The 243,793-nt window shown below is 47.0% G+C and overlaps 4 protein-coding genes and 2 long non-coding RNA genes across 13 annotated transcripts in view; 4 read left to right on the forward strand and 2 right to left on the reverse strand.

Moving 5' to 3' along the window:
- RAC1 (Rac family small GTPase 1) overlaps positions 1–20,700 on the reverse strand; it is a 37,578-nt gene extending 16,878 nt beyond the window's left edge. The window contains exons 1-2 of one of the 3 annotated variants that reach the window (XM_082712678.1): positions 20,413–20,700; positions 5,678–5,908 (exon numbers count right to left, since the gene is read on the reverse strand). In XM_082712678.1, the coding sequence (XP_082568804.1) occupies positions 5,678–5,712 (35 nt within the window). In that variant the 5' untranslated portion in view covers positions 5,713–5,908; positions 20,413–20,700. Of the gene's footprint in view, positions 1–5,677; positions 6,197–20,412 lie in introns of all 3 variants that reach the window. The other 2 variants (XM_082712677.1, XM_082712676.1) reach the window with 2 other exon arrangements.
- Positions 20,701–31,699: 10,999 nt separating this feature from the next.
- Positions 31,700–49,766, forward strand: LOC309854042 (small integral membrane protein 10-like protein 3). 2 transcript variants are annotated; one of them, XM_082712675.1, is made up of 2 exons: positions 31,700–32,133; positions 47,987–49,766. In XM_082712675.1, exons 1-2 carry the CDS (start codon positions 31,948–31,950, stop codon positions 48,005–48,007), a joined length of 207 nt encoding a protein of 68 aa, XP_082568801.1. In that variant the 5' UTR covers positions 31,700–31,947; the 3' UTR covers positions 48,008–49,766. The 2 variants fall into 2 exon arrangements, with proteins under 2 accessions (XP_082568801.1, XP_082568800.1); XM_082712674.1 differs by having other exon boundaries at positions 31,996–32,133.
- A 49,009-nt stretch (positions 49,767–98,775) lies between these two features.
- On the forward strand, positions 98,776–100,424 carry LOC309854047. The gene is made up of 2 exons (XR_014306082.1): positions 98,776–98,982; positions 100,051–100,424. It is a non-coding gene; the product is annotated as an uncharacterized lncRNA (long non-coding RNA).
- Positions 100,425–101,188: 764 nt separating this feature from the next.
- On the forward strand, positions 101,189–191,166 carry CYTH3 (cytohesin 3). Of its 4 annotated transcripts, none has more exons than XM_082712672.1 (14): positions 101,198–101,404; positions 165,123–165,205; positions 166,796–166,860; positions 167,385–167,451; positions 175,814–175,932; positions 181,606–181,686; positions 182,070–182,182; positions 182,264–182,412; positions 182,533–182,644; positions 187,542–187,618; positions 187,741–187,812; positions 187,892–188,046; positions 188,311–188,403; positions 189,336–191,166. In XM_082712672.1, exons 1-13 carry the CDS (start codon positions 101,362–101,364, stop codon positions 188,381–188,383), a joined length of 1,209 nt encoding a protein of 402 aa, XP_082568798.1. In that variant the 5' UTR covers positions 101,198–101,361; the 3' UTR covers positions 188,384–188,403; positions 189,336–191,166. The 4 variants fall into 4 exon arrangements, with proteins under 4 accessions (XP_082568797.1, XP_082568798.1, XP_082568795.1 ...); XM_082712669.1 differs by having other exon boundaries at positions 101,271–101,289; positions 101,329–101,404; positions 188,311–191,166; XM_082712671.1 differs by having other exon boundaries at positions 101,189–101,404; positions 188,311–191,166.
- Positions 191,167–191,385: 219 nt separating this feature from the next.
- Positions 191,386–242,885, reverse strand: USP42 (ubiquitin specific peptidase 42). Of its 2 annotated transcripts, none has more exons than XR_014306078.1 (18): positions 242,735–242,885; positions 238,118–238,367; positions 235,272–235,472; positions 211,976–212,086; positions 209,413–209,515; positions 208,483–208,550; positions 207,735–207,805; positions 206,780–206,862; positions 205,583–205,694; positions 204,660–204,800; positions 204,382–204,482; positions 203,163–203,316; positions 200,673–201,389; positions 200,434–200,528; positions 197,137–198,633; positions 195,868–196,169; positions 193,368–193,641; positions 191,386–193,325 (listed from the first exon to the last, which is right to left on the reverse strand). XR_014306078.1 is itself a non-coding variant. In XM_082712663.1 (18 exons), exons 2-17 carry the CDS (start codon positions 238,356–238,358, stop codon positions 193,634–193,636), a joined length of 4,005 nt encoding a protein of 1,334 aa, XP_082568789.1. In that variant the 5' UTR covers positions 238,359–238,367; positions 242,735–242,885; the 3' UTR covers positions 191,386–192,396; positions 193,598–193,633. The 2 variants fall into 2 exon arrangements, 1 of the variants encoding a protein (XP_082568789.1); XM_082712663.1 differs by having other exon boundaries at positions 191,386–192,396; positions 193,598–193,641.
- LOC309854045 lies at positions 201,260–204,383 on the forward strand. The gene is made up of 3 exons (XR_014306080.1): positions 201,260–201,575; positions 203,059–203,450; positions 203,893–204,383. It is a non-coding gene; the product is annotated as an uncharacterized lncRNA (long non-coding RNA).
- Positions 242,886–243,793: the final 908 nt, after the last annotated feature.

Consider the following 243,793-nt stretch of genomic DNA (forward strand, 5'->3'; position numbering starts at 1 on the left):
CTTTAAAAGTTGGGGTTAGACCTCAGTATTACCAAAATCTATAAACCAAATCTTAAGAAGCACAATCAATAACTTTGGAAACATGGTTAATCTTCTCATGTTAGAAAAGTAAGGGAGGGGCACCTGGGTGATCTGACTCTTGATCTCAGGGGTGTCAGTCTGAGCCTAAGCTGGGTACAGATTACTTAAAAATAAAATCTTTTACCCCCCCCCCCAAAAAGGGAAGGGATACAGTATAGGAAGTTCAAAAATAAGAACTTTCTGCACTGCCTCATTTAAAAAAGATACACGGAGGGGGGATGAGGGGGTGCCTGGGTGTCTCAGTCAGTTAAGGGCCTAACCCCTGGTTTCAGCTCAGGTCCATCTCAGGGTCATAAATCGAAGCCCACGTCAGGCTCTGCACTAAGAGCAGGAATCCACTTGAGACCCTCTCCCTCACGCTTGCTCTCTCCCTAAAATAAAATAAAATAATTTTTAAGGATTTACTTACTTGACAGAGATAGCACAAGTAAGGAGAGCGGCAGGCAGAGGGAGAGAGAAAAGCAGGCTCTGCTGAGCAGAGAGCCAGGTGCAGGGTTCTATCCCAGGACCCTGGATTCATGACCTGAGCTGAAGGCAGCGCTTAACCAATTGAGCTACCCAGGCGCACCAAGTAAAATCTTTTTTAAAAATAAAATAAAATTTAAAAAGATACACTGATTTTATTAACAGGACTGAAAGACCAGATTTCTCCAATCAGGAAATAAGAAACCCATATTACTGTCTAAAGTACCTAGATCTTGGGTCATCTGGGTGGCTCAGATGGTTCAGCATCCAACTCTTGGTTTCACTCAGGTCACGATCTCAGACTCTGGGCTCAGGGCTAGCCTGCTGGAGATTCTGTCTCTCCCTCTTCCCCTCCTCCCACTCCTGCCCTTGCTCTCACTCTCTGCCTCTCACCCTGAAATAAATAAAACTTTTTCAGAAAGTACCGAGATCTTAAAGATCTATTAACAGAATGTAGTGAAATGTGAATTCTATGTATTAAATACATATTCATTACTGCATAAATGAAAGACCCTAAATCAAAGTCCTCAATTTACCCTGTGAAATGGGGTTTGGGAACCCTCCAACTGCAGGCCTTCAATAAATGCATAATCACGTAGAGAATAAATTCAGAAAATGCATGAACAGAGTAGTTTAGTGTTACAAAACCACAAACTCTAATCTGAAATTCTGATACTCTGTCACTAACATGGGACACCACAATCAACTTATAGAAAACCATTATCACCATCGCAGGCTTCAATAAAAATTAAAAACCTATATAGTTTCAAAAACCCCCAAGGCTGAAGATGCTAGCTCTAAAAGTTCAATTCTGAAGTAGCCTTTAGTCTTTAGCCCGCTGCCTTCTATAACCACCAAGCCTAATCCTGGAGTACTTGCTATTTGGATCTGCAGAATATAGAGTTCAAAAACAAGAATTTTTATCTAACTACGTATCACCCCCATTCTCCTTCAAAATCAAATCCTCTTAAAATAAGCCCCCTAGGTGGCTCAGTCATTTATGGGTCTGCCTTTGGCTCAGGTCATGATCCCCTGGTCCTGGGAACCAGTTCCACACTGGGCTTCTGCCTCAGCGGGGAGCCTGCTTCTCCCTCTCCCTGCCATTCCCGTATGTGTTCTCTCCCTCTGTTAAATGAATAAAACCTTAAAAAAAAAAAAAAAGCTCTGATAATGGGGAAGATATGGGATAAGGAAATAGAGCAAAATATACAAAATCTAAGTGGCAGGTGTTCACTGCGTACTTCTTTCAACTTTTCTGTATGTGGGAAACTTTTCATATTAAGATGTGGGAGGAAAAATATTCCTCTGATGACATGTGGTAACTGCCTTGGTAGCAGGATTCCTGGTAAAACATCTCCTTTTTAGTAAGACTAAAATCACAAGAACTACCTGGTGGGTGATGCTGAGGTAAAAAAGTAGTTAACTACTAATACATTCCATGATTAATGCAAAAGATTATAAAAAGTGGCTTTAAGATTTCTAAAAATTACTGTTACTCCTCTACTGAACCCAACCTCAAACTTTTACTAGGATTATCATTTTAAGGTTAAAAAAAAAAACAAAAACAAAAACAAAAAACGGAGGGGGGGGAGCGCCTGGGTAGCTCAGTGGGTTGAGCCTCTGCCTTCAGCTCAAGTCATGATCCCAGGGTCCTGGGATGGGGAGCCTGCTTCCCTCTCTCTCTGCCTGCCTCTCTGCTTACTTGTGATCTCTGTCAAATAAGTAAATAAAATGTTAAAAAAAAAAAAGACATTAAGTATAATTTTAACCATCAAGATCAGAGTCAAATAACAAACCAAATTTAGAAGCCTGTGTAGAATTCAAACACCTTTACAACAGGTCAAAAATATGGAACCCCATCCCTCGAGACAAAAATACAAAGATAATTCATGAAGCAGTTAATTCATGGTTCATACCTTCACTGATTATTCAATCGAAGTGAGTGGGGAGTAAGTAAGTGGTGTACATTCCTAAAAAGATGACATCATCGTGGAAGGTATTTCTCACACTCAACTAAAAAAATTCCTGGAGAGCAATGTCTAAATTAGACACTGGGCTGGAGACCACTAGCCCAATCAGGGGTGAACACAGGGGGGCTTCAAGTCACTCACTCCCAGTCAACGAAAGTCAAACACTACTAAAAATGGTTTAGAAATATCTGAATGTGAGATGCTGTCTTAACTAAGTAAAGCTGGGAGAAAATCTTGGGGATAGAGATCCCCCAAATAAAAAAGTGATAGACCCTGTGTTCAGGAAGGGCTAGCAGAATTAGGACCAACAGAAGGATCTGCAGAATTAAAAAGTATCAAAATTTCATTTCATATTTTATACTCAATGCCAACTTAACTGCTACATAGAAAAAAATCTATAGAGAATATAAGCTAATTGATCCTACTTATAATACAGCTATAACATAGCTTTTAACTGTACTTTCCAAGAATGTATTTTAGGTAAGCAAGCTTGCAATTTATTCAACTTCAATCAATTTGCCTTTATTGTTTAAACTGCCCTTAACAGTCTCAAATTCCATAGCACTGAATTCTGTGCCCCACAAAATTTAGACCCACATTTACAGCTATCACAATTTTTCATTAAAAGAACATTCCAGCTATATCAACAAGCATGCTTTGTTTGGATAAAAGTAGAGTAATATTTTTGGTACGGAATATTATGTAATATTATGTATTTAAATTTCTGACTGAAGTCATGTTTGCTATATGCAATCCCTTATTTAAATAGAGGGGGCGCAGGTTGCCTCAGTCCATTAAGCATCCGACTCTTGGATTTCAGCTCAGGTCCTGATCTCAGGGTCATGAATTCAAGCCCCACGCTAGGCGTAAAGCCACTTAAGTAAATAAAATTAAAATTAAAAAAAGAAAGTATTAGAGGGGGTACCTGGCTAGCTCAGTGGTGGAGCTTGTGCCTCGTGATCTCGGGGTCACGAGTTTGACCCCCACACTGGATGCAGAGATTACTTAAATGAGTAAATCTTTAAAAAAATAAATAGAACTTAAATTGTTTATTCCACTTCTAACAGGGCTTAGCCCCAGTCTACATCGATGTCAAACACAGTACGAAAAAAGCTGAAAACTTAGAGAATTGTGTTTTATGCCTTGCGCTCCCCAGAGAGCCCAGCAGTGCCTCAGAGGAAGAGAAACAGCAACAGTATGAGGCTGGCTGTGGGCACGCACATAGCTGGGACCAAGCACGTCCGAGGCAGTTAGTATCCAGCATCTTGTTTAATCCTCCCAACTTCAACTTCAGGCCCCTGTCCTGGCGGATGAGTGATATGCCCAGGGTTTCCTGATTTGAAGGAGGGATCCAGATCCCACAGCAGACATTCAACAAGTATGTGACTAAGATAAAGAAGCTAATACGAATAGCAGAAGTCCCTAATCTGTAAGCATTAAATATATCTGCTACGCTTATGTTTTAGTTTCAGAAATTTTCAATTAACAATATTACATACTATGGTTAGATACTAAATTGGCAGCAAGCTGACTTTAAAAAAAAAAAGTATTATTTCATACTCTAAGCATACTGCTTCTGCATTTTTAATTTTTAAAGGAAATTCAGTGAGAGCATTCCTAAGACAATGTGACAGACGTTAATTCATTACACGAAAGAATCAAGCTTCATTTAAGCCAATTTACTGATTTCCCTATTAAACTAACTAGCTGAATATTTTTTGCCCCAACTGGAAGTAAAGCTTTCTTCTGAAGAGTTTAAAAGACAAAAAAAAAAAAAAAAAAAACCATACCTATTCCTAAATAGGCGAAAGTTGTTATTTTTAGCTATACACACAGAACTATTAAGTGTTAACGTTTCATACAATGATTCTGACAAATCATACAGATGGGCACCTTTTAAAAATCAGCTCAACTGTCCTTGAATCTGAATTAGCGGCAGAAACAATTTCGAATGTCTAATTTACGACCGTCTAAATAAGCTAATTCACAACATGGGAGGCAAAAAAAAAAAAGCCACATCAGCCCTAATGACAAGTTTGGGGAACATTAATGAAAAGGAAGAGCCATGCCAAAACTCTTCCTTCGACTTTACAAGACCTGAGAAATGTATCAGTTGCATCCTGAGTTCGATGAAACTGATAGTAATTCTTGGAGCTTCCTTGCTACCCCTCAACACTACTCGAGCCCTGCTGAGACACACGATTTTGCTCGCATTACACTGAGATTTTTGTTTCTGGGAGAGAAAAAAAAAAAAAAAAAAAACTGTATAAGCCAAGTCTTGTCTTCCTCTAGGGCCTGTAACCACCACAGACAGTAATGAAAAGAAATGCCTTGAGTCACAGGGCAGCTCCGCTCAGGGAGCCTGTTCTGCTACATCCCATACCTAATGCAAGAAGCGAAAGCCAATTTTTTTTTTTTTTAAATAATGACCACACCACTTGCAGAGAAAACAACAGTCTTCATCACACCCAGCTCCTCGCAGTTAGAATCTCAAAAGTTTCTCCACGGAAAGAGCAAAAATGATCACCCCCCCCCCCAAAAAATGTTTTTTTAAAGCAGCGAAATACAGCGGAAGATACCCCGTGGTAAATCAGTTTAGGGTCACCAAACCAGCCCAGGCATATATTCGTCAAGTCCTACGGACCTGACCGCCGGGACACACGGAAGCGCTTAACCGGGCTCGAGAGGGTGATGTAAAAAGCCCAGAAACGGTCCTTTTTTTTTTTTTCTTCCATTTTTTCCTTTTTTTTCTTTTTTTTTTTTTTACGAAAGGCAACTGCAAGCCCACCGATGGAGGGGCAGACGACCGAGGGTGGCTGGTGGGGTCCCCGCCCGGCGTGCAGCGGGCCCGAGAGAAGGCGGGAGGGTGGAGTTCACTTTTCCCTTCGGTGGCCGGTCGGTAACTCCCTCCCCCGGCAAAAATTTGAAAAAGAAAGAAAGGAAAAAAAAAGCCGGAACCAGGCCCGTGCCGTCTAGTCCCGCAGGGAAGTGAGTGGCGGCCCGCGCCCCGCGCCCCGCGCCCCACGCCCCACGCCCCGCGCCGCGGAGAAGCCAGCTCCCGGCCCGCGCCAGCGCGCCCGGCTCCGGCCCCGGCCCCCGCCCGGGCCCCCGGCCCCAGCCCCGACCCCAGCCCGGGCCCCAGCCTCGGGCCGCGCACTCACCCGTCTCCCACCACCACACACTTGATGGCCTGCATCTGGGCCGCTCGCTGGGCCGCGGCGGCGGCCGGACGCTGACGCGAGAAGCGGCGGACTCGGGGCGCAGCGGACGGGCAGGCGCGCGACTGCGGGCGGCAGGGCGCGGGGTGCCGGGGCCGCTGTCCACGCCGCCTCGCCCTCCGCCGACGGGAAGCCGGAGCCCAGCAGCGGCCACCACCCAAAGCTGGGGGAAAACTGCGGAGAAACAGGAAATGGCCGCTCCACTCACATCCGGTCTCCCCTCCCCCGCGCCGGCGCGCCGCTCCCAGGCTTTGGGGCGGGGCCGCTCCTGCCCGCGCGGCTCCCGGGCTTCCTGCTGGCTTCGGGGTCGCTCGGGAGCGCTCGGGAGCGCTCGGGAGGGCTCGGCTCGTGGGGCGGGGCGCGGGGGCGGGCCGGCCGCCATCTTTGTGCCACCTGGCGAAGGGCCGAAGATTAGCCTGCTTCTGTGATAGGAAGATGATTTTCTTCCAGAATATTCGAAACCTGAAACTCGAAAGAAGGAAATACCACATACTGTACCGTGTTTCAAAGATAACGGCTGTTCGTTAGGCCAAGAATGTGCTGAGATTTCTTCTCTTACGTATGCATTTTGTTTCCCCTGCGTTGAACATTTACTAGTCCTGCGCTTTGTACCAAGTTCTGGAGATGATGCTCTGTTAGTACACCATTAAGGTGCCAATATTTTGGTATATTTCCTGGTTTTTTTTTTGTTTGTTTGTTTAAGTTGGCTCCGTGCCCACCCTGGGGCTTGAACTCACAACCCTGAGATCAGGAGTCACATGCTCGGGGGTGGGAGCGAACCATATATAACCTTTTGGTTATATATGTATGTAACGACAAATTTAAAAAAGAAAAAAAAGAGAGAGAGAGAGAAATACATGCGTAGAACTTTTTTTTTTTTGCTTTTTTGTTTTTTTCCCTTAGGATTTCATTTATTTAACAGAGAGAGAGAGAGATCCCAAGTAGGCAGGGGTGGGGGGAAGCAGGCTCCCGGCTGAGCAGAGAGCCCCATCCCAGGACCCTGAGATCATGACCCCAGCCCAAGGTTTAACCCACTGAGCCACCCGGGCACGCTGCGTAGAACGTTTTTAATGGTCATTTACTATTCACTCCCATTATGCCGGTGGCCCTGAACCAATATTTGTGTTATTGTGTTATTGGAGTTGTTCCTGTTTGAGAAACAATGTTGGGCTGAGCATCTTTGTCCCAGAATCTTTACCGCTTGATTTCTTTAGACCACCCGCCCTAAAATGGAGTTAGGGAGGTCGCAGGGGTGAGCACTTTTTAAAGCTTTGGTACCTGTTCCGGCATTACCCTCCTCCAAGGTAATTACTGATTCACACGCCCATCAGCTCCTAGAGTAGACCCGCCAGGGGAGTTGATTTCCAATGACATTTTCATCCCATAAGGGTTCTGTTCCTGGAATTGGCTCTGCTGCTCAGTATGGTAACAGTGTTCCGAAATCAGACGTTCTCTACACAGATTTGGTTGTTCTTTTGTTTTTGTTTTTGTTTTGTTTTGTTTCTTTTTTTAAAATATTTTATTTATTTATTTGACAGAGATCCCAAGTAGGCAGAGGAGCGGTGGCGAGGAGGGGCAGGAGGGGAAGCAGGGTCTCTGCTAAGCAGAGAGCCGAATGTGGGGCTTGATTCCAGCACCCTGGGATCATAACCTGAGCCCAAGGCAGAGGCTTTAACCCACTGAGCCACCAGGTGTCCCTGATTTTGTTTTTAAAGCATCTTTGTCTTCCAGTTATTTTAAAATAAATATGTTCCCAGGGCAAAGGACATCTCCTTTTTGCTCTGTTCATAAAGATCTCCCTTGAAGAGGAATTGAATTTTCAAGGGTGTAGAGCAACAGTGTCATCTTTGCTGATAAAAATTTCCAGTGAATCGGGGCACCTGGGTGGTGAGGTGGGTTGAGTGTCAGTCTTTGGCTCAGGTCATAATCTCAAGGTTCTGGGATCTAGCCCCGCATTGGGCTCTCTGCTCAGCAGAGAGTCTCCTTCTCCCTCCGCCTCTCGCTCTGCCCTTCACCCCCACTCGTGCTCTCTCTCAAATAAATAATAAAATCTTCCCTAGAAATTACCAGTGAATCTATGACAAACATAAAAGACTCGGTATAATTACCTCCATGTTTCTAGACTGGGAGCAAATAAACAGGTGGGGCCTCAGGTCAATAATTCAATTGAACAAACATTTGAGTACTGCTGTTGCATAATGGACTGATAGCCAATGAACCAGATAGGGACATAGTTGCCAGGATACCACACCCACTGTTTTCAGTGCTGTAAGTGGGGTACAAATATACTGCTAATCAGGGAGCAAGAACTCTACTCACACTAATTTAAAAAGTCTTTTATCACGAAGATGAGAATGGAAACATGGCTTTGGGTAAGATATTTGGTGGGTCTTGATGGAATGAGAAGAAAAGAGTTTTCCACAGGGAGAACAAAGTCCTGGGAGTTAGAGGCTTGGGGCTACCCTGAGATGTGCCTTGGAGGGAGCTATGTCTTAGAGCTGCACCAGGTCTAGAATCCAGAGAGGTGATGACAGGCTGCCTTGGGTATGGACTTTGCTCTGATAGGACATGTGTTTTTGAGCCAACATACAACACAACCCACATTCAGATGATTGTTTCTCTAGATTGGTAAGGTGAAAGTCCACTGTCCAAGAGATTTGACAAGGACTATACAGCAACAAAACATACAACTCACATATGAAAATAAACTTTGAGGGCTCCTGTGTGGCTCAGTTGCTTGGGCAATTGCTTTCAGCTCAGATCATGATCCTGGGGTCCCAGAATTGAGGCCCACATCAGGCTCCCTGCTCAGTGAAGAGTCTGCTTCTCCCTTTGACCTCTCCCCTCTCATGTTCTCTCTCTCTCTCAAATGAATAAATAAAATACTAGAAAAGAAAAGAAACTTTGATTTGAAACTGAATTGGGGGTCCTGGCTGGCTCAGTTGGTATAGCAGGCAACTCTAGATCTCAGGGTCATGAGTTCAAATCCAATGTTGGGCAAGAAGCCTATTTGAAATAAATAAATAGGGGTGCCTGGGTGGCCGCTGCCTTTGGCTCAGGTCATGATCTCAGGGTGCTGGGATCGAGTCCCGCATCGGGCTCTCTGCTCAGCGGGGAGCCTGCTTCCCTCTCTCTCTCTCTGCCTGCCTCTCCAACTACTTGTGATTTCTCTCTGTCAAGTAAATAAATAAAATCTTAAAAAAAAAAAAAAAAAGAAAAGAAATAAATAATAAATACTGAGTAAAACCTGAGTTTGTTTAACACTCAGTTTAAAACTTCTCCAAGTTTTACCTTGAGTGTCTATTTATAATGTACTCCATGGCAACAAACAGGCCAGAAAAGCTAAAATTAAAACTAAATAAGCAGATATCACACCATGTGTGTTTGTGCATGGGCTACATGGTTATTTCTCAAATGGCCAATATATATGCATTTATGAAAATTAATAAGGGAAATTTGACTAAAGTGGCCTCGAGATGGTAGGGGGAGCCCTATCCCTCAATGTCAATAACAGGAAAAATTGTCCATTACAGACACCTAATGAAGAATTTGCAACAGAAAAGAATCAGTCATTAAGGGCCCCAACAGGGAAAGGTGTATATTGCATCTCCTACAAGAAATCAACCAGTGCTGCAACTCAGTCAATGGAAAGCCATCCACACCCTGAACCCTTGCTTCTCTCTAATGGACTTTTATTCAAAACAACCCCTTCCAAATTCCTCCTTCTTCTCGATAAAATAGTGTTCCTCTCCTTCATTTATTGGACTTACCTGTGGTTTTGCTGTAGCCTAGGTGTCCTCATTGGCAATTCACTTCCATTCCCAAATAAATCCATTTTTACTAGTAAAATAACTGGCAGTTTTATTGTGTGTGTGTGTGTGTTCTAAAGATTTCATTTTTAAGTGATCTTCACACCCAACACGGAGCTCGAACTCACAACCCAGAGCTCAAGAATCACATATTCTAACAACTGAGCCAGCCAGGTACCCCCTGGCCATTTCATTTTTAAGGTTAACAATCATATCTCCTCCTGAGGTCCTTTTTTCAAGGTCGATCAGTTATTCTGTTGTGAAATGAGCCAAACAGATCCTTGCCAGGAGGAAACCTACCTCCTGGTCGGGGAGATGCTTATAGAAGCAAATGAACATATCGTATTTGTTTCCAGATTAACAGGATAGATTAATTACAAGTACCTAATTTAATTTTGACCCACAACCCCACTAGAACTTCAGAAGAGAGATTTAAAAAAAAAAAAAAAAAGACATAATCCTAGAACAGACAGTATGGAAAAGAAAGGAGATGTGGGAGGTGGGGATGTGGGGACAGCCTGGTTGTAACAGATTTGACTGGTTGAAACTGGTTTAATCACTTAGACTAGCAGTGGGAAAATTGATGGACTCCAGATTAACACCAGAGGATCATCAAAGTGCTAGGAACTGGGGTGGAGGAAGAGTAGCATGGCCTGAAAGCTGAGAAGAAGCCGGGGACAGTCCCACTTTTCATCTTGCACTAGGCAAGATGGCCACCTCCGCTTCCCCTATAAAAGACTGGAGGCTCCTCTCCTCTGGGCAGAATCCTGAAACTCCCTGACCCCCTCCTCCATGACTGCTGCAGGCAGTTTACTTCAGAGTGTGGGTTGGGGTGGGGGGGGAGGGAGTGGGGTTCGGGGGGGGGGGTTGGTGGAGAGTGAAGGGCTCTTCTCTGGGCAACCTGTCCTGCCCAGGAGGATTAAAAGATATCTGAGGAGGAGCGCCTGGGTGACTCAGTCCCTTAAGTGTTTGCCTTCCGCTCCAGTTGTGATCCTGGGGTCCTAGGATGGAGCTGCTCTTTGGAGTTCCCTGCTCAGCGGGGAACTGCTGCCCACCCCCGCATGTGTGCTCTCCCTCTGTCAACTAAATAAATAAAATATATATTTAAAAAAAAGATATTTGAGGGGCATCTGCATGGCTCAGTGGGTTAAAGCCTCTGCCTTCGGCTCAGGTCCTGATCCCAGGGTCTTGGGATAGCGCCCCGAATTGGGCTCTCTGCTCGACGGGAAGCCTGCTTCCCCCGCCCCCTCTTGTGATCTCTGTCTGTCAAATAAAAAAAAAATCTTAAGAAAAGATATTTGAGGAAAACTTGCAGAGTGGAAGCTAGATATCAAAACAAACTAAATAAATGTGGGGAAAACAAAAACAGGACAGGAAAAAAGAAAAAAAAAATTTAAAGGCTATCAGTATCTTCAGATTAAAAAAAAAAAAAAAAGCCAATTCACCCATGAGTAAAAAGGAAGTGCTGTTTAAAAAAAAAAAGGAACATTCAGATGACTTAAAAAAAAAAAAAAGAAACCCTACCAAAAAAAAAAAAAAAAAAAAAAAATCAAACTAAAAACAAACAAGCAGAAAAAACTCAACAGAAAGTTTGGACCACCAAATTGAGAATACCTCTCAGAGGACCCTAAAGACATGGAGAGTTAGAAAGCAGGAAACCATGGGGATATTCGGGAGGTCCAATCATCCTAATAATACCCCGTCATAGAAAACAAAGAACAGGGGCACCTCGGTGGCTTAGAGGGTTAAAGCCTCTGCCTTCAGCTCAGGTCATGGTCTCAGGGTCCTGCATCAGGCTCTCTGCTCAGCAGGGAGCCTGCTCCCCCCTCCCCGCCTGCCTGCCTCTCTGCCTCTTGTGATCTCTGTCGGTCAAGTAAATAAATAAAATTCTTTTAAAAAAGAAAAAAAAAAAGGAAAACAAAGACAAAGCAAAGGAGAAAAATACCACGAAAAATTTCAGGGAAATTTCGCAGACCTGAAGGACTCGAGTTTAGAAACAGAAAGGGCCAGCCCAATGAATGAAAATAGATTCACCCTTGAGTTCATCACCATGAAAACTTGAGAACAATGGGAGCAGATAAGATTCTACAAGCTTCCAAAGAGAAAACACAAGTCTTGAGGAAACAGGAAATAGAATGGGTCAGATTTCCCAACAGTTGCAGTGGTGAGCCATATGCCTTCCAGATGCTCAAGGAAGATGATTTTCCACTCACAGCCAAACTATTGATCAAGTGGGTGGGTGAAATGAGAACATTTTCAGACAAGTCAGTGCTCAAAAAAAATTTTATCTCCCACACACCATATCCCAGGAAGCTTCTGGAACATGTATTCCTCCACTAGGAGGAAATAAAGCCAAAGTAACCGAAAGGCAGAAACCAGAGATGAGACACAGCAGAGGGGAGAAGGGTCCCCCACCCCCACCCTGGGGATGGTGACTGTTTTATGACCAGCCCACTTCAGAGCAGGGAAACTTTGCAGCCAATAAACCACACACTGTTTCCCTGCCCACTTCTCCCTACTTTCCTCCAGCGTGGAGAGCCAGAGACAGTGAAAGACAAACCAGCACTGCTTTTGAGCAGCTCAGCTCTGGTAACAGAGCAAGGACGTAATAAAAAGGAATCATTACACTCCTCCCCTATGCTTCTCTTTTTCTCTTTGCTTTCCTCCCACATTTTATGATAAAAATTTTGGCACAGAGAAGTTGAAAGGAATATGCCGTGAACATTCATATATCCATCTAAATGCTACAATTAGCATTTTCCTAGACGTGCTTCATCACGTATCTACTTATCCATTTAACCATCAAATTTCTGGCTGCCTTTCAAAAGAAGTTGCAGAAATCAGAACAGTTACCCCCCACCAAACACTTCAACATGCATAAAACGAATTATCCTTTTTTTCCCCCTTAGGTAAAACTGCAGACAATAACATCACGTATCTACTTATCCATTTAACCATCAAATTTCTGGCTGCCTTTCAAAAGAAGTTGCAGAAATCAGAACAGTTACCCCCCACCAAACACTTCAACATGCATAAAACGAATTATCCTTTTTTTCCCCCTTAGGTAAAACTGCAGACAATAACATGTACAAATCTTAAGTTTACCATTCCCTGAGATTTTTTTTTTTAAAGATTTTATGTATTTATTTGACAGAGAGAAATCACAAGTAGACGGAGAGGCAGGCAGAGAGAGAGAGAGGGAAGCAGGCTCCCCGCTGAGCAGAGAGCACGATGCGGGACTCAATCCCAGGACCCTGAGATCATGACCTGAGCCGAAGGCAGCGGCTTAACCCACTGAGCCACCCAGGCGCCCCACCATTCCCTGAGATTTGACAAATATATACAGTGATGCAAAATGCCATCAAGATATAAAATCTTACACTGAAAAGAAATTAAAAAAAAAATCAAAAAATAAAGGAAGGCCAAAAAAAAAAAATATATATATATATATATATATATATATATATATATATATAAAGTCTTATGTCCCCCAAAGGAATTCCTCGTGCTCCTTCTTGGTCTCCACCGTCACCCCCAAAGTCATCTCTGTTGTGATCTTTCTCACAAGTCCCTGTTGCCTCTTCTAGAACTTCATGCAAAAGGAATCATACAGTCTTGGGGCACCTGACTGGCTCAGTCAGTAGAGCATGGGACTCTCGACCTCAGGGTTGTGAGTTCAAGGCCCATGCTGGGCATGGAGCTTACTTAAAATAAATAGATAGATCGGGGCGCCTGGGTGGCTCAGTGGGTTGAGCCTCTGTCTTTGGCTCAGGTCATGATCTCGGGGTCCTGGAATGGAGTCCCGCATAGAGCCCTGCATCAGGCTCTCTGCTTAGCAGGGAGCAGCAGGAGCAGCAGATGGGTGCCTGAGTGGCCCAGTGGGTTAAAGCCTCTGCCTTCAGCTCAGGTCATGATCTCAGTGTCCTGGGATCGAGCCCTGCATTGGGCTCTCTGCTTAGCAGGGAGCCTGCTTCCCTCTCTCTCTGCCTGTGTCTCTGCCTACCTGTGATGTCTGTCTGTCAAATAAATAAATAAAATCTTTTAAAAAAATAGATAGATAGATAGATAGATAGAGCTAAGAACATTCTCATCCAGGGGCACATGGGTGGCTCAGTGGGTTAAAGACTCTGCCTTTGGCTCAGGTCATTATCTCAGAGTCCTGGGATTGAGCCCTGCATTGGGCTCTCTGCTCAGCAGGGAGCCTGCTTCCCCCCATCTCTCTCTGCCTGCCTCTCTGCCTACTTGTAATCTCTGTCTGTCAAATAAATAAATAAAATCTTTTTTTTTCAAAGATTTTATTTATTTATTTAACAGAGTTCACAAGTAGACAGCGAGGCAGGCAGAGAGAGATAGACAGAGGAGGAAGCAGGCTCCCCGCTGAGCAGAGAGCCTGACGTGGGGCTCGATCCCAGAACCCTGGGATCATGACCCAAGCTGAAGGCAGAGGCTTTAACCCACTGAGTCACCCAGGCACCCCAATAAATAAAATCGTTAAAAAACTTAAAAAAAAAGAACATTCTTATCCAGATCTTCTTTTTATTATTTATTTATTACTGTTTTAAGTAGCCTTCTCACTGTGGGGCCCAAACTCATGACCCTGAGATTGAGACCTCAGCTGAGATCAACAATTCGACCCTTAACTGATTTGGCAACCCAGATGCCCCCCCCATCTTCTCTTTAGACATGCATTTTCACTTACTTGAGGGTAAGTACCCAGAAGTAGAATTGCTGGGTCATAGAGAGCTGGGTTTCATTTTATTAGAAACTGAGACTTTTTTCCAAACTCACTGTCTCATTTCATGTTCCCATCACACTGTATCCCCGCGAATACTTGGCATTATCAGTTTTTATTTTTTTTTAAGATTTTATTTATTTATTTGACAGAGAGAGATCACAAGTAGGCAGAGAGGCATAGAGAGAGGGGGAAGCAGCCTCCCAGCTGAGCAGAGAGCCCAATGCGGGGCTCGATTCCAGGACCCTGAGATCATGACCTGAGCTGAAGGCAGAGGCTTAACCCACTGAGCTACCCAGGGACCCCTCAGTTTTTTTTTTTTTCCCTAAAGATTTTATTTATTTATTTGATAGAGATTACAAGCAGGCAGAAAGGCAGGCAGAGGGGGGGGGGGGAGCAGGCTCCCTGCTGAGCAAAGAGCCTGATGTGGGGCTCAATCCCAGGACCCCAGAATCATGATCTGAGCCGAAGGGAGAGGCTTTAACCCACTGAGCCACCCAGGCGCCCCGGACCCCTCAGTTTTTATTCTAATCAGTCTTTTTATGGTCCCTGAGGGGCTCAGTCAGTCAGGTGTGTGCCTTCAGCTCTCAGGTCACTGTCGCAGGGTCCCAGGATCAAGCCCTGCATTAGGCTCCCGGCTCAGCAGAGAGCCTGCTTCTTCCTTTCCTTCTGCTATTCCTCCTCCTTTTTTTTTTTTTTTTTTAAGACTTTATTTATTTATTTGACAGAGAGAGATCACAAGTAGACAGAGAGTCAGGCAGAGAGAGGAGGAAGCAGGCTCCCTGCTGAGCAGAGAGCCCAATGCAGGGCTCGATCCCAGGACACTGAGATCATGACCTGAGCTGAAGGCAGAGGCTTTAACCCACTGGGCCACTCAGGCACCCATCTGCTGCTCCTCCTTCTTGTGCTCTCGCTCTCTCTCTGTCAAAATCTTAAAAAAAATCAGGGGCATGTTTATCGAGGCATAAACTCTCTCTGCAAGGAGACACAAGCAGTTGGTAATGGTGCCGGCTTTGGAGAGGGCCCTGACTATGTGGGGAAAGGGATTTGAGAGAGACTTTTCCCTGCCCTGTAGGAAAGAAAAAATTCTCCCTCTACCCCTTGGGGTCTTCCAGCTGGAGTAAGAATTAAATTTACAGGAGATGGGTAAACAGGAGGGGGGAAAAAAACCCCACATTTTGTTATGCGTGCATGGAGGCCCAGTATTGAAATGGAGACCTACAGAAATGACCAGGGAAGGCAGTTTTTGTACATTTTAGACAGACAATAAATTGTCGAGGGAGTGACAGCATGATGAAAGTGGGTGTTTGGAGGCTTTAATTGGTAGGGAGTTTTTTGAAAAGATTTTATTTATTTATTTGAGAGAGAGAGAGAGAGACCGAGCTGGCCTGGGGGCTCCACCAAGATCAGGACCCCAAGATCACAACTCAAGTGGAAACCAAAAGTCAGTCGCCCAACTGACTGAGCTACCCAGGTGCCCATTAATAGGAAATTCTAAGCAGAATTCTAAGCTGAGGTAGTAGATTAGAAGAAAAGTAACAAGGTTTGTTTCTAGAGCTCCCTCTGCTTTGATGTTCCTCTCTCTGGTAATAGAGGATGTCTTCTTACTTCTTAGTATAGGGAAGCGATTTTTCATACAGGAGATTTGTTTCATGGTATCAGGGTGACAGAGAAAGATCTGAGTGTCTTTGTATCAGCTGTTTTTTTTTTTTTAATATTTTATTTATTTGAGAGAGAGAGAGAGCACGAGCAGTGGGGAGGGACACAGGGAGAGGGAGAAGCAGGCTCTGCATTGAACAAGGAGCCCGATATGGGACCCAGTCCCAGAACGCTGGGATCACGATCTGAGCCGAAGGCAGATGCCTAACAAACTGAGCCACCCAGGCATCCCCAGCTGTTTCTTTTTTTTTTCTTTCTTTCCTTATTTTTTTTGGTAAAGATTCTAATTATTTATTTGACAGAGAGAGACAGCAAGTGAGGAAACAGCAGCTTCCCACTGAGCCGGGAGCCTGACACAGGGCTCGATCCCAGGACCCTGGGACCACAACCCAAGCTGAAGGCAGAAGCTTCACGAATGAGCCACCCAGGGGCCCCACCACTGAAACTTTAAATCAAATACTGCCCCTCTCTTCTCTGGTCTACCTACTACCTCTGGATCCTCCTAGGTAAGATGAAGATAACTCCAGAGGTTCAGTGGGGCCGGTAGGGTCTGGGCCTGGGCAGTCGGAGAGTGATGGGGGCTTCCCATGGCCTGCCTGCGCCTCTGACCCAGGGGCAGATGTTGGCCAGGGGCTCGTACTTCATGTGGATTCACCCACTTTGTCCCTGAAGTCAGGACAGGTGAAGTCCTGAAAGTGACCATCCTGTCCAGACTTTGGACGGGAAAGATGTGAACATTATCTCACATCCCTTTAGAGTCCAAGCCAGCTGGGACTTGTTCCTTTGTCTGCTAAGTTTCCTGGGAGTGATGTGTCACACCAGTTGATTTGCCTAGAAATGACCAAGAGAAACCTAACGCAAACCACAAAAGAATGTTTTGGGGGGTGGGGAGGGGAGGGGAGGCACCCAGGTGGTTCTGTCGGTTGGGCATCTGTCTTCAGCTCAGGTCATGAAGGTGTTTATGAAGTCTATCCAGGCAAGACACTCACTTGTTTGTACAAAGCAAAGAACAGCACAGTGACTCCTGGTGGCCAGCCGAACAAAACCATGGCGTGGTTTGTGCCAAATTCCAAAGCAACCTTCCTGCTAAAGCCATTGGCCACAGAATTGGTGCAACGCTGTGCCCCTCAAGGATTTAAACTTACTGACAAGTAGGGGCGCCTGGGTGGCTCAGATGGTTGGGCGTCTGCCTTCGGCTCAGGTCATGATCCCAGGGTCCTGGGATAGAGCCCCACATCGGGCTCTCTGCTCGGTGGGAAATCTACTTTTCCCTCTCTCTCCCCTGTCTCCCCAGCTTGTGATCTCTTGCTCTTTCTGTCAAATAAATAAATAAAATCTTAAAAACACACACACACACACACACACACACACACCCCTTGCTGAAAAGTAAATAAATAAAGGTATAGATTTGTTCCCTTGTAAAAAAAAAAAAGCAAAAGGAAACAAATGCAACTATTTTTTAAAACCATTTTCTGGAGGTATGATTGACATATGAAAAGCTACATATGTAATGTGTATAACTTGAGGAGTTTGGAATAAGGCAATTAATTTTAATTGCATGCTTTATTTGACTCAGTAGTACTAAAAATTATTTCAGCATGTAATTAATAAAGATTATTATATTTTTATAATATAAAGAGGTATTTTCCATTCTTTTTTTGTACTCATCTTTGAAATCTGGTGCATTAATAAAGATTATTATATTTTTATAATATAAAGAGGTATTTTCCATTCTTTTTTTGTACTCATCCTTGAAATCTGGTGCATTTTACATTTATGTCACATTAAGATTCGGACGCTTAGAGTTCATCAGAAATATTTGGGGGTGCCTGGATGGCTCAGTTGGTTAAGCATTTGTCTTCAGCTCAGGTCATGATCCTGGGGTCCTGGGATCGAGGCCTACATCCGGCTCCCTGGCCCCCTGTCTGCTACTCCCCCTGCTTGTGCTCTCTCTCTCTCTCTCACTCTCTCTGTCTCTCTATGTGGCAAATGAATAAATAAAATATTTAAAAAAAAAATTTGATCTGTGTTTAGAATCTGTAAAATTTACTGTTCAAAAGGTAGATTCCCACACTCAGGTTGTTGAAAAGATACTTAAAAGTTTTTCCAGTAGCTGAATCAGTTTTTATTTTATTTTAATTTTTTTTTAAAGACTTTATTTAGGGGTGCCTGGGTGGCTCAGTGGGTTAAAGCCTCTGCCTTCGGCTCAGGTCATGATCCCAGAGTCCTGGGATCGAGCCCCACAGTGGGCTGTCTGCTCAGCGGGGAGCCTGCTTCCTCCTCTCTCTGCCTGCCTCTCTGCCTACTTGTAATCTCTGTCTGTCAAATAAATATACAAAATCTTTAAAAAAAATAAAGACTTTATTTATTTATTTGACAGAGATCACAGGCAGGCAGAGAGGCAGGCAGAGAAAGAGGAGGAAGCAGACTCCCCACTGAGCAGAGCGCCCGATGCGGGGCTTGATCCCAGGACCCTGGGATCATGACCTGAGCTGAAGGCAGAAGCTTTAACCCACTGAGCCACCCAGGTGTCCCTATTTTTATTATTTATTTATTTATTAAAGATTTTATTTATTTATTTGACAGAGAGAGATCACAAGTAGTCATAGAGACAGGCAGAGAGAGAGAGAGGAGGAAGCAGGCTCCCCGCTGAGCAGAGAGCCCGATGCGGGACTCGATCCCAGGACCCTGAGATCATGACCTGAGCCAAAGGCAGCGGCTTAACCCACTGAGCCACCCAGGCACCCCCTATTTTTATTTTTAATTAATTTATTTTATTACATATATGTGTGTACATATTATTTACTTATTTGAGAGAGCATAGGGGGAGAGGGAGAAGGAGAACCAAACTCCCCACTGAGCAGAGAGCCAGGCTGTGGGGCTTGTTCCTGGGATCCTGAGATCAGGACAGGAACCCAAGGCAGACAATTAACTGACTGAGTCCCCCAGGTGCCTCTCCCTCTCTTTTTTTAAGAACGAATAGTATCCCATTATATCCTATTAGACTCAACATCTGGATGTTCATTTGTATCCTTTATAGTAGATTTGTAACCATAAGTATAGTGGCTTCCTGAGTTCTGGGAGTCATTTTAGTGAATGATCCAACCTAAACAGGGATCTGGGAACCCCCAAATGTAGAGGCTGTCAGAATTACGAACGGTCCCCAGGGCTTGGGGCTGGCGTCCAAAGAAGGGGCCATGTTGTAGAACCGAGACCTTAAACCTGTGGCGTCTGAAGCTAACTCCAGGTAGTTTGTGTCAGAAATGAGTGGAGTTGTTTTACATCCAATTAGCATCAAGGAACGGCTATGTTGGAAAAAGCAAGAAACCTTTAAGATGACAGCCGGCAAGCGCATGAGAAACCCCAGATGAGAACTACTTAGTGGTGCCCACTCAATCCCTTTGACGACGAGAGATGATCACATAATGATTGTTGTTGTTTTAAGCAACTAAGTGTTGGGATGACTTGTTAGGGACAATGGTGACTACGGGGTATCAGAGTGGAGATACTGGCATGACCAGAGCTGGAAAAATGGGAAGACAAAAAAAATGTGGGGAGCTATGTTTCTTGGGTTGAAGGCGAGGGAAAGCTACTCTGAATTGAGAAAAACAAAACAAAACAAAACAAAACAACCCAAAGAGGTTCAGGGAGAACACTGACAAGGTCACAGAATCTAAGGAAAAGTTGATTTACTGGGGCTCAGAATGGACAGGATCCAGGGCCACTCCAGGGCCCCCAAGGATGTTCTTTCTGGGATGCTGACATCATAATAACAGACTCACCTGTCTGCAGGTGCCACTCACTGAGGCTTCCATTCCTGGTGGGGGCGTGTGGACTGTTGGGGAAAAGGGAGTCCACCCAGTGACTCACAGCCCATCACGACCACAAGGAATGGGGTAGAGGAAGTGCCCCTAAAAGAACGGGAAGTTGTGGCTGGTCAGGGAAAACGAAAAGATATGCGCTGTGTTCATTAGGATTTGTTTCAGGGCAAATGACAGAGACCTAAAGTGACAGCAGCTTAAAAGAGATCAAAGTTTATTTCACTGGTTGCAAAACTCCCGAGGTGAGTAATTCAGGCTGGTAAGTTCCCCATCTGTGAAGCCTGAGGGTCCAGCTCCTTCTTCTTATACCCAGATGGAGCCCTAGCCAGTAGTATATTACGCTCCAAGCACAGGATAGAGAAACAGGGAGGAAAGGGAGTGGAGGGCACACACAGGGTCTCTCCAGGATGATCCTTACTTCTTACACCTGATCCCAGAATTTAATCATATGACCACACCAAGCTGCCTTGCAGGCTGGCAGATACAGGTCCTGCTAAAAAGTCCTCTAGGAGTGGATCTTAGAGGACAATGATCAGGTCCTGCCACACGCACCACATGCCTTCTGACTGCCTGACACACGCAGACAGCTTTCCACATGCAAAATATTTTCAGATGCTCCCACCCACCGTCATGTAACCATCACAATCTTACACTCACCTGTCTCGGGGAGAAAACCAGAGAATCAGGTCCCGGTACTGCAAAGCCTCTGAGTCTAGGACCTCTGCAGTCCGCGGTTCAAACAGAATTAGAACCAGCACCAACTCATCTTCTGTGGAGTCATGAGGAACGGGAGGAAGAAAGATGGCAAAAATTTAGAATAACAATAACTCCGTACAGCAAGCAAGAACAGGCAGGTAGACCTCATCCTCAGCCCCCTGTTTCCACAGCCACAAGCCTGTAGCTGACATATATCACTTCCCCTTTCACTACCCTTTCTAACATCCCCCTTGCCTTTGGCCAACATCAAAATTAGAGTCTTTGCACAAAGCTTTGTTCCTGAAAAATCTGAACCCTTTTAATCCAGCCCATGAAGGGATTCTGGTATCCCATAATTCCATTATCAACCTTAAAAAATGACGATTTCAGGGCTCCTGGGTGGCTCAGTGGGTTAAGCCTCTGCCTTTGGCTCAGGTCATGATCTCAGGGTCCTGGGATCAAGCCCCACATCAGCTTCTCTGCTCAGCGGGGAGCCTCCTCCCCCCCCCGCACCCCCACCCGCCTGCCTCTCTGCCTACTTGTAATCTGTCTCTGTCAAATAAATAAATAAAAATAAAAATCTTTAAAAAAAACCCACGATTGGGGGCGCCTGGGTGGCTCAGTGGGTTAAGCCGCTGCCTTTGGCTCAGGTCGTGATCTCAGGGTCCTGGGATTGAGTCCCACATCGGGCTCTCTGTTCGACAGGGAGCCTGCTTCCCTCTCTCTCTCTCTCTGCCTGCCTCTCCATCTACTTCTGATCTCTCTCTGTCAAATAAATAAATAAAATCTTAAAAAAAAAATAAAAAAAAAAATAAAAAAAACCCACGATGATTCCTTGAGATTATCAGATTTTCCCAACATCCTCCTCCCCTACCCTTTTATTTACAGTTGCTTTTTGGAAATAAAGACTTTACATTAGACTTGGGAGATAAATCTCTCAAGTCTTCTGAGATTTGAAAGGTTCCCTTTAATTCTTTTTAAAATACCATTTTTAAAATGTCACAATCCTGATTTTGTTGCCTGCCTCACTGTAGACGTTTAATACATTCCTCGGGTAATTAGATCTTCAGGATTGATAGACTCAGATTCAATTTTCTTTTCCAATATATTTCCTTGGGAGTCAGATATTAGCTGGACCCATCTATAAAAAGAAACATACCTTTAACTACAGACCCTGAAGTACAGTTTATACAGGTGAAGTCAGATAAATGGATAAATGCTCCATTCTTTCCCTTTATTTATTAGTTCACCAAAATGAGTTTGTCTCCAAGCATTTTCCAAAGGTAACCAGCCAGATGGGTTTTCTGCTTTGTCTCGTTTTGTTATGAAGGACTGAGTTGGGTTGACTAGCATCCCCAAAGAATTCCTACCCACCGGGAACCTCAGAATGTGACCTTGTTTGGAAATAGGGTCTTTGTCTCTGTAGTTAGTTAAGATGAAGTAGGTTGGGGTAGAGTGTCCCCTGATCCAGTGACTGGTGTCCTTACATGCAGAGGGCTCACAGATTACACACACAGAAGGCAGCCATGTGCACAAAGGGGCAGATTGGAGCGATACAGCTATAAATCATGGAATGCCAAGCCTGGCTGGCAATCATTGGAAGCTGGAGAAGGCAAGGAAAAATTCTTCCCTAGCACCTTCAGAAGGGACATGGCCATGACAGCATCTTGATTTTGCCTTTTAATTATTATTATTATTATTATTATTATTATTATTTTATGTTTTAAGTGAACTCTTTGCCACACACAGGGCTCAAACTCACTACCCCAAGATCGAGAGTCACAAGCTCTACCCACTGAGCCAGTCAGATGCCCTGCCACCTTGACTTTGGACTTGTAGCCTCCAGAACTGTGAGAGAAGACGTCTGTTGTTTGAAACTGGTTTGTGTTGATTTCTGAGGGTAGCTCGAGGAACGAATGCGAGTACTGTGACGAACTCAGGGACTGTCCTACTTAGTACATTTCATAGCATTGTGGTTACTACCCTTGTTGGTACTCCGATTATTTCATTTTTGGCCAGGGGGAACCTCTTTAAGTTGGCTCCTCACTTTTTCTGACAGAACCCTAGTGGTCCGCCCCAGATTGGGTATCTGCCTTTCAATGGGAAAACACATTTGGAGTCTCCTACCTGGGGACCAGAGGTGCTCATTGCTGCAAGGTTGGTCACTCACCATTCCTTGGCTTTTTCAGCAAGCAGAGCTAGGAAACACACACGCACACACTCCTATTTTTAAAAAGATTTATTTTTTTCATTTTAGAGAAAGAGAGGTGGGGGAGGGGCAGAGGGACAGAGAGCCCATTGTGGGGCTCCATCTCAAGACCTGAGATCACAACCTGAGCTGAAACCAAGAGCAGGACACTCAAACGACTGTGCCACTGAGGCACCCCACACTCATATTTTTAAGATAAAGACATCTGAGTTCATGCCATGCCTCCAATTCAATTTTGGGGCTATAGTGTTTTTATTTAAACTCATCAAACTTATAGAGGCATCTCCTTTCTCCCATGCAAAAACTCCTCATTCTCAATTAACACCAACATAATTACTCATTACAATATAAACACGCAGCGGTTTCATATTGATTTTTTAAAAGATTTTATTTATTTATTTGACAGAGATCACAAGCAGGCAGAGAGGCAGCCGGGGGTGGGGTGGGTGTTCAGGAAGCAGACTCCCCGCTGAGCAGAGAGCCTGATGTAGGGCTCGATCCCAGGACCCTGAGATCGTGACCTGAGCCGAAGGCAGAGGCTTAACCTGCTGAGCCACCCAGGTGCCCCATTTTGATTTTTTTAAAAGGTACTATTTGGTAATTTATCAGTTGCATATAACACCCTGTACTCATTACATCTCCCTGATGCCCATCACCCAATTTTCCTTTCCCCCCACCTCCCCTCCAGCAATCCTGTTTGTTTCCTAGAGTTCAGTGTCTCTTATGGTCTGCCTCCCTCTCAATTTCATCTTATTTTTCCTTCCCTTCCCCTATGTTCATCTGTTTTGTTTCTTAAATTCCACATATCCATGAAATCATATGGTATTTTTCTTGCTCTGATTTATTTCATCAGCATAATACCCTCTAGTTCCATCCACATCACTGCAAATGGGAGATTTCATTCTTTTTTTTTTTTTAAGATTTTAATTACTTATTTGACAGACAGAGATCACAAGTAGGCAGAGAGGTAGGCAGAGAGAGAGGAGGAAGCAGGCTCCCTGCCAAGTAGAGAGCCCGATGCGGGGCTCGATCCTAGGACCCTAGGTTCATGACCTGAGCCGAAGGCAGAGGCTTTAACCCACTGAGCCACTCAGGCGCCCCAAGATTTCATTCTTTTTGATAGCCGAGTAATAGTCCATTGTATATACATGCCATGTCTTCTTTACCTATTCATCTGTTGATGGGCATCTGGGCTCTGTCCATATTTTGGCTATGGTGGACATTGCTGCTAAAGACATTGAGGTGCAGGGGGGCCTGGGTGGCTTAGAGGGGTAAGCCGCTGCCTTAGGCTCAGGTCATGATTTCAGGGTCCTGAGATCGAGTCCCGCATCGGGCTCTCTGCTCAGCAGGGAGCCTGCTTCCCCCTCTCTCTCTGCCTGCTTGTGATTTCTCTCTGTCAAATAAATAAAAATTAAACAAATTTTAAAAAATTTTTTAAAAAGTCACTGAGGTGCAGATGCCTCCTTTGAATCACTGTTTGTATCCTTTGGATAAATACTGAGTAGTGCAATTGCTGGGTCCTAGGGTAGCTCTATTTTTAACTTTTAAAAAAGTTTAAAAAAATTTTTAGGCACCCCTATTTTTAACTTTTTTTTTTTTTTTAAAGATTTTATTTATTTATCAGAGAGAGAGAGGGGAGAGAGAGTGAGCACAGGCACACAGAATGGCAGGCAGAGGCAGAGGGAGAAGCAGGCTCCCTGCTGAGCAAGGAGCCCGATGTGGGACTCGATCCCAGGACGCTGGGATCATGACCTGAGCCGAAGGCAGCTGCTTAACCAACTGAGCCACCCAGGCGTCCCTATTTTTAACTTTTTGAGGAACCTCCATACTATTTTCCAAAGCGGCTGCACCAGTTTGCATTCCCACCAACAGCAGAAGAGGAGTGGTTTTTCTTTCTCTGAATCCTCGCCAACGTCTGTTGTTTTCTGAGTTGTTAATTTTAGCCACTCTGGTAACACAAAGCAGTTTCATTTTTTTATAAAGATTTTGTTTATTTATGTATTTGACACAGGGAGAGAGCTCAAGCGGTGGGGAGCAGCGGGCAGAAGGAGAGGCAGAAGCAGGCTCTCCACTGAGCAGGGAACCCGATGAGGGACTCGAACCCAGGACCCGGGGATCATGATCAGAGCTGAAGGCAGCTGATTAATCTACTGAGCCACTCAAGTACCCTCACAAAGCAGTTTCCTAATAACAATATCAATGGCACCATCAACAATATGATAATTGAAAATGATTAAGAGTTTATAGCAGTTTTAAATTTTTTTTTTTGGTACAGCTTAATTGTAGCTGTAATGTTTCTTGGACTGATTCCTCTCTGTGTTATGCCACCAACTGGATATATGGTTTCATCCATTTCATTTTGCTTTCGAATTCTAGGGATTAAAAAAATTTTTTTAAAGATTTTATTTATTGAGAGAGAGAGACAGTATGAGCAGGGGGTAGGGTAGAGAGAGAGAGAGAGAGAATCTCAAGCAGACTCCGTGTTGAGCTCAATGTGGGGCTTGATCCCACAACCCTGAGAGCATGACCTGAGCCAAAATCAATAGTCGAACCCTCAACCGACTGAGCCACCCAGGAACCCAGATTTTTTAAAAGCACTTTAAAACAAATAGATGGGTCCCCTGGGTGGCTCAGTTATTAGGTGTATGCCTTCAGCTCAGGTCATGATCCCGGGGTCCTGGGATCCAGCCCCATGTTGGGCTCCTTGCTCCGTGGGAAGGCTGCTTCTCCCTCCGCCCCTCCCCCTGCTTGTGCTCCTGCTCTCATTGTATGTCTCTCTGTCAAATAAACAGAATCTTTATTTATTTTATTTTTTTTAAAAGATTTTATTTATTTATTTGTCAGAGAGAGAGGGAGAGAGAGTGAGTACAGGCGGACAGAATGGCAGGCAGAGGCAGAGGGAGAAGCAGGCTCCCTGCCGAGCAAGGAGCCCGATGCGGGAATCGATCCTAGGACGCTGGGATCATGACCTGAGCCGAAGGCAGCTGCCCAACCAACTGAGCCACCCAGGCGTCCCTAAACAAAATCTTTAAAAAAAAATAAAACAGGGGTGCCTGGGTGGCTCAGTGGGTTAAAGCCTCTGCCTTTGGCTCAGGTCTTAATCCCAGGGTCCTGGGATCAAACCCCGCATCAGGCTCTCTGCTCAGCAAGGAGCCTGCTTCCCCTTCTCTCTTTGCCTGCCCTTCTGCCTTCTTGTGATCTCAGTCTGTCAAATAAATAAATAAAATCTTAAAAAAAAAAACCCAAATATATGGTTTATTCATTTATTTAGGGAATAAACAAAAGACCCCCAACCCCTCCACATACATGTATATATATGTATAAACATGTATACAACCCATTTATATATGTGTATATGCATGCAAATATGCATGTGTGTGTTTATTTATATATATATATATATTCAAGCACACACACATATCTGTGCATACCTTTTTTTTTTTTAAGATTTTATTTATTTATTTGACAGAGAGAGAGATCACAAGTAGGCAGAGAGGCAGACAGAGAGAGACGGGGAAGCAGGCTCCCTGCTGAGCAGAGAGCCCGATGTGGGGCTCGATCCCAGGACCCTGAGACCATGACCCGAGCCAAAGGCAGAGGCTTAACCACTTGAGCCACCCAGGCGCCCTCTCCGTGCATACTTTTGTCCTTATCTTTTTCACATGACTCCGTACTAGCCAGCACTGTGTCATTGATTCACATTCGCCTTAACCTGTTGAAATAATGTGAGTGCCTGAAAAGGACCCTTCAGTGTGAGACGGGAAACTTGAATTTTCTTACAATGGCAACTAAGCTCTCATGGTTAAATCCTCCCCACCCTTCCAAGTTTCCATGGGAAGGAGCAAAGGAATATCAAAGATTTCTGACCAACACTTTGGATCATTTGTGTCTGTCCTCTCTTCCAGCAGCGTAATCAAGGTGCCTCACTCTTCAGGTCGCTTGTGATCCAGAGTGAAATATTATTAATTATAATGATTTTTTCTTGGTTACTATAGGTATATGTTTTTGGCAACCTCCTATTTTTTCATTTCTTTACTTTTTATTACGACGAGAGCCTCAAAATTGAAATCTCTCTTTTTTTTTTAAGGAAGCTCTACCCCAAAGATGGGCTTGAATGCAGGAACCCAAGGTCAAGAGTCACATGTTCTACCGATTGAAATAGCCAGGTGCCTCTAATTAAAATTATTTTTAAAAAAGATTTTATTGGGTGCCTGGGTGGCTCAGTGGGTTAAGCTGCTGCCTTGGCTCAGGTCGTGATCTCAGGGTCCTGGGATCGAGTCCCGCATCGGGCTCTCTGCTCAGCAGGGAGCCTGCTTCCTCCTCTCTCTCTCTGCCTGCCTCTCTGCCTACGTGTAATCTCTCTGTCAAATAAATAAATAAAATATTTTAAAAAAAAGATTTTATTTATTTATTTGACAGACAGCGATCACACGTAGGCAGAGACAGAGGAGGAAGCAGGCTCCCCGTGGAGCAGAGAGCCCGATGTGGGACTTGATCCCAGGACCCAAGGATCACGATCTGAGCCAAAGGCAAAGGCTTTCACCCACTGAGCCACCCAGGCATCCCTAAGATTATTGTTAATGGAGCCACCAAACTTGCATTCTAAGGACTCCGGGGCCCTGCGCATGGAAATAACTGATTTTCTGGGTGCCCTCCATCTGCCTAGGACAGCGCCTGAGGCTGGCCAGACTTGCTCTCATTTATTTTTCACAAATACCCTGTAGGATGGATGTCCTTATCCTCATTTTACAGAACCAGATCATGGAGCTAAAAGTAGATGCCAAATGTGGATCCTTGTATCCCTGTGCTTTTCTCACCAGGCGAAGCTGGAAAGAAAAAAGACAACATTTCTTTCACCTGAGTCATCGTTCTAACCGCGGGAAGGAAGATTGTAGGGAACTGACCTGGGTCCCCTTGATCAAGCCTTCAAAAAATCATTTTCTTTTTTCTTTTTTTTTTTTTAAGATTTTATTTATTTATTTGACAGACAGAGATCACGAGCAGGCAGAGAGGCAGGCAGAGAGAGAGAGAGAGAAGGAAGCAGGCTCCCCGCTGAGCAGAGAGCCCGATGCAGGACTCGATCCCAGGACCCTGAGATCACGACCTGAGCCGAAGGCAGTGGCTTAGCCCACTGAGCCACCCAGGCGCCCCAAAAAATCATTTTCCTATTTGCCGTGGCATCTATTCTCCTGCCTTCTCCTATAACCCTAATGGACCTCCACGAAAATACGTTCCACACTGACTTATAGTTTTAATTCTGCCTGGTTCTCAAATTATAATTAACAGGATGTCTTCCCAGAGATACCAGAAAATTGGGGTTGAGTTAAATGTTAATTTAGCAGCCTGCTCTAAGGCTCAGAACCAGTTAGCCACAATATATAGTAAAACTCAAATCTTGTTAGCATTCCTCCGTGTTCTCTTTGACCTTCCGTGTTGGCTAATAACAGAAGGCTTTTTACCTGCTCAGTGTAGTTTTGTGGTGATGTTTGCCATTATTTATGGCAACTGTATAGCTTATTAGAAATGCATCTTTGGGGGCGCCTGGGTGGCTCAGTGGGTTAAGCCTCTGCCTTCGGCTCGGGTCATGATCTCAGGGTCCTGGGACTGAACCCCACATCAGGCTCTCTGCTCAGCAGGGAGCCTGCTTCCCCTTCTCTCTCTGCCTGCCTCTCTGCCTACTTGTGATCTCTCTCTCTCTCTGTCAAATAAATAAAATCTTTTAAAAAATGCGTCTTTGGGGCGCCTGGGTGGCTCAGTGGGTTAAGCCTCTGCCTTTGGTTCAGGTCATGATCTCAGGGTCCTGGGATCAAGTCCTGCATCAGGCTCTCTGCTCAGCAGGGAGCCTGCTTCCCTTCCTCTCTCTCTGCCTGCCTTTCTGCCTACTTGTGATCTCTGTCAAATAAATGAATAAGATCTAAAAAAAAAAAAAAAGGAAATGCCTCTTTGTGGGGCGTTGGTGTGGCTCAGTCATTAGTGACTTCAGCAGGTCATGATCTCAGGGTCTTGGGATCAAGATCCGTGTCAGACTGCCTCCTCAGTGGGGAGTCTGCTTCTCCCTCTCTGCTTTTGCTCGTTTTCTCTCTCTCAAATAAATAAATACAATCTTTTAATAAAAAAGATTTAAAAAAATATTGTATTTATTTATTTGACAGAGAGAGACAGCAAGAGAGAGAACCCAAGCAGGGGGAACGGGAAAGGGAGAAGCAGGCTTCCCGCCGAGCTGGGAGCCTGATGCAGGGCTCGATCCCACGACTCTGGGACCATGACCCAAGCTGAAGGCAGGCGCCTAACGACTGAGCCACCCAGGTGCCCCAATAAATAAAATCTTAAAAAAAAATGCCCCATTGCCTCAATGGCATTTAGAGAAAAAGAAATGAGAAATCAGGAAGGATACACACGCACGCGTGCACACACACACACACACACATCTCACATCCTTGTGGGCCATCTGGTCTTTCAACACGCTTCTAATAAACAGCATTGCCAAATCTCCACCAGTGAAAATCTTTACAGCCTAAGAATAAACTCGGCTGATCTTGAAACCTGTTCACACATTGTGTCTTTGGCAAATTTTCCACTGAAGACTCCAGCCTTTAAAAATCTTTAGATTATTTTTCTAAATACTGTATGAAGAAGCGTTCATTTTGCTTTTTGGGAAGATAGCCTGAATGACGTTGCTAATTCAGGAACATGTGTTCTGTATCCTCAAAGATAGCATCCACTGAGCGTCGAGAGAAAAAAAATAACTTAGAAAAAAAAGGAAGTGAGCTTTTTACAGAGGCAATAAATGTGGCTATGTCTAATGCTGCAAAAATAAGGGGAACTAAAGATTAGCACACATACTTTGAAAAATATATTTTAATAACAACAAAATGAGCCAAAAGGTAAAAACCCTGAAATATTTAAAATGGTCTTGGCCGGAAAGACAACGGATAGTAAATACAGTATTATGAGCATTAAAAGGTACAATTCTTCCTTTTTTTTTTTTTTTTTAGGACTTAAAAATTTTTTTTAAGACTTTATTTATTTGAGAGAGGGAGAGAAAGCACAAGTAGGCAGAGAGGCAGACAGAGAGAGAAGGGAAAGCAGGCTCCCTGTTGAGCAGAGAGCCCGATGCAGGGCTCGATCCCAGGACCCTGAGATCATGACCTGAGCTGAAGGCAGAGGCTTAACCCACTGAGCCACCCAGGCACCCCTAAAAATTTTTTAAAGTAATCTCCATATCCAAGGTGGGCTTGAGCTCACAACCCTGAGATCAAGAGTCCCATATTCTACCAACTGAGCCAACCAATCGCCTCCTGACAAAAAGTACAATTCTTATGCAGTAGATATTCAAAGAAAAATGATAATGCTAAATAATAGTCATAATGACAATACTGATAGTGTCCGCTGTGATTTATAGTCTTTGGATTATAGGTGAGTAAAGTGAAAAAATATTTTTAATGATTTTGAATGTGAATTTCTTTCCTGGTAGAGAAATTTATTTTATTTATTTATTTATTTATTTATAATTTTTTAAATAAAGATTTTATTTTTTAATAAAGATATTCTCTATTTGTCAGAGAGAGAGAGCACAAGGAGGGGCCATAGCAGTCAAAGAGAGTAGCAGGCTCCCCCCTAAGCAAGGAGCACAAGGTGGGACTCCATACCAGCACCCCAGGACCATGACCTGAGCAGCAGAAGGCAGATGCTTAGCTGTCTGAGCCACCTAGGTTCCCCCCACCAAAGATTTTACTTATTATTTGACAGGATGAGAGAGATCACAAGTAGGCAGAGAGGCAGGTGCGTGGGGCGGGGGAGTGTAAGCAGGCTCCCTGCTGAGCAGAGAACCCGATGGGGGACTTGATCCCGGGACCCTGAGATCATGACCTGAGCTGAAGGTGGAGGCTTAACCCACTGAGCCACCCAGGTGCCCCAGATTTTTTTTTTTTTAAGATTTTATTTATTTGAGAGAGAGACAGGGAGAGAGAGCATGAGTGAGAAGGGCAGAGAGAGAAGCAGACTCCCCGTGGAGCTGGGAGCCCGATGCGGGACTCGATCTTAGGACTCCGGGATCATGACTTGAGCCGAAGGCAGTCGTCCAACCAACTGAGCCACCCAGGCATCCCTGCCCCAGATTTTTTTTTAAAGTTAAAGTTCTATTTATTTATTTTAGAAAGAGAGAAATCATGAGGGGGAGGGGAAGAGGGAGCGGTATTGAAACCTCAGCAGACTCAGCACTCCGGGCAGTGCGCAGGACTGGATCTCACAACCCAGAGACCACAACTGGATACCAGGACTGAGGGGAACCAAGAGTCAGATGCCCCTGGAAGCTCCCCTTAAATGACTTCTAAAAGTTGTTTAATTTAATAATGATTGTCATTGCAAACCCATTTTAGAGCAAAGAATTTTTACACTTAAATCAATTTTTCACACTGTTGCTTTCTTAAAAGACTTAAGATTTGCTTTTAATTTCATCAGTGAAACTCTTTTTTCCTCACCTGTACCAAATTCCCAGACTTTCAGTGACGGGCAAAATTATTAAAGATTAAATTTTACCTAAGTCAACACTGAACAACAATGGCAGGGGTCCTGAAACCATCTACATGGGGAGCATGTTTTGCCCCTCCGCCCCAGGAAGCCTCTCTTTGTTTGCTTTTTATAATTCTGGTTAGATATATATAACATCAAGCTTGCTATTTTAACTGTTTTTATTTTGATTTTTTTAGGTGCAAAAAGGTAGCTTGATTAAAGCACGGGAAAGGACCCGTGGGCAAAAAGAGCTGCCTATTTTAACAGTTTTTAAGTGTACCGTTCCCCGTTATTAAGGACATTGACATTGTACACTGTAATTCAAATTCACTGTTCACCTTCTCGTTTGACCATTAGGGGGCAGACCGAGACAACGCATCGGCGGCTCTGCCGGAGCATCCCGCCCCCGCATCGCCCACGCATGCGCGTCTCACCTGCGGAAGGTGACAGGGGGCGGGGTAGGGGGGCGGGACAGAGGTGCGCAGGCGCGGCGCGGGCATTGTGACGTCAGGCCCGGCGGCCAGGCTTGGACCAGGCGGCGTCTCGCGGAGGCGCTTCCCGGAGTGTGACGCGCGGACTACCCTCCCGCCGCCCGCCCGCCCCCGACCTCGCCACCGCCTCCCTCGCTCCCTCAGCGCGCCGAGCGCGGCCCAGTGGCCGGGGTGGAGGCCCGGGGGCGACGCGGCGCCGAGAGGGCGGGCGGGCTTCGGAGCTCCGGGCGGTCGGGGTCCGTGGCCGGTCGGTGCGCGGCGGGCGGGCGGCGGGCGCCGGTCTATATGGCGGCGGCTCTGTCGGGCCTGGCTGTCCGCCTTTCGCGCTCGGCCGCCGCCCGCTCCTATGGGGTCTTCTGCAAGGGGCTGACCCGCACCCTGCTCATCTTTTTCGACCTGGCCTGGCGGCTGCGCATCAACTTCCCCTACCTCTACATCGTGGCTTCCATGATGCTCAACGTCCGCCTGCAGGTGAGTGAGCCGCGCCTGCCTGGCTGGCCTTTTCCCCCCCGACCCTCCCCGAGTGCCGGTCCGCCCCCCGCGGCCCGGCCCAGCCCGCCCGGGACGGCGAGGATGCTGACAGGAGCTGCCAAGCTGGATGCTGAGTGTATGCCAGGCACCGTGCCTTTCTCCTGCAACCCCACGGGAGGAAAACCCGCTGAGGTTATTGTTGTTCCCCGTTCTGCAAATGAGGCTGGGGGCGGGGTGGAGCGGCTTCCCGAGGCTGAGGCCCTACAGCTGGGGCGTGGGGTCCGCGGGGATGGTGGAAACTGGCACCGGTGGAAAGGCCCTGAAGAGGAAATTTTGCCCAGAAAATAATATATGGTTGGGTTTGCGAGATGGGTTTGTGGTTGACTTTGCTAGTTGCCAAACTTTACGAAGCTCTTCAACACATTATTTTTGATCCCTAAAAGGAGTTAGTGTTTTTGATAGCTGTAGCTGATTAATCCTGGTCGGGATGGAAGTGGGGTGAGGCTGAAGAGGAGGCAAAATGAGGTGGAAGGGGCAGAGACGCAAAAGGGTTCAGAGTCCGGAAACTATTCAGATGTGAGAAAGTGGACACACACTCAGCACCTTGGAGATCGCCTTTGTGGTAAATGACGTTCCTTCATCCCGTGGTAATTACAGATGTCTTTTTCTAGTGGGATGAAAACTCGTCGGATTGAGAATTTTCCTTTATAAGTGGATCATAGCTGGCCAGATGCCGAGCTCCTGTTGGAGTGCCTGGCGCAGGCTTGGATGGAGGAGGGACAGGTTCTTGCCCTCCCGGAGCTTCCTGTTTGACAGTACTTGTGTGGCTCCCTCATGTGCAGAATGAGGAAGCCCGAGTGCTGGGACAGGGCTGTTGAGACCATGCAGGTGTTGTCCTTTTTGTCCCCTCTGGTTTGATTGCATCAGCATGGAATTGTCTGGGTACCTGGACCCTTGGGTTTTGGTGCTAATCACTTGTGAGGGCTACTTAAAACCAGTTTTGTTTTTTTTTTTTAAAGATTTTATTTATTTATTTGACAGAGATGACAAGTAGGCAGAGAAGCAGGCAGAGGGAGAGGAGGAAGCAGGCTCCCTGCTGAGCAGAGACCCGATGTGGGGCTCGATTCCAGGACCCTGAGACCATGACCTGAGCCACCCAGACGCCCCTTAAAATCAGTTCTTGATCAAAATTGTGTTAAGGTGAGATGAGATGAACCTGCCTTTCTGTTCTAAGATCCAAATTGGGATACTTTTATTTGAACAAGGGGTTCTGGCACCCCTAAGTGGAAGTACCAGAATGGAAGAGTGGAAAAGTGAAATCTTTTTTTTTTTTTTAAATTTATTTATCAGAGAGAGAGAGGGAGAGAGCGAGCACAGGCAGACAGAATGGCAGGCAGAGGCAGAGGGAGAAGCAGGCTCCCCGCTGAGCAAGGAGCCTGATGTGGGACTCGATCCTAGGATGCTGGGATCATGACCTGAGCCGAAGGCAGCTTCTTAACCAACTGAGCCACCCAGGCGTCCCGAAAAGTGAAATCTTTTTCAAGCAGGTAGTTAGGAACGAGTCAGAGATGCTGGGTGTGGTGATTGGGGGAAACCAGAAAGCCTGTGCTCTAGCCAGTTGCCACTAGCCAACAGTTGTTCGCTAGATCTAGTGTTTTTCAAGAGGAATTGGAAATACTGATTTTTAGATACCATATTAACTCAAGTTTTAAGAAAGTAAACTTTGTGGCCAAAACACGTCTGCATTTGACACCCGCCCCCCCCAAGCTCCTAGTTTGGAACTTTTTGTCTAGAATTGCATTAATGCTTTGCAGTCACATGCAGAATTACAAGAACAACTATAAGAGAAAAGCTAGTACATAATGGTAAAATTACCATGTTTTGAAAAAAAAAATTACCATGTTTTGTACATTAAAAAAAAATCACCTTTGTCATACATTCCCTTACTTGTATATGACTACCCTCTAATCCAGACTACCATAATCACTCACCTGGACCATCTGTTTTCCACCGGGCAGTAGAGAAGTATTTTTTTTTTTTTTTTTTAAACATAGGTGTCCTTTCCCACAAAACAGCAGAACAAAACTGCTTCTTGTTGCCCACAGGAGGCACTTCACACATATTTTTATCCTGCAGGTCTGGCTTTTGCCCACCTCTCTAACTTCTTACTTGGGTTGCTACTTGTTTACTCTTCTTTCTCACAGTTTCCTTACTACTCTCTGCCTATCTGCCCCTGGGCATTTGGACAAGCTGTTCTTCCTTTGGTTCAGTCATTTGGTACAGTCTCACACTTCATTTCTGATTTCAGGAAGTGCATGATCACCATATCCATGTGATCTTGCACTTTGGCTCTCTTCATTGCAAGAGTACTGAAGGCTTGCTTGTTCCATAAGCAATAAGGAATCAAGGACTCCATTTCTAATGTGATGCTTAGGGTTTCCAAATCTCACGGTTGTTTGTAGTTGAGAACCTGAGGAACAGTTATTCAAGTACAAATTTCATAATAAGGAATTTGCACCGTAATGATTGAGAGTAGATGTATTTAGGAGGAGGGAAATTAACTTTACGTGGATTGGTTTGAGCTGTCAGAAGGACTCAGTGCTCACCAATCCCAAAAGCCCGTAATGGGTGACTTGGTGTACTTGACAGTACGTGACCTGGATTAGCCGTCCAGGTGCAGCACAGCCCAGGAGTTGAGCTATATAGGGGTAGCGTGTGGGCTGTTAGTCAGGTGAGAGGTGGGGTGAGGGCGGGGGAGCACAGAGTGGTCACCAGGGTGGTTGGCGGCTGTCTAAGAACTCAGGTGCCACGGCAGTCACTTCACGGACTGAGGCAGGGAGAGGGTGGGAGCGGGGTGTATCTCTTCTTTACTCTGATAGTTAATCTGCTACTTAAAATGCCCTTGCAGGTTTAGAGTTGCTGTTCATTTGTGGAAAATTACTAATTAAATTAACCTGATTTAAGGGTTTAATTACTCTGGCCTCTTGTAAAGGGAAGTGCCATGGGAAATAGCATCCAAGTAAGAGGACAGCTGAGGTGGCTGCCTTTTTACTCACCACACTGTGTCCCCAGCCTCTGCATGGTAGGTGCTGGACTAAAGGATGCTGTGTCCCGTGTGTTTACTTAGGACGTCTGCATCGTTTGCAGACCTTTTCAGGAGATTGATACCTCTTTAACATGCAAGGTGATTAAATGAGAAAACAGATGCAAAAGAGCTTTGTAAACCTAGGAGCTTTATGATCTTAAAATATTGTTTGCAAAAAATAAAAATACAAAATACTGTTTGGAAGCCTAAGAAAAAATAAATTTTAAAAATTCTGAAAAAATATTTGTAAGCAGCCTTAATCTGCTAGAGTCATTAGCATCCTACTTATGCAGAATCCAAAATACAAGTAGAAAAATGAAAATCTGTATGAAATACTAAGTTAAAAATAGTGGGACATCTGGGTGGCTCAGTCGGTTAAGCATCTGCTTTTGGCTCAGGTCATGATCCCAGGGTCCTGGGATGAGTCCCAAATTGGGCTCCTTGCTCAGTGGGAAGCCTGCTTCTCCCTCTGCCTGTAGCTCCCCCTCTTGTGGTCTTATGCTCTCTCTCCCATGCTCTCTCTCTGGCAAGTAAACAAATAAAATCTTAAAAAAAAATTAAAATTAGTAAAAACAAGATGATAGACTGTGCGGAGATCCTATGTAACTGGTTATGCCTCCAACTTTTCAGTTATGCTGCCTGAGGGAAGAATCAAGTATCTTGGGCTCAGGTCACCTAGATTTATAAACGATTAAAAGGGAAGGTCTCAAAAAAAAAAAAAAAAAAAAAAGGGAAGGTCTCAGGGGCGCCTGGGTGGCTTAGTCGGTTAAGTGTCTCTGACTCTTGATTTTAGCTCAGACCATGACCTTAGGATTGTCAGAGCCCTGAGCTGGGTATGGAGCCTACTTAAGATCCTCTCTGGGTCCCTCTGCTCCTGTCCTCAAGGGGGAAAAAAAAGAAGGCCTCAAAAAGGTTAGAGAAAGGACATGGTGAAGGTGGATGATTGTTGTCACACTGAGCAATGTCCTTGTCTTCCATGATATGGGCCACACTGCCCTGGAGTGATCTGCGCTAACCAGGCCGGGGAAGCTTCCTTTGGTTCCTCCGTGTGTGTGAGCTCTCTCCTCTGGTTCTGACCGCTCTGTCATAGTCTCCTTTCTCATAGACTTTGTCAATCCACAACTCCCTGTCTTTGTGTTCACCTGTCACTTAAAAAATCTGTATTCGTTCATTCCAGTTAAATAAAAGAGTTCAGGAGTGTAGGTGGGCCGGAAGAACTGGTTGCCTTGCTAAATAAAGCAGGTGGGCTTCGTTGATTAGGTGGCATTTGAACAAAAGCTTTTTTTTTTTTTTTTTTTAAGATTTTATTCATTTATTTGACTGAGACTGCAAGAGAGGGAACAGAAGCAGGGGGAGTGGGAGAGGGAGAAGCTGGCTCCCCATTGAGCAGGGAGCCTGATGCGGGGCTCGATCCCAGGACCCTGGGATCATGACCTGAGCTGAAGGCAGAGGCTTAACGACTGAGCCACCCAGGTGCCCCTGAACAAAAGTTTTTGAAATCAGCGGTGAGGGCTTTAAGCCTTGGGGAAGGGGAGATGTCTGGGTTAGAAGTGTATCTGGTTTTGTGGAGAGTAGGCCCTACAGCGGATGCAAGCCTGGCTTGTTCTAGAACAGGAGGAGGCTGGTCCGTGAAGAAGGAGCTTCAGACTGAGAGGTGTAGGAGCATTGAAAGGACTTTGGCATTGACTCAGGTTGCATGGTCTTATGTCTGAACAGTTTCAGGAAGTAGTAACTATCCCGAGATCCTAGTTGCAGGATCTCCTAGTGCAGCTTGAAATGAGTTTTATTCTTTTGCTCGATTGGGGAAAATTAGAGATGATTAAGAAAATGTTTAAAAGTATATAAGCTTTGCGAAATCTTAATGAGTCAAGTCAGAAGCATCAGCTCAGTTAGGAATTTGTTCTGGCTTCTGAGCTGAGGAACAACTGCATACTTTGAGATGGTAAGTACCGAACATGCGGAAAACACACTAGGGAATCTTTCCGTTCGAGTGAATGCCTTCATCATGGTTTGTTTTTCATAAACTTTAGAAAAATTTTCAACCTATATAAAATTTGAAAGAATGGTGCAGTGAATATCTGTATTCTTGAGTCAGGTTTTTTTGTTTTGTTTTGTTTTTAAGTCTTACACAAAGTCCTATAATGGGTCAAGCAGATACTAAAGTGTGTTAGATCTATATGTACTGATGTTAGGAGATACCAACCAGGGACATCTGGGTGGCTCAGTCAGTTAAGCCTCTGCCTTTGACTCAAGTCATGATCCTGGGGATCTGGGACCGAACCCCATGTCAGGCTCCTTGCTCAGCGGGGAGTCTGCTTCTCCCCCTCCCTCTGCCTACCTCTTTCTCTAAAATAAATAAAATCTAAAAAAAAAAACCAAAAACCAACCATATATAAAGTGAAGAAAAGTGGGGGTGCCTGGGTGGCTCAGGCCCTTAAACATGTGCTTTCAGCTCAGGTCATGATCCTGTGTCTTGGGATCCAGCCCCCATATCAGGCTCCCTGCTGGGTGGGGGTAGGGGTGGGGGGAGGTCTGCTTCTCTCTCACCCCCTGCTGCTCCTCCCCTGCTTATGCTATCTCATTCTTGTGCTCTCTCAAATAAATAAATAAATAAATAAATAGAATCTTTTAAAGAAAAAATGTGTTTGCCTATACCTGGGGGGAGCGGCCCTAACTCAGGGGAGAGCCTAGGCATTGCTTCTCAAACGATCTGTGGAGAAGAACCAGTGGTTCTTTACCTGCACAGACAGGGGTGGCTTATAAACCACAAACATATTTCTCACAGCCTGGAAGCTGGAAAGTCCAAGATCGAGGCACCCTCATGGCCAGGCCCTTGCGAGAGTTTTTTTTCCTAGCAAGTGCCTTCTTGTCGTCTCATAGTCGGGGCGCGGGGAGGGGTAGTCTCTGTGGGGTGGTTTTGTAAGAACGCCAGTCCCGTTCTTGAGGGCTCTACTCATGACCTGCACACTTCCCAGAGGCTTCCCTGCCTTAGTACGGCCATCTTCAGGTTGGAGTTTCAGCATATGAATTCGGGGGGACAGACATTGAGACCATAGCACCTTCTGATAGTTTTGTAAGGGCCGATAAAAAAGAATTGCTTTTACATGGAAAAAGGCAGCGTCTGCTTGAGACCCACCCCCCCCATTCATGGGCACATACGCATTTTCTCTCTCTCTCTCCCCCCCTCCCCCTCCTTCCCTCTCCCTAATAAATAAATCCTTCATTTAAAAAAAAGTTACATGCTCTTCCCACTGAGCCAGCCAGCTTCTTCCCACTCAGCCACCTCTGAGTGTTCTTAATTCTGTTCTTACATGATCACGATAACCAGCTGGGGGACGGGGGTGGGGAGGGACATGGGATGGTGGTGCCTCTCACCTTCGTAAGGACTTTGGCTTGTACTCCGAGCGAAGTGGGAGATGTTTCAGTGAGATGGGACTTCATGTGATTTACTTTTTTAAAGGATTATTTTTTTTTTAAAGATTTTATTTATTTATTTGACAGAGAGAGACACAGTGAGAGAGGGAACACAAACAGGGGGGTGGGAGAGGGAGAAGCAGGCCTCCTGCTGAGCAGGGATCCCGTTGTGGGGCTCGATCCCAGGACCCTGGAGTCATGACCAGAGCCAAAGGCAGACGCCTAACGACTGAGCCACCCAGGCGCCCCTAAAGGATTTTTTTTTTTTAAGATTTTATTATTTATTTGACAGAGAGAGAGAAAGCGCGCATGCACAAGCACGGGGAGAGGCAGAGGGAGAGGGAGAAGCAGGCTCCCTGCAGAGCAGGGGAAGCCCGATATGAGACTCAATTCCAGGACTTTGGGATCATGACCCAAGCCAAAGGCAGTGGCGAAGTGTGTGTGGCAGTGGCACACATTTACCTATTTATTTATATCTCTGTCATTCCTTTTCAGTAAGGATAAATAAACTCTTTGCTAATCTTGTTTTATCTATTTCGTCAAGCCTACACCATCTTCCATCTCCTCGCCCTACACTGGGGTATTTAAAAAAAAAAAAAAAATCCAAACCAGAATGAGTCTTTTGGTTCTTTTGTTTGTTTGTTTCACTTTTTAACTTTGAAATGACTTGACTTAAAGAAAAGTTGCAAAAATAGTGCAGAGAGCTCCCATAGATGCTTTACCCATTTTCTGCTGTTGGAGGCTAACTATACCATAGCACAGTTAAAAATTCAGAGATGAGGGGCACCTGGGTGGCTCAGTGGGTTAAGCTGCTGCCTTTGGCTCAGGTCATGATCTCAGGGTCCTGGGATCGAGTCCCGAATCGGGCTTTCTGCTCAGCAGGGAGCCTGCTTCCCTCTCTCTCTCTCTCTGCCTGCCTCTCTTCCTACTTGTGATCTCTGTTAAATAAATAAATAAAATGTTTGGGGGGAAAAAAAAACTCAGAGATGAACATCAGTCTGATGCATTGGGATGCATTGGGGTTTCACCAGTTTTTCCCACTGTGTCCTTTTCCTGTTCCAGGACCCGACACTGCATTTAGTTGCCATGTCTCCAATCTGTGACACTTCCGTAGACGCCTCTTGTCTTTTATATCCATCCCTTGGACATTCAGGCTGTTGTTGGTTTTTGGCTATTATGAGTGAGTAAGGCTGCCGGGAACATTCACGAATAGGGTTTGCGTGGATGTGATTTCATTTCTCTTGGATATAGGAGTGGAGAGTCGCTGGGTCATATGGTAATCCTGTGTTTAAGCATTTCAGGAGGCTCACTGTTACTGCACTTCAGAGTTGAGGGTGGAAGCGGTGAGACTCTGGGGGGGAGGGATGGGAGGGACACCATGGCGCCTCCTGATGGGGGGGAGCTACTGGCAGTGGCTGTGTTGTGTTTGTTGTTTGAGGCAGCATGCCTCTCTTACATAAGTACTTCCTTACGTGGTATGTCAGTGAAAGACTCATTCACTTTTTTGGGGGGGGTGGTGAACTACCCATGTTTTTTGCCCATTTTCCTGTTGGTTGTTGGTGATCGTAATTTCTCAGAGCCTTGTATCTGTTAAGAGTTGAAAAGTGGGGTTTTTTTTTTGTTTGTTTTGTTTTGTTTTAGTTACATTTTGATTTTGCTTATGATGTGTATTTGACATACCGAACTTTACTTACTTGTTTTTGAAAAAGCTTCTTTGTTTCTCTCTTTTAAGTAATCTCTGCACTCAGTGTGGGTCTTAAACACTCAATCCTGAAATTAAGAGTGGCATGTTCTACTGACTGAGTCAGCCAGGCACCCCTGTGGTTTATTTTTATGTAGTCAGATTTAACAATCTTTTTTGACTTTGGGTTCGCCCTAGTTAGAAGGCCTTCCCAGGGGCACCTGAGCGGCTCAGTTGGTGAAGTGTCTGCCTTTGGCTCCAGTCATGATCCCAGGGTCCTGGATCAGTCTCGCATTGGGCATCCTGCTCAACAGGGAATCTGCTTCTCCCTCTCCCTCTGCAGTTCCCCCTGCTTGTGGGCTCCCTCTCTCAAATAAAATAAATAAAATCTTAAAAAAAAAAAAAAAAGACCTTCCCAACTTTTAGGCTATGAGGAATTCAACCCTATTTTATTCTGGTTAGAAAATACATATACATACATAAAATCTCCTGTGGTAAGTATACAGATTGCACTGCCGTGAAGACTGTGTGAGTAACATTTTTGTCCTTGAGTGTATGTTACTAGAAAGTGAGCTTCAAGAAGAAGAGTCCTGTTTGTCCTAACACTAGTGCCTAGAACAGTGTCTGGCCCAGGGTAGGAGCTCAGTGAACACTTCCGGATTGAATTTGTAGCAGGAAATTGTCAGAGTAGAATCCTGAAGGAAAGGTTATTTGCATTTGTAAATAATTCTAAAAGTTAAAATGCTCCCTGTTGACTGGTCGGCCACTGCAGCCGGGGCCTCGGCTTCCACCCCTCCCCGGAAACATGCAGTCTGTGTTGAGGCCACTTCCATGTTGCCTTCCGGTGGTCACTCCTGCGTCTTCTGCTTCACAGAACCCTCCCCCCCCACACCCCATTTTGTTGTTCATTCCCTAAAACACTCTTGATGATGATGACAGCTGCTGTTTATAGCATGCCAGTCAGAGAAGTTGTTAGGCGCTCTCATAGTGAGTCCTCACAGCACGCTGAGGTCAGAGGATTGCCCGAGGTCCCGGAGTCGGGACACAACCCATGTCTGAGCATACCTTTGGCAGGCAGGTAAAAGGGGGAGGAAACAGGGTGGTGGCTTAGCGAGAGCTGCACAGCTGGCTTTTTAAGGGCAGGTTTGATTTAGATGTGCTGAATGATTGGTAACAGGAACTCAGCACTCTTAGTAAGTTTCCTGTGGTTATGATTCAGCTTAATGGGGAGGCGACTGAGTTGTTCCTGCTTCTCATCCTCTGAGCTGGGTAACACCTTTTTTCTATTTTTCTTCTTTAAGTCTTACTGTTTTTTAAATTTTATTTTGTATTGCCTTAAGTAATCTCTACACCCAACTTGGGGCTTGAACTCAAGACCCCAAGATCAAGAGTTGCATGCTGTACGGACTGTGCCAGCCAGGTGCCCCCCATGCTGGGTAGCAATTTCAGGAATGTGTTTTGGCCACCTCCTCAGTGTGATTGTTTCAGTCGTGAGCACAGTGATGTTAAGGTATACTGATGTTCACTTCTGGAAGCTCTGGAAGCCAGGCGAGGCCAGGATGAGCCTGGAGTGTGTTTGTGAGCCATTGTGAAGCAGGACCCCACTCTAAGCCCATTGTTGTCCCAACCTGGCTGGTGGAGCTGTGTCTTCTTCCAGCCCCCTTTGGAGATAGCCTTGCCAGCTGGCTTTCAGAAGCATAGCGGCCAGGTTATTTTTAGTTCACAGAGCAGTGGTATCCAGACTGTCAGGTCCCGGAGGCCATTAATAGCTCAGGTTAGAGAAGGTAAGGTGACAGCAGTCCAAGAGGGCAGCAGCTGCCTAAGTGGGTCAGGCCTATTGTTGTGCAGCAGGTCAGCTGCCTCCAGCCAACAGGGATTTTGGTAGAGGATGATTTCTCCTGTCTGCACTGGAATTGTGGACGCACCCAGATAATCTTGTTTCCCTGTGCACATCACCCCTCTGGTTTTGTGGCTCCATTTTCAACCTTTTTTACCTTTTTGGGGGATGTGTTGGGTGAGGAAATACGTTCAGGAACTTACTGCCAGTACCACACTTCTTTTTTTCTGAATCATACTGTTTTGAACTTCCAAATAGACTCTTTCCTTTACCCTGATGGTCTCCGTGTTGATGGATAAGTTTGTTTGCCAGAGTTTATGCTGCTTATTATTTTGTAGCCTTAACACAGGGTGGGGGGAGGAGGTGGCGATGAGATTTCTAGGGCTAAGGACAGTTAATTATATAATTATGTATGTTGGGTACAATGTGATATATCTATATATGTAGTAGGGTGAGAATAAGTTATAAAAATATTTCACAAACACAAATACCATATGATTTCACTTACATGTGGAATCTAAAAAACAAAACAAATGAACAAACCAAAAAAAGAAACAGGCCCATAAATACAGAGAACAGACTGATGATGGGTGCCAGATGGGCTGGTGGGGGGATGGGAAAATGGGTGAAGGGCAGTGGAAGGTACAGGCTCTCAGATGTGGAATGAATAAGTCCCAGGCATGGAAGGTACAGTGTAGAGAATACAGTCCGTGGGATTGTAGTGGCGTTGTGTGGGGACAGATGGTGGTTGTGCTCGTGGGGAGCAGAGCATGATGTTGAAGCTTGTTGAATCACTTTGTGCACGCGAAACTAATCTAGAGTGTGTCAACTGTACTTCCATAAAAAATACTTCACTTGTTTAGAAATTATTTGAAAATTATTTCTGGCTTTCAAAATAACGTGTGTGTCTAGTGTGAAGTTTTTGCTGACCAAAAAAAAATAAATAAATAAAGGTAGTTTTTGTTGATTAATTGAGGGATCAGAGCCAAAATGTTTTCACTGACCTGAAGTTTTTTTTTTTTTTAAGATTTTATTTATTTATTTGACAGAGATCACAAGTAGGCAGAGAGACAGGCAGAGGGGAGTGGGGAGCAGGCTCCCTGCTGAGCAGAGAGCCCGACCCTGAGATCATGACCTGAGCCGAAGGCAGAGGCTTGAACCCACTGAGCCGCCCAGGCACCCCTGACCTGAAGTATTTTTGTCAAGATTAAATATATAGTTTATTACTGAATTTATTAAAGAAGTAGATCTTCAGTAAACAACATATTCTAGCATTACTAAATATGTGATTATATTAGTGGTACCTTAGCTGGAGTATTTTAACACAATTCTGGAAATATTTCATCTTTCGGAACAGCACTAAGTCCTTGTACAAGGACATGCTAAAAGTAGTTAGATAATTTTCCTGAGAGGTGGCCCCTATTAAGTGACATGTTTTTCTTAAGAATTTTTTATTTTATTTTATTATTTTAAAAAATATTTTTAAAAATTTGGGTGTGAGAGGGCGTGAGCAGGGGGAGGAAGAGAGGGAGAGGGAAAGCAGACTTCCTGCTGAGTCGGGTGCTTGCCTGCAGGGCTCCATCCCGGGACACTGAGACCGTGACCTGAGCCAAAGACAGATGCTTAATGAACTGAGCCAGCCTGGTGCTTCTCAAATATATTTTTAATACATATTAAAATAAGGTATTTATAAACATTCTTAAGGAGTGCCTGGATAGCTCAGTTGGTTAAACGTCTGCCTTCAGCTCAGGTCACGATCTCAGGGTCCCGAGATCGAGCTGGACTTTGGTCTCCCTCTCCCTCTGCTCCTCCCCCTGCTCATGTTTGCGCCTGCTCGGTCTCTCTCTTTAGCTTTTAAATAAAAGCTAATATATATACACATAAATATATATGAATTTTTTTTTCTTAAGATTTTATTTATTTATTTGATACCCGAGAGAGAGGCAGGCAGAGAGACGGGGGAAGCAGGCTCCCCGCCAAGCAGGGAGCCCAATGTGGGGCTCGATCCCAGGACCCTGAGATCATGACCTGAGCCAACCGGCAGAGGCATAATCCACTGAGCCACCCAGGCGCCCCATGGATATGTATATTTGAGAATGCTTTTATTTCAGGAAAATGTTCTTAGTACATTTGAAATCAGTAATATAAATGGAGAGTTTGAACAAATATGCTTTGGAAACTTAACTTGCAAGAACTGTCCAGAGAAGTTGACTAGTTTTTGATGGGGTAAACTTTGAAATTATGACTCTGAACAATGGTGGGAGTTAGGACCCCTGTGCAATTGAAAATCCACAGATTTTTGACTCCCAAAAATCTAACTTAGCAATAACAGTTAACATATATTTTGTGCCATATGCTGTATTCTTAGAAAAAGCCGTCTAGAGAAAAGAAAATGTTAACATAAGGAAGAGAAAATATTTTACAGACTGTACTGTATTTGTGGAAAAAGACCTGCATAAAAGTGGACCTGTGCAATCGAAACCCATGTTTTTGAGGGTCAGCTGTATTGAATTGTAGCCAGAATCCACACTTAGAAGATTGTACCTCTTAAAAGTTCTCATCACAAGAAAAAAATGGTAATGGTTGGTGACAGATGTCAACTCCTGGAGATCATTTTGTAATATATATACAAACATTGAACCCTTATGTTGTACACCTGAAACCAATGTAACGTTATATCACAGTTTTTAAAAAATGGCATCTTGCATTTGTGTATTGCTTTATCCTGTTCAAATACATTTTTTCAGTTCTTTAGAGGATTGATCACATTTCTATTGGTAAAAATTTTGAACATGTCCTCCAGATAGAGATGTAAACTATATGGTTCTCCACCAAAATATGGCATATATTGTAAAACTTACAAAAAGTTAAAGGGGGAATGAGATAAAATGAGCTAGGCAGAGATCTGATATTTTCTCCTCTACTCCTTGAGTTGGGGTCACCCCATTTAGCACCCGCTACACTAGAAGATCATATGAAGTTTAGAGTTTATTTGGAGCCAATGAAGTTGTGCAAGAAACACATCTAACTGCCCTCTTTTTTGAAGTGCTTGACGCTCTTGGTGTCTATGACATGGAGTTTCTCGAGTTGCTTCAAATCTTCCCCCTTGGTGGCTTTGGGGTGCCCTCACTAGATCTTGGAGAGCCTGGCCTTCTGTATCTTACCGTCTTCTCTTTTTTACCCATCTCCCCAAAACTGGGGACTTCAGAATCTGGGTCTGAGCTCTGACGTCACTCTTGAGCTAACTACTTGATTAATAATCCAAATGCTTGTCCAGTTCCCACAGTCAGACTCCGTGTGTCCCCATCTGAGCTGTTAGACGTCCCTCCAGACCTGCTGCTCCTCTCCATTCTCCATTCGTGATGCCTTCATTACCTAGAAGTGAAACGAGAGAAACCGGTGGTGGTCTCCCTTTCTACATCCGTCAGCTACCAAGTGGAAAAATATTTTCTCTTTCCTTTTCATCCACAGCCTCAAGTCTTCCCCTGTGGAATTGGAATAGCCTCCTCATTGGTCTGTGTGATTCCTTTCCACTTGCCACAGCCACCACCCTGCAGCCAAGGAGTTAGTCAGAAATGCAGATCCGGCCACCATCTCCTGGCCGAATGTCGCTCAGTCGCTCTGCTGATGGAGGCCATGCTCCCTGCACCACGACCCATGTGCCTCGTTAGCCCTGGTTGGCTTCACGCCTCTCCCTGTGCCCTTTTTGCTTCTGCTTCAGCCTCCAACAATTGTTTATTTTCTTCCTAGTGTACTCTCTTTACTTTTTTTTTTTTTTAAAGATTTTATTTATTTATTTGACAGAGATCACAAGTAGGCAGAGAGGCAGGTGGCGGGGGTGGGGGGGTGGGGAGGAAGCAGGCTCGATGCCGAGCAGAGAGCCCGATGCGGGGCTCAATCCCAGGACCCTGGGATCATCACCTGAGCCAAAGGCAGAGGCTTAACCCACTGAGCCACCCAGGTGCCCCTCTCTTTACATTTTTAAAAAATGTAACACACTTGCACACTCACCTAGCTTGTTCCTCTGGTTAGAGAAACTGCAGCTTCCTGTCCCCCATTTCTCTGTCCCCACAGCCGAGCCTCTCAGCTCCAGCGGGCTCTCCTTGTCCGGATTTCTCTCACTCTGAATTGCACGCTTGTTGCTTCCTGACTCTTCGTGCTCAGGCTTTGTCTTTCTGTGGGAAGCGAGCTGCGCGCTCTTAAGCTTCTGCCTCACGTCCCACGTTTCCACCCCTCCTTTCACCCAGCAGAGCTGTGTGTCTTCCTTACATTGTTCTTCCGTAGGCTGGCCTTCTAGAAAAATAGTAAATACAGTCGATGTATTTCTTTATTTTCCATGTATTAATGCTCTGGGGTTATGGTTTTTTAAAGGAACATGGGTCAACATTTTTTTTTAACTCATCAATTAATGAGGGAACTCATTAATTAGATGCTAACTCAATAATTAGATTAATTAGATGTTCTAATCGGTTTAAAGGAGAATTTAGACAGAACACGCACACACATAATCAGGAATGCCAAAGTGCAGTGCAGATGATCAGTACACATGGTCAGTATCCACAGGGTAATAATCAATTGTATTCCTCTGAACAGAGTTTTTAATTATTTGGATAAGAAATCTTTTGCCTTCCTCTTACAGTTTTTACAACTCAGAGTCAGGTGCAGGGCCCCCTAAACTCAGGTAGCCCAGGGACGCAGTGGACAGTGAGCCCATTCAGCTTGTTTCCTGGTCTCAAGGCTCTTTCACAGCCTTTCTTGACACATCTTCCCCATTGGGGGCATAATGATGTCAAAGAAAGATGATTCTTGGTCACAGAAAAAGCCTGGTCCTGTTAGCGTTGCAAGTACAGCAAGAATGTTAACCATACGGGCCACCTTGAGTTTGCTCTTGAACCACTGCTGAGGTTACAAATCAACTTCTGTCCCAAAGTTTTCACGCAGAATCTCGGACTAGGCGAGTTTGAGAGTGGGGATGTAAGCCCAAGAAACTTTCTCCATCCTTTTTTTACTTGTAGTACCTATAAATTCGGTGAATTCTTCTCTTAACAAGACTCCAAAATTTGCTGAGGTCCCTGCCCTGACAGCCGTGATCTTCCTTACCACATTGAGGCCGTGACCTCCACGCAGGTTTTTCCTGGGAGGGCTTTGTGGACAGCAGATCTGTAAATAATGTTGACCTTGATTCCTTAAAAGTGGCTTGTCATGCTTGAGTCACTGAGACTCAGTCTCAAATAGGACACGTCAGGTAGGGCCTTGGTTTGCATAATCAAGTCATCCAGTTACGTCCTGATTAAATAGAGGACAGATTTTTATAGAACCCACAGAAATAACTAAATAGCTGTGAAAACTACAAAGCCTAAGAATGTTTTTTTTTTAAAATTTTAAGTATTTTTAGGAAACCCTGCAGTAATAAAGTACTGTTTAGTTTTCTTTCTTTTTTTTTCTTTTAAAGTATGTTCTTTTTGTTGTGATCTCTAATTGGTAGGTTGTCATCCTGTTTTCTGTCAAAATGTAGGAGTCCTTGGTACCAGAGACTGTTAAAGAGATCTTCCTGGGGCGCCTGCGTGGCTCAGTGTGTTAGGCCTCTGCCTTCACCTCAGGTCATGATCTCAGGGTCCTGGGATCGAGTCCCGCATTGGCCTCTCTGCTCCGCGGAGAGCCTGCTTCCCTCTCTCTCTCTGCCTGCCTCTCTTCCTGCTTGTGATCTCTCTGTCAAATAAATAAATAAAATCTTAAAAAAAAAAAAAAGATCTTCCTGTTTGTTAGAAGTACCTGGTATGTGTAGGCTCTTTCAAGGCTCTGTCTTCATAATAATACTCCCGATTATCTCTTCCAGGTTCATATTGAGATCCACTGAAGGCCTTCCGCTGACTGACAGAGGCGCGTCGTCAGGCTCACCACATCAGAGAACACGCAGCATGAGGGACACCTGCCTCGGGAAGGTGCAGGCAGCGGGAGAGGACTCAGACCGGCTGCTGTATGGACTTGAAGGAGCACAGGGGGAGAGCCCTTGCCCGATAGATACGCCTTCCCCCTCCGGGATGCCTAGATCTGCCGTTGATGGGGATGGAAATTCACAAAGTGAGGAGTTATCAGCGGAAATGAAAAATGCTTCGAGTGAGGCCAGCCTCTTCCTTCACAATGGCAACAAAACACTTCCATGTTTGAAAGAATCATTACGAAGAAATTCAGCTTCTGTAGCGGGTCAGAGCAAGACTTTGCATGTGTTCTGCGCTCCCGCCGGAGAGCGTTCTGCTGGGGTGTGCTGCGGAGCGAGGGAGGCTCTGCTGGGGCGCGGGCTGGAAGGAGGGCCCGGGGCCACCAACCGCCTCGGAGGACGGGGCCGCACAGCGGAGTCTCGGGCGTCAGGACTACCGCGCCCTCAGAAGCGGTCAGAATCAGGGATTTCTGAGGAGGAACCGCCAAGTGCTCTTCTGGAGGGGCTAGGCTTTGAGTTGGAACTGTCTGGCCTGCATTTCGTCCTCTCTCCACTGCTGCACGCACACCCCGAAGTTTTCCTGAATGAGGCACAAAGTGTTTTCCTTGGCCACTCAGAGCCCCTGTTTTCAGAGCCAACGGTAGAATCCAAGAAGATGCTTTCAAGTGTAAGAAGTACCTCGGACGATCTGCAGATAATACTGGGGCTACTGGCTCTACCAGCTTTCGAAATAGCAAATTCAATACGCCATAGTTAAGGTGCAAGCCGAACAATAAAAATAGTGAGATTAATTTTAAAACTTGTCTTAGAATGATTTCTTTCACATGAATCTGGATGCACACGGGGCAGCCGTGAAGTTCCTGCTTCAGTTTGTATGATCAGACAAACTTTGAGTGGAATTTCAACTCACGGGAAGTTGGTTGATGTGAGGGGAGACTTTTGAACGTGTTTTAGCTTGTGCTTGAAAGACATTCAGTATTGGGATGCCATTTCAAGGAGAACGTTCATAGATCCTATATAAATGTCAGGTTAGAACGGAAAGGTGTAACAGCATTTTTTATGTTATCTTCAACGCTCATTCCAAAGGGCTACCATCCCGATAGTCTCGCCTCTCTCTGATCCTTGGGTGGAAGCGGCTGTTTGTTCAAGTCAGCCCCTTCCTACTCGCTCTCGGCCTTCTATAGGATAATTTCGGTCTGCAGCAAAATTTGACTTCTTTTCTCATCTCTCTTTCCTTCCCTTCGAAATGCAGTTTAAATGGAGGCCCTACAGTGAAAGGTGCAACATCCGAAGTCCTTCTAGTATAATCCTTTCTCAAACTAGGAGCCTTAGCTGTGTCGCCTGAAATAAAAGTGACCTCGAGACCATCTGCGGCGGCTCAGTTAAGGGGAGACAGACCTCGCATTGCCCCTAACGTTGCCAGGAGCCGGGAGGATCTCTGATCCCAACATTTTCTCTGACGTAATGTAATCCCTCTGCTGGTTGGGAACTCCGGGAAAGGTCGCTTCAGAGCATGGGTTTCTCAGGCGTCCCACAGTAAGACTTACCCATTTTCGGGGTTGTTGGTTGCTTCTCTCTGTCTGTGTGCTAACTTACTATGCCATGTGCTATTTTACTGTTTGGGGAAAATGGAGAAGAAAATGTATTATTTAGCATAATAAATGTCTTCTTTTATGTGTGTGGTCTCGGGTCACCTTGTCTTTTTTCAGTGCCGTCTTCCTCGTACTGAGAAGTCTTTCAGCATCGGTCCAAATAGGCTGCCGACTTAGAAGACCAGAAGCAGAGCTTGAAAGACAACCTAGGAAGCTAGGTCTGCACTCTGCTCTCACTTTCCTTCCAGAACATAGAACGTGTTGTGATCGCAGCCAGTGTGAAGGACGCTGTCCTGGTTGGGCAGTGAGAGCCCTGCTTAGGAACCTCTGGGGTCACCAAGGGATGGTGAGTCACCAAGGGACGGTCAAGTGAGAACACAGAATTGTTTTAAAAGGGGAGCTCTGTTCTTGTCAAACCCTTACCCCCCTGCCTTTTGTCTTGCTTTAAATCAAGTCTGTTCCTTTGGGGTAGAGCTTTCCATGACCCATCGAATATTTTATTTCCTTTGTCTTGTAAATTGCAAGAATAGAAATTTTCAGCCAGTTGCAAAGAACAAATAATGGAATTCTCTATTGAATATCCGTTGCTAAATAAATTTAGAATGTCTTCATGTGGTTATATTAGAATAAGTTGTGTTTTTTTCTGAAAGCCACTTTGGGGAAATGTTCACAGTAACAACTTTTTTCTTTAATTTTTTAATACATGGGGCGCCTGGGTGGCTCAGTCACTTAAGCTTCTGCCTTCTGCTCAGGTCATGAACCCAGGGTGCTGGGATTGAGTCCTGTATCAGGCTCCTTGCTCAGGGGGCAGTCTGCTTCCCCTCCTCCCTCTGCTTGTGCTCTCTCTGTCAAATAAATGAAATCTTAAAAAAAAAAGATACTCTTTCAGATAAATTGTTTCCATGATTGAGTTATAAATGGGATGTCTTTAAAGTTTTTTAAGATTTTATTTATTTATTTGACAGAGATGACAAATATATTGGCAGAGAGGCAGGCAGAGAGAGGGGGAAGCAGGCTGCCTGCTCAGCAGAGAGCCCAATGTGGGGTTTGACCCCAGGACCCTGGGATCATGACCCGAGCTGAAGGCAGAGGCTTTAACTCACTAAGCCACCCAGGCGCCCCTAAAGTTTTCTTTTTAATTCCGGTTAACATACAGAGTAATAATGATTTCAGGTGTACAATCTAGCGATTCAGCACTCTGTGGGTCACCTGGTGCAGGCCTTCATTCCCATCCCCTGTTTAACCCCCAACCACCTCACCACTGGTAACCGTCAGTTCTCTATAATTTAGAACCATTTCTTAGTATGTCTTTTAACCCCCTTTGCTTGTTTCTTAAATTCCACAAACTAGTGAAATCATGTCATCTTCTCTGACTGACTTAAATTTCGCTTAGCATAATAGTCTCTAGCTACGTCCATGTCATTGCAAACGGCAAGATTTCATTCTTTTTTATGCCTAGTATTCCATTAAACGTACACATACCACATCTTTATCCATCCGTCAATCGATGGACACTTGGACTGCTTCCCTCTCTTGGCTATTATAAATAATGCTGCTATAGACGTAGGGGATGCCTGTATCCTAAAAAGAAGTCATTTGAGATTGTTTAGGTTGTATCATTTTGTCAATGAAAACAGGGAAGTTTGCTTTAGAAGTTAAGTTTAGATGATTTTGTTTTTTTGTCTTTATGGATGAATTCTGCTTTTAAGGATTGAACACAATCATTATAAATTTAGAAGCACTTAAAGAACAAAATCTTGGACTTGGTTATTCACATTTGGAAATCATAATTTTTAACATTGGAATGAACAGTGAGGTGTTGAAGTGATTATGAAATTGCAAACCAGTAATGAATAAGAAATTAAGAAGCTTGCGTTTAAATGGATCCTAACTGTAAGACTACGGGTTTTGTAAGTAAGAAGGCATGTTTATTTGGAACTTGCTGTAAATCACTATGGATTCAAACATAAGACTATTTACTGTAGTTTTCCACAGAAAAAAATGTATTATAGAATTTTCCCTTTATTCTCCCATAGATAATTTAAAAATTCTCCCTTTTGGGGCGCTTCGGTGGCTCAGTGGGTTAAGGCCTCTGCCTTCAGCTCAGGTCATAGTCCTGGGGTCCTGGGATCGGGCCCCACATCAGGCTCTCTGCTCAGCGGGGAGCCTGCTTCCTCCTCTCTCTCTCTCTGCCTACTTGTGATCATTTAAAAAAAATTCTCCCTTTTAAGCCTTCCAAAGGGGGGGGGCTGGTGGGCTCAGTCGGTTAAGCATCTGATCCCAGGATTCTGGGATGGATCCCCACATCGGGCTCCTTGCTCATCGGGGAGCCTGCTTCTCCCTCTCCCTCTCCCTCTGCTGCTTCCTCTGCTTGTGTATGGTCTCTCTCTGTGAGAGGATTTAGTAGGATGCTTGCTTCTATTTGTCTCCTCTTTGCTTCTAAAATGTTAGCTCTTTTTTCTTATTTTTATCAAAACAACCAGGTCAATGAAAAAGACATTCGTTCTTCCAACTCTGCAGACTTCCTTGAGCTCTACATCAGACTGACCAAAATCTGCCTAGAAAAGACCGTTTGCAAAGGGGCTTGCTGCCTGGGAATAGGTCATCTTCACAGGATACACGTTCCCTCTTCTTGGAACAAACGATCTTGCTTTATGGTGGCGTATGTCTTAAGGGGAGTGTCTGAGTTGCGTTGGGAAGACACACTGTGCGGGGCCCCGCTGCTTCCCACCCCCACGTTGTCATCTTTACAGCAGGCGCCTGTTGGGTCCGAGGAGTCCCTGAGCACTGGGTGTTCTGCTGGTAAGCAGATGTGATATTTACAGAGGCAGCAGCGGGCTGGGCTGCAGTTTCCCTCTGCCGGTGTCTTGAGTAGCTCTCTACAGTCAGTTTTTCAAAGCGTTTCTTTCCATAACAACATAAGGAGTTTTTTCTAGGGCAGCTTTGCCTGTCCACGGTATTGATGGGAATTCTCCAGTTAACTGACTCACGCTTACAGGTGTTTTTGTTTGTTTTAAAGGCAGTGGATTTATCCTGTTTTCCCGTCTCCTATCTATTATTTCTGCTCTCAGAAAGTGAGTGATTTGTTTGAAGATTGGGGAATAGGTTCTGTTTTCTCTTTCCTTTCCTTTCCTTTCCTTTTTTTGTTTAAAGATTCACTGATTTATTTTAGGGGGGGGGGAGGAGAAGAGGGAGAAGCAGACTCCCTGCTGGGCACAGAGCTGGATGCGGAGCCCTGATCCCGGGAACCGGAGATCATGGCCTGAGCAGAAATCAAGTGGATGCTTAACCAACTGTGCCAACCAGGTGCCCTTAGGCTCTGTTTTCTTTTTCTTTAAGATTTTGTTAGAGAGAGGGTTTGAGAGAGATCACAAGCAGGGGGAGCAGCAGGCAGAGGGAGGAGACTCCCCCCCCACCCCAGCAAGGAGCCCGAGGCGGGACTCTATCTTAGGACCCTGGGATCCTGACCTGAGCCTAAGGCAGAGGCTTAACTGTCTGAGCTGCCCAGGCGTCCCGCCACCTCCCCCCGACCCCCCGCTCTTTTTTTTTTTTTTTTTTTTTAAGATTTTATGAGGCTCTGTTTTCTAACTCCTGAGGCTTATCTCCTGCTTTATTGAAGTCTGCCAGCCCTCTGCAGCTGCTGATTAGTAATAAGACTTGGCGGAAGTACATCTCTGCTCTGCTTTTTTTTTTTTTAAGATTATTTATTTGACAGAGAAAGATCACAAGTAGGCAGAGAGACAGAGAGGGAAGCAGGCTCCCTGCTGAGCAGAGAGTCCGATGCGGGGCTTGATCCCAAGACCCTGGGATCATGACCATAGCCGAAGGCAGAGGCTTTAACCCACTGAGCCACCCAGGTGCCCCACGTCTCTGCTCCTTTAACATGAGCTGCTGTTAGAGAAACCGAATCAATAGCGTGTGGAGATACAGGCAGACAAGGATGGTCCTTAGAGGAGTCGCCTCCCGCGATAGCGGAGGCGAGAAGTGCCCCCATCGCCGGCTGCGCGCTGGAGAACCCGCAAAGGCAGCGGGGAGGGTCTGACAACTGCGGAATCTGACGGGGCTCCTGGTTCGACTCTAAAGGCCCAAGAACCAGGAGCCCAGATTCTGAGGGCGGAAGGTGGAGGTCTGCGCTCAAACTGCCCCTTCTCTGCCTCTTTCCGTTTGGGCCCCACACCAGTTGGTAAAGCCCACCCAGGTTTGCAAGGGGGACTCTTCACTCCATGCATTCGCTTCTGGAAACGTTCCTAGAGAGACACCCAGAGGGAACCTCTTCCCTGGCAGCCGGGCGTCCCTCAGCCCCGTCAAGTCGATGTAAAATGAACCATCACAGTCATGCCGCTGCCTCTTGTCGGCTGAGTCCTCAGATGCCCTGAAACCGCTCTTTTTGTGGGAGAGGAATCTGGGAACGGAGGGGCGCTGTCTTATCTCCACTACACGTAGTTTGTTCTGTATGGGGCACGTGTCCCCAGACAAGCATCTGGATTCATCCAGAAACTGAGAACGCAGCCGCGAGGGGCGCACCTCCCTTCCCCAGCCTTGTTCCCTGGTGCCTGGGGGTGCCTGAGCGGGTGGGCTCCATGTCCCTGCACCCAGCTGGGGGTCTGCTGGGGCTCACTGGTAGCGCTGTGTTCACATTTCCCACTCCGCTGTGTAAAACCAAGGTTTGGCAGATACGTGATTTACATCTGGAATTTCTGTTAAAATCCAGGTGGTCTGTTTCTCCTGTGTGAGGGATTCTCCAACGGGAGCATCGTGGACCAAATGCCACCTGTGGGTTCCAGGTGACTGTCGTGTACTGGACTTGAACATGCTGTGTACTCTGGGAATCCATGCCCTGAATTTGTCACGCAGTCTTTTTCTAAAAAAAAGTCCTGGGAGACTGGAACCAACATTTTTATTTTAACACGTTTAATATGGTAAATATTATGGCAGAAAAAGTGACTTGGTTTTTCCATTGGCTTCCTGTAGGTTCGCTGTGAGTTCGTGCTTTCAAAACGGGAAGTGGCAAAATACTAGCCCTTCACTCTCGGACTTGACCTTGACCGTTTCACTACTCCGATTTGTAACAGATGGCGCCTTGGGTTTTGGTGTGTTGGGTGGAGGAAGGGTGATCCAGAAAAAGCGACGAAAATGCCCAGGGGGTGCCTGGGTGGCTCAGTGGGTTAAAGCCTCTGCCTTCAGCTCAGGTTATGATCTCGGGGTCCCGGGATCGAGCCCCACATCGGGCTTCTGCTTGGCGGGGAGCCTGCTTCACCCTCTCTCTCTGCCTGACTTTGCCTACTTGTGATCTCTCTCTGTGTGTCAAATGTTTTTAAAAAAGAAAAAAGGAAAATGCCCAGTTCATTCCAGATGAGACTCGTTCAGGCCGAGGAAACTTCCCCCGGGAAGTAAGACACCCCAGGGTTTAAGTACTTTGGAGGCCTCCTTTCTCAGTGGGAAAAATGGGTCATTTTTTCCCACAGTTTAAGTATTATTGTTATGGCTATTAGCATGACCAAAAAGTCCTGGAATTTCTTTTAAAACCCATTCACTGGGACAGGGATTTTTTGAAAGGTATTCCTTATTTCTGAAGCTGTGGGGGAGGAGTATGTGTTGCACTTGGAGTTGGCCGGTGAGGTCAAATGTGGGAAGAGATCAAGCTGTTCCTTTATTTATTTTAAAATATTTTATTATTATTATCATTTTTTAAAAAACTATTTGTTTATTTGAAAGAGAGAGGGAGAAGCAGACTCCCCACTGAGCAGGGAGTCCGATGCGGGACTCAATCCCAGGACACCAGGATCATGACCTGAGCCAAAGGCAGACGCTTAACTGACTGAGCCACCCAGGTATCCCAGGTTGTTCCTTTACTAAGTGGCCTTTGTGAATCTGGGCACATTTCAATGGCACATTCTCACCTCCCTCTGAAGGTGAATGAGTGGAGTGAGCCCCAGTGGATGGGATGTTCCTGCCCTAACAGGGTGTACTTAGTGACCCTCAGGGTCATTTTAATGGAGTTGCCTAATCTGGGGGGAATTAAGGGGGTGTGAAGCAAAGTCCCCCTAGTGGTCTGTCATGTGAGGCTCACTTTTGCCACAAGAGGGAGCCACATGTTCACTTACGGAGTGTCCCTTCGGAGAAGACCTTGGTTTTCTTTCTGTTTTTGTTTTGTTTTGTTTTGTTTTGTTTTTTCAAATTCAAACTCAAAAACTAACATAAAAATGCTGGACTTAATCCAGTTCGGTGTGGTTTGTTAAGCTCAGCGAGCAGGATTTATCAACCTTTACAACAAGATTTAATTCTTGAACTCAGCACTTGTAGATGATGCTTTAAAACAAGATAAATGTGTTGGAAAAATTAATTTGGTGGGCTTTTAAAAACAAATTTTTGGAAAGTGACTTTCGATATGAAACCACATTTTATTTTCTTTCTTTCTTTTTTTTCTTAATGGAGCCAAATGCCGGGCTTGAGCTATTGACCCTGAGGTCAAGACCTGAGCTAAGACCAAGAGTCAGACACTTAACCAATCAAGCCACCCATGTGTTCCTGTCACCACATTTTCGCACAGTATCGAGAAGAGCAGTGGTTTTGTTCTGAGAGGGCTTGTCGGAGAATTACATTATGCCCAGGAATGCAAACAGCTTCCTGGGGCTACTCAGCCCCAATGGGTCCCTTTGGATGGGTCAGGTCAAGGGACTGTGGTGACTCTGCTTGGACCTCAGTGGGTTCGTCCTGAGCCTGACCCACGTGTGAGAGCTTCTTGGAGACCCTGACGGGGAAATTTGCCACAGGAATGAGCCAAGTTTTCACTATAGAACTCGGAACTTTAGATTTCTTTCTGTAGCTCGTAGTGAAATGCTTTTAAAATGTCGGCATCTGTTAAAATATTGGGACATACCGTTGTGCTGTATCCTCAGTGAATTACTGCTCCTTCCAGTGCCTTTTTGTAAAAGATCTGTCAGGGAATTTTCTTAAATGATAAATTGTGATAATAGAGCACATATAAATAGCAGATAAGCTATTTAATTTCTTGGAAATGTTCTGAGTACCACTTAGGACTTATTAAAATAAAGCAGCTTGTTTGAATAAACTCCAGGCTTCCTTTGTTAGATGTTTCCGTTTTATTCTCTTGGGGAAGAATTGCTAGGATGTTGCTCCCTTTCTCTGGCTTGATTCGAAATACGGTTACTCAGAGCTGCTCACACAGATTTTGCAAGGTCACAAAACCTGGCATGACTTTCTTATAATAAAACTCATCTTCAGGGATGCCTGGGTGGCTCAGTGGGTTAAGCCTCCGCCTTCGGCTCAGGTCATGATCCCAGGGTCCTGGGATCGAGCCCTGCATCAGGCTCCTTGCTTGGTGGGCAGCCTGCTTCTCTCTCTGCCTCTGGCTGTCACTCTGCCTGCTTGTGCTCTCGCTCGCTCTCTCTCTGATAAATAAATAAAAAATCTTAAAAAAAAAAAACCCCTCATCTTCATGTTACCAGGCTCCTATTTTTATGCACGTAGTTCGCCAGATTGGCTGTTCTTTTAAGATGCTTCAGAATGAGGATGTTTTATTAAAAGAAACTAACAGTCCTGTCCTCTAACTCCAAAGACCTTTTCAGCTGCCATCTGGCAGTCGACTATTTCGATAGCTAATAGCCATTTCATTGAGCTGCTACCCCTGCCCAGGGGTGAGGCAGTGACTGCCAGGGGACCGCTCTCTTCAATCCTCAGAACGATCCTGAAATACAGTGGTTCTCATTTATGGCTGAAGACACGAAGCTGAGTTCACATAGATTGTAACTGGAAGAATTACGATTTAAACTGTAAATCTGGGCGCTTTTTTTTTTTTTTTCCTGGTCACTTCCTTTCAAGATAGTCATTCAACATCCAGGAAATGTTCATTGGGTGCCTACTGTGTAAGTCATCCTTTTAGGTGTTGGAGACAGAGCAGAAAGTAAAACCAAGCCCTGGGGGGCGCCTGGCTGGCTCAGTGGTAGAGCACGGGATGCATCTGGGTGGCTCAGGGATGCCTGGGTGGCTCAGTGGGTTAAAGCCTCTGCCTTCAGCTCGGGTCATCATCCCAGGGTCCTGGGATTGAATCCCCCATTGGGCTCTCTGCTTGGCAGGGAGCCTGCTTCCGCCTCTCTCTCTGCCTGCCTCTCTGCCTACTTGTGATCTCTGTCTGTCAAATAAATAAATAAAATCTTAAAAAAACAAAATCAAATAAAACCAAGCCTGCTGTCCTCTCAGAGCCAAGCAGCTCATATTTTTTCCTCATTAAATAATGAGCAAAAGAAACAAGGTATAAGCAGGTGTGGAGAAGTAAGAAGGTCTTTGCTGTTATAAAACTACTGACATTTGCTATTTGATTTTCTTTTTTTTTTTTTTAAGACTTTATTTATTTATTTGACACACAGAGCATGAGCAGGGGTAGAGGGGGAGAGGTGGGCAGAGGGAGAGGAAGAAGCAGGCTCCCCGCTGAGCAGGGAGTTCAATCCCAGGACCCCGGGATCATGATCTGAGCTGAAGGCAGATGCTTAATGACTGAGCCACCCAGCCTCCCCTGCTATTTGATTATCTGATTGTGAACATGAGAAAGGCCACATCAGTGAACCCAGATTCTGTCTAGAGAGGGCAACACTGTTTCGTATTGGCGAGGTCTCCAAGGATGAAAGCCAGATCCCCCCACTTTGTCTTGAATCTTTTCTAACCTCAGGCTCTATTAGCCATGTCAGCCTCAGACTTTCTCCTGGCTGTCCAAGATTTACAAACAAGAACAACAAACAACAACTTGAATGAATTTAAAGTCATGAAAATTATACTGATACTACCCGATACAGTAGCGCCTACTGCATATTTTAAATTAAAATAAACTTTAAAAATATCCAGTTCCTCAATCATACCAGCCACCTTCCAAATACTTCGTATCTCTACATGCAGCTATCGGCCACAGCAGTGAAAATGCAAAGAAAGAGCATTTCTATCATGGAAAGTTCGATTGGGCCAGAAGGCATGCCACAGAGATACATGTGACAATTTTGCTGCTTTGGGATATGAAGATCTTTAGTATATTAGAGTGTGTGACTTTAATTTTAACCTCCCCTGCCCACCCTTCCTCCACATCAAACTAAGACAAAAACACTATTCTCTTGAAGTGGGAGGAAAGGGTATCACAAGTTTGCCCATGATTTTCTGTAAGCTTTTGCTCGTCAAGCACGGATTGTCTTGGTCTCTCGCTCTGTATTGTATTCATGAGTGTATTAGGGTTCTGGAGAGAAATGGAATCAATAGTGCACAGAAGGCAAAAAAGAGATTGGCGACGGGCATTGGCTTCCGCCATTTTGGAGGCTGAGGTGGGCCATGATAGGCTCTCTGCAAGGTAGAGAACACCCTTGGGGTGAACACTTGGGGTGTCAGAACACCCCATCACTTGGGGTGTCAGAACAGGAGCTCTGGGGTGTGAAGACAAGAGAAGATGCCCGTCCCAGCTCAAGAAGAGAGAATCTGCCCTTCTTCTGCCTTTTTGTTCTTTTAGGCCCAAGCTGCCTGCCCACGTGCGTATGGGCAGATCTCTGTGGGTCCACCAATTCAAACGCTAATCTGTCAGGAAACAGCCTCGCTGGACACACCAGATACAACGTCCTACCAGGTCTCTGGGCATCCTTATCCCAGAATAGTCGACCCGTAAAATTAACCATCCCGGGAAAACCCTTCATGACCCCGAGATCAAGAGTCACATGCTCTACTGACTGAGCCAGCCAGGTGTCCTTCTCTCTCTGGAAGGAAGACGTGGAAGTTGAGCACAGGGCCAGGGACTTGGAAGGTCTGCCAGCCAGAGTGGCGTCCTCTCTTTGTCTTTACAGGATTAAAAAATATATTTTAGGGGCACCTGGGTGGCTCAGTGGGTTAAGCCTCTGCCTTTCGCTCGCGTCATGATCTCAGGGTCCTGGGATCGAGCCCCACATCGGCTCTCTGCTCAGTGGGGAGCCTGGTTCCCCATCTCTCTCTCTCTGCCTGCCTCTCTGCCTGCTTGTGGTCTCTGTCTGTCAAATAAATAAATAAAATCTTAAATATATACATATGTGTGTGTATACATATATATATTTATTATTATTATTATTATTTTTAATGTAGAACTGTTGGGCCGCCTCAGCTCTAAGCATTTTCTTGTCCATTGGCAATTGGTTTTAAAGTCTCTTTCAACCTTGCCCCTTTTGAAAACTGTCAGCTTCCCTGAGACTTGTCATCCCAGCCGGTGGTGTCGGGGGAGGAGGGCGCACCCTGGTTTAGCACATTCCAAAGGAAAAACACGCGCAGGTTGAAAGTCTGACCTTGGCTCTGGCGACGGGACTTGAAGGTTCATGAGAACATCCTGTAATGCCCCCCTCTAGAGCCACTTGGGGACTCAAACCGTGAGAGAGGACAGCCTGAAGAATCCAGGCAGGTCTTGGGAGCGGTTGTCCCCCTAGACCTGTGGGTTTTACCAAGCAATCCTTGAGCTCCTTCCGGCTTCCAGCTTGGCCTCCCCCTGGTCGCCTCCAAAAATAGGATTTGGAACTTATTCTTCATGTGACCTAATGCGTGTCACACTCGTGGGCAGGAAGTGAATGCTTTCCTGCCCGGCCTGAGCCGTCCCCGGGAGATGGTCTGGGAAGGAATGCCTTCTCTATCCAACCTCATGACAGATTATCAGCATGCTTAGGATAAGACAACTTGCTTAAGGGTGAAAACACAGCACGCTCTTCAAAACGGCAGTAACAAAGGTTAGGTTGGCTAGATTTGGATGATCCTGGATGTTTATGTCTCAGAAAGCATGGTCGGGTATCAGTAATCATAATCATGCCCTCCCTCCCTTTGACCCCTGTTCTGGGCTCTGTGGGGCTCATAAAAGCGGTGAGGTTGGCTCATTAGGGAAACACTCACATCCTTGAAACAATGAGAGCAGACGACAGAATTTGGCTCGTTGACCCAACGTACGACAGACTAAAAGCCGACGGGCCACGGCTCAGGATGTTTGGCAGTACTAATCTGAGGGTTCCGGGATTTGCAGTAAGAATCAGAGACCTCGGGATGCCTGGGTGGCTCAGTTGGTTAAGCAGCTGCCTTCGGCTCAGGTCATGATCCCAGCGTCCTGGGATCGAGTCCCATATCGGGCTCCTTGCTCCGCAGGGAGCCTGCTTCTCCGTCTGACTCTGCCTTCCACTCTGTCTGCCTGTGCTCGCTCTCGCTCACTCTCTCTGACAAATAAATAAAATCTTTAAAAAAAAAAAAAAAAAAGAATCAGAGACCTCATTTCATCACTTCATTGTGACCGTCTAGGGATACATGGCGAGCGGGGCCCGAGATCGTCTGAGGCATCCACAGCTCTGGGGGGAAATTGACACCCAAGCCCACCCTTAACTGCCTTTGGTGTTGAGTCTCTTTCAATGTCATGGACTTAACATTCCTGATGTGAGGTGTATTTTAATGCACAACAAACAAATTTAACTAAAAAAAAAAAAAAAAAGAACAACTTTTAAGGAGAAATGACCACGGCTGTGGAGTCGGAAGACCCAGCTAGATGAAGTGCCCCATGGCCCCAGGCTGTCTGTCTTCCTTGGTTACGGGAAGACCTCCCCGCCCCCTCTGTCTCTGGCTCTCTTATTCCTGAGAGTGGAGTGCCTACCCTGTCTCCCAGTTACAGACCTTAACCCTCTGTACGGACTGACTTGCGTGCCCTGCTACCCTCCCCCCATTCATAGGTTGAAGCCCCGAACTTCCAATGTGAAGCTGTTTGGAGATAGGGCCTTTAGGAGGTGGTTCTTTTTAGGCGAGGTCATGAGGGATGGGATTAGTGTCTTTTATTTATTTATTTAAATTCAATGAACATATAGGGCATTATTGGTCTCAGAGGTAGAGCTCAGTGATTCATCAGTCTTATATAACACCCAGTGCTCATGTCATCAAGTGTCTTCCTTAATGCCCATCACCCCCAGTTACCCCGTCCTCTACACACTTCCCCTCCGGCAGCCCTCAGTTTGTCTCCTATGATTAAGGGTCTCTTAGGGTTTGTCTCCCCCTCTGATTTTGTCTTGTTTTATTTTTCCCTCCCTTCCCCTGTGATTCTCTGTTTTGTTTCTAAAATTCCACATATGAGTGAGATTATATGATAATTGTCTTTCTTTGACTGACTTCTTTAATAATACCCTTTAATTCTATCCAGATCATTGCAAATGGCAAGATTTAATTCTTTTTTTGTTAGCTGAGTGATATTCCATTGCGTATACATGCCACATCTTCTTTATCCATTCATCTGTTGAGGGACATCTGGGGGTGCAGGTGCGGCTTTCGATCGGTACATTTGTATCTTTGGGGTAAATACCTAGAAGAGCAATTGCAGGGTGGTAGGGTAAATCTATTTTCAACTTTTTTTAGGAACCTGTTTTCCAGAGTGACTGCACCAGCTTGCATTCCCACCAACAGTATAAGAGGGTTCCTTTTTCTCTGCATCCTCACCAACATCTCTCATTTCCTGACTTGTTACTTTTAACCATTCTGACTGGTGTGAGGTGGTATCTCCTTGTGGTTTTGATTTGTATTTCCTTGATGCTAAGTGATATTGAGCATTTTTTCATGTGTCTGTTGGCCATTTGTAAGTCTTCTTTGGAGAAATGTCTGTTCATGTCTTCTGCCCATTTCTTGATTGGATTATTTGTTTTTTGGGTATTGAGTTGGAGAAGTTCTTTATAGATTTTTGGGTGCTAGCTCTTTATCTGATAAGACATTTGTAAATATCTTCTCCCATTCTGTCAGTTGTCTTTGGGTCTTGTAGACTGTTTCCTTTGCTGTACAGAGGTTTTGTGTCTTGGTGAAGTCCCAATTTTGGCCTTTGTTTCTTTTGCCTTTGGAGACGTGTCTAGCAAGAAGTTATGCAACTGAGGTCAAAGGGCTTGCTGCCTGTGTTCTCTTCAAGGATTTTGATGGATTCTTATCTCACATTTAGGTCTTTCATCCATTTTGAGTCTATTTTTTGTGTATAGTGTAAGGAAACAGTCCAGTTTCATTCTTCTGCATGTGGTTGTGCAATTTTCCCAATACACTTTGTTGAAGAGACTGTCCTTTTTCTCATTGGATATTCTTTTCTGCTGTGTCAAAGATCAGTTGACCATAGAGTTGAGGCCCTGTTTCTGGGCTCTCTATTCCATTCCATTGATCTATGGGTTTGTTTTTGTGCCAGCACCATACTGCCTTGTTGATTACAGCTTTGTAATAGAGCATGAAGTCTGAACTGGTGATGCCACCAGCCTTGGTTTTCTTTTTCAACATTCCTTTGGCTGTTTGGGGTCTTCTCTGGTTCCATACAAATTTTAGAACTATTTGTTCCAGCTCTGTGAAAAAAGTTGATGGTATTTTGATAGGGATTGCATTGATTATATGGATTGCTCTAGGTAGCATAGACATTTTAACAATATTTGTTCTTACAATCCATGAGCATGGAACATTTTTCCATTTCTTTGTGTCTTCCTTAGTTTCTTTCATGAGCATTCTGTAGTTTTCTGAGTATAGATCCTTTGTCTCTTTGGTTAGGTTTATTCCTAGGTATTTTATGGGTTTTGGTATAATTGTAAATGGAACCAACTCCTTAATTTCTCTTTCTCTGTCTCATTGTTTGTGAATAGAAATGCAACTGATTTCTGTGCATTAATTTTATATCCTGGCACTTTGCTGAATTCCTGTATGAGTTCTAAAAATTTGGGGGTAGAGTCTTTTGGGTTTGCCACATAGAGTATCATGTCATCTGTGAAGAGTAAGAATTTGACTTCTTTTTTGCCAATTTGGATGCCCTTTATTTCTTTTTGTTGTCAACAAGAAAGGTCTCAAATATATAACTTAACCTTACACCTAAAGGAGCTGCAGAAAAACAGCAAACAAGGCCTAAACCCACTAGCAGAAGAGAATGAGTAAAGATTAGAGTAGAAATCAATGAAATAGAAGCCAAAAGAACAATAGAACAGATCAACTAAACTAGGAGCTGATTCTTTGAAAGAATTGATAAGATAGACCCCTGGCCAGACTCCTCCAAAAGAAAAGAGAAATAACTAAATAAATAAAAACATGAATGAAAGAAGAGAGATCACAACCAACACTGAAGATAAGCACAAACACTCATAAGTTATAAGGAACTATATGCCAACAAATTAGGCAATCTGTAAGAAATGGATGCATTCCTAGAGAAGTATAAACCGTGAAAACTGAAACAGGAAGAAATAGGAAACCTGAACAGATCCATAACCAGCAAGGAAATTGAAGCAGTGTTAAAAAAAATTTCCCCAGACACAGGAGTCCCGGCCTGGCTTCACAGGGGAATTCTACCACACATTTAAAGAAAAATTAATACCTATTCTTCTAAAGCTGTTTCAAAAAATAGAAATGGAAGGAAAGTTTCCAAACTTGTTCTATGAAGCCAACATAACCTTGAACCCCAAACCAGACAAAGACCCCACCAAAAAGAAGAATTACAGACCAATATCCCCGATAAACATGGTTGCCAAAATTCTCACCAAGAGACTAGCCAGTGGGATCCAACAGTACATTAATACTATTCTTTACGACGACCAAGTGGGATTTATTCTTGGCTGCAAGGGTGGTTCAACATCCACAAATCAATCAATGTGATATACTACATTAATAAAAGAAAGAACAAGAACCATATGATCCTCTCAATAGATGTGGGAAAAGCCTTTGAGAAAGTATGGCATCCTTTCTTTTTTTTTTTTTTTTAAAGATTTTATTTATTTATTTGTCAGAGAGAGAGCGAGCGAGAGCGAGCACAGGCAGACAGAGTGGAAGGCAGAGTCAGAGGGAGAAGCAGGCTCCCTGCGGAGCAAGGAGCCCGATGTGGGACTCGATCCCAGGACGCTGGGATCATGACCTGAGCCGAAGGCAGCTGCTTAACCAACTGAGCCACCCAGGCGTCCCTGGCATCCTTTCTTGATTAAAGTTCTTCACAGTGTAGGGATAGAGAGAACATATCTCAATATCATAAAAGCCATCTACGAAAAGCCCACAGCGACTATCATTCTCAATGGGGAAAACTGAGTGCTTTTCCCCCAAGGTCAGAAACACACCAGGGATGTCCACTCTTACCACTGTTATGCACCATAGTCCTAGAAGTCCTAGCCTCAGCAATCAGACAAGAAAAAGGGATTATTGTCTTTATAAGAAGAGGAAGACACCAAAGGGCACTCTGTTTCTCTGCCATGTGAGGACACAGCATGTACGTGGCCATCTACAAGCCGGCAAGATGGCCCTCACCAAGAATGGAACCTCCCAGCACCTTGATCTTGGATTTGGAGCCTCTAGAATAGTGAAAAAGAAATGTTGTTCAAGCTGCCTGGTCTGTGGTGTTTCATTATGACAGCCCAGGATGACACAGACACCCTCAGAGTGCAAATGGGTGTTTCGCTGGTAGGGATGTCTGCAGACCTGGGTCCCCATTTCTGACCCTCTGCTTCTCAGAGGGAAGGGTGCCTAAAGCACAGGTTGGTACTTCTTGGAGAGTATGCCCCCAAAGTGCCAAGATAATCACCTCCTACCTTGCTGCTACAGAGGCCCATTGTGGGGATCAGAGAGCAAACATAACCACACACACACAGACATGACTACCTTTTCTCTCCTATGAACTTTACCATGTTGTGTTGGCCTTCAAGCTTAGAGAAGGGAAGCAGACTAACTTGTCTGGTGTCCATATGTGGATGTCGCACTCTTTTTGGAGTAATGAAAATGTTCTAAATTTGATTATGGTGATGGTTGCACAACTCTGAATATACCAAAGCCATTGAATTGTACACTTTATTTTAAATTTTATTAATTTTTTAAAAAAACAATTGCTATACCCAGTGTGGGGCTTGAATTCATAACCTTGAGATCAGGAGTGATGTGCCCTTCCAACTGAGCCAGCCAGGAGTCCCGAATTGTATACTTTATTTTTTTTTAATTTTATTTTATTTATTTTTTTTTTTTAAAGATTTTATTTATTTATTTGACAGACAGAGATCACAAGTAGGCAGAGAGGCAGGCAGAGAGAGAGAGAGAGGAGGAAGCAGGCTCCCTGCTGAGCAGAGAGCCCGATGCGGGGCTCGATCCCAGGACCCCGGGATCACGACCTGAGCCGAAGGCAGCGGCTTAACCCACTGAGCCACCCAGGCGCCGCCCGAATTGTATACTTTAAATGGATGGATATTATGGCATATAAGTTGTATCTCAATAAGGTGCTTAATTAAGTGGTTTAATTCTATGCTAAAGCCAGTTAAAGGGGAGAAATGGAGTAACGGGATGGGAGCTTGGGAAGCCTAAGTTATGGACAGACAGGCCACACTCAGTGGTTCTTAGCACAGGGTAGAAGGTAGCTGGACTGACTCTTAGGGGGCATTTGGAAATGTAGGTGTTGGTTGGTTGATTCTGTGACTTGGGAAGTGCCATTGACATTGAGAGGGGAGAGCCAGAGAAGCTAAACACCCTACAATGCCTACATCAGTCCTGCACACTAAGAATTGTCCCACCTACTAGCACCCCATTTCCTAACCCCTCCCTCCAGCCAAAAAACTCTGCTCAAGGGAGATTTCTTGATGTTAACATTTATGTATTTCAGTACGTTTATGCACAAGGCTTTGAAAAGCTTTGTTGCATTTTTGCAACCATAGGAATAAATTTCACAACAGTTTCCATGCCTGCAGCTTTGTGAGGTATAACTGACAAATAAAGTTGTAAGATATTTAAGGTATAGGGGCACCTGGCTGGTCCAGTTGGTTAGGTATCTGCCTTTGGCTCAGGTCATGATCCCAGGGCTCAGGTCATGATCCCAGGGTTTTGGGATCAAGCCCCAAGTCAGGCTCCCTGCTCAGTAGGAAGTCTGCTTCTCCCTCTCTCCACTGCTCGTGCTTTCTGTCTCTCTCTCTCTCTCTCAAATGAATAAAATCTTTTTTTTTTTTTTTTTTTTTTTTTTTTAAGATTTAATTTATTTATTTGACAGAGAGAGATCACAAGCAGACGGAGAGGCAGGCAGAGAGAGAGGAGGAAGCAGGCTCCCTGCTGAGCAGGGAGCCCGATGCGGGACTCGATCCCAGGACCCTGAGATCCTGACCTGAGCTGAAGGCAGCGGCCTAACCCACTGAGCCACCCAGGCGCCCCTCAAATGAATAAAATCTTAAAAAAATAATGTATACATCATGATAAAGGATTTCCTCCCAACTAGTTCATTAGGACATCCATCCCCATATATGTGTGTGTGTGTGTGTGTGTGTGTGTGTGTGTGTATTTGGTGAGAATATTTAAGTTCTACTTTCTTAGCAGATTTCAATTATACAATACAGTGCTCTCAACTATAGTCACTATGTATGCATTAGAATCCCAGACCTTATCTATCTTAGAGCTGAAAGTTTGTACCCTTTTACTAACATCTCAATCCCCAGCCCCGACCACTTTTCTGCTTTTCTGTTTCTATGAGTTCGACTTTCTTTTTTTTTAAGATTCCACATATAAGTGATGTCACGTAGTATTTGTCTTTTGTCTTTCTCTCTGACTTATTTCACTCCGCGTAACGCCTTCAAGCGCCATCCGTGTTGTCACAAATGGCAGGATTTCCTTCTTTCTCCTGGCTGAATAACCTTCCATTGCATGTGTATGTATTTCTCATCTTCTTTATTCACGTGACCGCTGATGGACATTGAGGTTGCTTTCACATCTCGGCAGTTGTGGATAATACTGCAATGAGCTCAGGAGAGTAGATGTATCTTCAATATCCTGTTTTCATTTCCTTTGGATGTAGACCCAGCAGTGGGAGTGCTGGATCATATGGTGGTTCTATTTTAGTCTTTTGAGGAATTTCCATACTGTTTTTCTTAGTGGCTGCAGCAATTTACATTCCCACAAATGGAGCAGGAAGGTTCCCTTTTACCCGCTTCCTTGCTAAGGTTTCTTGTTGTTATCTCTTGCCTTTTGGATGACAGCCATTCTGATAAATGTGAGGTGAGATCTCATTGTGGTTTTGCTTTGCATTTCCTTTTTTTTTTTTAACTTTATTTTATTTAAGTCATCGCTACACCCCAGATGGGGCTTGAACTCATGACCTTGAGATCAAGAGTCGGATGATTTGCATTTCCCTGACGATGAGCGATGTTGAGCACCTTTTCATGTACCTGTTGACCACCTGCTGGTCTGTCTTCTTTGGAAAAATGTCTCTGCGATTTCTTCTGCCCAGGTCTAACCTGGATTTGTTTGTTTGCCCATGGAGTTTTGTGAGTTCTTTGTAGCTTTTGGACTTGAACCGCTTCTTATCAGAGAGATGCAAATAGTTTTTCCCCCATATTCCATAGGTGGCCTTTTCATTTTGCTGGTCGTTTTCTTTGCTGTACAGAACATTTTTAGCGTGATGTAGTCTATTTTTGCTTTCGTTGCCTTAGCTTTTGGTATCCTGCCTCTGCTTTTGATTCTTGAACCAGATCAAACTCAGCCAAGAGCTGGTCTGTCCTTCAGCCCAGAGGTCCTTACTTCTGTGGGATCTGTTGGCTCTGGTTTCTTCCGTGGGGTCTCACCCAGGTTTTATTTGTTTAGAGGTTATTTTTAGCCGGCTGGACCAGTTTTGTGGTAAATCTTTTGGGTACTTGCATGACATTATTTTTTTTAACTGATCATGACTATTTTAAACGGAGTGAGTATAAGTTCTAGGGCAGAAACATTTCCTTTTTAAGGCCCCGTTCCTCCGGCAGTTAGAAAAACTAATCCAAAAGATTAGCAAAAATAGCCTCTCGTTAAATAGCTTGAATCTGGCGAAATGCAGGCATTTCTTCTGTTCAAAGAACCTCTCCGGGGTGAAAGGAAGAAAGTAGAAAAGCCGAGGGTTGCTGTAGAAATCTGCGGATAGTGAAGTCCTTACCGGAACCAAAATTTCTTTTGTTTAAAACCAGGAAGCTTACCTTCGTCCGTGATAAACACTATACACCTGGCCCAAAAACCCATCTCCAAAAATTTAAGTCAAAGCAGTCGTTCTATTGGGAAGAAAAGGTCTTTGCTTTGAATCGGGGGGCAGCCAGCGCGCAAAGTTAAGCCCAGATGGGTGGTTCCAAGTTGGTCCAGGAGCTACGGAGGAAGACGCAGTTGGTGTAATGTGCCTTCTTCTTGGGGTACAAGGCTGGGAGGACCACCAGCTCTCTGCCCTTCACAGCACCCACCTTCCCGCACACAACCCGGCCTGATAAAGCATGCAGACCGGGGCACAAGGGCAAGCCAGGTTATATCCTGTATAAGATCCTGGTGAGACGTGGTGGCCACCCAGTGCCTAAGGGCGAGAGCTGCGGCCAGCCTGTCCATCCTGGTGTTCACCAGCTCAAATGCCTGAAGCCTTCAGTCTGTTGCCGAGGAGCGAGCTGGATGTCACAATGGGGCTCAGACAGTCTTGAGCTCTTACTGGGTTGGCGAAGAGTTCATGTACAAATTCTTTGAGGTTTTCCTCACGATCCATTCCATAAAGCTATTGGGAGGAATCCTGACACCCGGGGGATCACCAAGCCAGTCCATGAGCACAGGGAGATGCGGGGGCTGACATCTACAGGCCCAGAGAACGTGACCTTGGGAAGTGTCCCAAGTTCAAGCAGACCACTGGTGGTTCTCCGGCCGGGGGGCGGGGGAAGCATACAGAAGAGACAGTCCTGTCCCCCCGACCTCTCTGCCTACTTGTGATCTCTCTGTCAAATAAATGAATAAAAATCTTTTTTTAAAAAAGTCTTTGCTGAGCAGAGAGCGCAATGCGGGCTCCATCCCAGGCGCCCCAAACTATTCTTTTAGAAATAGCAGTTTCATAAATGGAATATTGGATTCAACCTAAAAATGTGGGCCCTACCTCGTTAACTTTATTATTCCACATACGACCATGAGAAAAGATTAGCATATTCTTCACATTTCCAAGCAAAAGCCAGTGCAATAAGCTTGTTCTTACCAAACCCCTAAAAGCAGCCATCGGAGAGTAAACCAGCAGAGCGTGACCCCACCCCAGTGAAGCTTAAGTTTCAACACACGCACCAACAATTCTACATGGCCAACTTCTGCATTCCACTTTTACAGAATTTATTTCACACCTCTTGAACCAAACAGCATTTTGGTTTTTTTTTTTTTTTTAAGATTTTATTTATTGGGACGCCTGGGTGGCTCAGTGGGTTAAGCCTCTGCCTTCGGCTCAGGTTGTGATCTTGGGGTCCTGGGATCGAGCCCCGCATCAGGCTCTCTGCTCAGCAGGGAGTCTGCTTCCCCCTCTCTCTGCCTGCCTCTCTGCCTACTTGTGATCTCTCTGTCAAATAAATGAATAAAAATCTTTTTTAAAAAAGAGAATAATTTAAAAGAACGCTACCATTTTTGGGAGAATTGAATAAACCTGTTGTGAGAGGGTTCTCATACGAATGAAATAAATCCTGTTTAGCCTAAGCAGAAGGGAAGGAAGGAAGAAAGCAAGAAAAAGAAAGAAAGAAAGAAAGAAAGAAAGAAAGAAAGAAAGCGTGCTAACTTCCTTCGGGTCAGCCTGGGCATCCCTGGTTTATCTCAGTGCATTTAATTGGTTTCTGCATGTGTGGAAATCAGTAGGTCCTGAAGCTTTCTCTACAGCTGTGTGTGTGTGGTGGGGGGCGTACAAGTCTCAGCCCCCCTCAACCCTGGCAGCCACAGGCCCAGAAGCAGGCTTTGCCTTCCAAAACTGTAGGTACACAGAATATTTCCATTTGGGAAGTGGTGGAGGTTGCTTTTTAACTTAAAACAGCTTTGGGAAAAAAAAATGCTAAGTGAAATAAGCTAGACACAAAAGGACCGATATTGTATGATTCTATTTTGGTAAGAGACCTAGAGTAGTCAAAGTCCTAGAGACTAAGTAGAAGGTGGGTGCCAGGTGCTGGGGGAAAGGTAGGGGTGAGTGTTTAATGGGGACAGAGTTGCAGTTCCAGAAGATGAGAAAGTTCTAGGGTGCCTGGGTGGCTCAGTGGGTTAAGCCTCTGCCTTCGGCTCAGGTCATGATCTCAGGGTCCTGGGATCGAGTACCGCATTGGGTTCTCTGCTGGGCAGGGAGCCTGCTTCCTCCTCCTCTCTCTCTCTCTCTCTGCTTGCCTGTCTGCCTACTTGTGATCTCTGTCTGTCCAATAAATAAAAAAAAAAAAAAGAAGATGAGAAAGTTCTGGAGATGGGGGATGGTGATGGTTGCCCACCTGAATGAATGTGCTTAAAGTCCCTGAACTGGAAACTTAGAACTCGTCAGAATGATAAATTGTATGTTTTGTGTTTTTTACACCCCCCCCCCAACCCATAACCATCACCATTAGCTGCCAGTGAGCTCCCTAGCTCAGTAGTAAGAGTTTGGGGTCAGACATTCAGACCGGGTTTGAATCCCACTTCCACCACTTTGCCATGTGACCTTGGCGAGGCATGTAACCTCTGACCCTCAGTTACCTTCTTCTTCCTCTTCTTCTTCTCTCTTTTCTTTTTTAAGAGTTTATTTATTTATTTTAGGGACAGAAAGAGGGAGAGAGCGTGCTCAAGTGGGGAGAAGGGCAGAGGGAGAGGGAGAGAATCCCAAGCAGACTGGGCTGAGTGTGGAGCCCAACGTGGAGCTCAGATCTCATGACCCCGAGATCTTGACATGAGCCAACAAACCAAGAGTTGGATGCTCCAGCAACTAAGCCCCCAGGAGCCCCACCTTTTTTATAAAAGGTCTTAATGTCTACACTGTGAGGGGTGTTAGGGAGAATCTTGTGCATAAAGCATGCCAAGTGCTTTGTCCTGTGTTTGCACAAGGTAGACGCCCAACAAATGGCGGATGGAATTGGGAGTAGAGTCATTGTCTCCTTGAGGGCTTAAGTTCATTTAAATACTACTTAATAGTTTAAAAGAATAGCTAGGTCTAATCATGTTAAGATTACTTTTTTTTTTTTAACTTTCTAGCTAGGAATATGGTTAAAATTAAAATTAAAAACTGGGGCACCTGGCTGGTTCAGTCGGTGGAGCATGTATGTGACTCTTAGTCTCTGGGTCTTGGGTTCAAGCCCCAGGTTGGGTGTGGAGCTTACTGTAAAAACAACAACAACAACTAATTTTGGGCTTTGTAGTTGCTAATTTTAAGTGCAGATGTGTCCTAAATATTGTATTTGTACCATGGGGGAACCAGGAGGGTTGTTATGGCTAAAGTTCAGATCTTTAAGATCTTAAGATCTCTTTTAAAGATCAGGTTATTGGTATGGTCACCAGTGTTGGTGGTTAAAGAGAAAGTTCCACAGAAGGAACTATGTGCAATATGTACGTTCTGTCTAGAAAGATTTAAAAGGTGAAAATAAAAAGCTTACGTAGCTGGTCGACTAAGAACATCTGAGTGCCTACTGGCCTGAGTGTGTGGGTTCTCCCATTAGGCAGCCTGGGCGAGTGGCCCAGGCCCATCCCTTCTGAACCATGGCCAGCAGTGGTGTTGAAGATCAGGGACAACTCCAAATGGGTTTAAGGAAGGTCTACTGAATTTATTGGAATAGTAACTTGGGAGGTGTGCTGGGAAACCTGAAAACTACTTCACATGGCACTTGTGTTCCCTTTTTTTTTTTTTTAATATCTTTTATTTGTTCATTTGAGAGAGAACGTGAGAGCACACAAGTTGGGGGAGGGGCGGGGGGAGAGGGAAAGGGGGAGCAGACTCCCTGCTGAGCTGGGAGCCCAGCCTGGGGCTTCATTTCAGGACCCCAAGATCATGACCTGAGCCGAAGTCAGACGCTTGACCCACCGAGCCACCCAGGCGTCCCCTTTGGCCAAGTTATTATATATCCAAGCTTCCCGCTTGCGAGAGTTTGGGGTCCCTCTGCTTTCCTGATTTGACCAGCTACCTTAGCAAACAGGACTCAACTTTTAATAACCTATCAGTTCGATCAATTTGTTACTGTTTCCGTTTTGCGTGTCAAATAAAACTAGAAGCTGGAAGACATTAATTTAAACTGAGCCTTGGTGTCTGATGGAATTGTTTAGGGCTAAAGTTGTGTGTTTAATGTCAGTTGAAGAGGATCAAGACACAAGTATATGTCTTCCTTAAACAAAAATTTTTTTCCTCCTGCTCACAAAGCATCTTTTCAACTGATCACAATACTCAGGTTAATTTGCTTACCAAATTGTATTTCCATATGTTGTTAGTAAAAATTTCTTATCGAGATGAAACTTACACAACACAAATTACCTATTTTATTTATTTATTTATTTGACGGAGAGAGAGATGACAAGTAGGCAGAGAGGCAGGCAGAAGTGTGTGGGGGGGGAGCAGTCTCCCTGCTGAGCAGAGAGCCTGATGCGGGACTCGATCCCAGGACCCTGAGATCATGACCTGAGCCAAAGGCAGAGGCTTAACCCACTGAGCCACCCAGGTGCCCCAAATTGACTATTTTAAAGTGAACAATTCAGGTGTAATTTAAAACATCCACAGTGTTGTGCAAACACGACCTCGATTTCCAAAACATTTTCATCACCCCAAAGGAAACTTGGACCCATTAAGCAGTTGCCTTTTATTCCTTACTCCCCATGGGGTTGCTTATTTTGGATATTTTGTATACACAGAATCATAGGCCATGTGACCTTCTATGATAGGCATCTTTCATTTGTCATGTTTTCAAGGTCCATCTACATTGTAATACGTATTGATACTCCATTCTTTTTTATTACTGAGTAATATTCCTTGGACATATTAGTAGACATACGGCAATTTGTTTACCCATTTAGTTGATGGACATGTGGGCTCTTTCTTGATGGGCCCAACTGGCTCTTGGGACCATGCTGTGATGGTAGACACTAGCCAGAATCCACAATCTTACAACGTTTTCTTATTTATGGGGCAGAGCGGTTGTCAGACATGACATCCAATGAATGGACATGAATTTCACTGAAGTTCCTAGATCTGGAGTTAATCAATTAATATCCTTCAGGGATTTTTATTCTCCTAGGATTCATTTTTAAATCTGACATTTGGAAAACGTTGTGCTCTTTTTTAACATCAGAAAATAAGACCATTGTTACTCAGTCAACTCCCTAGTATTTTATTCTCAGCCATGCAGAATATTTGTTTTTTTTGGAACTTTCTCTCATTTCTGTTGCATAAACTGTGTGTACCAGTGGTTCTCGAGCTAGACTGGTCATAAGAGTCCCTGGAAATACGTAATAGCCACGCAGATGGCCAAGATAGCCCAATTTAGAAAGGCTGGATCTGCATCTTTGCGTGCCTTAAGGTGATTTGTAGATAAAACTTTGTGAAACAGTGGTATTTACAGATATCCTGAGTTAGCCAGTAAAAATCTATCAGATTGGATGATGGAACTTTTTTTGATATACCAAGTTGAAAGATATGTTTAAAATAATCCATTAGGGGTACCTGGGCGGCTCCATCAGTGAAGCATCTGCCTTTGGGTCGGGTCATGATCCCAGGGTCCTGGGATCGAGCTCCACGTTGGGCTCTCTGCTCAGCAGGGAGCCTGCTTCTCCCTTTGCCTGACTCTCTGCCTATTTTTGATCTCTCTCTCTCTGTGTCAAATAAATAAAATCTTAAAAAAATTTTTTTATTGAAATTAAGTTTTGTTAACCAAGACAGACTTTATAGCTGCTCCCATGTGATTTTTTGAACTGAAAAAAATAATTATAGATTATAACAGGAAGTTATAACAAAATGTATAGGGAGGTCCCCTATGCCCTTCATCCAGCTGGGACCAAGGGAAGCATCTTGCATTACTGTTGGTACCTTATATATTATTAGATATAATATAATTACATGTGTACCTATAATATATAACATGTATATTACATGTATGTATATTATTAGTAGAATAATTGGAATTATTCTTGAAATAATTGGAATCAACGTTGACATAATCTAGAACTGATCTAGATTTCACCAGTTTTACTCATTCGTGTGTGTGTGTGTGTGTGTGTGTGCACCTATGTGTGTAGGTCAATGTAGCTTTATCACACATGTAGATTCATATACACACCATTACAATTAAGACATAGAATTGTTCTCTCACTGCAAGGGTCCCTTGTGTTGTCTTTTTCTTTTCTTTCCTTTTTTTTTTTTAAGATTTTTATTTATTAGTTGAGAGAGAGAGAGCAAGAGAGAGTGAGAGAAAGAGAAAGTGCAAGTGGAGTGAAGAACAAAGGGAGAAGCAGTCTTCCCGCTGAGCAGGGACTCCCCCCACCCCCCACCCCATGTGGGACTCAATCCCGGGACCCTGAGATCATGACCTGAGCAGAACACAGAGGCTTAGCTGACTGAGCCATCCAGGTGCCCCTAGACTGCTCTTTTACTGTTGAATTTGGACAGATAGTTATGTGTTCTAGATATTCCACTAAAATTATCTTTAATGCTTTTTCTGATGACAGAGGTAATACATGCTCATTATTTTAAAATCCCAGCATCCTGGAAATATATAATACAGAGCGTGAAAGTTCTCTCTCATCCTAGTACAGATCTGATTGTATCAACTGATCATCAGAGGGTTTTTTTCTTATGCATATACTATAGACATACTTGTGTTGATACTTTTTATTTTAGCCAAAGGGGGATGGCATGTGAACTGTTTAAAACTTGCTTTTGTTTATTTTTTTTTAAAAATATTTTGTTTATTTATTTAAGAGAGAAAGAGACAGCAAGAGAGCACAAGCAGAGGGAGCAGCAGGCAGTGGGGGAGGGAGAAGCAGGCTCCCCGCTGAGCAGGGAGCCGGACAGGGGGGCTCAATTCCATGACCCTGGAATCATGACCTGAGCCAAAGGCAGATGCTTAACCAACTGAGCTCCCAAAGTGCCCCTAAAACTTGCTTTGGCTTCATTTCATGATAAATGGTGGACATCTTTACCCATCACCTGGTAGAGACCTGCTTTGGGCTTTCAAACATCTGCACAATTGTCCAGTTATACACACAGGACTTTAGAACCACAAAGAAAGGGATGCCTGGGTGGCTCAGTGGGTTAAGCCTCTGCCTTCGGCTCAGGTCATGATCTCAGGGTCCTGGGATCAAGCCCTGCATCGGGTTCTCTGCTCAGCCAGGGAGCCTGCTTCCCTTCTTCTCTCTCTGCCTGCTTCTCTGCCTACTTGTAATCTCTGTCAAATAAATAAATAAAATTAAAAAAAAAAAATAGAACCACAAAGAAAGCATTCACTCGAAGGGCAGGAAAGTTCCCATTGTATTCTTCATTTCATTTATGTTTGGCATTTATCATCCTGAAGCATGTGGTTTTTCAGAATCTTGAAGCCAAGGCAGCTGTCAATTTTTACTGAGCTCCTGCTTTTGAGTGAGACATTAGTAATGTGGACCATTGGCCTCTTAGGTTTTTAGGTACGAAGTTTCCTTAGCCTCTCCCCCAGATTTTGCCTTCAGAGCCTCCTACCCTGGTGTAAATTAAGCTTTGGATAAAAAAAAACAACTCCAGGTATCAAACTACAACCAGCCCTGGGAAGAGAGCTTTGAGACCTTTGCTCTGCTGCTTTGGGGCTTTGTGGAAATGGATCTGACGATTTGCACAAAAGTTCCCGCCTCTCCTTGGGACTGGATTAAAAGTCCAAGTCCCAACAGTGCCTCCCAGGTGCTATATCAACTGTACTGTGTTCTTTGCTGACCTCCTCTCCTCTCCATGTCTCGATGACTGCCATTCCACTGGCTTCCATGTCCTTCTAGAAGTGGGCACACAGCGGCCCAGGAGCCTTTGCCCTGGGCTCCTTCTTTGAGAGCGCCTCTCCCACACCCCAGCCCACACCGCTCACTCCTTCCCTCCCTCTTTGCTCCTAGTTACCTTCTTTAATTAAAAACAAATTAGAGGAGTGCCTGGGTGGCTCAGAGGGTTAAGCCTCTGCCTTCGGCCCAGGTCATGATCCCAGGGTCCTGGGATGGAGCCCCGCATCGGGCTCTCTGCTCAGCGGGGAGCCTGCTTCCTCCTCTCTCTGCCTGCCTCTCTGCCTACTTGTGATCTCTGTCTGTCAAATAAATAAATAAAATCTTAAAAAAAAAACAAATTAGAAAAAGAAAAAAGTTTAAAAAGTTAAAAAAAGATTAGGTACTTTAAACATTGCATATTTGTCAAAGTAGGTCAATGGTATTATTTCTCAGTTTATATACTTTTTTTTTTTGAAGATTTATTTATTTATTTGAGAGAAAGAAAGCGGGCAGGGGGGTGGGCAGAGGGAGAGGGAGAAAGGGTCTTAATCAGGCTCTGTGCTGAGTGTGGAGCCTGACTTGGGGTTTGATCTCACGACCCTGAGATCAGACCTGAGCTGAAATCAAGAGGCCGAGGTTTAACCAACTGAGTCACCCAGGTGCCCCAGTTATTACACATTTCATTTATCTATCTATCTATCTATCTATCTATCAGAGAGAGAGGGAGTGAGTACACGCAGGGAGCTCAACGTGGGGCTCAATCCCGGGATCCTGGGATCATGATCTGAGCCAAAGGCAGACGCTTCACTGACTGAGCCACCCAGGCGCCCCTACACACATTTCTAATAGAAAAATTGGGGAAAATGTTTCAGCAATGTAAGGCCTAGCTCTTGAACACCTAGAACACTCATCTTCCTTTATTCTGGGTAACAGAAGGATATAAACTTAAAAACTTAAAATAACTTGATAAAAACGTGACTTAAAAATATTTTCTCTGGGGGCGCCTGGGTGGCTCAGTGGGTTAAGCCGCTGCCTTCGGCTCAGGTCATGATCTCAGGGTCCTGGGATCGAGTCCCGCATCGGGCTCTCTGCTCAGCAGGGAGCCTGCTTCCTCCTCTCTCTGCCTGCCTCTCTGCCTACTTGTGATCTCTCTCTCTCTCTCTCTCTCTCTCGCTGTCAAATATATAAATAAATAAATCTTTAAAAAAATATATTTTCTCTGCACAGCTCCCTTCCCCCAGCAGTAACACCATTTCTTGTCCAAAGAGGAGTTAAAAATCCTCTCATCAATGGAGAACAAGAGAAGTATGAACAGGGAGCCCTGGCTGTTCCCATTATATGGTCATCTTGCTCCCAAGATTCCTTTTCCCACAGCCTTTGTTGGTTTTGTTTTATCTTATTTTAATTTTTTAAAAGATTTTATTTATTGGGGTGCCTGGGTGGCTCAGTGGGTTAAAGCCTCTGCCTTCAGCTCAGGTCATGATCTCAGGGTCCTGGGATCGAGCCCCACATAGGGCTCTCAGCTCAGCAGGGAGCCTGCTTCCTCCTCTCTCTCTCTCTCCTTGTCTCTCTGCCTACTTGTGATCTCTCTCTCTGTCAAATAAATAAATAAACAAATAATCCTAAAAAATATATTATTTATTTATCTGACAGAGAGATCACAAGTAAGCAGAGAGGCAGGCAGAGACAGAGGAAGGGAAGCAGGCTCCTCACTGAGCAGGGAGCCTGATGTGGGGCTCAATCCCAGGACCGTGGGATTAAGACCTGAGCCGAAGGCAGGGGCTTAACCCATTGAGCCACCCAGGCGCCCCTGTTGGTTTTGTGTTAAACCGTGGTGAAATATCCCTAACATAAAAGTTACCATTTCAGCCGTTTTAAAATGTAGCATTCAGAGGTCATGGGCACACCACTACGCTACACAACCATCACCACTATCTATCTCCAGAACTTTCCAACCTGTAAACGAAACGGAGTCTCTGTCCCCATCAGACAAGCACTTCCCCTCCCCCTGCCCCAGCCCCATGCACCCACCCCCTCCTTCCTGTCTCTTCCCGTCTCTGCCACTCCAGGGACCTCCTAGAGGTGGAACAGCCAATGTATTTGTCTTTTTGTGACTGGCTTATTTCACTCAGCATCATGTCCTCAAGGTTCATCCATGTTGTAGCGGAGGCCAGAATTGCCTTTAGCTTTTAAGGATGAATAATATTCTACTATGGGGATGGACCACCTTTTGGTCTATCCGTTCCTTCATGATGGACATGTGGGTTTCTTCCAGTATTTGGGTTCCCGTGAATAATGCCGACTGCCTTCACATCATGGAATCCTGTTCCTTGAAGACAGGGATGGTTGCCTGCTTTTCTAGGCTCTACCCTGGGACACACAAAAACATTGGGTAATCACGCAGACTTCTTGCAAAAGAGCCACGGACAGGCATGTCTCCTCACTCTCCCCCACTGGAAGGAGGTGGCCGGCTTGGGTTTCACTGTTGCCTTTTCCCAGCTCTTCATGTTCTCGATAGGAGTCCTCTGTTGGCTCTGGGACTGGCAAATGACTTCTCTGTCGGCGATTTGTCTTTTCATTCTGTTATCAGGGTCTTCTGCAGAGCAGATGTTTTACATTTTAATTAGGTCCAATTTGTCAATTTCCCCTTTTATGGATATAAGACGAGAGGGGGTTTTCTCGGTAGTAAAATGCACACGATATAAAATTTACCATCCGTGGCATCTGGCACCTTCGCAGTGCTCGGCAACCATCAGTGTGTCTAGTTCCAGAACATTTTTATCACCCGGAAAGGAACCCCTGGATCTATTCCCTCCCTCCCTTCTCCCCACAGACCCTGCTTTTTATCTCTATGGGTTTGCCAACTCTGCACATTTCAAAGATAAGCGGAATCCTACGCTATGTGGCCTTTTGTGTCTGGCTTCTTTCGCTTAGCATGAGGCTAAGACATGTCAGATGACATGTTTTGGTCAGACTCGTGGCTCTGCACGGAAGGTCTGCACCTCCCAGCTCAGCCTCTCCTCCCCCTCGTCCTGCACATCCTCTCCCCTGCCTCCAGCTCCCACTCCGGCTCTTGGGGCCCCGCCGCTCCAGACGCCTGACTCTGTCCTGGCAGCTTCCCAGGGTTCCAGCTCTAGCCGTCACTTCACGCCTGCCGCCACCACCAAAGTCGGCTCCTTCCCCATTCCCCCCCAACCCTCCAATGTGAGACCCTCCACTTGTCCTTGCCCAAAGCCCCCTCCCCCCCAGAAATCCCCAGACAGAGAAAATGGGCTTCCGAGTCAGACCACCTGGTGCACCTGGGCAAGAAACTCAATCTCACGAAGCCCTAGTCTCCTCCTCTGTCAAGTGAGAAGATGACACCTGTCCCATGGTCACCGTGAGGAGGAAATGAGGAAGGCCGGGGCGCTTAGCCCGATGAGGCACTTGGCACAGAGGAAAAGTGGCTGATGTTTGTGGCAGATTGTATTTGGCAAAGATGGTCACAATGGTATCTCCTATCCTACATGCTTTTCTAGAACCTCGTCACCCCATCAGGAGATGAACTGTAAACCCATCCCCTTGGACTTGGAGGTGAGCAAACTTGACCATTTATAACTAATGTGACATAAATGATACTCCATGACTTGAAAGTCTGGGTCATAAAAGGCTATGCACCTCCTGCCTTGTCGGCTGAACACTGGGACTTGGAGCCTTGCGTGGTCATCCCAGAAACCATACAGGAGGCCGACATTCCGCTGTAGGGAAGCCCAGACCACGTGGGGAGGCCACACATGGGTGTTCCAGGCTGACCACCCCAGCGGAGGTCCCACCTGGAAAGTGGTATCAGGTGCCAAACGTGTGAGTGAAGGTGCCTCCCCATGATTCTAGCCCCCGGCATTCAGTTCCCACCCTCCTCCCAGCCTTTGGGTCTTCCCAGCTCAAGTGTCAGACCTCATGGATCTGGGTCAAGTCTAGGGTCAAGTCATCCTGCAAATGCTCAATGGTCATGCTTCAGCCACAGAATCCATCAATGTAATAAAATGGTAGTTTTAAGGGCACTTGGGTGGTTCAGTCGTTAGGCACCTGCCTTCAGCTCAGGTCATGGTCCCAGAGTTGTGGGATTGAGCCCTACATCCAGCTCCCTGCTCGGCAGGAAGCCTGCTTCTCCCTCTCCCACTCCCCCTGCTTGTGTTCCCTCTCTCACTGTGTCTCTCTCTGTCAAATAAATAAATAAATAACATCTTTTAAAAAAAATTAATTAATTAATAAAATGGTGGTTTTATACCTGTAGGCTTGGGCTGTTTGTTACGCAGCGGTAGTAACTAGAACAATGCTAACGACGCTGCCTTGCCAGTTTGACTTGCTTAGTCTATCTGAATCTGGCTGCTTCTCCCTGTCTGTCTCCACTTCTACCGCCTTAGCTGGGGCCCTTATGTTTTACCTGCATCAGATTCCAAGCATGTCTTTCTGCCTCTCATCTCGACCCTCCAAGCCTTCCTTCCCCCACAGCGATCTTTCTAAACATAACCGCAACCCAATCGCCTCACCCAGTCCTTACCCAAGTAATGACTCCTCGTCATCTATAATGAAAGTCTGCAGAGATTAATCACAACACTGAAAGACCCATAATTAAGGGAAACACGACTCACTAAGAAGGAGGTATTTTACCTCACTTTACTCCAGTCTGTTCCAACGCTGCCTGGAGGGGAAAAAAAAAAAAAAAGATAAAGAATGTGATAATGCTTACAAGAGTTTGATATTTTTGGAAACAGAAAGTAGGTTCTCGACTTGGGAAACATGCAAGTACTGAGTCTAGCCAGCCACGAAAAGTTTACCTTAAAACCCTTTCAGGCCCTGAGGATTCTAGATATAAAGGTAAAAAGTGATAGATTCTTGAATTAGGAACTTAATCACCTACAGGAGAATTAAATGTCATTTAGTCCTGTGTGCTTTTCAAGCACATGGCTGTTCTTAGCTGTTCCACAACCCAGAACAAGGCCTTGGCCTGGGATGCTGGGTGAGTGAGGCCTGGGTAAACAGACCGAGGAATTCAGGGTCCTTATGGATAAACGTTGGCAACCCAACATTTCCTCAAAATTCACCCTTCCCCCTTTAAGTATCAGCAATGGGGTGCTTGCCTTTTGGCAGATTCATTTCCTTCCTGCCTACCTTTCTTTCTCTTTAGGCTCTCTACCCCCAGTGTGGGGCTTGAACTTATGACTCTGAGATCAAGAGTTGCATGCTCTTCTGACTGAACCCACCAGAAACCACCATCTTCTTATTATTTTTTAAATTTTAGTTATTTATTTGACGCAGAAAGAGAGCACAAGCAGGCAGAATAGCAGGCAGAGGGAGAGAGAGAAGCAGGTCTCCTGCTGAGAAAGGAGCCGGACATGTGGCTCTATCCCAGGACCCCGGGGCCATGACCCCAGCCGAAGGCAGTTGCCCAACCAATTGAGCCACCCAGGTGCCCTCCCCATCTTATTTTCAAAATTTCTTTTTCTTTCTTTCTTTCTTTTTTTTTTTAAGATTTTATTTATTTATTTGACAGACGGAGATCACAAGTAGGCAGAGAGGCAGACAGAGAGAGAGGAAGGGAAGCAGGCTCCCCGCTGAGCAGAGAGCCCAAAGCGGGGCTCGATCCCAGGACCCTGGTATCATGACCTGAGCCGAAGGCAGAGGCTTTAACCCACTAAGCCACCCAGGTGCCCTGGCAAATACATTTTAGAGGGTGTTACTCATCAGTGGTCATTTTAACTGATCCTGGAAAATGAGACTCCATTCGGGGCCACCTCTAGTAGTAGCTGTTTTAGGGACTTTAAATCAGGAAGACTTTGTTCTTCGTTACTTACTCAGTATGTAGCCAAGATTACTTTGGAACATGTAGTAAAATTTTGAAGTAAACTGCAATGAAAAGGCCTTTTCAAAGTGGGGAACATGGAAATAACTTTTTAAAATGTCTTTTGTCTTTGAACCATGAAGCTGTGCTTTGAATGGGGCTCCTTGCTACTGTCATTTTTTAAAGCTAAGGTCTCTTGTATAAAGCCCAAAATTCTTATGTTGAAAGGCACTTCCTTCTGTTATTTTATCACCTTCCTGGTTTTGTCTAATCTCGCTCAGATTACAGTCGTATTTCTTGGTCTTTTTAATGTGCATATTAAAATTTCAAACACAGAGTCTTTGTTCTGCCGTCTTGACTTTTCATGCACTCTTAGACATATTTTGGGACACGTACAAAGAAGAATGTTTGGCTCTAAATATTCTCATGTTTTTAAACCCACTTTGTCAAGTTTGACTTCTAAAATTTTCATGAGTTCTGGTGAGGTATTCTATTTAGAGAGTATTTTGTTTTAATTAAGCCCGTCTTAAGAGGCATTTGGTTTTTGCCAAGAATGTGCTTTCTCCCTTAAAAACCGGTTATATTTATAACATTCATAAACTAAGTTATTAGCAAAGGCAAAATTTTAGCTGCACCGTGTCTGTATCTTCTCATTTCATGAGAATAAAAGAGAATAGGAACGAGCTAAAGCCAAAACATAATCATGACAGATCAAGACACTACGAACACACATGGACTTGATTTTCAATAATTTGTTTCTTAAATGTTGGATTTTAAAATCGTTTTGTACAATAATTTTTCGTCTCTGAAAAGAATGCATTAGTAGGCGGCGATATTTGAGTGCTGGGTGTGTTTTATTTGTTACTGTGTTTCTGCTCAAACTACGGAGAAAAGCGGGCGCCTGGGTGGCTCAATCGGTTAGACAGCTGCCTTTCGCTTGAATCATGATCCTGGGGACCTGGGATCGAGCCCTGTATCGGGCTCCCTGCTCATCAGGGGGCCTGCTTCTCCCCCTCCCTCTCCCTCTGCTGTTCCCTCTGCTTGTGCTCTCTCTCTCAGTCAAATAAATAATTTTTTAAAAAATCTTAAAAAAAAATAAAAATAACTTAAAAAAAAATAAAATAACTACGGAGAAAAACTAGAGTGGAAACTTCAATTTTTCCTTAATTCAATTAAACTACATTTAAAAATTGAATGATTTTTTTCCTGGATATTATAATACATGTCCATATAATAGGATATATGGAAAATAGAGAAAAACAGGCCCAGGAAAATTAAAGCAAAGGACAACTAATGTGAGTATTTTGGTGTTTTGTCAGTAATACTTTATATATGACTTTTTTCTTCTGATGTGGTTAGAATCATATTGTATTATGTACATGTATATGTACATATACATAAAAATATATACATATGTACATATACATAAAAATATGTATATATATTTTTAAACCCTGCCCTTTTACTGTGTTAAAATCCACATAACATAAAAGTTATCATTTTAGCCATTTAAAGTGTATAGTTAAGTGGGGTTGAATATGTTCCCCACCATCCACTGCCAGAACTTTTTCTTTTAAAAAAAAAATTTTTATTTTTAAATTTGACAGACAGAGATCACAAGTAGGCCGAGAGGCAGGCAGAGAGAGAGAGAGGAGGAAGCAGGCTCCCTGCTGAGCAGAGAGTCAGATGCGGGGCTCGATCCCAGAACCCTGGGATCATGACCTGAGCCGAAGGCAGAGGTGCCAGAACTTTTTCATCTTCCCAAACTGAATCTCTGTCCCCATTAAACAATGACTCCCCAGTCCCTGGCAACCCCCATCTGACTTTCTGTCTGTATGAATTTGTTATCCTGCTTTTATTATTATTTTTTTAAGGTATAATTGACCTGTAACCTTATATCAGTTTTGGGGAGCCTGGCTGGCTTCATTGGTTAAGTGTCCAACTCTTGATTTTGGCTCAAATCATGATCTCAGGGTCGTGAGATTGAGCCCCTCCCCCGTCAGGTCCTGAGCTAAGTGTGGAACCTGCTTAAAATTCTCTCTCTCTCCCTCTGCCCCACCCCACCCAACCCCCCACTCACGCATGTGCGCTCTTTCTTTCAAAAAAGCCACCCAGCCCCCCCTACAATTGTATCAGTTCCAAGGATACAAAAAAACAATTCAATATCTGTATTTACTGTGAAGTGATCGTCTCAAGTGTACTTAATATCTGTCACCATAAGGAGTTACAAAATCTTTTTCTTGTGATGAGAACTTTTAAGATGTACTCTCTTGTTAAGTTTTATCTATCTATCTATCTATTTATTTATTTATTTAAAAGATTTTATTTATTTATTTGACGGAGAGAGTGATCACAAGCAGGCAGAGAGGCAGGCAGAGAGAGCGGGGGAGGGGGAGCAGGCTTCCCGCTGAGCAGAGAGCCCGATGCGGGGCTTGATCCCAGGACCCTGAGATCATGACCTGAGGCAGAGGCTTAACCCACTGAGCCACCCAGGCACCCCTCTTGTTAATTTTTAAACATGCAATGCTGTTAACTATAGTTACCATGCTCTATGACTTATTTATTTTAGAGCTGAACATCCGTAGCTTTTAACCCCCTTCATCTGTTTGCCCCCCCACCCTGACTCCACCTCTGGCAATGACCAGTCTTTTCCCTGAATCTATGAGTTCATTTGTTTTGCTTTGTTTATTTGTTTCTGGCTTCCCCGTGTAAGTGAGATCATAACCGTTTTTGTCTTTGTCGACTTATACTTCACTTAGCACAATGCCCTCAACGTGCACACATTTTGTGGCAAACGGCAAGATTTCATTCTTTTTTTATGGCTGAGTAATTAACACTCCATTGTGTGTGCATTATTTATATGTACATGTATAATTTTGTTTATCCATTCATTCAATGAACAGGGGTTGCTGATATCTTTTCAAATTAATGTTTTTGGGTGGCTCAGTCAGCTCGGTGTCTGATTCTTTTTTTTTTTTTTAAGATTTTATTTATTTATTTGAGAGACAGAGATCACAAGCAGGCAGAGAGGCAGGCAGAGATAGAGGGGGAAGCAGGCTCCCCGCCGAGCAGAGAGCCCGATGTGGGGCTTGATCCCAGGACCCTGGGATCATGACCCGGGCTGAAGGCAGAGGCTCAACCCACTGAGCCACCCAGGCACCCCTCGGTGTCTGATTCTTGATTTTGACATAGGTCGTGATCTCAGGGTCGTGAGATGGGGAGCCCCAAGTCGCACTCCGCACGGAATCGGCCTGTCCTGTTGCCTCTGTACCTCCCCCTCCTTCCTCTCTCTCAAATAAATAAATACAAAATCTTTTAAAAAAATTAGTGCCTTTGTTGTCTTTGAATAAATACCCAGAAGTGGGATTGCTGGATCATAGTTTTAATATTTTGCGGAAACTCCATAGCAGTTTGCAGCAGTTTGTGTGATCCCAGCAACAGAGCACGAGGGCTCCCTTTTCCCTTTATCCTCATCAACACATGTTATTGCTTGTTGTTGGTGTTTTTTTTTTTTTTTTTTTTTTTTGATGCCTCAAAACAAAGTTTTGAGATTCAAAGTTCAGGTTCCCAAACAATTTCATTCCCGCAAAAGGAAACCCTGTCCACTCTAGTGGCCACTCCCTATCCCTCCAGAATCTGCCAACCAGGAAGCCATGCCTGTCTCTGGGGACTTGCCTGTTCTAGCTGTTTCATATAAATGGATAATCGTACAGCATGTGATCTTTTGTGTCTGGCTTCTTTCACTCAGCGTCATATTTTCAAGGCTTATCCACGAAACACATATCAGTGCATCATTCCTTTTTATGGCTGAGAAATGTTCCATTAGGGGCGCCTGGGTGGCTCAGTGGGTTAAAGCCTCTGCTTTCCGCTCAGGTCATGGTCCCAAGGTCCTGGGATCGAGCCCCGCATCAGGCTCTCTGCTCCGCGGAGAGCCTGCCTCCTCCTCTGTCACTGCCTGCCTCTCTGCCTATGTGTGATCTCTGTCTGTCAAATAAATAAATAAAATCTTAAAACAAAAGGAAATGTTTCCTTATATGTTACTATATAGTAACACATATAATAGAAATATTATACAATATGTTGCAAATATTATGACATATCAACACATATAATATATAATAACATATATGTTACATATAATCATGTATATGATAATGTATAACAAGTTAATATACATATATTTTACAGATATCATAATTTGTTTATCCATTGATAGGCATTTGGGCAGTTTCCAGCATTTTGCAGTTATGAATAATGCCATTATGATATATATATCCCAGTATTTGTTTCAGTACCTGTTTTCAATTCTTTTTTTTTTTTTTTAAAGATTTTATTTATCTATTTGAGAGAGCATGAGAGGGGAGAGGGTCAGAGGGAGAAGCAGACATCCTGCTGAGCAGGGAGCCCAACGAGGGATTCGATTCCGGGACTCCAGGATCATGAACCGAGCCGAAGGCAGTTGCTTAACCGACTGAGCCACCCAGGCGCTCCCCCTGTTTTCAGTTCTTTTGGGCAGACCATCTACCTAGGCATGGAATTGCTAGATCATAGGGTAATTTTGAGGAACTATCAGACTCTTTTCCATGATGGCTGCACCTTTTACATTTCCAGCAGCAAGGCATGAGGGTACCAGTTCCCCCCATCTGCACGTGGAGACCGTATCTTGAGGTTGGGTGGGGGGCTCTCTCTGATCCTTGGTCACAGCCGTTCATCCATGATTAGTTTTGATAACCTTCAGCACCATTTCCCTGCACACAATTCCCAGAATGGAATGTTGGCCGAAGAGCAGCCATTGTGATCTGGTAATGACCTTCAATTCTGTTAGCTTGAAAGTTCACACAAAAGCTGGAAGGGGCTTTGGGAGAAACATAGTTCAGACGTGTATCTTCTCTTGTCTCTGCTTGAATGGTTCCTGGATGGGTGTTCATGGCACCACGGGCTGGAAAATCCCATTGTTGGTCAACGACCTCCTTTCTCTGGGGGCAGAAATCCATTTCTTTAGAGGTGGGGGTTCAGAGAAGGCTCCCTGGGGGAGGGGAGGTCAGAACTGCCCTTTGAGGGTGTTGAGTTGACCAGGAAAGGAAATGGGGCGGTATGTTCCCAGCAGAGGAAAAGCTGTGTACCACAGCGGTCGCCACACCAGGCGCCTTGCTGGGCAGGTTCTTCGGTGAATAACCCTGAGAGAGTTTCAGTCACCGCACACAGCCCCTCCCTGATTCATCATCTGTCCATCTCTCCAACATCCGGGGGCTTGGCTGCCTGGGCCCCGTCATTACTCCTTGTCTTGGGTTTCCGAGGAGAAATTTTGTTTCTCCTGGACAGGCGAATGCAACATCTATAATTAAAAGTGTCTGTTATTAAACTCTACACCTTAATGAATAACTCTGGCTGAGGTGCATGGAGTGTGAGTGAGGAAGTAAAATGCCCCAGAATTCACAAGAGCTCAGAGCCACCAGGCGGGTAGTGGGGGGGGGGTTGGAAATGAGCAAACCCTCCCATAACTGAGCTACAGACTGTCCTCATCAACGAACTCTTCATTGTGTGTTGTTGTTGTTTTTTTAAGATTTTATTTACTTATTTGACAGAGAGATCACAAGTAGGCAGAGAGGCAGGCAGAGAGAGAGAAAGGGAAGCAGGCTCCCTGCTGAGCAGAGAGCCCGATGCGGGGCTTGATCCGAGGACCCTGGGATCAAAGGCAGAGGCTTAACCCACTGAGCCATCCAGGCACCCCTCTTCAGTGTGTTCTAATAAGCTGCTTCTTGTCTCCAAGGAAGAGTCCTTGGGAGTTAAGCTGATAAAAGAAGTCAGCTCATAGCTACCATCAATGGCCAGGGACAAAGGGTAATACATAAATAAACAGGTAAAATTTAAATTTGTATTGTAGCGAATATGACTGTAACTCCTATCCCTACGAAATCCCCTGTAAATAGCAGAACAGGACTATTGGAAAGCTGGTTCCTTTTTCCTTTCTGTGTATTTTTTCTAACGTCTTGACCTTGTGGGATGCGAAGGATCCGAGGGCTGGGTATTTGTTGCCCAAGGAAGAATCAACTACCAGAACATCGGGAAAGATGTGCTTCTAGGAGAAAAAGGGATTGAGAAATAGAACGTGGCGTACGTACCATCTTCCAGGGAGCCAAAGTTCTACTGGATCTCATGGCCAAGCCCCCGCTACCCTAGAACCCTTCTCTGGTTCTAGGCTTCCCTCTCAGAAGGCAGCTCATGCTGTTTCATCTTCTGATCCAAGAAGCCACCATCGGGGTCTAGTGGAGAACTCAGTGGGCAGCTCCCCTTGACTTCTGGTTGTGAAAGATTCAGGGGAGGGCCGGGCATCGGCAGGACTCTCAAGGGAGACCATCTTTCCTGTCTTCTCTCCCTTTCCATATTCTGGTTGTTAAGAATTTATTTTTCCCTTTTCATTCTCCGCGCTGCACTGGCTGTTCTGGTGGGCCCGGCCAACGCACGCCTCACTTTCTTAGATTTCCTCTCATCTTCATTACAAAAATCCCTCCAGGCTGGAGCTCCTTCTCAGAAACCTGGCAATTAGGAGAGGAAGTCAGTCTCTTGCTAACACTTCATTTGGAGCCCCGTCATAAATAATTAACCTGAAGTTACACTCAGAAAACGAATGGATGGGGTGCAATTAGCAAGGCTGTGTGGGAGCTTTCTCTCCCGGGGTTTTACCCCCATTCACAAAATCCAGGAAGCGGATACTGGCCTTTCCATTAGCAGGAATGAGCTGTCCGCTTTCCAGCGCTTAGGGAGGAAACCACAGCAAGCCATTTTTCTCAGGCACTTGAAGTTGAGATTTGTTTGCGAGGCCGGCGTCTGAGACCCAGGACAGCATTTCCTCCCACCAGCACCTCAGGGTCCCTGAAGGCTGCAGCTGTGCCCTCCACTTGCACCCCCTGCCCCCCGCCTCCCGCCAAATGATGGGGGTTCTGGAGAAGGATGGTGATGATGTTTGCACAGCAATGTGAATGGTTAAGATAGTCATTATTATAATATGCATATTTTAGCACACACACACACACACAAATATATATATGGGGCGGCTGGGTGGCTCTGTTGGTTAAGCGGCCGACTCTCGGTTTTGGCTCAGGTCATGATCTCAGGGTCCTGGGAGGAAGCCCCATGTTGGGCTCTCCACCCTAGGGAGTCTGCTTGAGGATTTTCTCCCTTCCTCTGCTCACATGCTCTCTCTTTCTCTCTCTAAAATAAATAAATAGGAGTGCTGTGTGGCTCAGTGGGTTAAGCATCTGTCTGCCTTCGGCTCAGGTCATGACCCTGGGGTCCTGGGACCAAGCCCCATGTCGAGCTCCCTGCTCCGCAGAGAGTCCGCTTTTCCCGTTCTCACTCCCTCTCCCACTCCCCCTGGTCGTGCTCTCTTTCTCTCTCTCTCTCAAATAAATAAAGAAAATCTTAAAAAAATAAATCTTTAAAAAATATATATAATTTTTCAATTAATCATTTTGAAGCATTTAGCACATTTGCAATGTTGTAAACTCATCCCCTCTAACTAGTTCCAGAACATTTCCATCACCCTCAGGGGAACCCTATACCCATTAAGCAGTCATGCCTTGTTCCCCTACACCCCTCTCCCCCATCCCTGGCAACCACCAATGTGCTTTCTGTCTCTATGAATTTACCTATTCTAGATAGCTCTCTAGTAGGAATCATGTGGTATGGGGTCTTTTGTGTCAGGCTTCTTTCACAGGATGTAATTTTTTGGGGGGGGGTCACCCTTGTCATAGCAGTGATCAATGTTTCATTAATTTTCATGGCTGAGTAATATTCCACGTTATGGACTGTCACTGTTTGTTTATCCACTCATCATCTGTCTGTGGATGGCCACTGGGGACGTGTCTACTTCTGTTATCGTGTGCTGCTATGAATGTGTGTGTTCAAGGATTTGTCTGGGCACCTCTGCTCGAAACGTTCAGCAGCATTTTGCTCCTGGTTTCTTTCTCTCCTTGTTAAGAAGGTTCTCAGCTGAGTCAAGAAATGAAAGAGGAAATAAGAAAATACATAGAGACAAATGTTGATCAAAACACCACGGTCCAGGGGCGCCTGGGTGGCTCAGTGGGTTAAGCCGCTGCCTTCGGCTCAGGTCGTGATCTCAGGGTCCTGGGATCGAGTCCCGCATCGGGCTCTCTGCTCGGCGGGGAGCCTGCTTACCTCTCTCTCTCTCTCTGCCAGCCTCTCCTACCTACCTGTGATCTCTCTCTGTCAAATAAATAAATAAAATCTTTAAAACAAACAAACAAAAAAAACAAAAAAACACCACGGTCCAAAGTCTTTGGGATGCAGTATGAACTGTTCTAAGAGAGAAGACTGTAGAAATACAGGCTTCCTGCAAGAATGAGAAAAATCTTAAATAAACCACTTGCCTTAACACCTGAAGGACTTAGAAAGAGAAGAACATAGCCCAAATCCAGTAGAAGAAAGGAACTAATAAGGATTAGAGCAGAAATAAATGAAATAGAGACTAAAAAAAAAAAAAAAAAAAAATCCAGTCAAACAGATCAATGAAACCAGAAGCTGGTTCGTGGAAGGAAAAAAAAGAAAAGAAGGTTCGCGGTTGCTTCTTCTCATCTGTGGCTGGGCTGGTCTTGCCGTGGCATCTTGCAGCTTGTGGGACACGCAGAGCCTCCCGGAGAACCTGCCAGGTGACATGTCTCAGAGGGTCACAGATTTCAGAGGCCACCCAGCAATTAGGAGGCTGCCTCATCGTGCTTGCTGGGGAGGGTTCTCCTCCAGGATGTGGGCGGGCTGTTCTGTCACTGGTTTTCTACAAGTGCCACAAGAAGGCATAGCCTCGGAGGGGCAGGTGCACTGAGAATCCATTTCACTGAGTCACCTTTCTGTGAGCCTTACCTACAAGTCTCTGGGCATCCCGTCTTGCCTCACCTTTAGTACGAACAGGATGTGCAAGCCCGGGGACGCTGAGGGGGGAGGGAGGCCAGTGCGAGCGAAACTCTGTCCCAGCGTGGTTCACTGAATGACCAGCTGACACCCATAGGGGTCTCAGGGACTTGTTTCCTGCTGCCGAAAACATCTGATGAAGGGTTGCTTCCAGCAAGGAAGGAGACATGTTACACTTTTAGGCTGCACCAGTATTAAGCATAATCAGCTATAGAGTTTCTTTGTTGGGCGCTTCCCAGACCTTTAAAATTTTTTAAAAGATTTATTTGAGAGGGAGAGAGAGATCACAGTGGAGAGGGGCAGATGGAGGGAGAGAGACTCTCCAGCAGATTCCTTGCTGAACATGGAGCCTGACCTGGGGCTCGATCTCACGACCCTGAGATCATGCCCTGAGCCCAAATCAAGAGTTACACATTTAACCCACTGAGCCACCCAGGCACCCCGGAAACCTTTTCAATTTATGAAGGTAGAATTCACATCCTGTAAAACGACTCATTCCAAAGTGAACAGTTTGATGGCATTCGGCCCATTCCCAGCGTGGGAATGGGCGTTCCCCCCACCTCCGAGGGAATCCTGGACCCATTCAACGACCACCCCCCACCCAGATCCTTGCAGCGAAGTCTTTGGAAAATGCCATCCTTAGTGTGAAGTCAGGTGTCTCAGGGGACACCTGTGCCACGTGGTAGGGGCTGAACAAAGACGTGGCAGAAGACAGGGGAAGAAGGAGTCGTAGGGGGAGGGGGTGGTTGGGTAGGTAGGGACATCAGGTCGTGTGTGGGCAACAGGCTGCGGACTCCCTGTGCGTGCGAGTCTAGGAGTAACTGGAATGTTCTCTTTTCTTTTGCATCCCAGAGGCCCGACGGTGTCTGGAGGGAACAGGGGAAGCAGAAGCAGGACCACATCCGGCTCCTCCACGCTCTCCTTGTGTGGTCTCGGACACGTTACTCTGCGCTTCTGAGTCTCAGCTCCCTTGTCTCCAAGGAGAGCCGGCCGTATCCACTTGGTCAGGCCCCTGGGAGGGCTGCAGGGCGGCTAGGAGGGCCCTTGGTGCTGAGGTCGCCCCCAGCAGGTGTCTACTAGTAGTCCCCCTGACCCTCTTGTCCTTATTCAGGGATGAAGATGGGGACGATGATGGTGGTCGGGAGGAGGCTGGTGCTGTCGGTGGAGGCTCCGGAGAGAAAAGGATGCAGAGAACTAAAGCATGACGGAGACGATGGGGTGGGGTGGGGGCGGCTCGTTCCTCGTCATTCTTCTCTCCTTTGAACTTGGAGGCAGTGGCGGAGGGTTGGGAAGGCTGTGACTCAGCTCTCAGCCAGCTGTCCCGCAGCTTTCTGCTGAGCAAGCCGGCGCCAGAGGAAAGGCGCCCGGGGCAGTGCATTCTGCAGCGGGACAAGAATGTGATTCTTATGTGCTGGCTTTCTAGCCCCTCTTCCACACACACACACACACACACACGCACACACACACACACGTCTGAGGGTGTGTCCCTCTTTCCTTGGGTAGAAGATGAGGTTCTTCAGTTCCTAAATGGATTCTGGAATTCATTCTCCTTGGGAGGGAGGCACGCCGACTGCCTGAGATCAGGGGACCCTGCCCTTCTCTGGGTGCCCGGGGAAGACTCTACATTCTTAAGACCCCGAAAAGGCAGATCCAGATGGTATGAGTTTCCTGGGGTTGCAATCCCAAATTATTGCAAACTGGGTGGCTTCTGGGGCCAGAAGTCTGAGATCAAGGGGTTGGCAGAGCCACACGGTTCCTCTGTCTTAGCTTTTGGTGGCTTCCAGCAGCCTTTGGATTTCCTCAGCTGCTTGCTGCCCCCTACCCCGTCTCTGCCTCCATGGCCCCCATGGGTCATCTTCCCCTTGTGCATGCCCTCACTCTCTTACAAGGATACCAGTCCCTGGACTGAGGGCCTGCCCACTCCAGTATGACCCCATCCGAACAAATTACATCTGCAAAGGCCCTACTTTCAGATTCGTTCACATTCTGAGATTCTACATGGACATGACTTTTGGGGGGTGGCGGGGGGGGGGCGCGGTTTACCTCAGTACACAAACAGAAACTCCAAATGGCCGCGGTGATCCAAAATTCCAAACACACGAACCCGATACGGAGAAACACAGATTCAAAGCCAGACCACCTCTGTCCGCTCCCCTCTTGCTTCTCTTCCCAGCTGCTTCTTGTAGGAATTTTTAAGGTTAAAACTTCCACGGCTCCCCTGTGCCCCTTCCCAGGCAACACCACCCTGCCCCCTCGTAACCACTGTTCGTTTGGGGTCCTCCGGGCAGCAGTGACAGGTGCAGGGGTCATTGTGGGCACTGTAGTGAGGGCTCTTCAATGCGTTCATTGCCAGTCTATAGAAATAGAGTTTTTTTTTTTTAAAGATTTTATTTATTTATCAGAGAGAGAGGGGGAGAGAGCGAGCACAGGCAGACAGAATGGCAGGCAGAGGCAGAGGAAGAAGCAGGCTCCCTGCTGAGCAAGGAGCCCGATGTGGGACTCGATCCCAGGATGCTGGGATCATGACCCGAGCCGAAGGCAGCTGCTTAACCAACTGAGCCACCCAGGCGTCCCTAGAGTTGGTTTTTAAATAGATTCTGGGATCTTGCTGAATTCACTCATAAGTTCTAGGAGATTTTTTTTTATATAGATTTCTTGGAATTTTCTATTTGGACAATCTGTCATCTTTACACAGAAACACTTTAATTTTTTTTTTCCCTTTGTCATCCCAAAGTCTTTTATTTCTTTTCTTGCTTTATTGTGTGGGCTAGAACTTCCAGTGCTATGTTGAGTGGCAGTGGTGAGAGTGGGATCCTGGCTTGGCACCCAATCTTCGGGGAAAAGCACCAGTCTTTCAAATCTCAGTGTGCTGTCAGCTGTAGGTTTCTGTAGGTTTCTTTTTTTTTTTTTTAAGATTTTTATTTATTTGAGAAGGAGAGAGAGAGAGCGAGAGCATGCAAGGAGCAGAGCACAGAAGGGAGAAGCAGACTCCCCGCCAAGCAGGGAGTCCGATGCGGGGCTGGATCCCAGCACCCTGGGATCATGACCTGAGCTAAAGGCAGGTGCTCAACTGACTGAGCCACCCAGGTGCCCCAGTACACTTAAAAAAAATATCTATCTATCTATCTATCTATCTATATCAAGTCCAAGAAGTCCCTTTATATGCTTAGTGTCTGGAACATTTTTGATCACGAATGGGTGTTTAATTTCGTCAAATACCTTTTCTGCATCCATTGATGTGATCATGTGATTTTTCTTCTTAGCCCGTAGATTACACTGAATGATTTGGGACTGTTGAGCCAGTCTTGCATCCGCAGATTAGATCCCACTCAATCCTCACATAAAATTCTTCCATTCTACTGCGAGCCCACCCACTGATTTAAAAACTTTTATTAGATGGGGCGTCTGGGTGGCTCAGTGGGTTAAAGCCTCTGCCTTCAGCTCAGGTCATGATCCCAGGGTGCTGGGATCCAGCCCCACATCGGGCTCTCTGCTCAGCGGGGAGCCTGCTTCCTCCTCTCTCTCTCTGCCTGCCTCTCCACCTACTTGTGATCTCTGCCTGTCAAATAAATAAATAAAATCTTAAAAAAACACTTTTATTGGTTATTTCTTTTCTATCCTAAAATTTCTGTTTGGTTCTTCTTTGTACCTTCTAGTCCTTTGTATATTCTCTTCTGTTTTTGCATTTGTTTCAAGTGTGTTCATAATTGCTCATTGAACATCTTTTACTGGCTGCTTTAGAATCTTACTCGGGTAACTCTAACATCGCTGCCGTCTTGGTATGGTCATCTATTAGATGTCTTATTTCATGCCATCTGGGGTGTTCTGGTTCTTGATGCGTTGAGTGATTTCCAATTATATCCTGGACTTTTTGGTATTCCTCTACTGTCTTAGATAAATATTCTATTTGTGCCTGCTTCTTCTGATACCTCCAGCAAAGGGAGTAGGGAATGCCTCCTCTTTACTACCAGGTGGGGGTGAAAATCCTGGTTCTCCACTAGGTGTCTGTGGATATTCTGGGTTGGGGGAAACACCTTATTCCTGCTGTGGGGAGATGGAATTTCAGGCTCCCCCAGGCCTCCACTGATACCACCTTGGCTGGCGGGGAGGGGCTGGATGCTTCATTACTGCTCCCCACATGGCCTCCGCTGATACTCAAGGACCGGTTGGCCTTGTCACTGCTGGTGGTCAAAGTTCTGACTCTTCCCTTGACTTTCTCAAACATCGTCCTAGTGGGGAGAGGCAAGGGCTTCATTACTGCCCAGCTGGGATGAAAGTACAGGTTTCCTACTTGGCCTTCTCTGATGCCATTCTGGGAGGGGGCATTGGCTCGGGACACCTCCTTTCAGCTGGAGGAGGGTGGAGGTCTAGGCTCCATGCTCAGCCTTTTGCTGACACTGGTGGGGGTGGGGCTGGCTGGAGTGCAGCCTTATTGTCTAAGTTTTCTGCCCTGCCAGGCTGCACTTTTCCTGATTCTTTGGCTAGAGAGAGCAGGCTTTTATTGTGATCTTCCTCTGTTCCTTCCTTCCTTTCTCTTTCTCTCACTCTCTTACCTTCTGTCTGTCTGTCTTTCTATCTTGCACCAGTTAGGGTTTCTGGCTTCTCCAGCATCAAGTCTGGGATCTCCGAGGCAAAAAGAAAACCCAAGGAACTCACCAGCATGTCGTTCCTTAGGTCCCAAGGTGCCGGATAGCCCCTCTGTCCACTTCTCCTTTCTCTGTCTTCTTTGTGTTTAGTTCAAATACAGTGGCCATGGACTTGTATTTAGCAGGAGGAACAGGGAAAAGGACTTGTATTCCACTTTTCTGAAATCAGAAGTCTGTCTAAACTACATTATTTTTAACAATGAGAGTCTGCCCCGTATGTTGTTAAAGGAGGAGAGAGAGATGGAACATTGTACCGTTGGGTGACATGAAGGGAAGACGTACAACCATTTCATGGTTTTATTCCAATGAATTAGGGGCTCTCAAGAGTGTGTTTGTATATATGAAACCTTAATAATACTTAATAAATGCTAAAGCTGTATTGATCAAGGAACAGGTCTCTAAAAATTAAATTTATATAATTTTTTAAAAAGACTTTATTTATGTATTTGACAGACAGAGATCACAAGTAGGCAGAGAGGCAGGCAGAGAGAGAGGAAGGTGAGCAGAGAGCCTGATGTGGGGCTCAATCCCAGGACCCCGGGATCACGACCCGAGCCGAAGGCAGAGGCTTTAATCCATTGAGCCACCCAGGTGCCTTTTTGCCTGAGAGATGGAGTCTTGCCAGCTGCCAGGGGGTATAGTGAAGGTTTCAGAGGCTGTTATAGTCACCCTGGCTGTTGGAGTCTGACGTGACCATCATCAAAAGTTGTTGACTGCTGGCTCCTGTCTCATCCCCAGGGCCTGCTTGGTGGGGGTGCCAAGAAACAGGTTGTTCAATGAATAAAGTGACATCAGAAGAGGGCCACAGAGTCCCCAGATTCCTCTATACAACTGCACATATGGGACTCTGGCCATAAGAACCGAGTCCTTTAGAAGACTGATGAGGTATGAAGCATGGGACAATTCACAAGCCGAGGGCATGGAGTGCGGCAAGGAACATTCCGAGGGCAGATGTGGAGGAAAGGGCAGAGGCTAGAAGGTGGCAGTCCTTTCTGAGATTCAGATTTGCCTCCCCTCTTGTCACATGGATTCTGCCTGGCTTGTGCAGGAGTGAGTGGGGGAAACTCAATCGATTTGCCATTTCAGATGCAGAAACTAGGGCACAGAGAGGTGAAGCAACTTGCTCAAGGTCACACAGACAAAAGATGGAGGTGCCTGGGTTGTCTGACTGTAGAGATGGCATTATCCAGTTACCAGAGGTGGTGTGCTGGGATGCATCATGGCTGGGACCTAATGACCTTATTGGGTTTATGTGGCTTCTTTTTTATTTTTATTTTTTATTATTTTTAAAATTTTCTTTTTTTAAAAAATATTTTATTTATTCATTTGACAGAGATCACAAGTAGGCAGAGAGGCAGGCAGAGAGAGAGAGGGGGAAGCAGACTCACCGCTGAGCAGGGAGCCCAATGTGGGGCTCGATCCCAGAACCCTGGGATCACGACCTGAGCCAAAGGCAGAGGCTTTAACCCACTGAGCCACCCAGGAGCCCCTTCTTTTTTATTTTTAAAGATTTTATTTATTTATTTGACAAACAGAGATTACAAGTAGGCAGAGAGAGAGAGAGAGAAAGGAAGCAGGCTCCCTGCTGAGCAGAGAGCCCGATGCAGGGACCCTAGGATCATGACCTGAGCCGAAGGCAGAGGCTTTAACCCACAGAGCCACCCAGGCACCCTATGTGGCTTCTTCACAAAGACCACAGATGACCAGTTTTCACGGCCCTGTAAGTCAAGGTGCAGAATCTCATTTGCTTGGTCACAGTTATGCTCTCTGGGTCACACAGCACTCAGTGATGTCACTTGGCTGCAGGATAAGAGCTCACTTTCTATTCAGAGGACCATGTTCAAGGACAGCTGTTCTCTGTCCTTATGTTTGTCATTTTTACCCTTTTCCTTTTAATTGTTTGTCCGTTAGTACACTCTGCACCCCAGGATGGATTTCCCTGATGAGTTTAAGCTGCACACTACAGACCAACTTCTGAAGGGGGCCTTTTTCAATAACAATAAAAAAAAAGTTTTTGTTTTTGTTTTTGTTTTCTGTAGGTCAGGGACGTACTATAAAAATGATGAGCTACATAAAAATAATCCAATTTTTTTTATTACTACTGAAGACACCTTGTGTGTAATAACTCTCCATATCTATGTCACCTTGAGTGGGTAGAATGCCTTTCTTCCCAAAGACAAATAGCTTGAAGCAGTGGCCAAATCATTTTTTTCCCAGTTTGCCGTGAACACAAAACCCGGCTGCAGAAGCGCAAGTTGCTAATCAGTCTGAAAGGAATGAAGTTGCCCTCGGTAAGGTGAGGCCAAAAAGCTCTGTCCATTGTGTGGATTCCAGGGGAGAGGACAGGACCAGGATCGACCGCTTTAACACCTGGGTGGAGAGGTGGAGGCTGTGGAGGCTGTGATGTCTGGGCTTTTGAAAATTTAATGAGGATGTGACTTGACACTCAGACCCCTGTTGTTTGCCCGGGCAGAATGCAGGATGCTAATCTGCACAAGATCATCTCTATTCCAACGAGATATTTTCTTTCCGAGATGAAATTAGATTTCAGAAGACATTATTTTCCTTTTGTGACCACGAGCTGACAGTGAGTTGGCCTCTGTGTACACTGTGCCTTCCCTGGACTGGACCAGACCCCAGAGCAGATGTCACAGATGAGTGAGGTTCCCATCTGCTGAGGGTCACTGCTGTCTCTGCTTTTTTTTTTTTTTTTTTTTTAAGATTTTATTTATTTATTTGACAGACAGAGATCACAAGTAGGCAGAGAGACAGGCAGAGAGAGGAAGTAGGCTCCCCGCAGAGCAGAGAGCTCTATTCGGGGCTTGATCCCAGGACCCTGAGATCATGACCTGAGCTGAAGGCAGAGGCTTAACCCACTGAGCCACGGAGGTGCCCCCAGGAGAGGACATTTCTGTCCAGTTTCACAGACTTCCACTTGGAGGGTGGAGATGAATGTACAAAGGAGAAGTCCTCTGACCTTTCCGGAATGTGCACATTCTTGATTTCTTAAAGTATTTCTGCAATGGTCAGAGGCTGATAAATGGGTTTCAACATGTTTTCAAGATGTCTCCTGCTTTTGACGGTCCTGTTCATTCAGCAGCAGTAACAAATGCCGTTGCTTTCTCCCTTTCTCTGACATGGCCAGGCCCTACGATGGATCGTGGAGACAGAATAAATACAGACTACAGTCTCAGTCTGAGGGAGTTTCAAGGCTCCAAAGCCCATCCACAGGAAACAGCAAACTCTGTGAGAAAGTCTGGAAATAGGGTAGGACATCAAAATCCAATTACAAAATTACTTGTGCAATTTTTTGCTTAATGGCTGTAATCCTTTTAGGCTTTAAGTCCCCTGAGGATAGGGACTGACTTGATCTTTTTCATCATCATATTCCCAGCACCTGGGACAGTGCCTGGAATACAGTGGGTACCTAAATATTTATTGTCTAACTGAGTGATTGCAGTGAGGTTTTGGGTTTAACACTTGTTATCTTGGAGCGATGTCTGCTGCATGAATGGTCTTTGTTACAAATTCATTTATAAAGCTTTCAACTTCTGAGTAAACCACACACATGCTGGACCTAAAGTGAATGCCTATCGTAATGGGTAACTAGGATACTGAATGTTCCTCTATGCAGGCGCAACCTGCATTTGAGCAGATTCGATAAATGCTATCTTGGTGGAATTAAAACATGCTGGAGAACAGCTCTGCCCACCCATTAAATTTTCCCATTAGATAGTAATTTCTTTGAGTAGTGAAGTTTGTTTGTTTGTTTGTTTAATTTGACAGAGATCAAAAGTAGGCAGAGAGGCAGGCAGCAATAGAGGAAGGGAAGCAGGCTCCCTGCTGACCAGATAGCCTGATGCAGGGTTCGATCCCAGGACCCTGAGATCAAAACCTGAGCTAAAGGCAGAGGCTTTAACCCACTGAGCCACCCAGGCACCCCCTGCCCCGCTTTTTAAAAAAGATTTTATTTATTTAGAGTAGTGAAGGTTTTGAAGTCTTCTAAGTTCTCCCTTCAAGAACAAAATGACACCCTAAGCCTGTATTCCCCCAACGTTTTTGCAGGCTTTGTCAAAGTGGAGGTCCAGGCTCAGGTGTGGGGAGAATATAACATTCTGCTTACAGATAACTGGGTCATGCTTTATTCTGATGGGCATCAGAGAGCAATTTTCAGATTCAAATTTTGAGAGAAGCCCCTTGGATCCCATGTTGAGAAACCTAAAGAATTAGGAATTTGACATTTAAAGGCCTTTTATAATTCATAGTATCTCTGAATTCAAAGCTCCACATATCAAATTATCAAGTTCAACATGTGCTGTCATTTTTTCTCAATAGCCATGCAGTTATCGTCGAGATAACCAAGCCGACGGGAACAAGATGAGGAAGCCACATCTGTGGGGAGGGACTCAAACCTCTATCGCCTGACACCCAGACCCCTTTTCTGTTGCCTATTTGTTACATAAGCTGCCAAATATCTTCTCTGCTTCCAGAAGTGTGCTTTGTTAATTGAGAAGCACGGGAATTCTGTGTGTTTAATTCTTGAGGTTATCAGGAGACTGAAGCCTGAAGTCATCCCACAACCTTGGACGATAAGGTGAAAACTGTCCTCTTGGATAAATGACAGCGGAAGGATCCTTCCACTAAACAGGCCCTCTGTAAATATAAAACAGTTGCTGGAAAATTATATTAGAGATGAATTATCTCCTCCATTACAGTGTTTCCTTTTCTTTAATGCAATTTAGTTCAAGCTAGAGGAACAGAAAGTCTGGGGAGCCGCATTTCAGGGCTTCGGGGGAGTTACTGGAAGCGAAGACGCCCGGTGAGGAAGGAGATTCAGAGATTTGGGGCAGGTCGAGCCGAGCCTTGTGCCCACGAGGCCTGCGCTTAGGACCCTGGCTGTGCCCACGGGAAATTGAATTTTGAGCTCCTTCTGCATCATAAATCCAGGGCAGCTGGCAGCTCTCCAAAGGAGGCTGGAGAGACACTGCGAGAGCATCTGAGGCCAGCCGGCCCAGCCAGCCCCTGCGGAGCCCGCTGAGGGTGGGCCCCAGGTGTGCAGGTTTGGGGTTCGGGTCCAGCCTGTCACTTTGTTAATTGTAAAGTGCGCTCATCGCCAGCAAAGGAGCGCCTCCATTATCCACCAGAAAGCTGAAAGGCTGGAATTGCTCGGAAACGCCTTGGGGCCGACGGGGGACGGGCCGACTTTTGAAGGCGTGCGTCTCCTGAGCACGTGCGAGGAGGACCCTCGGCGCCGGGGGTCTGTAGAAGTGGCATCCGCCGCCCGGGACCCCGCCAGCGTCTCCAGGCCCCGCGAAGGCGGGGGGCCGAGCAGGGGTCGTCGCGCCGCGGGCCCCCAAGGGTAGCATCTCAGTCCCGCCGGGCCCGCGCAGCGCGGTCCGGGCGGGGCCGGGCGCGTTCCCGCGGGCGGGGCCGCGCGATCCCAGGCCCCGCCCACCGCACCCGGGGGCGGGGCCTGTGCGTCACGTGACGGCGCGCCGAGCGGCGAGTGCCCCGCCCGGCCGGAGGAGGCCCGGGCCGCGACCCGGCGCGCGCGCTGCTGGAGCCGCCCGGCCGCCCGCGCGCTCCGCACCCGCGGCGCCCACCGCCCGCGGCCCCGGGCTCGCCGGCAGCGGGAGCGGCCTCAACATGGACGAGGACGGCGGCGGCGGTGGCAGCGAGGGCGGCGGCGGTGAGTGTCGGAGGTGTGGCCGGCCCGGCTGGCGGCCTGGGGCGGGGGTCGCGGGCGCGCCGGACTGGAGCGGGGCGGCCGGACCGGGGCCCGGGCTCGGAGGTCCGGGCGGCGCCGATGCCTGCTGGCCGCCGAGGCCGGCGGCGCGCCGGTCCGGGGCCCGGGGGAGGGGGCCGACGGGGTTGCCGCCGAACCGGAGCGGGGTCGGGGGGCGAGGCCGGGGTCGCCTGCGGCCGGGGCGGCCTGGGGACTCGGAGCAGGACTCGGGGGTCGTCCTGGCGGGGCGGGGGACCTTGGGGGCGACCTTCCCCGTCTCTCCTCGCCAAGGGCGTCCACGCCCTCCGGAGCCCGACCGCAGGAGGCTGACCCCCTTGGCGTCTTAGGTGGTTGGAAGGGGGGTATTCCCGGGAAATGGGGTGAGGAAAGTTTCCAATTGGGGATTCTCCGGGTCCAACAGGGGACGGTGGGGGCGACAGGGTGGAAAACCGTACCAGTGTTTCGGTCTTTAGGTCAGAAGTGGTCAGTCCGTGGGGCGGCTTCAACGCGGAGGGGGCAGCCAGAGAACACGCATTTTATGAAATAGGGAACGTTACAGGGTAAGCAAAAAAAAAAAAAAAAAGAGCAGCCGAGGGTCGGAGTCGGGAGGGGCAGCCGGCACGAAGGTGAGACCAGAAAACCCGGCTGCCTGCCTGACGTTTAGTTACCCCTGGCAGGAAGATTTGCATTTATTGTGGATTACTTAGTGGCATGCAAATTACTGTTGTGTCATGCTGCGAATTGTGTCCGTGTGGCAGCATGACGCGTGCCGATGCAGGGGGTCGCGGCTTTGGAAAGCGGAGGGTTAATACCCGTATCTTACAAGGACACCCGAAGTTGAGGTTTTCTCTACTTTTGCTGCGGATCTCCTTTATGCTGACAGACCGAATCTTCAGAACCCCTGGTATAATGAGGGAGTGTTTTTGGGGGGAAAAAAAAAAATCTTAATTACAGGCTGCTGGAGCAGCTGCCTGTAAGAATCAGCAGTATCCAGTGCTTTCAGGTTGAAGTGGTTAATCAAGGTGCCTTCTATCTAGACTGTTAAGTGCTGCCCAGGGGGAAATGTTTGTGCCCCAAGAAGCGATGCATCGGCTGCGATGGTGGGAAGTTGGCACTCACCGTGGCATTTGGCAAATTCAGTTCTCACAGTTAAAGCTAGGGGTAGCACTGTGGCACCGAGTGGGTGTGTTGTTTATGAAAGAAAGTGCTGTGGAAAGAAGGAGCCCAGTTGCAAGCCCTCCTACAGCCAGGCTGGCTGTCTGAAGATTCTTGAGCAGTGGGTTCTCCGTAGATACCCTGCTCCCTGCCTGTCATGACTGCGGTAACAACAAGCACGTAGCAGTTTTTCCTTCTTAGAAAATAAACAACCATAATATTTAAACATTTGACATGGCTTGGGCTGGTGATTTTGTGTGGAAGGTGTGTCCAATTCTGAAATGTGGCGGGCGTGAAGGTAAAAGCAGATGTAAAGATTAGAAAAGGAAGTCAGTGTGGCCCAGCAGTTTATAGATCTGGAGTACTGTAACAAAGGATGTTTATAAGGTATCAAAAGTCTTCAAATGTTCTTTGGGCTCTTAATTTCAAGATTGTATTCCCATGAGAGATATTTAGGGGGAAAAAAAAATCTCATGCCCAGAGATGTCGATTACACTCTTTGTAATAGTAGAAAATTGGAAATAGCAATGCCTAATAGGAGAAAGGTGACCTAGCTAATGGGAAGTTTATTGATAAAAAGTTACAACCATTAAAAGCAAGCAGTTGTTTTATATATCGTGGTCGAAACAATGTAAGAACTGGTGATATCATGGATATTTTGTTTTCTTTGTATATTTTCCAAGTTTCTGGAATGGTGTGTGTTACTTTCAAATTTGAATTAAAAAAAAAAAAAAACTTACATAAAAAAAGGTACCCTGCATTGGGAAAGGGGTGTGATTGTTTTTAATCTCCCTGACTAGAACAATCAACAATGAGCAGTTATTTGTCTACTAAAATGCCCGGCAGCATGGTAGGTGCTGGAAAACAACTTTTAACGTCTATCGATAAGGTTTATTATCTTCCTTGTATTGTAGAAGAACACTTCAAAATAAATTCGGCAATCTTAGAATAAGTTTTATTTTTGGATAAGTGAGAGCCTTAGAGTTTTGGAATTAGTCATTATATAGTGTTTATTGTATACATTTGATGTGCTTATAGTTAACTGTTTTGGGGAGGTTTTGAAGTTAACATACCCCTTTAAAGTTCTTTATAGTTATTACTGCCATTTAGATTTTTAAAACTTTGCTTTAAAGTTCAAACTTTAAAAAAGTTCAGTCCTTTGAAACAGAATAATTTCAGTTGCCAGTTATTTGCCGGCCAACAGTAAAAAACTTCTTTGTGTAGATTTTTAGAGTATAGGATAGAACTTTGAACTATACATTGGGAAGTCAGCCACAGCTTGTTTACAAGATAGGGTAAATAATCAAGTCGGAGGGGAGACAGCATGGGAGATCGCTTAAGAGCTCTATTTTGCTAATGTGTGAGTGGGGTTAAAAGACTTCAAAAATGATTCTGACTTGCTATTTTTATAATTTGAATTTTTGTCCAGGGTATTATTTGTTGTTTCAATGCCAGATAAGGGGATAGGATGGTGATGTGAATGGTAGGAAGGCAGTTCTAAGGAGGAACAAGGTTGGGGGGGGGGTACAAGATTACAAGAACACATTGTTACTTATAATGTGTGCAGAGTGTAGTTAAGGTATTTTTAATTCCTTCAGTGCTTTGTTGCCGCTCCGTTTTTCTAGAACAGTTCTTGAGATTTGTCTCTACTTGGCAGGTGACTGGCTAGTTTGGCTCATTGCCACCATCTTAATGCTCAGTTTGGGAATCTGCCCGATGTTCCCGAATGGACCATCTGTGGCCGATGAAGTGAATAACTTTACTGGTTTCCCCCTCCCCAATCAGTGTAGATGAGGATCAAGCGTGTGCTTCATGGGAAAAGGTGCTCCGCTTCGCTCCAAATGAAATGATACAAATTAAGACCAGGTTGAGAGCCCACCTCTCACCTGCCAGGCAAGCAGGGACCACCCCCTCCCCCGTTGGAAACCATCTGTTGGCAGTAGGAGGGTACATTACTTACAGCACCAGCCTGTATCCTGTTGGCTCAGCGCCATGGCTTGCCCTTCCCTGGCCTGCTGGCCAAGGGACTCACCCCTGCAGGCAACATTTTCCAGACTTTTGGGTCAGCTGGCCTGGGGCTAGGTTTGACCGATGGCAGCCACCGGTGGGGGTGGGGGAGATTGGTGACTACAGGAAGCAGGCAGTGGGGTTCTCTCTCCTCTTGTTCTGCCTCAGACCATCTCGGGCCACAACCGCCCTGTCTCCTTGCCGCCCCAGCTCCTGCCCCCCTGACTGAGCCCCCGGGGCCTTGGGAATACGGCCTCCGTTTGGGCCTCCAGCTTGGAGCCGGTAGCAGCGTCTCGCTCTTGCAGGGCTCCGGGTTGTCTTACCATTTCCTGTGTGACTTCTCAGCTTTTCCATCAGGCGTGCAACCAACTCCTTGTATGAAATTTTCTCCCTTTCAGCTTCTTAGGGGGCTTTCCGTTTCTCTGGGTGGGTCCCGACAGATACAGCGGTGCTGGGCAGCCGGTGCTTCGTAAACAGTTGGGAGCGTGTAAGTGGTTTGAGCGATCGCAGCTCTAGGGGCCTGATCTGCAGGTGTACTTGTGTGTGTCGGAGGTACTACAGGTCCACGATCATTCACTGCATTGCTTGTGACAGTAAAGAATGAGAAATAACCCAGATGTCCACCCGCAGGAGCCTCATCAGATGAATTTTAGACCCAGATGGTGAAGGAACTTGTAGAAAGGAAGGAACAAGCACTTTGATTTTTTAAAAAAGATTTTATTTATTTATTTGACAGACAGAGATCACAAGTAGGCAGAGAGGCAGGGGGTAGGGAGGGGAAGCAGGCTCCCCCGCTGAGCAGAGAGCCCGATGTGGGGCTCGATCCCAGGACCCTGGGATCATGACCTGAGCCGAAGGCAGAGGCTTAACCCACTGAGCCACCCAGGCGCCCTGCACTTTATGATTTAAAAAAAAAAAAAACGAGAGAGCTGGGGATGGGGAGAGTGTGTGTGTGTGTGTGTATGCGTGTGTGTGTGTGTGCACGCGCGTGTGCCTGCACGTGGGCACTAGAGAGAGTGTGCGGGGGGGGGTGAGTGGGGTGGCAGAGGGAGTGAGAGAATCTTCAGCAGGCTCCATGCCCAGCGCCGAGCTTGATCTCAGGGCCCTCAAGAGTCAGGCGCTTACCTGACTGAGCCACCGAGACACCCCTGCACTTTATGAATTGATGTGGAAAGAGCTCCAAAATATCTTACTAAGTTACAGAGGCAAAGCGTAGGAAAATGTGCATTGTGTGCTACCATTTTTCTTCTCTTTTCTCTCCTTTTCTTTTCTTTCTTTCAAGTGCCTCTATGTGTGAAAGTTCTCGGGAAGGCTAAATAAGGAACCAAGAATTATGTTCGCCCGTTTGCAGAGGGCAGTGGGAGCTGAGCAGGTGGGGGATATAAGTGCAAAGGAGCTGTGTGGCTCTGTACCTTTTTATTTTTGCATTTCGAAAAGGTTTATTTCCACTTCTTCCCAAACTGGAAAATAGTTTGATAGTTTGACAGGAGAATAGTATGCTGGTAAGAAAACACCTTTTTTGAGAGTTGCTTTTGTTGTTGTTGGTGGTGGTTTTTTTTTGGGGGGGGGGGTTGGGGGAAGAATCTTAAGCAGGCTCCATGCCTAGCACAGAGCCAGACTGGGGGTTGATCTCACAAACCTGAGATAATGACTTGAGCTGAAATCAAGAATCAGATGCTTTTTTTTTTTTTTTTTAAGATTTTATTTATTTATTTGACAGAGAGAGAGAGCGTGCACGCGCACAAGTAGGCAGAGAGGCAGGCAGAGAGAGAGAGGAAGCAGGCTCCTTGCTGACCAGAGAGCCCGATGTGGGGCTTGATCCCAGGACCCTGAGATCATGACCTGAGCCAAAGGCAGAGGCTTAACCCACTGAGCCACCCAGACGCCCCAAGAGTCAGATGCTTAACCAGCTGAGCCACCCAGGTGTCCTGAGAATGTTTTTAAATATTAAAAAATAACATTTTCAGTGTAGACACCTGTAAAATAGGTTACCTATATTTTCAGTCCACGCACAGGAAATTACTGTTCCTTTGACTGTTTAGGGGCATCTGCGTGTCTTGGTCACTTGGTTGGCCGATTCTGGATTTCTGCTGTGGTCATGATCTTAGGGTCCTGGGATCCAGCCCTGCCTGGGGCTCTGGAGGGAGTCTGCTTCAGGATTCTCTTTCCCTCTGCCTCCCCCTCCCAGCCCCATTCTCATAAATAAATAGATATTTTTAAAAAAGTGACACGATATGTGTTTTCAGAGTATGCGTAGAACATTCTCTTCTGGAACATTGATGCAGCAGGTATCAATAACGCCCCAACCCATGCCAGGTCCTGTGCTTAGTGCAAGGATGAGTAGTAGTGAGTAAAGCCGGTGAATTGCCTGAATTCCCAGAACTTTTGTTTAAATGCGAGACAGACAGGAAAGGTAAACAGACACATAACATAATTGCAGATTATGCTGTGTTAAAGGAAATCATCAGGGGTTGAGGGGGAGTGGGAGAGAGGCAGGGAAGGCCTTCAGCCCGAGGAAGCCTTTGGGGAGGAAGTTCTCTGTCAGGTGCAGCCTAAAGGGAGAGCGGGACAGGCAGCGGCCTGGAAGGAGCCGCTTCAGTAGGTAGGGAGTTCACATTTTGTTCCAAGCACGAGCAGCCAGTGAAGGATTTGATTTGATTTGTTTATTTTTTAAAGATTTTATTTATTTGAAAGAGACATAGCAAGAGAGGATGCACGGGCAGGGGAGCGGGAGCCCGAGAAGCAGGCCTCCTGCTGAGCAGGGAGCCCAGGGCAGGGCTGGATCCCAGGGCTCTGGGATCACGACCTGAGCTGAAGGCAGACACTTACCCATCTGAGCCACCCAGGTGCCCCACTGAAGGATTTTAAACAGGGCTATGACATTTGACTTCTGTTTCAATAATTTTAGGTCGTTACATAGTGCTGTCTGTGCTTGGGGTCCTGGCCTGTGTACTTTATGTGTCTTACTGTTGGCAGTTATCTGGTCAGACGTGTGATGTTGTCACCATTTGCAGATGAATCTGGAAATCGGAGGCACAGGGAAGCTAAGTGACTTGTGCCACATGTCACAGCTGGTGAGTGGCGGGGCAGGGATCTAGTCCCGATGTTCTGGCTCCAGGGGCCACCTTCTCCAGCATTGCCCCTCTGCCCTTCTAAGAAGAGTGTTCCTGGCCACTGAGGGGAAGGTGGACCACAGGAGGGGAGGGTGGACCTGGGGGACATGGCAGGTTTCAGGTGAGAGTACATGGGCATGGGGGATTGGGCAAAGAGACATAGATGACAGATCTGTATCAGCGCACAGAAAAGTACAGAAAACACTCATTTTCCCATTACTCAGATTTAATAGAATAGCTGCTCATGTTTTGTGACATTGTTTTAGGTCTTTCTTAAAAAAAAACAACAACAAACCATTCAAGCATTACAGGTGGATCTCCGTCTCTGCGTACAGCAGTGTTGCTGCTCTGGAGAAAATGTTGGTGCCTTCTTTCACTTCCTTTGCCTTAGCCTTCTGGTGTTTTCCCCGCTGTCATCCTTGTCTGCAGAGCAGCCAGAGTGATCCCTTTAGACCAGATCATTGTCTCCGCCTGTCTGAGTCTGCCCTGTTCTCCGCCTGGAACCCTCTCTGCAGACTGTACCGTGGCCCCAGGAGCTGTCAGCGCAGGTTCCGTGCGCTCTAGGCTGGGGGCTGCGAGCTTTCTCCGTAAGAGGGCAGGGTAGGAAGTAGTTTCGGTTTAGTATGCCACATCCCATTACAATTTTTTTTTTTTACTAACCCTTTAAAAAACATAAAAATCATTCTCCCCTTGGGACTGTCCTTGGCCCCTGTTCTCATCCCCTGCTGTGACGTTTCTTCCACCTCCGCTACCACGCTGGTCTCCTTGCTCTTCCGTGAACGTGCCCGGCTCCCTCCCACCCCAGCGGCCTTGGTGCCTTTGGGGCACTGTTTCCCAGCGTCCCCTGAGTATTTGCTGTGCACTTGCTGGCTTCATCTAGCTTTCTGTCGGGTATCTGCTTCCTTCACCAGCCCGGCTAAACGGCTCCCCAGTGTCCCCCTGTTCCTGCTTCCCAACACCGCCCCGTACGTGTTGCGTATCTGTACATTGTCTCTTCTCTCTGAGGCAGTAGGTTCCATGAAAGCAGGAATGTTGTCTGCCTTTACCCATGACCGTGCTCCAAGACCTGGAACACGGCTCCTGGCGGGCCTCCAGGGAATATTTGTGAACAGACGTCAAAGTTGAGGTGACTTGTTGAGTGATTCCTGGTCCTCCTCCCCTCTCCCTTGTGTATTTCCTAAGGGCACACATGAATTTGTTTGGGTCCGTTGTATGGTTTCTATACTTCAATATTGATGTGTGCACCTACAGACAGGGTGGAGAGCTCTTCTTGGTCTGTTTAAAATTACAAAAATGGCGCCACACTGTCCGGCATGTTCTGCAAGCTGCCGGAGATTATTTGTGTTACCCTGTAGACCCTATTTATTTCACAGAATGGTCACATTTTATGATTTCTCTTGTCCTGGGTTGGACTTTGAAGTGGACTTCCTGTTGTTCCATACCCAGGTGACTCCCTGGGCTTGTCAGCTTTTGCAGACGTGGGGAGTGTTTCTGGAGGGTAACCTTGGAATTGCACGTGCGGGTGTGGGCAGGCTTTCGGTTTCCTTACCTGCTGCCAGGTGGCTTTCTCACTGGGGACGTGCTCCTCATCTCTGGGCGGTCAGCAGACTCCCAAACGTTGGCCTGTCTCCCGAGTAAGAGACAACGCATTGCTTCGCCGGTGATGAAGTGTATTCTGGAGAGTCAGATGGAGGTGCAGGAAGTGCGGGGATCAGAGAGGACTTCCAGGTTCAGCTAGGGTGACAAGACACTGATGCTGGTGCAGCTGCCTGAGAACGGGAAGTCTGGGGAGGTCTGGGGAGGTGGAGCTGGCAGAAAGCCATTTGGAGGATTTTTTTTTTTTTTGGTCAAAAATGTCATTATTTTGCTGTCACTTTTGAAGGATAGTTTCACCAGGTCTACAGTTGTAGGTTATTGAGTCATTTCATTGTCGTTTCATTGCCTCTGGCTTCCATTGATTCCATTGAGAAGTCTGCTGTTTGTCTTCTGCTTTGGAAGGTGTTGTCGCCTCCCCCACCTTCCCCACCTTTGGCTGCTTTTAAGATTTTTATATTTGCCTTTCATTTTCAGCTGTTCCTGTGGTGTGTCCACATGTGGTTTTCTGGATTGGCGGCGGTGGTTCTGCCTTTTTGGCGGTGCTGCAGCAAGACTTAATCTTACGTTGGGTTTGGAGAATTGTCGCTCATTATCTCTTGATCGGCTCCTTTGGCTGCACTCCCTGGCTGTCCTTCTGGGACTCCACCTTGTCATTGTGTCCTGTGTGTCTCTCAGACTCTTCCCTGCATTCTCCCTCCTCGTTATCTGTCCACGCTTCCCTCTGAATATTTCCTTCCGACCCGTGTTGCAGCCAACTCCTCCTTTTTTCGTCTCTCGCCTGCGATGAGACCCACGTTCTGAGTTCTGAATTTCAGTTACTGCCGCCTGCAGCTTTGATTTTTTTTAGATTCCAACTTTCTGATGAAACTTTTTATTTTCATCTTGTAAACTAATTTCCATGTTGTATTAATCATGATTGTTCTAAAGTCCATGTCTGATCATGTCGATATTCGGATAGCTTGTGAGTGGATTCTGCCATCTGTCCTACCCTTGGTTTTCAGTCATGGGTTCCTGACTGTAGACAATGAGTATGGAAAGTTGTAGAGATAAGTTGAGGTTCGGGCGATTCTCCCCAGGGGAGGCTTATGGCAGGCAGCAAAGCTGGGGGAGACCCCACTTCAGAGTTGTGAGCAGCCGTCTGCTTTTGGTCTGACCCCTCCTGGGGTAGCTCTTGGGGGGTCCCAGCTGAAAGCCTGGGGTTTCTGCTAGGCTCCTTTTATCTGGTAGCCCACAAGCTTCCCCCAGTCCCTGAAGACTGCTGGAGGCTCTGCCGGCCTACTCGGATTCAACACCACTTGTGTCTGCTTCACTTTTTGGCTTCTCGGCCTCTGCAGTGAATTGGCAAACGTCTCGAGGAGAAAAGTGGCTTCGCTTGTGGGCTCACCTCTCTGCTCTTGCATCTGGGATCCCAGCCTCCCAAGTCTGGCCTGCATTGGTAGCTCCCCAATACCTTCTCACAGTTGTTTCTTGTAATTTGTTCAGCTCTTGTCATTGTTCTTGGCAGATGGGTTAGTCTGTCACAAACTAGTCAGCTTTTCCTGGAAGCAGTGTCTAAGGAGTTCAGTTTTGGTATTTAACTTTGGACTGGTTTGTGAGACATCCGGGTGGGGATGGTAGGAAGGCAGGCGGCTGTGGGATTCGGCGGCTTAGAAGGCCTGACTGGGTAGGAGATGAGCATTGGGAAGTTCATGGGACTGGGTGAATGAGATCAGTTAGGGGAGAGAGTCCAGAGAAAGGGGAAAGCCCCAGGGCTAGGGACAGCCCAGTAAAGGAGACCAGGAAAGGGTAGTCAGTGATGTCTGGGGCCCCTCGGAGGTTGTGGTTGGTGCAGAAGTTAAGGGAGGAGCTGTGTTTTCAGAAGGGAGGGTGGTCAGCCATCCTGGCTTCTCCGGAGAGGTGCGCTGACACGAGGCTAGAGAAGGCTCTTCTGGATCGGGGGAAAGATAGGGAGCAGGCTGAGGAGGAACCTGAAAAGATGTTTGCTTGCTTTAGGAAGAGCTTGGCCCACGCCTGCAAGTGGACGTTTGCCTCCACGATGAGAATGGCAGGAAGGCCACAGGGGTGGGACTCCGAGAGGCAAAGTCTTGTGTGTTTTGCCTTGAAATGTTTCCTCAGTAGATCATTTTGATAGAGGTCCAAAAGTAATTCGTACCAGGTGAGTTAGCACAACAATGCTATTGGCACGGTCATGCTCTGCTCTTAGAGTGAACAACATTGGGAGAGGCTGATTAGGTTTACAAAGTGACTGGCAGATAGATCCTCTAGGAAGCAGGTGTATCAGTTTGCGGTGAGGTGGGACCATTGAAACGTGTCACGTGGAAAGATCGGTTTTGCCAAAGTAGCCAAAAAGCAGCTTAAAATAGAATCTCTTTTGGAGCTGTGAGAGAAGAGTAAATCATTTAAATGAGAGTAGAAGGTACATGGGTCCCCATCCTTACTTTTGAAGTTAATCGAACTTACCAACGTCTTGTAGTCAGCTCCCCCATTGACATGATAGATCAGACACCAGATTCTGCAGGGTTCTATAATGTGGCAGGAGACAATTCTGCAAGCATTTATTTATGGATAAATAGACTATTAGTAAATATTAGACTCACCTAAGTCAGTTTAGTTGTCGAAGAAGATTTGGTAATTTGCTTTCACAGAGCAAATTTACTCTTTGAGCTGACTTAGTTTTCACTAAGTCAGCAGGAGCACCCTTCAAATAGTAGAAAATCAGTTGCGTCTCAAACTCTCAACCGGGTTATTTTTAATCACTGTACTCTCCTTTTTGAAAAACTTATTTCTGTAATTAATATATAAAAGGAGCAATTGGCTATAAAATTGGACCGTTTGGATGATGATTGAGAAGCATTTCCCAATATCTAGGTAATTAGTGATTTTTTTTTTTTTTCAGTTTTCATCCAGATGTTTGGCAGCATGTAAACCCAGCCTTACTGCAGTTTTCTAATTCACTTTCATGGGAACATATAATATTCTCCGTTTATTTTGGACAGCAGAGTTTCCTTTTTCTGTGGACAGATACATATGAAACACATGGTCTTCGAGTGGAGTTTGTGGTCCTCTGAGAATTCTCTGAAGGAGGAAATGGGTTGACCTACTGGTTGCTATGAAGTAAAAACAATCTTGTTTTCATTTTTCAGTGAACATCTGGGTTGCATTTATTATTTTACATTCTCGAGGTTCCTTGAAACCGCAATTTGATAATAGGAGGGTTCATTAAAACAGTAACTATTTAGCTATTTTTATAATTGATTTAAGTGTTAGGGTGGTTGATAGTTTTAAAAAAAATTAATAAGTGTTTCTTTCCTTTTTATAAAATGTAACTTTTAAGTAACAGCCCTTGATTTTAAACCATAGAATAGGATCTAGATATTTTTGAGGAGCAGGGGAAGGAACAATCAGGGGGCTCATTTCTCTGTTGCCCGTTGCTGTTCAGCTGGTGTTGGTGGACAGGGGCGTACTTGGCCCTGGGGCACTGCTGGTCCCCTTCCTCAGATCCATTCTCCTTTTCTTTCTTGTAAAGGACCCTGATTTGTTCAGCCATCTACTCCTAGGCAAGGGAGTAGATCTTATCACCACTAGAAAAGGAATCTTAAAAGGTATAAACCAGGGAAGGAAATCCCTTTTCCTTTATCAGGGATTGATTGGAGAGGGGAAGTCGGGCCAAGGAGCTGTGAAGGGCCGTTCGCAGGGGTATCTTCTTGGGAAGGTTTCTTGGTTCTTAGAAAAATAAGAACGAGTCCCCTGTCTTTGGATGGACTTGGTTGGCCTGCTCGGGCGGCCGGCTTGCTTCCATTCGGGACGTCCCTCATAGCCGCCCGGACCCGCAGGACAACCAGCTGGACCCCCCAGGACATGGTCGAGTTGCTGAATGTCACCCACCCGGAGCCTCGCGGTGTCCACACTTCCTGTCACGCGGGACGATAAATGCCCTTCTTGTTTACGTGGTCGAGTGGCGTTCTGTAGGGCACGCAGGCATCTCGCCAGACCCTGGCTGTCGCGGAGGCAGGCCCGGCGTGTCCTCCGCTCAGCCGGGACCTCGTCCCCTCTTCTCTAACATGCGTACTCATCAAGCAGATGTATTTACCCCTTTAAGGACCGAGCGAGGTTATATTTTCTCTTTGAGATGAATGCTTTTAATAAAACAAAATATACTTTCATACGCTTGCCCACCGGTTCATAGTTTCATTTGGCAATTCCTTACGATTCCATTTATTGTAACATGAACATTTTGAAAACACGCAGCAGTCAAAAGTGGCGGGCGTTGGCCGTTGACTGTTCCATCAGAAGACAGGACTTCCTTTTAGTTCTTAGCAGAGAGGAAATCAAATGATCGAGAATGTCTTTTTCCAAGTTTCAGTAATTAAATTAAAATTTTTTTCAATTGAGACAGACAAATGAATTCATTTTTGTTTGTGTTAGAGTATGGGAAAATTGGAGGATTTCAGGGACTTTGAAGCATTTGGCCTGTTCACACGGTGAGGCTGTATTTCCCAAGTGTGGGAGGGACAAGTGGTTGCAGACTTTCTCAGTCTATGACCGCACTTCTGAGAGCGCAGAGTGTCCTGAGAATAAAATGGTGTCTTTCATTGCCCACGCAGAAGGAATCTTCATATTGGATAAGTGTTCTTCCAAAATGTGACATGTTCTCGGGACTCGCAGAGCTTCTGTTGTGGATCCCCAAAGTAACATGTTTCTAAATTCACTTTCTCATTTAAAATAGTGGCCAAGCTGTATACTAGTTGAATGGTTACCGTGGCATTTTTATTTTTCCGAAAGAAAGTCTGATGTCTCCTGCTGTCCTTCCTGTGGTCGCCTTGGTCTCCAAGTGCCAACCCCCGGGGGGCGTGCGGACAGAGGCAGCGCGGACGGGTGTCTCCCACGCTCGCTCTGCACCCCCATGGCGGTTCTGCCTCCCAGATGCCCAGTAATTTGGCTGGACATGCAGAACATGACTAATTTTTTTTTTTTTTTTAAATCTGGAAAGAACATAAGCTGAGATACTCCCCTGGGTTCTGCTGCTCGTCGTGCTTAGCCATGAGGCTTCAGGATTCAAGTGTTTCCTGCTCCCACCCTGCCTCCATCCTTTTTGTGCCACGGAAGAGGAGCCCACGGCCTTCTCTTTTTGTCTTTCCCATCAAGTATTAAGATCCTGGCGAAGAACGGACTATCCTGCATGTCAAGATAATGAAGACCGTCTATTTCGGAAGCATCCAGGCCGCTTCTATGTTAGAAACGATGTCCCTCTTCCATTTTATCTGTGATGGTTTCGGGTAGGGTGAAAACCAGTTTCACTCTCGACATGGAAGCCTGCTATGCTAGTCCTTCCAGCCTGCCCGGGAGTTCTGAGTCCTGGAGCTGTGGCCGTGGCCAAACCCTTGACCAGGGTGCCTCCTTGGGGAGACCATCTTAGGAGTTCTCTAATCACAGTAGCTTGGCTTCCGTGGTTTTATCTTCACAGTCGCAGCAATCAAGGAACACCGATTGTTGACTAGGAATTTGAGGGACAGATGTGACAGGAGAGCCATTTTCCTTAAAGAGTTGTTAAGTTAATGACTTTCACTGGTTAAAAAGATTAATGGCCCGGGGGCACCTGGGTGACTCAGTGGGTTAAGCCTCTGCCTTCAGCTTAGGTCATGATCCCAGAGTCCTGGGATCGAGACCCACATCAGGCTTTCTGCTCTGCAGGGAGCCTGCTTCCTCCTCTCTCTCTGCCTGCCTCTTTGCCTACTTGTGATTTCTGTCTGTCAAATAAATAAATAAAATCTTAAAAAAAAAAGATTAATGGCCCAGCCTGGGTGGTAATACCAACCTGAACCTCTTCCCCAAATGTTTGAGAGGGGGGCCTGGCTTTTAGCATAAACCCTTAATTTTATAAGACTGTTTCTGCATGTTTTACCGAAGCTTTTCTTTTTCTTTTTTTTTTTTTTTTTGCTAATATCCCTCCCTCCATCCAGACACTGTTACTTTCCGTTTATCAGAATCTGGAACCGTAGGATCTTGGCTGTGCTGGGCAGCCCCCCTGCTCTCGGCTGTATTTCTCTGTGGCTGACTCTGTTGGGATGAATCGTGGAGCCATCCCTTCCCGGATAATCTCAGTCCTGTGGGACTGGAGGGTCCCCTTCCCCCTGTGGTCTCATTAATTAAGGGAATTAAGCTTGCAGAATTTCTGTCCGTTTGCTATGTCAGCTCCGCCACTGGAGGATATTTCAGGGTAGAAAACAGGCAGCTGTAATGTTAATGCTTGATTCTGAGAATCTGTGTCTCTGCTTGCAGAAGTTTGTTTAAGTGGTAGAACTGACTGTTGTTGACATATTTCTTAAGTAAATATACGCGGGTCCAGTACATCCATCTTGAGCCCGTGTGGATAATCTCCTTAGGCTTCAGTCTTCCGGTATGTGACACAGACAGGGAAGAAGAAGCCCAAGTGAAATCACCGAGCAAAGAATCTGTCAGAAATCCCAGACCGTGTGCAGGCATTTACAACGCCCACCTTTACGTGCCGAGCCGACGGAACTGGAGGGGCTGCTGTGTTCAGATTTAGGAATAACTGATCATTGCCGGTACGGTGATGCCGTCTTGCCTCCCTCAGCTTTGTCTTTTGAAAATTTTCAAATCTGCAGTAAAGTTGAAAGAATATCCCCGTCTGTTTGTCATCTTAATTCATCTTAATTCTCCCACCGAGTGCTAAAATGTTGCCGTATTTGCTTTATCTCCACGTGTGTATAAACTGTAGTTTGTTTTGGCGGGTGGGCCGCGGATCATTTGAAAGTAAGTTACAGACGTCATAACTCTCCCTAAACCCTTGAGCATTCCTCGGCTAAAGACCATCTGCTCCTGACCCCGGCCCTGCCAGACTGAAGACAGTGGCATAATTCTGTACTCTCCTTCCCCGTGCAGTCCCACTTCTGCTTTCCCCCAAATGTCTTTTCTGTTTTTCTTACCTAAGCTCTAATCAGGTTTACACCTTGTATTCAGTTATGTCTCTCCTTTAAAACAATTGTCTGCTGGGGGCTGATGGTGACTTTTTCCAAGTGTCCAGGCCGGTTGCCTCCTATCATTTATTTGCACCCTGTAATCTAGGTTACATGTGTAAACAGAAGCGAGGAGTGCTTTGGTTTCTTTAATGTCATTTCTTGAAATTATGGATATGTGAAAGTCGTCTCCTCGATTCAAGGTCAAAGTCACATTCATTTTTCTTGTTCCTCGGTTAAGTGCAGATTAGACCTGTCACAAAAAGGAGTTACTCAGTGGTTCAGATATCAATGGAATATATGCGTGGGTGAACTTGGAATAAACATACACAGTGGTTTGTTAGACCTACCCTCATATGGAGGCGATTAAGAATTTTATTTTAATATGTGGCCACGGCTTTATAAAGAAACGAGCTTCAGAATTGGAAAATTTAGTAAGACAGACTTTCTTTACATAATACAAAAGAGCAGCTTTTGCTGCCAGGTCCTTGGATAAAGAACAGACCTGAAATCTCTTAGGAATGAGTCTTCTCCGTCCTCCCCTCCCTCCTCGCCCCCTACTTTTCTTCCCTCCTCCTTCACCCCTCCTTTCCCCCCTTCTCCCCCCTCCCTCCCCCCTTTCCTATAGGCCTTAAACATTTTTAACTGTAGCTGCAGCCGAGACCAATACAGGAACCAGCTGTAACTTTTTTTGTTGTTGTTAGTATATCCGGTGATGGCCACAGCAAACTCATTGTATGAAAATTCAGGAAAGGAAAAGGGCAGGGTGGGAAAGAAAGTGACACTCTATAGAAGTATTCAAGCACCAGCGACAGGATCTGGGAGTCTCCTTTACAGTCGGCTGGTTTGGATTCCACCCGAAGTACTCATTTGTTTGTGACTTGCCCAGTAGGCATTTTAATTCTTCCCTCTGCATCGTATTACGAATACAGCCGTGTAACCAGAGCACATATACGCGAGGCCGAGTCCTGTTTTCAGTGGGAGGCAGAAAGCAGGAGCTGTGAGAACCCTCAGACTGAAACCCCCTCGTGTCACATGGGGCAGGGACTCGTCACAACACCGTTCTGACTGGTGGAGAGGTGGCAGTCGTCCCGAGAAGGGAGCCCAGCTTTCCCTCCTCACGTCCGTTCCGTAGTCGCCTATGTGGGCATTCGCCAGAGAGCAGAGAGGTGCGAATCAGCAGTTTGGTCAAATTCAGTTTCAAACTTGCAGGTCCGCTTGGATGCCTTTACTCTGAAAGCTCTGCAGCTTTGATCAGCGCTGTCCTGGGAGGGCCAGGTACGGATCGTCACGCTGTTGCTGAAGGTGGATGGTATGCTCCAGAACAGCTTTTGTGATCAATATAATTATCATAAGAGCAGTGATTTTCACATACTTGTGCGTCTCCCAACATTTTGTTTTCGGTTTTTTTTTTTATGCGAAGGAGGTCAGATTTCTCAGATTGCTTCTAATTGTAGCCAGACATCCTGTTTGGGGGCTATTTGAGACCAGGGCTGCCTGTGAAGAAATCGGGCAGCCCTGTGGCAGTCTTCCGACTTGGTCTTTGGAGATTCGGTTTTGTGAACAGGTTTCCTTGAAATGCCACGCTCTATTTTTAGACGGTCTCTTTGCATTTCTGTGGTTCTGGGCATCCACAATAAAACTGATTTATTATTCAGCACAAAAATATTGTTCGGGGTCCTAAGGCTACTGAAACTTCGTAGGAAAAAACATAAGCCAGCGCCACTCGAGTGGAGGGAATCAGCGAGGACTACTGTTTTCTTTCTCAGGTCGTTACTGTGTCAGTACCAGCATGAACCACATTTTGAGGAATCCTTGCCTGTTTTACACTAGGTGGGCTCAGTCTCCTGGGTTCTCACAAATTACTCTTTTCTGCCTCCCACTGAAAGACACATTTTTGTAACCATTCAAGAAGCTTTCTGTACTGCTCTCTCTCTCCTGCCTCATTTTTACTCAAAGCCTTTTTTTTTTGTTTGTTTAATTTGAGAATAGCCTGGTTTCTTAGATTTAGAAATGTTTTTTGCTTGCTGCTCTATATAGTATCAGAGGCCCTTATGTTCTCGAAGTAATGTTTGATCCAACAAAGGTGTTACAGGACTCAGGGATCATGACCCTTGGGACTGATTTGGTGATAGAGTACTTAATCTTTAGTTAAAAATTGAACTGTAATTCACATAATCTAGCAGTCACCCTTTTAAAGTGGTGGGGTTTAGTATATTCACGTGTGCAGCCACCACCACTACCTAATTTTAGAACTTTTTAGAAAAGATTTTATTGACTGGAGAGAGCATGCACGCACCCCCCCCCCCCCCGCACACCCCCACCCACCCAAGGAGGGGGGAGGCACAGAGGGGAAGGGAGAGGGACAAACTGATTCTGTGCCAACGTGGGACTTGATCCCAGGACCCTGAGATCGTGACCTGAGCTGAAACCAAGAGTCAGATGCTTAACCGTCTGAGCCGCCCAGGTGCCCCTAAATTTTTTAAAGATTTTACCTTTTTTTTTTTTAAAAGAAAAAAAAAAACCTCAATCTTTTTTTTTAAAACGTTTTTTTTAAAGTCAATTTTTAAAAAATAAGTCAATCTTTTTTTTTTTTTAAAGATTTAATTTATTTATTTGACAAAGAGATCACAAGTAGGCAGAGAGGCAGGCAGAGAGAGAGGAGGAAGCAGGCTCCCCGCTGAGCAGAGAGCCTGATGCGGGGCTCGATCCCAGGACCCTGAGATCATGACCCCAGCCAAAGGCAGAGGCTTAACCCACTGAGCCACCCAGGCACCCCTTAAGATTTTACTTTTAAGTAATCTCCAATCCAACATGGGGCTTGAACTCACAACCCCAAGATCAAGAGTCACATGCTCTATTGACTGAGCCAGCCAGGCACCCCAGGGACATTATTATTACCTCGGAAGGAAACCCTGTCCCCCAATTGCAGTCATTCTCCCTGACCCTGGCCACCACGAATCTATTGTGTGTGTGTGTGTGTCCATGTGTGTGGCTGTGCCTGCTCTGACAGTCCCATGTCAATGGAATTGTACGGTACGTGGCCTTTCGAGTCTGGGTTCTTTCACTTAGTAGGCTCACCCCTGTTGTAGCCAGATTCTGTTTTCTAGGTTTGTCCGTGTTTTAACATGTTGCAGGATAAAGTGCCCGTAACTGTCTTGGGAGTGGCCCTGAGACGTGGGTCCATTTTCCTGTTGGCGGTGGTCGGAGAGATGGTGCTTCCCTGTCATGTGGTCACATCTGTGGCTTGAATGCCACCGTGAGGGTTTTCAGGTGTGCACGTGTTCTCTTCCCACTGAGAAAGTCCACGTGGATTTTCAGCCTTATTACTTGCAGAAGAGCCGAGCTGCGTCCTGAGCACTGAGTTTATCGCCGTGCGTGGTTACTTCCAAAGCAGAACCGTGTTGTCTGCAGATAGTTCCTACCCTCTGAAGACCCGTCTTACTGTAGGTTCAAGAAACCGAGTTTCACAGGGAGCTGTACCGAAATCTGTTAACGAAGCCTGAAGGATCTACTTCTCGGGTTTGGTGAGGCTTTGCCAGGAGTGGCCCCAGGAGTGGATGTAGGAGAGCACGCTCCCCTCGGCCTCCCAAAAGTCCAGCAGATGATAGGACAGGAAGTCCTGGGACATGCCAGAGCACCCTGGGAGGTGACTGTCGGTAGAGCAGAGTTGTGTAGACGTGGAGAAGAAACGGGGGATTGGAAGCCTGTCGGCAGAGAGCAGAATGTGGTGTGGAGTCAGCGGGGTGGGCTGTGCTCAGGGCAGTGGCTCCGAGGGTGGGCGGTGTGGACGGTGCTACAGACATGGAGAATTCACACTCGCGGGGCCCCGTTGTGCCCCAGGGTTCTCTCGGTCTGGCCTCCTCTCCCTTCTTTGGATGCAGGCAGTTGATAAGATTCTACCCTCAGGGCAATATTTCTTTCCAGAGATCATGTTTTCTGCCTGGGGAGAACTGGGGCTTCCCGGGTATGTGCCTTCACCCCAAGTAAAGCTTTTTCCCTTTCTGTCTCCTGGAGGCTTTTCAGCCTGCAGGCAGTTTTGCTGACTTTTCATTCTGGAGTGAAGCCTGCCAGTGGCCAGGCTTTGCTCTTGGGGGCAGAGAACTTCATGTCCCTTCCCGTTCAGGAAGGAATCGCATGAGAAAAGGAACCTTCTATGGCACTGGAGGAAGCCACGTGACCGGCTGCATCTCATTTTTAAACATGCACAGACCACAAGAAGCTCCAGACAGAAGGGAAGAAACTCAGCAGCATGAGGGAGAAAACTGAATGCAACACTTTTTATAGAAGGAACGGCTGATCCCCGAGAATGGGAATTCTGAAATAGAACAGTAAAGTGTGCTGGTCGGGACCTGCAGGGAGGGTGCGGTGCAGCCTGGGGGCCCCTCCCTCGGCTCCTCCTTCCAGCTGGGGGTCCCTACGCAGGTGACGGAGCAGAAGAAATCCAGGAACACTGAGTGGGGCTGAGTCCTCACCATCTCCTGAGGGCAGGGTTGCGAGCCATGTGAAGGAGGGGGACCCGCTGTGGGCTCTACAGATCTGGGGGAGCAGAGGGTGGGTGCGGCCTGCTGGGGCCACAGGCCACCGCTGCAGCAACAGCGTCTGGGCACCGCCGGACTGGCAGCCGGAGGACACGTGTGGCCTCCACGTGCTCGGGCTCGGCAGGGCTTCTCCCTGGCTCTGCAGCACCCTCCCTGGCACGGCGGACAGCACCCCGTCTGTCTGGGGCAGCAGTCTCGCCAGACGGAGAATCTCATACAGACATGAGATCCCAGAACCGACCCAGTCGCCTCGCGGAGAAGCAGACTTGCAGGGATGAGGTTCCCCCTGGCAAAGGGAGATGCCTTTGTAGTGTCTCAGCCCTCTCCTTGCAAGCGTAGAGCGGGACAAACCACCAGACTCGACGGCGTCCTACAGAGAACCAGCTGTCCTGTTCTGGAGGGCGGTTGGGCCTGGGTATCATTGTTTAAATTAAAAAAAAAAAAAACCAAAACAACCCAAACAACCTGTCACCAAAATAAAATGAGTGGTGTGGTATTGGGGGGAGGGGACGGGCAGGAACATACTTTTTGAGGGAGAGGAAAATATCATTTTGAGAAAGGTTAATTACAGAAACTAGAAGTAAATTTCACGTCGAATCTGCTTTGTGCTGTTTTTGATAAAACTCAAGACAGACTCTGATATGAGGCAGTGAGGAGGACCTACCTCACAGGACGCGAGGTCGGCCACCAAATGGAAAACGAGCCGGTTGGAAGGCAGATGAAGCAAGACACCTGAGCGGAGAGAAAGAAACTGTGATGGGACTAAATGCTGCACCCACAGGAGGCTCCCTTTCTTTTATTTTACTGTATTTTAAATGTAGGGAAAAGGTTTTATTTTAATTTTTCAAACTAACTTTATATAGGGATAGACTGTCGGGCAAGGGAGAGACAGAATCTCAACCAGACTCCACACTCTGTGTGGAACCTGATGCGGGGCTCGATCTCATGATCCTGAGATCAGGACGCGAGCTGAGATCAGGAGTCAGATGCTTAACCGACTGAGCCACGCAGGCTCCCCCATCTGGAGAAACTGTAAGACTCCCGTTAGGGTCCACAAAGAGCAACGTTTACAACATAGAAGGTTCAAGGAGTGCTGTGATCTCAGGAAGCATTCTCTTGAAGAAGCCACAGAAAACCTCTCTCGGGAAAGCGTCTCTCTGAGCTGGGGAAGGACACCAGCCGCAACCACGGGGCAGAAAGGCTCATCACTTTGTATTGGGTGAAAAGGGGAAAAGCGCAAGGGTGTGCTGGCGCCATTTTTAACGTCGAGAATATAGTGACCTACAAACAGAAGGGGAATGGGGGGAAGCATACTGCAAAGAAGGAAACTTCTGGATGGTTTCAGGCTCTCCTGTAACATTGCTGGAAGACAGTGGAGTGAAGATATAGAGTTCAGGGGTAAATGGTTGTAACCAGAAATGAAATCATCATGCTTCGTGGTGTTACTGTGTGAAGGTAGCAGAAAGCGGTTCTCTGACGGTACAGAGTCGGATCCGCATGTTGCCTTCGATGCGAGCGCGCTCTGCCTTTGGACTTCATTGGGCCCTGACGTTTCTTTACTGCTGAAGGCCCTTCGAACCCCCCCTGCACCCCCCACCCCGCAACCTGTTAGTTGAAATTTTCCTGATAGAACATCAGTGAGTTTTTCTTGAATAAAACTTTCAAAGGTGTATTCTGATCCACTAAAAGATTACTGGGAATAACTCAGGAAGGGAAATAACCGATGCTGCCCCGAAACCATTCAAATGTAAATAAGTCTAAATAGTTATAAATTTGGTTGCAGATAAAAACTCCAGTAATTCTCAAAAGGGAACATATGTAGTGAAAATGTAAAAAAAAACCACCCAGTTATTCAGTAAACACTACCACGAATAATCAGTCTGGGCTCAGGTTCTGCAGATGAAGCTGAGAAGTGGGTGATGGGAGTGGCGGGGTGGGGGGGGAGTAAAAGCCGTACCTTTCCTTCTTACAAAGCAGGGCAATCATATCCTGTTTTATTGTTGACATTGACAATAAGAATAATGCAGGTAGCAGTGTGTTTTGGGGGGGGGGAAGGGGGGGAGTGGGTGCCTGGGTGGCTCAGTCAGTTATGCGTCTACCTTCAGCTCAGGTCATGATCCTGGGGGTCCTGGGGTCGAGCCCCGTGTCAGGCTCCCCGCTTGGCAGGAGTCTGCTTCTCCCTCCCCCTCTTTGTGCACACTCACTCTCTCTGTCTCTCTCAATCAAATTTTAAAATAAATAAAAATAAAGGTAACCGCTAAAAAACTTAGAAGTAGAATGTTTACATTCCACATCATGAGAAGGAGAAAAACCTATAAATTTGATCATGGGATAAGGTCATGTCAGATAAAAGTACCTCAGCCTGTTTATGTGTTCTTCATTTTAAAAAAATCTTTATTTATTTATTTGAGAGAGAGAGAGGCGGGGGGAGCGCAAGTAGGCAGAGAGGAAGGCAGAGAAGGAGAAGCAGGCTTCCTGCTGAACAGGGAGCCTCCTGTGGGCAGGACCCTGGGATCATGACCTGAGCCAAAAGGCAGTTGCTTAACCGACTGAGCCACCCAGGCGCCCCTCTTCATTGGGTTTTAAACTTTGTTCAGAGTACAGTCACCTACTTAAAATCTTGGATCCACATTTTGGAAAACCTTTAAGAAACAAATGCCTTTTGGAGGGTTGGGCTGGTGGGAAATGGTCCATTTTGCAAAGTGTATTTGTTCAAAAATTTGGGTTCTCTGTGACTCATCCCCATACTGTTTTGAAGTATTTTGGGGGAGACCTTCAGGAAGGTCTTTGAGGTGGAAAGCCTTGGGATGGATGGGTGGCACTGTGTCAGGAAATAAGGTAAGGGGGAATGTGGCATGGTGGCCACTTGCCCTGTCCCTTTCCTCAAAGGAGAACCTTCCAAGGGCAAGGCAGGCTGAAGAGAAGGAGGTGGAGAAAGCCCTGGATTGCCCAGTGGAGCACTGGTCAACTGGGAAGAGCCGGCTTCCTGGGCCCTGAAACTCTTACAAATTGGAATGTCCTCTTTAAGAAAAATAACACAAAATTGGCTATTGAAGTGAAAATTTACTTAGGAAGGAAAAGTCACAATAGCTTATACGTTTTAAAAACCTCATAAAACCACAAAGTAGTCAAAACCCAGAAAAATCCTATAATCCCTTTCTTTCTTTCTTTCTTTCTTTTTTTTTTTTAAGATTTTATTTATTTGACAGATTACTAGTAGGCAGAGAGGCAGGCAGAGAGAAGGAAGCAGGTTCCCTGCGGACCAGAGAGCCCAATGTGGGGCTCGATCCCAGGACCCTGAGATCATGACCTGAGCCGAAGGCAGAGGCTTTAACCCACTGAGCCACCCAGGTGCCCCTACAATCCCTTTCTATTCTTGGCACAACTTTATAGTCCTTTCCCCCTATGTTTAGGGTTACCCACTCTGGCTAATTGATGTCTCTTCCCATAGCAGTACTCTGAGAACATACTTTGTTTTAAAGGGGATAGAAAGATCATCCAGTCTTTCCTCTAGGATGGTTGAATGAATTTTTTTTTTTAATTATTGGTAATTTAGGAAAGTTTCTTTAAGATTTCAATCATCAAGGGCACCTGGGTGGCTCAGTGGGTTAATGCCGGCTCTTGGTTTTGGCTCAGGTCTTGACCTCAGGGTCCTGGCATGGAGCCCGAGTTGGGATCTGTGCTCAGCTGAGGAGCCTGGTTCAGGATTCTGTCTCCCCCTGCCCTCTCCTCCCCGGCTCCCTCACACAGGTGCTCTCTCTCTCAAATGAATAAATTTGTCATCAGTTTTAAGTTTCCATTGGAATAAAAACTTTCCTTTTTTTTTTTTTTTTTGACATTTTGAAGATTTTCCCTGTTTTCTTTTTCTCGTTTTGGATTTTACCAGTTTTTTGAGTTCCTGGACCCAATTATAACGTGGGATGGGCATCCCTCACACTCCAGGTAATTTTCAGACACCAGTGGGGTGTTTGGGAATTCAGCTCAGTTCTGACACTGTCCACCAGGAGACGGCATGGCATCCCACAGGTTAAGGGTTTGGTCCTACAGGGCTGCTCCTCACCCCTCCCCTTCAGAGGCCATTGGAAGGCGCCAGGCTGTCACCTGGGCTTCTCACCCACCTGCTCCTGCTTGGAGTTTCCCATCACCCCCTCCTTAGGTCCCACTGATTTGCTAGAGGCTCACAGAACTCAGGAGACCCTCCCTTTAGGTTCACCAGCTTGTTAAAGGACATGTAAAGGACTCAACAGCCAGATAAAGGGTGGTGTCCCCAGCCAAGGAGCTTCTGTGCTTGTGGAGGTTGGGTGTGGCTTGGTCACGCATGGAAGCATTCTGAGTCCCCAAGCATGGAAGCTCTCCGAAGAGGACCAAGAAGCTGTTGGTTTTTATGGAGCTCTTGGTTTTTATGGAGGCTCCATTACATGATCATCATTGACTAAGTCATTGGCCATTGGCTGTGTCAACCTTCACCCCTCTCCCTGGAGGTAATAAGGAGTGGGGACTGGAAACTTCCAACCCTCTGATCACACGGTCTCCTGGCAACCAGCCTGTGGCCTTGGTGAGGTCTACGAGTCACCTTCATTAATAACAAGACACTCATTTCACCTTACGGCTCTGATGCATTTTTAGGGACCATGGATGAAGACTAGGACTACCAGAGAGCAAGATTTTAGTCAACTAAGTGACCAAATCATACATTTCTTATAAATCACAAATTTCTTATAAAATATACAAATCAAGATTTGTATAAAATAATACAAATCTTATAAGTCAGCTTGGATTCTTCCTTCCCATTGTGTTTGAAATTTAAAAAAAATTTTTTAAAAAAGATTTTATTTATTTGATAGATCACAGGTAAGCACAGAGGCAGGCAGAGAGGGGGCAGGGGAGGGTGGAAGCAGGCTCCCTGCTGAACAGAGAGCCCAATGCGAGGCTCGATCCCAGGACCCTGAGATCATGATCCAAGCCAAAGGCAGTGGCTTAACCCACTGAGCCACCCAGGTGCCCCCATGTTTGAATTTTTGAACGATAAAACATTCTGAAAAAGAATTATCTGGAAATTATACAGATTAAAAAAATGTCATTGGAATGTATTTTAAAATTGCCTCTATGTTGCATTTGGGTTACACATCTTAAAACCTTTAAAGATTTTATTTATTTGAGAAAGCACGACCTGAGGGAGAGGCAGAAGCAGACTCCCCACCAAGCAGGGAGCCTGACTCGGGGCTTGACCCCAGGACCCTGGGATCATGACCCGGGCCAGAGGCAGATGCTCAAGTGACCGAGCCACCTCAGATACCCCCGGGTTACACGCTTTCAATCATGACTTGTAGACGAGTCAGTTTGGGAATTCTGCCACCTGAAATGGGTTTTTTCCAGGCTGTCCTGTTGCTCTCATGGCAGTTTGGTGTGACTGTTCATCTGTAGAGTCTGGGACCCCCAGATGTCGTCAGGATGAGATGCTCAGATTTATTGGGATGATCGAGTGTGCAGCTGCAGACAGGCTTGCTGGCTTGGGATTGCGGCTTTAAAACCTACAAGCGCGGAAATTCTCCTAAATCTGTCACAGTTAACGCTGAAGGAGAAAAAAATGCGGTGTGTTCTGTTACATGTTACATCATCAGGTAGTAGGTTCCTGAGAGAATTTGCATTTTGAGAAGACTTGGGTAAGAATCCCATGTTCTGTTTAAAAATTTATGCGATGATGGGAAGAATTTGCCATGACCTTGTGACTCTGTCTGGTTCAATTAGCAATAATCGCGCCTCGGATAAACCTCATTGGCTACGATACTGCCACTGGTTCAAACCTGATTTGTCCTCCACCACCTTCTTTTCTGGTGCTGGGCACTGGAAGACCACGGCCCCTGACCGCCTCCTGCTGCCTCACGTCTTCAGTTTAGTAGGTACTGAGGGCAGAGGGAGATTTCCCGGAGGTCATCCATCTCTGTGGGTTGGCTGCCTGTAACTGTACTCAGAAGTGGCTGGAAAACACATAAATATATCCCAAGGATCCCAAACTAAATCCCGAACTATTCCCAGATCGGCCTCCCCGTGGATCTTGAGAATGCCCTCCCCTGCCAGGGGGAGAGGACAAGGCAGCGTGGGAAGAGTGGTCCTAACCCAGTCCCGCTTGCTGGAGGTTCAAGTGCGCAGACTGGTGAGGAGGGGACGCGCCTCTGGGGCCTGGCCAGTGCGCGGGATGCTGGAGCCTGTTCCTGCCTCAGCTCCGTGGTCACTGATGGCTGCGGGTGGCCCGACCGCAGAGCCAGCCCAGGCTTGGCCAGGTGCTGCCCTGTCAGAGCTGGCTCCTTGCAGTGACGCGGGTCCAGTCCCACCTCAAGACCAGCTTGCTTTCTCCCGTCCGTAGGTGTTAACCCTACTCTCTGCTCTAGTTCCATTAGCTTCTCCGTCCAGATCCGTGGCAGAGAGTAGCTGGCGTGGCGCTTTTGAGGGGAGTGGAGAAGCTGTTTTGGAGCCCCTAGAGTTAGCGGTGGGCGAGGCTTGCAGCTCTGCAGCCCATCTGCCTTGGGAGGGCTCCGGGATGGGAGGAGTGGAGCCTGCGTGAGCGCAGGTCTCCCTACCAGAACCCAGTTGTCTTCGCAGCGTGGAGGCTGGATTGGTGGCCGGGGTCCCGTCCGGAATCACAGCGTGGTAGCCAGAGTCAGAGCCTCTTGGAGCAGTAGGGTCGTAAAGGAGCTGGGAGGCAGTGGGCACGGGGGCGCTGTAGCATGACCGAGAGTTTCTGTTAATCAGAGCTCCTTGCCCTGTTCTTGAGCTCACCCCCGTTGGACTACGTTTATTGGACGCAAACAGGCCTGGGCTCTGGGTGCTTTATTCGTGTGTAGGAAAATGGTCGTGTTGCTTTCCCTTCCTTCCTTTGAAGAAAGCTTGTTTATTGCACTTGAGTGAACAAACATGAACCTGTTTTCTCCCCATCCTGCTTCTTAGAGGTTTGTTCGTTTGTCCATACAACCTTTATTTATACAATTTAATAAAAATCACAGGGGCGCCTGGCTGGCTCTGTTCCTAGAGCATGTGAGTCTGGGCCTCAGGGTCATGAGTTCAAGCCCGCGTTGCTTAAAATATATGTAAATTCTTACTGATGCTTTCTCTTCACCTTGCCTTTTTCATTTAATTTCCTGGAAGTCCTTCATTATTGGTACTTGGTACCTGGAGATCTCTCTCCCTTCTTAAATTTTTTTTTTTTTCCTTTTTCCCTGTCCCTTGTAATCATGGCCTTAATCCCAACTTTTTTTTCCTTTTTCCTCTCATTTTTGAGAAAAACAGCTACAGAATATTCTATTATGCAGATGGGCCAGTTTGTTTAACCAGCACCTTATTAAGGGATGGACATTTGGTTTGTTCTGATCTTTTGATATTAAATTTTAGTGAATAGCCTTGTGGATATGCCACTTTTTTTGAAAATATATCTGAGAGAGGAGTTTCCAGCGGTGGTATTCCTAAGCCAAAAGGAAAATGCATTTGCAGTGTTAGTGGACACTACCAGCCTTGGCTCTACACCCCTTTATTACTATTTTTACTTCCCACCACCAATCCGGGAGACTGCTGGTCGCCCTCAGCCTCGTGGCCAGGGGATGCGGTCCAGCTTCTGGATTTACAACTCGATGGGTCAGAACTAGCCTCTCAGGCTCTCGTTGGCTTTTCTTATCATCTGGCCATTTATCTAGGAGGCTACTGGTCTTTCCAGCTTCTAGAAGGTCTGTGTTAGAGTAATTAGTTCTCATGGTTTGCAAATGTTATTTCCGGATGTGCCATTTCTCTTGTGACTTTGCTTAATGCCTTTTCGTTGGCTTCATTGTTTTTATTTTGTTTTGCCATAAAGACCACCTTGCTTTTCTATTTAGTCAAATATACTCATTTTTTTCTTTGGTGGTGTCTACATCTGGAGTCATACTTAGGAAGGTCTGCCCCATTCCAAGATGATAAAGGAGTTTGCCCATGTTGTCTGTTTTATTTTATAGTTAATCTCTGGAGATTTGGAGTTTATACTGGCGTGTGGTGTAAAGTATAGATACAACTTCATCTTTTTTTCTCGATACCATTTATTAAAAAGTCCGTCTTTACTTCACTGCCTTTATCATATACTGAATTTCCAGCCGCTTTGAGCCTTTCTGGACTTATTCTTCTTCTGCTCCCTTCATCTGTCTTTTGTTAGACCAGTGACTGTCTCTTTTCCTTATGCGGGAGATGATATTTTTATTTTTAAAAAGTATTTAAAAACTTCTTGGTGGGCAGGGGAAGGGGCAGAGGGAGCAGGGGAGAGAGAATCCTAAGCAGGCCCCATGCCCAGCAGGGGGCCTGACATGGGGCTCGATCTCAGGACCCTGAGATCATGACCTGAGCTGAAACCCAGAGTTGGACACTTAACTGACTGAGCCACCCAGGTGCCCCGGCAGATGGTATTTTGATAACCCTTAGGATTAGTCTTTTACCCCTCATTTTTCTTCCTTTTCAGGATTTTCCTGGCTATTCTTGTGTGCTTGTTTTAATTTATGACCCTTAGAGTCTGCTAGTCTACCAGCAGAATTTACAACAGGTGCTGCACAGAGTCTCATTAAATTTACAGATGACCTTGGGGAGAAGGACCTCTTTCTGATAGTGCGTCTTTTTATCCAAGAACATGGTATGCCTTTTCATTTGTTCAAACCTGTTACATCCTTCAAGAGCATGTTTGCATTTTCTTTCCACTTCCATATGTTTTGTGCACTTACTTTAAATCTTTTTCTGGGGGTACCTGGGGGCTCAGTCAGTTAAGCGTCTTCCTTCAGCTCAGGTCATGTCCTGGGATCGAGCTCTGCATCAGGGGGCCTACTTCTCCCCTTGCTGTTCCTTCTGCTTGTGCACGTGCTCTCTCCCTGTCTCTCTGTCAAATAAATAAATAAAAGCTTAAAAAAAAAATCTTTCTGGATATCTGATGTCTTATTGCTGTTGTCATAAAGGTACTCTTTCCTGTTGATTATCTAACTGGTTATTTGAATTTATAAAAGGTTTTGGTTTTTGTACATTAATTTTATATCTCACTAGCTTATCGAATTGTTTTGTTGTTTGTAGGAACATAGATTTTCAGTTGGTTCTCTTGGATTTTCCACCGATATGGTCATTTCCTTGGCAAGTGATAACTTTATCTCCTCCTTTCCAGGTTTTGTTTTCACGATTTTAGTCTCTTGTCTCAATTGTGCTGGCTGGTGAGTTCTGTTTGGAAAACGTTCATTTTGCGATTTTAGTGAGCCCTTCATATGGAGATGTAGGCTTGGCTCTTGGGAGAGGGATAGTAGGGCAGAATCAGGTTTGGAAGCCATTGACTAGAAAGATGGTGCTTACACTGGGAGCATATATGTTTATTAAAGGAGAAGGGGCAGCAGGGAAAGAGGACGGAGCTGAAGAGGGCACCATGGTGATGTGCGGGCGACGACAGGCAGAAGCCCCGGAGGAGAATGGAAGAAGGGCTGCCCCTCCCCGCCTTTAAAACAGACCTTCTATTTTAGCTTCACAGCAAGATTGCGCAGAAAGGGCACAGATCTTCCCGTCTCCCACTGCCTCCTCTTGTCCCCGCGCTGCGGACCTCCCTCATGGGAGTGGTACCCTTGTAAAGGTTCCTTCCGTGAACTTCCAGTGATGCGTCCCGATGACCCAAAGCCCACAGGTTACGTTTAGGCTTCGCTCTTGGTGTTGTACATTCAGTGGCCTTGGACAGATGTAAGGTGACGCGTGTCCATCCTTAGAGTGTCCGACAGGATAGTTTCTCCGGGAGCCTTTCTTCCTGAAGCCCTCCTGCCGGCTCAGCCTGCTTACCGCGGTCAGGGTTTCCGTCTCCTCGCTCGTGTTTCCTTGCTGAGCGCGCCACTTTGCTTAGTCTTTACTGAACCTCATCTTGTTGATCACCAGTCATTTCTTTAATCTTTCCATGTTCCCCTCCTCAGTCCTTGATTCTTTTTGAAAGAAGGATTTCTTCAGTGGAAATTGTTGGATCCATCACCTGCCGGGAGGAGACACGTTTGAACGGGAGCCTGAGGGTGGTTCTCCGGGTTACAAATGAAGCCAGTGAAACAGATAGGAAGATTCACAGTGTTTTTCCGGATCTTCATGGACTTAAAAGCAATTCATTTAAAAAGGATACAACCAAGTCTTAAAATAGGAATAGCTCATTCTTACTCCATTAGAGTGTTGGAATGACTGAACACTGGTGTCTTTGCCTCCCACAGGACCCTGTCCTCGTGGCCTAGCAGTGCAGGCAAACTGATTTGCAGGCTCGTGTCCTAGCAACACAACACACGCGCTCCAGAGTGGAGGTCCGTCTCTGCTTCTCTCTCAGGTTCGCCGTTCTTGCCATCCGGGTAGCTGGCAGAGTTAGGAGATGATAGGAAGAGAGTAACTAGTCCAATTACTGCATCAGCATGTAAGTGGACCTTTCTAACCAGCAGGAGCTCTTGTGAGAATAAAATCTGTGTTTTCGGTGGAAACCAGAGAGCAAGATGGACGAGCGGTGGGTGCTGCTTCTCAGGAAGGAACTGCGTTGACGAGGCCATTGGTTTGCAGAGCCTTCATGAGCTGTCTGAGCGCGGGCTAGAGCTCAGACGGCACCAGGCAGCCGTGCCCTGCAGAATCTGGCTGCGCCTGTGTCTCCAGTCCCTGGTGGGCCGCACGGCTCCAGCCTCCTCTCCCGTGGGCCATAGAGGCGCCCAAGCGTGCTGGCCGTTCAGCTCCTGCACCACACGTGGCTCCTGGGATCAGGACGTAGCTGAGCCACTTCTCACCCGGCCTTCCTCTGCTTGGACACAAGCCTTCTCGGAGCTGCTGAGTGAAGAAACATGCCATTCCCCCCGCCCCCACCCAGATAGAAGCTGGTCCAGCCAGGCTTATTGACGGCTGACCTTGAGGCGATTGTTCTGACGAAGTTGGCTTTCATAGGAAGCTTTATTTGTTTGTGTTAAAGAGAAGAAAGACTTCTTTTTTAGGACAGTAGTTGGGAAATTCAGAAGTTTCAATAATCTCTTTGAAATCGTGCCCAGCGGCAGGTGGATGTAAGTAAGCTCTCAGAAGAATGGGGGCTGCCAAGTTAATCATACGAAATGGTTATTTGCGATTCATATAATCTCCAGAATTTCTAAATCCCTGTCTGTGTCTGCATGGCATGGTTGGTTAAGATTTCAAAGCTTAGGATTCATGCTTGGGATGTAATCCTAGAGTAGTGAGTTGAAAAAAGACCGTTAAAGTGGCCTGCTGGTCTATACCTCCCCACCCCCCCTGCCGCCCCACAAAGTACCAGGAAGTCAGGTTTGCTGAAGCTCTTAGTCGCTGGAGGGTTATTCGCTTGTGAGGTCCTCAGCTGGCTGGGCAGGTTTGAATTTTAAGCAAAAGATAATCCCATCTATATACACGCTTGAGAATTCCTTTAAACAGTGGTGTATTTGTAAATCCCGACCTCGACTGGCTTTCCGTAATGCAAGGCTTTATTATCTGGTGGTATAGAGCGGTAGAGAGAACACACAGGAAACTTTGTGCCTGAGTGGGGCTGTTTTCCCAGACTGCTCTGCCGGATTTCCAGAGAAGCAGCAGCTACGTAAGTTAGCTCTCAGCTGTGGGGTTACTTGACTGACGCGTGGCATTTTGTTTTGCGTCTGGGAGTGCCTCTGCAGCGGCTACCACGGATGAGAAAGCTCCTGTGGTGGGTGTCTGAGAACCACGGATGACACTGATGCGGGGCTCTCTGGTGGCCCAGTGCAGGGCGGGGCGGGGGGCGGTGCGCGGAGACGACTAGCGCGAGACGGGAGCACAGGGCAGCAGGTGCCAAGCGGACGGTAAGCGGATGTGCAGGTGACACTGGACGTGGAGCCCCAAAGGGTGAGAGGTTGTCCACAGGGCAGGGACACGCATGGCAGAGAAGCAAGACATACTCAGGGAGCGAGCACTCGGTGTGGCTGTCGTTCGGTGGGAGCAGAGGCTGGAAACCTCTAGGCCAGGATGAGAGATGCTGGAATGATGCACCCGAGGCTCTCGGTCTTTCGCTGAGTCCGTGGGGAGGAGCCGCTGACGACGGGGTGACCTTCCTCATCAGCTTGGGCCACATGCCTTGTTTGTTTATTTATTTATTTATTTCAACAAGTCACATAAGCCCTCTCATTGCTGATAATTAGGAAGTCCACTGCTTGTTTCGGGATGACTCTTCTCGACCTAGGAATTGTCCTGTAGAGCTCCACGGATCCCTTAAATCACAAGGGTCAGTTCAGCCACTTGCGGTGAGAACTGAGGACCCTCGAGTCACAGCTCTGTAGCCGGGGCTCACGTTCTCCGCTCTCTTCTCTAAGCACAGCTGCCTGGCTGGCTCCCTGGGTTCCCCAGGGGCTTCTGGTGGTGGGCTCGGATCATACTGAAACCCGGCCCTTGGTGTGAGCATCGAGACCTCGACACTGAGCACACGTTCCCTGTGGTGACATCCTCTTGAGGGTTCTGGTGTCCTTGCTTGCCAGCAGACCTCAGTTGGGGACACACAGTCAGGTTTTCTTTGAACTTGTACGAGAAAAGAATGAGGGTCTCTCTCCTTTTTGTTCTAGAGATTCCTCGGCCCAGAGGCACATTTGGCAGGTAGGTTTTGAGTTATTGGGAGGGCAGCCCTTGGCCAGAACCTGGCATGTCCTTGAGCTCTTCTTCCAGAGCTGTGGGTTCCTACTGGCCCCATAATTGCTGGGTAGTAGAAGGCCGGCTTGCAGGACCTCCTTGTTAACAGGGATCTCTGGCGACTTCTAGAATGGGGCAGCCCTGTCTCACCAGGCTCCTGCTCCGGCCAGCAGAGGTTGCTGCCTGGGGCTCTGTGCGCCGGGAGGTGGCTCTGTCAGCCCTGTGCGGAGGAAGGTAGCTGTATATTAACGGCTGGATTAGGGGTAAGGTCTTGACTGAGGATAGAGGCGGGGACTACAGATGAAGACACAGATACACGGTGTCAGACAAAACAGACTTCTTATTGAGGCAGAATTGGGGGGATTTGGTGACCTCTTGGATGTAGGACCGAGCAGACCTGAAGCTTGTCCAGTGTGGTTTCTAGTAAAGGCTTGGGTCAAGGCGTGCAGTAGAACAAACAGAATGTGTGGGGGATAAGCTGATGGGTTAGTTTGGGGCACGTTGATGCATGCGTGGGGTCACCTGGGGTAGGTGTCCGGCAGGCAGAATACACTGGAGGGATCAGTGGCTCGGTGGCTTGGTGGTCACAGCATGGAGGTAACCCTGCGCAGTGTGGGAGGTGGAGGGGCGACAGCCGAGCGGTGGGTTTTAGGGAGCAGCAGTATTTACAGGAATTGGGAAGCAGGTGAACTCCTGGGTACCAGGAGACTGAGACAGAATGGGTTAGGGAAGTGAGAGACATGGGGCAGCGGTTTCACGGAACCAGAGAAGTGGAGTGCCACAGGGAGGTGCGCAGAGCGTAGGGGACGTTGGACACGACCGTAGACGCGTGCCGCCCGAAAGTGGACGTAGCACCTGTGGGTTTTGATTGCAAATCACAGAAAGTGACTTGCTTATTTCAGTATATAAGGAAATCATGGGAAGTATACAGGGGAAGTTACAGAACCTACGGGAAGTCTGGGGAGCCAGGAAACTGACCGCAGCCAAAGGAAGCTGGGCAGTGGGAACCACAGGCACAGCCGGGCCACGTGAACGGTGTGGTCTGGGTTGCCCACGGCTGCTGCTTAGCTGCCATCTGTGCAGATGGGGGATCAGGCCAGGATCCTGATGCCCTTAAACTGTTGTTTGAGCTCTTCCCTCTGTGTTTAATTCCACGGCAATTTTCCAGTTATAAATGGGCTTCCCGCTTGGGAGCTAGTGAGAGGGTCATGTGAATTTCTAGTCTTCTGTTACCCGTGACAGGTTTATATTTATCTCTGTGAACTGGTCCGTTAGCACTGAGAGAATGCGGTGAGCGGATGCTCCGGGGCTCCCGTTTGCTTGGCGGTTGTGTTTCTTACAGTAAACTGATAAACGAGCATGCTGATCTGCAACAGAAAGTTCTCGCGCGTGATTAATGTGTGTGAGGGCCTGAGAGATGGATCTGCTCTGGGCACGTGAGCATCTAAGTCCAGCTCTGGGCTTGCAGAGGCCCGCAGGCAGCGAGGCTCCTCGGGAGACTGTTCTCCCCAAGAACTGTGGTCACGATGGCACACGGGGTGCCAGCGGGTTTCTGACCTCCTGCAGACCCCCGTGTCTTTGCACTCAAGCGGTTCCCCTTGCCCGGGATCCCCTTCGTTCGCCCTGATCCTGCTCTTGGTCTGCGGACTCCCTCTCAGCCTCGGGTCTCTGTGTGAATGCGGTCTCCTTAGCCTTCCCAGACCCCCAGTCAGAGTTTTCTGTTATCCTCTCTTTCCGCTCCTAGAACGTCTGGGCATTTTGTAAAAATGTATGCATGCATGTATGTGGGAATGTAGCCTTTCCATTTTACTGGACAAAAAGCCTGGTTTTTCTCCGCCTGTATCGCAGGGCACAGAGCCTGTCACCAAGCAGGGGTTCAGCCGTGTTTGGTAAATGAAAGAAAGTCTAGGGTGTGGCTGGCCCAGTTGGGTGTGGGAAAGGCCGAGAGGACCCCAGGGCGACCCTGGGCACCTGAAGGGAAGCGTGGAAACCCTTGCAGGAAGCTTGCAGGAGAAGCTGTTGGCCGTGTGCTCACTTCCCTGGCCACACAGTGCTTAGTTCAGGATGGAAATAGCATTATTGATTTCTTTTTTCTGATTGTTAAGACTTCAAGCTTCCAAAATTTTTCAGAAAATGGCAAATAGGTAAAAATCACCTGTAATTCTACTGTTTTCACATTTTGGGTCGTGAAACTCTTCTTTCCTGTGAGTGAATGAGTATATTTTTCGAAACACAGACAGGATCCTGTGTGCTTATGACCTGGTCCCCGGCCCTCTTCGCTCGTGTCCGTGGGCGCTGAGTGGCCGTGCGGTGCTGCGTGGCCCGAGCTCGCGCCCTGTGTCCCGGGAACACTTGGGCTCGGACCCGCTTTGTGCGGAGCGGATGGTGGGGTGAGGAGCCGACTTCTGTCCTGACGTCTGTCTTCCAAGACACGGGGCTTTCCTTCAGTCTGGAGCCTCCTAGAGGAGGCTGGGAATTGTGGTTCCAAGCTTTTGTGACCAGTTCTGTCTCTCTGGGGGTTTGCGTTAGTTGTTGGATGTTCTCCGCGGAGCCAAAAAGACCCCAAAAAAGTTCCTCTTTCTGCCCCGCCCCTCCCGCCCCTCAATGAGGAGAATGGGTATTTTTAGCTTTCAGGGCCTGAAGCTCCACTTCAAGAAGGAGAAACTGCTTTTAAGCTTCTGGGTGAGGATGTTAAGAGTGATTACTTACCCTGACGGCAACGCAGTCCAGGACCCGTGGTTACACTGCCTCCGCCTCTGCCAGGTGCCGGGGCCGCGCTGGGCACTTCGCGTCTGGAGCGTTAGCTCACTCGTCAGCTCACTCGTCATTCTTTTTTTTTTTTTTTAAGATTTTTTAATTTATTTATTTGACAGAGATCACAAGTAGGCAGAGAGGCAGGCAGAGAGACAGGAGGGAAGCAGGCTCCCCGCTGAGTAGAGAGCCCGATGCGGGGCTCGATCCCAGAACCCTGGGATCAGGACCTGAGCCGAAGGCAGCGGCTTAACCCACTGAGCCACCCAGGCGTCCCTCACTCGTCATTCTTGCAGGAAACCTTGAGGTGGCTGTCCCCAGCCCCACCGCACAGATGAGAAACTGAGGCTTAATGAGATAAAATAACTTGCTCGAGGTTTGCAAGGGTGGAGTTCCCTTGGCAACATTATATTTTAAAAGGAGAAGCAGAAATGTTTTATCCTTTTTTAGAATGTGTTTAAAATGAAGATGTAAGTGATTTTATTTATTTGGCTGTCGGTGGCAGTGCCTGGAAGAAGCAAGCCCGGCAGGGTAGGCTGGGGCCTGGGCTCACTGGTGTGACTGCGTGTTCTCTCCCTGGGTTTCCCTGCCCGTGCCCTGGTGGGTCCCGGCTTCACCTTCTGTTCCTTTGTCCTGCCCTGTTGCCGGGAAGCATCTGTTCCTGTCCGCTCTGAGGACGTGCGGTTGCTGTGGGCGCGGACAGCGGCCCTCCGTATCCTGCTTGTGTGTGCCCAGGAGCCTTCAGAACCGAGGGGCTCCCTCGGCACTGCTCTGTGTTCTCCCGACACTGTGTCCCCAGCAAGTCACCCGCTACCAGCGAAGACGTCTAACAGGATCAGGTACTTTGCCCCCCACAGGAACGAAGGAAAAGAAGAGAAGACAGAGCACAAGGAGGACATCTATAGAGAAACGGGCGGGTTTGACGTTCTCAGAAAGCGTGTTCTCAAGTGTGAGGGAACCCTGTTGTGATCTGGATGGCGGGAGGGCACTTGTCGAAGGGGAGCAGCCCGGATTTCCAGAAGCTAAATGTTAAAGTTCAGCATGGTTTGGATGCAGATAAGAAGTTCTCCCGCCTCCTCTACTGGCTTTAAAACTCTTTTTTTTTTTTTTAAGGTCATCTGGGGGGAGCCTCTTTGCTACCAGCTTTGCTCTTTGAGTGTGGCCTGACCCCTGAATCTTACCCTCCCACACGAACTGGAGATCTTGATTCTTTTCTTACAAAGACTTCTTTCCAACCCCTGCCCTCCCTCCAAAATACTCCATATTTGGAGCTAAGTATTTTGAGCAGGCTTCAGGGCTTGTTAAGAACATTCTTCTGCCCCATGGATATGGCAAAGTATGACGTAAAGCAAATGTATATAAAACAGGAAATGTCCTTCTACGCTGGGGACACGCTCTTTCCCCTTATGAACGCGCTGCACCGTGGGGTCTGTCCTCTTGGACAAGCCTGTCTGCCGCTGGAGAGAAGGTGATCAGCCGTGGCTGCGGTCCCGAGAAGGACTAGAGTATGGAGAAAATCCGGTTTCTTAGACCGTTCTTCTCGTGAGCCTCGGGTTAGCAGAGTGAAGCACTTACACTGGGATATCAAATGAGGGAAAGCTTCACACTCTCACGTTCCTTATTGACAAAGTTTTCCTGTAGGAGAACCTGACTCAGAACGCACCTGAGCGGTTGTCCTGCTGGTGGTGGAAATCTCGTCTACCTACCACACGCTCGTGATGAAAGAAACAGACCCAGACCGAAGATCAGGGGCCGTTAATGCATTCTCCAGAAAGTTGGGGCATGTGCTTTGTCTGAGGTCCGGTACGGCTGTTTGTTTTCATTCACAGTAAGAATATTCTACTTGAGAGAGAAGTCTTCAGGACATTTTCTGGGTGTTTTCAATGAAGTTTCCTGAGGTCTTACTGATTTGGAAGATAGATAAAGAATTTGACAGCCCATTTGGGCTGAGAAATGCAGATATGCAAATTATTACCAGCCTAGCTGATGTAAATGCTTCCTTTTGGTTTCCTAACCAGAGCCCCGACCCAGATTTGGAGCACGTGCCAAGCCGCCTGCACAGAACAGCGCCCGGGATAGGGGCATCTGCCTTTCGGTCCCGTCTTGAGTGGGAATGCTTCCAAGTCTGATGCTTGCTGGCGGTTTCTGCAAGAGATCCTTCACTTAGGTTAAGAAAGCTTCCATTCTTAGTTTACTGGGGTTTTTTTTTTTTTAAATCAGGAAAGGCTGTTGAATTTTATCAAATGCTATCTTCCCATCTCTTGAGATGGTCATATGGTTTTCGTTATGAGCTTTTCTGTCCCATTTGACTTTTTATTTTTAAACCGTTTGCGCACAGCATGCCCACCTACTCCAGGCTTTAGGACCCTTTCGAGTCACCAACTTCGCAGTAGGAATACTGCGTGTGTTTTTCCCTGGACTTGATTTCTCCTTCTCTCTGTTCCTATCTGCTCTCTTTTTGGTAACGATTTCCGCTTTTCTAGGCAGTTAATGATTTATTGATCGACTGATGTGAAAGCCTCTCCTGCCAGTCCCAGGGTTTTGGGGTGAGTGAGGGCACACCCACCTGCCGGGTCGGCCAGGCTAGGGGACGCTCCAGCCCCCAGCCTTCCTTGTGCAGCTTCTGCCCAGGAACTGATGTGGTCTTGTGACCTTCTAGGTGTCCTGTTGCTTTACCTGGAGATCCTGACTGCGATTCCGAGCTTGGAGTTGCATTATAGAGCCTAACCACTCCGCCTGAAGTTTCAGGAGAAAACTGGAAGTTTCCTAGGACCTCAGCCATGGAGTAACTGCAGGCCTCCCCGGTGGGGTGTCCAGCCCCGACCGCTGACCGCACCATCCTTCCTGGACTGTGAGATAGAAACCATATGGATTCCACCCTGCTTTGCCCTAAAATAGCATTCCCCACTTCCCCACCCCCAGTCACCGTGAAATTCCTCAAGCATTCCACCTTCCAGATGTTTGAGAATGGGAAGCCGAATGCCAGCTGTTGTACCGCTGTATCCAGTCTGCTTTAGACCGAGCTGTGGTTCACACTTACCGGCAAGGAGTCAGGACGTTTCTGCGTTGCTTTCCAAGCGAGGTCACTGGGGCATGTTGTCTGTGGGTGTGGGTGTATGGTAGGTGTGGGGGGAGTTCTGGGTCTTCAGATGGAGACCTCTCCCATTCTTCCAGCTTGAAGCAGAAGCCAAGCACAGATGCATCGCCTTTTTTCTTTCTTTCTTTTTTTTTTTTTTTAAAGATTTTCATTTATTTGACAGAAAGACACAGCAAGAGAGGGAACACAAGCAGGAGGCGTGGGAGAGGGAGAAGCAGGCTTCCCGCTGAGCTGGGAGCCCAACACGGGGTTCAGTCCCTGGACCCTGGGGACATGACCTGAGCTGAAGGCAGATGCTTAACTGACTGAGCCCCCAGGCACCCCAATACATCGCCTGTTGAAAGTATGCCCTCTTTACCTGGGATGGGGTTTTCCAGGCTAGTGACGCAGATTGATGTTTTTCTGGGCCACTCGTAATGAACATCTCAAATTGGGTGTTCTTTGTTTAGAGTCAAAATGACCTTCCTTCTCTCCCTTATTTATTTTACAGAGATTTATTTGAGAAAGAGAGCGAGTGAGCGAGCGTGTGCGTGAGTGGGAAGGGCAGAGGGAGCGGGAGGGAGAATCAGAAACAGACTCTGCGTGGTGTGTGAAGCCTGACTCGGGGCTTGAGCTCAACCCTGAGATCACAACCCGAGCTGAAACCAAGAGTCAGATGCTTCACCAACTGAGCCATCCAAGTGCCCACCCAACTTCTTTAAAAAAAAGAAAAAAATTTTTTTCAGCATAAACTTTCTTCACCTTTAATTTTTGCAAGCTTCATAGTAACACAGGCCATGTTTGGACAATGTTTATCCCATAGCTTGACCTTTGTACCCAGAACAATCTCATTGGTTATGTGCCAGAGAATATATACGCATCTCGTTGGACAATATGACCTAAGTAATACCGTATTGTCTGGATTTAGCTTATAATTCAGGCTTTACTAACACTAGGCATTTAATTCAACATACAACAGGTTAACCATTGGTTTAGAATTTGTTTTGAGGCCCACCATTGTGGGTTGCGTGTTCCAGACTTTCTCCTTCCGTTGGGTTGCATCAAAAGTGCAGATGACGAACAGGCAGAGTAGGGAACCAAGGAGCCCAGATCTCGACAGGATCCTACCACAGGGAGACTCACCAAAAAACCTTATGTTTTCCCTAATAGCTTTATTGAGACATAGTTTATATCCCCATAAAATTCATGGATTTGTAAGTTTTTAAATTTTAAGTAATCTCTACCCTCCATATGGGGCTCCAATTCACAACCCGGAGATCAAGAATCACATGTTCCTCCAACTGAGCCAGCCAGGCACCCCAAAGCTCACCCATTTAAAATGTATAGCTCAGGGGCGCCTGGGCGGCTCAGTGGGTTAAGCCTCTGCCTTCGGCTCAGGTCATGATCTCAGGGTCCTGGGATTGAGCCCTGCATCGGGGCTCTCTGCTCAGCAGGGAGCCTGCTTCCTCCTCTCTCTGCCTGCCTCTCCGCCTATTTGTGATCTCTTTCTGTCAAATAAATAAATAAAATCTTTAAAAAGAAAGTATAATTCAAAAAAAGAATAAAGTGTATAGTTCAGTGACTTTGGTTAAATTTACAGAGTTGTGCAATCATCACCCAATTTTAGGATCTTTCCATCACATCAGGGAGATCCCCTGTTATTGGTGACAGTCCGGCCTTGCACCAGCCCCAACCAATACTGCTCTGCTTTCTGCCTAGACATTCGCCTTTTCCTGACATTTAGCATCCATGGAAACATAGAATACGTGGTCTTTTCTATCTGGCTTCTTTGACTTAGCATCATATTTTCAAGGTTTGGATATGTGGTAGTACGTATTAGTAGTTCTTTTTTTTTTCCCTAAATAATATTACATTTTGTGCATACACCACACCCTGCTCATCCATTGATGGACATCTTTGTCCGCCTCTTATCTGTTGTAAATCAGTGCTCCTGTGAACATTTGTGGACAAATAATTATTTGAATACCTGTTTTCAGTTCTTTGGGCTACATACCTATCAGACTTCCTGGGTCCTTTGGTAATTCTGTGTTTAACTTTTTAGATTGCTAAACCATTTTCCAGGCCAGCGGAACCATTTCACTTTCCTACCCGCAGTGAATGAAGGTTCTAGTTTCTCCACACCCTCGCCAAGGCTTGTCAATCAATACCTTTCATTTAAAAAATTACCGTAGCCAGCCTGGTTGGTGTGAAGTACAATCTCGTTGTGGTTTTGATTGGAATTCCTAATGACTAATGATGTTGAGAATCTTTTCATGTGTTGTTGAGTGTTTGCATATCTTTGGGAAAATGTTGAGGTGCTTTAAATTTTTTAATCGGGTTGTCTCCTGTTGAGTTGTAGGAGTTCTTTCTGTATTCTGGATACTAGACCCTTATCAGATGTATGATTTGCAAGCATTTTCTCTCCTTCTGTCATCCTTTCACTTTCTTGATAATGTTCTTTTTTGTGAAAGTTCTTAATTTTGATGAAGTCCAGTTTACTTACTTTTTTCTTTTGTTGTTTGTGCTTTGGGTGTCTTGTTTCAGAGTGCGTTGCCAAATCCAAGGTCAGAGAGATGAACCCCTGGGTTTTCTTCTAGACTTTTATGGCTTTAGCTCTTACATTTAGCTCATTGATCCATTTGGAGTTAATTTTTAAAAAAAGGTTTATTTACTTATTAGAGCATGTGCAAGAACTCATGCATGAGCAGGGAGGCAGAGGGAGAGGAAGAGAGAATCCTAAGCAGGCTCCACGCTGAGCTCAGAGCCCAATGCAGGGCTCAATCTCATGACCTTGAGACCACGACCTAAGCTGGAACCAAGAGTTGGATGCCCAAGTGACTGTGCCACCGAGGCACCCCAGGGTATGGTGTGAGGTAGGAGTTGAACTTCATTCTTCTGTGTGAGGATATCCAGTTGTTCTAGCACCCTTTGTTGAAGAGGTGGTTCTTTTAAATATTTCTTTGTATGTGACTCTGTTTTTAGGCTCTATATTCCTTTTTTTAAAATTCTTTTTTTTAAAAGATTTTATTTATTTATTTGACAGACAGATCACAAGTAGGCAGAGGGGCAGGCAGAGAGAGGGGGAAGCAGGCTCCCTGCTGAGCAGAGTAGGCTCTATATTCTGTTCCACTGATCTTTTAACCTATTTTTGTATCAGTACATACCACACTATTGTTTTTAGCGCTTTAATAAATTTTAGTCTATACTTCAGTAAGTGTAGACTTAAGCTTATTAATGTGTCCAGAACATCTCTATATTTAAGAAACAGAGTGTAAGTACAGACTACTCTTTCTAGTAATTTATGTGGGAAACAAAGAGACTGCACCCATATTCCTTCAGAATGGTCACACAGAGTAGATGGGAAGGGACAGATTTGAACATGTTTACAGATTGCTGGAAAGAGAAAAGTTGAAGTTCAAAGAGAGAGGCTGTGGCTTAGGGGCAAGGTTTTGGAAGAGGAACGAAAGGTAAGGACACAGGCTTGTATGTGGTAAAAGTTGCCCACTTTTACCTGACGCTGTACAGACTGTCACTCCCAGTTAAGGCTAAAACTTCAGTTCTGCAGAATAACATGAACACACTTTGGTTTTTGTAAACCAAGGATGGCTTGGATACTGGCATTTAAAATAAGTAGATGCGCGAAAGCTTGTCATTCTTTCTCTGTTCGATCTTGCTGTTGAGATTAATTTTTACATTAACGAGTGCCTTCTTTTCCCTCTGGTAGTGAGTTTTGATTTAAAATAAACTAAGAAAGGGGCGCCTGGGTGGCTCAGTGGGTTAAGCTGCTGCCTTCGGCTCAGGTCATGATCTCAGGGTCCTGGGATCAAGTGCCGCATCGGGCTTTCTGCTCAGCAGGGAGCCTGCTTCCCTCTCTCTCTCTCTGCCTGCCTCTCCATCTACTTGTGATTTCTCTCTGTCAAATAAAATAAATAAAATCTTAAAAAAAATAATAAAATAAAATAAGAAGGATTGAGATTAAATTTTGACCTACCGAACTGAGTTTTGAAATAAAAGCCATGTCTCGGTCCTGTGATATTTGAGATTTATATTTTGTTTTTATTCATACAATATCTCTACAAGGCACACTAGTACAACCTGGCCCCCTCTTGCCTGAGGCATCAGAGACTGTCAGTCATCCCACCCCATGGACAAGTGTTTAGCACTCTTTCTCTTTCTTGTCTGATTTTGCATATGTGACGCTTCACTGACTGAGCCACCCAGGTGTACCCTGGGGAACTTTTAAAAAATGTTCTTTTGTCATATTAGCTGTGTTGTCCAGTAAAAAAGAACCATTACTGGAAATGTGGAATATTCCGTTATTATAATGAGCAGTGTAGCCTATAATGAATTGGCTCAGGTAGGCTGTTCCTTTAAAAAAAAGGGGTGGGGGGTGCGCCTGGGTGGCTTGGTCGTTAAGCGTCTGCTTTTGGCTCAGGTCTTGATCCCAGGGTTCTGGGTTTGAGCCCTGCATCTGGCTTCCTGCCCCCGGGGGGGGGGGTCCTGCTTTTCCCTCTCCCACTCCCCCTGCTTATGTTCCCTCTTTTGGTGTCTCTCTTTGTCAAATAAAATCTTAAAAAAAAAAAAAAAAAAAGTAGGCACTTCATAGTACTGTTGCCGGGCCTGCTGTCTCCCTAGATGTTACAATGTCACGTGAATCCTCCAGGTCTGTGGATGACAAGGATGTCGCTGAGGAAAGCGAGGCGCTTGCCGTGTTCAGCACAGACAGCGGTTGGGTGTGGTCTCCGTGTTCCCATTTGGTGCTCCGTTTCTGGAATGAGTCAGCCCTGTTATTTACCTGGTGTAGATGGACCTTGACATTTCTTGACCCTGAAAGTCTAGGTGGTGTTTCATTTGCAGCCTGTCTGGTCCCAACCCCCGTCTCCCGCCCCCAGGCTGTGATGTCCCCCCTGGCAGGAGGGACCGCATCTCTCTGCCCCTGACCGCAACGTCTCCCTCCCCCCCGTGCTCCCTCTCCTCGGGGTGGCTCCCAGGGCCTGTGTGACTAGAGGTCTGAGCGTCCCAGTTCATTCTTTCTGGTCATCACAGCGTAGAAGACACTTAGGTGTCTTTTTTCCTTAGGTGATATGACTGCTTTTCAGAAGTGGTAAATTTTGAATGACAGATTCACAGAAGGTTGTTGCAAAGAAAGTTGTGCAGAGAGGTCTTACTTGTCCGTCTCCCCTCTCCTCTGGTTGGTTGTGTGTTGTGTCATTGTAATATAGTATCAAAATTAGGACATTGTGTGTGTGCGCGCGCGCGCGCGCGCGCGCGCGCACGTGTGTGTGTGTGTATCATCTTACCACTCCCGTAGACTCATGTAACCAGGACCGCAGTCAAGACCCGGCAGTGACCCGGCAGTGTTCCGTCACCACGAAGATCTCCATCTCTGTCCTGCTAACCCACTTACCGCCGCCCCTGGTGTCCTGGTGTCCTTCCTCCCAGACCGTCCTGAAAGCCAGGCAGCGACTAATCTGTCTGCCATCTCTGTCGTCTGTCATTTCAAGAGTGCCATGTCAGTGGAATCATACAGTCTGTAATCTTTTGAGGTTGGGCTCCCCCCCCCCCCTCACTCAACATAATGCCCTTAAGACCCATCCACTTGTTGCCTATGTCACTTTTACTGCCAAGTCCTATCCCAAGCTGTGGTCGGGCCGCAGTGTGTTCATTCCCTCACCTGCTGCCCGACACCTGGGCTGTTTCCACTTTGGGGATATTATAAGCAAAACTGCGAGGAACATTTGCATATAGGTTTTCGTGTGGACAACCTTTTTTTTTTTTTTTTAAGTTTCCCTGGGGTTAATGTCCGGGAGTGGTATTGCTGGGTCATTGGTAGGTGTGTGCTTACATTTGTAAGAAGCTGCAGTTTGCCAGAGAGTTTTCACCATTCTGCAGCCCCATTAGCAATTTGTGTGAGATCCGAGTTCTCGGGATTCTCCCTTGCTGCTCTTCAGGTCAGCCGATGTAGCAGCTGTGTAATAATATGTTCTAGATGTGAGTCCTTCAAGGGGTGTGTGGCTTATGGACACCTCTCCCACTTTGTCTCCCGCCTCGTCAGCCTCTTAACAGCGCCTTTTGCAGAGCGAAGGTTTTTTTTTTTTTTTTTAGTTTAGTTGAGGTTTGGTTTACTGACTCTCTTGTCTGATTAGAGCTCCTGGTCGCGTCTAAGAACTCTTCACTGAGCTCTAGCACCTCAAAGATTTTCTTAGATCTCCTTCAGAAAGGTTTATACTTTTACATTTGCCAGTTAAGTCTGGGATCCGGGTTGCTTGGGTGGGTCAGTGGGTTAAAGCCTCTGCCTTTGGCTCAGATCATGATCTCAGGGTCCTGGGATCGAGCCCCGCATCAGGCTCTCTGCTCAGCGGGGAGCCTGCTTCCTCCTCTCTCTCTCTCTGCCTGCCTCTCTGCCTACTTGTGGTCTCTCTCTGTCAAATAAATAAATAAAATCTTTTAAAAAAAATCTGTGATCCGGGGCACCTGGGTGGTTCAGTGGGTTAAGCTGCTGCCTTCGGCTCAGGTCATGATCTCAGGGTTCTGGGATCGAGCCCCGCATCGGGCTCTCTGCTCAGCGGGGAGCCTGCTTCCTTCTCTCTCTCTCTGCCTGCCCCTCTGCCTGCTTGTGATCTCTCTCTGTCAAATAAATAAATAAAATCTTTAAAAGAAAAAAAAAAGCTTTAAAATAAAAAAAAATTTTTAAAAATCTGTAATCCATTTTGAGTTAATTTTTATATAAAGTGTGAAGGTTAGGTCGCGGTTCCTTGTTTTGCTGGTGAAGATGCAGTTACTTCAGCCCCATGTGTCGCAAAGCCCATCATCCTCTGTGGAACCTCTGTGGTACTTTTGTCAAAAATCAGTGGGCTGCATGCGTGGCTCCTTGGAGGGTTCACTGAGTGTTACTCCAGTTTAATCTTTTTCAAAATTGTTCTGTGTATTCTGATTTCTTCAACTTGGCATATAAATTTTAGAATAATTTTCACTATATGTGTCTATGCAAAATCTTGCTGGGATTTTTTTTTTTTTTTTAAGATTACTTATCATTAGAGAGCACGAGTAAGGGTAGCAGCAGAGGGAGAGGGAGAAGCACGCTCCTCACCAAGCCTGGAGCCCGACACGGGGCTCGATCCCAGGACCCCTGGATCATGACCTGAGCCAAAGGGAGACGCTTAACGACTGAGCCACCCAGGCGCCCCATCTAGCTGGAATTTTGACAGGAATTACATCAAACCTGTTATTTTCTGTTTTCATGTTCATTGACTTCCGTTGTTTATTATTTTTCTCTTTCTGCTTGATTTTGGTGTGTTTTGCTTTCCCTTTTTTGGTGTTTGAGATGGGAACTTAGATTATCCATTTGGTCCCTTTTCCTTTTCCTAGTGTAAAAATTTAATTGCTATAAATTTCCCTCTTAGCGCTGCTTTAGTGATGCCCCCAACTGCTCATGTGTTAGATTTTCATCCTCACTCAGTTCAGTGTATTTTTTTTTTTTAATTTCCCTTGGGATTTCCTGTTTATCCCATGGATTAATTAGAAGTGTATTTAGTTTCCTGGTATTGGGAGACCTTCCTGTTATCTTTCTGCTACTGATTCCTGATTTGATTCCATTGTCATTAGAGAGTACTGTGATGTCAGTTCTGTTAAGTTTAAGGTTTGTTTTATTCACCGACATATGGTCTATCTTACTATGTATGTTTGTTTAATTTATAGTAGATTAGGTTCTGGATGTGGGGGAGGGGATGTTATCCATCCTACCAAAGATCTGTCCCACACACAAAATACATTCATCCCTCACCCAGCATCGCCTGAAGTCTCAGCCCATTACAGCATCAAATCAAAGTCTCTTCTAAATAGCATCAGCTTAAAAGTCCTAAATCTTGGGGCACCTGGGTGGCTCAGTGGGTTAAAGCCTCTGCCTTCAGCTCAGGTCATGATCTTGGGGTCCTGGGTTCGAGCCCCACATCCACCTTTCTGCTCAGCAGGGAGCCTGCTTCCCCCCCAAACTCTGCCTGCCTCTCTGCCTACTTGTGATCTCTCTCTGTCAAATAAATAAATAAAATCTTTATTTTATTTTTATTTTTTTTTAAGATTTTATTTATTTATTTGACAGATCACAAGTAGGCAGAGAGGCAGGCAGAGAGAGAGGAGGAAGCAGACTCCCCACTGAGCAGAGAGCCCGATGCGGGGCTCGATCCCAGGACCCCGGGATCATGACCTGAGCCGAAGGCAGAGGCTTTAACCCACTGAGCCACCCAGGTGCCCCATAAATAAAATCTGTTAAACAAAAGAGCAGAGTCCTGAACTCTGCTCAAAAAAAAAAAAAAAGAAAAGAAAAGAAAAGAAAAGTCCTACATCTCATCATCTCAACCAGGTGCGGGTAAGACTCTGGTATGGTCTATCCTGAGGCAAATTTCCTCTCTATCTGTGGGTCTGTAAAGTTAAAAACCAACTTATCTGTTCCCCAAATAGAGAGCTGGGCAGGCATAGGGTAGCACTTACACATAAACCCGTTCCAAGAAGAACAACGATGGAGAGGGAGAGGAGGAGGGACAGCCACTGGTTTCCAGCAGTTTCACAATCCACCTGGGCAAGCTCCGTGAGGTTGCCCGGCCCAGGAGTCCTCCTCTCCTGGCTTGAGGTCCCGCCCTGCAACCCCCAAGGCTCTGTGCTCCGGGTTGTCTTTGCCTTGAAGGCAGCGTGTATTAGCCTGGAGGGGAGTGGTCGGAGCAGCCTGGCTTCTGTCTGCAGAAATGGGGGAGCCTGGCAGCCTCCTCGCATTCTCTCGCTCCTTTTTCCTTCCAAGTTGGCAGTTTTTCTGCTGGTATAACATTCTCAGAAACTGGGGCGCCTGGCTGGCTCAGTGGGTTAAAGCCTCTTCCTTCAGCTCAGGTCACGATCCCAGGGTCCCACATCGGGCTCTCTGCTCAGCAGGGAGCCCGGTTCCTTTCCCCTCTCTCCGCCTACTTGTGCTCTCTGTCAAATAAATAAATAAATAAATCTTTAAAAAAAAAATTCTCAGAAACCTGTGGGTCTCCTGTCGCGTGTCCCAGGGCCTGACTCCAGTAGACACCAGGGTCCTCCGTGGATCGTTCCCGTATGATCCCGTCTCTGTTCCTGGCCTCTGCTGAGTTGGGCAAAAGGATCTATGAGTGACAGGCTTACTCTCGCCAAAGAGCCTCCTTCTGTCCTTTGATTTCTTCCGAGAGCCCTAGCGAGATGTGGGCTGGCTACCTCCTTGCCTTTCCTTTCAGAGCACAATCCCCAAACCATCGCGTCCTGGTTCCTTTTTGCCTCCTAGTGTTTTCCTCAGTTTGTCTCTCCTCCCTTGTGTTTTACTGTAAGCAACAGGAAGACACCGGCCCCTGCCTCTGACAGTTTGCTTGGAAATCACCTCAGTTCCACCTCCAAGTTCATTGCCCACAGGCTCTGCTGCCCACGCAGTCGCAGGTGCCGTTCCGCTGGGCTTTGCCCTTGTCTGTAACAGATTCCAGACACTGGTACCTCCTTCCTCGCCGACCGAGGCATCCTCCGGCGATTCAGACTTTCTGCTCTGCTTCTCATTTCCTCCTCAGTCCTCCATGGCCGAGTCTGTGACGCCCGCATTTCTACCAGCCTGTTTCAGGCGGTCCAGGCCTTTTCCATGATTCAGGTCAGAAGTTCCTCCTACACTGTGAGGCTTCGGGCGCAACAGAGCCCTACTTGTCGGCGTTGAAATCTGTATTTCTTTCCTACAGCTGACCTGACAGACCTGGCGGCCTAAAGCAACAGACCTTTGTTCTTGTGTGCTTCTGGCGGTCCCTAGTCTGAAATCCGTTTCACTGAGCTGAATAAAGGTGTCAGCAGGGCTGGGCCCCCTTTGGAAACATCCGTTTTCTTCCTTCCTTCCTTCCTAACTTTCTTCCAACTCGGGTTCTCCATCTGTGGAGCCAGCAGCCTGGCTGGCGTCTTGCTTCTGTCATCCCATCGCCTTCTCTGGGTCAGATCTCCCCTGGTTCCCTCAGGGAAGGACCCTCGTGGTGGCGTTTAGTGCCCCTTCCCCACAAACCAAACTAACCTTGGATTGACCCTTTTATCATTCTATGACGTCTCTGTCTCTGGACATTGTTTTTGGTCTCAAGTCCACGATATCTGATACTGAGGCAGACAGTGGTCAGACGTGCTTTCTTAGTTTGTGATAATGTGAAAGTGATACACGTTCAGGAGAGAGCAAACTTCAAAATTTTGAAACTTGACCTTTTCCCAGGCTAGTAAGAGGTGGTATGATATTCTGTTACGGTGCTGGGCAGTGCCGGCCATGCGATCCCAAGAGTAAACCACCAGAATAGTGAGAATCCTTCTGGACGCTTGTAACCATCCTGTTTTTCCAGTCTCGGTGCAGAATTCTCTACATTACCTGAGGTAGTGAACACTTCATTATAAGAGAGGCTTCGTGTTAGATGATTTTGCCGAACTGTAGGCTAATGTAAGTGTTCTGAGCACGTTGAAGGTAGGTTAGGTGTATCAAAAGTGTTTTCGACTTAGGATATTTGCAGCTTACTGTCGGTGTACTGGGATAGAAACACATTGTAAGTTAATGTAGATGTATATAGCCACTTCTGTTTTCTTTTGAGTAAGGTTTGCACAATCCTTTTTCATCCTTTTACTTTCAACTGACATATATTGTCATATTTGAAGTGGGTTTCTTGTAGCCAGCATATAGTTTGGCCATTTTTAAAAAAATCTGCCCATCCGTGTCTTTTAACTGATATATTTAGGCCTTTTATATTTAAGGTGATTACTGATGTATCACGGCTTATGTTGTCATGTCTTTTTCATGTTCTCCTTTTTTCATTCCTCTGAATTTTTTCCTGTGAGTTACTTGGACCTTTTCTTTAGAATTTCAGTTCAGCATAGACATACTGTCTTTTTGTGTATCTCTTCATAGAGTGTTTTCTGTGGATGCTCAAGGTGTGTGTGTATGCGTGTATGTGTATAAGCTAGATATATGAAATACCTAATTATATAGTTTTTTAAAAAACATTTTGTTTATTTATTTATTTGAGACAGAGTGAGCACACGGGATCCAGGGGAGAGACCGAAAGAGAGGGAGAAGCAGGCTCCCCACTGAGCAGGGAGCCCTGATGCAGGACTCGGTCCAAGGACTCTGGGATCATGACCCGACCCAAAGACAGACACTTAACTGACGAAGCCATCCAGGCACCCCTGTAATTACATATTTATATAATTATAGTGTACTGGTATCGTTTTTTCCAGTTCAAATGAACTAAAGAAACCTTACCTCCTTTTATATCGCTTAACTATTTTTTCTACACACTCCATCAGAGTTCTAATTTTGGTCTCACCCGTAGTTTAGGAAACCCGAGAAGGAAAGTTGATTGCACTTGCTCACACCTTTGCTCTCCCTGCTGGTCTCCCTTCTTTTCTGTATTCCAGGATTCCTTCCTTCGTCACCTCCTTTCTGTGTAGAGAACTTCAGCCATTCTTGTAGGACAGGTTTGCTGGTGACAGATTCAGTTTTCCTTCCCTTAGAATGTTCCCTCAGAATGTACCTTCACCAGGTACGGAATTGAGAGTTGACTGTTCTTTTCTTTCTTCACTTTAAAATTGTTGCAGTATCTCTCCTCGCCATCATGGCTTCTGATGAGAAATCCAGTTCATTCCAACTGTCCTTGTCCTATAGGAAAGGTGTCATTTTCTCTGGCGGATTTCACACTTTTTTCTCTTTCAAAAGCATGTGGAAAGTGGCACTAGGGTGGCTCAGTTGTTAAGCATCTGCCTTCAGCTCAGGTCATGATCCCAGGGTCCTGGGTTCGAGCCCCGCATAGGGCTCCTGCACGGTGGGAAGCCTGCTTCTCCCTCTCCCGACTCCCCCTGCTCGTGTTCCCTGTCTTGCTCTGTCTCTCTCTGTCAAATAAATAAATTAAATATTTTTTTTAAAAAAGCATGTGGATGATCATGACTTGGCATAGGTCTCTGGGTTTATGTTATTTGGAGTTTGCTCACCTTCTTGAATTTGGGGGGTTTTTGTTTGTGGTTTTGTTTTTCTTTTTGTTTTTTGGCCAATGGTGGATGTTGTCAGTCACTTAAAAAAAGACTTTTTCCAGCATGTCCTCTTTGTCCTCATTTGTTTCAGGGAAATTCTTTGTTGCCTTCTTGACTGTTGAATGCGCCTTCGAGTGTGGAGCATCTTCTGCTCTTGGCTCATGGGAGATCACGGAGAACTTTCTGGTCATGTTCATCCCTCTGGGATTTTCTTTGATGACTCAGGTGCCCCACATTGGAAGTGGTGTCTCTAAAACCCTATCATTACTCTTTCCAAAACACTTGGGAAGTAACAGATATAATCCCCCTCAAAGGAAGAGGGGGCATCCTGTTCCACTTTCTTCACAGGCAAAATGACTCTCGTTTTGTATAGGATGGGTTTTGTTTAAATATTTTCTTCTGGTTTTTCAAAATTACTTTCCTGAAAGAAATTCACTCTTTGACCCAAAGCTGATCAAAATAAAGACAAAGGGGGCACCTGGCTGGCTCAGTCCGTGGAGCATGCGACTCTTGATCTTGGGGTTGTGAGTTTGAGCCCCACGTTCGGTGTAGAGATTACTAAAAAAATTTTTTTTAAAAATCAAGATAAGGGACACCTGGTGGCTCAGTCGATTACGTGGCTGCCTTCAGCTCAGCGTCTTGGGATGGAGTCCCACATCGGGCTGCTTGCTCTGCCTGCCTTTCTTTCTTTCTCTGCCTGCCTGTGCCCACTCGCTCGCTCTCTGACAAATAAATAAAATCTTTTTAAAAAAATCAAGATAGGGGCGCCTGGGTGGCTCAGTGCGTTAAGCCTCTGCCTTTAGCTCAGGTCATGATCTCAGATTCCTGGGATCAAACCCCATCAGGCTCTCTGCTCAGTAGGGAGCCTGCTCCCCGCCCCCCCCCCCCCGCCTGCCTCTCTGCCTACTTGTGATCTCTGCCTGTCAATAAATAAATCTTTAAAAAATAAAAAAATTTAAAAATCAAGATAAAATACTGTTTTCTCTGTACTAATGGTATGAATGGGCAGCTCTTGCCTGTAGTGGCAAGAAAGCACAGAGCTTTCCAAAGCAAAGGTTAGCAGTAGCCTACATGGGGATCGAATCAGTTTTATTAGTGGTAATTGGATATGACTGTGGGAAGTCTTAGCAACCTTTCGCTTACTTCAGGTTAGATAAGAAGAAAGCAGTACATCAAAGCTCCCCTCCATATCAGGTTTCCCTACTGTTAATATCACATGTTAGTTACATTTGTAACATTTGTAATGACTGATGAGCCATGAGCCAGTATTGAACATGCTTATTACCTAAAGCCCATAGTTTACAGTAGGGCTCTACTCTTCGTCCTGTGTAGTTCTGTGGGTTTTGCATAATGACATGTATGCACCGTGACGGTGTTATACATGATACAGTCACCACCCTGAAATCCCTGTGCTCGCCTGTTCGTCCCTTCCCTTGTCTCCCTAGCCACCATTGCTCCTTTTCTGGGCTCCATTGCCTTTCCTAGAACATCATGTAGTTGGAATTGTAGGTGATGCAGCCTTTCCAGACTGGCTTCTTTCACGTACTAACATGCATTCAGACTCCTCCGCGTCTTTTCTTGGCTCGATACTCTCTTTAGTGCCGAGTAGTATTCTCCTGTCTGTTGTACCACAGCTTACCTCGTCACCTGCTGAAGGACCTCGTGTTTGCGTCTCGGTTTTGGCAGCTGTGAATAAAACTGCTGTGAACACGGTGTGCAGGGTTTGGGAGAATCCCTGGGATTGCAATGGCAGGGTTGTGTTATGAGACTGTGTTTAGCTCTGCAGAACTACCAAGCTGTCCTCATGCGATTTTTATTCGTGCCTCTTTGTGAAGCTGTCCCCCCCCCCCCCCGACCTTCTACCCTGCACTGCACCTTCTGGCTCTGGGGAAACAACAACAACAATTAAACAGGCTTGATGTCCCAATGTGTATTTTGCACTATCATTCAGTTAGGAGAGAAAATCTCATTGTTCATTATTAATATTTCATGATCGAGGTAAAAATGTATATGTTTTAAGATCTCTAAATACTTGTTTAAGAGTCAGTATTTATTTACAAATTTCATATGACATTCAAGAAGAGAATTTTATTTTGATTAGCTTTTTTACATAGTGATAAATATTATCCTATTTATAGACAGGAAACTGAAGCACAGAGAGGCTAGGTGAGTTGTCTGTCGTGGTCACAGCTGGTGGAGACAGGGACCAGCTTTGAGACGGGTAGTCAGGCTCCTGAGGACTCTGTGAGGTTGCCTCTGTATACTGTGTTGTGTTCGTGACCTGACATGTCTGTAGCCATCTTTGTAGCAGGGCTTCTCAAATTCCAGCGTCCAACAGAATTGTTCAGGAAGCTTGTTAAAAATGGGGAGCCCGGGGCGCCTGGGTGGCTCAGTGGGTTAAGCCGCTGCCTTCAGCTCAGGTCATGATCTCAGGGTCCTGGGATTGAGCCCCACATCAGGCTCTCTGCTCAGCAGGGAGCCTGCTTCCCTCCATCTCTCTTTCTCTGCCTGCCTCTCTGCCTACTTGTGATCTCTGTCTGTCAAATAAATAAATAAAATCTTAAAAAAAAAAAAAATGGGGAGCCCTAGGCCTCATACCCAGAGGTTCTGATCCGATAGGCATGTGATCGGAACCCTAACTTAGACCCCTCCAGGAGCTGCTGATGGGCGAGGCCAGCAGACCATGTGTGGGGAACTGCGCTGGAGAACGAGCCAGAGTCCCTGGTTTCAGATAAGGAACCCCGAGAGCTGGCCAAGTCACCCACTCTTCTGTGTGGTCTTACTGGGTTGGGTCGGGGAATGAACTGTCCCTAACCACAGCCGTCCGTCCTTGGGGGTCAGCAAACAGTGACAGCTGTGGTTGGCGTAGTGGTCGTCAGAGGGGGTTTCTCTATGAGGACAGAGGCATCGGTGGAGGCGGGGGCTGACCCATGTGATGCAAGACAAAGCAGTTCGCCTTAGGAACTTGCCTGGAGCGCCCTGGTCTCAGCATGTGGCTGATTTTATCTGTTACCTTTGTATTGTGTAGACATCGTGCCCTGCCTTGTCCAGTGATGGATGTGCAGATCCAAGGTGGCCAGGGGACCTGGGAAGTACAGCCGCAGGACATGTGGCAGGCATGGCAGTGAGCCCATCTGGGACCTGTGTGTCCCTCAGGCCGCATTGTCCTCAGGTCATCCTAGGTGCACGCGCATCAGTTCAGGGAGCCGGTGGCAGCTTCCTAGAATGTCGCTTTTGTGTCCTTTGCAGGAAATGTATTCTTCCTTCTCTTTATTGAGGAGTAAAAGGGACTACTTGGGGCTCCTGAGTGGCTCAGTTGGTTAAGTGTCTGACTGTTGATTTCATCAGGTCGTGATCTCAGGGTCCAGGGATGGAGCCCCACATAAACACGTTGAGCTCCATGTTCCGTGGGGAGTCTGCTTGAGACGCGTTCTTTCCTCTCCCTCTGCTTCTCCCCCTGCTCTCGTCCACACACACTCTCTTTGAAATAAATAAAATTTAAAAAAATTTTTTAAAGGGATTACTTATCCATAAGTAGATTTCCAGGGGCAGTAAATACAGTGCTCCCATGTTAAGTGTGCATAGAAGTCCAGGTGTTTTACACGTACATGTGTGCAGACACTTGTGGAACTGCCACCCGGATCAAAATCTAGAACGTTTGCAGTGATACACAAGGCTCTTCTGTGCCCTTTCCCAATCAGTACCTTCCTCCGCTTTCCAGAGTAACCGTTCTCCTGATTTCTGTGACTGCAGATGGATTTGTCTGTCCTTGGCCTGTTCTGGACACATCAGTGGAGTCCTACGAAGTAGAGTCGCTTGTGGCTGGCTGCTTTTACTCGGCGTAATGTTTTCAGGCATGGACCCATGCTTCGTTCCTTTTTGTGGCTGAATACTACTCCGTGTGTCGGTGGTCCACACTGGGTTGGTCCATTCATCTCGAGATGGACATCTGAGTTGTTGCTGCTCTGTGGCTGTTGTGCCCAGTGCTGCTGTGACATCCACATTCTACTCTGCACCTGCGCCCCGGTGCTCTTGGTAAAAACCCAGGAGAGGGGCTGGAGGGTTGTGTGCGGACTTCATGGTTTTTTGTTTTGTTGTTGTTGTTATTTTTGAAGAGTTGCTGAAGTGGCTTCAAGGCATATTTTGAATGAGTTTCTTCTCTGTATTATTTTCTCCTTTGGGTTTAAACACTTGTGATTTTTTCCAATCTCTGGGGGTGAATGCTTAGCTTATTTTCAGCTTTTTTTCTAAAATAAGCATTTTCAGTTGTGACTCCAGGATTTCCTAACACACAGGCATTGGTATTTTCTTCATTATTCTCACCTCAGAATTTTGTCACTTTATATCTTCTTGGATCAATGCATTCTTTAGAATGGTGCTTCTAAGAATGGTGCATTCTTTAGAATGTTTGTTCTCCAAACAAAAAAAAAATTTTTTCCTGGTCACTGATTACTCTTTCTATCGGAATTATTCTGTGGTCAGAGAATGTACTCTTCACGATACCAGTTTTTTCCAGTAAGAGTTCCGTGCAGGGAGCCTAAAGCACGCCAAGTATTTGGAGCAGGAGGGGAGAGCGTAATCCAGAGAACTGGGTAGCCAGTAGCCCTGGGCTCTGGCCTGGGTCTGGCCTTGGTCTCCAGAATGCAGTCACCAAAGGAATGCCTCCCTGGCGACCCCTGGAACCACTGGTTCTGGGTATGTCCCCAGCTGTGATGGTCCCCCAGAGGCTGAATCAGGAAGCCGCTGCTCCTGCAGTGCAGCCTTCGCAGTTCCTAGGGTGCTGGAGCCCAAGCATGAGAATGCTGTTCCAAAAAACCCTCCGTGTTCACATCCTTGCTGACCAGCCAGGAATAAGGTGGGAGGAGGAGCTCCTGAGAATCTGGGTTCAGCCCCATTCATCCTTAGCAGCCTAAATGTAAAGGAGTCTGGGAATGTAATGTCCAATTTTCAGAGAAAGGCACCTGCAGAGGTTGGATCCACCCTACCAGTGCTGGGAGGTGTACTGACTTGTTCTGACGCAGTGCGCAGTCACTGGGCTTGAATGTGCCACGTGCCCTCGAAAAATGTGTGTGTGTGTCCCCCGCCGTCAGGTACGGGGATCTGATTGGATCTCCGTCTCCATCACTTGTAAGGGGCATCATTATTTTCTGTACCACTAAGAATAAAAAAGCTGCCAATTGAACCAGACTTCATGATTTCTTATCACTTAGAATTTTTCATTTATACTGATGGAGTGCTTTAAACTTATTTCAACTTTTTAATAATAAACTTTTCCATTGTGCATTCGTATAAAAATTAAGATATGACCAAAAAAGTTGGTCAGGGTATTTCCAAAACTTCTTCACAGAGTCCCATTCTTCAGACTTACTCTATGGAGAGTGTTTGTGATTTTCTGCAAAGCCTTGTGCCCTGTCCCACTGAAGGCATGGGTGACGCAGCATTCTGAGAAGAGGGCTTCTTTGTCGTCTTTAGGATTTTTCAAATTCTGGAAGTTTTTATGCTATGACTTTGGTGATTCTACCAGAAGGTATCAATGAAAGGTTTGAAGCAATAACCTTTCATCAGATGGCTCTTAAATTGTATGTGTGACAGAAACGTCAAGTTCAATTATGCTTATAGCAATAAGAAGCATATTCACAGATAAGAAGGCGGTGACCTATATATGTCATAGCTGATTTCAAAGATGTTAAAATATGAAAAAAAAGTGCACCTTAAAATTGTTGAAATACATTATGTCCATTAGTGCAAGCCTGTGAATTGTGTTAGTCAAATCTGTATATTTCCTTTTTTTATTTTTTGGGAAAAATGTAATTTTTACATATATGTCAGTATCTGCTTTATGTATTTTGAGCCTATTTTGTTAGTGGCAAACAAATTCAGTCTTGTTAGTCATGTAATTAAATGAACCACAGTATCTAGTGACTGTCTTCGATTTCGTATGTTACTGTAGTGGAAGCAACTTAACTTTGGTTAGGGTTCGTCTGGCTGCCCTCAAACCTTCAGTCATTACAGATTCTGTTCTGCGTGTGCCTCTTGTAGAGAACATATAGTTGGGTTTTTCTGAGTCTGTGTTTTGAAACTTGGTCCTTTTTTCCATTTATGTATGTTGTAAATATATCAGTTATTTATTACTGCATAATATAACAAAGTTTTCCAAAGTAAATGGCTTAAAACGAACACTGGTCTGTTTTGTGCCCCTATTCTGCGAGTTGGCCGGTGGTTGACGGGCATCTCTAGTCGGTCCCTGCCTGTGGTGGCATTTTCAGCTGGGAGCCCACAGTCTTCGTTTCTTTTCTTTGTATGATCTCAACACTTCAGTAGTAGCTAGAAACTCAAGCTAATTTAACCTGTTCTTTTAGTGTTACAAGGTAGGTATTATTTCTATGTGGGTTAAACCACAGCTTGTACAGAATTCCTGTGGAATGAGTCAGCAGGACCAGTTGCCAAGCCCAGGCTCTGCCCGTGTCCTGTGTGCTCCGTGGAGCTGGTCCATCTCTGAGCGGACCGAAACTCTAAAACACAAAAGCAAAACCAAAACAACGAAAAACCCAAATGAGGAAAAAAAAATAGTTAGTATTGATTAGTAATCACAGTAAAATTTAAGGGTAAGTGACATCACTTTCAGTGAGGCCTGGGTAGCCAAAAATGGGGGGTTGTGAGTTAGCTGCCTGTGATTATTTGAATTCTATTTTATCAACTTTTTATCAAACTTTGGTGCAATGGGTAATTTATTAGATACCACATTGGACATATTGTGACTAAAACATAATGAGGGTTTCTGCCTGTGGTTCATACTTGGGGACCGTTCTTGTTGCCTGGAAGAAGTTGGAGAGCCACTGATGCACTTTAAGGAAGAGAGAGAGAGAGAGAGAGAGAGAGAGAGAGTGTGTGTGTATCAGGTTTGCAAGAGTCCTTAGATATGGGGCACCAGGGTGGCTCAGTAGGTTAAGCCTCTGCTTTCAGCTCAGGTCATGGTCTTAGGGTCCTGGTATTGAGCCCTGCATCAGGCTCTCTGCTTCCCTTCCTCTCTCTCTGCCTGCCTCTCTGCCTACTTGTGATCTCTGTCTGTGAAATAAATAAATAAATAATTTTTTAAAAAGATTTTATTTATTTATTTGAGAGAGAGACAGTGAGAGAGAGCATGAATGAGGAGAAGGTCAGAGAGAGAAGCAGACGCCCCACGGAGCTGGGAGCCCAGTGTGGGACTCGATCCGGGGACTCCAGGATCATGACCTGAGCTGAAGGCAGTCGTCCAACCAACTGAGCCATCCAGGCGCCCATAAAATTTTTTTAAAAAAGAGTCCTTAGATAGTTACAGTAGTAAACCAAATTGTGGCTTCTTAGTAGATTGGAATGTTAGATAAGTAGATTATTATTTCTAATTTGAAAATTAGAAAATACTTAATTTTAGAATACCATCTGCTTATATTTTAATGTGATAATCTTCCATATTAGTGTGAGAATCTTCCATTTTTCATTGATTCTGATTTGTTAATTTTCCACATTTTAACATCTCTGAAATGGAGGATTCATCTTACACTCGATGAGGTCTTTGATGTTATTGAATTTGGTAAAGTAATGATTCTGAATTTCTTGATGTAATACTGCTTACTCTATTTCAGTGGATTATTTTCATAGTTTTTAAATAGTGATGGTTGTAAGATATCATATAGCTTTAATTTATCAGTCTACCCTGAAATGATATTATGCCACTTTACATCTATGATGAGGACCTTAAATCACTGTACTTTGATTTTTCCCCTCCCAGGGAGAAATTAACCTAACACATTTGTCATTATTTTTGCTTTTAACAGTAACAATAAATCTTTTAAAGAGACTCACTCACATCATGAGGGAACAGTGTTTACTCACATAGTTACCATTAATAGTACTCTGTTCTTTTATGGAGATACAGATTTTCATCTGCTGTAGTTTTTTTTTCTTCTCCTGCCTGAAGGACTTTCACATTTCTTGAATTCTTTCAAGTTTTTTATGTCTGAAAATGTGTTTGTTCTCCCCCCCCAACCTTTTTTTTAATAGTGAGAGAAGCAGGAAGGGCAGAGGGAGAGGGAGATAGAGAATCTTTTTTTTTTTTTTTTTTTAAGATTTTATTTATTTATTTGACAGAGAGAGATCACAAGCAGGCAGAGAGGCAGGCAGAGAAGAGAGAGAGGAGGAAGCAGGCTTGCGGCTGAGCGGAGAGCCCGATGCGGGGCTCGATCCCAGGACCCTGGGATCATGACCTGAGCCGAAGGCAGCGGCTTAACCCGCTGAGCCACCCAGGCGCCCCTAGAGAATCTTTTTTAAAAAATTTACTTATTTTAAGGCACCTGGGTGGCTCAGTGGGTTAAGCCTCTGCCTTCAGCCCAGGTCATGATCTCAGGGTCCTGGGATCGAGCCCTGCATCGGGCTCTCTGCTCGGCGGGGAGCCTGCTTCCCTTCCTCCCTCTCTGCCTGCCTCTGCCTATTGTGATCTCTGTCTGTCAAATAAATAAATAAAATCTTTGGGAAAAAATTTCTTATTTTTAGAGAGAGAGCATGAGTGGGGGAAGGGGTCAGAGGGAGAGAAAGAATCTTAAGCAGACTCCCCATTGAGTGTGGAGCCTGACATCGGGCTCAATCCCAGAATCCTGAGATCATGACCCAAGCTGAAGTTGAGAGCGGAGCCGGCTGCCTAACTGGCCCACCCCGATGTCCCAGAGAGAGACTCTTAAGCAGGCTTCATTCCCAGAGCAGAGTCCAATCGGGGCTTGATCTCACAGCCATGAGATCATCACTGGAGCTGAAATCAAGAGCCAGATACTTAACTGATGGAGCCACCCAGGGACTCCTCCCCGTCATTTCTGAAAGATATTTTGCTGGGTGTAGAATTGGGTCTGGGTTCTTTGCAGAGCCATTCTAGGCAGGAGGTAAATCTAGTCCCTGTTAACCCCATCTTGGCTGGAAGCGGATCTCACTTTCCTACTTCAGTTAAGTTCAGACAGTCCTGAAGCCAGAACATAACATCCCACCACCTGTGGTTTTGCTGATCTCCGTCTGTGTAGACTAGAGCAGGAGAAAGGCCAGAACCTAGCCCGAATTCCCTGAATCTGCCCCTGATGCTCCCAAGGAAACGTCACTGGAGCATTTTTGTACTAAGATGGGGAATTTTTGCCTTCTTTTCCCATAGCCTTTCCTTTGTGAAAATACTTACATTTGCTGAAACCACACCTGCTCCTCCGTGGTTAAAAGACTCATTCTGCTTTGGAGCTTGCAGTGATGATCCAGTCCTGGAGTCCTTCCAGCCTCCCCGGCATTCTGCGGGCGGGGAACTGAGGCCCAGGTGGTGAAGGGCCTTGCTCTGTCTCTGGGAAGTCGGGATTCTATTTGGAAGCACACGATAGGCGCGTTCAACGGTAAAGTGACTTCACTGAAATTTGCCAGTAATTTCCAGTTAATTTGCCTTTTTGAAAAAATTTTATTTATTTGACAGAGACACAGCAAGAGAGGGAACGCAAGCAGGGGGAGTAGGAGAGGGAGAGGCAGGCTTTCCCAGTAGCAGAGCGCCCAATGTGGGGCTCGATCCCAGGGTAGTGGGATCATGACCTGAGCTGAAGATAGACACCTAACGACTGAGCCACCCAGGTCCTCCAATTTGCCTTTTTTTTTTTTTTAAGACTATTTATTTGTCAGAGAGAGAGAGAGAGAACCAACGGGGGGAGCAGCAGGCAGAGGGAGAGGGAGAAGCAGTCTCCCCCCTGACCAGGGAACCCAGTGCAGGACTCAATCCCAGAACCCTCCGCCTAACGCATAATTTGCTTATTTTTTATTTTTATTTTTTTTAAGACACGGGTTTTATTGAGGCTGGAAGGGAAATTTTTATCATATGTCCGTGTGTGTGTGTGTGTGTGTGTGTGTCTATCCACGGATTAGGTTTTCAATTCAATAGGACCAGCTTTTTGAGGAAGGGGAAAAAAAAAATCAACCGTGAGACTTTTCTGTTTGATCCTACCTAACGGTGTCAGCAGGACAAAATGATGGTGACGTCAGGCAGCGGATGCAAACTCTTCTGCCGCCCCGGGTGCTGCGATAACCAAGGACGCCTGCTCTGCGCACCGCCCCGGGGCGGGCGAGCACCTGCGTGTCAGCAGATTCTGCGGCTGCGGAGTTATTTTGGATGCAGAGAGATGCTGCTGGAACTCCCCCCCCCAACAGCCGGAGCCGGAGCTGAATGTCGGTTTTCACTGCACATCTTGGGTGTCAGGAGAAGGCGTGTAGGATAGTGAGGTAGTTAAGTGACAGGATCTGGGCAGAGATCGGTCTAGTATTTTATCACGTATTTCTGTTCCTCTTACTTCTTGATTCTTGGTAATGCACGAGGGAGTGTCCCACGCTTTCCTGTTCATACTTCAGCCGAATGCCCCAGTAGCCAGGGACCGTAAGAGATGCTCCTGGCCAGTGAATACCAGAACTTTCTTTTTTACTCTCTGCTGTGAAGGACCTCAAACCCTTAGAAGATGAAATGGACGATGGATACCGTCAGTCTGTCATACAGGCTTAACGATTGTTGTCATTTGCTCAAAAATTTTTTTTTTTTTTTTTTTTTTTGCGGAAGTATTTAAAGTACATAGTATCCTTACAACCCTTAAGCGGAACAGCGTGAAGCTTGAGAATAAGAACCTTATTCTACATCTCATCCCACCTTACAAATCGTTTCTTTCTTGTAGACCAGCAAAATCTGGTCGGAAGTGCTGGTAGAGTAGATGGGCAGTACTTGATCTATTTAACCCCTTGGGGCCTTCCCGGGACAGGAGAAGGTGCACGTCAGTGGAGAGTTGAAGGGTGTGGGTACAAGCTTGAGGGTCTAGTGTCAAATCACCCCGGTGTGCTCTCAGCCAGCCCTCCTCAACCTCGGGGCCGGCGGTGGACTCTGAAAAGAAAGGAAAATGTCTGTTGAGGATGGTGTGACTGCCCTCGCCTTGCAGTCTTATGTTCCTCTCCCTGCGTGGAGGGCTGAGCAGAAGAAAACTGAAAATAAGAACTCTTTGTGGCTTCTTGAAGGAAGGGGATCTGGCCAGCGGTTTTGCTTCTTTGCCCTTGACCATTGGTTTTAATGACTAATACACTTGGTCTCATCCTGCATAAGACAAGATCTTTCCCTGGGGCCTGGGTGGCTCAGTGGGTTAAGCCTCTGCCTTAGGCTCAGGTCCTGATCCCAGGGTTCTGACTCCCTGCCTGGTGGGAAGCCTGCTTCTCCCTCTCCCACTTCCCCTCCTTATATTCCCTCTCTCGCTGTGTCCCTCTCTGTCAAATAAATAAATAAAATCTTAAAAAAAAAAAAAGATAAAGATCTTTCTCTTCTTTAATTCTCAGGGTTGTCGTAACTACTCTGTGGAAGAATGGAGTCTGGACGGTCACTCAAGGGCCCGGAGCTTTGCCTGGCTGCTTTTTATAAAATGTTTTCATTAAAGATTTAGAAATTAAATTTTTATTTGAGAGCAAGATGAGTATTTGTTCTCAAAAGAGCGTTCCTTTGGAGCATATACTGCTCCTTTCGAAGTGTCCCGTGTGTCCCTTTCTCACCTCCTAAGAAGTCAGACCGCTTTGAATTCCGTATTTATTTTTCCAGCGATTGTCTTTAGTGCGTCACTGTGTATATATTTGTATTCCCAAACAACATAGTTTAATTTTTTTTTTGTTTCTGAAATTGATAGCGTTCATCTCCATATTATTTTCTTGAGATGATTTCTTTGTGCTTGTGTGTGATGTGTTTTTACCAAGGTTCAGGAGTCTCTCGCCTGAACGAACAGCGTATCTTTCCATCTTCTCTCTTCTTCTACAGAGAGTGCTTCTTCGACATTACCGTAAGCATCTCCTGTTGCAGCCACCGAGCATGTAGTATATACACCCCCAGGGGTAAGATGAGCACTGGCCCATCGCATGGGCGGTCTTCGGTAGGGACAGACAGCACCAAATGGTTTTCCAAAGTGGTGATGCCAGTTTCCACTCTGAGCAGACTTCTCCTGTCTCCCTCTCCCTCCCCCTATCTCTCCCCACCCCCGCTGATGGGTGATTGGGACATGGTGTGTGTTTTTTCAGGTTCTTACATTTCTCAGTCATGTACGCATCAGTCCGTGGCTCCGCAGGGCCACCATCAGGGGAGATGAGTGTCACCCTGGCTTCCCACGTGTCTTGCTCCCCAAGGTGTAACCACCGTGACCTCTGTGTGTCTGTTCTGGTATTTGTCCTGCATGTTGGAGGCTGAGCCCAGGAGAGTGCGGGGCTGGAGGTTACTGGGAGCTCTGAGTCCGTCAGGAGTCCTTGTTGGCCGGTTTCTCTGTGGGGTGATATAGGGGTGCTGGGTGCTGGTGGACCATCCCCCCAAACCAAGTCTCTTTGCATCTAAAGCTGGTCTGATTCTGCAGAGAACAGCCTCCTGCCTCCAGCCCAGGATGGTGCAGGTTGGTGAGGGCGGTTGCCAGTATCGGGGATCCCGTGGGGAGGGGACAGGTGGTGGTGGGGACGGGGGCGTCATCCCTGCTCGCGTCCCTGCTCGTTGGCATGGTGCGCTCTCTGGTGTGGGGTGAGCCCTGGGCCTCCTGACTGACTCGGAGATGAGCAGTCGGAGCTGCAGGAGATGAAGGGGTCCCGCAGCTCTCACACGGCCCCGTCCGGTCCTCTCCGCAGCTCACTCGTCTTCTCGGTCCGCCCCAGCCTGACCTGCTGGCTCCAGTCCCCAAGCTCTTGGACACTTGAGGAGTCACGTGATGCCTTGGTGGCCTCCGACTCCACCTCTGGCTTCAGATTCTTCTTGCTCACTTGGGTTAAGCAAGTCACTGCTGGTCACTAGCCTCAAAACATGTTGTTTCGTTTTCCCCATTATCTTTGTCTTTAGGGTTTTTGAGTTTTAAGAAATTTCCTTCCTGTGGTTCCAGGGAGCTCTGCCGCCACAGGAGAGCTCTTAATAGAGGTCTCTCCCTGAGATTTGAATTTGCATTTCCCCGAGGGTTAAGAGAGCTGATCTCTTTTCACGCGTCCGTGGATCCCTTTTCAATTTTGTGGCTGTTCAAGGCTTTTGCCCATTTACTACTCTTGGTTTTAAATTCTCTGCCCCTTTTTTGTCAGAGTTCTATGTTCTGGATACCAACCCTTTGATGGTGTTTGGCTTAGCTCTCTACTTCATGGTGTGGAATTTTGGTGACCAAAGGGTTTTAGTTTTAATGGTGAGTTTATTGATATGTTCATTTGGGATTTACATTTTTTCTATATTATTTAAGAAATCCTTTCTCACTCCGAAGCTGGATACACGTTCTCCCCTAGTCTAAAAAATTGTGGTGTTGCCTTTGGTTTTAAGCCTTTGTTCCACTTGAAGCTGGTCGGAAGCATGTGTGATGATAAACGGGGATTTGGCTTCAGTTTGTGCCTAAGGATAATGGACGCATGTCGCGCAGCACGTGTCAGCCTGTCTGTGTGAGCCGTGCTGTCAGCTCTGCGTTACCCGTCCCTGTTCGGGGAGGCTCGCCTGTGTGGGTAGACGGAGTTCATCCATTTTTTGTTACTGCGTGGGATTCTGTTTTAGAAGTATCCCGCAATTTATTTATCATTTGTGGATATTTGGGTGGTTGGTTCATACTTGGGTACAAACAAGGCTGCTATGAGCCTGTTACACGGGGTCTACGTGCTGGGGCTCCTGTGGGGCTCCATGGCTCCGGACCTGCTGCCCTGGGGTACGCCCGTCCCCATCCTCACTCGCTGTTGCCAACCTGAGCTCCAGACCGGTACTAGTCTAACTGTTTGATTTTGATTTTCTTTTTTTTTTTCCAGTGCCCGAAGACCTCTCCTTAGAAGAGAGAGAGGAACTCTTAGACATTCGTCGAAGAAAAAAGGAACTTATTGATGACATTGAGGTAAACAAACAAACCGAAAACTCCCCCTAGTTTTAGGTTTTAGGTAAAATAATCAGGTAGCTTCATGAAAAGGAGAAGACTAGGCATCTCCTATGTCTGTGCGCTAACGCATGAAGGGAGCCAAGAGGGTTCCCCACGTTGGTAAAGCAGATGGGCCTCGCCGGGCAGGGTGGCCTCAGGTGCACGTCGAGAGGCCACGGAGCTGGAGTCTGTGGTAAGCGACGCGTGACTCCAGGGTCACAAAGGGCACGTATAGACAACGTCTGCAGTCCCCAGACATGTGTTCTCTCAGGTTGAATAAGTCCCCATTCGTGTGCCAAAAATCCCAGGCACTAGAGCCCGCCGTCGCACTTCTGGTGCACGGATAGGCTCTGAATGAACTTACAGACTTGTCTCGGGGTCTGGTTGGGCCCCCGCGCACCCACGGGCTGGTGGGAGCAGGATGATGGGACGTGGGCCAACACCAGGCTTGCCAGTGTCTGTGTCCTCAGAGCCCGTGGTGGCAGGACCTCCCCAGAGAAGCAGCGGCACCACACCACCCCTGAGGGTCGCAGTGTCTGCGACCGTGGCGGGAGGGACTCAAGAGACTAGGCCTGCTTGCACGTGGGGCTTCTGTGGGCACGTGAGTCGGGTGTGTGGCTCCCCCTCGGGAAGGGCCCTCAGCGTCATCAGGCCAGAGCGAGTGCGGCCCCGCAGCCACGTGCTGCTGGAGCAAGCCTCGTCCCTCCTCAGCCCGCATCTGAGGTCTCTGCTTCCTTGGCAAACCAAATAAGTGTCCCAAGTACACATTTCCTTGTGTTTGAAAGGTAATTTGTGGGACTTTTTCTTGTAAGGTTACCCTTCATTCATGTAAAAATCACTGTTCCCCAGAATGGGCGTTTTGCTCGAAGAGTAAGGATGTATTTTAAGGCTCATGGTCCTAGTTGGACATTAGCAAGAAGAGCGCCTGTGGAGGCCCAGGTCGCCCTAGTGACGGCATCTTCGAGTTGAGAACACTGAGGCCCAGAGGGGTTAAGAGGGTTGCCGAAGGTCTTTCAGGTAGTGAGGGGTGGAGCCACACGGGGGGACACGGGAGCCTGTCCCTTCTGGTGTCCTTGGTAGGTCCAAGCGCCCCCAGTGAGTTCGGGGCATTCTGCTGAGGGCCTCCTGGGCTCTGTCCATGGTGCTCAGTCTCGGGCACAGACTGGTGGCTTGGGACCTGACACTGGTCTCAGCACCTTGGCCCTGATCTTTCCCCAGAGGAGAGGGAGACCATGGCTGTGAAGGTGGGGGTGGGGGCAGGGACTGAACAGCCGCAGTGAGCTAGCTGAGGGCTCCCTGCTTCCCTTTGCGGTTGTGTTTTACACACAGTCTAGAACCTGCCCCGGTGACCCGTCTGAGCTTGTTCTGGTGACAGGCGGACGGATGAGAATTGTGCTTTCTCCTGAGTTGGGGTCGCTCCGACTGGATGGAAAGTACTGGTGTTTCTGTCCCCGGGACATCTACCTGAGGCATCAGGGAAAGCTCCTGTCTGGGAGACTGAACTTTGTCTGAGTCTCGGAGGCGGTCAGTAGAGAGCCCCCCCCAAATGTCGGTCTGCTTTTTTGGCAGAGGCTGAAATATGAAATCGCTGAAGTGATGACTGAGATTGACAATCTGACTTCAGTGGAGGAGAGGTAAACAGTCGGCGCCACACCGTTGAGCTACTAACCTCTCCCCGCCTCCGCTGCCGGGTGACCTCAGCGGGGGCAGGACGGTCGGGATCGCGAAGTGGGGCGGCCATTGGGGGGCTGCTGGTGCCTCGGCTCTCCACCCCTCACCCCTTCCTGCTCTCTGCAGAGGAGTCGGGTGCTGCCCCGGGGTCCGCGGGTCTCTTCTCCCTTCCCTGGAAGCACAGGCCCCTCCGAGTTAGCCTGGGAAGAAGCGCCTCTCTGTACAGCAGGGGACGGTGCTCTCCTTAAATCGCTCTTTGTCATTGTGAGCTTTTTCTGAAGCAGGAATCAAGCGTAGGGAAGAGCCTGGCAGCCACGCGTGCCACCTCTGCAGTGGGGGCTAGAGGGGCGGGGATGGGGGGCAGTGGGGGCAGGGCAGCCCGGGTGGTCTTCTGCCTTGAGGGGCTGGCTGGGGAGGCTGCGTGCCCTCCTGCGCTCAGTGCAAATGTTCATTCGCTAACGACTTCTTAACTGTTTGAAATGCGTAGCAAAACTACCCAGAGGAACAAGCAGATAGCTATGGGGAGGAAGAAATTCAACATGGATCCCAAAAAGGTAAGTGGACCTGCCAATGTTCCGGCCTGCGAGAGGTTGCGTGCGTCACAGGTTTGATGGGCTCTCACTCTGGACGGAGGTGGTCATGCCCCCTCGTAGATACTGAGAGTGGGAGTTAAACTGGTGTTGTGTAGGGGCTGTCGGCGAGTGGGGTGCAGCACAGGCATCCGTCGCCCTCGTCCCTGGACCCGAAGACCATTCTTTGGGTGTGAGGCTCCAGGTGAGGCCAGGCCCCGGCAGCAGCGGGCGTGGGGAGGCCCTTGGTGGGGCCAGGCTGAGCCGCGTGTCCCCCCGCTGCAGTGCGGCTCTGGGGACCATTGGACAGGGCTGCACCCTGCGTGTCTGCTCAGGGGTTAAGTGGTCCAAGTCTGGGGACTTTGCTCCTTCTGTTCACTTTCGAGAGCAGATGTGCGCGTGAAGGGCCGGGGCGCTCTCCCATTGAAGCCGGCACCAGGTCTTCCCTTGAGTTGGATTTGCTAGCAAAATGCCTGAAAATAATGAAACCTGCAACACGTAGGGGCGTGTCTTTGAGGTTGAAGCAGACGACGCAGCAGAGCCTATAAATGCTTTCTGGAATGCTGGGCTTGGCCGCGGGACCATTTGGTTCTGAGACAGAAGAGTGGAGCTGGGCCAGCCACCTGGGCTCGTGGTCCCGGAGAGGAGCACCATGTCCCTGCACAGCTGACTTCATTCCGCCATGCTCTTGAGGTGGCAGTCACATCACACACCTTCCTTGGCATTCTACTTATTTATTTTTGGCATTGAGCCTCTGTGCTAATTAAGGTTTGTTCGTTCGGCAAATGTCGATTGCAAGGACTGCACTGTGCAAGGTGTGAGGTCTGCACACTTGCATTTCCAGGCGTGAGCGCGGTTGCAAATGGTATGTAAAGAAATGGCTCGCCAGCGTGGCTGCTCCTAGGCCTCATGGCGCCAGAGGCCGGGCTTTGTTCAGCTGATGTCCTCCGGGCTCTGCGAGCTCTGCGCGCTTCCTGTCGCTTCCTGACTCTCTGTGTAGGGGCATCCGCGGCCCCAGATTGGAATGCAGCATGCTCCAGAAGGATTCTGTGAATTTGGTAATGACAAGATTTGGAGTGAGAAGCGTTTTGTTGTTGTTGTTTTTCCTTTCTGGAGGAGCTGAGTCGACAGAGTTGGCTTAATCAGCAGATAGGATAGGCACTGGCAGCGTCTCAAGAGGCGCTTCGCGGGGTGGGGGGTGGGAGTGGGGGGGATAACGTTTTGAAAGCCGGACCTTCAGTTATATGGTGCAGTGCGGGATAGCACCTTGGGAACGTCCACGGCCTCCCCACGCAGCGTGCAGACACACTGGTGTTTCGGGGATGCCCCCCTCTACCCGGCGCCAGCCTGTCCTCTGGTTCTGCGCTCACCAGGTGTCCACCAAGCAGTGCGGTTGGGAGGGCCGGGTCACGCTTCCTGAGAACTTGCCACGTGTCAGCAACCGCTGACGAAGGCCTGGAGTCGGCACACCGGACCTCGCTGGGTGGGCTCCGTGTTCATGCGTGGGGCGCAGGTGGCGGAAATGAGGCACAGAGCTTCTCAGATGTGCCCAGTGTCCTGAGCGGGGAATCCGCCGCAGACTCGGGCCTGTGACCACCGCACTTCGCTGGGCTCCTGTGGGACCCTGGGGCCGGTTAGGCAGCACCCCCAGGAGTCCAGCCCTGCAGGATCTCGCCACACAGCAGCCGAGTTACCTGCCTTGCCTGGGCTGTGGCCGGCTGCTCCGCGGGCTTCGTTCTACCTGTATACCCCTCCACCTGAGACGTTTTTAAGATATTGATTATTGGTTCTACCCAACAATTTGTTGGTGATTACTTACAAATTTAGCCTGCACATGGCCCTTTGCTGGGGAAAAATAATGAGAATTCCCTTGTCTTCTAGATGATGATGACACTTTGGCCGCTCTAACAAAATACCATAGACTGGTGGCTTAAGCACTAGACATTGCCTTTTCGATTGTTCTGGAGGCTGGAAGTCCGAGCTCAGGCTGCCAGCATGGCTGGGTTCTGGGGAGCGCGCTCTCCTCAGAGTCCCCAACTCGCAGATAAGAGGCAGGAGAGCGCCCCCTGGTGTCTCTTTTTAAAAGGGCCCTGGTTCCATGAGATTGCGGCCCCGCCCAGATGGACCCGTCTGACCCTAACTGCCTCCCAGGGCCCAACTTCTAACACCGTCACCCTGGGGGTTAGAGCTTCAAGATAGAGGTCTTTGGGAGACACATTCAGTCCAAAACAGCACGGGGCGTTCTCACGTGCGGTGCGAAACGGGCTCGCATCAGAGACTTTCAGGCCAGCAGGAAATATTTGAAGTCACAGAGTGGTGACTTTCTGGATGGGAGCTTCTGTTTCTGCAGGTACATGAGATCCACAGGCAGCACTTGGGGTTGTAAATGAGGAAGAGGAAAGGTTGATTCAGGGAAGCTGGAAACATCCTACAGCCTCTCTCTTTCATTTCCAGTTTCCTAGAAATGCCTTCAAAAATATAACATACGAATCTGTAACAAGCAGGAGTTCACCCAGTCGACTAGAAATTGAGGGAACCCTGGAAGATAAAAGATGAATGGTGGCCCATAGGACACTCAGGAAAGATTTACTCTGGAAGGGACAGCCACGTCAGGGGCTCCGCTCCCTCGGGCAGCACGTGTGGGGCGTGGGACCGCAGAAGGGACATCCAGACTGTTTACCCTTGGCTGAGCTTGTGCGGAGCAGCTGTGTGTGCCCCCAGGTGGGAGGAAGAGAAACACCCGCTCCCAGAAACCAGCTTCTGAGCACCCCAGCTGGCCGCATCACCTGCTCCAGAAGCAGACGGGGTTCAGTTGGGCTACCAGAGAATCGGAAATACAAAGGTAATCACCCAACCAGGAATCACCAAATGGATGAGCTGCTTGACCCTGTGAAAGAGACATGAAATGCCACAGAGCTAACACAGGAGGAATCATTGAAAGTAGGGTGTTTTGTATATTATAAAGCTCATCAGAGATGATGGGGTGGAGGCTTATCCTCGGTGCAGGGAAGGGGAGTTGTGGAAAAGACGCGTGGAAGCGAAGAGCCAGCTCCCTGTGAAAACCCACCGCGCCGGTCTGGCATGGGCACACGGGCAGGGCAGATCGAGCCTCTCCTGTTCTCCGTTGCTCTGCGGAGAGCCGTGAAATGGCGGGAGGCAGGTCTGGCCACTGAGTTCATCAAACAAAAGTCCCAGGAAGAGAAAATAGAAGACAGATTGGAGGGTGAAATCCTGGAGTATTTCAGAGCTAGATGAAGACAAAATCCTCAAAATCAAAGGGCTCACCAAATGCCAGCTGGGATCAAATTTTCAGACACTGATCCATAGAAATATCCAAGAAATTACCAGAAAACTTATGGATAAAGAGAAATTCACTGACTTTCCAGGGAAGAAAGACCAGATTACCTAAGAAGAAACCAGGATCACAACAGGAACACTGGATCAAAGACAAAGGGAAACTTTTTTCCAAGGTCTAAAGAAATGTGATTTAAAACCTAGAGTTCTGAAGAGGCTGGTGTAGATGTGGAAAAAAACAAATTAATAAAAGCCAGCATTCTGAATCACAGCTGTCACCCGTGTGAGGAAGCACGTGAAGACATTACAGATGTGCAAGGACTCACAAAGGGAGCTGCTGACAGGTTCCCTGAGCTCTAGAAATCGTGTTTGGAGCAGGGCGTCTGTAAACAGGACAGGAATCCAGGATGCGGGATTAAACCACTGGAATGTCGGTCAAGTCTAAAGGAGAGCTTGATTGTTGAAAGAATGTTTTAAAAATTAAAGTCCCAGAGGCACCTGGGTGGCTCAGTCAGTTAAGCATCTGCCTTCGGGTCCCATCATGATCCTGAAGTGCCAAGATCAAGTCCTGCATCAGGCTCCCTGCGGAACGTCTCCCTCTGGCCCTGCCCCTTCTCGTGTTGTCATTCTCTCTCTCAAATAAATAAATAAGATCTTTAAAAAAAATTAAAGTCCCAGATTACCTCAGTACAGTTGACCCTGGAGCAGCGCTGGCTTTGAGCTGGAAGAGTCCACTTAACCGTGGGATTTTTTTTTTTTTTCAGTACATACAGTACACTACTGGAAATGTATTTTCTCTTCCTTAAATTTTCTTACTAACATTTTCTTTTCTCCATCTGACTGTTGTAAGAATGTTACTGTAATATTGTGATACTATTATAAAAATAGAGTATATGAAATATGAAATGTGTTAATTGACTGCTCATGTAATGTGTCAGGCTTCCGGTCAGTAGTGGGCTATTAGTTAGGTTTTGGGGAGTCAAAAGTTAAATGCAGACTTTCGATGAGGGGCGGATATGAGGACCCCTACCCCCATACCCCCTGCGTTGTTCAAGGGTCAGCTGTTTGTAAGTAGCAAGGGAGGAGAGAAGCAGGTAAAGGTTGGGTAAGGTTTTGTAGATGTTCTTGGATGAGTGTAACTTTAAACATTAAAATTTTATTTATTTTTTTAAAGACTTATTTATTTGTCAGAGAGAAAGTGAGCACAAGCAGGGGATCAATAAGCAGAGAGAGAAGCAGGCTGCCCGCTGAACGTGGAGCCCAGTGCAGGGCTCCGTCCCAGGACTCCGGGATCCTGACCTGAGCCGAAGGCAGATGCTTAACTGACCGAGCCGCCCCGGCGCCCTTAAGTATTAAAATTTCAAGACCAACCACTAAAAATAGGGATAAGATAGGATTTTAAATTACTAGGAAAAATTGCATAAAGAAAACTTAATTCAACAGAAGGCTAAAAAGACATAAGAAATACCTAGTATATGTGAAGGCTCGGAAAAGGAGTGGCGACAAACCAGTAATCGCCGTCAACTTGACTGGGCTCAGTTACCTTTTATTTTTTTATTTTATTTTATTTTATTTATTTATTATTATTATTATTTTTTAAAAGCACCTTCATGTTAGGTTGAGGAAGCAGCGGTGAAATGCATTTGTGTTCTGACTGAGACACACTCACGGAACAGACACGGAGCTTGAGAACAAGGAAGTAGGAAAAGATATACGGGGAGTAATGGGTTGAATGGTGCCCCCTCCAGTAGATTCTGTGTTTGCTTTTATAAATGATATATTTTTAAAGACTTTGTCTATTTGAGAGAGAGCGCACATGCAGGGAGAGCGGCAGAGGGAGCAGGAGAAGCAGACTCGGCCGAGCAGGGAGCCCGATGCAGGATCAGATCGAGGAGCCCGAGATCATGACCTGAGCTAAGGCAGATGCTTAACCGACTGAGCCACCCAGGCGCCCCCTCCAAGCGATATTTTAAAAACATGAACATTGTCTAATGATCCTGGAACATTTCCTTTGTTTTATTAGCATTCAGCTAGCGCACTCGGGTCCCTGGGCTGCGGTAGTAGATGACCACACTCATTGGCCTGAAACAGCAGAGGCCGGAAGCTCTGGCGGAGTGTGCTCCGGGCCTCCCTCCCAGCCGGCCACAGCCGCTGGCCATCCCTGGGTTCCCCGGCCTGTGGACCCACCGTTCTGCTCGCAGCCCGCGCGTCCCGTGGACGGGGACGCACATCAGCGGCTCCTGCGTGCTCCTCTGCTTCTGCCTCTTTGTCCTTCCCACACAGTCCCGTTCTCCTTCATAACTGCTCTCTTTGGCTCTGGCTTCTGGCTCCGTGTTCTCTTCCGGTCCCTGGCCTGGGCTCCCCCCGCCGTGTTTTCTGGTACCTGTCGGAAAGGGAGCTGGAGCTCGACTTGGGGCTCCTCTGGCTGCTTTCTGTAACCTTGAAGCATGGAAGAGTTGACCTTGGGCTGGGCCTACTTGGTCTTCTCAAATCCTGGTTTCTCAGGCTCTTGCATAGCCTCCCCAGGGAGCTCCCGAGTGTTTGAATTTTAGAGTAGGTCGTGAGCATCCGGAGCTCAGAGGAGCCTCATCCCCAGGCTCGTTCAGTTCCGGGCTGGGCCTAGGCTGTTGGAGTGCCTGGGACCTTGTGACTGTGGAAATTGCCGGGCCTCCGGACTCTGGGGACCGCTGGGAGGCTGGAAAGAGCACAGGGCAGGATGGATGCAAGCCTCTGTCAAAGCCCCCACCCTGTACACGATGGTGTACAACAGAGTCCCCTCAGCAGGCGGGAGGAGGCACGGGGACCTCACCACGGGACAGCCTGCTGCTGGGGTTCTCCACTGCTCGGCGTCCCCCCGCCCCCGGCCGGCCAGTATGAGCCGAGGACCAGGCCGGGGAGATCACCCCAATTGTCAGCCAGGCACCCATCCTCCGGGGAGCACCTGCTTCCACTCGGCCCTTGGCTGCAGGACCTTGGGCTGCTTTGGATGTTCTCTCTCCTGTCCCTTGCAGTTTGGTGGGGAGGGGCGGACAGCAGGGTCTGCCGATTCCACCTGCAGCCGGTCTGTGAGTCCTTGGGACTCAGAGTCGAGAAAGGCAGATCGGGGCTGCTTTGGCCTCTGACCTCTTGGCCAGGGATGTTAGGTGAGACTGTAACCGTCTGCCCCCTGCCCAGAGCTCCCCTCCCGCACAGAGCCCTGCCTCGCTCACCCTGGCAGCTGGGTGCCCACAGCGCCTTGTTTCTGGGGCCTTGCTGGACAGGCGTGTCCTTGGGGTCGGAGCGCTTCCTTACGGCGTGTGCACGTCCTCTCACAAACAAGACGATCCCCGGGAGGCCCGGACTCATATGCGCTCCCACCAGAAATAGAGAGTTAATTTAGGATCATCAGACATACTGATTTTTTGGGTAAACTTCTTGAAGAACAGCATATGGTGCGCAAACTTTGAATGCACAGCCTGATGAATTTTTACACATTAAAATCCTTGCGTAACCCAGAGCAAGATGCGGTGTCGGCGTCAGGAGTGTCTTTCTGGTGTCTCCGCCTGGCGAACAGGTTCCACGCTGTCCGCGTAGAGCAGTGTGGAATTGAGGCGCATTCCGTGCAGTCCTTCACGCCGTGTCACGGCCGTCGGACGCGTCGATGTTCTGGTGCATTTATCCTCTCTCGTTGCTGCGTCGTGTTCCCTCGTGTGGAATCTGCTGGAATAGATTTCTCTCTTTTGTTGGTCAGATGTTGTTGGGTTGTTTTCCCGTTTGGGGAAATTCTAAAAAAGGCTGCCGTGGACATTGACGTGTTTGAAAAAAAATAACAAGGACTCTCGGAGGGACCCTGTGGTTTGAGGGAGCCCAGGTCCTGGGCACAGAGGGTGGTGGCTGGACAGTCTTCTCCGGAATTCGCAGAAACAGAGGCAGATGGAGGGCGGAATCCCCTTCTAGCTTTGCAGCCTGTGTTCGGAAACCAGCTCACAGGCTGGGTCAGAGGTCCACGGTCGCCCTTCTTAGGGCTTCTCAGGAAAGGAGCACAGCTGATTTGGGCCAGGGAGGTGTCTCTGCAGCCTTTCATTTCGAAGCTGTCACCTGAGCCCTTGAGGGCCTTTGTGGGTGTGGATTTGCGCAGCTTCAGCTCCGTGGCACAGACCCGTTTCCGTGCTCAGCCACAGCCCACGGATCTCATCAGTGCTGCTGTACAACGGACTATCTTCTCACACAGCAGACGTGGCCACAGGGTGTCCAGTGGCTCCCACGTGACAGGACCCTCCTCCCCTGCACCCCCCCCTCCCCAGCCCTGTGTTCATCTGGGCCTTTCCCTCATCCGCTGGCTGTGAGGGTTCCGGCCATCACATCTGCATTCCAGGCAGGAAAGAGGGAGAGGGAGCTGCTCACAAGTCCCTTTTGATCAAGGAAGCAATAGCTTCCCCGCGTCCTCTGTCCGGACATCTTTCCGACCAGGAACATGATTATTTAGCAAGGAATGGCAAGGAAAAAGGGGAGTTTGGGAAAGGTGTGGTTGGCCAACCATATACAACATGCTCCTCTCACACACAAAGCACATTATCCCGAACTTGGGAAATCCAGTATCATGAGTACCTCTGCCTTTATAATCTCTAATATCTTCTTTGTGATTTTTTTTTTAAAGATTTTATTTATTTGACAGATGCAGCGAGAGAGGGAACCCAAGCAGGGGGAGGGGCAGAGGGAGAAGCAGGCTTCCCGCCAAGTAGGGAGCCCAATGTGGGGCTCGATCCCAGGACCCTGGGATCATTCCCTGAACTGAAGGCAGACGCTTAACAACTGAGCCACCAAGGCGCCCCCTTTTGATGCTTTGTTCCGTAACCCCTTTATTTGTCTTTTAGCACATTTAGTTGCCAGGAAGGAATGAATGTGCTTTTCTCTGACGGACAAAATGTAATCCGGGGTGTGGGAATGAGATTGTCCTGGTATTTTTGCCGTGTCCCAGCCAGGGAGATCTTTACTCTAGATCTACTTGTGTCTTTGAAGGATGAGTCTGGGTGACCCTCCTAACCAGAGCTTCCTTTCTTATGTCCCTCCTCAGGGAATTCAGTTTCTAATAGAAAATGACCTGCTGCAGAACTCCCCAGAAGACGTAGCCCAGTTCCTGTATAAAGGAGAAGGCCTAAATAAGACCGTCATTGGGGACTATCTGGGAGAAAGGTAAGTTGAAGGAGAACCAGCAGCACAACCAGTGCCCGCCCTCCACGTCAGGGTCTGTCAGTTACCTGTGGGCATAGGGGCGCACGTGCTGCTCCCCCCTACTGCGCTGGCCCAGTGCCGTCACAGCCTCTCCCTGCCCTTGTGGGGAGAGAGCTGCGGGCACTCTGGGGCCAGGCGGAGGCTGTGATCTCTGGAAGCTCTTAGTCAGGGAACCATGGCAGGACTGAAGCTGGGCTGCCCCTTCTCCCTACCTCAGAAAGCATCTTTTTTTTTTTTTTTTTAAAGATTATTTGAGAGAGCGCATGTGCATGTGTGTGTGGGCATGTGCGGGGGGGGGGGGCGGCAGAGGGAGTGAGACTCCCAAGCAGACTCCACCAAGCACAGAGCCTGATGCGGGGCTTGATCCCATGACTCAGTGATCATGACCTGAGCTGAAATCGAGTAGGATGCTCAACTAACTGAGCCCCCCAGACGCCCCCTCAGAAAGCATCTTAGTCTTCTTTAATGATGTGCTCAGAAATAGACCAGATCTCTCAGTGGTTTTCTTTCCCCTGTTGCTTGGGGTAGGAGTGAAGGTGGGAAGCTATTAATTTTTTAAACGGAGAGCAGCTGGTTGGGTTTATAGCCCCGGCCTTCTTTAATTAAGGGTCCATTGGCTGTGTGTAGCAGAGGTTGGGGTGGGCATCTAAGACAGTGCATCCCTGAGTCAAAGACCAAACAAAAGTGCTTTTAAACAGGAGCCCAAGAGTTGCTTACCTGGAGTGGTTTCTTTTTCTAGCTTTTTATTAAAAATAGTTGATCAAAGGTGGAAAGCAGAACACTTCCTATCTCATTCTGTGTGGCCAGTAGTACTGGGGACCAAAACCAGAAATAGCACAAAAAAACCAAAACCAAACGAAAGCCCTACAGAGCAGTATCTCTTATGACTACTGAAGCAAAAACCGCCCACTAACTCTCAGTAAATCTGGTGGTACAGACAAGTGGTTATACACCAGTACGTTTACTGCATGAATGCCTTCGCTACACGGAATGCAAGGTTGGTTCAATATACGCAAGTCAAGGTAATATACAGGATCAGTAGACTAAAGAGCAAACCCACATGACCATTGCAATAGATGCTGGAGAGGCTTTTGGCAACATTCACTGCTTTAAAACAAAGACGTTCAACAAACCAGGAAAAGAAGGGAACTTCCTCAGTATGACGCAGGCACCTGTGAAATCCACAGGCTGACTTCATGCTTTCTCCTAAGAGTGAGAACAAGATACGGTTGACTGGGGCACCTGGGTGGCTCAGTGGGTTAAGCCGCTGCCTTCGGCTCAGGTCATGATCTCAGGGTCCTGGGATCGAGTCCCACATCGGGCTCTCTGCTCGGCGGGGAGCCTGCTTCCCTCTCTCTCTCTCTCTCTCTATCTCTCTGCCAACCTCTCTACCTACCTGTAATCTCTCTCTGTCAAATAAATAAATAAAAAAAAAAAAAAAAAAAAAAGATACGGTTGACTGCTCTTACCACTTCTCTTCAATGTACTGGCAGTTCTAGTTAAGCAAGAAAATGAAATTAAAAGCATCTGGTTTGGAAAGGAAGAAGTAAAAGTTTGTTTACAGAAGACAGTACTGTGTCTGTAGAAAATCCTGAGGAATCATTAAAAGCATTAGAAATAAACAGGTTTGGTAAGGCTGCAGGATACAAGATCAATATGTAAAATCCAGTTAGAGTTCTAAATGGTAGCAATGAGCAAGCCTGGAAAAGATATTAAGAAAAACAACTCCATTTTATAATAGCATTAAAAGAAATAAAATACTTGGGAATAAATTTAACAAAAGAGGTACAAAATATTTAGTCTTAACTAGAAAACTTTGAAAAAAAAAATGAAAAGACCTATCTTTCCTAAATGGAGAGATATCCCATGTTCGTGGATTGGAAATTTGAGCTAGAGATTTTACTCATTCCCTATTAAAATCCCAGCTAACTTCTTTATAGAAGTTAACTTATGCATCTAAAAGTAATGTAGAACATCATGAGACCCAAAATTGCCACACCCTTGGGAAAAGAAGAACAAAGTTGCAGAACTTACATCTTCTAAGACAGACTAAAGCTACAGTAATGAAGATGGTGTGGTACTGGTATTAGGATAGACTTCTAGGTCGTGTAATAGAATCGAGAATTTAGAAATAAACCCTTAAATTGTTTTGTCACGTGATTTTTGACAAGGGTGTCAGGACAGTTCCATGGTGGAAAGAATAGTCTTTCAGCGAATGGTCTGGGACACCCGGATATCCACATGCCAAAGAGGACCATTGGACCACTCAGGTTACGCAAAAATTAAACTGAATCAAAGAACTACATGTGAGAAGGAAAACTATAAAACACTTAGAAGAAAACATAGGGGTAGGTCTTTGTGACCTTGGATTAGGCATGAATTTCTTAGATGTGACACCAAAAACATAAATAGCAAAAGAAAAATGGGGGTAAACGGGACATCATCAAAACTGAAAATTTTTGTGTTGAAAAGGACATCATTGAGAAGGTGGAGAGGCAATCCACAGAATAGGAGAAATTTTTATCATCTAGGTATAAATCTGATAAGGACTTCTTTTTTTAAAAAGATTTTATTTATTTATTTATTTGAGAGAGAGCATGAGAGGGGTGAGGTCAGAGGGGAAAGCAGACTCCCCACTGAGCAGGGACCCTGAGGCGGGACTCGATCCCAGGACTTCAGGATCATGACCTGGGCCAAAGGCAGTTGCTTAACCAACTGAGCCACCCAGGCACCCCCTGATAAGGACTTCTATCTAGAATACATGAAGAACTCCTACAACTCAATAATATGGCAGCTTAATTATAAAATGAGCAAAGCATCTGAATGGACGTGTCTCCAAAGAAGATACGTGACTACGTGATAAGGCCAGTCAGCCCACAGCTGGATGTTTGGCATCCTCAGCCCCCATCAGGGAGCTACCCCTTCCCACCCGCGAGGATGTCTGTAATAATAAGACGCGCACTGCCCAGGATGTGGGAAAGCCCAAGCCCTCACATGCTGCTGGTCGGCTAGGAAGTGCCAGGGCCATGGGAAGCAGTTGGCAGGTCTTCAGAATACTCCGTCACCATGCGACCTGCTCATTCTCTTCCCCAGTGTTCACCCAAGAGAAGCAGAAAGGTCCATCTGCACAAACACACACGAGTGCTTGTGGCCGCGTGGCTCTCGTTTGGCAGAAGCAGGAACTGGTTCCAATGTCCATGAGCTCGGGTGTCCCTCAGCTGGTTGGTGGACAAGATGCGGTTCATCCGGGCGGTGGGCTGCTGCTGGGTGGCAGGGAGGGCAGCAGAGTGCGGGCCGTGCGATTCCCTTCATGCAGAGCTCTCGGGCAGGCGGACTTCGGGAGGGAGACAGCAGACTCGTGGTCGCCTGGGCCTGGCAGATGGGGTGATGGGCTTTCTTTTGGGGGCAGTGAAAATGTTCAGAAATCGATCGTGGTGACAGTTGCACAGATCTGTAAATATATTAAAAGCCGTTGAATGGTACGCTTGAAATAGGACAGTTGTACGGAATGTGGATTATGTTTGAACAAAGCTAAAAAAAAAAAAAAGAAAGAAAGAAAGAAAGAAAATCCACAAGAAACCCTGAGCAGCGGCCCAGGGCTGCAGCACCCGCTCGTCTGTGCCACGACGGCCAGCGTCTGAGGTCGCCATCGCTGTGGCAGGTGCCTGCGACGGACAAGGACGGTTGTGGGATACGCTGGCTGGCTGGCGGCTCCTGCTGTTGGCAGGTAGTGTGTGCCTGCAGGTTTTGAGTTCCAGAAAATGCCAAGTTCTGAGTTTGTGCCAGGCTCTATTTTAGGCACATGGGTTGTGTTATTTAAAAAAAAAAAAAAAAAGACGGACTCATCCACTCGTGAGCAATCTTCTGCTGGGACAATGCAGTGGGAACCACTTCTCCCGTCTGCTAGAAGGTGGTGGGGCCGAGGAGGAGCAGAGGCATGGAAGGGCATCGGGTGGGCTGCGGTTGGCAGTTAGGCCGGCTGGTCAGGCTTGTCCTGTTGAGAAGGTGACGTTTGTGCCAGGCCGTGAAGGGGACGGGGGTATACTGCAGGCAGGTGTTGGGGGACAGCAGGACAGGCAGCGGGTCAGCGTCTGGGGCCTTGTGGCTAGAGCAGAGGGAGAGGAAGGGTGGCAGAGGTTCTCAGGGTGATGACGGCCCCCTCTGCCCCTTGCTTGGGGGTTGGGGGAGGTTCCCAGTCCAGGAAGGACGTGGTCTGATTCACAGCTCAAAGCCGTGGGGAGTTGGGGGGGTGGTGCATCCCGGTGTGTAGGTTCAGAGAGAGGCCCAGCAGGCAGGAACCCCAGAGCAGGAGGTTCGCAGGTACCGTTCTCATCGCGGGGAGTGTGGCGATAAAGGACCTGTGGACTGAGGACTGAGCCTCAGGGGCCACCCTCGAGGGAGGACCGGCTACAGCGGGAGTGGGGGTGCAGCCACCCCTCGGATCACTTGGCCTCTCTGGTCCCGCCTTGGGGTCTTCACCACCAGCTGTAGCCTGTGCACCTGAGCCCAAGAGGGGGCCAGCTCCTACTCAAGGGACATGCGGTCCCCCAGCTCTGCACCCCGCACTCGGCAGCGCTGGAGCTGGGACGGTGGGCACTCGCCTTTGACGCGGACCCCCATGGCTCTGACTTGGTGGGCGCTGCCCTGCGTGGGCGCTCAGCCCGGTGGGGGTCTGCTCCCCGGTCTTCGCTGCTGCCTGCCTACGATGGGTGGGTGCTCGCCGCCTCCAGGGCCGGTTTCCCCAGCAACCCCAAGGCCTCAGACAGCCACTTACCCCGGAGAAAGGAGGGGAACACTGCAGCATGTGCTGTGCCCGGGCCCCTTCCTGAGGCCGTGGTCATCTTTCAGCCCCACGGGCAGCTGGTGGGCGTCCTTTTGCAGGTGCCCCTGGGCCATGGCCTTTCCTCACGGTTGACAGTGGCAGGCATGTGCCGGTGGGGCAGCAGCACCCTTGTCTTCAGCAAGGTCCGGTCTGCTCCGTGGTCCAGGGAAGACCCAGGGGCCGCCATCGCCTCGGGGAAGGGAAACTCCTGCATCCTGGCCTGCTCCTGTGGTGACAGGTGACTGGTGACAGCAGCATTTTGCTGTCTCGGGCTGTCCTTACTGTCCCTTGTGGCCAGGACCCGGGGAAAGAGCATGGAGTGAAACCCCAGTGAAGCATGTTGTCCTCTTTCACGTGATGTAGAAGTTGAGGCCTTTGATGGTCTTCTTGTGTATAGTTTGGTTTGAAAACTCTTGCGCACTGCTGGGTTTCTGCCCCGGCACCGGGCTCCCAAGTCCCGGCTGCGAACGGGGAGCGCTGTTGGCAGCGCTGGTTGGGAGAGCAGAGGGAGAGCGTGCGCCTGGCGCTCAGGACCCCGTGGGACTGTGTGGCTCGTGCCCAGCCGTGGCGGCATCTGAAAGCTTCCGATGACCCCTGTACCCTGATCCGCACCAACTGTGAAGTAAATTCCTAACATCCTACCGAGTCTCCTTTGTCCTAAGCCTGAAAACAAACGCGCAGCACAGTGGGTCTTAACTTCTAGTTGTGCAAGACGGGAAACCAGACCCTTGGTCTACGTAGTAAAGGTCTTTCTTTTGAAATGACGGGCGTTCTGCGCAGTGGCCTTGGACCGCACTTGCTTTCTTTCCCAGGGATGACTTTAATATTAAAGTTCTTCAAGCATTTGTCGAACTCCATGAGTTTGCTGATCTGAACCTCGTGCAAGCCTTAAGGTAAGTGTCGGAGCCCGGGCTGGCCGCGGGAAGTGTGGGAGCAGGAGACGGGCCCTTCCCCCGCCTGGGGCCCCCGGGCTGCGGTCCCCCAGAGCTGCAGACAGGCCCGGAGAGGCGTTCGTGGACCATGGGGCACGTGTTGTTTCCCACCCAGCACGTGGCCCTTGGGTCTGGGCTGTTCTCCCGCTTCCGAGGCTGAGCCCCTCTCCCCGCCTCTGGCCGCAGACGCCAGCCTCGCCGATGCCCCGGCGTGGGCCAGGAGACGCGGGCACGGCCCCCGGGCAGAGTCTGTCCCCGAGTCCTTGCCTTGTCGGGGGAAAGCCCGGCGTCCCCGCCCCGGACGCCAGGGCCGCCCTCGTCCCCCGGTGCTCGTTTCTCCACAGGCAGTTCTTGTGGAGCTTCCGGCTCCCGGGGGAGGCGCAGAAGATCGACCGCATGATGGAGGCGTTCGCGTCCCGCTACTGCCTGTGCAACCCCGGCGTCTTCCAGTCCACAGGTGGGTGAGGGCGGGGCGCTGAGCGCCTCTCGCGGGCGGGCGGGCGGGCGGCTGACGGCCCGCGCCCCTGGCCTCCCGCAGACACCTGCTACGTGCTGTCCTTCGCCATCATCATGCTCAACACCAGCCTCCACAACCACAACGTGCGGGACAAGCCCACGGCCGAGCGCTTCGTCACCATGAACCGCGGCATCAACGAGGGGGGCGACCTCCCGGAAGAGCTGCTGCGGGTGAGCCTCCCGGCCTCGGGCCCACCAGGCACCCGCGGGGGCCCTCGGGGACGTGGAGTGCGTGGGCTCCGTGGCCCCCCGCCGGGTCCCTGAGCGCGCCGCCGCCTGTGCTGCCCGCAGAACCTGTACGAGAGCATCAAGAGCGAGCCGTTCAAGATCCCCGAGGACGACGGCAACGACCTGACGCACACGTTCTTCAACCCCGACCGCGAGGGCTGGCTCCTGAAGCTGGGTGAGTGGCCGCCGGCGGGCGGGCCCCGCGCTCGGAGCCCCCAGCCCTCGGCAGCCAAGGCCCCCGACCAGAGGCAGAACCGCTAGAAGCGAAGGCCGTGGGGCCGCGTCTGCCCGCGGTAGCCGGCCGCACGCCCCCGACTCGATGGCTGCTGCTCTGAGCCCTGCCCTGTGCGAGCGAGGCCGTCCCGTCCGTGTCCGCGGCAGAGAATGACGCCCGGGCTGCACGAGCGTCCCAGAAAACTGCTCAGTTAGCGTCCTGATAGACCCAAGGCAGTTTTCTGTACCAGAGGCAGGTGCATTTACTGCGAGAACCTGCGTGCCTTTCTCTTGGTTTGGTGTGGCTGATTTTTGATGAGTGGTTTAAATGTGCCTTCTTGTTTTCCTTCTGCCTGTGGCTCCCACCTTTCTGTTCTGTGACGGGCTGTCCCTGCTTGTTCTGCGTTAGGAGGTACGTACCCAGTGGCTTCCTGCCTCTCCCCCAGCTGCTCGTTCCTCTCTGGGTTTCTCTCCCCTGTTGGTCTGTGTGAAGCTCTGATTTGTGGCTGCCATTCATCCGACCCATGTGGCTTTGGACTTGCTGGGTTAGCTTCACGTAGGGCGCAGCGAACGGGACACCCGCTCCCGCGGGGCCGGGACGCCAGCCTCTCTGCGCCCAGAGCGCATGGGAATGCCGTGTGGGAACGGGCCTGCCCTCTGCGTCCTCGGGGCCCGAGCAGCCTCGGGACTGCTGGTCGCCTGCTCCATCCCCGTACATCACTGGTTGCCTCTCATACTAACCCAACAGCGCATGTCTGCTCCCCCGGACGGGGCGCGGGAATGTTCAGCGGGCTTCCTAACCACTGACTAGTGGAGTAGCGTTGGTATTTTGGGGGCAATTACAAGAAGTGATAGGGTGGTTTTTTGTTTTCTTTCTTTTCTTTTCTTTTTTTTTTTTTTTTGTCTTGTTTTGATTTGGGGTGGGGGGATTTCTGCATTCCTGGGACATGAGAGCCTGTGAGATGGGACCATGTGTTCCAACCAGGTGTGGTCTCTGTAGAACACACTGTAAGACGCCGGGCCTGAGTGAGTCCCTGCGGCTCTGTGTTCTTAATCAGGGGGAGGGTAAGAGGCAGGTGTGAAGCCATGTGCCAGGACTCGGCCGTTCTGATTTGGAGTCTTCCTCTGTTTTGTTTTCTGGCTTAGCTGAGGTTTGGGAATGTTCTAGATCTTTGTCTAGAAACCCAGAGCCATAGCCGTGGACTTGGAGACGCATCTCTCAGGTCCCCTCAGACCTGTGGCCCCGGGGTCAGGGCAGAGGGTGGATGTGTCTGACGCTCCAGCAGCAGCACCTGGGCCCCTCCTGTCCTTGCATTGCCAAGGAGGGCCCCTCACATGACAATGACCGTGTAGGCCTGCCTGGCAGCTGGTGTGGCCTTGGCGCTGGTGGGAGACACACCTGCTTCTAACGCGGGAATGAGATGAGGCAGACAAATGCCGAGTGGAGCTTGTGTCCCCACATGTACGCAGTGCGCAGAGCACCCCGCTGAGCTACAGAGCTGGTGGGGTACGTAGTGGGTGCCCGAGGGCCCCCAGCAGTCAGTCATGGCCTCGGCACAGTGGGCAGCCCGGGGTCCGCTCCTTCTGATCTCCGCCACCCCATGTACGGGTGTGAGAGGGCAAGTTGCCACGCTGGCGTTCCCGGTAGCTGTCACAAAGCTGGTGGTGATGGTGCCACTCAGACCTCGGGCCCACCAGCCAGCCCGGTGATGGCCCAGGCCGCCTCCGCACCTTCTCTGCACCCCGCTGTAGCCGTCCACACCGCTGTAGCCGTCCACACCGCTGTAGCCGTCCACACCGCTGTAGCCGTCCACCCCGCTGTAGCCGTCCACACCGCTGTAGCCGTCCACACCGTTGTAGCCGTCCAGAGAGTGCGTTTCCAGCAGGCCGTCAGCAGGCAGGTCCGCTCTCCACAGCTGCTGGGCCTGGACACAGTCCTGCCCACAGGCAGCTCCCAGGAGTCTTGACGCTGGCCTGGGCCCTAGGGACAGCTTGTTGGCGTCGGGCTCCAATGGCCAAGGCGGCAGTAAATCTACTGGAAGCCGATGCCAGAGATGTGTTAGCTTGGCCTGGGTTAGCTCCGGGCCCTTCTCTAGCACAGGGCAGACACAGGCCTGCACACGGAGGTGCTTGACCAGGGGCCTACAACACAAGCATAGGAGACGACGTGTGTTTTGCGCACGCCGTTAAACAACGGAGGTCACCATGTGACCTTGCTTCCTTGTGTTTCATCGTAAACTTAGTCTTGGGCCAGGTGGTGCTTCCACCTCTCCTACGAGAGCACAGGAGTGTTGTGTTGCTTCGGGATCATCAAGGAGAAGTGCCTTACAGCTGCCGAGCTTTGAGAGTGGGTCAGTTGTGCTAAGAACAGGCAGGCACGTGGGTCAGAGTCGAGCTGTCCTGCAGGAAGAGGAGGTGTCACAGGGTGTGCGGGTGTGCGACCTCCACCCGAAGGAGGTCTGATGTCTGATCAGTGAGGCGGGGGTGAGGGGTCCCAGCGGGGTCTCCTGAGGACCTGGCCGGTGGCCCCAAATCCCAGTGGTTGTGACTCTCCCCCTGAAGTGAGCCGTGGAACTAGCAGCAAGTTCAGAGTGGAGAAGCCAGGCTGCTTTCCACAGGTGTGAGTGCTGTGTGTGTGTGTGTGTGTCTGTCCATATCTGTCCGTCTGTCTGTCCCTGGCTCATGAAGCTCAGCCAGGAGTGTGTGTAGGCAGAGCCCATCTGTTCCCCTGCAGCGAGACCTGTGGTGGCTCCGACATCAAAGGTGGGGCCCCTGCTCCCCCCTTCTCCCCTGCTGGGCCTGGCCCCCAATCTGGAAGGCTACCTCGGGCTGGGCTGGGAGGCCTTTGGCCATGACCACCAGAAGCCTTCCTGGCTAACCCGCTTCTGGTGTGGGGCTGCGGGTGAACAGAGCCTGGACCGCCGCCTTGCAACCCCGTGCTGGCTGCAGCCGGAGCGTGTGTGGGCTCCCGGGACGATTCTCTGAGAACCTGCCTGCAGGGCGGAGGGGAGGGAAGCTGCTGGCAGGGGGGTCAACACTCAGGCAAGGTGGTGGCAAGAAGGAAGGGCTGGGGCTGTGAGGGGAGCCCTGGGGAGGCCCTGGAGGCCACTGAGGGGTTGGGGTCCTCGGCTGACGGTGTGAGCCTTTGCGAGCTTCGGGCGTGGAGAGCCGGGATGAACTTTCCTCTTCGAGGCTTGCCTGTGGCTGCTGCTTGGAGGAGAGTCGGGGGCAGGGCGGCTGGCATGGGTGGGGGCAGCTGGCGGCCAAGCCCAGCACTGGTGCGGCCTGAGACAGCCCTGGTGGGAGAGCGGTAGAGTGACCTGGCCGTGGGGTGTACCGGGAGAGAATCTGTGCTGTCCCATCACTGGAGGACTTGGGCACAAGGGTCTCCTGGGTCCCCTCCCCGTGAACGTGGGCTTCCCCAGGACGCCGCAGCGGAGGTCGGGCCATGAGCAGGGCTCCTGGTGCTCCGCCCTGGGCCGGGTCTTCGAAGGAACCAGTGAGGCCCGGTCCAGAGGGAGCGGACAGTTCCCCGGGGGGAGGCTGCATGGGGGTCGGGAGAGATGGGGGAAGGGGGGATGCGGCTCTAGGCCCAAAGACCCCTGCGGGCCGCGGAGAGGGCGGCAGGAATCAGGGAGGCTCAGGGCCAGACCCCTTGGACAGGGACCAGAAGTGAGGTGCGTGGAGCCGGGGGTGTCTGTCAGGGAGGAGGGAGACATAGCTGGACCTTCCTTCTCCGCACAGCTGAGGCCCCCTTCTTAGCGCCCGGCGTGCCCACACACCAGCCTTTCCAGTCGCGTTTGGGCCGGCCCAAGGCCACCCGAAGGAGGTCCGATGTCTGATCAGTGAGGCGGGGGTGAGGGGTCCCAGCGGGGTCTCCTGAGGACCTGGCCAGTGGCCCCAAATCCCAGTGGTCGTGACTCTCCCCCTGAAGTGGGAGGTCTTGCCTGGATTGCTGCAGACTCCCTGCCGGGTAGCCCTCTTGCCTCAGTCCCGGGGGGACACGGGACGCCTGCGAGTGTGCCTTTCTCTCTCTCCGTGACCCCTGCCCCCACGTGACCCCCACGACCTTTCCTCCCACACCCTGGTCCCTCCGTGTCTTAGAGCCAGGCGGGTGAGCTCCGTCCGCCCGGAACGTCACGTCGGGGAGTGACAGAGCAGGGCCAGCTGCTGCTTGTAGCCACAGATTGCTTGATTCTGTTTTGTTTAAACTTCATGTCAGAAGCAAAGGCCGGAAGTTGAAGCCCGTTTGTGAATCGCTGAGGGTAAAAGGTTTCCTTTTCTGTAGTGAGAGGCGGCGCAGAGGAGCGGTGTGTGTGCCTGTGTGTGTTTACCTGTGTGTCTCTGATCTTATTAAGAGATTAATTCAATCGAGTCATTCCCGGACCTCAGGAGTGATTGATGGCGACCATCGCAGGGCCAGCCGGAGCCCTGCGGTGATAGGACTAGGTGGCGGACAGCCGGGATCGGCACTGACTTCATCCTGTGGTCATTTCCATGGGGCGGGGGGGGGGGGGGGGGGGGGGGATTAAGCCCATTCATCACGACTAACATTTCCAGAAAGGTGGAATTCAGTAGGTGGCCGTGGCGGGGGCTCCGGTGCCGGCCCGGGTGGGGGTGCATGGGGGGCCCCGGCAGCACCCTGCGCCCGCTCAGGGCCAGGCCCCAGGGCTCGGCCAGGACTTGGCTCAGTGTGGGCAGAATGTCCCACGTTTCCACGAGGAAGGGAGCTTAAGACCGAGCTGGGCTCCCAGTGGCATTTCTGAAAATAGTCATTTCTGTCAGTCCCGGGCCCCCCCTTCCGGGCCGCGGGTTCCCAGCGCTTGCGGGCGCGGACTCATGAGCTCTTCTGCTTCCAGGAGGGCGGGTGAAGACCTGGAAGCGCCGCTGGTTCATCCTCACCGACAACTGCCTCTACTACTTTGAGTACACGACAGTAAGGGCAGCAGGGCTGCGGGGGGGCGGGGCGGGGGGGCGCAGGGTCCCTGGGGGTTGGGGGGTGCCTGGGCCCGGGACTGCGGGCCCCAGCCAGGCTGGCCGTGCGCTCCTCTCTCGCAGGACAAGGAGCCCAGGGGGATCATCCCCTTGGAGAACCTGAGCATCAGGGAGGTGGAGGACCCGCGCAAACCGGTAAGCTGGGCCCTTCTCGCCGCTCCTGCCCTCCGGCGGTCTCCACGCCGGGTGACGGCCGTCTGTCTGTCTCCGCCAGAACTGTTTCGAGCTTTATAACCCCAGCCACAAGGGCCAGGTCATCAAGGCCTGCAAAACGGAGGCGGACGGCCGGGTGGTGGAGGGGAACCACGTGGTGTACCGCATCTCTGCCCCGAGCCCCGAGGAGAAGGAGGAGTGGATGAAGTCCATCAGGTGCGCCCCGGCCCCGGCTCGGAGCCCCCGAGGGCCCCGGGGCCTCCCTGTGCACGCGCGCGGGAGTGCGGGCCCCTGGGGGAGGGCACATGCATGAGCGCGTGCGCGCCTGCGCGTGGGGGTTGCGTGCCCGACTGCACCAGAGCGCAGGCGCACTTCTGCGTGCAGGACCCGCCCCTGGCTGCGGAGACCGGCCAGCCCTAAGCTCTCTGCTTGGGGGCAATGCAGGTGCCGCCGGACCTCAGCCTTCTCCTCTCTCCGCAGAGCGAGCATCAGCAGGGATCCTTTCTATGACATGCTGGCCACGAGGAAGAGGAGGATTGCCAATAAGAAATAGATCTCTCCCGGCCTCAACAGGTGAAAGTAGAAACCAAAACCCCACAGCAGAAAGTGACTGGGAGCCTCCCCGACACCCTGGGCCCCGCCTCGCTCTCCCGCAGCCTCCCCGGAGGAGGCAGTGCCTGCCCCGCCCTGGCCGCTTGGCGCCTTTGGGGGGTGGTCGCCGAGGCCCCGCCGCTGGTGTCCCGATGCCCTCTTCCCGGCTCCGGCCCGGCCGCGCCTGCTGCCGTGGCCAAGGGGACCTCGGGCCCGTCGTGCCGCACGTGCTCACCCGGGGCTGCGTTCACCGTCCTAGAAGCCGCTGTTTTCTATCAGAACGAGGAAGGAAAAGCTACCACTTTTTTATTCAGAGTTTTTTCTCAGATATATAGGAATTTAGCTTTTATATGCCTTTTTATATTCTGAAATTATAATGAAAGATACTTTCTAACAGTAGTATTTTTAGAATGGCAGCTATAAATAACTCCCGGACACAAGTCTCTACTGTGCACTGAAGAAAAATTCTGTCTACAAGACACATGCAGCACCAAATGGGGGCGGTGGGCGGCGCTGGTGGCAGGGGGTGCGGGTGTGCGGCCGAGTCCCCCGCTTCCCTGGGCAGGGCCGGGCTCCAGGCGGCCAGGTCCCCTAGGGCTCCTCTTCTGCTCAGATAACTTTCTAAAAAGGCAGATCGTTAAAATACAAGCGACAGTTTCTGGGTGTTTCTCTTGTACCTGTGGTCCCGGCACCGTCTGGGTGTGGAGCCCCATGAAACGGCTGCTGTTGGCCTGGGCGGACCCCAAGCAGCAGTTCCATGTGGTTCAGCGGAACCAGCCTTCCGACCAGTCCTCGCTCTTTCAAACCTGTTGGGAAACCAGTGTTTCTTTTACTGACCTGATGGTAGTTGGACCCGATCTCTTGATGTAATGCATAGACCAGTAACTAGAACAAATCTCATTCCGTGTTTTCAGAGACTTACTCTCTCGCCGTGAGCAGGGAGCGCGCGCGCTGTGGGATGGAGGCTCCGGGCACTTAGGGTTTCCTGTAAATAGTGTAAAGCCCCGGATAACGTGCAGGTGGCGGACCTTGAGAGATCCCCCACCAGGCGGCTGTCAGGTTGCTGTTGATCTAATAGTAGGTGCTCAGGACGTCTGCCGGAGGGAGGATGGCTCTCAGGGCAGCACAGGGCTGCGGCGGGCCGAGGCTGGGGTGCTCTGTGCTGGGTCGTTGCTGCTGGTTCTTCAGGACGGGCCCCGGGAACAGAGGCCGCCAGGACGGACCCCCTCGCCCACACTGCGTGGGCACGCCCTGCCTCTGCGGCCTTGGGAGGTCTCGGACTGCCCCCTGCAAGAGGAAAGTCCCGGAAAGCAGGCTTCAGAGCGTCGGCACCTGCGTGAAGATGTTAAGTACAAGTGACTGTTCCTGTGAGTTGCCTTGGTGCTGGAACTGACCGCTGCGGGCCCCTGGCCTCAGCACCGCTGACCTTGACGTAGCTTTAAGTCACGCTAGATGCAAAGGGGTCTGAGCCCAGGGCTCTCCACCTTGCATCCAACGGAGTTTTTGTTTCATTCCCAAGCTTTTAGGCTTTGTTACCGTACTGATACCTCAAAATCGAAACTTTTAGTTTTTGAGAAAGGCAAGTCGGCATTCGCAAAATGCCCGGCTGGTATATATGCAACTCTGGCCTCCAGTCTTCCACGAGTAGAGGGCGCCTGGAGCCCGCAGCCCAGCACTGCGCCCAAGCACCCCTGCGGCGCCCGCCACGTCCGTGTTGCACACGGGGGGACCTTCCCTCTCTCCTTTGTCTGCCCCTGGGGAGATGGGGCTTTTGGTCTTTGGGATTTGGCCTCAGTGGGGTCGGGAGAAGCGAGCTTAGGGCAGGCCCCGCAGGAGTGGTTTCTGTGGGCGAAGGCACCTCCCGTGCTAGCTGTTTCCCTGGAGCGAGGCAGAGGCCGCGGTGCTTAGACTCTGTAACCTGCTGTCCGTGTTCCGTGAGATCCTCTAATTCCAGGTTTTTTCGTGACAGTATTAACACGACGGGCACACGCGCCGGCACCCCCGCTCCACCTCAGGGGGGCCTGTCCAGGAGGCCCACCCCAGCAGGGGGCTGTGAGGCCCGGCCCCCCCGCCTGGACCTCCACACAGCCGTGTTCCTCCTCCCCCGACCCCCCGCCGCCCCATCTGCGCTCAGTGCTTGAATTTAGTCCCAACTCTGGCCAAAGACAAGCTTTCCTCCGGAGGCCAAGGGCAGGAGGCAACGGGAGGGCTGCGTTGGGCGGGCGGCCCAGGCTCTGCCAGCCTCACTTAACACTTGAGGTTTAATTGGACGACCCTGGACCCAGGCAGGCAACAGTGTCTTCAGGATCACGGAGCAACTTTCGACAGTTTAATGTGGTACCAAACTGAATCAAGATAGGAGCTATTTATAGATGAAGCAGCATTTAATGCTTCATATAAAGCAATGCATATTTTTAAAAGTTAAAATGCATATTATCTACATAGATGTGCTTTGCTGAGAAGTTAGGTCTGTTGTAGACCCGAAACCACATGTTGTGATTTCACATTTTCTTATTTTTTCTTAGACATTTCTATTTACAGCAAATATAGTTAATATGTAAATAATGTACAAAGAGATTTCTGGAGTGTTTGTTATTCATTGTATATACTCCCACGAGCTGCATGAAGAAATCCCCTATTATCTATTGATATTTTGTTGTTAAAATGAATAGCAAAATTGGAAGGTGTATGGCCATCAAATTGCAAATAACTGTGTTCACAAAATAAAAAAATGCATTGTTCAAAGAAGATTGTCTAGGACTTGGTTCTTTAAAATAGTTTGTCGAGTCCAGGAACTTGCTCCCTGTCCCTCCCCGGGCCCAGGCTCAACCTCCGGGCTGAAGGGGAGCCTGTGGCTTGGGCTTCCACAGATTCTAAGACGGTGAAGGCAGCACGACGAGGTTGGTAAGAAAGGTCTGGTAAGCAAAGGGGGAAAACCAGCAGTAAAGAATAAGACACAAAACATTTAATTTGCTGCCATTTATATACTATATAAATTTTACATGCTGTATATTTACAGTGGGGCAAGTGCTTTTTTAATCTTTAAAAAAACAAAGATCAAACTTTAGACATCTCTGAACAACACAAACTGTATAAACCATACAGATTATTCAGATACAAACTGTATTAAATACAGTTTTCCCCACTCCATCTCCTGATGCAGGACCAGTGAATTATAAGTGTATCACAGTTTGATAGTATATCCATATTAAAAATAAAATCACAGTATGATTTTGTCTGTAACTAGAAACTTTAAGGGACCAAGCTGACAACTCAGACTCCAATATCATAGTCAAGACAAGAGACACTGTATAAAAAAGTGTTAAGTAATAAAAACATACTGTAGGCTTTACAAATAATGTTTGGATTATACATTCATAATGTAAATACTCATCATAACTGGTAAATTGATTGGAATAGTTCCACAAAGTTCAAAAACAGAACTTGTCTATAAAATACATTTTCAAATCTTGAATACAACTAAAATATGAAGCAAATTAGTTTCTAGTATCAGACATTACAGAAAACAGACTGCTCTCAAGTCGAGTTGAGAGCTCGTGAATCTTTAAATAAGTCTTTAAATTAAATATACATACTGTCAGTTTGTTTGTACTTTTAATAATTCCATGGTTTCCCGGCGGGTCTTGCACCGGATGTCTGCCGTGGAGGAGCTTTCCATGGAATGCGATCGGTCCACCTGAGTCTGATTAAGCAGCATTTGAGATGTTCCAGTCCAGGGCGTCACTGTCCGTGGGATTTATATACACGGTGTTTTACAATGGTCAGCAGTTGTAGAAAGTGTTCGTCCATTTGGAATAAGGGTAATTAAGAAAAGGTAAAAACTAAAAAAAAGTTCTCCATGGTAAAATCTGTACAGTATTTACTAAAGAAGCACCACGCAGATTTGAACAAAGTTATTTTCTATATTTATAATTTAAGCTGGGTTGGGGATGGCTTCTGTTGAACACGTTGAATCTGAAAGACAAGAGGCAGCAAGCAGCAGGCATTAGTACCTCCCGAGGCAGGCAAGTGGGCGCCGCTGGGCTGGGGGGCCCCAGGCGGGGCCTGGCCGTCCCTAACACCGTCAACTTAGTCGTGGACTTCCTTTCGGCACGGTTCCACCCGATCTCTGGGGGCAGCTCTTCTTCCTTACAAAGGTCCCTTTGCGATCACTCTGCCTTCCGGAAGAGCAGGAGAGGAAGGGGCCGCTTGCTCCGCCAGGCAGGCCGCGAGTGCGGAGGGAGCCACCTGCTGGGTGCGGGCCGCCAGCTCAGCCGGCCAGTGCTAATCGGCTCAATCCTTTAATTCCCTTTCGCTAGAGCATCTAAGTCCTTACTTAGGCTTAGGAGTTTTCCTTAAGACACACCGAGAGAGGTTAGTTAGCTGCACGTTAATCTTCCATCGACAATTCGGGGAAATCCATTTCAAACCCCCCCGGCTGCCTACAAGTCACACACTGGACACAAGTCCCTTCAAGACCACGACGGCACACTCTCCTGTCTACCTCGACAAACGCGGGCCCCAAACGTGAGGCGCTAGCTCCGGGGCCACAGGAGCAAAGGCCAGCAGTAAGTCACCAGACTCCATCAAAGTCAGGATCTGTCCTAAGGCACCCACACTTCATTCCAGGAAGGCCAAGTCCTTTCTGTCAGAAGTAGAAGTCGATGTGTTCTCTAGGGCTGCACAGGGACCCGGGGCTCCCGGCCTGGCCGCCGGGCCTGAAGGTGAACCGGTCAGGCCTGGGGCACGCGAACCCCTCGTTCTCCCAGCGTGGGGACCTGTGGCCGTGTGTGGGAACGGGGCTGCCGGGGGCTCCTCTCCTAGGCCAGTTGGGTAGGTCTGGGTGGAGCAAAGGGGCTTTCCCTTCTGTGTTAGTCCTGGCCGTCTGGGGCCTGCAGCTTTCCCTCCCCTTCTTAGAAGGGGAGGAGGGAGCAGGGTGGCGGTACCCGAAGTAAGGGCCACCCTGTGCCCGAGCCAGAACGGAGGAGGAGGGATCCAAGCACAGCTCCAGCGGCGGGCGTGGGGGTCGGAGGAGTCTGCTACCCTTGCCGGGGCGCCTCCCGCACCTGCTCCCCGCAGCACCGCGTGTCTCCCCGAGGCCCCAAACTCCTCCATCTGGGTCCCCTCGGTGCCCCTATGGACAAGTATAAAACGTACAGACAGGAAAACTGCTTACCATAACTAGTGAATTTTTTGTTTTGAGGCCAAGTTTTCAATCACCTAGAAAGCAAAGAATCAGGAAAGAAATTTTAATGATAGTTCTGCAGCATTTTTCATGCCTGTGCTGTGCATGGGCATTGCGTGAGGACACTCAGGACCCGTTCTTGGCCAGATGCTCACGGCCTGAAACCCGTCCCGCACAGACTGGGCACGTGTACCGTGTCGCACGGCGATCGCTCCCAGCGTCTGACTGAAAACAAGACTGTACGCGATGCCTGCGACCCAGCGAAAAGCCACATCCTATTTTAGTATATGTGCTGCCGAAGCGAGCACGCGAAAAGCCACATCCTGCGGGAACAGTTTGCTCCCAGGCCATCAAACTGATCAGCATTTTAACAGCAGGACAGAACAGAACTCAAGCCAAAGACACTGACGTGAGGGTTTCTTGCAGCCGGAGGACAGGAGTCTCAGAGGTGAGTGGTCAAGGTACCAGAAATAGGGGACACGTGGCAGGCAGGCAAAGGGGTCTGGCATCCTTGGCCAGAAGATAGGGGTGCTTAGCATGGAAGCCCAAGCAGGAGGGTACAGACACATGGCTTCCTCAACCTGCTCCCCTTGGCCACGCCGGCTGCACAACGCCCATCGAGCGCAATCGGACAAGACAGACACGGCCGCTGCTTGACCCAAAGCCTGACTGCAGCCCTTAGAGACACATGTCTGGAGCCCCACAGGCCAACCACCGAGGTTCACAGCAGCCTGCTCTCCCTCCAGAGCCGTGTTTGTGGGGGAGCTGCCCTCCACTGTGCTCTGGCAGCCTCTGAGTGTGCCCCTTAGGGGACTGCAGCCAGGCGGGGAACATTCTAGCAACAGAGAATTCCCTCAGACACCGCCCACTGCTTCCTCCCAAGCACTAAGGAGAGGTAGAAGAGACTCAATCCGCACCAAGCCACGCCCTTCCCTAAATCACCAAAATGCTCGTGGGAAACAGACCAAAGAGTCACATGATTAATCTAAAAAACCCAGAGCAGACAACAGCCAATGTCACTTTCCAGCCGGCCACGGCCACCCTCGTCCTCTACCCTGTGCCACCCGGGCTCCCCACAGCACGTCCCGCTGCACAGCCCCACCGGCTGGGACAGCGCCCCCTCACGGCGTCTGCTCCTCTAAAGCCAGCGCTCCGGCCCGTCGGGCCCTCCTCCGTCCACAGCCGCACTGACACGGGCCGCGGGGCAGACGGGCCTGCCCCCAAAACACGCGCGTCTCCCCCAAGTTCACAACACAAAGGGACTGTGGGCAACCAAGACGCCGTATCAAAGTCACGAAAGCGCCCCTCGGGCGTCTAGGGCAGGGCTCAACGAGCTCCTCGTACAAAAGGCCAGAGGACCACCCCGTCCCTCTCTGGGGCCACACAGGCTCTCGGCAGAGACCTGCCAGGGCAGCGCGGCGCGGTGCGGGCAGGAAGGCTGGGCTCGCCCCCGCACGGCTCCGGACACGGGCGGGTCTCACGGGCCGCGACATCTCATTTGGGCTCCGCCAGCCATTTCAAACCTGCGAAGGCCTTGGCCTTCTTCACCAGCAGGCCCCGTGGAGACGGGTGGCACCCGCAGGCTGCAGCAGGCTGACCCCACGGGGCACAGAGGCCACCGAGCCCGCCACCCCGCTCCAGGCCTGCACTCTGCGGCCCGGGCGAAGAGCAGATGGCGCCAAGGGGCTGCTTCAAGTGTGGTCAGAACAGAAAGGGCTAAAAGGTGACATCGGAAGACAGCGGTGCCAAGTGGGTAAGAACCCAAGCCCCCCACGCTCCCAACCTGGAGGGGTTTGCTCAGCGGGAGCCAAGGCCCCATAACACAGATGCCCGCAAGGCCTCGGCCCGGCCAGGGGCCGACAGGGGCCATCCCTCCCACGGAGCTTCAGCTTCCACTCAGAATGCCAGAGGTTTAACGACTCCGCTGTGTAACTACTTTGATCAGAAATGGCTTAAGAATAAAAGCCCCCGTCCTTCAGGAAACTCCCACACAGCCAGGGCCCCAGACCAGAGGTCTCGCCACAGAGGCTCCGCCGAGCCCAGGTCCGAGTCCCTGCGGCTTCACACATGTGCTACGGGGTCGGCCTGCAGCGCCCCACTGGGCAGCTGAAGCCCGCGCCACACCCGGGAGCTGAGGCTGGAGCTGACGGGGTGCACGGGCTCCCGCGAACACGCACCCCCTTCGACGCCAAGTGAGGGTTTCTTCCCCGGTGTTAACAAGAATCATTTCTACAGTCTTAATTCCAAGTGTCTCCTCTTACCCTGGCCACACTCAGACAGAGGACCCCTGTCATCCCTGCTTCCCATCCTTAAGTGTTTTCTCTTCTCACGGAAAGGCCCAGCACCTTCCAGAGGCAGGCCGTCGGTGAGGGGGAAAGCGCCGTCCGTTCTCCGGAAACGGTCAACAGTCTCATGGCTGACGGCCTTGGGCAGGTGCGGCTCTGAGTCTTTAACAAAGTCCTCGGACTTCCTGGAGTGCCTCTTCTTTTTCTTCTTCTTTTTTTTGTGTCTGTGGAGATCAGCATCAGAGCATGCTACTGAAAGATCGGAGTCCTGCTGATGCCTGCGGAGAAGAAGCCAGAACTCAAACCACCAACAAACCAAACTCATCTCCGAGCGGCCTGGTCCTCGGCTTCCACCACCCCCGGGCAGACACTCAGCTCGCACGCGCGCCGGGGAAGGCCCCGGCTGGGCGCCAGTGCGCGTGCTCGCCGGAGGAGGTGCCTGGGTCCAGGGTGTGAGGTCACCCACTTGGACCCCCCCCCCTCCAGAGCTCGGGAGCGAAGACGGCCGGCCGCACGTCCGGAAGAAGGAAAATGGGGGGCTGAGGGACAGAACGCTTTCGCCAGGAGACTCGGGCACACAGGGGGGAAGGAGGTTCCCCCTCGGGTAACCGTGTCTGCGTCCCTTCGGCTTTTGTAACCGTTCCCCAGGGTTTCCATCTCAAGACATGTCAGATGTCAGGCACCTCATCGTGGAGAAGTCATTTTTAAGACAATCGATTTCTGCCCAATTTCGTTTTTTAGAAATACAAAAACAAACTTCCCCACGAGATCTCAAACTGGGAAACGGAGCCAGAGGAACAGACAAGGCTGAGGCAACCCGTGGTCGTCTCGGACCCGCGCCACCGGCGGGCCGGCCAGCAGCACAGGGACAGCGGGCCCCGAGGTACGAGAAAACACGAACAGGCACGAAAACATAACCGTATCTGACGAGGGAGAGGAAGAACACCAGTTACACAGTCCGGGACGCGAGGTCTCAGTACGGGCCGGGGCACACACGCTCCCAGAGATGCCGCAGCACGGGCCGCGGCGGCATCACCGTCCTGCAGCGCGGGGTCCGGCGGCACCGTGAAGCGCGCCGGAGCGGCGGCTCGGAGCTGCGGTCCGGCATTCGACCGCGGCGGCAGCTCACGCCCCGCAGAGCGGGCCGCAGGAATCCAGCGGTCAGCGCCGTGGCCGGCCCCGCGCGGGGGTGGGGGGCCAGGCCCGGCTCCCGGGCACGGAACCGGAACTGGGCCTCACCCTCACCTGGAATCTCGGCCTCGGTGTTTGTCTTTGGATTTCTTTTTCTTCTTTGATTTTTTGTGCTTCTTCACTTTAGGCTCTTCCAAGGGATCCTTCTGGAAGCCCCTCCAGGCCTTTCTCTCGAGGTGACCGTCACTGTTCTCCAGGCTGTCGTATCTCCGTTTCCGGGACTTGGCGTTCTCGTGTTCGTGGAAGCGATCGGCGAGGTTACAATTGGTGTCTTCGGCTACAAGTGCAATTTTCTCGTGGGGGTACTTGTCGGGGTACGGGAGGAGGGCGTGCGGCGGGCCTGCCCGGGGGCTGCCGAAGCGGTGCCGGTCCTTCCCCTTGGCGAGCAGCTCGTGGCCCTTCCGCCCCCTGTAGTAGTCCTTGTAGGGCCGGCCGCCGGAGGGGCCCGCCTTGGCGTACTCACGGGCGCCGGGGAAGGGCCTCCACTCGCGCACCTCCCGGGCCGCGTACAGGGCGTACCTGTCGTGGTAATGCCTACACTTGTCCCACCGCAGTCTGTCGGGGTAGTACTTCTCCCGGGCCCAGGAGTGCTCGCCTTCGGGGTGGTGGTACCTGCTCCACTCCTGGTCCGAGCTGCCTCTGCCGCGGGAGTGGTGGTGGCCGTACCTGCCCAGGGAGCGGTGCTCGCCGGGGCTGAGCCTCTCGCCGTGACAGGGGTGGTGCTGGCCCCCGCTGCCGTGCTCCGTCCTGTAGCGGTCCTGCTTGGGGCCCCGCTCCCGCACAGACGAGCGCCGCTTTTTGTGGTAGCGCTCCTCCGTCTTGCTCCTGCTCTCCCGCGCACGCTCTCCGCTGGAGGAACGATCTCTTCGGTTGCGATAATGTCCTCGATCAACTTTTCTGAGGATACTGATTTTTTCCTTAACTGGAGAATGATCTGGAACTTTTTGTCCGACCATGTTTTCTTCACATTTCTCCCCGTTACTTTGTTCGGGGCCCCCTTCTGAATGATTTTCTGTGATCTTGTCTGCTTGAGGAGAGGGCAAGCCCTCGGCCGCCGCGCCTCCACTCCGAGGAGGGTCCTCCAAGTCCGAGCACGTGTCTCGACTGATGTAGACTAAGAGTTCGTGCTCACAGGCATCCTCGGAGTGTACCGGGGCACTCGGGCTGGAACTCCCCACAGCCTCCACTGCGGCCGAGGCCCGGGGGCTCTCTAGTAACACCCCCGATCCGGCCTGGGGTGGTCTGCTCTGGTCATCTGTTAAGTCCCCAGGGCTGCACAGTTTAGGGAGTGGATCGTCGCCCACGGTATTCTTAGTGCTGCTGCAAAGGGTGTTGGCACTGGGCAAAGACTCCTCGGGTTTTGCTAAAATGTTTTCAGAGACTTCTTCTTTGGTAGATTTGACACTGGGGTCTAAGGGTGGCAAAGCCTTCTTTAACTTGCTGCTAAGGCTCGTGAGGGTCTCCGGTTTCTCATGGGACTCGGGAGAGGGACTGTCAGGCTCCAGCTCCATGCCAGGATCGTCTGCAGGACCTTCCTCTGTTCCAGGAGCACTGCAGCCCCATCAAAACAAAGAAATCAATAGATCAGTCAGTGGCTTGATCGCATTATGGCTCACAAGGACAAAAACTTCAAAACATTCCTTTACTTTAAATAATCTGTGCCTTTAACATAGCTGGCTGGAGCTGAATACTGGATTTATCATTTTTGGAAACTCTAACATTCTCTTTCCCTCATTAAACAAAAACATGAAATTCTCTATCAGGCTTAGTATCTACTATCCCATTTTTCAGCTACAATAATCCTGCAGTCGTAGGCTCTTTCTGTTTTCAGATATACTTCTAATTCTTAATAACTGTGAATGGTCAGAAAAGTCAGATTGGCGACCAGAGGCTCTAACTTTTCCTCTGCGTTTCTCCCGAGCCTCCAACAGAATCACTGCCTCCAAACCCAGCCAACGGCCCCTCGCAATGTAGGAACCGGGAGGCTCTGGTAGGAACAGTGAGGCTTTAGAAAGCCTTCCTGGAGGACATGAACTCTGTCTGCCCTTGTCTGCGACAGGGTCCCTGAGGTCTGCTTGAGGTTAATGAAAACTGCCTGCCAACATCAACAACCCTCCAGGGGCCCCACTTTTTAGTGGGAAAATCCCTGGGGGAGAGAGCACAGATGAGGTCAGTGCAGACAAGTCACCTCGGTCCGGCCTGAGTCTCGTGCCAGCATGTGAGAGCAACACCCGCTGGGTCACAACCCATGCGTGGTTCCGTCTACATAACCGTCCACGGTCATCCTCACACATGTGACATCTGAGGAGAAACTAAGCTAGACTGGGGAAGGGATGAAAAGAAAGGCATTACCAAGTGACTGGGGAGTCACGCCGTCCCCTCTTGAAGGTAATCTGAAGGGAGAGTTCTTCGCCTACAGATTGGCTCCACTCCATTTTAATAATTAAACCTTCCAGACCACTGTTCAGTAAGGGCAGACCCCCTGTCGGGGGCCACTCTGAGATGTGGGGTGCATTCTGGTTATCACAGAGATGGGGGAGCCCAGGGACAAGCAGGCAGTGGCATGCAGGGAGTAAGGAAGGGCCCCACGTCCCACAAGCCGACGTCCATGTGGGCGAACACCCCGGCTATGAGACTATTGGCAGTCTTCATGGACGTGACATTTTCCAGGGACACAACTACTGTGTAAATCCAGAGACAACCAGAATGTCACCAAAAGTTGTCCCTTATGAGGACATCACACCCCTGATGGTGAAATGTGCGCGTGGGACTGTGCTCAGGACACCAGGCCACGTCCCACATGGCAAGGCTCACAGTGAACCCACTTGGGGCGTCATCACGCACCCGTGGGCAAACCAAAACGCCACCAGCTGGTATATTCCTCCTTTCACTCCCGTTACATTACACTCAGGAATTGGACCGTTTAAAAAAGCAAACAAAGCATTCAATGTGGAGATAGTCTTATCTACGAATGAAATTTCAGGATTCTGGAAGGAGCAGAATATCTGTAACTTGATGGGAGTTGAGAAGCCCTGTCCTACAACCTTATCGAGTCTTCACGTTTGTCGCTAGAAGGCTACGTGTCAGACCTGGAAGCAGGCCGTAGCGTCCCTAAGCCAGAGAGACGGGGCTAGGCTGAACAAAGCGTTAGCTCAAGGACATCGTTTTCACAGAAAAATGGCAATTCATCTGGTAACTTTTTTCTTTCCTTTTCTAAGAGGCACTTAACAACTTCTCTAGCTCATGAATAGATTCACGGGCTTCAAGAGGTCCACGATGAGACGTGCGTAGTGGACAGCGGCGCACGGCACACGGGCACCATCATGGTCTCCTCGCCCGTCATCATCTTACCTGGTTTCTTCTGTCGAACCTTTCACCTTGTTGCTGAGTTTGAAGGTCTCTAAGATTTTGTCTTCTGGGAGAGGCGGCAGAGGAGCAGGCATCAACTACGATAAAACACAAAGCTCTTTCAACCCTTACTGCCACCGCCGGGCGCCTCCCTATCTCTGATCTGCAGCCGGGGAGCGGCTGGCCGTGGGAATCCAAGCCAAGCCCCCCTCCCTACCCCCGGGCCACCCCACAACGCTCACCTTTCCCGGCAGACCATTCGCCTTAGAAAAGGGATTTTCTGAGTGTAGAGTAGGCGGGACTTGGCAACTGGCACCATCACAAGGCAGACCGTTTTCCTTCAGGTCGCTGTCTGTACTGTCAGCACCGTTCAGAGCAAGGGGCTCTCGAAGCTCGAGCGGACAGGCCTCGTCGTCTTCCGCACCCTGCACAGGAGAGTCCGAGCTCTCGGTCGCACCGAGACCGTTCTCCTTGCCTAGGCCCTTGGCCTCCTCGTCGGACTCTTCGGACGACTCGGCGCCATAGGGCACCAGGACGCTGGAGCTCAGCTTGGACTTGCCGTTCATCACGGGCTGAGAACAGGACTCGCTCGGGGGCATCTGCTTTGTGACTTTACTAGAAACCGCCATCGTAGGCGCGCTCGAGGTAGGCTGTATTGCAGAAGAGTTGGTAATGGTAGAAGAGGGAACAGGCTTGGTTGGGTTCTCCAAAGAACCACTGTGAAGGTTGGGCTGAGACTGGCCTTGGCGAACAGGTAACTTGTTGTGAATACTGATCGTGATTTTTTGTTTCTTGGGGTGTTCCGGAATCACTGATGGCCTGTTAACAGACCAGTTTTGGACAGAAGTCGAAGCATTAACAGAACCAGCCCGGCTGACACTAGAATTTCCACTGGGACTCGACATGGAACTGCTCGGTGCTTCCTTCAGTGGCCCGGTCCCATTTAAGTGAGGTGGATTCTGGAAGAAAGAAGACCCCAGGTGGTGAGAGCCCCAGGAAGGGTCACAAAGAATCCAGTCTGGCTAGGGGCCCTGCCCTTTCTGCTCATCATCTTCTTTATTAGAATATCACGTTTCCCACACCTAGAATCACCTCCTCCTCCTGTCCGCTTTGACCATAAACCTTCCACGGGTCCCTGATTTTTGGTAAGTAATCAACAACTATTTCTTTCCAGAACAAACCCCAGCCCCAATTCTTTCTGCTCCAATCTGACAGAAATGAAGAAGCCCCCTCGGGCACAGAGTCACGCATGCTTCCCTTGGCCGGGCTTCCTGGAAGCCCACTGCCGTACAGCAGAAGGAAGTGCCCGCTCGTGGGGAGAGGGGCGGCGTGGGCAGACAGAGCGCGCGGCCTGGGGCGCCATCCCCACCTTCCACGTCCCCTCTGCGTCCTACTCTTGAGCTGTTCTGCTCCATACCCCACCTATGCTGCTCTATCCTAGGGGGCAAACTGGTGGCCGTGGGTGAGACCGCAATTCACAGAGGTGTTCTGCGTGGCCTTCACAGAGTTTTGTCAGATACCTGAATTAGTTGCTATCTTAACATCTGAAGGTTTCCCGTGAAGGAAAACAAAAAACTTGGAAAAGAATCAGTATTCGCCACCCCTCCACCCAGCGCTCGTGCTTCTAGCTGACCGGGGTGCTGGCGTCACTATTAAGCTGAGCCGAGGCAGAGCCCAGCTCCCGCCCAGCTCCAAGAGGCACTGGATTTGTGACTCTGGCTACAATCCAAACACTATCCCATGTCCATAAAATACAGTACACAACTAGACCATCTGCTGACTCAAACAAATCACACTTGAGTGGAAAGGCTGTCACAGCACTATGGTATTGGTGGGGGTTGCTTCCACACACAGACGGTGACCATAATCACTGCATCAGACCAGCAAACGCCAGGCCTTCCCTCCTGAAGGTCTGTGTGTCACTGATACAGGCACTGACCACCAGGGGGTGCGTCTGAGCCGCTGGACGGCCAACAGGACACACCACACTCCTGAAAGGGCTACATGGATGGATACACTGAAAATAAACTTTTTGTGAGTCGCTTTCCTGTTTCTAGCATTCATCAAGAATCCCCAAATATTGGGGCGCCTGGATGGCTCAGTCATTAAGCCTCTACCTTCAGCTCAGGTCCTGATCCCAGGGTCCTGGGATTGAACCCCACATCAGGCTCCCTGCTCAGCGGGAAGCCTGCTTCTCCCTCTCCCACTCCTGTTGCTTGTATTCCCTCTCTCTCTCTGTTAATAAATAAAATCTTAAGAAACAACAACAACAACAACAACAACAAAAGAATCCCCAAATATTAAGTCCACTCTGAATGAAAAAGTCCAAAGTGAGAGCTAAAATCCCTAGTGTTGGGGCGCCCGGGTGTCTCAGTCAGGTAAGCAGCTGCCTTCATCTCACATCATGATCCTGGGGTCCTCGGATCAAGGCCCACGTCGGGCTCCCTGCTCAGCGGCGAATCGGCTTCTCCCTCTTCCTGTGCTCTTGTGCTCTCTCGCTTACGCTCTTGCACTTAAATCTACACCCACACCCAGACCTTTTTCTTGTTTGTTATAGTCATACCCGGAGATATTCTGCATATTTGAAATATTTTATAATCGATGGCTTGTATGAACTTTTTTGACAAGGCATTCGGTGCTACGAGGACACGGTGGCTCCTGCAGCGCTGACCGGAGGCTCTGAACAATACCCAAGTTGCCACAGAGATTACATCCCACCTCTGGAATGTTACCTTTATCATGTGAGAGGGGAGCTGTGGTCCGATAAACCCTGACGCAGCCTGCTTGTTGTTGACAACACGTTGGCTGATCACAGGTCGGGGTGAGGACTGGCCGGGGCTGTGAGTGGAATGAGTGAGTTCACCTCCATTTTTCACATCGTGGGACCTGGGGACAGAGAGGGACAGAAGTTAAGGCTTCACAGGGCACGTTCTTAGGAGAGATTCACCTGGAGCCCCCCAGAGACCAGAACGAGAAGCTGCAGCGCATGGAGTTTCGCACAGGATCCCCTCTGGGTCAAGGTTAGTGGCAGGTGCCCCCACGGGGAGGCACAAAGGTAACCGTGCAAGTGGTATTTTTGATTGTGTGTTCCAGAGATGCCACTACCTGAAAGCAATTCTTTTCTGTTTACTTTTATTTTTCTAAATGTAAGTACATGCTCTTACAGAAAGTCTGTATCCAGGAGTGAAACACACAAATTCTATGCCTCATCACACCCATGAGAGGCTTCTACTGTTCCGATTTACTGGAATATCCTCCAGGCTTTATCCTGTACTTTTTTTTTTCAATTCCACTGTGAAAGATTTCAAACTGCTTTTTCTCCATATATATAGAACACTCTTTTGTATCACTTTGAGAAAAAAAGGGTCATCATAAAAATGATTTTTAACAGCTGCATAATAGTCCAACACATGGATATGCTACAATGTACACACTCATTCTCCTTAATTTGTTAATTTTCAGCTACTATAAATGAACACCTCAGAGCACACATCAGAGTTTTCCTAAGACCACGCACTTCCAGAAATGGAATTAGTGAGACAGAGCGTGCAGCAGCAACGGGGAGCAGTGAGCCGGTGCCCAGCCAGGCCCGGCCAGGAACGTGGCTAGCTGCCTACGCCCAGTGGTTGAGAGGTAACCCCACCCAGGTCCTCAGAGGCCCCTTCCTGAGGCCTCCACACCCTGCCTCCCTGGCCCCAGGCTCCTACCATGTGCTGCCCGCGGCAGCCCACCCTCCTCCACCATCACTGGGCACCTTCTCTGCGTGCTTCCCTATCCGCTGGCCACGGGGTTGGAAGCTAAATCCTAATCCACATCCAAAAACTACCTCCCTTACTCTGCTGGCCCCAGTAAGCTGATATTTCAATAACCGAATACGGAATTTAAATATGCTGTTGAGATAAAGAGAAAGGACACAACAGAAAATGTGAAAATCCGTTTTCCTGCCGGTACCTGATATAAAAGAGAACGTAAGCTTGCTGACTGAGTACCGATCTAATATCACTGGTAGATACGATGGAGTCATTCATTTGGTACCAGAGGCCATTGCTCGCCTGCAAGAGAAAGGCAACAAAGGAGGAATTAGATACGATCGCACGAAGACGGAACACCAACCAAACAGGAAAGAAAAATGGGTCTTCATATTTTCACTGGCAAAGCCCCACCTTGCCCCCCAAGAGCCAGTGCTACCTTAGAGTCTATTTTAAGACAGCAAAACCTGCATGGCTTACTTTGATGTAGCAGAAGTAGTGGCCGGCATGGCAGTTAAAGCCCGTGTGCACCAGCACTGCGTACAGAACATAGATGATCGGTTCTCCATTCGGCTGAGACATGTACGGTCGGATATCAAGATATTCAGGGTATTTCACATCCTGCACAGAAACGGGGAGAGGCTCAGGAATGCCGCTTCTGAAGGCCCAGATCATTCCACATATCCCCACGGAGGCCCACACGCCACCGGGCTCTGTGCCCTCGAATGTTCCAGCAGAAACCTAACACACTGAACCACACTTCAAAAGGCACAGTCAGCCTGGAGCCACCCTGAGCCCGCACGTCCTTCATGTGCTCCCCGCCTTCCTGATTTCCCTGAAGCAGACACGGCTCTGCATTAAGCAAACCCTCTGAATTGGCCACGGGATGGAACGCTAATTCTGGACGTCGGTCGCATGTGGCTTTACTACTTTGGGAAGGGACTGTTTAGATCTCTTGCATACTTCTGATTTCTGATACATCCAGTCTTCAGGAAGTGGAAAGAAAATGTGAAAATTCAGTGTGCTACCCTGAGAAAACCTCGACAAAGAAAGCCAACTCTGACAAGAGCGTGAGATCCCGCAGGGCCGCCCTCTTTGGACTGCGAATGACACCGGTTCTCCCTGTGTCTCCCGCTTTCCCTGACCACGATGCCCAAGTGCAGACCGCAGTTACCAATTCTGTCATCAGTAGAGTCCAACCAGGACAGAGAAACTGCACTCAAGAACGCACACGGCACACTACACCAGCTCAATGCTCGGACACGTTTCTCCCCAGTAAGTACTAGAACCCAGGAAATCAAGGTAACAAATTGTTCAGTTAGGTCGCATATAACCCTTGATAGCTACTGACACATAAGCCTTGACAAAGACCACATAAAAGGTTATTAATATTATCTACCTACCTTAGCAATTTTTCCACCAGTAAAATTTGCAAAACGTTTCAGAGAAAGTGTAAGAACATTAGAGGATCTGTGTATAGTGAACCTCTTTGAAGCTGGAACCATCTTTTTACACCTTGAAATAAACAGAAACAAAGGATTAAGAAGATGTGTGTAAGTACAGATGTATTTTTTAAGTCTTTCCCTTGTTTTTCTGAAACATTTCCCACCAAACCAAAAGAAAGCTACTAGTAAAAAATACCAGCCCTCCTCTCAGCCAACAGTGAAAACACTATAATTTGGGGCACCTGGGTGGCTCAGTGGGTTAAGCCTCTGTCTTCAGCTCAGGTCCCAGGGTCTTGATCCCAGGGACATGATCCCAGGGTCTTGGGATCAAGTCCCGCATTGGGCTCTCTGCTCAGCAGGGAGCCTGCTTCCTCCCCTCTCTCTGCCTGCCTCGCTGCCTACTTGTGATTTCTGTCAAATAAAATTTTTTTTTTTAACTTTAAAAAAAAAAAAACACTAAAATTTACGACAGGGGGCGACTGTTCAATTAGCATGAAAGAAAAAAGGAAGCCTAGGACAGATTCTGAGAAGCCCCAGAGACACTGATAATTTTAAAATTGGGTTAAATACAGAATTCTCTCAACTCAAACTGAACATCCGTGGAACTCAGAATAGGAGAGGTGCCTGTGGCTGTGGGAACTTCCCCCCCAAGACGTGAGTGTTTGGTAACGATCACCCATAGTACCAGCTTCTAAAAAAATGAAAATCTACTGAAACATGTGAAACAGGACTTTCTTCATATAGAGGCTCTCCTGACTTCACAGGGCAATACAGCAATGAGTCCTCAACACTGGACGTTTCCAGCAGTTACCACCCTGAATCCTGGGTGAGAAGCAGAGGAGAGAGCAAGAGGCTTAACTGCTCTCAGAGAAGGCGAGCCCCACTCCACCGGCGCCTCTAACAAGGAGTCCACGAAAACGCCGAGCACCATAGACGCGTCAGCCGGGCCGCGCCAGGCCGAGCAGCTACCGTGGACGGCCCCCCGCAAACCCGCCCGGTCGAGGGGCACGGGCCCTCCCGGGGGCAGAGGTGCAGGCAGACACTGAGCACTCCGGCCCCGGGAGCGCGGAGACCCGACGTCCTCCTAGACAGCACGGCAGCTAAGAGGGCTCCCCCATCCGCACCGCGAGCCGCCCCGCCGCCACACCCGCGTACTTGCTGCACTTGTAAGAGTTTTCCCCGTCGAGCTGCTCCGGCTTCACAAACTGCTCCAACGCCTTGTTCACGCTCTGAGCGGCCTGGGAAGAGAAGAACAGCATCAGCACACGGGACCGCTCACTGCCACTCGACAGAAGGAAGAAAAAACACGACTCAAAGGTCTAAAAGCCAATGTGAATTTATATGTAGAAATTTCTCTTTTATTAGACATGGACTTTTATACGTGTACCCATCCCACGACTCTCCCTTCGTTAAACACCGCGCACATCAAAGTGAACGGCGTGTGAAGAAGCTGCTTGCTGCAGTGTTATTCCAAAGAACATAAAACAGGAAAAAAAAACCCACACACACCAGCAAGGAAGAGGGCCTGCGCCTGGTGGTGCCCATGCTCAGGGGGCCGCGGCGCCCCCAAGGCACATGCCCTTGGAGAGGCCGCTAAGCGGAAGTACATGAAGGTGGCCAGTGGCCGAACAGGCCTAAGGTGTAATTGTGTTGTTAGAGTCGGTAAATAATAGGTTCTAGAACAGTTTATATCAGATTGTTAAGGATTCATCCGGAGGGACGGGACCCTCTACACATCTGCAACGTTCCTCATTTCCATCCTAAGCACATATTACATTTGTAATCGGAAAAGCAAGAGATTAACAGAAAATAGGAGCTTAGAGAACTCAAGAAACAAAGGAGTTTCTCAACAGTGACAATCATCTAAATTAAGCTAATGCAGGCAACAAATTCTGATTTTATCACAATTAAGTGAAAAGTCAAAGGGCAAGAAAAGTCCCTACGCTCCCTGCTACAAATCTTACATTATTTCCTCTAAATCCAGTCTCGGCATATGAACAGTTTCAATTCGTACTCTCTAGCAAGTGTAGTAAAGTTATAAATGAACCACAGATAAAGTCACACGAAGTCTGTTTTTTTCTAACCTCACCACCACAGCTAGCAAACGTACCTTTATCTCCAACGTTATATCGAGATATGGGTCGAACGTATCCGAGACACCTTTGCAATTTAAACACTTGACTGAAATAAAATAAAATGCAAAGAATTAGCAAAGTGTAACCCTTATGGTGATACCAACTACTGACACAAAAGAACACAAAAATATGATTTTCAAATAAAATACTTAAAGTACATTTTTCAGACTGCACAAGAGTGTTAATATGAACCACAGTGTGAGCCAAGGTGTCGTGGGTGCAGCCCCCGGGTGCTGCCGGCTGGAATGCGAACGGGTAGAACCTCTTGGAAGAACGATCTTGAGTATCAGAATTTAAAATACACACACCACCCTTCAATGCAGAAATTCTACTAACTAAGAACTCATCCTACTTAGACACTTCTCCGTGAACAGAAAGGCATTGTAGAAGGATGTTCCATGAATGACTAATGGTATAACACCGAAGAATTACAAACAGCTTCAAAATCCATTGTTAGGGGACTTAAGTGAATGGAATTCTACTTCAGCAGTGAGAGACCGTGTTACCTACATTTACCGAGATGTAAAAAGATTTCTCATGGTAAGAGAAAAAGGGAAGAGATCCATCTAAGACACTCTCAGTCTGCTGGTGCATAGGAAAGTACTGGAAGGCTATATTCTAAACTGGGGGGAAGGAGACACACTGTCCATTGCTAACCCTTTCCTACTGCTCTTCTTTAACCATGTGCATGTACCTCTTTATCAACCTTAAATAAAACTTTACCTCTCGATCTTAGGTATCCTCCAAATATCTGACAAACGAGGGTGGTAGCCTGGGTGTGTCTGTCTAATCTGAAAAATAAACGGTGACATGAGACGAGTTCTACAATAATTACAGATGCTGTGACATCTCTAAAGAACAAGAATTCAAACAGGAAGGCACGAAATAAAAAGACAGCAGTATGCTTGGCAGCCAGAGAGTCATCTCACCTGGACCCTCACAGTGAGGGTTTGGGGAGAGGCAGAAAGAGACAGGACAGTACTGAGAAGGGAGCTGACACTGAGGCAGGAATTTGGCCGGGAAGCGAGCAGCAAGGCTGTGACACTGGACGTGTGCACCAGCTGCTGAAGGCAGGGAGCGCAGGGCGTTCTCCTCTGCCCTGGGGTCTGTCATCCAAGTGAGCAGAGCCCAGCCAAGGGACAGCAGCGGTGGGAGCGGAACAGGAGATCTACCAGGTGTGTTCGGGAAATGCAGGTGGGTTAGGATTTGGTATCTAGTTGTACTTGCAATCTTCCTCTTGAGTCTACATTTAGATTTTAAGGAAGAAAATGTAAGAATTGGTAACTGACCAGCGTAAGAAAAATGCAGGGAACACACAAAGATTTCAGAGGCTGGTGAGGAGCAGAAAACATGCCAGAAAAGAAAAGTGGATAGTTTTAGATCTGCAAAGGGATGCTGATGCTGAGAAACGGAGTAAGGGCAAAATCGGCCCCCAAATCCCGACTTCCGTAATTAAATCCACACTGTTACAGTAAGCATACCCTTAAAATTTTTCCATCATTTTAAAATGATGGCAATCGCTTGAGGAAGAGGCAGTGCAAAGTCAAAGGGAAGCAAACACAGAGCTCGGGACATTCATGTAAAAGGCACAACTGAACTCCAGTGAGCCAGCGATGCCAAGGGAAGACGTGACCGATGCTTCGCTGTACTCACTTATTGCTGCCATTCAAGCATGCTTTTTGCATAGCATCAACAGTGTACTGAAGGAATTCGTGGGCATCTTCTTGGTTTCCAAAGCGGAAGTGCCTAGCTATACCTGTGAAGTTTCAGTAAAGACAAAGTTTTATCTTCACACAGGATACGCCCCAGCTGTACCCCCCAGACATTCCCCCTAATGGCCATCTGTCGGCTAGGAAGCAGGTGACTATTTTATGAGGACGCAGCACTCACACACACTACCCTGAGAACAGCAAGGCCCATGCCCCGTAGACCATTACTACACGTGGCCTAGAGCTGCAGAGAGCCCAGAGGCTCCAGGTCTGCAGCTAACAAAACTATACTTGAATAAATTCAACTTCAGCTGCATTGTCTCAAAACTTTGTGCAAAACGTTAACGTTTGTTTGAGATGAGATGTTAGTGCACACAATCTTAAATTCAGTGCCAGGTCTCCCTAAGAGACTCCACAGCAAACATAACTGTCTGAGTGCATCTTGGTTCTGTCTCAACAACCCACAGAACACACTGTGTCCTCAGAATCTCTGCAGCCTTGTTTCTTTCTTTCCTTCTTTTTTTTTTTTTTAAGAGATTTTATTTATTTATTTGAGACAGAGACAGAGAGAAAGCACGAGAGTGGAGAAAGTCAGAGGGACAAGCAGACTCCCCATGGAGCTGGGAGCCCGATGCAGGACTTGATCCCGGGACTCCAGGATCATGACCTGAGCCCAAGGCAGTTGCTTAACCAGCTGAGCCACCCAGGTGCCCAGCAGCCTTGTTTCTAATAGACTAAATGGCTACAAGACAAAATGAGAATAAAAAACAAGTGCCTAGACAATGTCACACTAAAACATGAACAGACCAATTTCTATACATGAATATACAGAAACATATATTAGCTTGAGCCATATGAAACTGCCAGTTCTGCCTACAAAAATGGCAATCTCATGCTCCCGCCACGTGTGCGGGGGTTATGTGAGCTCGTGAATACACATGCACACAAACAGCAATGACCTTTTCTTAAAGTCTAGGTTTAAAAATAATTAATCATTCTTTATATATACAAAATTAAACAAACAAAATTTCCCCTGGCTGAAATTCTGCCAGGATCCAAAACTGTTTAAAAAAATGTTTGTGCTGGGAAGCCTGGGTGGCTCAGTCGGTGAAGAGTCTGCCTTCGGCTCAGATCATGATCCCAGGGCCCTGGGATAGAATTCCGCATCAGGCTCCCTGCTCAGCAGGGAGGCTGCTTCTCTCTCTGCCTGCTGCTCCCCCTGCTTGTGCTTGTTCTCTCTTTCTGACAAATAAATAAAATCTTAAAAAAATAAAATGTGTGTGTTTTCTCCTCCGACCTGTTAATACTACCGAGGGCCAATAGAACACCTCTTAAACTTCAGCAGCTTTTTAGGCAAAAGGATTATAGATTGTTGCTGTATAATTATCCAGCCCTGTAATTACCCCGCTAGATTCCAGATTAACAGTTAGGGTTTCTTTTTTATTTGCACACATTTTTTCCTTCTAACTCAATTAAGATGATGTAAAAGTTTATTACAAAAACACACAAAGAGTGCATTAAAGCAGTTCACATACCCTATCGGGGTCGTTATAATGCAAAAGAAAATTTTCAAGTCATTTAAAAATGGAATAGAAAAAGTGAAATTTATCCACAAATTTGCTGTTACGAGTTTAAAAGTTGCTTTAAGAGTATAATTAATTTCAGTTTGATAATATCTGATGCTATACATAGCATAAGACTCATTCACCGAATTAAAACCAATTCAAAACTATTTAAAGAAACCTGTGGGACAAGGGGTGCATGGTGGCTCAGTGGGTTAAGCCTCTGCCTTTGGCCCATGTCATGATATCGGGGTCCTGGGATCAAGCCCCACTTTGGGCTCTCTGCTCAGCGGGGAGCCTGCTTCCCCTTTGTCTCTCGCTGCCTGCCTCTCTGCCTAACTTGTGATCTCTGTCTCTGTCAAATAAATAAAATCTTTAAAAAAAAAAAAAAAGAAACGATACCTGTGGGACAGTATTATAGTATTATTTATATATATTATACTATAATAATATATAACAATATTATTATACTATAATATAACTCAGCATAGTAATCCAAATATCTGGAGCATGGAAATCACTATAAAATTTATCAATGATTTTATTAACAAAGTGAGTTTTTAAAATTTTTAAATTTGCGGGGCGCCTGGGTGCTCTGTCAGTTGAGTGTCTGACTCCTGATCTTGGCTCAGGTCTTGCTCTCACAGTCGTGAGTTTGAGCCCCATGTTGGGCTCCACACTGGGCGTGGAGCCTACTTAAAAAAAAAATTAATTAATTTGCTTATATTAAACCGAATACCTTATTACACTGTTATCTTTTGTGGTTTCAAAGTGTGTTTCTATACTACATGTTTTACTAAAGACTTGTTACTAATTAAACCCATACCCACGTATGATAAAACACGTTGGTTTTCCATAATATACCAGGAGCTCATCTTTTACCAGTTAGGCCATTAAGACCAATTACCTAATAAATACTAACAAACTACTACAGGTGATACTTACGCCGCATTTCATTAATGACGAACATCGGCTTAATAACATCCCCAGGATTACTGAGCGCCTGGGTGATATGTGCTTGCATTGTACACATCATACAAAATCCTTCTGCATGACCTGAAAGATAAGACCACAATCCACGAAATTAGCAAAACAGGACTCCATACAGACATCACAGAATATTTTAAATACGGGCCCCACGCCTGAAGTGAAGTAATTACAGCTACTGCAGGTCACGCCTTGAGCTATGTACTTTCATTCACTCTCATTTAATTCTCCAACAAACCCAAGTGATAAGTATGTATTGGTTCATACTGGTTTTATAAGAGAATAAACTGAGGCTCAGAGAGTTAAAATTTTGCCCAATGTCAAATAGTACTAAGTGGAAGACACATCCTGGACTCAAATATTTCCTTCATATTCAAAACCTGTGCTCTTAACTACTCTTTCTACTGGAAAAAGAAGTTTTCTCTTATACTAGCATTTGTCTCAAAGAGTTTAAAAAAAAAATGTCACTCTACAAGAGTCTGAAAGCCTCTCCATATATATTCTGGTCTTGTTGGCCACATATGGGGTCTCTGCTGCAAAGTCGTCTTCTTCTTCCTTTTTACAACTTTAGAAAAATGTGAAAAACAATTTTAGCTCACGACTAACTGGTTCTACTGGTATCCTGTGAGCAGAGGCCACAAATGCCGCTAAACATCCTACAAGAAGCCCAGGCCAGCCCCCACAACAAAGCATTATCTGGCTCTGAACATCAATAGTGCTGAGATTGAGAAACTCTGCCTTAAACTAAAGACCGCTCAGAACCTGCCTAACAAAGCTTTAAAAGCACTGAAAGGCTCAAACCATTTCCAAATGATATAACTGTGTCCCAGAATAAAGCTCAAAAATATTTATAGGGATTTAAAAAAACCCTCCAGCACCCCAAAACATAAAGTTCTAATCAAAGACCACAAGGCATACAAAGATGCAGGAATGACCAACAACAAGGAGAAAATAAATAGAAACAGACCCAGAAATGGTACAAATAATAGAATCAAAAGACAATGACATTAAAAAAAGACATTGTACATATAATCAATCACATGTTTAAGGAGGTAGAAGAGAATAAGAGCATGTTAGGGAGAGTCATGGAAACAGAGTCAAACGTATTTTACAGGTGAAAAGTAGAATCTCTGAGATGAAAAACACACCAGGCAAGATTAACAATAGATTAGACAGGAGGGGAGAAAAGATCAGTGAACTTGAAGACTTAGCAACAGAAATCTTCCATAATGAATCATACACACACAAACTCAAAACAACAACAACAACAACAGATATGCTTATCAGTGAGCAGCGGGACTCCAAGTTAGTCCCTTAACACACATGTAATTGGAGTCTGAAGAGACAGAACAAATATCTCAGGAAATAATGACTGTACAGAGTGTGCAAGGGAGACTTTTAGAGTGATTCTACAGTTTTGTGTCCTGAGGAGGTGGGGGTGTGCATGAATCTAGACCTGTGTTAAAATTCATAGAACTATACACCGGAAAAGGTTAATAATGGTGCTCCAGTTACAAGCATAAAAGTTTTTTTAATGACTAAAAGCCACACAAATTTGAAACAGTATACTGACAGATTTAAGAACCTCAACAAATCCCAAACAGAAGACAAGAATCACTCAGTCAGACTGCTGAGAACAGAGATAAAGAGAGCATCATAAAACCAGTAAGTAAGGGGATGCCTGGGTGGCTCAGTAGGTTAAAGCCTCTGCCTTCGGCTCGGGTCATGATCCCAGGGTCCTGGGATCGAGCCCCGCATCGGGCTTTCTGCTCAGCAGGGAGCCTGCTTCCTCCTCTCTCTCTGCCTGTTTCTCTGCCTACTTGTGATCTCCATCTGTCAAATAAATAAAATAAAATCTTAAAAAAAAAAAAAAAAAACCCAGTAAGTAAGGGCGCCTGGGTGGTTCAGTGGATTAAGCCTCTGCCTTCGGCTCAGTCCATGATCTCAGGGTCCTAGGATCCAGCCCCGAATCGGGCTCTCTGCTCAGCAGGGAGCCTGCTTCCCCCATCTCTCTCTGCCTGCCTCTCTGCCTACTTGTGATCTCTGTCAAATAAATAAATAAAATCTTTTTAAAAAAAGCAGTTAGTAATAAAAACATATACATAGAAACAAAGGTAAAACTGACAACAGACTTCTTGTCAGAAACAACACGAGACAATGCAGTCACATCTTTGGGGTTTTAGAATAAAAATGTCAACACAGAGTTCCATACCCGATAAAAACATCTTTCGAAAACAAAGACAAGACTTTCACTTCTGGGAAGATGATGTAGAAGTTCCTTTCCTTATTCCTTCCACTAAGTAAAAAAGCCTTGGACCCCATATGTAAAGCACACATAAGAACGCTGTGCAAGGTAAGAGTAAAAGACAACCCAACAACTCTGGAACCCAAGGGATGACACTGTGGTGAGTTCCCTGGGTTTTCTTTGCACCTCATATAGTCCAGAGCCAAAGAAGCCAAGAACCTGGAAACACCAAACGGGACAAAGCCCCAGTGAAAGCCTGCTCTTGCTAGCCAAAAGACCAAGACAAGGGAACATGGCAAGACAGAAAACTTTTAGATAGTAATTCTCTATACCACTGGCTATAAGCTTCAGAAAAACTATGACCCACCCCCACCGACCCCTAGGTCAGCAAAGGCCAACCGGGCAGCCTAAACTTCCACTTGCCAGGCTGTAATGAGGCAGACCAAGCCACCCACTAGAGCCGTGTTAGAGAAGATGGATTAGGAGATGGGACTTTCATCCATGCTGGGTGGCAACACACCACCCACCCCATCCCACAGTCAAGATCAAGTCAGGAGCCTGGACTTCTACCCCACCGCCTGGTAGTAAGGACGACTCCCCCCAATTCTCTGCTGGGGTAATTTCAGAATCAGGACTCTCACCATCACCCTGTAGTACAAAGCCACTGCGGTGTCAGTGGAGACCATGGAGAGCAGGAATGAGGAGCCCCAACCCCTGCCTCATCCGTGAGTGTCAATGGAGACTGAGGAGAGAAGCTGGACTTCTACCTCAATCTAATACAATCTCCTCTGCCAGAGCAGTATCACAGAAAGCCAGCTAAAACAATCATCAGATAATACTCACATAAAATTTCTAACACTAAAATATCCAGATTTCAACTGAAAATCACTCATCACACCAAGAATTTCTCAACTGGGGTGAAAAAAGACAATAAATAAAGGGCAACAAAAGGGGCGCCTGGGTAGCTCAGTGGGTTAAGCCTCTGCCGTCGGCTCAGGGCATGATCTCAGGGTCCTGGGATCGAGTCCCACATCAGGCTCTCTGCTCAGCAGGGAGCTTCCCCCTCTCTCTCTCTGCCTGCCTCTCTATTTGTGATCTCCGTCTGTCAAATAAATAAATACAATCTTTAAAAAAAATAGAGAGAGACAGGCCAACACTAAGATGACAGACAGAAATGTTAGAATTATCTAACAAAGAATTTTAAAAAGCCATGATAAAAATGGCTCAACAGATAGTTATGAACACACTAGAAACGAATGAAAAACATAGAGAGACTCAGCAAAGAAACAGGAGATAAAAAAAAAAAAAAAACCCAAATGGGAACACTAGAAATAAAAAATACAATAATCAAAATAAGCTCAGTGCATAAGCTAGACAGAAGAATAGAGATTACAGAAGAAAGGCACAGTAAACATGAAGACAAGGACTTCAAATTGCGTACTCTGAACAGCAGAGAGAAAACAAGAGGGAAAATGAACAGGGCACCAGGGACCTATGGGACTCTAACAAAACATCTAGCACACCTGTCAGCAGAGTCCCAGAAGGAAAGGAGAAACTAAGATGGGCTGAAAAAGTATTAGAAGAAATGAAGAAAGTGTATGAAATAAAGAAAAGAAAAAACGAGAGAAGATTTCAGATCAAAAACCATGGAGGCCAGAGGAAGTGGCAAAACAATTTTCAAGGTCTGAAAGAAAATGACTGTCAAGCCAGAATCCTATGCACAGTGGAAATACTCTTCAGGAATGAAGGCAAAAATCAAGACCTCCTCAGATGAAGCAAAACTAGGAAAATTTGTCACCAGTAGACATACCCTAAAAGAATGACTAAGGGAAGCTCTCTCTCTCAACAAGAAGGAAATGATTTGTTTTAAAAAGAAACCCTAGGGACACCTGGGTGGCTCAGTCAGTCAGGCATCTGTCTTCAGCCCAGGGCATGATCCCGGGGTCCTGGGATTGAACCCTGCATCAGGCTCCCTGCTCTCCAGGAAGCCTGCTTCTCCCTCTCACACTCCCCTTGCTTGTGTTCCCTCTCTTGTCTCTCTGACTCTTTCAAATAAATAAATAAAATCTTAAAAGAAAGAAAGAAAGAAACCCTAGAACACTGAAAAGGAAGGGGCACCTGAGTGGCTCAATCAGTTGAGCATCACTCTTAGTTTTAGCTCAGGTTGTGATTTTGGGGTCGTGGGATTGAGCCCCACATCAGGATCCACACCAGTCTGGCGTCTGCTCACCCCTCTCCCTCTCCTCACTTGTACTCTATTAAAGTAAGTAAATAAAATCTTAAAAAAAAAAAAAAAAGAAAGAAAGAAAGAAAAGAAACCAGGCTTAAGTCCTGATCTGCTGAATTTTCTAATACACCAATTTAAAACCCATATTAACAATGTAGATTGAAAACATGACTCAACCATATGATATCTACAAGAGACTCATTGCAAATGTTACCAGTATAGGCAGGTTGAAAGAAGGGTGAGAAAAGATACGTCATGCAAACATTAATTCAAAGAAAGTAAAAATAGCTCCACTAATAGCAGATAAAGCACACTTCAGAAGAAAGAAAGCTACAAGACATAGGGACATTATCAAAAATCCATATATAGATATTGATAGTTATCTTGCTGTATTCAAGGAATGAGGCAAGCCTAGGCCCCTCCTACTCGGCCGCCATCTTTTCTTCTCTTCTCTGATGTGTAATTATTTTTGTATTTTGTTGAGTTTTATTTGTAATATTTATTAAGGATTTTTACATATCCATGATGTACGTGTGTGTGTGTGTGTGTGTGTGTATGTGTGTGTAGCAATACTAAATGTGTTTGTACCAAACAACAAAGCAGCAATATACATAAACCAAATTCTAACAGAACTAAAAACAGACATAGAGAAATCCACAATTACAGCTGGGAACCTCAACACCCTTCTGTCAATAAATGAAGAACTAGAAAATCAACAAGGGTACAGAACTGAGCAATATCATCAGCCCATGGGATATGGGCAGTTTACAGAACACTTCACACAACAGTGGAATACAAATTCATTTCAAACATTTGTGGAACATACACTAAGATAAACCATATCCTGGCCCACAAAACAAACGTCAAAAAATTTAAGAGAATTGAAATAATAAAAGGTGTGTTTTCTGCCACACTGGAATCATACTAGAGATGAGAGAGAGATAACAAGAAAAACAATAAACACCTGGAAACTAAGTAACCTGCTTCTATATAATCCACGGATCAAAGAATAAGTCTCAAGGGAAATTAAAAAATGCACTGAAGTGAATGAAAATGAAAAGACAACATATTAAAAATGTGAAGACACAGCTAAAGAAGTGCTGAAAGAGAAATTTACAGCAATTACCAATATCAGAAACAAAACCAAGGATAACAATACAGACCTTGCAGATACCAAAAATTGAATCTGTAATTTAAAAACTCACAAAAAAGAAATCTCCAGGCCAATACAGTTTCACTGATAAATTCTACCAAATGTTTAAATAAGGATTTTCATCAATACTATACAATCTCTTCAAAAATACAGGAATTAATATATCCCAAATTCATTTTGTAAAACTAATATTACCCTGATACCAAACAAAAATGGTATAAAACCAGAAAATTATAGACAAACATCTCTCATGAATATGCAAAAACCTTCAATAAATATTCAAATAAAACTCAACAAAATACAAAAATAATTACACATTAGAGGAGAGAAGAAAAGATGGTGGCCAAGCAGGAGGGGCCTAGGTTCCTTGAACACAAGAAGATAACTATCAAATCATCCTAAATATCCTAGAATCGATCTGAGGATTGGCAGAACAAACTCCACAACGGAAGGTACAGAAGAGGCCAGATGAAGGCGACAGGAAGTGCACAGATACAGACTGGAAGAGAAAATGTGGCAAGTGCAGTGGGGAGGGAGCTGCAGTCACAGAAAAGGGTGCAAGACAAACCAGCACACAGGCCAGCGCACAGGGAAGATGAATCCCCATAGCAACTGGCTTGGAAAGTGAAAGGATCCAAGTTTCATGAGTTCTTACAATCAGGAGTACTTAAAGCCTGAAGTGTTAAAGGTCAGAGTGTTTGGCTCTGGTAGAGCTCAGAAGACACTGGTGTTGCTCTTGGAAAAATGGCAGGGCAAACAGCCTCCAGACACACAGCATGGAAACAGCCATCTGAAGAGGAGCTAGGGCACACAATGGGGAGGTTAGCTGCTCATCTCGAAGAGTGTTCCAGAAAAACAGCATTCCCGGGGAGGCCCCCCCATGAGAAACAAAGGAACTGGCTGGTGCCATTTCCCTCTCCCAACCTCAGCATAAACACAGAGCTACCTGCGGGAACCAGTGCAGCACCAACAACGCCAAGCTCCCCTGTGCTCTGGAACCACCATTCCCAGTCACACTTGCCTCAGTCCCGCTACAGCAGGTCCTTCCCCAAGAAGACTGGCCCCAAACCCCAGCCAACACCTGTCTCCGCACAGGACGTTCTGCGAAGCCTTGGTTCCACGCAGCAGCAGTAACAAGTCTCATTTTACTAGCAGACCAGAGCACAGCTAGTTAAAAGTTGCCACAGTCAAGCCAGGACCAAACACTGCCCAACACAGGCAAAGAGAGCCTCTGCAGACAACTGGATGAAAAATAAAGGGACTAAAATACAACAGCAGAGTGCACATAGCACACACTGGATACATCCCAGAAGCACGGGGCCTTGGGGACCAGAAGACACTACACTGCAGGGCACAGGCATTACAAGACCTCTTCTTCATAAAGCTTACCCTCTAGAACCAGGAGCCATAAGTGACTTTCCTAACACACAGAAACAGGCACAGAGACTTAGACCAAATGAGAAGACAGGGGAATTTATATCATATGAAAGAAGAGGAAGGCCATAGGCCAGAGATCTAGGCAAAACAGCTCTAAGTAACATAGCTGATGGAGAATTTAAAGCAATGATCAAAGGATACTCACTGGATTTGAGAAAAGAGTGGAGGACATCAGTGAGACCATTAACATAGAGATAAGGAATAAAAGCAGAGATAAAGGACTCAATAAATGAAATGAGAAACACACTCAATGGAATGAACAGCAGGCTAGAAGAAGCAGTGGAACAAATTAATGGCCTAGAAAACGAAGTAATAGAAAGTAATCAAGCTGAACAAAAGAGAGAAAACAAGACAGATAGATCTAGGAGGCACATAGAGCCCCCAACAAAATCCACAAAAGCAGATACACACCAAAACATATTATAATTAAAATGGCAAAATATAGTCATAAAGAAAAAACATTACAAGCAGCAAGACAAAAGAAGACAGTTACATACAAAGGAAACCCCTTAAGGTTATCAGCAGATTTTTCAGCAGAAATTTTTCAAGCTGGAAAAGGGTGGCATAATATATTCAAAGCATTGAATGGGAAAAGCCTGCGGCCGAGAATACTCTATCCAGCAAGGATATCATTCAGAATAGGAGAAACAAAGAGTTCCCCAACAAAAACTAAAGGAGTTTGTGGCCACTAAACCAGCCTGCAAGAAATATTGAAAGGGGACTTTTTGAGTGGAAAAGAAAGACCAAAAATGACAATATGAAGTTAGGAAACATAAAAGCAGTAAAAATGAATATTTCTATAAAAAAAATCAAAGATCTAACAAAACAAAAGGATGTAAAAGATGACAACATACACCTAAAATGTGGGGAGGGGTAAGAATGGGTTCAAACTTAAACAATCACCCACTTAATATAGAATGCTATATGTAGAAGACATTATATACAAACCTAAATGTAATCATAAATCAGAAACCACTAATAATTATGCAAAGAATAAAGAAAAAAAAATCCAAATATATCACTAAAGAAAACCAGAAAACTATGAAAGAGAGAAAGACAAGAAAGAATCAGGAAAAGTCTTCAGAAACAACAAGCAATAAAATTGACACACACCTATCAGTAATTACTTTGAATGTAAAGGGACTAAACACTTGAATCAAAAAACAGAGGGTGACAAAACGGATAAAAAAACAAGACTCATCTTATGCTGCCTATAAAATACTCATTTTAGACCTAAAGACACCTAAAGATTGAAAATGGGGGGATGGAGAAATATTTATCACGCAAATGGATGTCAAAAGAAAGCCAGAGTAGCAATATTTATATCGGACAAAATGGATGTCAAAACAAGGACTGTAAAAAGAGACAAAGAAGATATATATAAACTATGTAATAATAAAGCAGACAATCCAACAAGAAGACATAGTAATTGTAAATATTTACACACCCAACATGGGCGCACCCAAATATATAAAACAGAAAATAATAAACATAAAGCAGTAATTGTAGGAGACTTTAACACCCCACTTACATCAAGGAACAGATCATCTAAACAGATCTTTAACAAGGAAACAATGTCTTTGAATGACACACTGGAACAAATGGATTTAATAGATATATTCAGAACATTCCATCCTAAAACAAAATACACATGGAACACAAAATACACATAGAACACATGGAACAAATCACATATTAGCCCACAAAATAAGCCTCAGCAAACTTAAACAGACCAAAGTTACACCATGCATCTTTTCTGACCACAACACTGTGAAACTAAAGTCAACCACAAGATAAAATCTGAAAAGACCACAAATACATGGTGGGTAAATGATATGCTACTAAAAATGAATGGGTCATCAAGGAAATAAAAGAAAAAGTTTAAAAATAACAGAAATGAATGAAAATGAAAAAAGATGGTTCAAGACCTCTGGGATACAGCAAAAGCAGTTCTAAGAGGGAAAATTCTAGCAATAAAGACCTAATTCAAGCAAGAAAAATCTCATATAAATAACCTATCCCTGCACCTACAGGAATTAGAAAAAGAACCACCACCAAAACCTAAAACCAGCAGAAGGAAGGAAAATAAAGATTAGAGCAGAAATATATTATATAAAAACTAAAACTAATAATAAAACAGATCAATGAAACCAGAAGCTGTTTCTTTGAAAAAAAAAAAAATCAGTAAAACTAATAAACCTCTAAGCTAGACTTATTGAGAAGAAAAGAAGGACCCAAATCAATAAAATCACAAAAGACAGAGGAAAAACAATAAACACAGAAATATAAACAATTATAAGAGAACATTATGAAAAATTATTTGCCAATAAATTGGACAACCTAGAAGAACTGGATGTGTTCCTAGAAATAATAACCTCCCAAAACGGAATCAAGAAGAAACAGAAAGGCTGAACAGACTTATTACTAGCACAGAAATTGAATCCGCAATCGAAAAACTCCCAAACAAAAGTCCAGGACCAGATGGCTTCACAGGCAAATTCTACCAAACATTTAAAGAGTTAGTACCTATTCTTTTCAAATTATTCCAGAAACACAGGAAAAGAATGGAGTTGGAAGTTTTCCTTCCATGAAGCCAGCATTACCCTGATACCAAAACCAGATAAAGACAGCACTCAAAGAGAGAATGGCAGGCCAGTATCTCTAACGAACACAGATGCAAAAATCGTCAGAAAAATACTAGCAAACCAAATCCAACAACACATCAAAAGACTCATTCACCACAGTCAGGTGGGATGTATTCCTGGGTTGTAAGAGTGGCTCAATATTTGCAAATCAGTGTGATCCAGCACATCAATAGGAGAAAGGGTGAGAACCACATGATCATTCCAATAGAGGCAGAAAAAGCATTTGACAAAGTACAACATCCATTCATGATAAGCACTTTGACAAAGTAGCTTTAAAGGGAACATAACTCAACATAATAAAGGCCACATATGAAAAACCCACAGCTAATATCATCATTAATGGGGAAAAACAGAGTTTTTCCTCTACAGTCAGGAATAAGCCAGGGATGTCCACTCTCAACGCGGTACTAGAAGTGCTAGCCACAGCAACCAGACAACAAAAAGAATTTATAAAAGGCATCCAAATCAGTAAGGAAAAAAGTAAAACATTCACTATTTGCAGATGACATGATACTATATATATAGGAAACCCAAATACTCCACCAAAAAACTGCTAGGACTGATACATGAATTCAGTAAAGCCGCAGGACGTAAAATCAATCTACAGGAACATACTACATTTCTACACACCAATAATGAAGAAGCAGAAAGAGAAATTAAGAAAACAAACCCATTTACAACTGCACCAAAAATCACAAGATGCCTAGGAAAAAGACCTAACCAAAAAGGTGAAAGATCTGGACTCTGGGGCGCCTCTGTGGCTCAGTCGGTCAAGCATCTGTCTTCAGCTCAGGTCATGATCTCAGGGTCCTGGGATGAGCCCTGCATGGGGGGGGGGGGTGTCCTCTGCTCAGCCCTGCTTCCCCGCACCCCCTCCCCCAATTACTTGTGATCGGAACTCTCTCATTCCTGTCAAATAAATAAATAAATAAAATCTAAAAAAAAAAAAAAAGAAACCTACAGCATTTTTCACAAATTTAGAATCCACAATCCTAAAATTTGTATGCAACCACAGAAGACACTGAATAGCCAAAGCAGTCTTGAAAAAGAAAAGCAAAGCTGGAGGCATCACAATTCCAGGCTTCAAGTTACATTACAAAACTGTAATAATTAGAACAGTATGGTCCCAGCACAAAAATAGACATATAGATCAATGGAATAGGAGAACCTGGAAATGGACCCTCAACTATATGGTCAATTAATCTTTGACAAAGCAGGAGAGAACGGAAAAAGATGGTCTCTTCAACAAATGGGTGTTGGGAAAACATGACTACAACAAGCAAAAGAATGAAACTAGATCACTTTCTTATACCATATGTGATAATAAATTCAGAATGTATAAAGGACCTAAATATGAGTCCTGAAACCATAAAAATCCTAGAAGAGGACACAGGTAGTAATTTCTCTGACACTGGCTATAGCAACTTTTTTTCTAGACAGGTACCCTGAGGCAAGAGAAACAAAAGCAAAAAATAAGCCATTGGGATTACATCAAAATAAAAATCTTCTGTACAGTGAAAGAAACAATCAACAAAACTAAAAGCCAAGCTACAGAAGGAGAGGAGATATTTGCAAATGATGTATCCAATAAGGGACTAGAATCCAAAATCTATAAAGAACTTATAAAATTTGGGATGCCTGGCTGGCTCAGTCGGTTAAGCATCTACCTTTGGCTTGGGTCATGATGCCAGGGTCCTGGAATTGGGTCTCACATCGGGCTCCTTGCTCAGAGGGGAGCCTGCTTCTCTCTCTGCCTGCCTCTCCCCCTGCTTGTTCTTTACTCTCTCTCTTGACAAATAAAATCTTAAAAAAAAAAAAAAAGAAAGAAAGAAAGAAAGAAAAACTTCTAAAACTCAATACCCAAGAAACAAATAATCCAATTAAAAGATTGGCAGAAGACATGAACAGACACTTCTCCAAAGAAGACATACAGATGGCCAACAGACACATGAAAAGATGCTCATCATCAGGGAAATGCAAATCAAAACTACAATGAGGTATCACCTCACACAGAATGGCTAAAATCAACACAAGGAACAACAAGGGTTGGCAAGGATGTGGAGAAAAAGAACCCTCTTGCACTATTCATAGGAATGCAAACTAGCACAGCCACTCTGTAAGACAGTATGAAGGTTCTTCAAAAAGATAAAAATAGAACTACCCTACAGTCCCACAACTGCACTACTGAGTATATACCCAAAGAATACAAAAACACTAATTTAAAGAAAGGAATACATGCACCCTTATGTTTGTAGCAGCATTATTTACTATACCCAGGATATGGAAGCAATCTAAGTGTCCAATGGTTGATGAATGGATAAACAAGATGTGGTATATATACTGGAAATATTATTCGGCCATAAAAAAGGATGAAATCTTGCCATTTGCAATAACATGGATGGACCTAGAGAGCATAATGCTAAGTCAGTCAGATAAAGCCAAACACCATATGATTTCACTCATATGTGTAATTTGAGCAACCAAAGGGAAAAGAGAGACACAAACCAAGAAATACTGTTCAGCTACAAACAACAAACTGATGGTTACCTGAGGGGAGCTGAGTGGGGCAATGGGGAAACAGGTGATGGGGATTAAGGAATGCACCTGTTTTGACGAACACCAGGAGATTAAAATAAAAACTTAAAATAACAATTACACATTATGACCAAATGGAATTTATTCCAGGGATACAAAGATGACTCGATACTGGAAACTATTGGTATAATCTGCCATATTAACAGACTAAAGAAGAAATATCACATGATCATATCAATTTGATATCGAAAAGGCATTTAACAAAAATCAACACTCATTCATGAAAGAAAGCAAAAATCAGAAAAAAAAAATAGAGGAAACTCTTTTAACTTAAGAAACAGAGAAAACTCTTTTAACTCTTTTAACTTAACTTAATAAGAGCATATACCGAAAAACCTACCACTAACATCAAACGAATGCTCCTCTTCCTAATACCAGAAATGAGGCAAAAATGTCCACTCTCCTTAAAGTTCTAGCCAGTGAAATAAGAATAGGAAATAAGCATACCAATCAGGAAGGAATAAGTAAAACCGTCCATACTTGCATATAACATGACTGTCTACTAGAAAAATCTAAGGAGTCTACCAAAAAAAAAAAAAAAAAAAGTCTTCAACTAATAACTGAGTTTGGCAAGGTTACAGGATATAAGATCAACATATGAAAATAAAATGTATCTTTACAACCAGCAGCAAACATATGGACAGCAAAATCAAAAATATAATGCCACTAACAATACCTCAAAAAAACAAAACTATGTGTAAACCTAAAAAGACAAAATGTCATGATATTACACAACAGGGATAAAAATAACGAAGATTTAAATAAATGGACATATCATGTTCACAGACTGAAAATGTCAACTTTAGTAAAGGCATTGATTCTCCCTCTCCAAACTGAAATTCAGGTTTCACACATCACAAAATCCCAGAAAGACTTTTTGTAGGTATTATACTACTATTCTATAGTTTATAGGGAAAGACAGACAAACAAGAATAGCTCAAATAATTTTGAAAGACAGTAAGTGGCTGGAATCATTCTATCTGATATCAGGACTTACTACAAAACTAACAGCAAGACTGTGTGGAGGGACGAACGCATACCTCAACGGAATAGAACAGGAAACCCAAAAAGAGACGCACACAAGAATGCCCAAGTGATTTTTTTTTTTTTAAAGATTTTATTTATTTATTTGACAGAGAGAAATCACAAGTAGATGGAGAGGCAGGAAGAGAGAGAGAGAGGGAAGCAGGCTCTCTGCTGAGCAGAGAGCCCGATGCGGGACTCGATCCCAGGACTCCGAGATCATGACCTGAGCCGAAGGCAGCGGCTTAACCCACTGAGCCACCCAGGCGCCCCCAAGTGATTTTTTTTAAAAAAGATTTTATTTATTTACCTGACACACAGACAGGGATCACAAGTAGGCAGTGAAGCAGGCAGAGAGAGAGAGGAGGAAGCAGGCCTCCCGCTGAGCAGAGAGTCCGATGCAGGGCTCGATCCCAGGACCCTGAGATCATGACACCCAGGTGCCCCCCAAGTGATTTTGGGTGCCCCCCAAGTGATTTTTTTTTTTATAAAAGTGTAAAAGCAATTCAATACAGGAAAGATAGCCTTCCCTTTTTTCTTTTCTTTTTTTGTTTTTTTTTTGTTGTTGTTGTTGTTTAAAGATTTTATTTATTTATTTGACACAGAGAGAGAGAAAGAGATCACAAATAGGCAGAGAGGCAGGCAGAGGGGGAGGGGAAGCAGGCCTCCCACTGAGCAGAGAGCCCCCTGGGGGGCTCAATCCCAGGACCCTGGGATCATGACCTGAGCAGAAGGCAGAGGCTTAACCCACTGACCCACCCAGGCACCCCAGGAAAGATAGCCTTTTCAACAAATGGTGCTGGAGAAAAGGCATTTATAGACAAAAAACTGACTTCACCCAAATCTCAAACTATACAAAAATTAAAATGGATCACGGACCTAAGTGTAAACTGTAAAACTATAAAACTTTCAGAAAACAATATGAGAGAATCTCCAAGATCAAGAGCGAGGCAAAGATCTTAAACTCGACACCAAAAGCACAATCCATAAAAGGAAAAGTCAGACTTCACCAAAATTAAAAACTTTGTTCTGTGAAAGACCTTGTTAAGGGAATGTAAAGACAAACCCCGGGGCACCTGGGTGGCTCCGTGGGTTAAGCCTCTGCCTTCAGCTCAGGTCATCATCCCAGGGTCCTGGGATCAGTCCCACATAAGGCTCCCTGCTCAGCAGGGAGTCTGCTTTACCGTTCCCCCTGCTTGTGTTCTCTCTCACGCACTCTAACAAAATCTTAACAAAACAACAACAATAATAATAGTAAGACAAGCCTCAGGGTGGGAGAAATTCTTCGGAGCCTACATATCCAACAAAGGCCTTATCTAACTATTTAAACAACTCTCAAAACTCAATGGCATAAAAACAAAAAATGCAACAGAGAATGAGCAAAAGATAGCAAGGAGGTATTTCACCAAACGGGATATACAGATGGCAAATAAGCACATGGAAAGATGTTCTAGACCTTTAGGCATTAGGGAAATGCAAATTAAAACCACAACAAGGTATCATTATATACCTATCAGTATGGTTAAAATGAAAAATAGTGACAACACCAAATGCTGGCAAACATGCAGAAAAACCAGAACTCCCATACCTTGCTGGTAAGATTGTAAAATGTCAGCACACTGGAAAACTGACAGTTTCTTATAAAATCACCCTTGCAACTACCATATGACCCAGTGATGGCAATCCTGGGCATTTACTTCAGAGCAATAAAGATATGTTCTCACATATGTTGTACACGCTAATGCTTACAGCAGCTCTAATCAGAATATCCCCAAAGTGGATACAACCCAGATGTCCTTCTGTGGATGACTGGTTAAAAAATGTCATGGCACATCCCATCCATACCATGGAATACTACACAACAATTAAAAAAAAAAAAAAAAAAAGCCCACAAACTATTAGTACACACAACCTAAATAAATCTTCAGGGAATTAATGCTTCGAGAATTATGCTGAATGAAAAAGCTAATCCCAAAACATTACACATTGCACAACTTAATATATATAAATAGCATTCCTGAAATGACAAAATTATAGAAATGAAAAACAGATTAGTGGTTGCCAGGGGTTAAAGGAGGACACCAGGACACAAAGAAAGTAGGCAGGACTATAAAAGGGGAACATGAGGGATTCCGTAATGATGGAAAAGTTCTGAATCGGACTGTATTCATGCCAACAACCAGTCTTACCACTGGGGAAACTGGGTAAGGAACACGGGAGGTCTGTGTGTCACTTTTACAACTGCATATGAATCTACGATTACCTCAAAACAAAAATGTTAACTTTTATTTTTTATTTATTTTTTTAAAAGATTTTATTTATTTGACAGAGATCACAAGTAGGCAGAGAGGCAGGCAGAGAAAGAGAGGGGAAGCAGGCTCCCCGCAGAGCAGAGAACCCGATACGGGGCTTGATCCCAGAACCCTGGGATCATGACCAGAGCCGAAGACAGAGGTTTTAATCCACTAGCCACCCAGGCACCCCCAAAATGTTAACTTTTTAAAAAGGCAAAACAAGGACATCTCAGACTGAGAATAAAACAAAACAAAAAGCAGAGTTCATCCCTAGCAAGCAAAGTTAAGGGAAGTCCTTTAGCCATCATGAAAAAGAGCACATGGAAATCTGAATCCACTAAAGGAAGTGAAAGCAGTGGAAATAATAACTCAACAGGTAAATAACCAAGATTTTTAAACACACCTTAACTATTTTTTTTTTAAGATTTTCTTTATTTAATTTGACAGATAGAGATCACAAGTAGGCAGAGAGGCAGGCAGAGAGAGAGGGAGGAGGAAGCAGGCTCCCCCTGTGTAGAGAGCCCGATGCAGGGCTCGATCCCAGGACCCTGGAACCATGACCTGAGCTGAAGGCAGAGGTTTTTTTTGTTTTGTTTTGTTTTTTTAAAAGATTTTATTTATTTAAATTGACAGATAGAGATCACAAGTAGGCAGAGAGGCAGGCAGAGAGAGAGAGGGAAGCAGGCCAAGCAGAGAGCCCAATGTGGGACTCGATCCCAGGACCCTGAGATCATGACCTGAGCCGAAGGCATCGGCTTAACCACTGAGGCAGAGGTTTTAACCCACTGAGCCACCCAGGCGCCCCACATCTTAACTATTTAAAGCAAAACCTTTTTAATTTAAGGCAAAAACAACACAATATATTGTGTGATTATAACACAGGTAGATGATGACAATGGCACAAATAAATGCCAGGAGAGAGGAGATGAAAGTACACTGTCACCAAGTCCTTACAATACAATACACAAATGGAATATTACTTGAAGGCAAACTGATCATTTAAAGATGTATGCCAGGGGCGCCTGGGTGGCTTAGTCGTTAAGCATCTTCCCACGGTCCTATGATCGAGCCCCGCATTGAGCTCTCTGCTACGTGGGAAGCCTGCTTCTCCCTCTCCCACTCCCCCTGCTTGTGTTCCCTCTTTCACTGTATCTCTCTCTGCCGAATAAACAAAATCTTAAAAAAAAAAAAAAAAAAAAAAAAAAGTATGCCAAACCCTAACGCCACCATTAGAAAAAAGAAAACAAAGTTACAGAAAATATGCCAAAAGGATTAACTATCATAAAATTATTCACTTCAAAAGAAGGCAGAAGGGCACTGGATGGCTCAGTAGGTTAAACCTCTGCCTTCGGCTCAGATCAAGATCTCAGTGTCCTGGGATCAAGTCCTGCATTGGGTTCTCTGCTGGGCAGGGAGCCTACTTCCTCTTCTCCCTGCCTGCCTCTCTGCTCACCTGTAATCTCTAACAAATAAATAAAATCTTAAAAAAAAAAAAAAGGGCAGAAAAAGATGAAAAAGGAAGTAAGGAATAAATGGGACAAAGAGAAAACAAACAGCAAGATGGTAAGTTTAAACCCAACCATATCAACTAATCAACCTCATTAAATACAAATGGGCTTACATCCCAAAATAAAACACAGAGACCGTAAAAAAAAAAAAAAAAAAAGAAAAAGAAAGAAAGAAAATTACATTATGGACATCTATACAAGAAATCCACTTTAAGTATAGACACAAATAGGTTAAAAGTAAAAAGATGGAAAAAGATATACCATGCTAACATTAATCATAAGAAAACTGGAAAAAAATAAGAAAATTGGAGGGACTCCATTTATATTAAAGTAGATTTCAGAACAAAGCATATTTGGGATAAAGAGGGTAATCTCATCAATTATGAATAGGTCATTTCATAAGGACATCACAATAGTCTTACATGACAGAGCTTCAAAACACAAGGCAAAACTGATAAAGAAAAAACAAATTACAAATATATCTCAACAGATCACTCTCAAAATTTGATAGGACAAGTGGACTGAAAAGCAGTAAGGACACAGAAGACAGCCTCAACAAAACGACAACTACCTGGGTAGTTAGTTACAGAATTAACTATGAAGAACCTGACTATCATCGGCATTTACAGAAACTCCAAACAGCAGAGCAGACCACACATCCTTATGAAGTACACATGGGACGTTTACCAAACCAGTCCATGTTCTGATGCATAACACAAGTCTCTAGTTTAAAAGGATTCAAACAATAAAAAATAGACTCTGACCACAAGAGAATTAAATTAGAAATCAGTAACAGGACAATTTCTGGAAAACCCTCAAAACATTTGGCAACTAAACAACACACCTCTAAATAATCACAAGGGCAATTAGAAAGTACTTGGACCTGAATAAAAATGAGCATGTGAAATATTGAAATGTCTGGAACACAAGTAAAACAGCTTTCCAAGGGAAATTTATGGCATTAAACAATATGGAAAAGAAGATCTCAAATTAAATGACCTACACTTCCCATTTAAGAAACTAGAATAGGGCATGTTAAATCCAAAGTAGGCAGGAGAAAAAGAGTGGTAAAAAGAAGAAGAAACATCAGTAAAACAGAAAACAAAATAACAATGACACCAAGAGCTGATTTTCTGAGAATATCAATGATAAGATGAATAAAAAAGGATAACAGAACATTATGAACAACTTTATGCTGGTACATTCGACATGGAAGACGAATTCCTTGAAAGACACAAACTACCAAAGCGCTCTGATGAAAAAATGGATGACCTGAAGAGCCCTAGATCTATTAAAGAAATTAAATATGTAGTGAAAAACCTACCCATGAGAAAACTTCAAGGGCCAGATGGCTTCCCTGAAATCTACCAAACACTTAAGTAGGATATAACACTAATTCTACAAAAAGTCTTCCAGGAAATAGAAGAAAATAATCCCAACATAGTTCCCACCATAGTTCATGATGACGCCATGAACCCTGACACCAAAATCAGAAAAAGGCATAAGGAACTATAAACTAATATTCATCATCAATGCAAAATTTTTAAAATTCTTTTTTTCTATAAATTTTTTTTAATAAACATATAATGTATTTTTATCCCCAGGGGTACAGATCTGTGAATCGCCAGGTTTACACACTTCACAGCACTCACCATAGCACATACCCTCCCCAATGTCCATAACCCCACCCCCCTCTTTTAACCCCCCTCCCCCCAGCAACCCTCAGTTTATTTTGTGAGATTAATAGTCACTTATGGTTTGTCAAATTTTTAAAATTCTTAGCAAATCCAATGATACATGGAAATCATAACACATCATGACCAGGCTGGGCTCATCTCTGGAATGCAAATTTGGCCTAGCATTCAAGTAAACACTCGGCAGGGTGAAAGGTACCTAGGAAAACTCTCCAGCTAACAATGTACGTAAAAGTAAAAGACTAAAATGCCTTCCCCCTCAGGTGAAGAAGGAGATGTCATATCTACTATCACATCCATCCGACACTAGAATGGAGGTCCTGGCCAGTGCGTCACAGCAAGAAATAGCATGCAGACTGGAAATGAAGTTAAACTGTCCTTATGCACAGATCACATGACTGACTCCATTTAACATCTTAAGAAATCTTAAAAAAAAAAAAAGCTACCAGAATTAATAAATTTACTAAGATTGCAGGATACAAGATCAATATTCAAAAATCACTTGCATTTTTATAGTCCAGCAATAAACAATTAGAAATTCAAATTCAAAAATATTACCAATTATGATGGCTTCCAAAGATAGGAAATACTCAGGGATAAATCTGATAAAAAAATGTGCACAATGTATTTGTACTTTGAGAATTAAGCAATACTACACCAAGAAAAACTAAAGAGAACCTAAATAAATGGAGACGTGTACCTTGTTTGGGGGACAGAACAGCCCTTTAGAGGTCAATCATCCCAAATTAAGTCATAGATTCAACACTATACCATTCAAAACTCTAGCAAGTTTTTTGTAGACGTTGACAAGCTGACTCCAACATTCACTTGGAAATGCGAAGGACCAAGAATGGCCAAAACAACTTTGAAAAAGGACAGAAAAACTGGAGGACTTTCCTGATTTTATAAAACGTTTTAATATATAGTAATCAAGACGCTGTGTTATGGTGTCAAGATAGACCGTGGATCAGTGCAACGGAACAGAGTCCAGAAACAGATCCATATGATAGGGTCAATTGATTTTTGACAAAGAAACAAAGTCAATTCAGTGGAGAAAGGACTATCTTTGAACAGACGGAGCAGGAACAACTGGATATCCATACTGAAAAACCTGACCTTCAATTCACTCTTCACACCACACATAAAAATTAACTCAAAATGGATCATGGACCAATATAAAAGATACAACTATAAATCTTCTAAAAGAATATAAAGAAAGTCTTCATGACGTCTGATGAAGCAAAGATTTCTTTTTCTTTTTTTTTTTGGAAAGATTTTACCCATTCTTGGGGTGCCTGGGTGGCTCAGTGGATTAAGCCTCTGCCTTCAGCTCAGGTCATGATCTCAGGGTCCTGGGATCGAGCCCCACATCAGGCTCTCTGCTCAGCAGGGAGCCTGCTTCCCCCTCTTTCTCCCTGCCTGCCTCTTTGGCTACTTGTGATCTCTGTCTGTCAAATCAATAAATAAAATCTTTAGAGATTTTACCCATTCATTTGAGAGAGAGATCAGAGAGTTCAAGTGGGGAGGTGGGGGAGAGGCAGAGGGAGAAGGAGGAAACAGACTCCCCACTGAGCAGGGAGCCCAGGACCCCAAGACCACGATCTGAGCCCAAGGCAGATATTCAACTGAATGAGCCACCCAGGAGCCCTGAGGCAAAGGTTTCTTAATACACTTAAAACATAACTGATAAAAAGAAAGAGCAATGGAGCTCCCAGATGGCTCAGTGGGTTAAGGGTTTGCCTTTGGCTCGGGTCATGATTCCAGAGTCCTAGGTTAGAGCCGCGCTTTCAGGCTCTCTGCTCAGGGGAGAGCCTGATTCTTCCTCTTTACTCTGCCTACTGCTCTCAATGCTTGTGCTCTCTCTCCCCTCTTTCTGTCAAATAAATAATTAAAAGCTTTAAAAAAAAGTAATAACACTGAATTCTTCAAAACTAAAAACATGCTCTTCAAAAAATAGTGTGAAAAGAATATTCTTCTCCAGACTAGAAGATAATATTTGCAAATTACATATCCAATAAAGGTCTTGTACCCAGAATATATAAAAACTCTCAAAACTAAACAACAAGAACACTGCCCAATTTTAAATCAAGCAAAAGCTTTGAACAGGCACTTTAGCCAAGAGAGTACACAGATGGCAATTAACCACACGGAAAAATGTTCAACATCATTACTCATTAGGGAACTGCAAATTAAAACCACAGTAGGGTAGTACTTGCTATACCACACACCTACTAGAATGGCTAAGTTGGAGAGACTGACCACACCAAACATTATGGTGAGATATGGAACAAATGGAACTTTCAGTCACTTCTGCTGGGAATGTAAAATACCAGAATCCCTCTGGGAAACAGATTGGAAGTTTACCTTAAACTTTACACACATGTATTACAGGACCAAGCCATTCCACTCTTAAATATTTACCCAAAAGAATACATGTCCTTACAAAGACCTGTTTATAAACATGTATATAAAAATGTTCATAGTAGCTTAATCTATGATGGCCCCAAATGAGAAAAACCCAAATGTCCATCAATAGATGGGTGAATGGAGAAACAAAATGTGGTATAGTCATACAATGGAATACTACTTAACAGTAAAAACTAACTATTGAGGGACACCTGGGTGGCTCAGTTGGTTAAGCTGCTGCCTTCAGCTCAGGTCATGATCCCAGCTTACTCCGCAGGGAGCCTGCTTCTCTCTCCGCCTCTGCCTGTTTGTGCAGAGAGCACACGTTCTCTCTCTCTCTCTGACAAATAAATAAATAAAATCTTAAAAAACAGAAACAAAAAACTAACTACTGATACATGCAACATGGAATAATGTTAAAATAAATGCACTAAGTCAAAGAAGCCAGGCAATATAAGAATATTTGCCTGTATAATCTGACTATATGACATTTTAAAAAATACAAACTGATCTACAGTAGACAGAAAGCACACCAGTTGTTGTCTGGGGTGGAGGAGATGAAGGGCAGGAGGGGTAGAAGGAAGTGGTTTCAAAGGACCACTGGAAAACTCTGGGGGAGATGAATATATTCGTGACCTTACCTGCGGTAGTGGTTTCATGGGAGTACACAAATGTCAAAATGCATCAAACATACATTTTGAGTATGTGCAATTTAGAATGTGTCAATTATACCTCAATAAAGCTAAGAGAAATATACCTAAGTTATGTACATATATAAAATTGCACATATAACAAAGAGATGTACCTAACTTATAATATATATAAATGGTTATGCCTTGATATAGCTAAATGAAGGAAAAATAGGAAGTACAAAAGCTACAAACAGCATAGAAGATAGATACCTAATTCTGGGCACCTGGAGCTTCTGAATTTTTGTGTTGGTCCCTTCTCTCACGGCCCAGGTGCCAGTACTGGGTTTTCACCCACACCCTACTTACATTAAGCACAGAAGTGACAGGAAGGCTTTCTGTGGGGAATGAATGATGCACTTAGGGGAAAGGAAGGCGAACAAGCAGTCATTCTGTAATGTAAAAGCCCTTGGCATACCAAACACCTCTGGACAGTGAGATTCTAGGTGATTTTCCTTTGGTTTCTTTAAATTTTTCTGTACTTTCCAAATTCTTGACAAGCATTATTTTGCTCTCTGGTGGGCAAGGGGGTATGGGACAGTTTTAGAAGATCCAGTTTAATTTCTCCATTACGTAAAGAACTATTCAAGAAGAAGCCTAAGGAGTTTTCATCCTGATAATTTATGAAAAGCACCCAAACACACACAAGACACACACACACACACACACACACACCCCTCAGTGTTACTGTAGATCAAAAAACAGGGAAATTTCATTTATAAGGACGAAGGATACTTACAATATATTTAGAAGCTCAAACCTCAAAAATTAGATGCATTCTGAATCTCACAAGTCAACCACTGAGCTGGCTGTCACCTATTAAAGACATATTTTAACTAATTTCCTGGTGTTTAGGTTGAAAAGGGAGCTCACACACACTCAAAAGAAAGTCCTATATGAATTTTCAGGAGGTTGGAGGCCATAACAAGAGGTTCCTCTCCACTAAGTCTTATAAGCCTACAAATGAATCAAGAGATGGAAGCAGGAGAGACAGGATTTCTTAACTCTGCTTGTCCCAAGCTGTTGTCGGCAGACATTTATGTCACTTTTTTTTAGCAAGTGTATAGAAAGCCAGCAGGGGGTTCAGAAATGCCAAATGCTGATAAAATATGTTTCTTTTTCAATAACTTCACAGGTCAAATGAGGTGCAAAATGATTTTTATGCAGCCTGAATACAAATCTTAAGAGCCTTCCTCCATCGTTTCTAAAAGAATAAAGCAATTTCCTAGTGGTCATAGAATTCTTGGCTTCATTCTTCACCTTCATTGCAGAGAAAGAAAATGAGAGTAGGTTAGCACAGAGCACACTACAGAAGTTAACATAACGCAGAACACTTACATGTCTTGGAGTGTTCATGAGATAGCATGTAATTGGCAAGAGGCGGCGTGTAAGTCAAACACTGCAGTGCTGCGTTGGCAAAACATGTATTGCCCAAATTCTGGAGCCCAGCTCCAACTCTATGAGTCTGCTGCCACTTAAGACAAATCTTCTCAGATGGGAAAAGAACTTTTTGTGGAGGAGCAATGCCATCACCTAGGGCTAGAAAAATAAACAAGAAATATTTAAAAACAAAGCTTTGCACGCTTCTCAAGCTCAATAAACAGCAACACATCAAACTGAATCTGGTCAAAATTAGGTTTTTAGCAGCTAACCAGAAATACAGGGAAGAGGGGTGCCTGGGTGGCTCAGTGGGTTAAGCCTCTGCCTTCAGCTCAGGTCATGATCTCAGGGTCCTGGGACGGAGCCCCGCATTGGGCTCTCTGCTCAGAAGGGAGCCTGCTTCCCCCGCCCCTGCCTGCCTCTCTGCCTGCTTGTGATCTCTGTCAAATAAATAAAATCTTAAAAAAAAAAAAAAAGAGAGAAAGAAAGAAAGAACGAACGAACGAACTACAGGGAAAAAAGGGAAAATTTAAAGAATAGATCCTAGAATGTGGGAAATCGAAAAGATCTGGTTTCTTCAGTAAATAAACTGCAATGACCAAAGGGGGTGTTCAAAGAAACTTAGAGATGCCCACCAAATGCAAAGTATAGACCTTGTCTGGATGTTGACTTCAACAAACCAACTGTTAAAAAAATTTTTTTGACAAGTGGACAAATTTTAACATTGACTAGAATGTTAATATAAAGATGCTTAAGTTTTTAGAAAAGAGTTTTTTAGGTATACAAACAAAAATATGTATAGAAGAAATAAAAAATCTTGGATTTACTTTACAACGATGGACAGGGGAGTCCCCGGTGAAGGCATAATCTGCTCTGAGTCGATAAAGCTGACTGATGACTATATGTGAGTTCCTTCTAACTACTCTTTCATACCTACTTAAAACTTTTTCAACACAATCTACAGAAAATGCAGGCTGAGCCCACTCTCTAGAACATTTGCTGTGGATACTTCTACTCAGTACCACCACACTCACCGTCCCCTTCACTGGCACTGCACGTCTAGAGTCCTTACCAAGCGGCCACACAGTCTCAGTGTAAGAGGTGGCAGAGACATCATCCCCACTGTACCGGAAAGGAAACCGGCTCTGAACTCGGGCTGTTGGGCACCACTGTCCGTGTTCATAAGCATATTTCTATGTTGCCTAAAAAGATGTCTATTTTCAAGACTTATAAACAGATTACTAATGATAACTATGCTAACAGAACTCAGATAAAGCTCAAAAACAACTTAGGTGGGAAAGTTCAATCATCCGTATGAAGACTACCTTTCCAAAAGTTTGCCAGTTCCTTGGTGCTGCTGGAGATGGAAACGCCTTAATGGATGGTTCTCTATTTTAACAGAGAAATTAATGGGTTTAAGTATGCAAAGGTAGGCTTCGGCTCAGTGGGAGCAGAAAGAAAAATTAGGAAAAAAGAAATGAGTGCGCAGAGAATGGGACAAGGGCTCCAAAAAGGGCACGGCAGGGTGATGTGAGTTAAGGCCTGAGAGAGAGAAAGGAACCCCAGCAAGTAATGGGAAGTTGGAGTCAGTGAAAAGAAGTCCTGTGGGAAAGTCTTGGTGGTGAAGGTCTTTAAACTCCATGTGTAACATTCAACTGAATTGTTTATTTTGTGATATAACTCTCCTCCTACCCAAAACACCTTCGGATCACACCACCTGCCACCACATCACAATACCACATTTACTGTGAGGATGCAAAACGATATGAGGGCCAAACTATTCTAAGCCAAATGATGTTCTGAGTAGGAACTAATCTATCTTCTTTGCATTTCAAAGCTTTCAAGCCCCAAAATCTCAGAAGTACCAACTAAAGTGTCAATGTTTCATTTAACCGGATGAGTTAACAAAATGTAACCACATTTACACAGCTTTAACAAATGTAACATTTACATTATCTGCTGTCTTTCAAAGACCTTTATTACCACAGATGATTTTAACTGGCCAAAAACCCAAAACCTAAAAAAACAACCCACAGCTGGGTAGAGCCATTTGTCAAAAGGCCATCGTTTTTGTTTTTGTTTTTGAATATATATATTTATTTATTTGAGAGAGAAAATGAGAGAGAGAGAGATCATGAGATGGGGGGCGGGGGGGTCAGAGGGAGAAGCAGACTCTCTGCCAAGCAGGGAGCCTGATGCGGGACTCGATCCCTGGTCTCCAGGATTATGACTTGAGCTGAAGACAGTTGCTGAACCAACTGAGCCACCCAGGTGCCCGGTAGGCAATCATTTTTAAAAAAAAAACATCTTCAAGGGGTGCCTGGGTGGCTCAGTGGGTTAAAGCATCTGCCTTCAGCTCAGGTCATGATCAGGTCCTGGGATCAAGCCTGCTTCCTGCCTCCCTCTCTGCCTACTTGTGATCTCTCTGTCAAATAAATCCATAAGATACTTTAAAAAAAAATCTTCAAAATTTTCAGAGATAGACATCTACTTAGGGAACTACAGTTAACTGACAAGTTAACAAAATGCCCATCTCAATCTCACCAAAATGAAGTTCATCCCTCAAAATATTTAGAATAAAAGAAACTACAAATATTTTAATAACCAAAAGTAATCCACCCTGTTATAACACATGCTAATCATGACCAAGCAGCACAGGAAAATGAAGCCTGTAGGGCAACGTCACTGCTGGTCACTCGGGTGTCAACAGATCTCACAAAAGACGACGCCCTCCCAAAATGCCAACCACTGACAGCATTTACACAAGAGTTTCTTGGAGTGATTCTGTCTTTAAAAAGTAGTACCTTGGTCCTTTTGTGGTGATGGTTTTGATTTATCAGGTACAGATGAATTTGAATAAACTACAGCACCAGGTACTGGTCCTAAAGAAAGTGTGTGATTTGAAACATCATTTAGCGAAGACACAGCTCCCCAGCTGGCAGAACCCGCATCCATGTCTCCAGGTGAGACCGCCTCGGAGCTGCCAGGCTGATTCTGATAGGCTGATGGGTCTGAAGATTCAGAAGCTTTGTCAACTATGGTCATTGTTCAACTCTGCAAAAGACAAAACACATGCAGTTGTTTTTAGAAATTCAGAAAAGTAATCTATTTAATCTACCATTAGATCTTGGAAAATTATCCTACCCATATTTAATTACTGTCAAAGAAGTTGCTGTAAAATAAAAACAGCCGTGTTTTTTAAGTTTGAAATCATTTCCTTGGAACATTTAGCACTGTGCTCACCTGACATTCCAACAATATTTAATTATAAAACTTTCAATTGTAAAAGTTTTTGACTGGATGTTGTCATTCTATTCCAAGCTCCCTAAAAGTCTCATATTTCAGTTTATAATCAGGGACCTCAGTTTCCAATTCTAGAACATTTACGAAGAACCCATATATTTTCTTCTCCCTATCACTTAGAATGTGAAATGCACGAATACATCTGACTCAATTTTCAATTCACACAGAATTCATCAGGGAAAAGTCTCAACTACATGAAGAGAAAAATCTAGTTTTAATTTTGAGCTTAAAGTCCAAAATGACTTCTTTGAAATAGATTGTTGTGTTTTGTTTTGTTTTGTTTTTAAATAGGAAGTCTCACATTTGAAAAGTTTTTCTGAAGAGGCTCATTTATTTGGTATATATGATTTTTTTAAACGAAGCCCGTAAGACATTACTGATATCAAACTTGAACATAAATACGTGTTAAAAAAGTAATTATAATTTTCTCTCAGAATCCTATTTTTAAATCTTGGGGCTACCACTCTCTCTCAAATGCTTAATTATGAAAATTAAGCATTTTCTATATGCTGGGCACTGTGTTAATCACTGAACATAGATTAATTTACTTAATTTTCATAATAGACCTATGAGAAATTGCACTGAATCCACAGGGTCTATAAAATGGAGCAATTATAACCCAAACTAGTCAGCAACTGGAACCAGTCACCAGGCCCAACATTCCCAGCAAGGGTTCCTTCTGGCTGCTGACCTAGTCACTGGGGTTCCTTTAGGAATGTAAACTGCCCAGTGAAAACCAAAGCGAATGTGCCACTACTCTATAGATAACCTTTCTCTCAGGCATGCCCCGACTGCCCCCCAGGACAACGTCTCAACACCCAGACTTGGCAGAGCCTGGCCCCGGAACCACTTCACACACTCCCCAGCTTCCGTTCCTACCTGTGCTCTCTGGGCTCTTCACATGCTGTTCTTTTTCACCTCACACTCTTCCAGCCTTCCACCTCCAGCCAGTCACAATGATCACTTCTCAGTTTAGAATTCATTCCCTCTGGGACGCTTTCCTTGACAACATCCCTCCCCCAAGACCCGGTCAGAACCCATCGGCAGGCTCCCACAGCGCCCTGCCACCGATTTCTATGGTAGCGCTGGGGCACCGACTCCGCGGCCGGTTTCACTTGTTGCTCTCCAGCACACTTGTATTTCTACGCTCGGACCTGGCACACAGAAAGCTGGCCACACATGTGCTGAACAAATGAATGAATCCCGAAGACAGGAAGTAACCAGGGTTTGCTTTTAGCACTGGCTTGTGCTGAGTGATTTATATACAGTATCTCATTTGTATACAGTATCTCATTCCTACTTTGAAGTAGGAACAGCCTTTAAAACTTGCTTTAAAAAAATATTCGATACAGGGGCGCCTGAGTGGCTCATTGTTAAGCGACTGCCTTTGGCTCAGGTCATGATCGCAGGGTCCTGGGATGGAGCCCCACATCAGGCTCCCTGCTCAGCAGGAGGCCTGCTTCTCTCTCTCCCTCTGCCCCTGCTTGTATTTCCTCTCTTGCTGTCTGTCTCTCTGTCAAATAAATAAATAAAATCTTAGAAAAATAAAAATAAAAAATATTCAATACAGACAGGTCAGAGAATAAATATCAACATTCGTGTCACCTCAACAAATGTTGTGATACAGTCTGCTCACAGTAAGGTTCTTTCAAAAGCCCCAATTTTGTTGTAATTTTAAATTACAGCATGATTATAGCCCCCTGCCCTGAGAGGACAACCTTAAGAATGTTGGGGGATCTTATACAGAAATAAAAAAAAGTTGACATTTCATTTTAATAAAATAGGAAAAATTAAACTATTTTATGTCAATCTAAGACACAGGATCTTCATTCAAGAAGAAAGCTTGAGCTGTATTATCCAAATGAAGTCTGCACCATGAAACACAGGGGAGGTAAGCAAGAATAAGGAAACAAAAGAGAAGGAGGGAGAGAAGAAGGAGCAAAAGGAAGAAGCAAGCCAAAACAGAGACCCCAGAAAAAGTTAATTTGGCCTCATCTGCAGTAACATTTAACAGCAAAAACCTCAATTTTCCTAGGATAAACATCTCTTCAGGGCAATCATTAACAACCAACCAAATAAAACCATTTTACATGTTCCATTTGCCTTTGGGGAGTGGCGGGGGTAAGGGGGGGCTTTTAAATGAAAAAAAAAAATTAAGGAAAACATACAACTCAATCATCAATAGCCATATAACATAATTCTGGGAAAACAAACCAAAACCATCCACTCGTCTTCGTTTGTATATTTGGCCAATGACTACTTATCCTAAAACCACTGAGGATCAAACTAAATTACATTGGCTACAGAGATACACTTTCTGCAAGCCAAACATTATATAGGACCTAAGATTCTTAAGTTACATGTTCTTTACTGTTAGTAAAGCTTCTAAACATCACAGTTATGATTATATTTGGCTTTTAATAAATTACTTCAATGAAAAGTTAAAATTTCTCTCAGCATCTTCTAATGATACACAAAAAGTTACAAAAACATGTTTGGAAAAAAATGAGTACATGTATCAAGGCTGGAAGTGTGTGGAGGAATGAGACTAACGGACTTTGCAAATGTTTGCTTTAACTGCAATCGTTTATTCAGAAGTCTTACGATTTTTAGTCCCTTATAGTTCTATCAAATACCAGAATGCATTATTCATTCTCATTTTAAAAATCAGCATACAGCTGTTTTAAACATTGTGGCACTGCACATAAAGGTAACACTATCAGTGCCTGCAGAAAATAAACTGATACACTCTGCTTCTTCATAAACAATGTAATCCACGTTCTTGCAACATTTGTTTAAGTGGAAAACACACAAGCGTTAAAAAGATACAGCCTTGATTTCAATTATTTTTAAGTAAATAAAACGACTAGCCTTAAACCTTTACAAACCAAACAGTGCGGACTTGATTCAATGATAGGAAAAGAAAGTGAAACTTAGATAAAAACAAATAAGTAAAACTGATTATTCATATCCCCAATGCACTTTGAATGAGCCAAGAGTGAAATTATCTTTAAAATTTAGCAGTCCTAAAAAATTGTGAGAGGCCACAAAAACATATGAGAACCTATAATACTGTTGCTACCTTGAGGAAGAGGTGTTAACTGAACAGTTTCTCAACACGTTTTACTGTTATCTGAGTATATTTACTTTAAATAACTAACATGTTTTCCCATAAACAAGTAAACGCTAAGGCCTCCCTGAATATAAAAGCGCTATTCAACAAAAGTAATCTCAACTGCATTCATTATAACAAGGTTAAAGTCCTAGATTGTAAAACTTCTGTCCCGTCAAATTTTCATTTCAAACATCTGAAACTGATCACCCTCTCCCCCGACCCCCTCCAGGTAAGTTGGCTCTTCCTGCCCCGAAGATAAAGAACTGGACCCAGGCGCACACGCTTTTGGGGACGCGCCGCCGGGGCCGGCTGGCCCCTCCTCTCCCCCCTCGAGGGTGCCCGCTCCGCCCCAGCGGCCGGCGTGGGGAACCCGGACACTCGGCGGAGGAGCCAGGTGGACGGCCCCGCGAGGGGGACCGGCGTGCCGCGGAGGGGCGGCGGGGTGGGAAAGTTTGTCTCTCTGGGGGGTGCGGTGGGGGTGGGGAGGCGAGCCCCGGGCTCCGAGGGCCGCTCGGGGGCGGGAGGTGGCAGCCACGCGGGGGGCGGCGGGCGGGCCAGGGACGCCGGACTCCGCGGCCGGCGGCCGGCACACGCCCACCGCGGGCAGACCCGTGCGGGCCAGGCCGCCCCGGAGCCGCCCGCCCGGCCCGGCCCACGGGCCGAGGGGGCGGGCTGGGGCCGGGTGGGGGTGGGAGGGCAGTGTCCATGGCAACCAGGGGGGTCTGGCCTCCCCGCGCAGCCCGGCTCTCGGGGCGCCGGACCGCCCCGGCCGCCGCCCCCTCCCTAGCGGCCTGGCCCGGCCGGCGGTAGCGGCACTGCCACCGGCGCCGCGGGGTCTCGGGCGGCCCGCGGCTGCGGAGGGGGCGGCGGGCGAGGGGCCGCGCCAGTCCCCCGCGGGCCGCGCCGGCTCAGGGGCGGCCCGGCCAGCTGCGGTCGAGGCGAGCGGGGCGCTCCGCGGGCCCCACGCCGGCCAGCGGCGGGCGGGAAGGAGGCGGGAGCTTACCTGACCCGGCTCGGCGCTCGCTCCATCCCCCTCGGCCGCCGCCGCCGCCGCCGCCGCACACAGCCCAGCCGCCCGGCGGGGGACAATGACGTGCCTCCATCCGGGCACCGCCGCCGCCGCCTCCGGGTCAGCGCCGCGCCCGCAGCGCCCCGCCGGGCCGCCAGGGGGCGCGCCAGGGCAGCGCCCGCACGCGCCGCCGCCCAGGGGCCGTCGCACAAGAGGCGCGGCACGCAGCTAACGGGCCAGGCGAGCGCGGGAGGGGCCGTCGTCAAAGCGCCGCCGGCGCAAACTGGCGCGCGCGTCACTGGAGCGCCGGGGCGCGGCGCAAAGGCCGCGCTGATTGGCGGAGCCGAGCCGCGCGGCGCGGGCCGGGGCGGTCTTTTCCCCAGGCCGTCGGCGGGAGCGGACCGTAAGGCGCGCGGCGGACGCGGGGCCTGGAACCAAGCCCTCGCCGCCCTTGCCGCGCCCGACCGGCCTGCACCGGGACGCGGCGGAACGGGGTCCCCCAAACGGACGCGACTCCGGGGAGAGCCTCCCTCGCGCGCTGCGGTGCTGTGACTGCAGCGTTCGTGTCTTGGCCTAGCCACCCAGCCTTTAAGGACGCCGGAGCCATGGGGCGCCAACTCGCGCTCAGCCTTAACAGACTGCGCGACGGGAAGGGGAGAATCTGAAACCTGACTCCCGAGGAGGGCAGGGCCCGGCCCAGCTCGTCACGATTGCACCTGAGATCCAAGCCTTCCACGGTCTTTGGGGGCAACTAGACCAGCTCTGGCTCCCCAGTGCCAGATGCACACGCCCAGCCACTTACTGGACGTCTCCGCAGCGAGACTGAGCCGAAAGCTAATTAATTCATCGCTGCATTTCCCCTCCTCCGCGACCCTGCTCCTCTCTGCTGGGTTCTCTGCTTTAAGGACAAGGCACTAGTGCTGCACTAACCTGAGCCCTTCCGGCCCGTCTAATCCCTAACACCACGTCACACCCGACCCTCCCCAGAGGCAATCTTCTCGCCACATCCATTCTCTCCGTCTCCTTTCTGAGGCTCTGCTAATCTCAACTTCC

This window comes from Mustela nivalis, assembly GCF_964662115.1.
Source record: "Mustela nivalis genome assembly, chromosome: 19".
Lineage (NCBI taxonomy): Eukaryota > Metazoa > Chordata > Mammalia > Carnivora > Mustelidae > Mustela > Mustela nivalis.

What these genes read in the sequence shown, in the direction of transcription:
- LOC309854042 (XM_082712674.1), top strand. Translation starts at nt 48,069, where the DNA reads ATGAGGGACACCTGCCTCGGGAAGGTGCAGGCAGCGGGAGAGGACTCA.
- CYTH3 (XM_082712671.1), top strand. Translation starts at nt 101,362, where the DNA reads ATGGACGAGGACGGCGGCGGCGGTGGCAGCGAGGGCGGCGGCG. An exon ending in TCAACATGGATCCCAAAAAG is followed by an intron (nt 167,452 to 175,813) that starts GTAAGTGGACCT and finishes GTCCCTCCTCAG; the next exon opens with GGAATTCAGTTTCTAATAGA. An exon ending in TGGAGGACCCGCGCAAACCG is followed by an intron (nt 187,813 to 187,891) that starts GTAAGCTGGGCC and finishes TGTCTCCGCCAG; the next exon opens with AACTGTTTCGAGCTTTATAA.
- USP42 (XM_082712663.1), bottom strand. Translation starts at nt 238,358, where the DNA reads ATGACCATAGTTGACAAAGCTTCTGAATCTTCAGACCCATCAGCCTAT. An exon ending in TGCTTGAATGGCAGCAATAA is followed by an intron (nt 208,551 to 209,412) that starts GTGAGTACAGCG and finishes TTTATTTTTCAG; the next exon opens with ATTAGACAGACACACCCAGG. An exon ending in TCCCCTCTCACATGATAAAG is followed by an intron (nt 201,390 to 203,162) that starts GTAACATTCCAG and finishes TCTTTCTTCCAG; the next exon opens with AATCCACCTCACTTAAATGG.